The sequence below is a fragment of the Ochotona curzoniae genome, unplaced genomic scaffold, assembly GCF_017591425.1.
Source record: "Ochotona curzoniae isolate NIBS_2020 unplaced genomic scaffold, NIBS_Ocur_1.0 contig_4797, whole genome shotgun sequence".
NCBI classification, from domain to species: Eukaryota; Metazoa; Chordata; class Mammalia; order Lagomorpha; family Ochotonidae; genus Ochotona; species Ochotona curzoniae.
In genome coordinates, this window is record NW_024466390.1 from 1,733,119 (window position 1) to 2,021,476 (window position 288,358).

The 288,358-nt window shown below is 43.6% G+C and overlaps 4 protein-coding genes, 1 non-coding gene and 1 pseudogene across 37 annotated transcripts in view; 2 read left to right on the forward strand and 4 right to left on the reverse strand.

Moving 5' to 3' along the window:
* Positions 1-22,585, reverse strand: part of ACBD5 (acyl-CoA binding domain containing 5) — a 41,243-nt gene extending 18,658 nt beyond the window's left edge. The window contains exons 1-9 of one of the 5 annotated variants that reach the window (XM_040988100.1): positions 22,289-22,585; positions 21,883-22,048; positions 18,579-18,699; positions 17,014-17,086; positions 10,685-10,799; positions 10,559-10,591; positions 3,253-3,387; positions 1,564-1,770; positions 658-764 (exon numbers count right to left, since the gene is read on the reverse strand). In XM_040988100.1, the coding sequence (XP_040844034.1) occupies positions 658-764; positions 1,564-1,770; positions 3,253-3,387; positions 10,559-10,591; positions 10,685-10,799; positions 17,014-17,086; positions 18,579-18,699; positions 21,883-22,048; positions 22,289-22,303 (972 nt within the window). In that variant the 5' untranslated portion in view covers positions 22,304-22,585. Of the gene's footprint in view, positions 1-657; positions 765-1,563; positions 1,771-3,252; positions 3,388-10,558; positions 10,592-10,684; positions 10,800-17,013; positions 17,087-18,578; positions 18,700-21,882; positions 22,231-22,288 lie in introns of those variants that run through there. The other 4 variants (XM_040988102.1, XM_040988097.1, XM_040988099.1 and 1 more) reach the window with 4 other exon arrangements.
* Positions 22,586-43,382: 20,797 nt separating this feature from the next.
* ABI1 (abl interactor 1) lies at positions 43,383-130,287 on the forward strand. Of its 29 annotated transcripts, none has more exons than XM_040988109.1 (14): positions 43,394-43,614; positions 68,111-68,163; positions 81,046-81,217; positions 104,348-104,524; positions 107,524-107,538; positions 108,246-108,346; positions 109,470-109,610; positions 112,897-112,997; positions 113,483-113,484; positions 113,797-113,875; positions 115,079-115,081; positions 117,992-118,165; positions 124,668-124,853; positions 128,392-130,189. In XM_040988109.1, the coding sequence occupies exons 1-14, from the start codon at positions 43,498-43,500 to the stop codon at positions 128,565-128,567; spliced, it is 1,497 nt and encodes a 498-aa protein (XP_040844043.1). In that variant the 5' UTR covers positions 43,394-43,497; the 3' UTR covers positions 128,568-130,189. The 29 variants fall into 29 exon arrangements, with proteins under 29 accessions (XP_040844048.1, XP_040844066.1, XP_040844043.1 ...); XM_040988105.1 differs by lacking the exon at positions 68,111-68,163 and adding an exon at positions 121,731-121,817 and having other exon boundaries at positions 81,050-81,217; XM_040988110.1 differs by lacking the exon at positions 68,111-68,163 and having other exon boundaries at positions 81,050-81,217.
* A 183-nt stretch (positions 130,288-130,470) lies between these two features.
* PDSS1 (decaprenyl diphosphate synthase subunit 1) lies at positions 130,471-164,519 on the reverse strand. Its single transcript, XM_040988135.1, has 11 exons — positions 164,391-164,519; positions 158,717-158,781; positions 156,410-156,530; positions 155,300-155,430; positions 146,644-146,785; positions 143,903-144,014; positions 143,709-143,818; positions 137,984-138,064; positions 137,764-137,877; positions 133,283-133,363; positions 130,471-130,723 (listed from the first exon to the last, which is right to left on the reverse strand). Exons 1-11 carry the CDS (start codon positions 164,517-164,519, stop codon positions 130,583-130,585), a joined length of 1,227 nt encoding a protein of 408 aa, XP_040844069.1. The 3' UTR covers positions 130,471-130,582.
* On the forward strand, positions 143,423-143,526 carry LOC121161625. Its single transcript, XR_005884703.1, has one exon. It is a non-coding gene; the product is annotated as a U6 spliceosomal RNA (small nuclear RNA).
* On the reverse strand, positions 152,625-152,803 carry LOC121161624 (annotated as a pseudogene).
* Positions 164,520-183,228: 18,709 nt separating the features above from the next.
* On the reverse strand, positions 183,229-262,481 carry LOC121161614 (amyloid beta precursor protein binding family B member 1 interacting protein). Its single transcript, XM_040988103.1, has 14 exons — positions 262,110-262,481; positions 225,027-225,098; positions 220,707-220,794; positions 217,391-217,689; positions 215,799-215,876; positions 212,028-212,187; positions 209,863-209,984; positions 203,610-203,696; positions 200,697-200,840; positions 197,682-197,792; positions 191,807-191,905; positions 191,265-191,379; positions 186,485-186,588; positions 183,229-184,083 (listed from the first exon to the last, which is right to left on the reverse strand). Exons 2-14 carry the CDS (start codon positions 225,096-225,098, stop codon positions 183,508-183,510), a joined length of 2,055 nt encoding a protein of 684 aa, XP_040844037.1. The 5' UTR covers positions 262,110-262,481; the 3' UTR covers positions 183,229-183,507.
* Between the last annotated feature and the right edge of the window lie 25,877 nt (positions 262,482-288,358).

Consider the following 288,358-nt stretch of genomic DNA (forward strand, 5'->3'; position numbering starts at 1 on the left):
CCAGTCATTGTGGCTTTTCTAGGCCACAGGCAAGAAGCTACATGGGGAAATTAGAGCATCTGGGACATGAAGCAGCACCCCATGTGGGAACCCAGTAGATGCAAGGTGAAGATTTAGCCACTAGGCTAAAAACAAACAAACTAAAAAGCTACCTGAGGGAAACCTGTCAAAACAACCTTTCTCGGGATCAAAAAAATCATATCAAAGAAGTCACTGGCGAGAAAAAAAATCACAGGCTTTTCATAGTTTTTTAAATATCCTCTTTAGATGCAAAATGTTAACTGGCTTGAAGAATAAATTTATCTGCTTTAAAATGAATTCACTTTTCTCAAACATTTGTGAATGTGTCTATTATAGCAAACAAAATAAAGAGTGTATTCTCAGCATGGCTATTCGAACTCTTCCAGCATATTCAGAAACACATATTCATTACAAGTTATAACAGAATATGTAAATAGTAAGTTTTCTTTGAATATCCCAGCATTTTATATATATAGAATTCAGGAAAAAAGCAATTTAAAATACCAACCTTTGACTAACTTTAGAGGTATGTTTCCAAAGTGACAAGCAGCATGTGCATCTGTTGGTAGCAGAAGTGAGCACTGAATTCTGCTATACCACTTTGAAAACTAACCAATCAGAAAATCTCATTTTTACCTCTTCTTGTCCAAACTGCTCCATCGAATCACAGTAAACTTCACTATCTGAATCACTTGTCAAATGCTGGATTCCTGAAACATCTTCAACATGATCTTCATTTGCATCTAAAAATGAATATATGTTCAGGTCACGCTCTAGCTGAAGAAAAAGACATTTATTCCATTTTAAAAATTCATCAGCTTTGTACTGTTTTCATATTGATAAAAATTTGATTTATCAAGTTACACTCTTTAATATATCACATTTTAGATTTAGTCGCTGTTTTATTTCAAAAGAACACACAAGTTATTTTATCATTAAATGATACGAAGACATAATCCAAATAAAATCATACAAAATTTTACAACTTTATGGGAAAAAAAATCGATCACCAAGAAGGAGACCTCAGTTTGAAACACAGCAATCAACGTTTGGTTGTTAGGTTAAAAAATGATGTTTCTTGGTTTCTAAACCAAATTGTAGCAATGTCAATAATTTATCATATATTATGGATTCACTCCTAGGACAAGAGGGACAAGATATATGCGTGACATACTCCACACACATGTCAGGAGTGACCACATATTCCATATAGGATCAACTCCTAGAATACGAAGACTGTAACTTAGATAATTGACTGGAGAACAAAGGAGTCATATAATCAGAAGTTAAAAGGAGCAACAGGGAAAGCTAAATTTATAAGTTGATTTTAAAGACACAGTAACACGGCAAAAAAAAGTCTCAAAAAAAATAAAAGCTCTGACCCTCATTCATTGTCTAAACTTCAACGCTCTAAAGCCTTATAGTAGCAATAAACTTTAACTCATTACTAAACTCCAAACTGTTCGTAAATATCTTAAAATTATTAAAAGAACATTTTACTCAGAGGAAGGAGTTTAAACAAAGCCTGTTTGGAGATGGTACCTTGGTAAACGCCACTGGTGGTTTTCCCTGCTTGTTCCAAGTTCTGATCCACCAGTTTCACTTCTTCAGTAACGGTTCCATTCAGGGATGCAGTGGCGTGAACATCAGGCTCTACATCCTGAACACAACTGTCTTTATCAGAGCCACTAGGAACAATTATTTCCATATTTTCATGCCCTGATGATTTTGCGACCATTTTCTTATTTTCTAGGGGCAAGTGGAGAGATTCATAAAAGTCATGGTGGCTCGGCTTCAGCATATCACATTCTGTTTTGTTTTGATTTGTATTTTTTAATTGTATATCATATTCTTTTTTTAAAAGATTTATTTGTTGTTGTTGGAAAATCAGCTATATAGAGAGGAGTAGAGACAGAGAGGAAGATCTTCCATCCATTTGTATTCACTCCCCAAGCAACCGCAATGGCCAGAGCTGAGCCAATGCAAAGCCAAGAGCCAGGAGCCTCTTCCAGGTCTCCCATGCAGATGTAGGGTTCCAAGGCTTTGGGCTGTCCTCAACTGCTTTCCCAGGCCACAAGCAGGGAGCTGGATGGGAAGCAGGGCTGTTGGAATTAGAACCAGCACCCATATGAGATCCCAGTAAGTGCAAGGCAAGGACTTTAGCCACTAGGCTACTGTGCTGGGCACAGGCATATCATGTTCTAAAACATACAGTTACTTCTTCAACCAACCAGCATCCTTTCACAGGTTTCATACTTGTGTCAAGCAGATAGGGCACTCCTCACAAAAAGGATTTGCTAAGAGTTCATCCCAACTGTACTAGCTGCAATACCGCTCCATTTTAATACAACTCCTTATAGAAACTGTCTACGAGGTTGGTGTTGTGGCACAGAGGGTAAAGCCACCACCTGCAATGCTTGCATCCCACATGGGTACTGGGCGGGGTCCAACCACTCCACAGCCAATCCAGCTCTCTGCCAACGGCCTGGGAAAGCAGTCAAAGATGGCCCAAGTGTTTGGACCCTTGCCACCTATGTGGGAGAACCCAGAAGTTCCTGGGTCTTGGTTTCAGCCTGGTCCAGTGCTGGCCATGTATTCAAAAGGGGAATGAAGCAGTGGGTAGAAGATCTCTGTCTCTCCCTCTCTCTCTGTTAACTCTGGCTTTCATATAAGTCCAAATAAATCTTTGCAAAACAGCAGCAACACCCTGTTAAAATACTCAGACTCTCGCACACATAAGCAAACTGTTCTGTTAAGTGAGCAGAGGGACGGAGTCCACACCAGGCTAAATTAAAGTATGGGTTTATTTTCTATTTTCTAATAGCCTTCTCCCAAATCATTAGCAAGGTCTCTCTAATCCCAGTGTGTCCTGTTCTCGGGAAGCCACGACACTGAGAGATTAACTTGTTTCCTGTATTTGGTAACATGTGTATTCATATCGGATATAATATAGTAAAACAATCAATGTCTACAGCAATACCCCAGGTACCACATTGGGAGGAGCGGTCTATTCCTGTCAGCTTGCAGTGAACACCTTTTTCATTCATGCACAGCATCAGCTGTCCTGGGCTCAGAAAGAGCCTTTTGGACCCAACAAACCTGGTTATAGGGCCAACAGCCCCCATCCCACCACACACACACTCATCTTATACAATATGGCATCAGCCCAAAGTCTTCATAATCTTGTATGATACTTCAGGAATAATTATTAACCCATTATGCAAAAATTACCATGATTGCTTTGGTCTGCTTTTTTCATTTCTTCTCGGGCCTCCTCTTCCTCAGACTCAGCTCCACTATCGCTGCTTTCAGCTTTGCCATTCACAGTTTTGGCATTTGGAGTGGAAGTTAGAACATTACCAAGATCTAAAACACAGGGAACAGCCACTTAATTATATAACTGATAATACAATAATGGGGTAATTTACAAATAGCATGACAATTTGCAGATGACTAGCAAAACATTTTAAATAACTTTAGTAGTTTACACATAATAGTATTCCTTATAAATATGCATATATCAGACTACTTCAAATACAACAAAATATAAAAAATAAATTACAAAGGGATACAGCTATCTCAAATCCTTTCTGAACAACACAGAGGGTTAGTAGTTTTTAAACCATTATCAATCTACACTGTGCAGTCAGAGTCAAATGCTCTCTCCATCACACATGCACTAGCATGTAGAAAATGCTATTCTTGGTCCAACCAACAAACCCATCAATACTAACAGGCCTCCGTTTAAGCTCACAAAATATATCCCTTTATTGCATTTCAGGCTTCAGGCTCACAACTTACATTATTGTACCTTAGGTTGGTCCTTAAAGCAACAGTACATGGGTCAACGTCTGTACCTATTTTCCATTAGGATCATGGCAGCAGCCTAATTTTGGAATCTCTCCTACTCTCTACCTGACAACCACAAAAAGTGGTAATACAAAAACCAATGGGCCTCTTCAACAAAACAACAGAAATCCCCTAAATCCTTTCAGGATGATGCAGCAAAACTACTTGAGAGCAGCAAACAGTGCAACTGAAGTCCTCTTACAAAGGGAATTACTGATGAACCCTATCCAAGATTTCAAATATAATATATACACCATGTTAATAGGATGGAGGATGAATGCCACAAGATCATTACAGTAGATGAAGATAACACATTAAGCAAATTACAACATTTTCATTTTTATACACTTTAAAATTTTATTTATATTAAAAACTAATTAGGTCCGGCGCAATAGCGTAATGATCAAGGTTGTTGCCTTGAACGAGCTGGGATCCCATATGGACACCGGTTCTAATCTCGGCAGCTCCACTTCCCATCCAGCTCCCTGCTTGTGGCCTGGGAAAGCAGTCGAGGACGGCCCAAAGCCTTGGGACCCTGCACCCATATGGGAGACCTGGCTCCTGGCTTTGGATCAGCTCAGCACCAGACATTGCGGTCAGTTGGGGAGTGAATCATTGGACAGAAGATGTTCCTCTCTGTCTCTCCTCCTCTCTATATATCTGACTTTGCAATAAAAATTTAAAAATCTTAAAAAAAAAAGAAATTCCATTTTTAAAATCCTGAAGAAACTAACAATATAAGAGAACTTCCTCACTTCTATTGAAGGGTATCCATTTTTTTTTTAAGATTTATTTTTATTATTTTTTCATTGGAAAGGCAGATATACAGAGAGGAGAGACAGAGAGGAAGATCTTCCGTCCGATGATTCACTCCCCAAGTGAGCGCAACGGCCGATACTATGCCGATCCAAAGCCAGGAGCCTCTTCCGGGTCTCCCACGCGGGTGCAGGGTCCCAAAGCTTTGGGCCGTCCTCGACTGCTTTCCCGGGCCACAGGCAGGGAGCTGGAAGGGAAGCGGGGCTGCCGGGATTAGAACCGGCGCCCATATGGGATCCTGGGCGTGCAAGGCGAGGACCTTTAACCACTTGCGCCACCGCGCCGGGCCCTGAAGGGTATCCATTTTAAAAACTCGCACACAGCATCACACTGAATGGTAAAAGACTCATCAAATAGGGAACAAGAAAAAGGCATCTGCTGGCACGATCTCTACTTAACCATCTACTGTAAACTGCAGCCAAGGAAATTGGGTAACAAAAGGAAATAAGAGGCATTCAGATTAGAAAGGAAGAAAAAAAATAATCTGCTAACAGACGACAAGCTATGGCACAGAGTATCTTAAGGAGTCTACAAAACTATAAAATAAGTTAATGAGAAAATAGGATAAATACACACAAAATAAAAAATTAAATTACAAAACAATTTATGATGGCATCATAAAAAGCATTTAAGAATACACTTGACGGGCCGGCGCCATGGCCTAGTGGCTAAAGTCCTCGCCCATATGGGCGCTGGTTCTAATCCTGACAGCTTCACTTCCCATCCAGCTCCCTGTGTGGCCTGGGAAAGCAGTCGAGGACGGCCCAAAATCTTGGAACCCTGCACCCATGTGAGAGACCCAGAAAGAGGTTCCTGGGTCCTGGCCTCAGATCAGCACAGCACCGACAGTTGCGCTCACTTGGGGAGTGAATCATTAGACGGAAGATCTTTCTCTCTGTCTCTCCTGCTCTCTGTATATCTGACTTTGTAATAAAAAAAAAGTTAAAATAAAATAAAATTAAAAAAGAATACACTTGACAAAAAAGACTTATTCAGTGCAAATGAAAAAAATGTTTAAAAATTAATGATCAAATAAAAGGAAAGACATCCAACGTTCATACACTGGAAGACAGTACTACTGAGATGGCAATAATTCCAAAAATAATTTACAAATCCTCTGTAATCACTTTCAAAATCCTGGCCTTGCTTTTTCTTTTTATAAACTGACAAGATTTTAAAAATTCAATCAAAATATCAAGTACCACAAACAGCCAAAACAATTTTGAAAAAGAAAAAAATGGGAGGATTTCAAAACCTACCACATAAGCATGATACACCTATGAAACTAATACATCTGTTCCACTGGCACTAAATGGTTACTTCGTTTTTTGTTTTATTTTTTTTTTTAGTTTACTTATTAGAAAGGCAGAATTACAGACTGAGAGGAAGAGAGAGGATCTTCCATTCAGTGGTTGATTCCCCAAATGGCTGAAACAGCTAGGGCTGGTAACAAAGAAGCTGAAGCCAAGAACCAGGAACTTGTCTCAGGGGCCCAAGCACTTGGGCCTTCTTGCAGTGATTTCCCAGACACATGAGCAGGAAACTAAATTGCAAGTGGAATAACTAGTACATCATCTGGCACCCATACAGGATGCTAGTGCTGCAGGCAGCAGCTTAACGCGCAGTGCCACGGGGCACTAGATCTACTTTTCACAAGACTTTTGTTTATCAAAAGTTATGACGGAGTCAGGTGTGTTAGCAGAGTGGTTAAGCTGCCACCTGGGCTGTCCGCATCCAGTACAGGCATGCCTGTTTTCCAGGCCTATTTCCTCCACTTCTTCTCCAGCTTCCCACTGAGGCAGACTTGGAGAGGCAGCAGGTGATGCTTTGACTTGCGGGACACAGACAGAACGCTGAGCTTTGACCTGGCCCAGCCCTGGCTGTTGTAGGCAACTGGGGAATGAACCAGTGGATGAAAGCTTGCTTTTTCTGTTTTGTCTCTCACTGTCTTTTTCTCTCTCTGACTTTCAAATGTAATGAAAATAATTTTTTTTGAGCATTCATGATTGTGAAGTAGTTTAAAGCATGGCAATATCTTATAAAATTATAAACACTGGTCAAATGCTTTTAGCTCCACTTCCCAATCATTACTTCCAGATGCATTTATGCATACATAAAATGACATGTACATGGCTACTTACAGCAGCATTTTTTAAAGATCAAAAAGAGAATCTAATTGTCTATCAGAAGGGTTCAGATTAAACACAGTACAGGATCACATGATCCCTTTCATGTCCTTGGATCCAGATTTTTTTTTTAAAGATGAATTTATTGAAAGGCAGGGTGAGAGAATCAGAGAAAGAGACGGAGATCTTTTGTTCACTGGTCAACAACCTGAATGGCCACAACTGCCAGGTCTGGGCTAAGCCAAAGCCAGGAGCTCCATCCAGGACTCCAATGTGGGTGCAAGAACCCAAGTCCTTGAGCAACCTTCTGCTTCCTTCCCAGGCACATCACCAGGAAGCTGGACCAGAGGCATAGAAGCAGGGACTTAAACTGGTACTCTAAGTGATGTCAATTTTAGAAATGGCGGCTTAATCCACTGTACCACAACACCAACCCCTTAGATACGTTGTGAAACCCCAAGTTTTCCACTTTTTCAAAACCCACTTGAAACATACACCATAGAGTTTATTATGCAATCTTCCCAACACAGGATGGGGGCAGCACTCCTTTTTTAAAAAAAAAAAGTACTTTTGCATTGGAACATGAATAACTCACACTAAATGCTAGGAAAATGACTCAAAACTGGCTGGTATTGTGGTACACTGGATTAAACCGCTGTCTGCAATGCCAGTATCTAAGTGTTGGTTCCAACACAAGCTACTCACTTGTAATCCAGCTCCATGCTAATACACCTGGGAAAGCAGCGGAAGATGATCCAAGTGCTTGGGTCCCAGCCATTCACATGGGAGACTGGGATGGAGTTCCTGGTTCCTCGCTCCAAGCCCAGCCATTATTGCCCTCCAGTAGATGGACAGCATTCTGTCTTGGTTTCTCTCTCTCTCTCTATCTATCTCTGACTTCCAAATAAACATAAACAATAATAAAAAAGATAAAGATTCCAAAGTCCCCAAGTCATTTCATATCAGATTACCCTTGAATGGTTCACATAGGGCAGGATTTGTTGGTTAAATTAGTTTCAAAACAACTTTTGGATTCCAAAGGTTTTCAGATTTTTAAATTATAGCTAAGTAACTATGGACCTGCATCTTTATTACTACTTCTTACTGTTCCTTGCTTTATAATTAGCTGCTTAAATATCTTCGTCTGTCCAAGAAACCTGGACCACTAAAGCAGGTCCAGACTTAACTCCTCTCTGGAAAATGCTTGACAAAATGCTTCAGAGAGAATTCTTTCTTAACTGAATAAGCACAAATCAAAAAGAATTTGCTAATATTTGACTCTTCCATGCACATCAGTGCAGTACAGACTTACACTGTCAGGTGTACATCCACTACAGACATGAAGTATAAGGTTACCATGGTGCAGGAAGACCACTATTCTGGAAAGTTTCAATTTCTGTTTATTATTAAAATATGCCAAAAAGAAACAGGAGGGATATAAACATGGATGCTAAAAAAAGGGGCAAGATGCATTTAGGCTTTTACTTTTATTTTTTAATATGGAACCTGGTGTCAGTCAGGGGTTTTATTTTGGTTTTTAAGAAACAGACATGGGGGTGGGGTTGAGGCTGGGGGGTGGGGATGGAAAGAGATCACTTTTCTGCCATGACCTGGGCTCCCCAGAGGCTAAAGCCTGGAGCCAGAAACTCCATTCGGCTTTCCCACATGGAGGGCAGGGACCCAACTCCTTGAGCCATCACTTGCTGACACGCAGGATGCACAGTGGTCGGAAGCTGGAAGTCGGTGCCAGAGTCGGATACTATATGCAGGCACTCTAACAGAGGACACGGAGCTGACCGGGCTCAGCTACTAAACACCCAACCCCACCCCAGCTCTGTTGATTTCTGTTTAAAGTTTACATAATTTTCATTTAAATTGATTGTGTGGTCTCATTCACTGAACTTATTTTTAAAAAAAATTTAAATACATGTTTATAGTTAACACCAGGAAAAACCTACATTTTACTCAAAACAGTGTCATGCCAATCATTTACTAGGATCCTGAAAACAAAAAACAAACAAACAAAAAACAACAACAAAAACCCACATTAATTAAACCTAGTGATGGCTTAAAGCTTGCTCTGTAAGAGTTAAACCATAAACATATTGATTTTAGCATTACCCAGACTGTAATTGCTAGTACTGATAAAATAATCCATAAAGCCAAACCGATAACATGATCTATTAGGGGCACACATATGGCACAACAGATAAACACGCCACTTGGGACTCCCATGTCCCATACTGGAGAACCTGGGTTCTAATCCCACCTCCTCTCAACTGCAGCTTACTGCACTTGCATACCTTAGAGGCAGGTGATGGCTCAGATACACCAGTGCCTAATACCCCAGTGGGAGACCTGGACAGGGTTCCTGACTCCAGCCAGGTCCTGGCTGTTGCAGCCATCTGCACAGTGAACTAGCAGGTGGAAAATCTCTGTCTCTTTCTTCTCTCAAATAAATAAAAATCAACAAACTTCTTTAAAAAATAATAAAATTATACAATTCATCAAAATAAAAACATGAAATTTTGTCCTGATTTTGTGCATATTTAGTGAGCCATCTGGCATATTTTAATAACTTAAAAACAAGAGTTACAAACTTGGGGCAAGGGGTTGGTATTATGGTGCAGGGGGATGAACCAGGATCTGCTTCCAATTCAGCTTCCTGCTAAGGCACCTGGGAAGGTAGCTGTAGATGGCCCAAGTAGTATGGAATCTGTCACTTCCTGGCCCCTTGCTTCAGCATGGCCCACCTCTGGCTGTTGCAGTCATTTGGAGAATGAATCAGTGGATAAAAGATTCATCTCATTCTCTTTTCCCTCTTCCCCAACCCTTCCACTATGGCTTTCAAATAGATAAAGAAATCTTAAACAAAACAAAACAACAACAAAAAAACAATTCTGAGCAGTTCAGCCTGGGGGTTATGTAGATTAAGAAACTTGTATCCTGTGTCAGAGTAGCTGATTCCACACACCCAATTTGGCTCAGGCTTCAGCTACCTGCCCATGCAGACTGTGGGAGGTTACAGATAAAAGCTCAAACAACTGGTTCCCAGTCACGAGCACCTGGGAGTCCTGCACCGAGCTGCCAGCTCCCGGCTGCAGCCTTAGTCCCACACCAGTCACTGCTCACATTGGGAGTGAACCAGCAGATGAGAACACTGTGTCTCTCAAGTAAATGAATAATAAACATTGTTTTTAGAGTTAAACCTTGGAACTAGCGTGATGGCTCAATTGGCTAATTCTCCACTTCCAAATGCAGGCATCCCATGTGGCCGCCGGTTTGTGTCCCAGCTGTTCCACTTCCCATCCAGGCTCCCTGCTTGTGGCCTAGGAAAGCAGTGAAGGATGGCCCAAAGCCTTGAGCCCCAGAACCCATGTGGGAGATCAAGAAGCTTCCTAGCTTCAGATGGGTTCAACTGTGACCACTTGGGGAGTAACCCATTGGATGGAAGATCTTTCTTTTCTTTTTTAAATGTGATTTTTTTGGTATTGTTTAATGACACAGTTTAATAGGTACTGGGGTCTCCCGTTCTATCTTTCCTCTCCATTAATTGGTCTTCCCAATAAAAATAAATAAATTCTTCATTTAAAAAAGAGTCAAAAACCTCATGTGGTTACATAATATTTTAGAATTTCATACGATGAGTTTAGAATGAAAATTCCTAAGTTACACAAATGTATGCAAAATTCTTTTGGCATGTTACATTTTAAACAACATTTTTACATGGATTTCATTCATCCTACCTTCTAAATACTTAGAGATTTTCTCCAATCGGACTGGCATGTGAAAGTAAAAATATAAATGAGATATTAAATATTAATGTATGCATAGTAACCACGGCTGAATTTCAAATGATAAGATAATCCAACCTGAGGTTAAATCAGAACTCCTGCCACTCTTTTTGTCCTCTACAATTTCATAAAACGGACCTATGACATGCAGCAGTTCTTCAACTTTCTCAGTCATCGGCATCGTCTCAAGAATCTGTAATTAGAGGAAAGAAATATTATGAAATCATAAGCTATAACATTTGATCTCCATTATTATTACATAATCTATGGTTCTAATTTCTCTATCCTTTGGGATTTAAAGTTCATTAATACTCACCCACACTAACGATATATTTAAGTACACATGATGCAGACAAAGCCTTGGTGCTCATCTATTACAGAGCTAGAAGAGTCCTCCATTTGAGGACTACTTTACATCAACTTCATCTAACACTTCACACAATATTCTCCAAATTTCTTCACAGGAAGTCAGGGGCTCTGCTGAACTAGAATTGAATACTGTGGAATTAGAGTACAGTCACGATCCTGTTCAATACCACGGTAGGGTTTATCAAAAAGGCACAAAAATAGAAAATCAGTACTACTTTATCTTTTTTTTTTTTTTTAAAGATTTATTTTTATTATTTTTTCATTGGAAAGGCAGATATACAGAGAGGAGAGACAGAGAGGAAGATCTTCCGTCCGATGATTCACTCCCCAAGTGAGCCGCAACGGGCCGATACTATGCCGATCCGAAGCCAGGAGCCTCTTCCGGGTCTCCCACATGGGTGCAGGGTCCCAAAGCTTTGGGCCGTCCTCGACTGCTTTCCCGGGCCACAGGCAGGGAGCTGGAAGGGAAGCGGGGCTGCCGGGATTAGAACCGACGCCCATATGGGATCCCGGGCGTGCAATGCGAGGACCTTTAACCACTTGCGCCACCGTGCCGGGCCCAACTTTATCTTTTTTTTAAGATTTATTTATTTTTATTGGAAAGGCAGATTTACAGATAGAAGGAGAGACAGAGAGGTCAGAAAAAAGATATCCCATCTGCTGGTTCACTCCTCAAGTGGCCACAATAGTTGGAACTGAGCTGACTCAAAGCCAGGAGTCAGGTGCTTGCTCTGAGTCTCCCACACAGGTGCAGGGTGCCAAGGCTTTGGGCCATCCTGGACTGCTTTCCCAGGTCACAAGCAGGGAGCTGGATGGGAAGTGGAGCAGCTGACACAAACCTGCGGTCATTTAGGATCCTGGTGCATGCAAGGCAAGGACTTAGCCACTAGGCTACTATGCCAAGCCCTTTACCTTTGTACCTGCGAGTCCGTCTGCTTGAAGAGCAAGGAAAATAAAGGAAAAAGCCATCAATTACATAAGCAGCAGCTGGTAATGGAGTAAGGAAGTTAAAGTACTTTCACATTTGGGACATTCTGTAATATTAACGATTAAATTTTGCTCTGTGCGTGTGAATTCAGAAAGTATCTCTAACTTTTTTTTAGAGGGGGTTAAAAAAAGGTAGTTGCTAAGTTGCTATAGAGTATGTTCAATATGATGCCAATACTAGTTCCCTTTCTAACATTTTTTTTTTAGTTTATGTTATTTATTTGAAAGGCAATTTATGGAAACAGGAACAATAGAGAGGTTTTTCTACCTGCTGGTTCACTACCCAAATGACCACAAAGGGCAGAGCTGGGCCATGCCAAAGCCAGGAGTCAAGCGCTTTATTAGGATCTCCCATGTGGGCGCAGGAACCCAAGCACTTGGGCCATCTTCTGCTCCTTGCAGAGGCACATTAACAAGAAGCTGGATCAGAAGCAAAGAGCCAGAACTGGAATTTGAACACAATGTGTCCAGCACATGGAGATTTGACTCATGCCACAGCACTGACCCTTCTTTCTGAATCCATTTACAAAACATGAGTAAAAGTAATTACTAGAGATATGGTGCCATGGTTCAATTGGCTTATACTCCACCTGCAAGTGACAGCATCCCACTTCATATCCCAATTGCCCCACTTCCATTCCAGCTCCCTGCCTGTGGCCTGGGAAAACAGCAGAGGATGACCCAAAGCCTTGGCATCCTGCCATATGGGAGACATGGAGGAATCTCCTGGCTCCTGGCTTCAGACCAGCTTAGCTCCAGTCATTGTGGCCACTTGGAAGATCTTTCTGTCCTTATCTCTCTAAATATGCCTTTCCAATAAAAAATAAAAAATTTCCTTAAAAAATTATTATTAAAGAGTGAAAATGGGACCCAGCACGATAGCTTAGTGGTTAAGGTCCTCGCCTAGAATGCGCCAGGATCCCATGTGGGGGCCAGTTCTAATCCCAGCAGCCCCACTTCCCATCCAACTCCCTGCTGGTGGCCTGGGAAAGCAGTGGAGGACAGTTCAAAGCCTTGGGACCCTGCACCTGTGTGGGAGACCTGGAAGAGCTCTTGGCTTCGGATTGGCTCAGCTCCAGCTGCTGCGGCTGCTTGGGGAGTGAACGATCAGATGGAAGATCTTCCTCTCTGTCTCTCCTCTGTGTGTATATCTGTTTTCCAATAAAAATAAAATAAATCTTTTTAAAAAAAGTGAAAATGGAAAACTTGATGTTCCTTTTATATATTTTTTTGCATTTACACATGTTATTTTTATTTTATTAAAGAAACAAATTTACTTCAATATTTCTAAATTTATTTATTTGAAAGGAAGAGGAAGGAAGAGAGTGCCCATCTACTGGCTCACTCCCCAAATGCCTACAGCAGCTGGGACCAGGCAGGTCCAAAGTTGAGAGTCGAGAACCCAAACCAATCCCCCAGGTGGGTGACAGGAACCCCCTCAGCTGAGTTGTCACCACAACCTCCCAAGGTCTGTGACAGCAGGAAGTCCAATTGGGAACCTAGGTACTCCTCTTTGGGGCGTGATCGTCTTAACAGGCCTCTTACCTACTAAACTGTCTCCATAGTTCTTGCCGTTAAACAAGCAAAAGCTGCTTTGCCTCTTCTGTAGTTTTTTCAGGTTATAGGAAGTTTTTAAGTGGCTCCTTGTTTCTTTAAAATGCACAGATTAGTCATTCTCCCTGCTTTCCTGTTTGTTCCCTCCCTGTCTTGCACAATCGACTGGAAGCTCAAGGAAAAGGGACTGTCATCTGTTTTCATTCACTCTTTCATTCCCAGTGTTCAGAATACAGAAAGTGTTCAATCACTCAGTTTACAACTCCCAAAGTCGTGGGGAAAACAGACGCTCTCATTTCTAAGCCAGGTGCAGGGAGACTGTGACCTGTCTAGGGTAACCAGCACCTGGAGATTCTGAGCTCAGATACGCCACAGAAGCCATCACCCACACAGTGTGTGGGGGGAGACAGTTCTAGGGACAGATGATACAGAAGGAGCGATGTTTACAACTGCTTCTGGGGATTACAAGTTAATGCTATAACTCACTAAACCGTCTAATTCTGTGTGTGTCAGTAAGAGTGAAAAGAATGCTTTAATGCTAAAATTTGCTGAGGTAAATATCTGTTATGAGGTGAAGGATATGGGGGCAGGACCTTTCATAGCTTTCTGAAGATGTCTGGTAACAATTTGGATGATATTAATAATTCTGAAAATTAGGTTCAAATTATAGATGGGAACTAGATAATATTTACTCTGAAGCAACCAAAGTCAGAGCTATAGAATAGCAACATATGGCAAATCCGTAAGTTTCACATCACTCACGGAGCAGAACCTGACAGGCCAATCACATACCCTAGCCTCATTCAACACCTTCTCTGATACCCTCCAAAAGAGAAATGAGTTATGGTTCCTCCTCGGATCTGTCCCTGTGTAGAGCTGCTTCATTTAGTGTTAGGGTTTATGATACCCCACAAGCCAAAGGTGTGACCTTGAGACCTAACGTCAGAAGCAAGTATATGAGTACTGCTAGTATGACCCAACCAAATAACAAGAGTCATCATTCTAGATTTTTGGTAGTGGACACAGTCAATGCTCGGGTGCCCATTGTGAGACACTCCCAGAGTGAAAGACTTCACTCTCAAAGAGACACTTCAAAAAAGATCTGACCAAGAACAGCTTTGCTGTTTGCGACATGTCTTCCCAGACAGCAATGCTGCAGTACAGGAAATGCCACGCGCGTGCCACACACACACTCCCACGCCCACATTCAGACAAGCAAACACAGGCAAAGCTCAGCCTACTTACCCTCAGCAATTCTAGCTGAAGCTAGAAGTTAATTAAGTGAATCAAGTATGTCAGAACCTAGCCAACAGAAACATTTCGCAAATCACACATTCTGGCAAAGCTGCACTGAAAGACATCATTTTTTCTGGGTTTACCTAGCACTCTTCGTGGGTGACACATATCCCTTCCAGATGATGAAAATATCCTGGAAAGGTACCAAGGAATTCGACTAAAGCAAAGACTAAAATCCTCCGGCTTTTCTGGTACAAAACCTGGGTCTGGTTTGGCTTTATTTTTGTGTTTGAAAGGATGAGTAGCAGACAGAGAATAGTTTTGGCCCACTGTGGGGGTGGGGATGGAATGCATACTGTTTTCATCCACCTCACCTGACACTGACCAGAGCATCAATGAATGAAACTAGATAGGAGACATAGAGAAATTCTATTTAATGTGTCCATGTGACTTACTATTACAGAAGTGTATCCTACAACCTAAAATGACACTTAGGTAAAAAAAAAAAAAAAAAAGAAAGAAAGAGTTAATGAAATAAAAAGGCTTTAGATTCTGCCTTTGCTGTTTTTTATATTGCATTTTAAGTATGATACAAAAGTTTCTTTTTATTTTATTATTGATACAGCTAACATGAACTAAACTTTGCCCTTTGTCATAGATAAAGTCCACTAAATAAAAATTGTGAAAATGTAACAAAGGGCACAACTCTGAGTAACATTAAAGGGATTTAAAGAAGAAAACCAAAAATTGGTCTGAATGTGTCAAACAGAAATTACTAAAAAGATTAACTGCAATCCACAAAGAAACTTTCCTTTTTAGAGATTCTCTTTATATTCAAAGATAAAAATTTGAGATTAGCAAATAGACTTAGATTTCATGTCTGAACTATATCCAACATTAAAACGGCCCATTATAAAGAGCCTTTAAGATTATCTTTAAAGTCCGCGATTTCTTCAAAAAGTGATTCCTCAAAACAATGTGCTAGGCAGACTTGAAGAACTGGTGATAAGGAACATCCAAGCTGAGCAGAGAACCCAAGAGTGTCCCTGAGCCGGTTCTGAACCACCTCCACATTCACTGAGAACCTGGCGCTGTGGCTCAGGCACCGCTTCTGACACTCAGAATTCATCTTCCAGGTCTGCTCCTGATATTGCTGTCCTACACTGCCTGGAGGCAGCAGAGGATGGCTCAGGTGGCTGGGTCCCTGAGCCCCACATCAGGAGACTGAGTACCTAGCTCCCAGACACTTTCTATGAACCAGCAGATAGGACGTCTCCTGTGTGTCCGGCTGCACCTCTCTCTCTTAAATCTCCTATGCCATGTGCGAGACCCAGAAGCTCCTGGCTCCCAGCTTCGGATCAGTTCAGCTCCAACCACTGTAGTCATTTGGGGAGTGAACCAGCAGATAGAATATATCTCTTTCTCTCTCCTTCTCACTCTGTAAAATCTGCCTTTCAAATAAAAATAAATGTTTAAATAAATACTTGTTACTGAAAAGTTCAGCGATAGAAGTGTATCAATTAAGTCAAAACTTGTATGAGAGGACCTGGCACAGTAACTAGTGGGTAAAGTCCTCACCTTGCATGCTCCAGGATACCATATGGGCACCGGTTTTGATCCCGGCAGCCTTGCTTCCCATCCAACTCCCTGCTTTTGGTCTGGAAAAGCAGTGGAAGATGACCCAAAGCCTTGGGACCCTGCACCCATGTGGGGAGACCTGGAACAAGTTCCTGGTTCCTGGTTTTGGATCAGCTCCAGCTTCAGCCATTGTGACCACTTGAGGGAGTGAACCAGTAGATGGGAGATCTTCCTCTCTGTCTCCTTCTCTCTGTAAATCTGCCTTTCCAATAAAAATAAAGCTTAAAAAAAAAAAAAAGAAAAACTGTATGACGCATTAGTGAGCAGTTTTGTTTACTATTTCCCTTGAGTTAAAAAAAAAAAAGCCCACAGAAATGTTTTCAAGATAGTTCAGGTACTTTCAGATCCCTGAATAAATTACACTGATATTTTTAAAGTCCTATTCCTATACTTTTTCCAGAAGTCAACTATGGAGAAAGATAAGAAAAACTGAAAACAAATACAATAACAAACACCTTAATGTGGACTCTAACAAAACTATTAAACTCCTAATAAATTCAATAATCCAGATTCCTACAATGCACTACAATCTTGTTTGTAAACAAAGCAGCTAAGCTGGCGGGTCACCTAAATGACAGCTGCTCTTAAATGCTGTCACTCTCCACTGTCAATCATTTCCCTACCTTTTTCATTTCTTCAACATACGCAATCATGGCTTCCTCTTTGGTCATATCACCCAGTGAACTCCAGGCGTCCCTACAAAAGAAAACACCCAAATAACAACAAAAAGACACCTGGCTTTCCATTCGTCAGAATACAATTTATAGTTGATGATATTGGGTCACTAATTTAAAACAGGTTCTAAACCTCAACTTATGTTATATTTCCAAAGGATCTCTGAAAATGTGCCACATTGGAGAGAAGAATCATAAGAAATCAACAAGATAAATTGTAGTCAAAACTAACAACATATATACTATACCTATACTTTAACAGACCATAAAAATTACAAACTACTCATGAATATACGCAAAGAGCTCTTAGCATCACTAAGAGTACTAAGTCAAAGGAACATTTTGGAAGATTATGAACTATCACAGCCTTGTTCTATAAGTGCTCGGAAACCTTTTCCTGTCAAGGACTACCTAGCTACTTCTAACATCATTTACAGAATATACAAAATTATCAACTTCAAAATCAAGGTTTACAGACTTTGAGTCCTGCCTGCAATTACTGTGGCAGGGTCTGACCCAATGATTTCACAACCTTAAATGTTCCCCATCTCAGCATGATCAGAAGTTTCAGTTAAAAGTGTCTATTTATTCATCTACCATTATTTAATTCTAATTTATACATTTATTAAACATGAAAACGGTTTCTCACTTCTAAAAGAATAAAAATAGCAGGAGCAAGAAACTATTTAACCCATTAAAAAAAGAACAGATCTTTGAAATTTTTGCCTAACACAAAAACTGCTAAACTTTGTATTTTTCATCCATTGGGGGTATAACTACCAAAGATCAATTCTAAAGAAAAAAAGAAAAAACATGAAACAAAAAGTAAACTTTCTCAAGATGGACGTATCAAGTAGCACATAATACTTATTTAAACTATTGCTTTGCTATTATTCATAAAGATTCCATAGGAAAGAACAGTACAGAGATCATCAAACAATCTTCCAGTTGTCCATGAAGAAATATGGCATTTCTGGGGCTATTTAGACACAGTTCATTAATTAGCATGCCCTGTTGACAGAATATAGTCTAAAATTTCTTTTAGGTCTTCAATAGTGTGAGGGGTCCACAGCAGTTTGAAACTTTCTAAAGCTTCGTCTTAACATTTATGATTCTTCTAAGCATACTAAAAATCAAAATTGAGTCCCACAGAAGTGGGTTAGGAGCGACAGCTGAGATAAACCCATGTGGCAGGACGGGGGTCAAATTCCTGGTTATTTATTATCTTAAAGGTTCAAAGCAAACACAACCACTGGAAACACAAGTCATTATTTTTCTTGGCAGCTAAAAGAGGCACAGAAGTTGGTTTCTTTCCTTTGGGAATTACCTCTCCTCTCTTCCTGGCTTCCACAACATCTTCTTGTTTGCGTAAAATTGTGTGACAAGGGCACAGAGAATAAAAATTATAACTGGTTCTGTTTGTCCCCAGAATATATAAACATGTGAATCAGAATCATATGACAACTATGTTATCAAAATTAAAATGTTTGTCATCTCTCTATCGGTAAAATTACCATTTATATCTTCCGATAGGATCCCAGAACCCAGGCCTGGTAAGTTTGCAGGGCCCTTCGGTTGCCTGTTTATAGAAGCTATAGAACTTGAGCATCATCTCATTTGTTGGTTGGAATGAACCTATTGGAAACACACATTAAATACACACTCATTTGGGATTATAAATCAGCACACCTTACACAGTACTAACAGTTAGTAACAGTGACTTTTTATCTCAATAATAGTTCAGATAATAACTTATTTCTACCTTATGAAAACAATTTTTTGGTTTTATTAGTTATGTTGCCAATTTAATATTTTTAAATACTGAGACTTTTAATAACAATGCCCACCATAGTTCAGTAGTAAAAGATTACAGGTACATACATGCCGAAGAAATAACCAAACAAATCAGTAAATATCATTTATATCACACCTGTATTACCAGGTAAGAATAACTTCATTATACTTGGTAAAGCTTGTGACAAAGTAGAGCTGAGTAACATAAACGAAAATAAAAATTGTAAGCATACTTGTTCTATAAAAACAGATGATACTGTAGCTATTGTTTTTAAACCGCTTTTTCTAAAAAACTTCATATATTATCCAATTTCTCATGCCATCATTTCTGTTTTCCTAAAAATAACTCATAATATTGTAATAAATTATGATGAAATGTATGCCTTGGTTAATAAACTACAACAATAAAAAAGTTCAACACCTCTTGGCCACATTTCAATTTGGTAAAGAACTTTGGTAAAGTCAACCAGTGTGAACTATGGTACAAAAGAATCAATTTAACATGAAACACATTTCTTAATTCTTGATACAGAAATTCCTTTGAAGGTCACTCTTCATATCAGCTTCTAGCATATTTATAATCCATTTTATGTTTCAAATTTTCAAATTATAATAAGTGCTATAAATTACAAAACTTGTAATTACAGTGAAAATATGTTAATATGTTAATATTTTATAATAACTTGCTGATGCTAGAGATGTAATATTACATTACAGAAAAATAGCAATAATGGCAGCAGTTTTGTGCTCTGCAATAAGATGAAAAAAGAGCAAATGCAATATTGTCCACCTTCACAAAATCTGTATTTATATTCCTAAAAAGTACAGTAGGACCAAATAAAAAGGTTTAGAAAAATATTTGTCTCCAAAGCAGGCTGACAGCTGATTTTGTTTCCCTTTTGCTTTTACTTACATAAAACTTTAACTCAAGTGTGTACTAGATTTATAACAATGATAATTATAAAAATAAGCCATAAAAGTATAGAAAGTATTTCAAAACTTTGTAGATTGGAACTGAAACTGATAACTGGTCATCAAAACCTAGCAGTTAATACAACTTGTTGAAATTACAACACAGACAAGAGGAAAAGTATGTTTCAGATCTGGCCACAAGTACAGTTAATTCCAAAATCATGATCATAATTATTTATAAATGCATATTTAGGAGCACCTATTAGATTCAGTGTTCTAGTGACATGGTCCTTCTTTATATATCCAGAGAGGGAACTGGAGAAATCACCAGGAAAGATGATTACTTACTAAAGACAAAGCTAACTCTAACATGTCAATGTCTTCATAATGTCTTCAGTAGATCAGCCAAATAAGATTTACAAGTGTTTTGACATAGGTGAATAACATACACAAACACACGCAACCTGAATACAAACATTGAGAACCCCTATCAAATGTATTCTATGTAAGGCAGCTGATAAAGTATGGTGTCCTTTCTCAAAGTGCTTCACGGCACAGGACAGGTTTCGTGTAAGTTTCTGAAGTCCTGCCTAAGAACTTCAGTATCTAAAAGCCGAAGTCACATCACGCAAAGATGCCTTAGGCCTTAGATAAAGATAAAGCAATAAAGAGGAATAACAACAAATACCTGCAAGATCTTACTGTCTGTAAAATACTTCAAGGCAGAGCAAAATACCTAAGCAGCAATTTTTAAAAATTTCACAACCCACTTCAAAAAAAAAAAACCCTCTGGCTTCAATGAGTGCTAGTTCAGTTCCAGGGGATAACAGGATCCCGGATGTTATCAATGTAAGTCCCATTTGGCAGAGCATCTGAATTTTGCAACACCCTCAACGATGTTATGTAAATACAAACTATATTCATATTAAGTGGAACGTAATGTCAGTAATGACGGTGTACAGCAGATACCAAAGTTAGCTTCACCGATTCTCAAAAAACTATGCAGGCACATGGTTTAAGAAAAAGATTGAATATACGACCTAGATAAAACTCTTAGACTCATGTTTCTCTGTAAGCTGTTTTAACTGAGCATTTTTAGAAAGACAATGACAATATAAATTCATATGTTGTTTCCTTACAGTTTTATTTCTCTTATCTTAACCCTCCATATGTTCTCCAATACAATGTTTGAAATTACAAAAACATGGCTATTGTGCATATTTGGTTTTCAAAATGTTTTTGAATCTGTACTTAATAAATTTTTATGGGATGAATTGTGGTACATAGTCATTGCTTTGGCAAATGATGAATGGGAACAGAGAACGTAATATTAAATCCTCCAATTTTATCCATGTTCCATCCAGGGAGTTTGGCAATTCTGGCTCAGTAGCAGTACTTACAGGCACTTAAAACATATGTATGTTTACTGTGGAAGAATCATTCTGCCAGTCCAGAAAGGACATGAACTGAAAAACAAAAGCTTCTTCCCCCAAGTCTCTACACTAAAAACTGAAACAAACATTTTAAAATAATAGCCAAGAACTTCCACAACACTGGCCAAATGCCCAACGAGGTCAGACACATCCCAGACAAACTGCTGAAAGACAATGATAAACAGAAAAGCCATGCAGGCAGCTGGAGAAATGACACATGAAGTGAAAGAGAGAAACCAACTGAGCTTTATCCCGAGCAGCCAAGAAGGTACAGTAGGAGAGGGGAAAAAACAGAGAACACGAAAGTGGATTAGGAAGCAAATACACATTGACGGGAGAAAAAAAGGAATTATTTTTCACATGAATATAGTTGTTGTTCCTCTTTTCTCTGTTCCCAACAAAAGTTGCCAAGATCCATAAACTGTGAACTACAATCCGCAGTCCTTAAGCGCCTAACAGAATTCTGCTCATCAGCAAGGTTATTAATTCACCAGCGACAGGTTCCTGTCAATTACGCTCTTTTTCAAATGTATCAAGAAAAAGAGAGAGAAAGAGAGAGAGATAAAAGTAGCGTAACTGAGCCGGCTAGAGCACCTGAAAGAAGACTAGAGAGAGAGAAGCAGGGCCTGGGGCCTCCCCCAGGAGGCAGCTCCGCAAGGGGCGCAGGCAGAGGACCCACCATTTTTCGGCAGACTCTGGATCACCTTCACGGCCGCCTCGAACCTGGTTTCGTGCACCGATCTCGTGCCCGCCATGTCCAGCCGCCAGCGCCGGCCTCCGTCCCAGGGTAGGTCCGCGGGAATCAGGCAGCAGCAGCACCAGCGTTCCCAGGCGCCTGCATGCAACTGGAACATGGAGCGCAGCCGCGGATCAACATGCCCCACGGGGAGGAGGCCCGGGAAGCGCGCCTGGTCAGCTCCCTTGGCCCGGCCCTCCCTCATCCAGGCCACGCCAGGCCGACGAGGGTGGCCCGGCTCCTTCCTCCTCCTCCTCCTCTTCTTCTTCCACCTCCTCCCCTCCCACCCTGGCGAGCGCAGGGGCGTGCCCAAGGCCGAGGACCTGACCCCACACCCACGACCACTCACAGCCAAGAACAGCATCTCTAGCAGCCGGGGGCCCAGGGGGTCCGGCCGCCGGGGCACCCTGGCCGAGCAGCCACACCCCCCATTCCCGCCGAGTCCGTCGGTCCGTCCGCGCCCCGCCGAAACCCCACCCTCCGACGACGATGACGACAGGGACGCGCACGGGGGGTCTGGCCGTCCCCCTGGCAACCGGGAGAGCAGAAGGCCCGGCGGTCCTCGGAGGACGCTGGGCTCCCCATTTGTCCAGGCGGGGAGATGGAGGTTGCGGGGCCCGAGCGCGCTGAGGGGTTCCAGGGGGGCTTCCCTCCAGGCGGGACACGCCGTACCTGGGGCGACGGGGAAGGCAAGACGGCCCCCACGGAGCCTGCCTTTTCGCAGGGTCCGGTCTGAGGAAGCTGAGGGAAGGGAGTGGTCGCAAGGCTTCAGACTTGGCGTCCTAGCTGCCCCAAGAGCTGACCTCTCTGGTTATGACCATCACACAAGCGACCACTCTGACGGTGGGAGAAAGGGTTTAGGAACCTGTTAAGGAGATGCTCAGCGTGTCCCTGGAAACATCCCAAACCGGCCTAGGCTCACATCCAGCTCGATTTCAAACTCCCCTTCGGAGAGGGGCGAGGAGGGCACTCGGGGGGCCTCCCCACACCCGAGAAGGGGGAGCCCCAGGCCGCTCCCTTCCTGGAGCACAACCCCTCAGGTCCTTCCTCTCCGGAGAGGGTGGGGCATAGGGAACGAGGTACGGGTTTTGTTTGTTTTTGGTCAGTTCCAGCCTCGGTCGGAAAGTGACAGCCCCGGGGGGGCACTCTGGGATCCAAGCGGCCGGTCGCCGTTTTACCTTGATCTGGCCGGGTGAGGCCTGTCCGGTCACGTCCCTGCCGCCCGGCCCCGCGGCGTGATGGGAAATGTAGTTTTTTCCGCTCGCACACCCCAACACCCCGCCCTGTGTGGCGCCCGGCGTTCTTCCCACCTGTTCCGGTTCGGTGCCTGGGTGCCGTGGACACTCGGACGGGCTATGGACACCCCTTGCTCGTGGTGGGGCGCGTTGCCGAAGGGCACTCCCCCGAGGTGGGTGTTCGGCGGTGTCAGAGGGGGTCCGTGTAGGATGGACGGCAGGTGTCTTGGCGTAGGTCCTGGAACCCTGATGGTTGGACCAGCTTTGAGTTGTGTCTATTGCAGAGAGCCTGGGATTTGCCAAGCGTGTTGTGCAGATTCCAGAAACGCTCTAGGGTGTTTAGGCATGAGGAAATCGAGCCTTACGATTAACTGATTTGCCCAAGGTCTCACTGTGTAGGGAGTGGCAGGGCGGAGAGCCAGGGAGTCCAAACAGCTAGCCTTAAGTCTTGGACTTCGCCCCGTGCGAAGATCTTGAAAGGATCTCTTGAAAGGAGATCTTGAAAATTTCTAATCTCCAACAGGGAAACAGGGAAGACTTAGAGTTTAAGGCTTCCCCTACACCTTGCTTATTTTCTTTCTTGTATACCTTCCATTCTACCCACTCATGAGTTCGTATGAAAAGTATTTTTGTGTGCTGAGTCCTAATAGGGAACTTCATTTTGACCATTATTCAACTAACTCCAGTGTATTTTTTTTTAAGATTAAATCATGATAAGTACTTTTTGCCAATCCATGATTGCTGTTGAATTTCCACATGGTGGTGTATGTATTTTAACTAAAGAAGGATAACTTAAGGATAAAGAAAGCAAGTTATTCAGGTAAATGAATTTTACTTTAGGGCACGGAGGAATATCTTAACGACTAAAGTGCTTGACTTGTGTGCTGGAATCCCAGCAACCCCACTTCCCATCCAGCTCCCTGCTTGTGGCCCAAGAAAGCAATGGAGAACAGCCCAAAGTCCTGGTACCCTGCAATCATGAGGGAAACCCAGGAAAAGCTCCTGGCTTTGGATTGACTTTTTTTTTTTTTTTAAAGATGTATTTATTTTATTGGAAAAGCAGATATACAGAGGGGAGGAGAGACAGAGAGGAAGACCTTCCTTCCGATGGTTCACTCCACAAGTGGCTGCATCAACTCTAGCTGAGCCAGTCCGAAGCCAGGAGCCTCTTCCAGGTCTCCCACTCAGCTGCAGGGTCTCAAAGCTTTAGGCCATCCTCGACTGCCTTCCCAAGCCACAGGCAGGGAGCTGGATGGGAAGTGGGGCCGCCAGGATTAGAACCGGTGCCCATATGAGATCCCAGCGTGTTCAAGGTGAGGACTTTAACCACTATGCTATTGCACTGGGCCCTAAAAAAGAAATTTTACTGTATCTTTTTTGTTTGTTTGTTTGTTTGTTTGTTTGAAAGGCAGATTTATAGAGAGAAGGAGTGAGTGAGAAATATCTTGCATTTGCTGGTTCACTCCTCAAATGACCACAATGGCCAGCGCTGAGCTTATATGAAGCCAGAAGTTTCTTCTGAGTCTGCCCTGAAGGTGCAGGGACCCAAGGCTTTGGGTCATTCTCTGCTGCTTTCTCAGGCCATAAGCAGAGAGCTAGATGGGAAGTGGGGCAGCTAGGACAGGAACCAGTGCCCATATGGGATCCTGGCACATGCAAGGTGGGGATTTAGCCATTGAGCGATTGTGCCGGGCCCTTGATAATGTTTTTTAAAGATGTTTTCAGGTAAAATGGGCCTGTTTTTAACAAACGATCATTAAAAAAGGGACGAAGAATACTTTGTGGACATTTAAAAATCATTTATTTTAAATGCAGAGTTATATATAGAATCTTTTATCTGCTGTTTCATTCCCCATATGGCCACATTGGCCCCGGCTGGGCCAGACTGAAGGTAAGAGCCAGAAGCTTCTTTTGGATCACCCATGTGGGTACACAGGCCCAAGTACTTGGACCATCCTCCACTGCTTCCCCCGCTGCATTAGCAGAGAGCTGGTTGGAAGTGGAACAGCTAGGGTACAAACCATAACCCAGATACGATGTTCTGCAGGCAGAGGCTTAACTTGCTAACATCGACTCCACATTTTATGTCCAAGTAATGTCCTTGATACCAAAGTTACAAATCCAGTCAAGGAACTCAAGACTAATGTGGTAAACAGACATGTAAAATGATAATTAGAACGGAACGCAAAAGTTAAAATTGTAACATATTAAAATGCTACACTTATGTGTATCAGAAGATACATTAAAAATGTTTATAATAGCACTATATTTGGTAACAGACAAAACTTGGAAGCCACTCAAAGACCATTAGAAGTAAAATGCATAAACGTGGACTTCTGAGGTATAATGAGAAGAAATGAACTGGGGTTGGCGCAATGGCATAGCAGGTAATTCCTCTACCTGTGTATCCCGTCTGGGTGCTGGTTGGTGTCTCAGCTGCTCCACTTCTGACAAAGCTCCCTTCTGTGGCCTCGAAAAGAGCCAAAGGATGGCTTAAGTGCGTAGGCCTCTGTACCCACACGACAGACCTACAAGAAACTTCTGGCTTTAAATCAGCTCAGCTCCAGCCGTTGCAATCATTTCGGGAGTGACTAGTGGATGGAAGATCTTCTGTCTCTCCTTCTCACTGTAAGAATCTGTTATTCAAATGAAAATAAATTTGTTAAAAAAACATATGAACTATAATTATGCAACATAATTTAACATTTTATAAGTCTCACAATGTATTGTTTAGCAAAAAAAAAAAAAGCCAAATTAAAAGGAGAATTACAATAGATTCTATTTAGATTAAGTTAAAAAACAAAACCACCATCTTGTGTTAGAATTCAGACAGGATGTCTAGTATCTGGAAGGAGACCAAGGATCTTGTGGGGTTCTGATATTGCTCTACTTTTTTTTAAAAAAAAAAGTATTATTATTATTATTATTATTATGAAGACAGATATACAGAGAGAAGGAGATACAGAGAGAAAGATGGGCAGTCTGCCAGTTCACTCCCCAAGTGTCCACAATGGTTGATGCTGAGCTGATCTGAAGACAGGAGCTTCCTTCTAGGTATCCCATGCAGGTGCAGGGTCCCAAAGTTTTGGCCACAAGCAGGGAGTTGGATGAGAAATGGAGCCAGCACCCACTTCCCATATGGAATCCCGGCACATGCAAGGCGAGGACTTTAAGCATTAGGCTACCAGTGCCAGGCCCAGTGCTCTACTTCTTAAATATGCAGCTGGTTACATGACTGTGTTCATGTTAAAACTCCCAAGCTGTGTTAAGATTTGTTTCCTGGGCTCGGCAGTGTGGCCTAGCAGCTAAAGTCCTTGCCTTGAACGTGCCTGCAATCCCTATGGGCGCCAGTTCTAATCCCGACAGCCCTGCTTCCCATCCAGCTCCCTGCTTGTGGCCTGGGAAAGCAGTCAAGAATGACCCAAAGCCTTGGGACCCTGCACCCGTGTGGGAAACCTAGAGAAGTACCTGGATCCTGACTTCAGATAGGCGCAGCATTGGCCGTTGTGGTCACTTGGAAAGTGAATCATCGGATGGAAGATCTTCCTCTCTGTCTCTCCTCCTTTCTGTATATCTGGCTTTGTAATAAAAATAAAATAAATTATATATAAAAAAGATTTGTTTCCTTTAGGTATGTTATATTTCAGTTAACATTGATATTAAATTTTTCCCAACCAAAGGTGACTTGGTCAACATATATGTGAAGAGATGCTCAGTATCACCAGCCATCAAGGAAATGCAAATCAAAACTACAGTGAGGTACTATCTCCAGTTAAAGTGGCTATCATAAAAACAAAATCACCAGTGGTGCTGAGGATGTGGGGAAATAAAATCCAGATTGACTGTGGGAATGCAAATTAGTACACCATTATAGAAAACGATGACTAGATCTCCCACATGACCCACATCTGCGCCTTCCAGATATTTATCTGAAGCAAATGAAATCAGCCTACCCAAGAAATTTCCTACACTTCCATGTTGGTTGCAGCAGTCGTCACAGTGGCCAAGATAAGCAGTCCACACAGGTGTTCAGCAGTGGATGAGTGGGATAAAGATAACATGGCCTGTGTGTGATGTGTTATCAAGGCAAAACATGAAACCCTGATGTTTGCAGCAAAATGGATGGAAACGGATAGCATTACATTAAATAAGCCAGATAAGAAAATAAGGACCATAATGTTCTGTCTCGCATGTGAAAATCTTTAAAAGTCTATTCAGGCAGTCCCGGTGCTGTGACCTAGTGGCTAAAGTCCTGGCCTTGAACACACTGGGATCCCATATGAGCACCAGTTCTAATCCCAGCGGCCCTGCTTCCCATCCAGCTCCCTGCTTGTGGCCTGGGAAAGCAGTCGAGGACAGCCCAAAGCCTTGAGACTCTGCATCCGCGCGGGAGACCTGGAGGAAGTTCCTGACTCCTGGCTTCAGATTGATGCAGCACTGACCCTTGCAGTCACTTGGGGAGTGAATCATCGGACAAAGATCTTCCTCTCTGTCTCTCTTCCTCTCTCTGTATATCTAACTTTGCAATTAAAAAAAAATCATTTTAAAAATAATGTCTATTCAAGTTTAGAGTAGTGATTAATACAGGCTAGGGAGGCAGAGGCTGAAGGGAAGATTAGAACAGTTGCATATCATATTATATCCTTGTAGGAGCTGATGAACAAGCGTGTGGAAGGCTTTGTGTCTCCTGGCACAGTTTTTTTTTTTTAAGATTTATTTTTATTTTTATTTTTTTTTATTGGAAAGGCGGATATACAGAGAGGAGAGACAGAGAGGAAGATCTTCTGTCCAATGATTCACTCCCCAAGTGAGCGCAACGGCCGATACTATGCCGATCCGAAGCCAGGAGCCTCTTTCGGGTCTCCCACGCGGGTGCAGGGTCCCAAAGCTTTGGGCCGTCCTTGACTGCTTTCCCGGGCCACAGGCAGGGAGCTGGAAGGGAAGCAGAGCTTCCGCGATAGAACAGGCGCCCATATGGGATCCCAGGCGTGCAAGGCGAGGACCTTAACCACTTGCGCCACCGCGCCGGGTACTGGCACACTTTTGAATAGAGCAGCATGCTAGCGAGCAGGAACGACTATGGGAACAGGGAAGAGCCACAACAAACTGAAACCTGGAAGGAAACACTGATATCAACAAAGACTAACAGACTCCAACATTATCTCTCACCAGCTCTAAATGCAGTGACCCAGGTAACTTCAGCACAAGATGACGCCTATCACCCAGGACTCAACAAAATCCCCAAGCTGGGCTCAGAAGATAGGGGCCAAGCTGCTACTCCACATTCGGTACTCTTGGTACCTTTCAGACTTACTTCTTTTCTGCCTTCCTAGTTTTACATAAATTCTTTTTTTTTTTTTTTTGAACATTTATTTATTTTTCACAAAGTCAGATATACAGAGAGGAGGAGAGACAGGAAGATCTTTGTCTCATGACTCTCTCCCCAAGTGGCTGCAACAACTGGAGCTGAGCCAATCCGAAACCAGGAGCTAGAAACCTTCTCCAGGTCTCCCACACGGGTGCAGGGAAGTAGAGCAGCTGGCATTAGAACTGGTGGCCACACGGGATCGCAGTTCATGCAATGCAAAGGACTTTAGCCTCTTGGCTACCGCACTGGGCCCGATATTATTATATTTTAAAAGGTTTATTAGAGCTGTTTCCTGAAATCTCACTACACATCATGTGTTTTTTTTTTTTTTCTTCGTTTGCTTTAGTTTTAGAGGCAAAGAGAGTCAGAGAATAAGTGAGCATTCCCCTTCTCTGATTCACTCCCCCAGTGCCTGGAATGGCTGTAGAGAGGCTAGAAACTCATTACAAATAGGTTCTCTCAAATAGGTTCCAGGGAACCACCTGTTACCTCCCGAGGTAGACAGTAGCAGGAAGCTGGAGTCAGGAACTAGAACAGGGAACCAAACACAGACACAGGGCAAGGGGTGTCACAAACAGCACCTTCACTTCTAGGCCAAATATTTAAAAGGCAACTCTTCCTCTGAGTAAACCCAACCCCCATCAGGACTTTCAGCTCAGGTTTGATTACATTTTGAACAACATGCTCTCTGTGTGTGTGTGTAACCTGCACAGCTGTACACAGCCATCCTGGATAACACCCTTTTCCAGGTGTAGGTATGGAAGAATTTGTCCTTGTTGTGGCAGACACCTGATATTGCTATTTTCTTTGCTTGTCTCTTCTCTCTGGAAATTTCCCACATCACATTCACATGGTTCACAAAGTTCTGCTACTGCTGTTGGAACAGACTTCCACTACAAAGGCAATGGGGAGAGAGACAGAATTCAAATTGGACTACTCAGACTTCCTTGTTGAGGAATAAGGTTTTTGAAGTGACAGACTCCAATATCAGACTTGGCTTCTGGTATCAGGAAGATGAGGGGCCTGGCATGGGTGCCTAGTGGCTAAGGTCCTTGCCTTGCATGTGCCGGGATCCCATGTGGGCACTGCTTCCCATCCAGCTCCCTGCTTGTGGCCTGGGAACTCAGTCGAGGACAGCCCAAAGTCTTGGGACCCTGCACCCGCGTGGGAGACCTGGAGGAGGCTCCAGGAATCTGGCTTTGGATAGGATCAGCTCCAGCTGTTGTAGCCATTTGGGGAATGAATCAGAGGACAGAAGATCCTCCTTTCTGTCTCTTCTCTCTGTATATCTGATTTTCCAATAAAAAATAAATAAATCTAAAAAGAAAAAAGTAGATGAAAAACTTGGGAGTCACATTTGCCCTGCTTTTCACCAAGGAGTGAGGGAAGTAAAAAAAACCTGCTTGGAAAACCAACAAGATGCTGATTGAGAATACTGCCTGCACCTCCACCTGCCACCCAAATGATCTGCACTAGTGCTTTCTCAGCATTGATTGTGTAAGGCAACCCCAGATGGGACGGCCTTACCGTCCTTCCCCGAGTGAGTGAGTCTCCCCAATGACCAATGAAGACGAGACTTGATGCAAAAGCAAGAGGCTTTATTGGATCACCAGCGCGCTGGGGCTGGGGCCTGTCCCCACACAGGCGGCTAAGCACACCAACCCCGAGGCTTTGTTCAGCATGCTTTTTAAAGGCTAAAAACCCTACTCAGGAAAGGGGGCCATAAAAGACTTTTGCCTCGCCATGCAATTAGGGACTTTTCCACTGCACCCTTAATTTCTTATCCCACTTCTTCCTGAGATGCCTGTCCCAAGACTTTTTTATGACCTAATCCGGATGCAGCCACAGGTGCCCCTTATCTCTCTCTGGTCCCCAGGCTCTATCTAAGTTACGAGATGTTGGTCCAGCTAGGGATGTTAGTTTAGCTATCCATTGTCTTTTTCAGTGAGCAAAGTACAGAAGACAAAAAAAGCAAATTAAATTCCTCTATCCTAAATTTTCCTTTTCAATTGCACTTCTCTGTTTGCGTCCTGTGTGTAAACGTGAATTTTCATAATAAAATCCTTTTTTTCTTTTCCTTTGTCTTTCTCCTCATCCTCGCTTGAGTTGTTCCTTGTAATTTCCCAACTAAAGAAATATCAACAGCACATGCATTGCCATTTGTCCTTTGAACTTTTAAGTGTGTTTTGTTCAGTTATATTCAGCAGAGCTACATCAGGAAAAGAGAAATTACTGTAGATATTTCAAATGGTCAGGGATTTATTAAGCCACCAGTAGGCGTGGAGGAAGAAAGTTCAGAGGAGGTCATGACTAGCTCGAAGTTCATCATTACATTCAGAGAATGAGGTACTTGTCACTGTCGGCCAGGCTGACTGCTCCAGAAACCCTTGGATTGTTGTTAACGTCTGCAGTGTCTACCACAGTTGAGAAAGGAAATGTTGGGCCCGGCGCCAATGGCGCAGTGGTTAAAAGTCCTCGCCTTGCACGCCCAGGATCCCATATGGGCGCCGGTTCTAATCCCTGTGGCCCCGCTTCCCATCCAACTCCCTGCCTGTGGCCCAGGAAAGCAGTCAAGGACCGCCCAAAGCTTTGGGACCCTGCACCCGCGTGGGAGACCCTGGCTTCGGATCGGCATAGCATCAGCCGTTGCGCTCACTTGGAGAATCAATCATCGGATGGAAGATCTTCCTCTCTGTCTCTCCTCTCTGTATACCCGCCTTTCCAATAAAGAAAATAAAAAATAAATCTTTACCACAGTTGAGAAAGGAAATGTTGGGCCCGGCACGGTAGCCTAGAAGCTAAAGTCCTCGCCTTGAACGTGCCAGGATCCCATATGGGCGCCGGTTTTAATTCCGGCAGCTCCACTTCCCATCCAGCTCCCTGCTTGTGGCCTGGGAAAGCAGAAGATGACCTAATGCCTTGGGAACCTTAACCCACATGTGAGACCTGGAAGAGCTCTTGGTTCCTGGCTTCAAATCGGCGCAGCACTGGTCATTGCGGTCACTTGGGGAGTGAACCATCTAACAGAAGATCTTCCTGTCTCTCCTCCTCTCTGTATATCTGCCTTTCCAATCAAAATAAAATAAATCTTTTAAAAAAAGGAAATGTCGATTTAGCAGCTTCCAGCATTAAAGTGAGATTAATTCATCTAAAGCACATTGCAAATATTTCAGTTTCTGGAAATAACAATAACCACATGAAATTTTATTTAAAGACTGTATGCTTTTCTGCATGGACCCCACACACCTTGCCTTAACTATTGGATGGTAATGGCTTGCTGTATGCTGCACAGGACACGGGCATTCTGCAGTGGTTTGACTTCAGGTATCTGAGAAATGTATTTCTCCCCATGTAAAAAATCAAGAATTAGACCTGCCTGAAAATTGATCCTTGAGTCTTTTCTATGACAAATATCATGGCTTGCATAAAAGGCCTCTCATCAATTACAATAAAATTTGAAGGGGGGTTCATACTTCATCTGAAGTTCATAATTTATTCTGTCCTTTGAAATCCTTGTCATGTACAGGCTTTGCCCAACTGGCCAGAGGACTTCATTAATCCTCCTTTGTCTGGGGATTCCTGAATGGTAATGTTAATTTGAAAAGAAGCAAGGAGAGAAAATAATCGAAGATTGCATAATCCTGGAATATCAATGAATTCCCTGTTAGCAGATGAACTGTGCAGTACTAAAATCCTGATGTTAAAAACCCAACCATCCCCCATCTCGTATATTAGAATGTGAATATACAAGCATTCCTCCAAAAGGCCACAGAAAATTGAAAAAATAAGTTCATTTTGGTGCAATTAAAAAAAAAAATCCAGGTCCAGTGCAATAGCCTAGTGGCTAAAATCCTCACTTTGCACGTGCTGCAATCACATCATAGGTGCTGGTCCTAATCCAGGTGGCCCCACATCCCTCCCACGTCCCTGCTTGTGGCCTGAGAAAGCAGTAGAGGACAGCCTAAAATCTTGGGACCTTGCACCCTCGTGGAAGACCCAGAAGAAGCTCCTGGCTCCTTGATTCAGATCAGCTCAGCTTCGGCTGTTGCGGTTACTTGGGGAGTGAATCAGCACAGATTTTCCTTTCAATCTCTTTTCCTCTCTGTATATTGACTTCCCAACAAAAAATAAATGAAATCTTTTTTAAAAAAATCCTTGAATATAAGTTGTCTTCAAAAAGCGTATGAAGAATGTGTATTGGGAAAAAAATTGTGCATGGATTTTCAAACTAGTAGGTTAAACACTAAAAGTACTTATTTGGGTTGACAGAATGCAGCAGTACTAAAAAACAAATATCTTTATCAGGAGTGGATGATTACTGATCAAGTGAGGGGCAGACATTTAGCCTAGCAGATCAGATGACAGGATTCCCACATTCCAAGACAAGCCCAGCTCCAGCTCCAGATTCCAGCTGCCAGCTAATGCACAATCTGGGAGACAAAAGCCAGTGCTGGCTCAAGTCCTTGGGTCCCTGCCACCCACACAGAACACGTGGCTGTTGTTGCTGGCACCTGGCATGGGGCTGGACCTCAGCTGTTGCAGGCATTTTTGGGAAAGTGAACCAATGAATGGCAGATCCCTGTCTCTCTTTCAAAAAGAAATTTCAGTAATTTTACACATGAATGGACTCATGTAGTCTTTTGTATGTCCAAGTTGCTTTCACCTAACATACAATGTTTTTGAGGTTCATCCATATTGCCATGTATGCTAGAGTGCTGCTTTTTCGTGCCCATTAGTATTTTATTGTACCATTATATTAACAATTATCTTTTCCAAATGAATATCTGGGTTCTTGTTTTTGTAAAATATAACCTACTTTTGGGGCCAGCACAGTGACATAACAAGCTAATCGTATCTGCAGTGCCGGTGTCTCATATGGGCACTGATTCAAGTCCCAGCTGCTCCACTTCCAATCCAACTCCCTGCTTATGGCCTGGGAAAACAGCAGAAGATGACCCATATATCTGAGTCCCTGCATCCATGTTTGGGGACCTGGGAAGAATCTCCTGGCTCCTGGCAGATTAGCTCAGCTCCAGCCGCTTCAAGCCATTTGGGAAGTGAACCAGCAGATGGCAAACCTCTCTCTTTCTTTATAAAATCAACTTTCAAATAATAAATATTTTAAAAACATGTAATCTGGGCCCGGCACGGTGGCGCAAGTGGTTAAGGTCCTCACCTTGCACGCCCGGGATCCCATATGGGTGCCGGTTCTAATCCCGGCAGCCCTGCTTCCCTTCCGGCTCCCTGCCTGTGGCATGGGAAAGCAGTCCAGGACGGCCCGGGGCTTTGGGACCCTGCACCCCTGCGGGAGACCCAGAAGAGGCTCCTATCGGACGGAAGATCTTCCTCTCTGTCTCTCCTCTCTGTATATCCGCCTTTCCAATGAAAAAATAATAAAAATAATTAATTAAAAAAAAATAAAAAAATAAAAACATGTAATCTAGGACCAGGCGTGATAGCATAGTGGTTAAAGTTCTTGCTTTGCACGCCTGGGATCCCATATGGGCGCCGGTTCTAATCCCGGCAGCCCCGCTTCCCTTCCAGCTCCCTGCCTGTGGCCCAGGAAGGCAGTCAAGGATGGCCCAAAGCTTTGGAAAGTCAGATATACAGAGAGGAGGAGAGACAGAGAGGAAGTTCTTCTGTTCGATGATTCACTCCCCAAGTGAGTGCAAGGGCAGATCCCTAAGCCAGGATCCAGGAACCTCTTCCAGGAACCTCTTCAAGGCGAGGATTTTAGCCACTAGGGCACGCTGTCGGGCCCATAGTTTTTAGTTTCTTATTTATGTATTGAGATATACAGTCACAGAGAAGCAGAGACAGAGAAGTTGAGTGAGTACTCCCATTCAGTGCTTCATTCCTCAAATGCCTTTGATTACCCTGGGCTGGATGCTGACACTCAAGCTGGAAGCCAGGAACTCAATCAATGTCTCCTCTGTGACAGGCAGGAAAACCTGTACCTTGGGCCATTTTGACAGTCTTGACCCCCAGGGGGGAAGCACTATAAGGAAGCCAGAGTAGGTTTCACATCCAGGAAACAAATGCAAATTGAGTGACAGTGTGACCTGGGTCGTAGGTGTCTTAACCTGGAGGCCAAATTCCACCCCTGGTTTTGGCTATCCCAGTACAGCCCCATGGACATTTATTTGTTGTGTGGACATGCTTGCATTTTCCTTGGGTAAATGCTTAAGGAGTGGGATTGGCATCATAAATTAGTGCGGTTTCCTTTATAAGATACTGCATTAGTTGTTCAAAGAGGTCATAAAGTTTTCTCTTACCAGCAGTGTGTGTGACAGTTCTAGTTAGGCTATAATCTCAACACCATTAGTAATACCAATCTTTATCTCAGCCTTCTGCCAGGTAATGGTATCTTGCCATGGGTTACATAAGTTTGTGGTTGGAAAATCTTGTGTGTGTGTGTGTGTGTGTGTGTGTGTGTGTGTGTGTGTGTGTGTGTGTGCTTACGCAGTTACAGTGATTTAGCAGTATGTGTCCTCCAGTGCCTGGCTTACGCTATTGGTGGATAATGCTTAGATGTGTTGCCAAAATTATTAAGCAATGACACCAGGCAGTTGACAGGCAGGCACATATACACACAAGTTCACGGCTGTCATGTTTTCATGGCCAGTGGCCCCTGACTGGCACAGCCCATTCTTCATCTAGAACCTGACCGTGTCCTTTATCTCACTGACTTTAGTCCTGTATATTCACTCTTGGTTACCCGGCAAGGAAACTTTCTAGTATCATTCAGACCTTGCTCCATGAGTCATAGACTTGGAGCCCAAAAAGACATCATACCTCCTGGCTAGCTTCTCAACTTTTTATTCTTGTTGAATTTTTTTTAACATATTTTAACATATGCAAACATTTTTTAAGGTTTTTTTTTTTTAAGATCCATTTATTTCTTTGAGAGTCCGAGTTAGAGACAGACACATGGAAAGATATATTCCATTTGCTGGTTCTCTCCCCAGATGGCCCATTTGTCCTACACCCACTCTTGTTCTCATGAGCCACGATGGGTGCTGGAGTCTATCCCAGTCTGGTGCACCTCAGACCAAGTCCACATCCGAGCTGAGGGAGACTGCAGCCATGTTCTTTTTTTTTTTTTTATTGTTAATAACATTGTATTATGTGATACAGTTTTATAGGCACTGGGATTCCCCCCACTCCTCTCACAACCCTCCCCCCATGGTGGATTTCTCCACCTTGCTGCATAATCACGGTTCAAGTTCAGTTGGGATTGCTTCATTGCAAGCATATACCTAGCATATTGTCCAGCATCTTATTGTCCAGATAAGTTCAGCGTCTTCTTGGGGATGCAGCCATGTTCTAAACCAGACCACAGCCCCCACTCTGGCCCTTGTAATCACCAGTGGGAAGCAGAACCCAGCCAGGCATCCCCTTAGCTCTCCAACCAGGCCTGATCTCAGGTACAGATCTCACACATGCCAGTGGTTGCTCTGACCTAGCTTGGCATTGTCACTTCCCTCCCCTGGCCCTTCCCTTTGGATGCTGCAGCCTGGCCTGGCCCGGCTGGTTTCCAGTCCACTCTTACTGGTGGGTGCTAGAACCTTGCCCAGCCCTGCTCAACCCCAATTCTAGTGTACAGCAGGGACCCTGCTCATTCTGTTCTCATCCCTGGTTCATGCAAACCAGTAAGTATGACAGCTTAGCCCAGCATGACTTGCACTCCATCCTGGTTTCTGCACTTGCCACTGGGCTATGGTTTGTTTGGCCCTGCCTGGTCCAACTCCTTCCAAAACCAACTCACACACTTGCCAATGGATGAAGCTACCCTGCCCAGCCTGACCAATACTCTGGATCATGTGCTCATCAGTGGGAGCTATGACCCACTAAGGGAGTTTCCCAGGTTCCCCAACTTGGGTGACTCCCAGAACCAGATCTCACGCATGTCAGAGGATGCTTGGCCCTTATCCAGCACGGCCTGCCCCATCCATCCCACCTTTGTATGAGCTGGTGCTGTCTGGCTCGCCCCACACCCTGTTTTAGGGTGCTCATTTGGTTGCTGCAGCCTGGATCTGCCCTGCTTGTTCTAAGCCCCAGCGCTGGTGAGCATCAGTGAGTTCCATAATCATGTCTAGTTCACCATCCCAACTCTCAAGTTATCCAGTGGGACTTGCAGTTCCATAGGGTTGGGCCCATATATGTCCCACAGAATCCAACCGCAGACCTGGTTCTCTTGCGTGCTGGTTGGTGTCATGGCCCAGTCTAATGTGACCCATCCCCTGATTCAATACTATCAGGTACTGGGATCTAGTCCTGCCAGACAGGCACCTAGCTCTAGCTTGCATGTGTGCTGTTCCATGCTAACAAGCCCAAGCCAGAACTCCCATGTGGGCTGGTGTATGAGTCTGACCCAAAAATACCTGACCCAAAATACCTTGGTCTCCCCTCCAACCCACCAGGTCTCAGTCCCCTGGCTTACCTGTAAGTACAGTGGCCCTATCATTGGGTATCCCTCAGGATCCATTCCTCACCTATATGCACAGTGACCTTATCCATGGATGTCCCTAGGCAGTAATTCCATATCCGCAAGACCCCAGAGATTGTCGCCAGATGGCAAGTGGGTAAAGCCTGGCGCAGTTGGCACTCTGGCTGCCTACAAGTCCAGGACCCACCCCCTGCCTAGCAGCAGTGGATAGGGAGCTACGATCCCCAGCAAGAAGCCTGGGCCAGCACTGGTTCCTCCAGCTACAGCCATCCTCAACTGCTTTCCCAGGCCACAAGCAGGTAGCTGGATGGGAAGCGGGGCAGCTGTGTAGAACTGGCACCCATACAAGATCCTGGAACATACAAGGTGAGGACTTCAGGGAGTGGGGCACTCACAGCAGGCCTTCAAGAGCCCCTGCTTGGAGGCTTTTCAAACCCAGTGCAGGTATGTACAGCTGAGCACCTTGGCTCCCTGGGGGGAGGGAAGCTCAGCAGGCCTCCAGTACCAGCACTTCCTGGAGGTTAGTTTTTTTAACCCACACAGGTGGGTACCTGTAGCCAGGCCACATGGTTCTCCACCGCCACACATACACACTGAAGGGCCCTGGTGGTCCAGGGGGCCAAAGATGCTGGGTGAAACCCCTCGGGCCACCCAGTGGTGCACCCTCAAGGTTAGAGGGTCTTGAAGTACAGGTGGATGATGGGATTGCACAGGTGGTAGTGAGAGATGATGTGTGGTTTTTATGCCCAGGTTAGGAATCACAGCTTACATGTGTATGTAAACTGTGTATGTAAGTAGGGGACTGACACCAAATTCGTTTGGAGGGGAGAACAAGAGTGAAAGAAGTTGGTCTGATAGCAGAATCTGTGGGGGTAATGTGAGCTCACCCCTGTGAAACTTTAATCTCTGCTGGCTCACCCAAGAAGAGCAAATGGGGTTAGGCCTTGCTGGGGAGTTAAGTGGGCATCTCAGCTAGGATGGAATTCCCACTGGTGAGAACAAGAGTAGGACTGGTGGCAGCAGGCATGGTTGTACACGGATATAGACTGCACTGGCACGGGTGTGCACTGGGACTGCAGAGCGACAGGTTGGGCTAGACTCCAGTCCCCACTGGTGCTCGTGAGAGTCAGGCTGGGTGTAGAACAGGCCAGACTAGGTCTTGACTCCCATTGAACTATGCGAAAACCGTGTCTGGGTGTGGACCAGGTATGGCTGGGCTGCAACAACCAACAACAAGAACCAGAATGAGTGTGGCCGGTTGAACAAGGCCACTGATCTTGTCAGGACAGGAGGTAGACAAAGTCAACCTGGGCCAACGACCCACTGGAATGTGCAAGAACAGCCACTGGGAGGAGACTCGATGGAGGAGTTTGGGAAACTCCTTCATTGGGATGCAGTCCCTGTAGGTGAGCTTAAGAAGCAAGGCAAGGAGCAGCTCAGACCATGCCAGGTTACAGTACCTGCTGGCATACATGAGGGTCAGGTCTGGGGACAGACCAGTCTGAGCCAGCACATAACACTCACTGGCAGATCTGAGAAGCAGGGCAGGGGACAGGGGACCAAATTTGGCTGCATCACCAGCCAGTTCACATTAGGACTGGGATAACACTCAGACTGGGCTGGGATAGGTTGTAGCATCCACCAGCAGGAGCTGGAATAGGGGGCAGACTAGACTAGGCCAGGCAGCACAATAAGACTGTGGACACAGAGGTGAGGGGAGTCATGCCAGCCTGGGTACATGAGGTCCCAGGGATGGGGGATCTGACAGGGCTCAGGTAGCTTGGCTCAGGTCCTGGGGCTCACCTGTGTGGTGGGGGCTGGGTTCCTGAGCCCCATCAATGGGGGAACTGGTAGGGTTTGGGTTGCTTCGCCCAGATCCTGGGGCTCACCTTCTAGGTGGGTATTGGTTTCATGAACCCCAGGCTGGGGGATACTGTGGGGGCTTGGGTCTCCTGGCCTGAATCCTGGGGCCCACCTACTAGGTGGGTATCAGGTTTGTGAGCCTCAGTGGTGGGGGATCTGGTGGGGCTCAGGTCATCTGGCCTGGGTCCCAGGGCTGACCTACTGGATAGGTGCTGGGTTCGTGAGCTCCAGGGGTGGGGGATTAGCAGGGCTCAGGTTGCCTGGCCTGATCCTGGGGTCTGTCTGTGAGATGGGTGCCGGGTTTATGAGCCCCAGGGGTAGGGGATCTGGTGGGGCTTGAGTTGCCTGGCCGGGTTCCTTGGACTCACCTGCAAGAACATGCCCTACTTAATGAAAAGGGTGGAGCAGTGTCACAGGCCCTGTTGTAAAAGGAGAATAAGGCAGCACATTTGGTGCTGTGGCAGAAGAAGGAGAATAGAACAACCTGGACAACTATCCCAAACAAAGGATGACAGCAAAAAATCTTGGTGAATGGGGCCGATGGACATTGGGAGGGTGACATGATCCTTGGATCATTGAAAATGGCAGCATTTCAGAACTGTCCAAACCACTTGGACAGAACCCTTGGAACATGCACACACTGAGACTCTGGGTTGATATGAGGTGGTGGGTCCTCATCCCTGGGCACTGGGACGTGTGAAAAGTCATGAATGGTTTCCCTCTTTGTTTCTCTCCTTCCCCCAGGAACAAAGAAATGAAATATCAAATTTGGAAGCAATGAATTCACCCAAATTTTCCTAAACCTCTATCCTTCTCACCCTGATCAACCACGTAATCATTATTAAAAAATAAAATAAAATAAAGAAAAAGAAAAAAAAATCGCTCTATAATAAACATGAACAACAACAACAAAAATAAGGTGAGGACTTCAGCTACTAGGCTACTGCACTAGGCCTAAATACTTATATATTTTTTGAAAGATTTATTTTTATTGGAAAGTCAGATATACAGAGAGGAGGAAAGACAGAGAGGAAGACCTTATATCCACTGCTTCACTCCCCAAGTGGCTACAATAGCCGGAGCTGGGCTGATCCAACGCCAGGAGCCAGGAGTTTCTTCTGGGTCTCCCACATGGGTGCAGGGACCTAAAGCCTTGGGCCATGCTTGCTTTGGCAGCGCATATACTAAGACTTTGGTCATCATTAACTGCTTTCCCAGGCCACAAGCAGGGAGCTGGATGGGAAGCGGGGCTGCCGGGATTAGAACTGGTGCCCATGTGGGATCTGAGTGCATGTGTAAGGCAAGGACTTTAGCCATTAGGCTACTGCACTGCTCCCACATATTTGTATTTGTATACAGGGTAGTGGAAATAGAACTGAACTCCCTTCTCCAGTGACATAAGCCATATTTCTTAGCCTATCTAAGCTTCCATTTCTTTATTCGTTGCTAAAAAGATTATTTATCATTGAGAACCGTAAGCTTTAAAGAAATCTCACAGTTCTTTGAAATGCTCCTACCTCCCTCCTCAATCATTCCCCCAGCGTTGTTGACACGCATCAGTATTTGGAAATATTCAAGCTTAGTCATTTTCATAGTTAAACTTGGCTTTTGGGGCTGACGCTGCATCACAGTAGGCTAATCTACCTGTAGTGCCATTACACCATTTGGTTGCTAGTTCTAGTCTTGGCTGCTTCACTTCCCATCCAGCTCTCTGCTTGTGGCCTGGGAAACTGGCACAGGATGGCATGAGTCCTTGGGACCCTGTGCCCATGTGAGAGACCTGGAAGCAGCTCCTGGTTTTGTGTCCTTGTTTCAGGTAGGCTCAGCTCTGGTGGCTGTAGTCATTGGATGAGTGAACTAGCGGGTGGAAGATCTTTCTCTCTCAGTATCTCCTTCTCTCTGTCGATCTGACTTACCCACAGAAATAAAATAAATCTTTGAAAAAAAAAAATCCGGCTTATGTAGAGATCAAGATAAAACAATATATTAAATTTCAATAACTCAAATAATGTTTATATTAACTGTAAACACTAAAGAAATGTTATTAGAAAACAGCCCATTTACAAACTTAGGAACTTTAGAATCCCAGTGCAAAATCTGGTGGTACTAGAAGTTTTCTCTTAGACGTTATTTTTCCTCTTAGAAGTTGAACGTTTTACAGACCCTAGGAAAGGCTAACAAACAGTGCTTGATAGAAACCTTTTTAAAGTATTTATTTACTTATTTGAAAGAGTTAGAGAGGAAGAGAGAGACCATGCATTCATTGATTCATTCCCCAGATGGCTGCAGCAGGCAGGACTGGGCCAAGCTGAAGCCAGGTGCCAGGAGCTTCCTTCAGGTCTCCTACACTTGGACCATCCTGCACTGCGTTATTAGGCCTTGAGCAGGGAGCTGGATTGTAAGCAGGGCAGCCAGAAACTTGAATCCAACTGGTACCCAAATGAGATGTTGAAGGGAGAGGAGTCATCTTAATTTGCTAAACCACAATGCCTACCTGTGAAAGCGTGCCCCTGAACCAATCCATCAGATGCCCCAGGACCCCAGAACTCTCAGCATACTGAGAGTGCTAGCAGGGAGCAGACTTCCTGCATGGGACTCTGGATGCCTCGTGGCCAAGCATGGCTGGGGATGAGTGGCGCCTCCCTGTGCCTCCTTCCTTCCCAAAGCCTGGGGACCCTGCAAACCTCCCTGGGAGATCCAGAAGAGGCTCGGGACTCCTGGCTTGGGATCAGTGCAGCTCCGGCCCTTGCGGTCGCTTGGGGAGTGAATCAACAGATGGAAGATCTTCTCTGTCTCTCCTCCTCTCTGTATGTCTATCTTTCCAATAAAAATAAAATGAATCTTGGGCCCGGCGCGATGGTGCAGTGGTTAAGGTCCTCGCCTTGCACGCCCGGGATCTCATGTGGGCACCGGTTCTGATCCTGGCAGCCCTGCTTCCCATCCAGCTCCCTGCCTGTGGCCTGGGAAAGCAGTCGAGGACGGCCCAAAGGTTTAAAAGCCCATGAGTTTAAAAGTTTGATAACATTCATGCACAAGAGTGGCAAGGACAAGAAAATGTTATGTATCCCGTGCGTTTCCATCAGGAATGAGGGAATTGCCTTACGCATGGAGTATCCTCCTTCGTGCCCACCCTTCCGCGTCCAGGACCTTGCCTGGAACGCAGCTGGCCATTCACAGTTGTGTTAGCTTCAAATGAATGGGTAAGGGCAGAAGCTTTAGAAAGGCTGCAGGCCACGGCCTTGGTTGCCTTGTATCCAGGCAAGTGTTAACATTGCTGGGAGAAAAGCAGCCAGTAGCTGGTGGGCATCCTGGGCCTGGTGAATGCCAACTCTGTGTTAACTATACCAGTATGCCAGCATAGTTGCCTATTCTATTTTTTCAAAAAGATTTATTTTTATTCGGAAGGCAGATTTGCAGAGAAGGAGAGACAGAAAAATTTTCCGTCTGCTGGTTCACTCTCAAGTGGTGGAAACAGTCGGAACTGAGCCTGTCTGAAGCCAGGAGCTAGGACCTTCTTCTGCATCTCCCACACCCGGCCTTTGGGTCATCCTCTGCTGCTTTCCCAGGCCACAAGGAGGGAGCTGGATGGGAAGTGGAGTAGCTGGTGCTTGGATGTGTAGGGTTAGCCAACTAAGCCATCAGATCTGGCCCTCATTCTTTTTTTTCTTTTTAAATCTTTGGGAAAAGATTGCATACATCCACCATGTCACTATGGGTGCATGCTAGCCCTGGTCCAGTCCTCCCCCCACTGCCACTGCTACCACTATCAGTGTGTTGTTGGCCTTGCATTGGACTGCAAAACTAGGGATGGGTTCGAATGGGGGCTACTGAGGGCTCATTTATAATATATATATATATATGATATTTATTCTTATTGGAAAGTAAGACCTGGAAGGGAAGTGGGACAGCCTGGAATCCTGGTGCATACAAGGCAAGGACTTTAGCCAATAGGCTACTGCGCTGGTACCGAGGCTTTTAACCCTCACTTACCTTCCCCCTTATTCCTTCCCCTCTTACCTGCTTGGGACTGCAAATCCCCCCCTTGCACTCTCCTCCCCCAGCAGTTAGCAAATGGTAAAAAAATACATTTAAATTTTAAAAAAAGGAAGCAAGAGCTAAGCCGGCGTCACGTTATTTGTAAGAAGTCTGAGGAAGTAAAGCTAGGGAGTTTCCTTTTCTTTTTTAAGTCCTTACCTAATCGGATATCTCTGATTCACTGACATTTCGTCATTTGCACAAGTTCTGCCAAGTTGTCTCAGACTTGTCTGGCCAGCCATTGTGCAGTCGCTCTGTGGCGCCCCCTTTCCGGAACTGTGAAAAACACCTCAAACGCATGCGCCCTAGGCGGGAAGCAGAGTACAGGGGACTACAATTCCCAGAAAGCATCGCGAACGGGAGAGGCGGAGATGGGGGTGTGGGAAGGGCGCCCTGGCGCCTGAAATCTCGCGAGAGGTTGGGGCGGCTGCGCGGAGTGGGTGGCGGGGCGGGCGCAGAGCGAGTGAGGAGGAAGAGGAGGAGGTGCCGTCCCACAATACCAGGCGGGAGGGCGGGCAGGCGGCTCGGATCCGGGCTCGGGGTGAGGTGCGCGGCGCCTCGGCGGACCCTGCTGCTAGGCGAGAGGAAGCGATGCGGAGCGGTGGAAAATGGCCGAGCTGCAGATGTTACTAGAGGAGGAGATCCCGTCCGGCAAGAGGGCGCTGATAGAGAGTTACCAGAACCTGACCCGGGTGGCGGACTACTGTGAGAACAACTACATACAGGTGAGGCGCGCCTGGCCGCCGGGGCGGGCTGTGGGCAGGGGCCGGGGGTCTGGGCGCCGCGCGAGGGCCCGGGGCGCTGGGGGTGTGTGCCTCACGGGAGCACTGCCCGAACCCCGAAAACCTCAAACCCGGCCCTAACCCCCCGAGTGGCCGGCCTCGGGGACTCGGGCTGCCATACAGGAAGTGACTGCGGTGGTTGCGGCTGATAGAAGCGGAGAGGGAGAAAATGGGCGAGGGAGCCGCCCGGCGTCCCCCCAATCCTACTTCGTCCCCTCCGGGGGGGTGTTCTCCCTGCCCACCTTCTGCTCCCCTTCCTCCTCTTCTTCCCAGGCTGGTGGCTCTCGTGTCGGGGAGCAGCCCCCCACCCCGCTCCCCAGTGTGCCGGCTCGGCTGCTCCCCCACTCTGCGCCGTGTGTGTGTGGTGTGGTGTGTGTGGTGTGGTGTGTGTGTGTGTGTGTGTGGGTCGGCGCAGGAGGGTGGGGTGGGGGCGATTATGTCAGGCCAGCCCAGAGGGTGTGTCTCTTATTTATTTATTTATTAAAAAAAAATTTGTCATGAGTCACATTACACAGACTCCCCCCCCCCATCGCACCCGAGGAGCGGAGGGAAGCGGGCGTGGGGAGTTGGAGGAAGAGAGGGCGTGGGGCGTGGGTGGAGAAGCGCATCTTGCAGTTGCTTCAGTGGGGACGGTGTGTGCTGCTCGCCTGCCCGCTGGCCCGGCTCGTCACCCCCCTATCCTGCCGCCCCCAGCCCTCTTCTCGGCTGTCTGCACTTCCCCTTCTGGTATTGGAGAGAAAGAGAGTGAGGGGGGGGGTGCTCTCCATAATAGAAGCAAACCCCCCCAGTGGAACGAAGCTACTAGGGGGAAAATGTCTTCTAATGATTCGCTCTTCCCTCCCCGCCCCCCAAAAGTTCTTCAACTGTGGGTTTCTTGAGTAACTTAAAATAGGATGGTGGCCCTGCCGGCTGCTGTCCAGCCGAGTTTTCTCTCTCTCACCCACCCTAAGTACATGGTTAAGAGTCGCGCTCGGCTTGCCGAACCGCACCGTCAAGTGTGGATTTTTTTTTTCTCAGAAAATCCTGGAGTGGGGGGAGGCCTTATATGTGACAGATGCTCTTTTGCTTTAATTTGAAGGTGTGGAAGTGAATTATATGTGTGGTCGTTCGTTTTTCACAGATCTGGGAAACCAGCAGTTTGCTGAGAGGCAAATAAAAGTGGCAATATCGTGGAAACACCCCCGCCACCCATACACTTGGTTGTTGGTGAGGCCAGAGCAAAACGTGCTTTGGAAGGTCAGGCCTGCAGTGTGAAGGAAAAGCATTCAGTCCTATGTGATTTTTTTTTTTTAAGAACCAGTAGCCTCTGTGTTGGCTAATGCTTTCCCACTGAATTTTAGGGAAATTGTTTCAAAAGTATTTTGAGTATTTTCCAGTTTCCATATTAGTAGCAGTGGATCTTCAGTAGCTCCCCTAGGAATTTATCTTGGTCATTCTCCGCTTTCTTCCCTGCCCCCCCCCCCCCAGCTTTTATTTTAGGAATTTTACTGATAAATTCTCCAAGTGTTGAACGCCTGCCATGTCTGCTGTGTTTGCAAACTTGATATTTAGTCTTTCATTTTTTAAATTTAAATCTTGTAGAAATGTGGAGATAGTCTGCCAGTTGAAGTGATTTTTGTCATTTAGCAGTATTAAAAATAGGCAACTTCCGTTTTGTTTAATGTGAAGAGACTTGAAAATGAAGCAAACCTTAATTCGCTGAACGTTTTAAGATTTTGAAAGTTGGAGGGGAAGCGCAGAAAGTTAAATCGTGTTTCTTTTCTGTAAAAGGCGCAGCAAGGGCTTTGGTAGAAGGGGAGGGTGTAGTTTGTTTTGCATGTTGGGAAATCTTACAAGTATATGGTGTGCTGACTGCTTCGCGTTGGCAACTGTTGCAACTGGGAGCCTGTTTTAACCTGTCCCTTGACTATCTCTTCTGCAGGTAGCCTGAGCTTTCCTGTATTTCCTCCCCTTGCTTGGCCCCATTTCTTCCACTTCCCACCATCCTGGTGTAACTTTGAGGCACCTTAAAACCTCACCGGTAGTTTTTCCTCTTTAGGATAGAGTCCCATTATTTCTCTTGTAAACTGGTGAGGGACTCGCAGGGTGCCAGGAGGGAGCCATTGTTAGTGGCCCTCTAAATTGGTCTTTTCAAGGCTGACAGCAGTGAGGTGTTCTGATTTTACCTGGGGACAGGGGAGGAATAAACATGAGGTTGTTAATTACCTTGTAGCCTTTATGTTCGGTGACAGGAGCCATTCTGTGGTTGCCTGCCCAGGTAGTTCAGGCCATTGCACTCTGACAAGCTAAGGAAGGCAGGCAGGGCTTGGTGCTGCTGACTTTGGCGCCACGGGGGATTGAATAGTGCTGGAAATAGAGGAACATCTGTTGAGATCTTTCTGTATCCGCTTGTGACCCTGACTGAGCTGTGACTAACACTGTGAAACATGAGGGATCTCCACGAAAAAGCTATGTGTAAATCGCAGAAACTTTTTTGCATCAACATAAGATCATCTTTTAATTCAGTTTTTTCACAAAGCTTTTGAAGTGTCCCCATTAGTGCATCTTGGGCAAAGTGTGCAATCACTTGTATTTTGAGAGTTTCTAATAGCTGAGTTGAGATACATTCCTGCTTTGGTGGTTTTTAGCCTGAGAATTCAGTTTTCAGTTTTTAAAGTTTTTTTCCTGCAGTTTGAAAGTGCCTTACAGTTCAGTTAAGGCGGTCAGCTGGAGGTTCTTTTGGCTGTAGCACAATTGCGTCTTTGGAGTGGTTTGTTAGCTCTGTGGATTCTATTGACTGTAACTACTAAATTGTATTATTAGCAGTAAAATTTGTCAAAAGGCTCCACTATCTTAAAAAGGACAAGGTTTCATTTATTGGAGAGGCAGAGGCGGGCAGGAGGCTTCCCTCTGCCAGTTGACTCTCCAGGTGCCTTAGGCAGCTATGGGCACGGGGCTGATGTTGGGCATTGGGACAGACAGCCGGGTCTTGTGGGGGTGGCAGGAGCCCCCGGGGGTGTGAACCGGTTCTGCCTGCCAGCTTGGAGTCAATTTTTCAGCAATCATCACTGCTAGGCTCAAAGACAGCCCCCAAGGACAGTGTTTAAAAATGACCACGAGGCAGGTACAAGGGTTTTTCTACAGACATTGCTATAGACACGATCTTTTGTTTGATCTGAGCAGACTGAGTGTTTCTGGTGGATTATGTCAAGGACAGTCCCTCCTGAGTTGAAACATATTCGGGAATTGCTGAGGGAAGGGGAGGTGGAACTGCTTAAGGCAGGTTTCTTGAGGTGTGCACTGCTAGGGTGGGTAAGGTACCACTGAAGGCTTCATTGTTGAATGTGTACTACTTTTTTTCCTGTTTGCAATCCCACCAGTAGGAGCCCGCTTTGAATTAAGGAGTGGGTTCTAAAGCTTGGGAGCATAAAGTTGAGTGCTACTCTGAGCCACATCGTTTAGCTTGTTTGATTTCTCCTGGGGCATTGTTTGGTTTTGCACATTTAGTTTCACAAAGCAGATATTTTTGAACGGAAGCACTTTGGAGTAAGTAAAAATTAACATTTGTGATTCTGTACAGTTTATAACAGTAAATTACACAATTCTGTTTTTTTTTTTAGAGATGAATATCTAAGATTCAGAGATGTTAAATATCAAAGTTCAATATTTATAAGCCCAAAATGAAATTCAGATTTTTCTGATTTGAAATCGTAAATTCTTTTAAACAGGTTTTGAGTAGGTTACTTACTACAACGTAGGGGATAAGAAGAATGTTAGGATGGGGAGGGCATTGTAGCATAGTGGGTAAAGCCATTGCTGAATCCCAGATAGGTGACTGAGTCCTGGATGCTCCACTTCAGTCCTGGCTGCTCCACTGCTGATCCAGCTACCTGCTAGTGGCTTGGGAAAGGAGTGGAGGGTGACCCAAGCCCTGGGGACCCTGTACCCACACAGGAGACCCAGAAGAAGTTTCTGGTTCCCAGCTTCAGCCTGACTTAGCCCTGGCTGTTGGGGCCATTTGAGGAATGAACTAGCTGATGGGAGATCTCTCTTTCTCTTACAAAACAAATTCTAGAATCTTTTTTTTAAAGAAAGGCATCTATTTCTTGAATAAAAAGACAATATGGAAAAAGGGTAATAGAGAAGGGTAGAAATACAGTTATTCTGTTATTGAGCACCTACTGTGTGTGTGTCACAGTTCTGCTGGTTTTACTTTTTTGGAGAAGTAATATGTGTCTTATTTGCTTTTTTAAAGGATTTATTTGAGAGACAGAGTTACAGAGAGAGGGAGAGACAGAGGAGAGAAAGTCTTCTCTCTGCTATTTCACTCCCCAAATGGCTGCAGTGACTGTGGCTGGACCAGGAGCTTCATCTGGCACTTGAGCCACCTTCCTCTGCCATCCCAGGTACATTAGCTGATAGCTGGATTGGAAACAGACAGCCAGTGCTTACACCAGTGTCTGCTCAAATGGATGCAGCTGCTTAGCTTGCTGTGCCACTGTAGGGGCCGGGGTTGTTTTGTGTTACATTGATTTAATCCTTAGAAATTCTCCATGATGGACATTGCTGTCTTATAGATGAGGCAACCAGGACTCAAAACCCGTAGAATTGCTTGATCCTGCAGCACTGAGGGGTGGGACTCAGGATGTGTATGTTACTGTGGCAGAATCCAGGGTGTGCTCTTCCTGTGTCGCACTGCTTCTACCCAGAGTAGAACTTACACTGATTCAGGAGGATCACAGAATAAATAGGCTCTTGTTGGGCAAGCCTGTGAACTCAACCACTCTGACCTTTCACGTTGAGATGCATAAAAGTCCCCAGTTGCAAATGCTTAAGAACAAACATGTTTGTAATTGTCACCAAAAGATAATTGATGGGATCAAACTATGGTAGCCTTGGCACTTGCAGTGGTGTACCATGGGAGTCACAGGGCTCCGCAAATGCTTTTCCTTCCTTTGTATCCTCCTATTATTGTTATTTTTCTTTGTATTCTGATCAGTGTTGCAATAGTGATTTTGAAAAGAGGTTGTAGAACAATTAACGATGAACAGGAAATTTCCTGAAATATTTTGGGTAAATGTGATTTCTATACAAGCCTGGTTTGGGGAAAATCAAGTCAAAATGAATGAAAAATGAAAACAGTGTGGGATGGTTAGAATTGTACTTTGAGGGCCTGGCGTGGTAAAGTCTTCCTCCTTGCATGCTAGGATCCCCCTTTGGGCGCTGCCTAGGGTCCTGGATCTTGCTCCACTTCCTATCCACCTCCCTGCTGGTGACCTGGGAAGGCAGTCGAGGATGGCCCAGGACCTTGGAGCACTATATGTGTGTGGGAGTCCCAGAGGAGGCTCCGGATCAGCTAAGCCCTGACCACTGTGACCACTTGGAGAGTGAACCAGTGGACAGAGGATCTTTCATTCTCTCTCCTTCTCTTTGTAGATCTGACTTCCCAAGAATTGAAATTTGAGAAAAACAGTTGCTAGCAAAATTAAAGATATAGGTTGGGAGTGTAAATTTGTGAAATACGGACTTGCATAATTTTATGGGAGCTACCCAGTTAATTGTTAAATTGGCCGTATCATGTCATAGCAGGCTTGTTAATGCTGTTGTCGAGCATGACATGCCTTGGGTAGAGGAGGAGCTGACCAAATGTATCAGTTCTCAGGAATGTTGATACTGTGTAATATCTTCCATTCTTGCCAATGGTAGTCTCAGAGAGAATACTGAATATTTTTAGGGCTATTTTTGAAAGTTTGTGTTAAGCTAATGTCCTCTCTGTTATTTTTCTTTTTTTGTGACTTTAGTACTAAGAGCTTCACATGTGGCATTTAGATTTAGTTTCAGTCTGTTTGTATTCTCAGTGTTAGCTTATTTCTGTCTTTTGGAAAGTCTTCAGGAAATTACTGAAATAGGGCCTGGTGTATTGGCTTAGTGGCTAAATCCTTACTTTGCAAGCGCCGGTTGGAAGTGGATGGAAGATCTTTGTCTTTCCTTCTCTTTGAAAAATCTGTGAGGCTAATTATTAAATGTGAATTCTTACTGAGAGCCTAAAGGAAACAGCATGCAGGCTCTATAGATGTATATTCTCAGTCACTTTTAATTAGAGCAAATTCCTTGTTTTCGAAAATGTTTATTTTTATTTGAAAGGCACATTTTCAGAGAAGGATGGAGAGAGAGAGAGAGAGAGAGAGAGAGATAGATAGATAGAGAGAGAGAGAGAGATAGAGATGTCTCATCTACTAGTTTATTCTCCATATGGCTACAACGGCTGAGCTGAGCTGACTTGAAGCCAGGAGCTTCATCTGGATCTTCCATGTGTGTCTGTAGGGTCCAAGGCTTTGGACCATCCTCTACTGCTCTACTATAAGCAGGGAGCTGGATGGGAAGTGGAGCAGTTGGGACACAAACTGGCACCCGCATGAGATCTTGGCACAGCAGGTGGAGAATTAATCTGTTGAACTACCTTGCCAGCTCCATATTAGAACAAGTTTTTATTTACTTGAAACTTAAAGAGAACAAAAGTGTAATAGCTAAAATACTATGTTTAAAATGTTTTTGAGGGTCTGTTGTGATGGCTCAATGACTGAATCCTTGCCTTGCATTCGATACATACATACACATATACATGTGTATATAATATGTTAATATAACGATATATATGAAAATTAGTGTATTTATTTGAAAGGTGAAGTTACAGATAGAGAGGGTGAAAGGGAGAGACAGAGAGCATTAGCTTGAGTGAGGCAGTATTTCCTTCTGCAGTTTCACTCCCCAGATTGCTACACTGGCTTGGCTTGGTCATGTTGAATCCAGGAACCAGGAAGTTAATCTGAGTCTTCCACATGGTTGCAGGGCCTGTGCACTTGGGCCCTCATCCACTGCTTTCCCAGGACACAAGCAGGGAGCTGGCTCAAAAACAGGGCAGCCAGGACATGAAGTGGCACCTGTATGGAATACTGGTGCTTGCACGTAGAGGATTAGCCAATTGAGCATTTGTCAGTCCCTTGTGAAACTCTTTTGAAACCCATCTATTTATTTAGCCCACAGGGAAGTAATGCTTCTGGTTAATCATCAGAAATGTATGTGTTGCTTTATACAGGAAAAGATACTTCTTAGTGCAGATGTTAGCAACTTGTATTTGAAAATGCTTATTTTAAGCAAGCAGTATGGTAAGCAGGGTACATGGTTTCCATTTTGAAATCATCATGCCACTCAAGATAGCTCAGTGATTGTGGTATATTTCCCTCATTAGGTTATTCTTCTACTCACCATATGCTGTTTAAATATTCTCTTATTTTTCCAAGATTTAACTTATTTTGAAGGTCAAAATTGCAAGGAGAAGATGGCAAGTGGAACGGAGTGATGGTTGATGGGGGAGCGGCAGAGAGAGCATGCTTCTATCCACTGTTAGAAAAAGAGAGAGAGAATATGAATATGATCTTGTGATTACAAGTCTTAGGTTGCTATCACTGTGCATACACTGGTAGTTGCCATTGCTAGATCGGTTCTGTCTCCAGCCCCATGTTTTATGTAATCCAGTGGGTGCTGTGGTCCAGCCCAATCCTGCCTACTACACATTTGGTTGGCCCTCACATGCACCACTGGGAGCTGCAGCCTGGTCGGAGTGACCCCCATTAATCCCCAACAGGCCTGTTCCTATCCCTGTTTCCTGAGCTTGACAGTATATACAGCTGACTGGTCCAGTCTGTTCTACATTCCACTCACCTCTTGTATGTGTCAATGGGTGTTGAAGTCTAGCTTAGCCCACCTGAACCCATTATCCAGCCCATACTCATGCCCGTAGGTGCCACTGCTTATCTAGCCAGGTCTGCCCCCAGTCCTGGTTCTCATGCTCACCAATGGGAGTTGCAGCCTATCAGAGAGGTCCCTACTATTTCCTACTGGGCCCACTCTCAGTCCTTGCTCTTACACCTTCCAAGTGGTTCTACAATCTAGCTTGACAGGATTTGCCCCCCCCCCCCCCACAGTCCCAGCACCTGCCAGCTGATGCTGCAGCGAAACCCAGCCAGCCTGTACTTACTCTGGCTTATGTATGCACCAGTGGGTACAGTTGACTAACCCAGCCTGATTCTGCCCTGACTGAGCTTACATGCTGGCCAACAGGTGTTATAGCCCTACCTGGCCTGGTCTGCTCCTATGTCAGTTCCCATGCTTACCAGTGGGAGCAGTGGCCCAACTGGGGAGCCCCTTGCAGTACCCTCACTGGGTTCACACTACCCCCACCCTGGGTCCATGTAGTTGGTGGGTGCTGTGGGCCACTTTGGCATGGCCCACCTCACCTTGGCATTGCCAGTGGGTACTGCAACCTAGCCCAGCTTAGCCAAATCCCAGTCTTGGCCCTAATGTGAACTGGCTGGTGTTGCAGTCCTACCCAGCCTGTTCTACACCCCATTCTGGTTCTGGATCTGCCAGTGGGTGTTATGAACTGGGCCAACCTCGCCCGCCCCCAGACCTGATCCACATGTAAGCCAGTGGGTACTGTAACCTGGCTTGGGCTGGGCTGTTCCCTATCGTGATTCTTGCACTTACCTGCATGGACTGTGTCCAAGCTCTGCTATCAAGTCTCCTCCAGTGGCAGATCTCGTGCACACGGGTACTTCCCTGGCCCAGACTGATTTAATTTACCTCTTGTCCTGGCAGATACAGTGGCCTTGTCTAACTGGTCCATATACATTCTGGTTCTTACTGTTTGATGCTACAGCCCAGCCACACCTGGTCCACATCCAGACCCAGCTCTTGCGTGGTTCAGCGGGAGCGAAGACCTAGCATAGTCTGTCCTACACCCACCCTGGCTCTCATGAGCACCAATGGGTGCTGGAGTCTAGCTCAGACTGGCACACCCCAGACCCACTCCATACCCATGCTGAGGGATACTGCAACCATGTCCAGCACAGTCTGCTGCCCCCAATCCAGGTCTCACACTCACCAGTGGGAACCACAACCCAGCTGGGACATCCCCTAGGTTCCCCAACCAGGCCTGTTCCCAACCACAGATCTTTCACCTGCCAGCGGTTGTTGTAATCTAGTCAGTATGGCCCATCCTCCATCTTGGCCTTTGTCATCAGATGCTGTAGCCTGTCCTGACCTGGCCTGTTCCCAGTCCCAACTCTGGCTGGGGGGTGCTGCATCCCAGCCCTGCCCAGTCTGTTCTCATCCTTAGCTCATGCAAATCAGTAGGTGTGGTAGCATAGCCTGGCAGGCCCCATATTCCAGCCTGGCTCCTGCACATGCCAGTGGGCTAAGATTTGCTCGGCTCTAAAGTCCAACTTCAACCCACACACTTGCCAGTGGGTGGAGCTACCTTGCTCAGCCTGACCAATACCCAGGCCTGAATCACATGCTCACCGGCAGGAGGTATAGCCCACCAGAGGAGTTTCTCAAGTTCCCCCACCAGGCCCATTCCCGGACCCAGATCTCACATGTGCCAGTGGGTGCTAGGCTCCCCACTTGGCGTGGTCTGCCCTCTGTCCTGGCCTTTACATGAGCTGTTGGGTATTGAGGCCTAGCCCACCCACACCCCATTCTTGGGTGTGCCTGTGGGTGCTGCAGCCTGGCCTGTACTCTATCCCAGTACCCATGAGTGTCAGAGGGTTCCATGATCATACCTGGCTCATCCTGATTCTGCCACCAGCTCAAGCAAACCAGTGGTAATTCCAGTTCCACAGGAGCCTGCATATCTCCCCAGAACCTGTCCCCAGACCTGGTTCTCTCATGTGCTGGTCACTGTCATGGCCCAGCCTAACATTATCTATCCCCTTTTGCTGCACTCGTGGTGGGTACTGTTATCTAACCCTGCCAGGTAGGTTCCCCAGCCCTAACTTTAGTGTGCGTTGGTGAGAGGTGGTCAGTGGTGATCCATGCTAACCAGCCTAGCTCAGGTCCACTGAATTGGTTGGTGTATCTGTCCGACCGATAAAGTTCTTCCAGCTTCCCCCCTCCAATCCATTTGGTTTCAGTCACCTCACTTACCTGCAAGTATAATGGTCTTGTTGATGGAAGTCCCTTAGAAGTCAGTCCTCACCTGTAACACCCTCCCTCAGTGGTCCTCCCTCTCACACAGCCTTCTGCCTTTTCCCCTGAGCAATCTCTGTGCCTGGGAGTGCTTGAGTACCCCATCCAACCAGCCTTCCGAAGCCCAGTCTTGGACCTTCTGCATCCAAGGATGTGGGAAAACCTCCAGGGTGGCTCTGCTTGCCTTGCCCTTGGGTGGGTTTTCTGAGTGAGTGACACTGCTAAGAACAATAGTAGATGTTGCAGAGGGTTAGTGTTCCAGCAACTGGAGTCCTCAGTGGAGGAGGACAGTGATAAAGATATTGGAAGATAACAGTAAAAAAAAAAATATTGCTTTCTTCCTTAGACACTGTTTCCCTGTCCCACTGTGTCAGCTCCCGTAGAATCCCAGCTATATTCTTGTTTTTCTCTTTGGACATTCTTGATTCATTTTTGATGTCAGTATCCAAAAAAGATGGACCATAATTTTGCTTATTCCTGTATTATCAGACTATACAATACTGGAATTTTGATTTTAATCCCCATTCTGTCACAAATGACTTGCCTCTAAACAAGTTCCTAATTCTCTTTTATCTTCTGTGAAAGGATGAGTTTGAAGTAGATTATGACTGAAGTGACAGTTCTGGCAGTTTTTTCTAGGGCTGCAACCCTGAAATGTCTTTCCTAGAATTTTTTTTCAAAGTTGGTTCTTCAGTTTCTCTGAAAAATGAGTTTGATTTAGTTGCATCTATTCTAGTTTATTTTTAGTAGATGCCACATTTAAATGTCTACCTCCTTGTAATTAAGATAGACACTGAGTAAGTAGGTTTTTCAGTAAATGACTTAATTCAAATTGTTTATGAATTGCATAATTCCTCTTAAATGCTTTCAAATTCTTGTTAAAATCAGTGAGAATATTTTAAATTAGAATGTCTTTGTTTATCTTTTACACAACACACATGCTCACACAGATGATCTTGGATTCACTGGTTCACTCACCAGATGGCCCAGCAGCCAGGGCCGGTCAGTGTGGAGCCAGGAGCCAGGTCCCCCGTGTGGGGTCTCTCACATAGTAGCAGGTGTCTTGAGCAATCATATGCCGCCTCCTTGGGTGCACACTAGGTGGCAGCTGGAACAGAAGCAGAGTGGCTAGGACTCAAATAGGTGTTCTGATTGGGGAGACCTGTGTCACATCCGTGGCTTAACTCGCTGCATCACAACTCTGGGCCCTCTTTATCTTTTTTTTTTTTTTTTTAAAGTTTATTTTTATTGGAAAGGCAGATCTACAGAGAGAAACATCTTCCACCTGCTGGTTCACTCCCCAAGTGGCTGCAAGGGCCGGAGCTGAGCTGATCCGAAACCAGGAGCCAGGAGCCTCTTCCAGGACTCCCATGTAGGTTTAGGGTCCCAAGGCTTTGGGCCATCCTCAACTGCTTTCCCAGGGAACTGGGTGGGACATGGATGGGCTCCCATATGGGATGCTGGCTCTTGCAATCAGAGGAGTCGCAGGTTTAGTGGTTGTGACACCCTTTCTTGCCCTTTATCTCTTGAGAATTTTTCACACTATGGATTGATAGTACCTATGCTGCAATACTCTTGTACATCCTTAAAAATTCCTGAGAACTTTGAACTGTTTTTAGGTAGCATATATCTATCAGTGTTTTACGGTATTAAAAATTAAAACTGAGCATTTGAATCATGCGTTAAGAACATCTAGAGAGTTTATTTGTAGTGTAATATATTATGAAAAGCATAGTTTTCTGAAACAGAATGCTCATAAGACTGTCATAAACATTTTTTTTTGCAAATCTCAGTGGCTTATAAAAGTTCAATTCTGACATCTTGTATGTTGAACCTAGTATTTTATTTGGGTTGAGGTATTTTGCAGAAAATCAAACCTCGCATGGTTAGGTGGTTGGAAAAAGTTTGGAAGTTATAACTCATGCATACAATTGTGGTTCATTTTCTTTGCTATTGTATTAGAACTTAGCATAATGCTTAACGTGCTTCTTGGGGTGTGTACTTGCCACAAAAGAGTGTCTGGGTTTGAGTCCTGCCTCCACTCTGCAGCTTCTGTGAGTTTTTACCCTGGGAGGCAGCAGGTGCTGGCTCTAAGTAGTTAGGATCCTGCCCTCCAGATGGGAGATGCACGTGGAGCTTCTGGTTCCGCCTGTCTCAGCTCTGTTTTGATCACTTGGGTTGTTATTGGGCGGGTAGGAGGCCTTTGTCTTTCTGCTATTCAAATAAGTCAAATTAATAAAACTTTGCCACTTGAACTCTGAAATAGTATCACTGGACATTTTATAATCCATTATGTTAAAGTTAATTGCATGGATCATTTGGAAGTATTTGTTTACTAAATTACTGAGATCTGAATGTTGATCCATTCATTAGTAACTGGAAAAAAAAATCTCATTCATTCAGTAATAATACCATAGATCTCAGTAAAACTATAAGTTTTGAAAATCTTCCAAGCTCATACTGGTGCTTATGTTTTCTAAAATTCTGTTCTTTTTGTTATTGTTGTTTGTTTGTTTTTCTTGAAAGCTTGAGTTTTATTCCTGGTGAAAAATACTGCAGTTATTTTCCTTGAAGTACAAGCTTCATCTTGTTCATTTTCAGGAAGATGTCTACCAGATATCCACGTCAACAACCACAGTTTTTGGCAGTCATTTTTTTTTAAGGTTTATTTATTTTTATTGGACAGTTAAAATATACAGAGAGGAGGAGAGACAGTAGAAGATCTTCTATCCGATGATTGACTCCCCAAATGGCCAAAATGGCTGGAGCTGAGCTGATCCGAAGCCAGGAGCCTGGGGCTCCTTCCAGGTGTCCCACACAGGTGTAGGGTCCCAAGGCTTTGGGCCGTCCCTGACTGCTTTCCCAGGTCACAAGCAGGGAACTGGATGGGAAGCGCGGCTGCTGGGACAGGAACTGGTGCTCATATGGGATCCTGGCATGTTCAAGGTGAGGACTTTAGCCAGTAGGCTACTGCACCAGGCCCTTGACAGTCATTTTTGAAGTAACATGTGAAAAAACAAGTTTCACAAGCTTTTTAAAATTGTTTTATTTGAAAGACGGGGATAAAGGGAGGTAGGAAGGAGTGGAAATAGATAGATAGGTAGATAGAGATAGAAGAGACAGACACATGCATGCATATTCTACTTGCTGGTTCACTCCCCAAGCTCTCAAAAAGCTGGAGCTAGGTCCGACCAAAATCCAGAACTCAGAAATTCCATCCAGTCTCCCATGAGTTGGCAGGAACCTAAGTAGTCAGCCATCATCCACTGCATCCCAGGTGCATTAGCAAGAAGCTGGATCAGAAGCATGGAGTAGCCAGGACTCAACCCAACATTCTGATGGGGATACATACATCCCCAGTGACAACTATCTGCTGATATATTCCCTAACTGCTCATGGTAGCCAGACCTGGGCCAGGCTGAAGCCAGGAGCCTAGAATTTCATCTGGGTCTTCTGCATTAGTGTCAGGGATTTAACAGTTCTAGCCATTTTGTACTGCCTCCGAGGGAGCATATTAACAGGAATGCTGTAATTGGAAAGCGGAATTGAGGGGGCTGGATCTTAGGTACTCCTGTATGGGGTGCTGCATCCCAAATGGCTGCTATGGTTGGAGCTCGCACATGGAAGTCAGGAGCCTGGAACTCTATTTCAGTCTGCTTGTGGGTGGCAGGAGCCCAGGTACTTGGGCTATCATCTGCTTTCCTAGGCACAACAGAGGGAAGCTGAATTGAAAATTGAGAAGCCAGGACACAAACCAGCTCCCATATAGGTTGTTGGGGTTACACAACTCCAGCCCTATATGTTTAACATTTGATGAGACTGACCCAACTGAAGTGGGAGAAAAGGATAAAAATGGAGGGTACACTTTGATTCTTTTTTTTTTTTTGGCATTTTTTCCTCTTATATGTATAATGTTTAGTTTTATTGACTGGAAAGTCAGATTTATAGAGAGCAGGAGAGACAGAGAAAGATCTTCTATCTGCTGGTTCACTCCCCAAGTGGCCTCAGTAGCCAGGGATGAATAGATCTGAAGCCTGAAGCCAGGGAGCCAGGACCTTCTTCTGGGTCTCCCACATGGGTGCAGAGTCCCAAAGCCTTGGGGCTGTTCTTGACTGCTTTCCCAGGCCACAAGCAGGGAGTTGGGTGGGAAGTGGCACCCATATGGGATTGTGGAACCTGCAAAGGTAGGACTTTAGCCACAAATTTTTTGTGTTTCAAAAGTTTTGAGAAATCTGTTTGTTTTTTGCACCTCTGTGTTCCACTGCAATTAATAATATTCAGGTTTTGCTTTATATAGTGGAAGCATGGGCTGGTGATGTCCTCTCTCTTTCTTTAGAATAATCAAAGTGCCACAGACAACCCATTGAAAGTGGCAGAATTTATGATATCACAAAGTTGGAGCCACAGGAGTTCCAAGATAGTAATAATACATGATCATCTGTACTTGCTTCACACTGAGACAGAATATTTTAGTTTGTCAACTACTCAGTTACTCAGCAACTTCCTACTGCCTGTTATGTGTCTGGATGTGTTTTGACAATCAGATCTAATCTCTGCCCTGATTTGCAGTGCTTCTCTGTGGTTAAATAAATTACAAGCTATTAATTATATCTGAGTTTTATATATGTATACAAGCTGTTTAGAGAAGATGGATTTTGACATCAGGTGTTTCATAGTAACATAGGAGGTGAGACAGAAATGTGAACATAGGGCAACAGGCGACCTGAGGAGAGGTAGGCAGTGGTTTTACAGGGCAGGCAGCACGTGTACAGGCTCTGTGAGTGCCTGAAGAGGAGGGCTTTGTAAGGAGCTTGTAGGAGCTACACACACGGGACTTTAGGGGCCGTGTTAAGGATTTTGATCTTCTCTGAAGCTGATGAGAAGGGATTCCAAGTTTTAAGCAGTGGATTGAGATTATAATTTTTACTTTTGGAAGGGTTAATTTTGTTTGGAGTGAAGTACAGAGTGGAAGAAGACTACAGATTGGAAGGGTTTCAGGAGACATTGGGAGAGACTGGCCTAGAGATGGTGAATCATCTAAAAGGTGTGGCTGCTTCTCTGGAAAGATGGAACCTTTGAGGATATAAGGCTCCGTTGAACTGAGCAGTCAGGATGACATTCGTTCAGCAAACAGGTTTTCTTTCTTTTTGTTTTTAAAAGTTTATTTTTATGTATTTGAAAGGTAGAGTTACAGGTGTGTGTGTGTGTGTGTGTGTGTGTGTGTGTGTGTGTGTGTGTGTGTGTGTGTGTGTGTGTGTGTGTGTGTGTGTTTGGGTGGAGGGAGACAAAGAGATCTTTCATCTGTTGGTCCATTCCCTAAATGGCTGCATTGGTAGGAGTTGGTCCAGTTTGAAGCCAGGAACCAGGAACTTCATCCAGGCTTCCCAGATGGGTGATGGAGTCCAAGTACTTGGGCTGTCCTCTGTGCTTTCCCAGGGGGCTGGATCAGAAGTGGAACACCCAGGACTTTAATTGGTATCCATATGGAATGCTGCCATCACAGGTGGCAGCTTTACCCTACACTGCAGCCTCAGCTCCCAGCAGTGTTTAGTTGCCTATTATGTTGATGATTCTCTGCTAGTTACTATGATGTGGTATTGTATTGTACATATTATTTATAATATAGTTGTATAAAAACCATTGAATGATAGATTATAATGCCTTAAACTTAGGGGAAGGAAAGTTGAGCTGTAGTATTTGTATTTAAATAAATAAATATTCTCTGTAGAAGAGAATGCTATTTTTGAAAGGTCTTTGATCTAGTTTTTTTTATTATTTATTTAAAAAAATTTTTAAAAAGATCTATTTATTTTTATTACAAAGTCAGACATAAAGAGAGGAGGAGGGACAGAGAGGAAAATCTTCTGTCCAATGATTCATTCCAACAGCTGGTACTGCACCAGTCTGAAGCTGGGAACCAGGAACCTCTTCTGGGTCTCCCACGTGGGTGCAGGGTCCCAAAGCCTTGGTCATCCTCGACTGCTTTCCCCGACACAAGCGGGGAGCTGCCGGGATTGGTACTGGCACCCATATGGGATCCGAGCGTGTTCAAGATGAGGATTTCAGCCGCTAGGCCACCGCACTGGGCCTGAGCTAGGGTTTTTTTTTTTTTTTTTTTTGCAAATGATTCAGATAACACTGTAGCATTAAAACCAAAAGTTTAAGTTCTTCCTCTTCTCCTAATACTGTTCCCTTTCTACTGTTGGTTGTCTCCCTAAATTGTCATCAGGTTAATTTTCTGTCCTTCATTTTTTTGTGTGAAGGAGAGATGGTTGAGGTATATAAGGTGGATGGGGAGAGACCAGAAGTGGTGACTGGCTGGATGGCCTGTTGATGAGTATTTTTTTTTGAATGGAGGTAGTTATTGTAAAGGACAATGGGGATCTGAAGGCAAAATTGTAAAGGAAGACAAGCATCAGGAAGGTTTGGTGGGAGATAGAGGAAAAGTAGAGCTCTAAAAAGGTGGCTTCCTTCACCCACAGTAGTTCTGCTTTGGTAGAAAGCTGGTACACCCACAGAGCGTAGTTTGTTGTCTCAAGCGGATCTATAGACCTTCCCTTGCTCTGCCATTAGTACGCAGCTGGTTCCTGGTGCTTTCCAGCTTTCACTCCTCCACAGGGAACTTGACTGACAGAGCAGTGGGTTGGGGAGTAGGCATAGGGCTTGTCTGTTAGCTAGATGTGTGGGCAGAGGGGGAAGTAGAGAAACAGGAACTCCTAGGTCTCCGAGGTCTCTGGCAGTATAGTTTTGTGTCATAAGGCTAAGGTTTACATTAGCCCCTTTAGTGTTGGTCTTGATGTTTGATTGTTACCTGTTACAGGTTGTTGGCATTTTTATACATTTTAAATACAATTTTAATAAATAATTTCAAAATTATCCTTTTTACTTATTTTAAAATTGATTTATTTATTTGAATGTCATGGTTAGAATAGAAGAAACAGGGATCTGCAGTCTACTCCCCCAGTGATTGTAACAGGCAAGGATGGGCCAGAAGCCTAGAGCTCCTCCTAGTCTCCCACTGGTGGTAGGGGCTCAAGCACTTGGGTCATCTTCCAGTGCCTTCCCAGGCACAGTAGCAGGGATCTAGATTGAAAGCAGAACAGCTGGAACTCCTTTAGTTTTCAGATGGGGTTCTGGCACCAAAGGCAGTACATAGCTTGCTGTGCCACAATACTGGGCCCTACCCGTATTTAAACTATTAATTTTTATTTTTTTAAAAACAATTTTTTTTAGTTTGAAAGGCAGAGTTAAAGAGACGATGAGAGAGATTGAGTTCTGTCTGCTATAGAGGACAGAGTTCTAGTTGCTAGTTTACTCCCCAAATGGTTAGAGCTGGACTGATCCAAAGCTGGGAGCCAGGAGCTTCTTTTGGGTCTCCTGTGTGGGTGTAGGGGCCCAAGGACTTGGATCATCCTCTTTTGCTTTCTCAGGCCATTAACAGGGAACTGGATTGCAAGTGGAGCAGCCAGGCTTCAAACCAGTGCCTGTATGAGATGTCAGTGCCAGAGGTGGAAGCTTAGGCTGCTATGCCATGGTTCCTCATCTTCCCTATTCATGCTTTAAAAAATCTGTCCATTTGAAATGAAGAGAGATAAGAGAAATATAAACAAGAGAAACAGTGTGATCTCTTATCTCCTGCTTTTTTTCCTCCTAAATGGTATGACAGCCTATTCTGGGCGAGGCCAAAGCCAAGGACCTAAAACTCAACCTGGATTCTTCATCCAGCCACTTGAGTTGTCTTTTGTAGTCTCCCCACATGCACAGTAGCAGGAAGCTGGGATTATGAGAGGCAGGATTTGAGCCCAGGCACTCATAAATGGGATACTGACGTTTCAAGTGGTAGCCAAAGCTCTGCACCAGATGCCTACCACCCTAAACTGTCTCTCTTTGGAAGGACCTTTTAGAGAGAATTTAAAGGAGTAGTATACTGTTTGGGTGGGTATCAGGGAAAGCTTCTCATAGAGAATGGATTGAGCTGAGTCATGAGTTGAAAGGGTTGTGGGAAGGGGAGGCTCAGCGGGGCAGTAAGGCACAGTAAGCTGAGCAGTGTCAGGTACAACTGAGTGCCCTGGAGGAGATGAGGTCTCAGTCACAGACATCCCATGCCTGTCACGAAGCTAGACGGATAGCTCAGTGTTTCCCCGGTGAAACAATAGAGAAACCGTAACACTGGTAAGATGAAATGGTGCTTTTGCTGTGTCCTGTCATGCTCTGTTCTTTTGTCTAGACAGATTTGGCATAGTCATCAGAAACATGAGTTAAAGGTCTGAGTAGTCACTGTTGTGTGAGTTAATCATCATAACTTGTGGGCTGCCTGCAGTGTGGATTTCTTGTAAATGTTCGCTAATATCTCATGGTATATTAGAGCCAGTTATTCCCAGTTCAGTTGTGTTCTTCTGTACTCATTTCCCTCTTCCCTCTCAAAAACCAGAAGACAACATGGTGTATATATCATACACATAACATATAAAGCACATCACTTTATTTTTTTTAAGATTTGTTTATTTTAATTACAAAGTCAGATATAGAGAGAAGGATCTTCTGTCCGATGATTCACTCCCCAAGTGACCATAATGGCCAGAGCTGAGCCGATCCGAAGCCAGGAGTCAGGAGTTTCTTCTAGGTCTCCCATGCAGATGCAGAGTCCCAAGGCTTTGGGCCATTCTGGACACATACTACATGAATAAATACTGTATTATGTAGGAAAGTATATATACTTTTTGCATGTATAACCATCCTTTCAGTTTTTTGCTTTGTGGTTATTTTGGAGCGATGATATAAGGTGGGATGGACCCTGCGTGATGTGTCCGCATTACTCAGAAGAATTGCAGTCAGATGGAAGTCTTAGAAAAAGGTTTGTTCTCACAAAGATATGACCTCATGGCTTCATAAATCATGTTATGATCTTGTTTCTTTGTTGATTTCTAGAGATCAGAGCCAAACTTAGGGCTCTGATTTATTATGTAGGACTGTAGACTCTGGTCTCTGTATGATTTTTCCTTTGTCTTTCTTGCTATTGATAACCCTGATTTGGATTGTGTTTATTTTTCTGTTTTATTGTACATGTTTTTCTACTGTTAGAGAAATAGTTTATGATCCTTCCCCAGTTCATTGAAATTGGTATTTCTCTTAAGGGGGACAGGATTAGATAGGTTCCTAGGTTCTGGAAATTTTTGGAAAAGCTCACCATGTTTGGATTCCACATCAGAACCTCAGACTACAAAAGCGAAATGTTTATGAAAGCTTTATTTATTGTTAAATTTTTATTGGAATGCTTATGAAAACTTTATGACGCTACTTTAAATTAAAAGTTTCTGTGTAGCAAAGGAAATAACAAAATGAAACGGCAACTTAGGGACTGGAGAAAATATTTGCATATTATGTAAGGGGTTAACATCCAAAAATTAAAAAAAAAATTTTTTTTTAAGATATATTTATTTGTATTGGAAAGGCTGATGTACAGAAAGGAGGAGAGGCAGAGAGCAAGATTCTCTCTCTGATGGTTCACTCCCCAAGTGGCCACAATGGCTGGAGCTGAGCCCATCCGAAGCCAGTAGCCAGGTGCTGGGATCCTCCCACAGGTTTCCCACGTGAGTGCAGGGTCCCAAAGCTTTGGGCCATCCTTGACTGCCCTCCAGGTCATAAGCAGGGAGTTGGATGGGAAGCGGTGTGTCCGGGACCTGAGCTGGCACCCACATGGGATCCTGGGTGTGCAAGATGAGGACCTTAATCACTATGCCATCGCACCGGGCCCAACATCCAAAACTTATAAAGAATTCATACAACTCAGTTGTAGAAAAATAGCTAAGTTAGGCATAAAACTTGAATGAGTGTTTCTCCAAAGAAGACGTAAAAATGGCCAACAAGGGGCTGGTGTTGTAGTGGGTGAACCCACCAACTGTGACCTGCTCCATCTTCCTGCTCGTGGTCTGTGAGATGCAACAGAAGATGGCCCAAATGCTTGGGCCCTTGCAGCATTTGAGAGACCCGAAGAAGCTGCTGGTTTCAGCGTGGCTCAGCCCTCACCATTGTATGTATCTTGTAAGAGAACCAGCATTTGCAGGATGTCTGTCTCTCCTCTCTGCAAATCTCACCTTCAAATAAATAAATATAAACAAATAAATAATTTTTTAAATGACCAACAAAAATCTCAAAAAAAAAAAAAAACCAAACCCAAAATGGCCAACAGGTAGGAGAAGCAATGTTCCTGATTATCAGAATAATGCAAGCCAAAGCAACCTTGGGCTTGGACATTTTTGCCTAGCACGGAGAATGCTTGTTAGGATACGATTATCTTCTATTAAAGTACCTGGCTTCAGTTCCCAGTTTCTAGCTCCTAACTGCTCATGATGGCACCCTCTGAGACATTGGTGATGGTGATGGCCCAAGTGGTTGGACCTAATGCTCCTGTGGGAGACCTGAATTGGGTTTCTGCTCTCTGTCTCAGCCTAGCCCAGCCCTACCCTGCCCTGCCCTGCCCTGCCCAGTCCTGAATGTTGCAGCTGTTTTGAGTGTGAATCAGTGGATGGAATCACTGTGTGTATCTGCCTCCCTCCCTCCCTCCCTTCTACTCTCCCTCCCTTTCTCCCTTTCTCTCTCTCTCTTTGTCTGTCTGCCTAAGATTTATTTATTTTTATTGGAAAGGTCCGATATACAGAGAGGAGGAGACAGAGGGGAAGATCTTCCATCCTATGGTTTACTCCCCAGGTGATCACAATGGCCAGTACCGCGCCGATCCGAAGCTGGGAGCCAGGAGCTCTTCCAGATCTCACACATGGGTGCAGCGTCCCAAGGCTTTGGGCCGTGCATGACTGCTTTCCCAAACCATAAGCAGGGAGCTGGATGGGAAACGGGGCCACCTGGATTAGAACTGACGCCCATATGGGATCCTGGCGTGTTCAGGGCAAGGACTTTAACCGCTAAGTTGTTGTGCCGGGCCATGTCTGCCTGCTTTTCAAACAAATCAACCATTGGGGCCTGCCGTGCCATGGCCTAGCGGCTAAAGTAAAATATATAGAAATGGTGTGTACAGCAGTGCTAACCAATGGCAGTGGAAAAGAAAATGGGAAGATATAGGTCAGTGTTTACAAAGCAGTGGATACCAGTGATGGAAACGTCCAGGTACCTAATGTGCTGTACAAGAAGTGTTTAATAAAACTGGATTGCTTTTGGGATTACTGCCAAATGAGTAAATTTTTGCTGCTTTTTCTACTAAAAAGTGGTAGCTTTCTAAAAAAAGTCATTTTTATTTGAAGTGACTGGATCTGAGCTGGTCCAAAGCTAGGAGCCAGAAACCAGGAACCAGGAGTTGCGTCTGGGTCTTTCATGTGTCATGACCTTGAGACATCCTCTGTTGCTTTCCCAGACTATAAGCAGGGAACTGGATGGGACGTAGAGCAGCTGGGACTTAAACAAGTGCCCATGTGGGATGCTGGCACTGCTGGCAGAATATTAGCAGGCTATGCCACCATGCTTGCCCCAATATTACTGTTTTACTCCCTGCCTATTTGTATGTATAAGAAAATATTTAAATTATGTAGTTAATGTAAAAAGTTAGAAGTTTACCAGTTGATAGATATTTTCCGGGGCAGACAGTATATGTTTTAAGCTTTGCATTTTATATGGTTGTTGACAACTGGGAGACAGCCAGAGATGAGGTGTAAATTAGTGGGTGTTGCTGTGCTCCAGTAAATCTTTACTTGCTATGGCAAGGGGTAGGAATGAACTGTTGAACCTGAGAAGAGTCAGTTTGTTGAGCTTTGTGAAAAGCGTGACTTTTAATTAATTACTTTGGTATATTATAATGGTGGTTGGTAAGGGACCAAAATAGTATTTTAGCTCTAATGTAGTGAAATGAAAGACTTTTCTTTCTCCCCTCCCCTCCTTTTTAAGGTTTCCTGATTTTTATTGAAAAGGCAGATCTACAGAGGGAAGGATAGACAGAAAGGGCTTCCATTCACTGGTTCACTCCCCAATTGGCCACAATGGCTGTTGGAGCTGAGCCAATCCGAAGCCAGGAACCTGGAGCTTCTTTTACCCACCATGCAGATGCAGGGTCCTAAGGCTTTGGGTCATCCTACCTTGCTTTCCCAGGCTACAGGCAGGGAGCTGGATGGGAAGTGGAGCAACTGAAATTCAAACTAGTGCCCAAAGTGGATCCCATTGCTTGCAAGGCAGGATTAGCCAACTGAGCTGTTGCATTGGGCTTGAATGGCTTTCTTTTGAATACTACTGTATCTCCTTTTTCTTTTTAAAAGATATATATTTGAAAGAGTTACGAAGACAGAGAGCTTCCACACAAAGGGACCACTTCCAGGTCAAGGCCTGGCTGTAGTCAGGCACTGCATTCTGTCTCCCCCTTGGGAGACAGGGTCCAAATCAGTTGGGTCATCTGTGGCTGCTTTTCTTAGGCCATTAGTAGAGAGCTGGATAGGAAGTGGAGCAGCTGGGACACAGACATTGGGTGGGATGGGTACCAGATTCACAGGTGTTGGCTTTACCTGCTCTGCCACACTGCCTTTCCCTGCTTTGTCTCCTTACTTGACAGTCTCATTTCCCACTGATATTATTTGCTTGGGATTCAGTGTGTGGTACTTTAGTTAAATATTTTTTTCTCTGTTTTGTCTGCTTTTTCTCTGTTTTAAAATGAAGCCATGTGAAGAGAATGTCTCCATGCTCATATCTCAGGAATGTTTGGAATAGCTGTAATTCAGAAGACTCAGTTGATTTTTGTAAAAATTTATTTCCAATTCTTAGTCTTTCATAGAATATGATAAGAAGCTAGAGTAAAAGTGTCTTGTCCGTGTTTTGATTTTTGGCTTGGCAGGTGTGATAATGAGTCACTAGGTAGTTAATAGCCAAAAATGATTTTGAGGAGCTTTTTAAGTAAGGAAATGGATAGAGTCAGTGATAGAACAAGGCGTTTTTCTGATGTTTATGGAACTATTTCTTTTAAATATTTGTAAAGTTTGAGAGGTAGAGTTACAGAAAGAGCGGGAGACACAGATCTCCCATCTGCTGGTTCACTTCCCAGATGGCTGCATTGGCTAGGGCTGTGCCAGGCTGAAGCCAGGAGCCAGGAGCTTTGTTTAACTCTCCTGTGTTGAGTGGCAGGGATTCCAAGTGTTTTGGGCCACCTTCCACTATTTCTCAGGCACATTAGCAGGGAAATTGGTTGTATGTGGAGTGACTGACAAGTTGGTGCCCAGCAAGGATTGCAGGTCGAGACTGAGCTTGTTAACATCATACCTCCACACCCTAAAACTTTCATTGTTTTAAACAAAGATTTCTTGTTTTCTTGTCAATAAGGGGTGTTGTGGTGCTGATAGTGTAAACTGCTCTGTTACCCAGTTATTAAGTGAAGGATTATATTGCTTAAGTAATTTACTAGCAAAATTAGATTTATTTGGATAGAAAATAGTGTGAATTTAACTTTTTAGGGAGGAGTAACTTAGAAAATTTTTAAATGTTTGGTAGTTGTTCCATTTACACTGACCTGCTACACAAAATATCAGCTGTTTTGTGTATCACACATTCTCAGCCATCCTCAGAACTGATTTTCCTTCTCTTCATTATCCTTCCAGTGAACTAAAAAGCATATGGTATACAGATTAGTGAGTTAGAATTTGGAGTGATTCATCTTTTTTTTTTTTTTTTTAAGATTTATTCATTTTTATTGGAAAGTCAGATACACAGAGAGGAAGATCTTCTATCTGATGATCCACTCCCCAAGTGAGCGCAAGGACTGGTGCTGCGCTGATCCAAAGCCAGGAGCCAGGAACATCCTTCAGGTTTCCCACATGGGTGCAGGGTCCCAAGGCTTTGGACCATCCTCGACTGCTTTCCCAGGCCACAAGCAGGGAGCTGGAGGGGAAGTGGAGCTGCCGGGACTAGGATCGGTGCCCGTATGGGATTCCGACGTGTTCAAGGCGAGGACTTTACCCGCTAGGCCATTGCCCCAGGCCTTGGAGTGATTCATCTTAAGGAAATACTGAAGTACTTTCACTTTGCCACATTAGAACTGAACTTAGTTCACTCTTTGACAGGATAACATGAAGATATAGTGATGTTCATCCTCTCTAGCACTGCCATGTCTACCTCTCCACCTTTGTTTCTCCCACTGTTAGGCCGAATGTGATATTTAACTTCAAGATGCCTGTTGCGTGTGGCATGGGTACATTTTGCAATACAACTCTATGTCCTCTGCAGTTTCCTGGTCCAGTTTATAAAACCGCAGCTCAGATGAGCCTTTGTCTCTCTCCCTTTTTTAAAGATTTGTTTATTTGCAGACCAACAGAGAGAGAGAGAGAGAGAGAGAGAGAGAGAGATCTTCCATCTGTTGGTTTGCTCCTCAAATGTGTGCAAGGGCCAGGAGTGAGCCAGGCTGAAACCTGGAGCTCCTGATGCTGCTGGTGGGTAGAGAAAGGCACAGGTGTTTAGGCAACCTTTCTCTGTCCTCCTATGCACATTAGGAGGAAGCTGGACTGGATACTTAGATTGCTACTCCTCTATGAGGTACTGCCGTTGCAGGTGGTGTTGACCTGTTGCACTACAGGGCTATTCCCATAAGTGATCCTTCCTTAGCCTAAAAGTAAGCATGTCTTGTCTTCTTGAAAGTCCCTCAGTGTCTCCTAGCAACTTCAGCATGAGGTTCCGAGTTCCTTAAAATGCACTCTGAAGGGCCTGTGAGTTTTCTCAGTCTTAGATTATAACCCCCCATTAGCCAACTTCTGTTCACTGACTTCCGAGCTAGCATCCTTGATCATTTGATTCTGCTTTAAGCTCTCTCTTCTACACCTTGCCCTTCCCTACCTTAAGCTGTTTTTGCTGTTAAGAACATAGTTGAGGGCCCAGCGCGGTGGCGCAAGTGGTTAAAGGTCCTCGCCTAGCACGCCCGGGATCCCATATGGGCGCCGGTTCTAATCCCAGCAGCCCTGCTTCCCTTCCAGCTCCCTGCCTGTGGCCTGGGAAAGCAGTCGAGGACGGCCCAAAGCTTTGGGAACCTGCACCCGCGCGGGAGACCCGGAAGAGGCTCCTGGCTTCAGATCGGCATAGTATCGGCCCGTTGCGCTCACTTGGGGAGTGAATCATTGGACGGAAGATCTTCCTCTCTGTCTCTCCTCTCTGTATATCTGCCTTTCCAATAAAAAAAAATAATAAAAATCTTAAAAAAAAAATAAAAAAAAGAACATAGTTGAAATAATGTTGTTCTACCTCACCAGTGCCACATGACAAGTGTGATAGTTGTGTAAAGAGCATATTAGACTTGTGTTCAGTCCTGGGTTCCAATCCTAGTTTCTGCATTTACTAGACAAATTAATGTAGGTGAGAGCTGCCTTACCAAAATCATAAACCTGCTGTGTTAGTCCATTTCCTGTTGCTAACAAAATACCTGAGCCATACAGTATGTAAAGAGTTTATTTGCTTCCAGATGTGCAGAGTGAAACTCTCAAGGTCAGGTGGTCTCCATTTCTGGTATGTGGTGAGGAGCCTTCTGGCGGGTGGCATCATTGGCGCAGTGCTTGTGGAGAGGAAAAAAGTGGTTATAGGGGATGTCACAGTTCTTTTCCCTATATGACTGATAAACTCTACAGGGTTAGAAGTAGCCAGGAGAGGAGTTTGTGTAAGCACGTAGGCGGCCTCCTGCTGGCCTCTGCTTGTGTGTGGTAAGTGGTGGTGGAGAGGCGCTCCTGAGTTGTAGCTTGGTTGGCTCTCTTGCCCTGCATGTGGCTCTCCTTCTGATTGTCCCCTGCAGCATCAGGTGACCTGCCCATCTCCCCAGGCACCTGCCCGACGCAGGGACATCTCTAGAACTGGAGGTTGAGTGCTTCAGATTGACTGGTATATGACTCCTCTCTGATCTTTTAGCATCACCCTTGCACCTTTGTTGCTTCCCCAACTATTCCTGTAGTTTTAAGATGAAATTCTAGAAGAAATTATTCTGTGACTCACAGTGGTGCCACTTCCCAGTGCAGGTCCTAACTGGATGTACATTCCTTGTTGACCATTATCTATATCTTATCGACTGCATAGTATTCCATTAAACTAATTTTTATGAAATAACTTGACATTTACATTGTTTCTAGTAGGCTTTTATTTTGATGTTATATACAAATGTGGCATGAACATTATTAAATACATAATTGTGTTTTTGGCATTTGGCTGTTTTGAGGAAATTTTACAAGTGGGGAACTATATATTTTCAAGCAATATGATACGTATTATCTGTATTCTAGCAGGATGTGAAAGTGTTTGTTTAAGTTATTTGCTTGATCATCATGGTTTTTGCTGTTCCTTTTAAGAATAATGTTTGAGAGGACAGGAAGTTAAAATGGAAAGAGTTAATGGAGGCCAGTGTTGTGGACCAAATAATTGAATAAAACATTTTCTGTCACTATCTAAACATTTAACTAGTGATATGTTTAAATGTAGCCAGCCAGTCTTGAACTGTGTGTGTGTGTGTTGTGTTTTTAAAAGCAGGTTTTATATTAAACCTGTTTTTAAAATGTGTATCTTGGGATATGGGGTGGTAAAGGAATTATTTTGGGCAAAGTATCACTAACCCAGGCTGTAATTGTGGTAAAATTGAAAATTTTGAAAGCTAATCTTCCAGTTAACCAGGGAATATAAAATGACTTAGAAGGTTTAAAAATGTGTTCTACATTATGGTTAAATGTAGAGTCATGTAAGAATCCTAGGAGTTGATTGCTTGTGTTAAGGCTCCAGTGAAACAGTGTGCCCCAACTCCCTTCCTGTTAATCAAAACTGTGTTGCACCGTGGGCAGCATGTCTTCCCTGGATGGTGGAGGAATGAAAGGGCTCCTAGGTCTGTCAGCAGGTGCTTACGGGGGAGGAAGGTTGGTGAGAAGCTGTGTTCAAGCTCACACAGAAAGTTCTCAACCTAAATTGCTAGGCAAAAAAATATCTTTTTGCTGGCTACCTGCCATAAGTTGGCAGGATTTCTTTTGAGTTGATTTTCACTTTCGTTGAAATGGAAATCGTTCTGGAGAAATGAGACTCTTTCACTGGTAGCTAGTTTCTGAGTGTGCGTCCCGGACCCTGTGATTTGGGCATAATTGGTTTATTTGTCAGTAGTTGACCAGCATTTGTCCTATACGCTTGTTTTCCCCTAATTCTTTACTTCTACCCACAAAATGATGGTAAATTCTTCTTGGAAGCTTTTCTCGATTATCAGACCAACAAAACCTTTTTTGGGGGGGCATCAGCAAAGTAGAAGTGTGTTTCTCTGAGTTTTATGTTATGTAAAGTTTCTGTTGCAGGGCTTAGGGCTCGAAATTTTAAATCCTTCTCAATAGCATGTACAAAAAAAAGAATCAAATTTAACATTTCTTTTTTAAAAAAGTCTCTTAAACCAAGAAATGTTTCCTATGTAGGTAGTGTATTCTTTACTAAAATTCCTGAAATTAGAAGTGTTTCAGATTTTAGAATTTTTTGGATTTTGGAGTATTTGAGTATAGACCGTACTGGTTGAACAGGCCTGATCTGATAATCTAAAATCTGAAACTTCTGTCCTTTACAAGGTGCTCAGGACGTTGGAGATGTTTGGGGGCATTTTGGATTTCAGATTTTCACATTAGGGATGCTAAGCTGAATGCTGTACTATTACAGTTGTGATCTGCCTTAATGTGTATGAAATTGGGCTGTGGTTTACAAGTTTTAGTGTTCCTAGAAAGCTGCCAGCCAGGCTGCTGGCATGGCCCAGTTGTCATCGTTTGCAGTTCCGTGAAGTTGGTTGTCCATCTGGTGACTTCTTGAATTATTGCAACCTTGACCAACCACTTAAAGAATTCAGAACAGAGTCCTTGCTTGGGTATTGAAATTTCTTTTTGACATCCGTGACGTTTTCTCTTAAAGGTGTACAGTGCCTGTGAGGCATTTATCCCATGATGTTCAGTCTAAATATAGCTGTGGAGACCATCAGCTAGATCTATATTGTAGAACTTCTTACAAAGCAGATGGCCAAATTGTTAAAATAATGCCTAAGCATGAAAGGAAAATCTCGAGGTTGAAGGCATGTCCTAGATTTAGGTAGACTAGAGAGGCATTATTGTCAACCACTTTGAACCGACTTTGATTAGGCTTTGGGTCCTGTAAGATGATAAAAGGCTTTTAGCTTAGAGAAATTTGAGTATAGGTTTTACTAGAGGGAGGTTAAAGATGATAAAAGACAGGGAAGATCTGACAGGTGTGACATTTCTAGGAAAAGTGGGAAGTAAGTTAAAGAAGTGAGATAATTGGAAACTTTTTTCATTATTGCTCTATGTGTGTGTAGCAAACTTAAAAAAAAAAAAAAAACAAAAAACAGGCAAACCAAAAAACCCAAGGAGCAAAAAAAAAAAACCACAACCTGTTGATGAAGCCCCTGCTTGGTTACCTAAGCAGAGTCTTAGACTGTGTGAGGTCAGGATAGTCGTTATCGTCCCCTCAAAGCTGGTTGCTTTCCAGGATTCCAGGACATGTTTAAAGTCACTAAGAACAAGTAATTTCAACCATACTGTATATCTAGGCCAAAACTACTGTATTTTTAAAAAGGATTAATTTTTAGTTGAAAGTTACAGGGAGGGAAAAAGGAAAGGGAGGAGAGAGAAAGGAAGAAAGAAAGAAATAAAAATCTTCCTTCTGCTGATTCATTCCCTAAATGGCTGCAAGTGCAGGAACTGAGCAAAACTGAAGCAGGAGCCAGGAGCTTCCTCTGAGTCTTCCATGTAGATGCAGGGGGCTGAAAACTGGAGCCATCCTCTGCTGCTTTCCCAGGCCATTAGCCGGAAGCCTAGTTGGAAGTGGAACAGCTCTGGAAGATGAACTGGTCTCAGGCAGAAGCTTAGCTTGTGGATTCCTGAAAAAAAACAAGAAGTAGTAGGGCTGGTGTTGCAGCATAGTAGCAGGTGAGTCCACTGATCACAACTGTTTTTGTTTTTTAAAGATTATTTATTTATTTTTATTGGAAAGTCAGATTTACAGAGTGGAAGATCTTCCGTCTGCTGGTTAACTCCGCAAGTGGCTGCAGTGGCTAGAGTTGAGCTGATCTGAAGTCAGGAGCCCACATGGGTGCAGAGTTCCAAGGCTTTGGGCTGTCCTCGACTGCTTTCTCAGGCCACAAGCAGGGAGCTGCATGGGAAGTAGAGCAGCTGGGATTAGAACTGGTGCCCATATGGGATCCCGGTGCATGCAAGGTGAGGACTTCAGCCACTAGACTATTGCTCTGGGCCTTAGAATATGCTTTTCAAGCACAACCATGATAAAAAAAATTACGTCACTTTTGGAATTCAGATGTTTACATGTACTAGTACGTAATTAGTAAATAAGGAGAGGGAGAAATTTTTTTTTTGCTGTGGTAATCAGTGGAGATTGGAAAGTGAACGGAAAGAAGTTAAAGATGAATTGGCTGTCACCAATATTTCTCAGTTTGGGCACTGAGAAAGAAAAAATTAGTTTGCTAATGTAGTCACATTGAGAAGCAGGAAATGCAATGACAGAAGTAGATACCATGTGTGAAGTTTTTTCTGCTCCAGCCAGGAGATTCTGATTTAGTAAGGCTCAGTTTTTATAGGTTGGTAAAGGAAGCCAAAGAAGTAGTTTTATGTGTGAGATACCCATAAAGTTCATTTATCCAAAGAATTTCCTGTTTAGTTCTTAGCTATATTATTTATTTTAAGTTAAGCTACTTTAAATAATTTTTGTTTATGGCTGAGTTTATTTGTTTCTATTTGTAGCAGACTTCCTTAATGACAGCTGCATTTTATGTCACACCAACTCAGAAAAATTATTATGGAGTATTTAGACTTTGTGGAGAGGACTGCTATAATTGATTAAAATGACATGCAATTCCTGGGGAAAAGACTGACTGGCTTAAATCTTACATTTCTTTCTTTCTTCCTCCCTTCCTTCCTTCCTTCCTCCCTCCCTCCCTCCCTCCTTCCCTCCCTCCCTCTCTCTCTCTCTCTCTCTCTCTCTTTCTTTCTTTCTTTCTTTCTTTCTTTCTTTCTTTCTTTCTTTCTTTCTTTCTTTCTTTCTTTCTTTCTTTCTTTCTTTTTCTTTTAATTGGAAAGGCAGGTTTACAGAGAGAAGGAATGACAGAGATCTTTCATCCACTGGTTTACTCCCCAAATGGCCACAGTGGCTGGAGCTGAGCCGATCTGAAGCCAGGAGCCAGGAGAATCTTTCTGGGTCTCCCATGTGGGTTCAGAGTTCCAAGGACCTGAGCAATTCTTGGCTGCTGGAAGGAGCAGGGTACTGGATGGGAAGTGGAGCAACTGGGACACATGTCAGGCCCATTTGGAATGCTGATGCCCTCAGGCCTGAGATCAGCCAGTTGAGCCATCCTGCCTGTCCCTTTATAATTTGTTTTGTTTGACCCTTGGGACATACTGGGGCTGCTTGTTGGATATACAATTAAAGAATCTTAATGGAGGAACACCCGATTTTGAATACTAAGCTTACCAACCTGAATAAAGTAACAGCATGGGTTTTTGTTTAGAGATTACTTTTAAATTCATAGTCTTTCCAGGAAATTAACTGTGCTCATCAGTAAGGTAGCTACAAATGCACTTGTGACTGTTGAACTTATTTCTGCAGGTGCCGTGGGGTGTGGGGACATGACATACTTTCATTGGGCCAGTTGCTGTCATGCTCTGCCCCTGTATTTTGCTTTATTGCACTCAAACATGGATGGAATTTTTCCTTTTCTTGTCTAGGTATGGTAATATCTCATTCCTGCTAGCGTTCCACTGATTGTATATAGATACATGATCATACGGTAAAGGAAGGTAAGAAGTAGAATGCGACTCCAGGCTTCAGAGGAAAGCAGAAGTAAGCTGCTGTTTTCTCTTATACTTGTGAATGAAACGTGCGTGTTGCACACTGAATACTAACAGTGGGGAGATCCAGCTCTAGAATACTGTAGATGCCTGAGAATAATGAACTTACTCAGGATTAGGTTTACCTGGATGGACATACAAAGAGCAGAAGGGGGTTTCTGTGCCTTGTAGAAGGGCTCTCTGGAAAACCTGGATTCAGTGTTTCACTTACTGAGGCCTAAATGCTTTTCTTCAAGTGTGGAGAACAACGGTTTTTGTTCTGCTTTGCACTTGAGTTTCTAGCCAGTATGAGTGAGAAAAAGAAATAGACATGCATCCTGGAAACATAAATGCCAAGTCATCCTCATTCACAGCATAACTGTGGTATGCAGGATATACTAACATCTATGAAAAGTGATCTAATACAGTACATCTAGCATTGCTATAGGATCACAAGGCCAGTTTTTAAGAACCAGTTGTATATCTGTAAACTTGAAGTGAAAATTAAAATTAGAATTAAAATCTGAAAACAACACCTTTTATAATTGCATCAAAAAGCATAGAGTATTGGGGCCAACACAGTGATTTGCAGACTAATTCTCTGCCTCTAGCACTGGCATTCCATCTGTGCATGGATTTGAGTCCTGGCTGCTTCCTGTATTTGGCCTGGGAAAGCAGCTGAAGATAGCTCAAGTCCTTGGGTTCCTGAACCCATGTGGGAGACACCAGAGAAGCTCCTGGCTTTGAATGGGCTCAGCTCTGGCCATTGCAGCTGTTTGGGGAGTGAACCTGTGTATAGGTCTCTTTCCCTCTGTCTCTTCATTTGTCTTTGTAAATCTGACTCTTAACATAAAAATAAATATGTCTTTTTTTTTTAAGATTTATTTATTTTTATTTCAAAGTCAGATATACAGATAGGAAGATCTTCCGTCCGATGGTTCACTCCCCAAGTGACCACAGTGGCTGGAGTTGAGCCAGTCTTTAGTCAGGAGCCCAGAGCTTCTTCTGGATCTCCCATGCAGGTGCAGGGTCATATGGTTTTGGGTTGTCTTTGACTGCTTTCCCAGGCCACAAGCAGGGAGCTGGATGGGAAGCAGGGCGCTGGGATTAGAACCAGTGCTCATATGGGATCATGGCACGTTCAAGGCGAGGACTTTAGCCGCTAGTCCATTGCACCAGGCCCAGTACATCTTTAAAAAATTGTGAAGTCTGTCCCTGGTACATGAAAACGAAACTATGCTGAAAGATGTGTTTTTTAAGATTGTTTTATTTGAAAGGCAGGTAGAGTTGGGAAGAGACAGACACACACCTTTGATCTGCTGGTTTACCCCACGACTGCAGTAGTGCAGCCGGGTCTGGCTATAGTGGGAAGCCTGGAACTCTATTCTGATGCTCCACATGGGTGCCAGGAGCTCAAACAATTGGGCTGCCTTTTGAAGGCTCATTATTATTAATAGAAAGCTGGGTTGCAACTGGAGCAACCCAAATTGAATCATGCCTTGTAGGAGGCTGCTTAACTTGCCACGCCATGAAGCTGACCCTGCTGAGAGATTTTAAAGAAGACCTGAATAGTAGAATGTGGTCATGTGTTAGAAAACTTAATTTTGTTAGCATAGCAGTTTTTCCTGAGATGTATCTATAGATTCTGCATAATCCTGGCAAAAATTTAGCAGACTTGTTTGTGGAATTCACAAGCTTGTTTTAAAACTTACATGAAAATATGACAAACAGAATGTCTAGATAATCTTGAGAAAGGAAGACAAGTCTGAGAGACTTGTAATATCTCACTTGGTTAGATATCGTCAGTGCACGAAGATGCCAGCAACTGGAATCAACAGAATAGTAGAACCAAAAATGGTCCTAGAAATCTAGAAATAGACCCTTTTGCAGTCAGTTTTTTTTTTTTTTTTAAAGATTTTGTTTTTTATTGGAAAGCCAGTGCACAGATTGGCAAAATTTTCAAGTTAGGGAGACAAAATGTGAAATAAAGTTTAGTAAATTGGACTTAACATATAAATAGTTTATTTTCAAAAGACACTTAAAATACAATACAGAGCAAGTTACAGAGAGAAATATTTGTAAAATGTACCTAAAAACACTTGTTTATAGAAGATGTAAGGAGGGCCAGGCAGGGTAACCTAGTGCCTCAAGTCCTTGCCTTGCATGGACTGGGATCCCATTTGGGCGCTGGTTCATATCCTAGCCTCTCCACTTCCCATCCAGCTCCCTGCTTGTGGCCTGGGAAACCTTGAAGAATAGCCCAAAGCCTTGGGACCCTGCACCCACGTTGGGGACCCAGAGGAAGCTCTTTGCTCCTGGCTTCGGATCTGGCTGTGTCTCTCTTTCTCTGTAAATCTGAATCTCTGTAAATAAATCTTTTTAAATAAATATATAAGCAGTATAGTTCACTAAGAAAGCAAACAGTCTAGTTAAAATTGTGCAAAAGCTTGAACAGACACTTTAATGGGGAGGAAATAAATGGGTAGTACCTAAGCATTAGGTACTTGAAAGCATTACAGTTTGATAGTAAGATGAAAGTGCAAATTGCAATTTCTGTATATCATGCTGCAGATATATCAGATAATTAAAGTGAAAAAAGACCGTCTATCGCAAGTGTTGACGGGATGAGGAGCAGAGAGAGCTCACATACACTCCCAGTGGGAATGCTAAATAACGCTGTTTCTCTGTCAAAAGATTGTTGCCATCTCTGGTGATGTTAACATGTGCTGAACACCAACTCAGCAGTCGTGTTCGCAGTCTACCTAGGTATTGCCAAAGAGAAGTGAAAGCACATGTCCTCACGGAGACATCTGCAAGCACCTGTAGTAGCTGGACTGGAACAACCTGAATGTCTAGCAGCGGATGAGTAGATAAACTGAGTGTGATACATCCCTGCTGTTAAACACTGCTCAGCAGTCACAAGAATGCTTCTCAGAGGTGCTGTACTTACTGAAAGGAACCAGATTCAAGCAACTGTGCTCCGAGTGCATTTGTATGAGACTTCAGGAAAAGGCAAAAATGCAGTGATGGAAATGGAAGCAGTGGATTGTTAGGATCTGGAGAGCTGACAGCAGTCCAAGCTAGAGGGCGTCATGGTGATTGTAATTGTTGTGGGTGATTGTAATTGTTGTGGTGATTCTACCACGGTACGTTGGCCAAAACACATGTAACTGGGCACTGAAGAAAACGGACTTACCCATTTCATCCTGAGTAATGCACACTGCTTTTCCCCTTGAAATGTGGGCAGTGACTTTGGAGTTGATTTGTTTTCTTTCTTTGTTCTTTTTTTTTTTTTTTAAGATTAATTTATTTGTATTGGAAAGTCAGGCATACAGAGAGAAGGAGACATAGAAAGATCCTCCGTATACTGATTCACTCCCCAAGTGAATGCATGGTCTGTAGCTGAGCTGATCCAAATCCAGGAGTCCCCTGTGGGTCTCCCACATGGGTACAGGGTCCCAAGGCTATGGGCCATTCTTGACTGCTTTCCCAGGCCACAAGCAGGGACCTGGATTGGGAAGTGGAGTAGTCAGATGTGAACCAGTGTCCATATGGGATCCTGGTATATACAAGGCCAGGACTTTAGGCACTAGGCTACCATGCTGGGCCTGGTTTGTTTTATTTCTAAATGTTGTTAACTCGTAGGTTGAAACGTCTGGAGTGTTTCACTTGATCACTGATCACTGTTAGAATACATTGTTATGCTTATAATTAAGTGACCTCATTGTCACTTAATTGGCCCTGTGTGATCTGTTCCCAGCTTACTCAAATGAGTTCTCAAGTCTGTTTTGTCATGACCACAGAGTGGTCTTTGATAAAATTATAGTCACCTTGGGTTCGCTAAAGATTTTTAAATTAAAGCACACACACACAAATATATATATATATATATATATATATATATATATATATACACATATATATATAGTTTATATTCATGGCATATTCTGTGATGTTTTTAAATATGTGTACATTAGGGAATGGCTAAATCAAACAAATTATGCATTGCCTCACATGCCTTACCAGTGTTTTCAGAGTAAGAACCCTAAAATTAGCTTGAGCAATTTCTTTTTAAGGTTTAATTGTATGGAAAGGCAGAGATACTGAGAGAGCAAGAGACAGAAAGATGTTTCATCTGTTGGTTCACTCCCCAAATGACCACAAAGGCAGGAACTAAACTGATCCGAAGGCAGGAGGCAGGAGCTTCTGAACCTCCCATGTGGATGCAGGATCCTATTGCTTTCCCAGGCCACAATTAGGAATGTGGATGGGATGTGTAACAGTTGGCTATGAACCAGCACTAGTGGGAGATCCTGGCATTTGCAAGGGGGAGGATTAGCCATTTGAGCCATTTTGCCAGGCCCAGAGCAATTTACAAGTATGCCATTCATTCTTATTAACTATAATCAACACGTAACCATTACCTTTTGGTATGCAGGGTGTCTGAAATGCATCTTGTGCATTGCCTGACCTAGACCTGTAACCAGCTGGGAGTCCTGGTTCTTTATTTGCAGAGAATCATGCAGAGATCATAATCTGGATAAATAATAGGTGTGGTTAGGTAACTACGCAGTCATTATTCTGGGGCCTTTTTAATTGGACACAGCTAGGTCATTAACACTTTCAGTTTAAAACCAGAAGTACTGGCTTTTTTTTTTTTCATTCTGCTTTATGCATCAAAATCTCTTTTGAACTATGCCAGAATACCAGTTTTCAGTGACATGTATATAATTATTACTGTATCTGCTCTGTACACACAAAAATCTCAGGCTAATAATTTCAGCAATACTGACAGCCTGAATTTTCCATACCCATGCTGTCTTCAGTTATTTCTGTGTTAGGATATGTTCAGAAGCATAATCAAATTACTGTTTTTTCAAGTCACTTTTAGAATTGTTTCTCTCTGATATAACTATTAATTGGATACACAGCCATTATTCTCAGTTGACTAATTTATAATTGTGGGAATTCCTTTTGAAGATTCAGTTTTATTTCATAGTTAATAAATCATTTACACAGTTCCAAAGAGAAGTCTAGGTAATAAGGTATGTTTAATGTATTCTATCTAGTGGATATTTCCTCTAAACTTTTTACCATTTTTCTCCATATAAAGCTTTTTTTTAATGTTATGACTATTCCTTCTTTTAAAATATATGCCTTTATTTTTCATCTCTTCCTCTTTGTTAATAAAAGTGGTAGATACTATGTTCATTTTTTTCCCAGATTGCGTTTTCATTTTAGTAGTTTTCCGGAGATCCTGTTACAGTGATAAGAGATTCCTTGAGTATTCCTTACAGTCATACCTAGTTGGAGGGTGTAGTGATACAGTCATTCAGTGAGTCCCCTACTGCGGCTCTGTGGTTGTTTCTATTCTGCTATTACAAATAGTGATGAGAAGAGTCTGTATGCAAAATCGTTTTGTGTGTGTTTTGACAATGATTCTGTGAGATGGATACCTAAGTGTGAGCTTATTGGGATAGAAAGAGTTTTGTTCAGTTTATTGGAAATCAATGTATCAGTCTTGCATAGCAATTTTGCTGCATACATACTTTATCAGACTGGTATGTTTTCCATTTGGATAAATAGTGTCTCAATGGTATGTATCTGTGTTTCTTTTCCGTAATTGGCAAGGTTGGATATCTTTTCAAATGGACAAGAGTGGGTGCATTGCCTTTTTTTTTTTTAATGAGTTATTAGATCAACATTCAGGTTTTCTGTTACTGAGACTTACTCATTGTATTGTGAGTTGTGGATTTGTTTCCCCCTTCTCCATTTGTAGTTGGTGAGGAGAACAGGTGTGGCAAGAATCTTCCATACTGCTTTAATCTCCAAATGTCCTCAACAACCTAAGTTTGGCCAGGTTGAAACTAGGAGCTAAAAACTCAGTCCACCAGTGTGGCTGAGACCCAGGTCCTTGAGTTCATTACTGCTGTGTGCCAGGACATGTGTTAGGAAGCTGGGCTTGGAAGTGGAGCTGGGATTGGAACCCAGGCACTGAAGGCCTACCACTGACTATGGTCTTCTTTGAAGATTTCTTGCTACTTGATCAAGTTACAGATCCAAGTTTGGAAACAAGTCGGGGTAAAGGTTTGAGGCATAGGATTCATCAGAATTTTCTGGAGCATGAGAATCTTGATCATAATAGATAATAAGGAAGTTGGGTTTCTTTTTGATGGTGGTTTAGCAGAACAGGAATATAAAGAAAATTGGTTTAATCTCTTTTGTTTTGGTTTGGGAATTTGGGCTGTAAAGAATTGGTGGTGGAAGGGGTTTGGGAATGAAAACTAGCTCTAAGAGCATGTCCTCGATTCTGTGATGATAGTCCCTTTGTTTCAGTTGGATGAACTGTTCAGAAGAGAGGTGTTCCCAGCTAGCAGGTAGGTTCTTCCATGGCTCACCATTGCTTTCAGATTGGTGCAGTATGTTTTGTCTTGTAAATTTAGCTGGACTTTATTTTGTAAGTAATTATAACTGTCTTTCTCTAGAGTGAATCTGTGTTTTATTCACTTATTAGTTTTAATCAGTATTGGTGTATTTTTTTCTTATTCTTTCAGGCCACAGACAAGAGAAAAGCTTTAGAGGAGACCAAAGCCTACACGACCCAGTCTCTAGCTAGTGTTGCTTATCAAATAAATGCACTGGCCAACAATGTACTCCAGTTGCTGGACATTCAGGCCTCCCAGCTGCGGAGAATGGAATCTTCCATCAATCATATCTCACAGGTAATGTTTGTATACAACTGTAAATTAGCCTTTAATTGGCTGGCAGCATGTGTTTAGGTTTCCTGGACACAGATTCCTTTCTCATCTTCTTGACTGATTATATTAAATGTCTCTTTTAGCTTTTATGTTGAACTTTGCCTTTTTTCTCATTGTTGTAAAATTAAAAGCAGTGAAATTGATCATTTTTTGGGTATTCAGTTTGGTGAATTCACGTACATTGTTTTGCAACTGTAACTGCTATTAGATTTTTTTGGAGGTACAATATATTGCACATATTAAGGTTCACATTTTAAAATACTGTTTTGAAGATTTGCTTATTTGAAAGAGAGTGAATAAGGGAGAGACAAAGAGAGAAGAGACCTTTCTTTTACTGGTTTGTTTCCTGGATAGCTGCAACAGCTCGGACCGAGTTATGTCAAATCCAGGAGCCTGGAGCTTCCTCTTGGCCTTCCATGTAGGTGAAGGGGCCCAAGTACTTGGGCCATCTTCCATTGTTTTTTCTCCAGGCACATTAGCATGGAGCAGTATCAGAAATGGAGTAGCCAGGACTTGAACTGACACCCATATGGGATGCCAGCACCACAGGTGGAGGCTTTACTTGCTATGCCACAATGGCAGCCCCAAAGCACGTTTTTTTTTGTTTTGTTTTGTTTTGTTTTTGATGATGTTTAATAGTTGATCAGGCTGGGAAAGATCGAGAGTTCGGGGAAAGTGGGTGAGACTATTGTTTCCAAATTTCTTTTTTCTTCTTTCTGTATCTGGGAGAAGTGGGTTGACAAATAGAGAAGGCACAACTAGCCTCCTAACTGCCTCTGTACCTGGGATGGGGTAGGCCACCTGGCATCAACCCAGGTCCCCAATGTAAAGCACACATTAAAAAAAAACAACTTTTATTTTTATTATTTTTATTATTAGAAAGACAGATATGCAGAGAGAAGAGACAGAAAGGAAGATCTTCCATCCGATGGTTCACTCCCCAAGCAGCTGCAATGGCCAGAGCTGTGCCAATCTGAAGTCAGGAGGCTGGAGCCTCTTCTGGGTTTCCCACACGGGTGTAGAGTCCCAAGACCTTGGGCCATCCTGGACTGCTCTCCCAGGCCAAAGCATGGAGTTGGATGGGAATGGGCCTACTGGGATTGGAACCGGCACCCATATAGGATCCCAGTGCATGCAAGGCAAGGATGCCAGTCACTAGGCTACCACTCTGGGCCCCCCAAAGCACACATTTTTAAAAAGCTTTGCCACATATACATATACATACCTGAATTCAGCAACACAGTGAAAATAGTGAGCACCCTCTATAATTTCCTCATGCTCTCAGTCTTCTATAGTCTCCTGAAGGCTTTCTGTTATAGGAATAGTTTATTTTTTCTAGAATTTTAAATGAAAGAGTCATACAATAAATGCTATTTTGGGGAGTATATGTGTATGGTTTTTCTTACTAAATACTGTTAGTTTGAGATTCATTGATGTTTGCAAAAATAGTTCACTGTGTTTTGTTGCTGAGTAGCTTCCATTGTGACACATTTTGTTGATCTGTTCATAAGTTGAGGATATCTGGATTGTACTCAGGTTTTGGTTGTTATAAATAACAGGCATTCTCTTATAGGTAGTAGTATCATCTTTTCTCCAGCCACTTGGTTCATTGATTGATGTAAATTGGTTGGCCTGCACAGTGTTCCTTGGGCTTCATGTTTAGAGCTGCTTGGATGACTGCAGTGTCAGCATTCCTATAGTCAGCTGTTTCCTTTGTAAATCTGGTTACATGCAATTTGAATTTCATTTCTAGCCTTATGTATTGACCAGTTTTCTCTTCTGTGCATTTTGATTAAATATTATAAGATTCGGAGTTTAGGAAGCAACACAGTGATGTACTCGCCTGTGTAGGTGAACCAAATTATAGCTGTGCAGTGATCATTTACCAGTCACTAATGAATCTTGAAGTGGTGACATAATTGACCATGAATCATAATGTTCATCTATTATTTATGTGAATTGTGGGTTCAGGAGCTAGCAGCAAAGTTCTTGTGGTTAAATTTGAACGATGTTGTTGGGGATTCGTGTAATGCAACTGAAGTTCATGCCTGTCTGGACTATGCAAACCAAGAACTGCCTGTGTTTGTTTCTCCAGTAGCAGAACATTTAATCCCTCTGCCTGCCTTGTTTCTTGTGTTCTACTAGTCTATTTTTTCAAAGAAAAATGTTTAATTTTTTTTTTAAAATAATTATATTGATTTGAAAGAGAGAGAGAGAGAATCTTCACCCACCAGTTCAATCCCCAAATGGTTATAGCAACTGGGTCTGGGTTATGTAGGGACTGGGCCAGGCTGCAGCCAGAAGCCCAGTTCCCAGTCCAGCTCTCCCACAAGGGTGACAGGGCCCCATATACCAGAGCTGCTGTTTCCCAGAATTTGCATTTCCAGGGAGCTGGAATTTGAAGTGGGACTGGGACTTGAACTCAAGCAGTCCCACAAAAGGGAGTCTGGGTCCCAAACCCCATGTGTATCACCACACTGAATGCTCACTGCTACTGAGTCTATGAAAGCTTACCAAATACAGTTCATTCCATAGGAGATACTTTTGTTCATCTAGATTTTGAGTTATCTCAGCACATTTACCAATAACGCTCCTGTCAGTTGATTGCTGAGCCACAGATAAAGATTAAAGTACCTAAAGTAGTGATGAAGTTTTTAAGTTGTAAAGTGTATATTGCATTTTGAATTCTTTCTTAGTTTAACCCAGACTGGCTAAGATCATTTAGAAATAGGCTTTTTGGAGCTTATTTTTCTTTTAAAAATGTTATTTAAAAAAAAAAATCCCTGAGAGAATTCACACTCCCAAGCAGCAGCTTAATGTGCTATATCATGGAGTCAGCTCTTACCAGGTCATTTTATCAATTAATATTCCTTTAGTGTTTTGTTTGTTTTAATACCAGTGTCTTGTAATGTTTCTGTTCACAAGATAGTTGAGAGGGAGTGAGTCTGCAACTGTTAAAATCTTCTGAATTGCTTTCTTTCTGAACCTTTTCATGGTTAGTCCTTGTTTTGTTTAGCAATATAATGTCCATTATATTTTGCTTTCCTGGTTTTGGACTTTCCTTAAATCATAAAATTTAGAATTGGGAGTACATCAAGTTGTTTTGTTTAGCCGCTGTTTTTATAGGTCATGGAGTATCATTAGAAATCTAAAACTGGTCATATTAACTCCCAGATGATCCCCATGCTTTCTCTGCTATATCACAGTGCCTTCATTTGTCATGGTTCTCTAAAATGTAGGAATTGGACAGATTGACCCAGTCCCTGATTATTCTGTAATGGACTAGTTAGTAATGAACGTCTGCCGTATGTAAATGGTTCTCTGAGGGGACCATTTAGTTTCATATAGACAAGTCCTAGGTTTCACAGGCCATGAAGAGGCAGAGTACTCAGAATGGAAAGGCTCTCTGAATGCAGTGCTCTAGGTTCTCAGGGTTACAGTTCAAATCATTGAATATTCTAAAGGAATTAGGATTAGATTGGTACATCTTCCACTGTTAATCATATAAGAAATTAAAGCATAATTGTTAACTGAGTTAAGAGTAAAAGAAGCACATTGTAAGTTAATAAAATTTTTTCTTATTTATTTTCATTTTATTATTATTATTATCTTAAGATTCAGTTTCATAGGCCCGGGGTTTCCCCTACCCCCTCTCCAAGTCCATCCTCACCACACACACACACACACACACACACACACACACACACACACACACACACACTGAGTTTTTCCGGAGTTTCCCCTACCCCCTCTCCAAGTCTATCCTCACCACACACACACACACACACACACACACACACACACTGAGTTCTTCCGGAGTTTCCCCTACCCCCTCTCCAAGTCTATCCTCACCACACACACACACACACACACACACACACACACACACACACACACACACACACACACACACACACACACAGTTCTCCCATATTATTACAACAGCGTAGTTCATCATAAGCAGTCTTAAGTCCATCACTGTGGACGTGGACAATGTCAGGTAGTCCCATATCCCATTGACATTACACATTCAACAGTTTCATTGGGAGTCCAACTTTGATCTGGAGGTAGAGATGCCCACTGCACTGTATCCTCACATGTGGACATGGGTCTTCACTATGCAGTCACTATAAATTCCCCCACGTGAAAATCCATGAAAAATAACATTTTGAAACAAAAAGTTGAGAGTAACTTTGTTTTACGTTTTTGCATGTCTGTTATGCCTAACAGAAGATATTTGATTCTCATGTCTGCCTTATTTTTCTTTTTTTACATTTGTTTATTTTTATCTGAAAGTCACGTTTACAGAGAGGAAGAGAGAGTGAAATATTTTCCATCTCCTGGTTTACCCTGTAAATGGCCACAATAGCTGAAGCTGAGCCAATCTGAAGCCAGGAGCTTTTTCTGGGCCTCCCACATGGGTGCAGAGTCCAAAGGGTTTGGGTCGTCTTCTACTGCTTTCCCAGGCCGTATGGCGTCCTGGTGCATGCAAGGCAATGATTTAGCTACTAGGTTATCATGCAGGACCCTTTTCCTGCTTTTAAAATCCTTCCTAATTAGTCATGTGTTTCAAGTTGCAGTTTCTTTTTTCTTTTTTTTTAATTGTAAAATTCTTGTTCTGTTTTCTAGTGGTAGTTTCAGTACCCTTAGCTTTAATACCAAGGAATTTCTAATTAATCCTTATTAGATTGTGGATATTTAGCTTCAGTTTCCTCAATCAACTTTTTTTTTAAGGATTTCCTTATTTTTATTGGAAAGGCAAATTTGCAGAGAGAAGGCGCTACAGAAAGATTTTTCTGCCCTGTGGTTCACTCCCCAAGTGGCTGTAATGGCCAGAGGTGAGCTGATCTGAAGCCAGGAGCCTCTTCTGGGTCTTCCACGCGGGTGCAGGTCCCAAAGCCTTGGGCTGTCTTCCACTGCCTCCCAGGATCCAAAAAGGAGCTGGATGGGAGGTGGAGCAGCTGGGATACAAACTGTTGCCCATAAGGGATCTCGGTGCATGCAGGGGGAGGATTTAGCCACTGAACTATTATGCCAGGCCCCTCAATCAATTTTTAGAGGTAGTTCAGGGATTTTTGGATCTAGCCCTACCATAACACTTTCACAGAATAATTTATGTGCTCCAAAATTCTTTTTTATTTTGAATTTTATCATACAATTCCATAGAGTCTAGAACTTATCCTCCCCCAGCTGATATTCCCCATATTGTTACAATAGTATAGTCCTTCATAAGGAGTTATATTTCCATCAGTCTGTTATTTAAGTGTGCCCCAACATTGTTGGTACAGTGTCAGACAGGCCATTATCCCATTGTCTAGATATGTCCAACAGTTTCATTGGGAGTCCATCTTTGATTTGAAAATAGGGATGCATGTCACATTGTGTCTTCACATCTGGATGTGGTAATCTCTATTACTCTTATCACTTTGTGTTTCAATTTGTGTGATGGTTTCTTTATATTAGAGAGAACATATGGTATTTGTCTTTTGGGATTGACTTATTTCACTGAGCATAATGTTCTCTAGTTGGGACCATCTGGTTGCAAATGATATAATTTCATTTTAATGGCTAAGTAATATTCCACAGAATACACATACCACAGTTTCTTTAACTGCTCCTCTTTGGATGGGCATCTGGATTGCTTCCATGTCTTTGCTATTGTAAATTTCACAGAATAAATTGTGTGCTCCAAAATTCTTAGGATCAAGTTGTGTTCCCCTAAAATGGGAGTCCTCACCTCAGTAGTATGCCTGGTTTTAAAGAAGTAATTAAATTAAAATGAGGTTATTGGTGTGGACCATAATCCTAGGATTGGTTTTCTGAGAAGTGATTAGAACACAGACAAGCTAAGTGGGAAGATGCAGAGATTACCCCCGGTAAGTCACAGAGAAAGGTCCTCTGACAAATTCGGCCTTTTCAACTTGTAGCACTCAGCGTGTGACAAAGACATATTTGTTGTTTACGCTATTCCACCTGTGTTACTTGGTTAGGGTTGTCCTGACAAACTAAGAACCACACTTTCCCATCATTATTTTACTGTCTTTGACAGCTTTCAACAGAATGCTCGGTAATGACAGGTTGATGATTGTCATTCAAAATGAGAAAAACAGGGTATGATGAGTTAAGAAAGAGTTAGGAGCACTCAGGACTCACTTGGTTGGCTGGCTCACCAGGAGAAAAATATAGTAACTTACTCTTCAGTACTCTAGTGGATTTCTGTATGTGTCTGACATTTCTGAGGCAACTGTGCTGTGTTAGACTGCATTAATGGTCTTAATCTCTAGAGATGGGAATGCTGCCCTATATGGCAAAAAGAGCTTTGTAAATAGAAATTAGAGATCTTGAGTTGGGGAGATTATCCTGGATTATGCTGTGATGCAGCAGTGTGATCACACATGCCCTGGAAAGAGGCAGACAGAGGAGGAATTGACACAGAGCAGCAGAAAGTGATACAGCAACAGGAGCAGGACCTGGGATGGCGCTGTGACAAATCACACAATGGCAGTAGCTGCCTGGATCTGGGGAGACAAGAAAACAGATTCTTCCCTGGAGCCTTCCGAGGGAATATGACCCGGCTGACTCTGTAAGACTCAGTTCGGACTTTTGGCCTCCAGAACTGCCTGACGATCCATTTCTGTAGTTTTAGATCATTAAATTTGTGAAAATTTGTTGCAGAAGCCATGGGAAATAAATATTGATAATCTAATAAAATCAGGTCTAAATGTTGGTTGTCATTTTTATGGACTGAAATAGTGTTTTAACATCTGTAAAATTGTTAATATTCTTTTTTAAAGTTATATTTATTTATTTTGAAAGGGATAGAGAGAGAAAGAGAAACCTTCCATTCACGGATTCATTTCTGCAGGTGAATGAAAGGGCCAAAGCTGGGCCAAGCTAAAGTTAGGAGCCAACAGCTTCAACTTGATCCTGCAGGTGGTTACAGGGGCCCAAGTGTTTGGGCCATTTTCTGTGGTCTTCCAAGGCAGATGGCAGAGATCTAGATCGGAATAGCCGGACAGGAACTGGCTGAGACCCACATGGGTTACAGGTAAGAGCTTACTAAGTAGCTAGTACCTGCCACACCAGGTAATCTCTAAATGATGAGGGAAGCATCTTATCAAATTCTCTTTTGAAAAGTATTTTTTAAAGATTTATTTATTGTTATTGGAAAAGCAGATATATGGAGAGAGGGAAAGACAGAGAGAGGTTCTGCTGATTGTCCAAATGGCACAATGGCTGGAGCTGAGCTGATCTGAAGCCAGGAGCCAGAAGTTTCTTCCAGGTCCCCCATGTGGGTGCAGGGTCCCAAGGCTTTCAGTTATCCTCTCCTGCTCTTCCATGCCAGAAGCAGTTGGGCATCTAGGACGTGAGGTGGTCCCATTAGGTGAGGATTTATTCATTTATTAAAGATTTATTTTTATTGCAAAGTCATATATAGAGAGAGACAGAGAAATACCTTTCGTCTGATGATTCACTCCCCAAGTGACCAAAATGGCCAGTGCTGCACCGATCTGAAACTAGGAGCCAGGAATTTCCTCCAGGTCTCCTACACGGGTGTAGGGTCCCAAGGCTCTGGGCCATCCTGCTTTCCCAGGCCACAAACAGGGAGCTGGATGGGAAGTGGAGTTGCCAGGACTAGAACTGGTGCCCATATGGGATCCCAGCTCATGAAAGATGAGGACTTTAGCTGCTAGGCCACGGTGCCGGGCTCTATAGGTGAGGATTTAGCCATTGAGTCATCATGTCGGGCCTAAGAGTAGTGTTTTAAGTCTTCATCCTTGTTATTTTTTAAAAGGCTTTATTTTTACTGAAAAGTTGAATATAGTGTCTGATGCCATGGCCTAGCAGCTAAAGTCCTTGCCTTGAATGCACCAGGATCCCATATGGGTGCCAGTTCTAATCCCGGCAGCTCCCCTTCCCATCCAGCTCCCTGCTTGTGGCCTGGGAAAGCAGTTGAGGACAGCCCAGAGCACTGGGACCCTGCACCCATGTGGGAGACCCGGAAAGAAGTTCCTGGCTCCTGGCTTCGGAACGGCGCAGCACTGGCTGTTGCACTCACTTAGGGAGTGAACCGTAGGACAGAAGATCTTCCTCTCTGTCTCTCCTCCTCTCTGTATATCTGCCTTTCCAATAAAAATAAATAAATCTTTAAAAAAAATCATATAGAGAGGAGAACAGACAAGGGAGGGATATCTTTTGTCCTCCATTCTTGTTATTTTATGATTGATATCCATCATAAACAGTTCTTTCATATTTTTGTTGTGAATATTGAAAACAAACACTAAAATAATTTGTGGCGAACTGCTCTACCTCCTTCTTTGGAGGGAAGGCGACTTTAATTTTAAATTAATTAAGCATTCTGGCATAGTTATTTCTTATCCTGGAATAGTTATGATAAAAAAAAATTATAGATTTTTATTGGAAAGGCAGATTTACAGATAGGAGGAGAGAAAGGATCTTCGCCTCACTGGTTTACTCCCCTAGTAGCCGCAATGGCCTGAGCTGAACTGATCTGAAGCCAGGAGCCAGGAGCTTCTTTTAGGGTCTCCCATGTGGTGCTTTGGGCCATTCTCTACTGTTTTTTCTAGTCACAAGTAGGGAGCTGTATGGGAAGTAGAACAGCTGGGTCATAAACCAGCACTCACATGGGATCCCGGTGCAGGCTAGCAAGGATTTAGCCACTAAGTCTGTGTGCTGGGCTCAGGAATGGTTACTTTTTAAAAGAGTTTGTTTATTTCTTTGAAAAATAGAGTTTACAGAGAAATGGGAGAAACACTTTCCATTTGCTGGAAAACATCCCAAATGGCCAGTACTAGCCAGAGCGGGGCTAGTCTGAAGCCAGGAACCAGGAATTTCTTCTGGGTTTCCCCTGTAGGTGCCAGTGGCCTAAAACTTCAGCCATCTTCTGCTCTTCCATGCACCATTGATTTTAGTTTCTTAGCCACTGTAGAACAAGTAAGTTTTCTTTGGGGGAGGGGAAGAGGGTTTGCTGGCTTTGTGGCATAGCAGGTAAAGCTGTTGCTTGCAACACTGGCATCTCGCAGAATGGCTTTTAGTGTCTGGTTGTATGATTTCTGATCCAGCTTCTTGCTAATGGCCTTTGAATAGCAGTGGAGGATGGACTGAGTGCTTGGGCTCTTGTCACTCATGTGGGCTACCAGGATGAAGTTCCTGGCTTTGCAGTGGCACTTATTGCTGCAGCTCTCTGGGGAGTGAACTAATGGATGGATCCTCTCTTTCTCTTTCTCTAAAAATACATAAATAAATCTTTTTTTTTAAGGGTCCATTTGGAAGGTGCTAGATGTATAGCATAAGTGCAATATGGGGAAGACTTTATAATAATAAATATTTTAATGGAGAAAAGGGTGTTTTGGGCATATAGTTTGGATAGTATTGTAGGAGTGACATTTGAGTTTGGTCTTGAAGTGTATGTGGTTTTTTGGGTTGTGGAGTAAGGAAACATCCCAGTCCAAGTAATAACAAGTAAAGACAAAGACATGGGTGATTGAAGAACATATCCATGGCTTTGTTTGGGAAAGTAAATCAAAGTTCTAAGCTCTTTTATTTCCCTTGATGTGGGTGAGAGATTTATGCCGTGTCAGGGGAATAGCTGGTATTATTTGTTTCTGCTTCATACTGGAGCTCTTAAGCTTCTGGTGAAGAGCAATATGCTTAGCAGCAATGAAGCAAATAGCAGCAGTCTTCCTGAACCATCAGATAGCAAACTGCTGTTAGTAAGCCCAGCATCAAAGGAAGCAGTATCTTTCAGAGATCGAAGATGGGTGTTTTCCAAGTAAAAAGAAGGCTAGCCTGTGTCAATTTAGTGTGATCTGTGCAGAAGCCAGTTGTCAAGGCCACACTTGGCCTCCAGTAATCAATGGGGGGAGTGGGAAGGTGATCAAGGAAGCAACCCTCCCATTCTTCCCTGTGGGTTACAACATTTAGGCTAAGCCATTTCTTTGTTGTGTCCCAGCCATTGCAGATTTAAAATTACTTCCTCCCCCCGCAACCCCCAAGAAGAGAATTTTGGTACCACCTTCCGAACAGTCCAGTTGGAAACAGTTTGGGATTCTCTCTCTCCAGGTCTCATGTGCATTTTTCTCATTGTCTCTGACCCTTTTACCAACTTTCCAGTCAATGTCTGAGTTTTTCACTGCAGTGCAGTCTTGCTGAAAAGTCAGGAAAACAGTTTTCACTTCCTGTATCTAATGTTCTGATTTCTTAGCGTGGTGTGGAAGGCTGGTTCGTTTCTTTCAGCTGTCTTTGTACTTCTTTGCTCAGTTCCTTGTAAAAGTTCCACACTCATCAGAGTTGGTAGTTGCTTGTTTGTTCTCTTTCTGTTCTGCTTAGCACAAGCTCCATCTGAGGTCTCCACTGACTAGCCAAGGGTAGAGTTTGTAGTGTTCTTTAAGATACCATCTAAGTTGTCTCGGTGATGCTGAGTTTATGTCTTCCTTACCTTTGTTGCTCCTTATAGTCTTTATCTTCATTATGTGGTAACTGATGTTTCCATGGTTTGATATGTGTTTGTTGAATTACTGTTGTAGCAGTGTAATAATAGTATTCTCTGAACTCTAAAAACCTGTGTTTGAGTCTTAGTTGTGCCGCTATGTGATTTGTTCAAATTACCAATATTCGTTCAGTTTCATTTCCTCTTAGGCCAAATTGGCACAGGAGTGTTGACCTTACTTATGGAATAAGGAGTTGTACATAACACATTTAGCATAGTACCTGGTTATAAAGTTGTTTTTGTTATTAGTCACTGTCTGTCACTCCTCCTCTCTGTCAGCCTGTCTTGGGTTTAAGCATGTTGGAATTCTTCCTACCTCAGCTTTCCTAACCATGTCTTTTAGGATATTGCCTGTCTCCTCTTCAGAGTTCCTAAACTCAGATTCTTGAATCCACTATATCATGGAATCTTCTTTTGCCAACCTTATGTATGCACAGTCCATTGTGGTTGAAATTTGTTTCTGCCTAATCCCTGAACTTTGCTTTTGTGTTAGTGATATTTGTGTTCTGGATCTAACAGTATTTTGTTAACTCATTCTTGCTGCTTTCAATTGTAGCACGGGTTAAATTTGTAATTACGTTTGTGTGTGTGTGCTTGATTAAACCTTTTCTTTATAGGTAAGTTTAAGTTTAGAAATGATTTGTTTTGGTGTCACTATATATATTCTATAGGACCTGTCAAGTGTTACTCTGTAGGCTTTTGAATTATTGTCATGGTACTTGAAAAGGTCTATAGTCTTTTTTTAAAGATTTATTTATTTTTATTTGAAAGGCAGATATACGGAGAGAAGGAAAGACAGAATTCCGTCTGCTCTTTCACTCCCCAAGTGACCACAATGGCTCCAACTGAGCCTGTCTAAAGCCACAAGCTAGGAATCTCTTCTGGGTCTCCCATGATCGGTGCAGAGTCTCAAGGATTTTCGGCCATCCTCTACTGCAGTCCCAGGCGTTAAGCAGGGGGCTGGTTGGGAAGTGGAGCATCACTGGTGCTTGCAAGGGGAAGATTAGCTCGATGGCCATAATGCTGGCCCTTATTTGACTTTGTTTAGTGTATTTGAATCAGACCTTCTACTCACTGATCACTTCCCAGATTTCCACAATGGTCAGTACTGCTGGGATCAGAACAGGAAGCCAGTAACTCAGTCTGAGTGTCCCATGTGGGTGGTGGGAGCCCAGTGACTGAATTCTTTTCTGCTGCATTAGCATAAAAGTGGAGTCAGGAGCCAATCGAGGCATTCTGACAAAGGACACAGGCGTCTTAGCCCCTCTGCAGCACACACCTGTGCTCAGTGCATTTGGATTCCATGTCTCCTTATCCTTTCTCACTGTGCATCAGTTTATCAGTTTTTCAGTCTTCCTCTATACTTAAGGTGTCATCGGATCTTGACACTTGTGAAACTTCATAGTTAGTGATTTTGTAGAATATCTCTTAAGATAGACATGCTTAATATTTCCTAGTATATTCAGATGATAACATTTAAAAGATCCTCTTAAACTCTTTTCTCATTGTTGTATATTTCCTAAGTCTCTTAACTGTACTTTGAGGGCTTGAGAATCTGATGTTTGAAGCTAGAGGAAACCTGTAAAGAGCCTGGCGTGAATGTGGAGGCCTAACATACCTCAATAACATTTTGTAAAAGGCTAGCAAAACTTACTGTACTAGAAGCTTTCTATAATTAGAAATACTTCATTTTGCTATAATTGGCGTTAAGATCATCTTTGACTGAAAAATTCTTTGGCTTGAGAGTTGCAAGTGGTTCTTGGGAATTTCCAAGACATAAATAAACATAATTAATTGTGGCAGGACTTATTTTAAAAATAGCCTGTTCACTTAAAAGCAAATTGTATACATTTTGTGTTTCAGTTTTGGCTCTGAAATAATTTGAAAATCCTAAGGAAGGCAGTTAGAGTCTTACTCTTCAAGCTATTTTTAGAAACCCCCTGCCTGCCCCCAAGCTGGTTTCCTTTCCAGCCACCTGCACAACTCTGTGCAATTGCACGTGTACACTAGTTTATTTTTCATATAATTCCCTGGCTAGTCTTCCTCCCTTTCTCTCTCTTTACATGTGGCCACCTTCTCTTATGCTTTTGGTTGGTTCTTTTTGAGGAATGAAGTATAAGTCATAACATCTTCACTAAGTATTTAAATTCATTTGTAATGTTTTAAAAGTGAAACACAGCATTATTGTAGAATAAAAAGTCCTTGTGTGTCTACAACTATTTTTGATTAACAGGTGGAAAACTGGTATTATCATTTCTATTCTTGTGATTTCTTTCTTTTTTCTTTTTTTTTTCTTTTTTTAACTATTTGATTCTATGTAACTGATTTTTTTAAGAACACTGTTTTTTGGATATGTTTATTGCATTTGCATTTAATGTGGCTATTGATAAAATCATGAGAGTCATTATTTAGTATTTTAATGTTACGTCTTTTTTCTTTCCTTCCTACTTTCTTTTGGGGTATGTATCCATTCCCACTTTTGATCACCTGTGATTCGTAAGTTTGAGTTGTGTGCTCTTTTAAGATCTCATCTCTGAGGTCTTTGGGAAGCCTAAGGGAAGATAGCATTGGTAAGCTGAGTGTTTAGGGGATGTCTCTGAATCCTACTCTGTCAGACGTTTGTGGGGTACCATCAGTCCAGGACTGTGTCCTTGAACCAGCCCTTCAAAGTTTACGGAAACACATTATGCTTTGTAGGGTACTTATATCCCTGTTGCCCTTGTGCATCTGTTTTTTATAGCTGGTGTGACAAATTGCCCTAAGTTATAGTGGTTCCAAACATCATTTTGTTGTGTTAGAATGCAATGATTGAGTTCAAATTTATTCTGTGGGTGGGGTGGCTGTGTTCCTTTCCTTCTGGATGTTCTAGGGGAGAATCTGTTCAATTGCCTTTTTTTCTCCCCCTAGCTCCTGGAGGCTGTGTGTGTGTGTGTGTGTGTGTGTGTGTGTGTGTGTGTGTGTGTGTGTGTGTGTGTTTGAAGGGGTTGTTTTGACTCATGGCCTTTTCTCTCAGTCAGTAATGGCCGCTTGAAGGTTTGTCACATTGTGTCTTAACACTCTGAACCAGTTCATCTTAATACTTAATCTGTTCACATCTTTCAAGTCCCTGTTGCCATGGAAGTTCCTAAAGTAAGCATGGGAGTGTTTGGGTCTGTCCCCATGTGGCCCCTTTGTTGAAGTGATCAAAATGTCCCTGGAATAGCTGTAGTTGTATTCATGTTTTCAATTCTGGGTTTTATTCCTCTTATCTTTCTACTCTGCTTGGATTTTCTTGCTCTTTTTAAGATTTAATGTTTTTTTAGAGATGTATTTTTAGTTTTTATTGACATGCATTCAGAGAGGAGGAAAGACAGAGAGGAAGAGCCATCTGCTGATTGACTCCTCAGTTGGCCACAGTGGTAGGATCTGAGCTGATTGGAAACGAGGCACTTCTTCTGGGTCTCCCAGGTGGATGCAGGATCCCAAGGCTTTGAGCTATCTTGACTGCATTCCCAGGCCACAAGCAGAGAGCTGGATGGGAAGTGGGGTCTCAGGGACATAAACCTGTGCCCATATGGGATCCCGGTGCGTGTAAGGTGAGGACTTCAGCCAATAGGTAACTGCATGGGCACAACATTTAATAATTTTTAAAAGACGCTTTCACATAATTTTTGATGGTTTAAAGAAAGACAACTTCCAGATTCTCTGATGTGCCTATATTGCACAAATTTGGCCTTTGTTATCACCAAAGTATTTATGAAGTCAGTAAGTTGTAAAGTCAGTTGTTTTTATTTTCTGCTTATTTTTTTAGTTTAGAAAGCTTTGAAGTCAACCTCAGTGTTGAAATGAATCTGATCTTTGAAAAGATCTATCTGTAAACTATGGTTAAAATTCAGTTACTTGGAGCCATTGTGGTGGCATAGAAGGCTAATTGCAAGCACCGACATCACATGTGGCCTCAGGTTTGTGCCTCGGCTTTGGATCCAGCTCCTTGTTTAAGGGAAAGCAGTGAAGCATAGCTCAAGTGTTTGGGCCCCTGGATCTACGTGGGAGACCCAGAAGAAACTGCAGGCTTGGGATCAGATCAGCTCTAGCCATTGTGTCCATTTAGGGAGTGGCTTGGCAGATGGAAGACCCCTCTCCTTCTGTCTCTCCTTTTCTGTCTGTAAAAATCTTCCTTTCAAATAAGAATAAAACTTTAAAAAGTCTAGAATTACTGTGTTAATCTGTTCCTGCTTGTCAGTTTTGTGCTCTGGCCCTGTTCTCCAACCAGATGGAAAATCTGACCAGGGCTTGCCTCCCTTCATTATTGTTTGCTAAAGATGTTGTCTTGTTTTATTTTCTCTTTCTCTGCCTCTTTCATGTGAGAGAGAAACCTGCAGACAGCATTCTAGGCCAGCTCTCAGTATTGGGCTTAGGTTCGTAACTGCTTCCCTCTTTCCTTCCTTTGAGAATGCATGGGTGCCTCAAGTGGTTAGTGGGAAAATTCAATTAAAAAGTCGTTTGGTGCAAAAGTTTTTGAAACCCTCGCAGTTTTCTTCATAGTATGTATTTTCCATTGATGTTTATGAAGATCCCACTTGGCATTTATTGATCTGGACAATCTGGTATTAGAATCTTGTTTTTTGTTGTTGTTGTTAATATTTTGTACTGTTCTAAGTTTTAGAGTGAAAGTTGTTTTCCCTTACAGTGATTTGTTTCAAGCTTCCAACATTGCAGTTGGGATGTCTGTTTTGTCTCTGATTCCAGATTGTTGGTACGTAACTCATCTTTGTTCTCTGGAACATTTATTTTGTTGAACTGTGGTTTTAGGGATTTCTGACCAACAGGCCCCCGCAACCACCAAGGGGGTGAGATGTTGAGCAGCAAGGACTGCCGGGTACAGTCTGATTGAGCATGTCAATGTATTGTAAAGCAAGCACAACTTACATAGACTAAGAAAGCGGGGAGGCATAGGGGGTCTCCCAGCAGTCCTCCCACTCAGCAGTGACAGTGTAATTGACTAGAAAGTATGTGTATCTCTCTGGACCCTCCAGTTATGTTGCAGGTCACATTTAGCATGTGAGGCTGGCAGGTAGGCTGTAGGTCACGTACAACATGTAAGCTGACAGATAATGTGGACCATACCTGACTTCCAGAGTTGCTTATCAAGAAGTTCTAGCACAGCTTGTCCAGGGACAGAGAATAGAATCTGAGGTGTAGCCCACCGCTCTCACCTGTATAGCCAGTGATACGGTCAGATTGAGACCATTGCCAGGGAAATTCCCCCAGGGACACCTCATCTCTGACTGTGGAGTTGTATGTATTACGGGCTGTAAGTTTTTATTGATTTAATGTCAATAAGTAAACAACATTCAGCACTTGTGTATGGATTGGGAACAGTATTGTAATAATGAAGCCTAACTTGTATTGAGTTCGTTTGCATGTATGAACTCATTTCACTGTGTGACGATGGTAAAGTTTTTTTGTTTGTGTTAACATCTCATTTTTATGGGAAGGTAGCTGAAAACCAAGATAGGTAAGTAACTTGGTTTGCACAGTTACTAAATGATAAAGTCAACTTTTAAGTCAGTGAAGTTGAGTTCTTTAGCCTATCCTCTTAAGACAATAGACTGTATCTATTACGTATTTCTATATAGTCTTGAGTATCTCCCCCCCCATCCTCCAAATTAATTCATTTTTATTTGAAATACAGAGTTACAGAGAGAAGGAGAGACAAAGAGAAATAAATCTTCAACCTACTGTTCCTCTCCCTTAATGGCTACAACAGCCACAGCTGGGCTGGACCAAAATTGGGAGGCAGGAGCTTTTTTCAGGTCTCCCACATAGGTGCAGGGGTCCAAGGACTTAAGCCAACTTCCACCACTTTCCCAAACTATCAAAAGCAGCTAGATAGGAAATGGAGTGGCGCTTAGACTTAAACAAGTACCCCTATGGAATGTTGGTGCCATGGGGGGAAGCCACATGTGAAATCTTAACCCACTGTGACAGTATTCCCCTACCCCAATTAACTTTTAATTTACTCATGTTCTAAATGCTTTTTAAAAAATACTTTATTTTTATTGGAAATCAGATTTACAAAGGGTAGGAGAAACAGAAAGAGAAAGATCTTCCATTTGTTGGTTTACTCCCCTAATGGCTGCAACAGCTAGAGCCGAGCTGATCCAAAGTCAGGAGTCAGGAACTTCTGGGTCTCCTACATAGGTGTAGGGTCCCAAGGCTTTGGACCCTTCTTTATTGCTTTCCCAGGTCACAAGCAGGGAGCTGGATCAGAAGTGGAGCAGCTGGGACATGAGCTGGCACTCATGTGAGATGCCAGTGTTTGAAGGTGGAGGTTTAGTCAGTTGAGCCAATGCACAGATCCCTAAATGGTTTATAATGAAAAACTATAAATAGTTTCTACATGTTATGTTAAAATTGCATTTAATCTTTTTTTCCCCTTATGTGGTAATGCAGGTGTGGAATTGTGTTAGAATACATTGTAATTAGGCCACAGAGAAATAATATCATCCATATGAGATGCTTGTGCTGCAGATGAAGTCTCAACCTGCCATGCCATGGCACTGCTCCCAGGATTTGAGATTTTTTTTTTTTAAAGAAAGAAGTGACCACTTGAAGTATAAGACATGTTACTTTTAGGTCAGGAATATAAGGTATAAGAATAAGCATAAATTCAGGAACTGTTGTTAAAGAGACATGATTTAATGTTTCTTCAAAGTTCATGGCTAGCTTAGGTTCCAACTTGGATCAGAAATGGTGTCACTAAAGCACATAAGTCTTTTCTGAGATGCATGCTATCTAGAATATCCTAGGGTTTGTCTTAAATTCCTAAGTATATAGGGAGGAAACAGAAAAATGTCTTTGGTGGTGCTAAAAATTTGCAGCATGGGTCAAAGTGTTAATTGACCATTTCCCTGGGATAAAATTGACCGTTATGCCTGGGATAAAATGTTTTAGGATAATTCTGATCCAAGTGTTTCATATTTTCTACCAGAGTCTAATTTTACAGCTAATTTTTTTTTTCTAAATAGACCAAGCTACAGTGTGTATATATAAGTCATTCTGAATCAAGTTAACTAAGAAGATGATTTGAGACCTTGTTTGGAGCTTATTGAACAAAGCTCTGTAACACAGAATTTTGGGCTGAGAGCCATTTTCAGAGTCTGGTCCAAATGGGCAGGAACAGACAAAGATTGTCTCTTTCTGGGCTGAAGGCATCCTCTGTGTCTCAGGATGCTTTTACGCTTTCTCACACTCTTTATTCCCCTTTCCCGTTTCTATGCAAGGCCAAGGGATTTCAGTTTTCGTCCTGTAGTTACATTTTTCAGCAAATGCTTAATGTGTTCTTACTTACTTATATGCAAGATTCTTAGTTTGAAACTCATAGTGCTCTTGCTACAGTAGTTGTGACAGTTGAAATAGAAGACCTTTGATATGATATTGCAAAAAATATGTGTAACATTCAGTGTTGTTGCCAAGACCTACTTCTTTCCTGCCTGCCTTTCTATTTTTGATGATAGGAAGGAGTTTTTTTGGGTGGGGAAGATCATGAGAGGCATATGTGCTATTTTATTTCCTGAAAATGACAGTGAAAACAGGAGAATTAAAAATGGCATATTTTAAGATAACAGTTTTTAAAAATTATACCTTAGATTTTATTTTAAAATCTTGTCTGTTGATGGTACTTGTCATTTTATTTCCGTGTTCTTTGTGAGAAATTATCATCTGCTCTAAACAGGATTTCTTTAGGTATTTTAGACATTCCTTTACAATTCTTGTTGACCATGACATTCATTCAATTATTAATCTACCCATATTTGTTAAAAATTTTTCTTCCTGCTTGACCCTTGAAAAAGAAAGTCAAGTTTGGCTTGCTAATTTCTATATCCTTTTCTTTAGCTTTTAAGAGTAGAGCTCAGTTTCTTTTTACTTCTGCTGTTTTTAGTTTTTATCTAATCTGTAAGCAGTTGTTGTATTTTCCGGCCTCTGCCTTTGTTGGTGTTTTTCTCCATACTTGGGTTTTCTTCTTTTACCCTCTTCTTTTCTTCTCTTCTCCCTGCTTAATATGGCCAGCTAAAATGAGATTTTTTTGTATGGAGTCTCTTGGTGCTGCTTCAGGAATGTTAATCATTTTTTTTTCGTTTCTCTTTTCACACTTCAATGAAGCTAAACACTTTGTGAAAGTTATCTTATTCTTAACTTAAAAGAATAGCCGTGGTGCTGGTGCTGTGGCATAGTCTCTGCCTATAGCTCTGGAAACCCCATATGGATGCTGGTTTGAGTTCTGGCTGTTCTACTTTCAATCCAGTCCACTGCTGATGTACCTGGGAGAGCAGAGGAGCATGTGCCTGGCCTGGCCATTGTGGCCAACTGAAGTAGATAGGAGACCTCTCCCTGATTCTGTAACTCTGCCTTTCAAACAAATAAATCTTTGGGGTGGGGTGGAAATTGATGAATTCAGAGTCTTTTACTTGTGTGTTTCCATATCCCAAAGGGGATTAAAATTACATTTAAAAATTTTTTTGGTCTTATTTGAAAGCAAGACAGATCTTTGATCTGCTTGCTCACTCCTCAAAGTCTCACAACAGCCAGGACCTGGCCATACTGAAGCCGGGAGCCCAAAACCCATTTTGTGCCTTCGGTGGAAGACAGGGTCTCGAGCACTTCAGTTATGACTGCAAACTCTGGGTACATATTAGTAGGGTGCAGGAAACGGAGGCAAGACTCCATGCAGATATGCTGGTATGGGATGTGTACATTTGAAGTGGTACTTTAATACCATATCAAGTGCCCAAATTACAACATGAGCATTTTATATTATATTTTCATAGCTATCAGCTCTCATTAGTATATATTTCAAATATAAATATATTTATTGGCATTGACCTATAGTGAATCAGGACTTGTTTTTTCTTAGGGAGTGTGATTGGGATTCCTGTGAGATGGTCCCTTGGATCTTTCTTGTCTATCTCAGCTGCAGCAGCACTGGTTTTGTCTCTACCATATGACAATTAAAAGCTAGTTTTCTTGGAGCAGGAGTTTGTTCTGCTGGCTTACATTAGGCTGGTTAAGTCCTTGGTCTCTGGGCAGAGTGGGTGTGATAACCAGTTGTGGCTTCTGATTTCATGTCCTGCTTATAGTGGGTATGTGAGTGGTAGGGAGCAGTGATGCTGAAGGAATTGGATTCCTGCTGGATTGAGGTTCTTGCTCCTGGCTTCTTCCTTGCTGAGTCCTCATCAGCACAGATGTTTGGATGAGTGGGACCAGTGGATGGGAGCTTCTAGTCTTCACTTTGCCTCTCTGTCTCTTAAAAATGTTAAAGTTCCACTAATTTCCTAAATGTCACACTTTTTTTTTGCTATCTGAAAATGAAGGAAAATGGAAATTAAAATATGAGAAGGAATTAGTCTTCCTCCCAGAACTGACTCTTGCTTGATAAACATAGGCATGTAGTTGTTACACACATGTTCTAAACCTCCTTACCTCCTACTGTTTATTGGTGGTATGTGCAAGGTTAAGTAATAGATGCTTGGCTGCTGTAATAGCTGAAATAGAAACATTGAAATAAAATTGAATAGATTTATATATTTTATTTGGGACCTACTCAATTTAAGGTGACATTGAAGTGACATTGAGACCACATTCACCAGTCTGCAGCTTAGAACAGTGCTCTCCTTCCTTCTTTGATCTCCTTGTGTCTTTTCCTCCCTCTCTCCCTCCCCCCTCCCTTCTTTCCTCCTCCTTTCCTGTTTGCCCTGTCCTGTCCTGTTCTGCCTTTCTTCCTTTTAATTTGAAAGTTGGAGTTACAGAGAGGTTGAGACAGAGATGTTCCATCCATTGAGTCACTTTCCAGGTGGCTGCATCTTGCCAGAGCTTTGCCGGGCAAAAGCCAGAAATTTCTCAGTTCTACCATGTGTAAGCAGGGGTCAAAACACAATAAGGCATGTAGGTCTTTTCCAGGAGTCGCCATCTGGGATGGGACAGTGGTCTACATCAGTAACAGAGATCGCATCCTTTATTCTTTGACTGTTCTGTAAATGGTAGCTGTGTTGCTATATCTAGTGTGATAGGGCTCTGGCAGCAGTGATGTTAGTCTGCTTTGTACAGTCCTGGCCAATTGTTTGATTCCAGTTGGATTCATTAGACACTGTGATTTTAAAAAAAGATTTAGTTATTTGTTTATTTTTAAAGACTTACCTACCCTCTTTAGAAAGTCAGATTTACAGAAAGAAGGAGACAGGAAGATCCTCTGTCTGCTGGCCCACTACCCAAGTGGCCAAAACAGCCAGAGCTGAGCTGTTCTGAAGCCAGGAGCCTTGAGCATCTTCTGGGTCTCCTACATGGGTGTGCAGTCCCAGGGCCCTTGGACCATTCTCTACTGCTTTTCCATGCCACAATCAGGCAGCTGGATGGGAAGTGGAGCAGCCAGGTTATGAACTGGTGGACATATGGCATCTCGGCATGTACAAAGTGAGTACCCAGCTATTAGGCTGTTGTGCTGGGCAGCACACTAGTTCTTTAACTGAGAGTATCTATGTTTGTGACTTAGATGGTTCTATCAGCAACTGTAACTAATATCCACAGTTTATGGCATTTTAAAATCTGTCATCAGTTGTTGTCCCAGTGGCAATCCAAATAGGTTTGCTCAAGAGTCAATACAAAGGACCAGCGTCACACCTACAATGGCTACCATCCCAAAAGGGTGATTGATGGTTTGTGTCCTGGCTGATCCACTTCCCATCCAGCTCCCTGCCTGGGAAAACAGTAGAGGAAGTGGCCTGGAAAGGAAAACAGAGGAAAACAGTGGCCTGGGAAAACAGTAGAGGAAGACCCAAAGCCTTGCGACTCTGCACCTGCATAGGAGACCGAAGAAAGCTTTTGGCTCTGGATCAGATCAGTTCCACCTGATTTTGTGGCCATTTAGGGAGTGAACTAGCAAATGGAAGATTTCTCTCTCTCTCTCTGTAATTCAGACTTTCCAATAAAAATAAGTTAAGAAAAGTGTCAATACAAGTGTAACACAATTTTCAAGGAGGAATTTTGGCCTTGTTTTTGAGAATCAAAGATATTCTCAAAGATCTGCCCGTAGAAGAAAACAGCAGTATACCTTTTTATTCCCTGTGACTTCTCTGAGGTTGAACAGCACAAGCACTGGCCACCACTGTGCTTCAACTGTCTTCAGTCATCAGTGAACCAGGTTAAGGGATTTAGGGAGCCTAGGTGACAGAGTGGAAGGTCATTCTTTCCACAGGGACTGGTACTGCTTTTTCATGTACTGTCAAGATGCGTCTTGGGGGCCAGGCTGGCTGCATTCTTGAATGTACCATTCACCTTGATAAGAGAGCCTGTTCAGCTCTTCCTGCCTTTAATCCTTGAGTTTAAGTTTCTGCATCCCCCAGTGGAATTCTTTTCAGAAGAAGCCTGCATACCTTGTAGCTGTGGCAAGTGAGCATTACATTCCAGACATGGAGGGCCTCCTTGGGGGCTGCTCCTCTCATTGGAGGCTCCAGTTGTTGAAGTTTTCTGTGCATAGAGACTTGTCACACAAAGGGATTGGTGGATTCAGGGACCCCACTTTTGTCAGTGGTTTGGTATATGGGCTTCTGACAGTGGACGTGATTTCTTCTGGATGTTATGAGCAGTCACAATACAGATATGTAAGAAATTCCAGTTATGTCCTTAGTAGTAGAAACCACAATTTTAATACCCAGAATGGGTGGAGATTTCTCATGAAGGTCATGTTTCCCTTCTGCAGTGTGAACTTCAGTATCAGTCACTAAACTACAGAGTATGGAGGTTGCCTGGGCTTGCTGTATCTAACAGTGCATTGTATGTCGTTTTAAAGTCTCTTTGCCTTACTTGGGCCTCATTTCTTTATAGGAGTTCACATGAACCTGGGCAGTTTGTTGCTCCATTGTCAAGATAACATCCCTTAAATTCTTGCTACAGGGATGCAGCTGCATGGCTGAGAGCAAGGATTACTAGATTTTTAGAGCTATTTTTCATTCTCCAGAGAATCGCTACCATTAGCATTTTGTATGTATATATTTATGTTATATATGTAAGTGTGTATGTGTTTGAAAGGCAGAGAGATTCATCTCCCATGCACTGGGTCACTCTGCTAATATCCACAACGGCTGGAGCTAGTAACCTGGAACCATTTTGGGTCTCCTCCATGAGTGGCAGTATATGAGGTACTGTTACCTGCTGCCTTGCAGGCTGCACAGTGGACAGGAAGCTGGAACCTGAGGCTGAGGGGACCCTGAATTTAGGTGTCCATTTGTGGCATTTGTGACTGACTTACTAGATAGTCTGCATCTCTGCTGTGTGGCATGTGTGCTGTTCCGAGCAGTTCTCCTGTCCTTGGACTTTTTAGAATCAAATCCATTAAATGAGTTGGTGCTTGTACTCTTTTTACACCTTCATTCTATGCTTTTGAGTCATGAGGATAGTAATTTCTGTAATTTGAGAAAGATACACTATTTACTGGAAAAAATAGACATCCTGTGGTCTGACCTATGATTGATGCAGTGTATGTTGATGTTGTTTGTATTACTTGTTATGCCAAATAACTTTTTCTTACTTTGTTTGAATTTAAAATATAGACTGTGGATATTCATAAAGAGAAAGTGGCTCGAAGAGAGATTGGTATTTTGACTACCAATAAGAATACATCGAGAACTCACAAAATAATAGCACCTGCAAATATGGAGCGCCCTGTAAGGTATATTCGGAAACCTATTGACTATACAGTCTTGGATGATGTGGGCCATGGTGTCAAGGTAAGCGTTTTATTTTCTGTTCACTTGAACTCATTTGCACATTCAGTCAGTGTTTTGGTTAGAAAGTATGATAGGAAAAGCTTCTGATTAAAGGTCCTCTCATGAGCTGACACTTAACATAATTTTCATAAAATGTTTAATATTAGTTGCAATTAACTGTTTCAATCCTTGCCTCGTGTTATAAATTTATGTTGTGAATTCCATGTGTTGGCTTTTATGATCAACTGAATTTGGTCTTTATTTTGTGGGAGGGAAGAGAGGGGGGAGAACAAGATCATCTATCTGCTGATTGATTTCTCAAATGTTCTTAGCAGCCAAAGCTGGACTAGACTGAATCCAGGACCTGAGAACTCAGGCCAGGTCTCCTGCGTGGGTGGCAGGGACCAAAATACCTGAGCCATCCTCTGTTGCCTCCAGAATAGAGTAGAGCTCGAACTTGAAGCTAGGCATTGCAGTATGGGATGCCTTAATTGGCATTGGTCTTCCATGTTATATGCCTGTCCCCAAAGAACTGTTTAAAATTCTAATTTTATATGCTTTCCAAATTTATTTTAGAGGGTATATTATAAAAACTTTGTTCTTTTATTATTGTTTTTAAGATTTATTTATTGTTATTGGAAAGGCGGATATACGGAGAGGAGGAGAGAGGAAGATCTTCGTTAGATGGTTCACTAGTGGCCGCAACGGCTGGAGCTGAGCCAATCTGAAACCAGGAGCCTCCTCCAGGTCTCCCATGCTGGTGCAGAGTCCCAAGACCTTGGGCCGTCCTCAGCTTCTTTCCCAGGCCACAAGCAGGGAGCTGGATGGGAAGTGGGGCTGCTTGGATTAGAACTGGCGCCCATATGGGATCCTGGCGTGTTGAAAGCAAGGACTTAAGCCGCTAGGCCATGCCTCTGGGCCCAGTTTTTTTTTTTTTTTTTTTTAAGTAGACATTTTGGGAGTGTGAGGGCAAGTCCAAGAAAATAACACAAAGAAAATACTTGGGTAGAGTTGAGTTTGTGGTTGTTGTTACTAAAGTTGTTACTTAAAGATTTGTTGTTGGTTTCTGACTGGTGAAGTTGCATGTTTATTCAGTAGTGGAGTGAGCTGATGCATGATTTCCAAGATAAATTTGGTCTTCCTGATGTTTGTACATGTAGTATGTGGGCTATAATCTACTGTGTAGCAGATAGGAATGAAGCCAAGGGAATTTGTGTTCTCAAGCTAAGATTTCAGACATAATAAAATTCTTCAACCATCAATGTAATTATTAAGGAAAGCAAATGATTTTTTAAACAAAAAAACACATATGTATATTTTTATATTCAGAAGAATGTTTTATTTTGACAGCTATGTATTCATAACATTTTAAAATTTCTTTCAATAGTTCTATCTGTATTTAAAGTTTTCTAGGGTAATTTAAAAAACAAAAACATAACAATATACAATCTATTATAGTGACAGATTTCCCAAATGTGTTAGGTCTTATTTTCTGTATTAAAAAAAAAAAAAGCCTGAGTGAACTTGGTGGGAAAGACAAGGAACTGAATAGAACATGGTGAAATGCTGTCCTAACCTGTATGCAACTGAAAAGTAAGGTCCTGTAATCCCTACTTGGGGGACAATGAGGAAGGACTTTCTGGAAAATTCGTTCGATGTTAAATGTTAAAAAAACATATATTTGAAAGTCAGTTCTCTGGTTCATTCCCCCAAATGGCTATGGTAGCTGGGGCTGGAACAGGCTGAAAACATGCGCCAGCAGTTCCAAGCTGGGGGCCTAACACTTGAGTCATCTTCACTGCTTTTACAGGTGCAGTAGCAGGGAGTTAGATCTGATGCAGAGCAGCGTGTCCTTGAATGGTAACAACAATATGACCATTGTCACAGGTGCTGGCATAAGCCACTGTGCTGCCATATCAGTTCCTGAAATGAAATCTTAAGAAAATTAGAAGCAGCCTTGTTTTGGTGTATTTGGGAACATTAATTACAGTATATTTTAAATATTACTTCCTACCAAATCCCTAACCTATCTGTTTATGTAAACAAACTTCATAGAGATGGCTGAACTCCGTAATAGGTTAAATGTTCTCAGTCGCATAGTAATTTGCTTTTCTTCCTTGAGATGTAAAGTGTCGTGGTTAGATTGTTTCAGATGCTATAAAAAGACCTTAAAACTCCAAAATTACATTTTTTGTGTTTTTTCCCCTCCTAAAGTTGTAGTATGAATAGTGGTGCCTTAGGGCTGTGTACATTGTTTTGCTAGACATCTTTCAAAGAAGTGATAACATACATTGGAATCAAAGCAGCTGTTCTTTAGTGTTGAATTTTGACAAACTTGGTTTATCAGAGAAATTTAAAACTTTAACAGTTTGTGACTAAACTACTAGTATGAGGCTGGTCAGGATTTCAGATCATACTCTGGAAGTGAGTGGGTTCCCAGACGCTCAGTAAGAGTCCAGTTGAGCTATTGCTGTGTGTGATGATGCTAAATCCTTCTGCGGCTCTGAAAACAATTGTGATTTTAAATTTTAACATTTGCAGTTTATTATCATACTACTGCTCACATAATAAATACACGTTGACATTGGTTATACAGTGAATTTATAGCTCTTATGCAATATGGTATATTAAAATAGATTAACATCTAATGTGTCACAGTGTTTGTATTCACATCAAATGTGATTTTTTGTGTTTTCAGCTGTGATTCATGAGAGTTCCATAGGATAAATCTATATGACCTAAGGGATTATGGTGCTTAATGAGAATGGCGTGTAAGGTGGCTGTTGCCTTACAAATTTTTTTTTTTTCTGTAAAATATGGGAAACACATGAATAGTCCCCAGTGCTAATGGATGTCGTGCTTTGTTTTTGTTTTTTTTTTCTCAAAATATTTGAAATGTGGCTAGAAAAAAAAACTTAGTAACATGAATTAGATAACTGTAAATGTAAACATTTCCTATCAGATGTAACTTTATAGAATTAATTCTTACTTTTCCCCCCTCTTTTTTTGCCATCATAAAGTGGCTTAAAGCCAAGGTAAGAGACATTACTTATCGTTTGGCCCACGGTATTCCTGCTATATTGATAGAGGCTGCAGAGCCACTAAAATTTGAAAACTCTCCTTTATGTCTGTCTGCTTTTCCCTGTAGGACTTATGTAGATTAAATATATTCAGACTCAGTTTAAATCGGCAACATTTAGCTTGGCTGTGTTAATATATCAAAGATATATTGACATCTGCATTTATAGAGGAACATTAATTTTGCTAACATTTATTGCTTTGCTCATTTGTTGATAGTTGCCTTGCTTTTTACATTGACTTACAATTAAGAGGTTTCCCAGACATCATGTGACTTTGTTACTGAATAATGGGATAAAGTTGATTTTTTTGGGGGGTGGGCATCTTGGCAAATTGACGTTGAGATTGTAGTTCATATGTTCATTTCAGACGTTTAGTAAATACTCAAAAAGTTTTATCTCTGTTTTAATGCATAACAATAAAATTACATGAAATATAGTTATATGGTATGAAGTTTGCCATAAGTTGGTTTAGAATGGTCAAAACACAGAAACAGGAGAGTACAGGTGCTTCCATGACTTAAATATGGTACCAAAGTCTGTCTTCAAATTGTCTGGGAATCCTTACTTTACATTCTGATATTAAAAACAAAACAAAACAAAGTGTTAGAACACCAAGAGAACAATTTGATACAAAAATAAAAGCTTTTCTTTCCATATTTTAGCATGGAAATAACCAGCCTGCAAGAACTGGCACACTGTCGAGAACAAATCCTCCTACTCAGAAACCACCGAGTCCTCCCATGTCAGGCCGGGGAACATTGGGGTAAGAATTCAGCTGCATTTCACAGAGGAATGTCTGAGGCAGGAGAGGTGCCATGAGTGAACAGATAGACCCCGGCTGTGGGATAGTCTCAGTATGTCCCGCTTCTTACCAACTCATTTCATATTTCTCTGTAGCAAATCTAAAATGAATTTGGTCACTTTATTATGCTCTCTGTAGATGGCTGCACCAAAAAATAATTGTGTGTGCGTGTGTAGTAACCATTGTTTTGGTTTCTCATTTTTTTTTTTTCTTAAGGTGTAAGTCTGACTTGGTTTATATCATGGCATTCTAGATTGCATTCTAGTTCCCCGTGTTCACAGGATTTGTCTGACGGCCCTGTGACTGGTCGAGGCGGTGTAGTTTGGCTTCCTGTCCTTCCTGTAGCTTTTTTGTTTCCCTCATTGTGTGGCAGTCGAGACTCTGTCCCTGGAAAAGGGCTAACTGTGCTGTTGCTGGTGAGCCTAGGTCCCTTGATGCTGGTGCAGCTCGACCGGAAGGCGAACAGCTGATGGCGCCTTCCTTCCCAGGTCTCATCCTAACTAAACAGCTTCAGTACTTGCTGATGTATCACTGAGGGATTGTGTATTTTAACAGAGAAACTGTTACGTTAAGTTTCTTGTTTGTGGTTAGAGTGTTGATACACAATTTTTTTTAAAGATTTCATTTCCATTTTTATCCTTTTTCCCCTTCTCCCTTGGGAAAATATATGAGGTAGATTAATTGCAGTACATCTGAAAATCAGAATGTACTTCTCCATGTATTTTCATATTGAGTGAAGAATAAGTTGCAAGGGAGATATTTACCTTTGAATGAGAGGGACAGTGGCTCAAGAATCATGTAACTCCCGACGTTTCATCGTATTGAGCATTTAAAAGCTAGGCTTTTCTTTTTTAAAAAAATAAGATTGACACTTTAAATTTTTCTTTCCTATGGTTTTCCTAAAAAGGAAAAAAAAAAGTTCTCATGATAAAGTTACAAAATTTGTATATCCCAACTAAGAATATTTTTAAAATATTTTTGAAAATTCTGTTAACACTTGATCACAAAGGGACAATCACAGATTTGAGGGGGGAAATACTCTTTGACCTTTTCTATTGTTCCTTTCTCCATTATGCTTCTCTAGGCGGAATACGCCTTACAAAACCCTGGAACCTGTTAAACCCCCAACAGTCCCTAATGACTACATGACGAGTCCTGCAAGGCTTGGCAGTCAGCACAGTCCAGGCCGGACAGCTTCTTTAAATCAGAGACCAAGGACACACAGGTAAAGCCAGTTATTTGCACATCTGGGAGGGTGTGTCAGGCACTGGTGAGAAACTTCTGGAAAAGGCGCCCAACAGTGCCTGTAAATTTGTGTCGTAAATTATCTTTTCTATTTTTCTGTTCATGCTATTAACAGTTTACTATGTGGCTTCTTTTGACATGTACATACTTGGGTCAAAGCTAAAGAGATTTTTTTAAGTGGTCATTTTCAAAAGTGCAAGGCAACCACTCAAATATTTTTGGAGAAGAGGTTAGGTATCATTGAAGTTACACAACATGATTTGAATATTTGGTGTTTGGAGGCAAGAAGGTTTAGATTTCAGGAAGAATTTTACAATGACATTATGTCTTTATTTATAGGTATATTGTGGGAAGAATTGCCATATTTCCGCCTTTTAAATTTTTAAAGATTATCTAGTATTTGTTCATGTATGTAACTTGGGTAATTGATAACAACTGTGCATTTCTGTTTAGCTTAATCTGAAGTGTTGTATAGTTCTAAACAATTCCAAAAGAATGTTTTAGAAGTCAATTACTCAGACGGATTTTTCTCCAAATAAATATATTATATATATATATATTTTAAGGTTTATTTATTTAACTTGGAAATTCAAAGTTGAAGAGAAAGAAAGGATCCCATGCAATGGCTTAGTGGCTAAATCCTCGCCTAGCATGCATTGGGATCTCTTATGGGTGCTTGTTTGTGTCCTTCTGCTCCACTTCCCATCAAGCTCCCTGCTTGTGGCCTGGGAAGGCATCCAAGGATGGCCCAAAGCCTTAGGATCCTGCACCCATGTAGGAGACCCTGAAGAAATTCCTGGCTCCTGGTTTTGGATCGGTTCAGTACTGGCCATTGAGGTCACTTGGGGAGTGAGCAAATGGATGGGAGCTCTTTCTGTCTCTGTAATCTGTCTCTGTAAATCTGTCTTCCCAATAAAAAAGAATGAATGAAGGAAAGTAAGGAAGAAAAGAAAAAGACCCCACCCAATGGGATTTTAAAAATTGAAAATGAAGTGTAACATATTCAGAACAGTGAACTCTTTGTTGAGTATCCAGCTTGATGAGTTAATATGAATTGAGTGCACTCTCATGTAAAGGTTCATGTATGTCAGTAAATGAGTAAATGCAGCATCCCCAACAAGTTGACAGTTTGGAGAAAGAACTTAGCCTTGACATTTGACTTGTTAAATTATTAATTTAGCACAGTTAGTTTTGGGGATTCAAGTAAATAAGGCTTATCAAGCTGTGAGATATTTATTAGGTAATTGGTATTTGTTGCTACTGCTGTTGTTAGTAAACTATTGAGTTAAGTGTTGTGTAGTGGGTGAAGCTGCAGTCTCTGACTGACATATCATCAAGTGTTGATTCATTTCCTGACTGCTCTGCTTTTCCAGTGCCCTGCTTATGGCCTGAAAAAGCAGTATAAGATGACCCAGTTGCTTTGAAGACCTGGAAGAAGCTCTCTGTTCAACAGCCAGTTACTAAGAGTTTCTTCATTAGTGATCCCTATGAAATAAAATGGTGTTTTCATTTCATTTAAAAATGATGTAAGAAAATGAGCTCTATGCAGCTTGCTCTATGTAGCTGTAAAAAATTGTTGTGGGCAAAAAAATTCCAGTGGAAAGTAAAAAATGAGATGGAATACATTCAGGAGCCAGAACAATTTTGCTTAGATGAAAAGAGTTGCTTCATTAGCTACTAGTCATGTAATTGATTAAGTGTAATTTTTTTTCAGGAGTGTGTTCTGTTAGAACAGGAATCATATTTTTCCTATAAAGGACCAGATTGTCAATATTTTAGGATTTGTTGGGCCATATGGCTGGCCTCTGTTGCAGTTATTCAGTTCTGTCACCATGGTACAAAACATCCATAGACAATATGTACCGGAATGAGCATGGCTGTGTTTCAGTAAAACTGTATTTGTGGTATTGAAACTTGAATTTCATATAGTTTTAATGTGTTAGAAAATACTATTCATCTTTGTATTTTTGCCTATATGAAAATGTAAAGAGCATTCTTAGCTCCTGATTTGTGGAAATTGGCCAGTGGATTAATTTTATCCCACAGGCCATAATTTGCCAACCACTGTGTTAGAAAAAGACATGTGAGCAAGGAATTGCAGGAGAGACTCCTGAGTGCGGCAGTATCTGTATTTCTGCAGTGCAGTGATAGGGCTGAAGCACTGGCTTGAGGGCACTGGGGCATGCTTTATGTCTACACTTCTTTGTTAACGTAAATGGTTCTTCTTTCCATTAATATGTGATCATCTAATTACAGAATGATCATACTGGAAGAGAAAAATAACAAATTTTATCCAGACATTGAAAATCTTGGCTCTGAGTTTTTTTGGCTTTTTGAGCAAATGATGTTGATTTTAAAATATGGTATGGAACCTAAGTTTGCACAAAACATAAGTGTTTTCACACATTACTATGCACATATGATGGAAAACTGAAGAGTGCACAGTTGTACACAGTTGTACTCTTCGACAACGGGAGCAGTATTTTTTAAGATTTTATTTATTTGAAAGAATTAAAGGGAAGAGGGACAAAAAGAGAGAGAGAGAGAGACAGATAAAATCATCAATTTGCTGGTTCACTTTGTGGATGATTGCAGCAGTCAGCACTGGGCCAGGTCCAAGACAGGCACTTCTTCCAGTTCTCTGACCAGGGTAGCTGGGGCCCTGGCACTTGGGCCATCTTTAACTGCTTTCTCCAAGCCAAAGGGAGTTGAATCTGAAGTGAAGCAGCCCAGACATAAACTGATGCCTATATGGGATATTGGGATCGTCACAGTTGATGGTTTTAACTGTTACACCACAGTGCCATACTCCTACATCCCTCTTGAAAGATTTATTTATGTATTTGAAAGAGTTACAGAGAGGATGAGAGTTGAAAGTTGAAAGCGCAGTAGATTCACAGGAAGGAGAGTAGGAGGCAATTGATTATAGCTTATCAGCAGTTCCAGAATGTTCTCACTGAACCTTCAGTATTGGCTACACTACTGTCTTTGTTGTTTTGCTTGTTTTCCAAAGAAATTCCATCTTACCACCTTTCTCTGCAATGAGTTGATTTCATATTATTTTACAATAGGATTGGTTGCTTTTTTAAAGTTGATTTATTTTTATTGGAAAGGCATATCAGATTTATAGAGAGAAGGGGAAGGGTTAAGTTTTATAATAAGCAATTGAAGAAAGTGTGTCATAATAAAGAAGTTTGCTTTTCTGGTAAGTCTGAAGATTTGATTCTTTTTCCTTTTTTTTTTTTCCCTTGTTTTCCTTTTTGCAGTGGAAGTAGTGGAGGAAGTGGAAGTCGAGAAAACAGTGGAAGTAGTAGCATTGGCATTCCCATTGCTGTGCCTACACCGTCCCCACCCACGGTCGGAGCAGGTACGCCGCTTCTTATGTTTGCTATGTTTCTGAGCTGTATAATGAAAGACTGTAATAATTGTGTCAGATGAAATAAACCTTTACTTTGCGATTGCTACTGGAACAAAGGCTATTAACAAACTTAGTAGTGATTTTAGGTAGTTTTTCATGAAGGTTTTAGGGCATTACCAGCTGTTACTCACTATATGCGACGCATTTTCAGTAGTTTGTTAAATTACTTTTTGGCCTTTTTGCTTTAGAAATACACTTTGTCTGCCACTCTAGGCAGGAATGACATCTCTCTTCAAGAACAAGTTAGTGTTGTGTAGTACTCCGCCATTGGGTTGGTGTCTGTGGGGGTGAACGCTGTTTTCTCAGGGTTCGTTGTTGATCATTATTGCAAGGCATTGGCTTGTTCTGTCCCTGTATATTCATGTGTGAGGTTAATACATACTCTCTGTAATAGGAAAAGTTCTGTTATTTTTTAGAAAGTGTTCAAAGATAAGAAGTTCTTAGAAAAGTAATAAATAAATGCATTAAATAAAGTATCTGTACTGTTAACATACACTTAAAATAATTGATAGATTTTCAATCTTGTTGAGAAAAAAAAAGAAATTTATATATGAAAATAGGTGTATTTATTTGATGATTGAAGAAGGTCTGAACTCTGGCCTTTCCACCTAGTGAAATTCCTAGTTTTTTTGAATATGCTGTATGTATAAGTGTCCTTTTCTTGTTTCTTGTCACTCATTATACTTTCCTGCTGCTTCTGAATGTTTAGCTTTGTTTTCTCACATTCTCACCAAAACTCTCTTATTAGAACATATTTCTGTCCCCTCCCTCTGCAGTTCCACCAGCACCACCTCTACCCCCACATCTTACAGGGAGCCCTGTGATAGGTGAGATTGCTTTCTTACCGGAGCTGTAGTTTGCTTTGTAGTTCGTAATGAACTCCTCTATAGCTAATGGACTGCTAGCTTCTATTAGTTATTAGGTTGTAAGTAATAATACATAAAGTTGAAGTATTCAATTTAGTAATCACTAATTCCTTTTAGTGAAAATCCTCTTAACGTACACAGTAATCAAAAACAAGATAACCTTTCTTGTAATATAAAATATTTCTAATCTTGGTTCATGACCATAATAATGTGGTTTTCCTTTACTGCTTAGATTTTGAAAAAAAAAATTATAGCAGAGATTATTTTAAAAAATGATTTAAAATTGATAATGCAAAGTTGTTCCCCTGCAAGTGAAACTTGATTTTCAGCTCTCTGGTTTATATAGCAGTTAGAGGACTAGAGTGAAGGTGGGGACAGAAGAATGGGGAGGACAGTGACATGTGATGTGAGTGCTCCGAGTTTCCCTGTGGATCACAGTTGGAAACACTGACTAAACGCCGTCTTCATGCCTTCCCAGGATCCCATCAGACAGTTCCACAATAAAATGCTTTTAAATTGCAGCCAAGTTGGGAATGACTAAATTGAACATAAAAAATAATTCCAGATTTATATTCCATTTAAAAACTTCAGCCTACATACTTAACGATAACCAGTGATTTGGGTAGAAATGGATAATGAAGTATTTCAAATATTGAGGGCTCAGTTTCAGGTTAGGTAAATAAAGCTATTATGTTGTAAAAGCATTTGCACATAGATTCAAAGAAAAGTGAGGTAATTAAAAGGATAATAATAATAGAAAGTGTTAGTAAAAAGCATGTGCCCCAAAGTTAATGAATAATCAGAAAAATTGAAGTTGAAGACATAATGATGTGCTACTGTATGCCCACCAGGGAGGTTAAAGTGTAGAAGGCCAGGAGTTCCAGTGTTGGTGATGATAACATGGTAACAGGTTAGTACACTGCTGGTGTGAGTTTGCTAGTTGACACACTCACTTTGGAATGTATTGTTGCTTAGTCAAGTGGAATGTGGATCTACTGTAGATTTATCAGTTGGTTTCCTTTCCAAATATGTATAGCTAAGGAACCCAGGGAGTTTTTGCTGTCAGAACTATTTGCATTATTTACCTTTTCCATTTTCATTTTATTGTTTGTGTGCAGTTGAATTTTCTAGAGAGATATGAAAAGTCAGTGCTTTGATAGCTAGCAGGTTGTCTATTTGTATATTCATGTTTTCTAAAGATGCATCAGTTTTAATTTGCAGTGTGATAATTATTTATACCTGTAATCCACAGATGAAAGCTTTTCTAGTTCTCTGGTTTTTAATGATTTATTTATTTTTATTGGGAAAGCCAGAATTATAGAGACAGGAGAGATAGAGAGAAAGATCTTCATCTGCTGATTCACTCCCCAAGTGGCCACAACGGGCAGAGCTTGAGCTGATCCGAAGCCAGGAGCCAGGAGCTTCTTCCAGGTCTCTCACGCAGGTGCAGGGTCCCAAGGATTTGGGCTGTCCTTGATTGCTTTCCCAGGCCACAAGCAGGGAGCTGGATGGGAAGTGGAGCAGCCAGGACATAAAAAATAGTATCAGGGAAAAATAACGATTCAACAACATACATACAGATTTATTCCATCATACAAACTTATAGATTGTAAAAAAGCAGTGTGTTGATTGATGGTCTATATCTGTGGTTAAGAAGATATATACACATAGAAAAAAAAAATGTTCCAGGCAAACTGTGGGGTATTAGGAATCCAAGAAAATAGCACATAGGAAGCTTAGTAACATCACTGATATTCTATTTTTTAGTATTTTTCTTTAAAGTATATTTACAGATATGAATATGTAAGTTTCTGTGTAATTTTATGTACCAGTGTTACAACATTGGCATTATAATTTATATCTCAGTAAAAACTTAGATTTTAAAGTAGGCATATTTGTAACTTGCTAAATAATTGGCTTTCACTTTTTGTGTCATCCAGAATAAGTAACTTGAATTTTTATATACTTCTTATGCAAGTCAGAGAAATATAAAATTCATTTTACAGACTTTAGCACTCTTTGGAATGGATCATTACTTTAAAAATTATTTCTGTTTAGAAGGTGAACATGTAGATGATTAAAAAAATTGACTGCCTATGGCTTGGGAGTTCCGAAATGTTATATATGAACACTTCTGTTAATGAACAGCCTTTGCTGTTTGACTTCATCTAGAGCTTTGTGTGACCTCTTAGATTTAAGTGATCACTGAACAGAAATCAGACTCAGATGCGTTTTGCTATTCTGCCATGGTTTGGTGTTTACACAGGACAAGGGGCATGCCATCAATCCTGATGCTAACTTAGGGAAGCATGGTTAACTTTGAAATCTGTTAACCTTTTAAGTAGTAAGCTTTTGAAATGCTCACAAAGATAATCTTGGATCAAATGTTATTGTTGATAGTGCTCATGCTCAGTTTAAATATTATCCTATGGGATTGATAGTTGAATATTACTTGCTGTATGAGAGCATATTTTTAATTTACATTACTGTCCAAAGTTTAATGGCTCCACCAGATAAAAAGTTCAACAAATAGAAAGTGAAAGCCTTAATCCAACAGGGAAATAGAAACTGTGAACTATAATCAAATGACAGGATGCTCAATCACTCATTTCAAATGAAGCTTAAAACAGTCCAAAAATGTGCATGATAACTTAAAAACCAAGGAGTAGATTGCTTTCAGGAAAAAAATCCTTCCAAACATAGAGAACGATAACACATAGTTTTCTTAACAAAGCTGCCTTAAAATAACGTATATTATAGAGGCAAAACGTTTTTTCCAGCTTTGTGATCTGTAAAAATTGAAGAGTTAACGAGTTTTCAATAGATTCGGTTGTTACATATGCTGTGACGCTATCCGATTTCCACTTTGAATCCCAGCTACTTTGCTTCTGATCCAGCTTCCTGCTAATGCAATTGGAAAGCAGAGGAAGATGTCTCAAGTGCTGGGTCCCTGCTACCTGCGTGGGAGATGGGCTTGTAGTTGCTGGCTTATGGCCGCGGTCTGGCTCAACCTGGCTATTGCAGCCATTTAGGGAATGGATCAGTAGTTAGTAAGTATTCTGCCTCTGTCCTCCTTTTCTCTTTCTTATTTTCCTCCATCTTTTTTGTTCTTTTTTTTTTTAAAGATTTATTTATTTTATTGAAAAGGCAGATTTACAGAGAGAAGGAGAGACAGAAAGATCTTCCATACTATGGTTCACTTCCCAAGTGGCCACGATGGCTGGAGCTGAGCCCATCTGAAGCCTGGACCCAAGAGTTTCTTCGGGTCTTGCATGCGGGTGCAGGGTCCCAAGGCCTTGGGGCGTCCTTGACTGCTTTCCCGTGCTACAAGCTGAGAGCTAGAAGGGAAATGGTGGGGTAGCCAGGATACCATGGGATCTTGGTGCATGCAAGGTGGGGACTTAGCCGCTAGACTACAGTGCCCAGCCCATTGGAAAGAAAAATTTTAAAGCACATAGGAACGCATTTCCAGAGACATGTTTTCCACCTTGCACTGTCTTTTGATACTTAGTCTGTTGGTGAGGTAGTTTGCATAAAAATGAAATAAAGTGGCAAATTTGCACTTAAACATGGACAAATGCTCTCATATATGTTAAAAATGCCATTTATTTATGATTAGTACAGTTAAGTGCCACATACATCGTTGTTAAATTATGTTGCTTAGGGAATGATGACAAGGAGAAAAGCCTGCACATGTTCAATGCAAATGCAGCTTTTCCCCCGAGTATTTTCAGTTGGAGGGTGTGAAGCTGATGGATATAGAGGGCTGACTGCATTCTCAAAGGCACAAAAATGTGTATGTTACTTAAGCAAAATGCTTTTGGGGATTATGTTTGGTTAAAAAGGTTAAGCATGTGTCTTACTTTGTGTTGTGACTTTGTCCACATGGTATATGTATTTCTTTCTGTTTTTAACCTTAAGGATACTTAACTCGGGTTTTCTCTTTATTGTGTGCTGGGGGCTTTGAAAGTGCTGCCTGTCTGCACCTGTGAATCCACCCTCTGTGTTGTGCTCTCTGAGGTGACGAAGATGCTCAAGTCTGTTTGTTGGTTGCCTTTGACTAATGCTTTCCTGCAGCCCCGGGCTCAGCTCCTGGTTCCCAGTATGGCACAATGACCAGGCAGATCTCTCGACACAACTCCACCACCTCCTCGACATCTTCTGGCGGATACAGACGCACTCCCTCTGTGACTGCTCAGTTCACTGCTCAACCTCATGTTAATGGAGGTCCACTGTATTCTCAGAATTCAAGTAAGCTTGTGTTCTCAGGCGGGCAACAACAGTGGAGCGCCCTTGGAAGAAATTATTGCAACTTTTAACAGTGATAGACAACAATTTTGCTATTTCATAGTGATTTTTTTGCTTTAGAGTGTTAGACCTCAAATTTTAAGAATAATTGCTTATCACGCTCTTTTCCAAAATGTAGACTTAGTGAGTATACTTAGTATACTAAAATTTGACTAATGCTTTAATAATTTAGCTCTTTTTATTACTCTGGTATAAAATAGAACTAGAGAACAAAACAATGAAATAAATTATGGTTTGAAAACAGTTCAATAAGGATAACATTAAGGGTACAAAGGTTGTGAAAATTTAAACTACCTAATGAAATTGCTGGCTATCACGTTTAAGGTGGCTAATGTATGCCAAAACGAGTTAAGAAAAAAAAGAGTAGTGGTGATGCCTTCTTATTCTTCTCTGAATAATTCTAATAGTGGGGAAGGATTTTCTTTTGATTGCTTTCTGTTCACCTAAAATTGCACATCTCAACACTAACTGCAGTGTCTTATGAGCTGCTAAAATTTGAAAGTACTGAGGGCCTTTGACTTAAGCATTAAGTTTACATTCCGTACTAAGTTGCTTCATGTGAAAAGGAGCAAATTTACAACAAAATCCAGTGTGAACCTCTGTCCGATTAATTGTTACAGGTTCAAAGTTATTCTTACATTTTGCCATGTAGGTTGTTTGTAGTTTTTCTTGGAGCTCTCTGTGATATTAGTATACTTTAAAACCACTGAATTCTTGCTGAATGCATGGGAAGGTGGCTGAAATAGCTATTTCAAAGCTGAGTTAAGATGAGACTCTCTTGTTAGGTTTTTTTTTGGGGGGGTTGGTTTGGTTTGGTTGGTTAGTGTGTTTTTGTTAACACATTTTAGAGTTGAAGGTTGTATTGCAAAAAGCTATGAAAGCTGAAAGTCCCTTTTGAAGAAATGTCAAAATTCTTAAATGATCCCAAGTTTATACAGCCCTTTTACTTTTTTGTTTTTAAAATTTATTTTGATTTTTGTTGGAAAGTCATATTCACACAGAATAGAGACAGCAAGAAAGATTTTCCATCCAGTGGTTCACTCCCCAAGTGAGTGCAACAGCCAAAGCTGAGCTGATCCAAAGCCAGGAGCCAAGAGCTTTTTCCAGGTCTCCCACACAGGTGCAGCATCCTAAGGCTGTGGGCCGTCCTCTGCTGCTATCCCAGGCCACAAGCAGGGAGCTGGATGGGAAGTATAGTAGCTGGGACACGACCCAGTGCCCAAATGGGATCCTGGCCCATGCAAGGCAAGGACTTCAGCACCCAATAGGCTGCTGCATCAGGCCTTATATAGCCCCTTTAAAGATAGAATTTGTCATGAAATAATAAGTATTCCACTGACCGAGAACTGCTTTACTTTACATTTCCTTTGGTATTGTGAGTAGCCTGTGTTGGAAACTTGCAATGATTAAATTTTGTTACTAGTTTTTATGGACTTAACATTTTTTTATATTCTGCAAGTTTTAGGCCGTATCAATATGTATGTTGTTTTGCTTTTTCCCACTTAGACATTTCGGCCAGTGGGGTTTGTTTTTTTTCCACCCAGTGCATGTTTCGTGCCTTCTTATTTTAGCAATGCTTGGTGGTTTTTGTTTTTTAAGATTTATTTCTATTTTTATTGGGAAGTCCGATACACAGAGAGGAGGAGAGAGAGAAAGATCTCCATCCAATGATTCTCTCCCCAAGTGGCTGCAAAAGCCAGAGGTGTGTTGATCCGAAGCCAGGAACCTGGAGCCTGAATGGCTTTGGGCTGTTCTGGACTGCTTTTCCAGGCCACAAGCAGGGAGCTGGTTGGGAAGCAGGCCGCACGGGTTAGAACTGGTGCCCATATGGGATCCTGGTGCATGCAAGGCAAGGACTTTACCTACTAGGCTGCCACACTGAGCCCGGTGGTTTATTTTCAAACAAAACATTTCACTACTGATGTCTACGACTTTTGAACATTGAAGAGAAAATTTGATCCTGTTTTTTAAATATGCTCCCATGTTTTCTGAATTCAGTCTGAGTTCCTGTTGGTGTTGTATAGTTGTAGTATATAAATGTTGTTAGTGTTTGGATGTGCATATTTTCTGTCTCATTGTGGTAGTGAGAAGTGTCTGGTCAGCATAGCTCTTTCTTTACTCTCTAACCAGCATGGCTAGTTACTAAGGGTTGTTTCTAAAACATGGAGGTTTGTGAAAATAGTGGTTTCTGTTTGTCTTTAAATTCAAACATACATCCTTTTATTGATCCTAGAGCCTTTTATATGCAGAGTATCAAAATGAAGAGGGCTAATTTCCTAGTTAATTGGATGTTGGCTTTTTGCTATTGAATCAGAATTATTGCTCCTACCTTATTTTAAGTTGTTGCTTTGAACACTGAGTGCAGTCATTTTAAAGCTTGCCAACAAAACCGAACATTGGTTTAACTGAAATAATTTGTTCATCCTTGGGAACCAACAAAATTGTTTTGCTCTGTCAGGTTAGTGTCACTTCTTGGTGACTACCAGGAGGCTGGATTTTTCTATGCAGTGCTTTTGAATTTTTCTGTACTAGTTACTATTTTGTTAAAATAAAACAAAGAAGTAAGCACAAACATGTTTTAGCTCCAATTTGTTGCAACTTTTAAAAGACTTGCTGTCCACATGACCATTTGGATTACTTTCTTATGAATGATGTCCTTTCCAGAGTGTTCTGATGTAGTTCAGTTATTGGATGATCTCTTAGGCATCATCTCCATGCAGATAATTCAGATTGTAGCTTACCAGAGAGCAGATTTCTTTTTCGAGAATAGTGATTAAAATGGTGTCCTTTGAGATCTCTCATCCTGTGAAACACTGATTAATTAACTTGGGGTGGATAGGGAACTTCTATCCCCTAGTGCATTCAACAGTGGTGTCATTAAAAAAATTATTAAAACAATTTTAAAAAGGAATAAATATCTTTTTTAATAAGCAGAAGAAAGCTGTGTATATAAATTTAGGTGCATAGTAACAGCTGTCTTCTAAGAAATAAGCCTGTAATTAATATACTTATCTATGAAATAAACTGCTGTTGCATAGTTTTTCTTACTTTTGTTTGAATTTGTAGCATTACCTTAAAGGTAGTCAGTCAAACCTATTAGCTTTATAGAGTTATGACAAAATACAGTGTGCTGGAAACCTCTGTAGGTATTTCATTGCCTGAAATATTTCCTTAGAATTTGAAAAATGAATTTCATGAATGTGAAAATGTCATTAAATTCAAACCCCTCCCAAATGATATAGCATTAAGATTAAATTATGCATACTCTTGGATAGAGTTAACCAATGGGTGACAGCAGCTTGACCTTAGGTTGGTTTGTGGGAAATGAGCTTGAAGAAGGTTCTGCAGGTTTTGTTTTGTTTTGTTTTTGTTTTGTTTTGTTTCATTTGCAAACTGTTCTTTGCATACTTATGTTTGTGGTCCTTGTAACTGACTTCTGCTTTTTGTTTGTTTTCCTTTTCTTTCCTTTATCTGTTTTACTTCCCCCATACTGTGGTGTTGCTACCAGTTTCTATCGCTCCGCCCCCTCCCCCTATGCCCCAGTTGACTCCACAGATACCTCTCACAGGCTTCGTGGCCAGGGTGCAGGAAAACAGTAAGTTTGGCAAAACTGAGCTATCAGAGTAGAGGCTGTCTCCTTATAGCATGCATGGCTGATGAGTCATCATTTCCTTTGACTGAGACGCTAATCCTGAAAATTAGGTGCAGATTCGTCGCTGAAACTGAAGAGCACGGTCTTCAGTTGTCCTCCTGTGTGCATGATTACTGACCTCAACCTAGAGCTTTCCTATGTATTTTATGATCTGAAACGTGAACCTGATCGTTGCATATTTTTTGGGAAAGAGAAACCAAATGTAAAAACTTAAACTGTGTAGACACCTCAACCTTCCAGTGGTTATTAGAAGAATCAGGAAATGTTTTAAAAATTTTACTGGATTGCAGCTACACTGTGATCTGAATTACTTCATTTTAGACCATCATCCATGAACATAGATCTCAGCATGCTTTAGTGGAATGAATACCTCAGTTAACCAGCTCATCCTGCAGGAGAATTGACTGAGAAATTCCAGCTTTGGCTGAGCCCGTTGCACTGTTCTCTGTATTCTCACACTTTCTGCCCATCAGGTGTTTGTTTGCTCAAGGTCGAGTGCTAGGCTCTGAAGGAATAGGAATAAATTGACAAAGTACCTACCTTCAAGAAATACACGATCTTGTGGACTTATTGCAAAAACACTATAGTTGCAAAGTGTTGACATTTCAGAGTATAAACTCATCTGTAACATTTACAGTAAGTGGGTAAAAAATAAGAAGGCTAAATCACTGATCCTCCAGTTCCACTTTTGAAGTAGGATATTGCTGAGAATTATTAGTCAGTAACCTAAAATGGCAACAGTGAGAATCCATTTTGTGCGTTAAAAGGTCATGGTTAATCTGTGGATCAGTCATAGATTTAATCATGATTAATCTCCTGACCTAATCATTTTTAATGTATAGAAGAAGATTGTTAGTGTTTATCACTCTAAACATGCATGATTTTTGCCACAGAGGCCCTTGGGGCTATTTTGGTTCTTTTTCTCAGACCTAAGGACCTCTGTCAGCTTTTCACCTTGTTTCCCTAATCCTCAACTGGATTTAAGATCTGCTTTCTTTGAGAGCAGGCCAGGAAAATTGCTGATAAACTGTGTCACAGAACTATATTTTTGAAAGAAACATTTTCCAGTATTGTTTTCTCTAATGCCTGGTTTCTGCGGGCATCCAGATTGGGAGTAATGGATTGCAGAGAGCAGTGCCCTGACCACTGCATCCTCTAACAGGGCAGCAGTGTGTTTACATGTGTTGGTGACGAATATCAGAGTGCATCTTTAAACTAATTATGTGCGGTGCTAAGAAAGATAGTTTTAGCACTCTCAGCCACTGATTGACTCCCCAACCACCAGGCCAGAGTGGGAACCAGTAACTGAATCTAGTCTCCCACATGGGTGTTGGGAACCTAGTTCTTCAGCCATCACCACTGCCTTCAAGGATCTACGTTAGCAAGAAGTTGGAGTAAGAAGCTAAAATGGGATATTGACTCCCACAGTACTCCATGATGGCGTCTCTGTGTCTCAGCTGCTAGGTTAAATGCTGCTTCATGATTTGGTTTTAGTAGCCTTTTTCATCCCCCCCTTCCCCTCCAAAAAATCGAGTAAAATCACGGAATTGGAATGATTGTGAAAGAATGGTTACCATCCACAACTGTTTTAAATCTGTATTCTTTAGCTATATTTGTAGCATACTGTTTTGAGGAGAGTGGAGTAAACTTTCAAACACTTGTTTCATTGATCACAGATATAATCCCAGAAATAGGCATTGAGTTAGTATTTTGTATTCTGAGCTTTTACCCTGAAGGTACAACATCAATTCCCGTGCCACTTTAGATAAACATGCTTTCATGAAATGTGTGAGTCGCACATTTAAATGGAGCCTTAGTTGTGTTGCAGCTTTGAATTCCTTGCTACTGGGAGCATTTGTTCAAGATATTATAGTAATTGTGTAGTTACAACCTGATGTTTTTGTGTTGCTGTTTATACCCTTGATTATTTAAAGCACAAACACATGTATACCACAGTTGTCTAGAATTTGAGGTGTGAGTCATTTTTATTGTTTCATTTAAGTTCCTTTTTCTGTTTTTATTTTTATTACATCTTCCCTCAATACTTTTATGTTCAAATCTTAATTGTGGATGTATTCTTAGAAAATAGGATCTTAAGGATCCAGCTTTTCCCTTATCTCTGGCAATAATTGAAAATTTTCATTCCTTGTACATTAAAAACTTATTATGAAAATCTGTATTTTTTATATCAACTTTTGGTAGCTGAGAGTTATGTTTTCAATTTTTCTAGTTAAAATTTAAATGAGATAATAGAAAGCCTATATGCACAGAAGCAGAGTTAATGCCACTGACTTTCCTTTTTCTCAAAACAGTAATGAATAAACATCTGTCTCTTGGATGTTTTTAATATCTAGGAAGTTAAATCGATAAAAAGGCAAAATCAGCAGTGGGTGAGCATAATGAAATGTTATCAGACTGTTAGTATAATTTATAGTGTAACTCCTTCACTACAATTCAAGTGAGAAATAGGGCATCAAGTTTATTGTAGGTAGGCAGGTTAATGCTAATCAGTAAGGACATTTATTGCCTCCTTAAAAAAAGAGACATTATCTCCTAACCTTGCATTCTTTAATATGTAGGATTTCTTGAGCCCTTGTTTTTAGCTTATTTTATTATTTCAGAATTATTCTTAATAGCATAAACTTAACACACAAGCTTTTTTATTTCTAATCATTGCATGTTTTATTATAGTGCATGCTGTAGAAGAATTAGAGCTTCTTTAAATTCTAATAACTTTAAGAATGGTCACTTAGGCTGATTTCTGATTCAAATTAACATTCTGAATCTTTGTAGTTGCTGATAGTCCAACTCCACCACCACCACCTCCTCCAGATGACATCCCCATGTTTGATGACTCGCCACCACCGCCTCCACCACCACCAGTGGACTATGAAGATGAGGAGGCTGCCGTAGTTCAGTATAGTGATCCATATGCTGATGGGGACCCTGCTTGGGCCCCCAAGAATTACATCGAAAAAGGTAAGGAAGCCAGCTCACCCAGCTGTGGAGGGCCTCTGGTTGTCCAGCTCTGCCCAGCCTTTGAACTGCTTCCCACCCATGAAGATTCACCTCGGTCTAAGCCTGGACATTACAGGGTTCTTTCTGCTTAAATTTAAAATTATGATGATAGATAGGTTTATTCAAAATGTGTGTTTTTGTCAGCCTGAATTTTAAAGGTCTGAATTTTACCTATCAAGGATAAAGGATAGGTAATTGACATACTGGGGGAATAATATATATATATGAAGTAAAGACTTAAAAGATTTTGAAGTTGTTTTAGTTAAAATAGAATCTTTTCTTTCTAAGTATTTAAAACTATTGGCACTGTTATGAGAAAGAACTTTTTCAGCTGGATGATTTTATAAAGGAGAAGACAAATCACTATGATTTTACTTCACAAAATTATATACAGCTCAAACCCAAGTTTACGGTAACCTGATGCTCCCTGTAGCTCTCTCGTGAAATATGTGGAGGAGGAAGACACGATCTAATGTCAGGATTCTCACCACCCCACCTCCTCCATTCAGTGTTGTGCTGTTTCCATATCTACTTTCATAGGTTTCTGAAAAGTGCTTGTAATTTAGTAAATAACCTTTGAAACAAATTGCTTTTTTATGGGTGTCATTTCCTTAACTGATTTCCTTTCCAAAGTAAATTTATTTTTTTTTATACTTTTGAACAGTAAATATTTTGATGCTAAAGTTAATTTGACAATTTTTCTTTATATTTAGATTCCCATATGCTAAAATATTAATATGAGGATGGCATACTTTACAAGTCTTGAATTGTATTTGTACCCATGTTTTCTCACATTGTAAAGCATTCTCTGGAATAACTGTGACAGGTCACAGATTTGGAAAGACACATTTAATACACTTGGTAGTTGAGCAGGATTAAAAGATTTGCCTTCACAGCTGGAGCTAATGGGTCCTATAGCAGAGGCCAGCATATTATTTTTGTGCAGGTAGTAAGCATTTCACTCTGCCGGCTGTCTGGTCTGTCACAGCTACTATAACAGCATTCCTCCCCCTTACCCCCAATAATAGGCCTATATTTGACCTGTAGTATAACTAAAACTTTGAGATTAAGTGCAATTTAGTACAGTTATATTTGAAACCTTTTTGTTACCTTTATAATCACAATGTGAATAAATGCTGGTGGTATAATTGAATTTAAGTTTATGTATCAAGTATCTATTAAATGACTGCTAAAAGCCATTTTTACAAAAAATCAGCTGAACTTCAACCTGCTATGTGCCAAATTGATTGTACTTTAAAAAATTATTTTAAGGCTGGTATTATGTCTAGTTTTGTGTAATTTCAAGATTTTGTAAACAGAAATGCCTTCAGAGGATAATCAAGATACTTGAAGTACTTAGAAAATGGGATTGGTCTGAAAAAGCTGAAAGCATTGTTCTTCTAAGTTGGGGACAAGAAGATTTCACAGGAATCTGATAGCTCCTTAAATGTTTGTCAAGTAGAAGCAGGATTACAGAATCAAACTTTGAGATGGATAACGCACATAGGAAGGAGTGTTTGATTCTTTATCTGCATTAAGTTCCTGGAGAGTAGAAAAGACAGCCAGTTGTTATGGTTAAATACTTAGCATGTGAACGTTCAGGCAGGAGGGGCTGAGTGAAATTAGGTTTCATTTACAAATTGGGAACTGGAAAACAGAAACATGATTATTCTGGCTAAATAGTGTCAATTTACCTATTCTTTGTGTAAGTGGAATTAAGAACATGAGGAATCAATATTGGTTCTACAGAAAGCCTGAAGGGTATCCATGTCATGTCATCTAATCTACACTACTCAGAACCCCCTCTGACTGAGGACTAAAAGACAGATGTTACCTATGATAATACATAATTACTGATAAATTAAGACTTCAGTAGACTTTTATTCCATTGCTTTCTTGACATTATTACCCTATTGATTTTCTTAAGTGGTTTTTTTGGCCAAAAGTAACTCTAGGATGATTATTTAGTATTTATTCTGTTTCTGCAATGACTCCATTGCAGGATTAAAATGGAGGGGAGTGGATTGATTGGGTCTGCTTGCATTAATACTTTACAAAGTGGTAAAGAGTGACATGTCAGCCTAACTCGTGATGAGTTCAGGTCAGTTCTTCAAAGCTCTCCTTACTGTAAGTCTCTAATTCAGAACAGTAATGGGGAGAGGCCATCTTTCCTACTGCAAAGTCCAGAATATCTTAAACTCTTTCAGAAAAAAATGACCTCTACATTTCACACACAGTAGGCAATTATATAGAATTTCAGAATTATCAAATATAAAGATGAGCTGAAGGGGGAGAATAATTAAATTCATAAACTTTAATACAAAACATATTTATAGATTGCCTGTTTTTATAAAGGAAGTTAGTATTTTGAACTCAATTACAGATATACAGAATTACAGAAAGTCCTTTTAAGTCTTAATGGATCTTTGCTTACCTATTTGCGCTTTAAAAAAAATTTTTTTTTTAAAGATTTATTTTTATTATTTTTTCATTGGAAAGGCGGATATATATAGAGAGGAGAGACAGAGAGGAAGATCTTCCTCCAATGATTCACTCCCCAAGTGAGCGCAACGGGCCGATACTATGCCGATCTGAAGCCAGGAGCCTCTTCTGGGTCTCCCACAGGGTGTAGGTTCCCAAAGCTTTAGGACGTCCTCGACTGCTTTCCCAGGCCACAGGCAGGGAGCTGGAAGGGAAGCGGGGCTGCCGGGATTAGAACCAGCACCCATATGGGATCCCGGGCATGCTAGGCGAGGACCTTAACCACTTGCACCACCGCGCCGGGCCCAAAATTTTATTTTTAAAATAAATAAATCCAAACCTGACACAACAGCCTAGCGGCTAAAGCCCTTGCCTTGCACGCGCTGGGATCCCACATGGGCATGCTGGTTCTAATCCCAGCAGCCCCACTTCCCATCCAGCTTGGCCCAAAGCCTTGGGACCCAGCACTTGCATGGGAGACATGGAAGAGATTCCTGGTTCCAGGCTCCTGGCTCCGGCCGATGTAGCCACTTGGGGAGTGAATCAGTGGAAGGAAGATCTTTGTGTCTCATGGATCCTTTGATGAGTATAATGAAATTTGCCTCCCAGTAAATGTGTATTTTCAGATTAGTTGGTTTTTGTTACCTGGTTCATTTTTAGCTATTCAGCTTTGCCCAATAAAGATTAACTGTCAGAAATGGTGCTTTGTGTGTATGATAGAGGCACTTTGTAGATACGTGAGCAAAAGAAAGAAAACATTCAGTAAATCCCAAAACCCAGAGATCTTTCTTTAAAAGGATTGGTGGAAGATTTAGATGTCTTTCCTCTAATCAAAGTGCCTGGCCTTAAGAACAAGCTAGTCATTGAGGCATATTGTTGGCCTTTACTGAAAAAAATGGGAATTAGTCTCCATGCAGTAGTTGGTTTTGCTATGTTATAGATATTACTGGCATGAAATTTCAAAATTCAAGTGTATATTGCTTAGAGTGCACTCACATGCTGCTTTCTTTTACTCTAGTTGTTGCAATATATGATTATACAAAAGACAAGGATGACGAGCTGTCCTTTATGGAAGGTGCAATCATTTATGTTATAAAGAAGAATGACGACGGCTGGTATGAAGGAGTCTGCAATCGAGTGACTGGCCTGTTTCCGGGGAACTATGTTGAATCAATCATGCACTATGCTGATTAAGTTTTTGCTTTTAAAGTAGGTTCTTGTTACTCAGTCTTATTGTGGGACTATTATGGTTAACAGAATTGTCTTAATGTTTTAAAATGTGCCCATATTTTTGGGAAATGCTGTTTTATTGGTATAATTGAATGTCTACCTGTAAGCATAAATCTGAGGCAGTTTGCGTATTGCTACACGGCAATTTATACAAGAAGCTGTCGCTGATTATGCTTACATACTTACTTACACAAAGTTAACTTTATGACCAGCCTAAATATTCTGGGGAAGTGGGGTATAATATTTAATGAATTATGATTCAGATTGTATCATTAAATGTTTCAGTGAGCATGGTTACTAATGCTATGTCAGACTAATATTAAAATCAGAAAATTTAATTGCTGGTGCTGGTCATACTTTTTTATTCAGATCCTCTCATTTTAAAACATAGTGTTCAAGCATGCATAAAAATTACTGTGTTGAAAAATATTGAAAAATTCCAAGAGGCTTCCAATTTGTGTACTGTTTTCCTGGAATATTCACTTAGGTCTCCTGAAATGAATTGAATCTCTTAAGTTCTCCATGTGAAACAAGGCTAATCTATAATGTTGTAATTTATACTAAGTTTTTTAATGAATGAGATTTGAACTATAAATTTTTCCCATTCATAAATATATAAGTGAACCAAAGGTTTTTGTCCTTTTCTTCACTGGCTTACTTTAAAAAAAAAAAGATACTGATTTATTATAGAATTATGGTTCTATTTTCTCAACGTATTAACTTGGAGAAAAAATTTAGCCTTAATCTGTCCCAACAGCAATGTGATGGATTTTCTGCAGATTTAAAATCTGAGGTGATTATTTACAAGTCAGTCTACTGAATTTCTTTTTTAAAGTGACTGTTGAAGCTATGAAAATGTGTCAAGGTGTACACATTCATTCTGTAAGCAGAATTCTGAAGGATTGCCATACCTTTCCTTTACTTTCATAGTGGACTGTTGTACACTGGTTCAATGGAAGGAAATTCCAAGTATCTTTACACATTGTAAAAGTAGATGTGATTGATTTGTGGATAGGCACTCTGGAATCCATTACCTGGCACTAGCAACCTAAGATTTTAAAATACAGTAACTGGGGAAAAAGTGGGTAATGTATTATTCAGTAAACAGAGATATACTTAACCAACAGATTTGTATTGTCCTTTGACATAATTGAAATGCAACACATGCACTTTGTGTGTCTCCTCTTAATTTAAGCGAGGGTTAGAGGGATGTTTTCTTGTGTATAATTCTGTATTGCTTAGGGTATTAAAGTAGAGCACTCAAGTGTGGGTTTCTGTGTATTGAAGATTTGTTTGGATTTCAAATTACAGTTATGTATTGGGCGTTACAGACATACAGCAGCATAGCGAATGGTAAGCCTAGTGCAAACATTTACTTCTGAAAATTAAAGACCATTATTTCTACCAAATCAATGTGACTGTTTCATATACATTTTGCTTTTCTTTGTTAATTTTAAGGTATCATTAGTGATTAGCTATGTTCTGTTCCTTTTTTAAGTGGAATGTTCTCTTAATTTGTATATAACCTGTTGTCTAAATTTTATGTACAGTCTTTTATAATAAATAAACCATTCTGCTATATGAAACTTTGGATACTGTTAAATATAGATCATGTGGTTGTAAATGCACACCTTACATTTTACTGATAGTTACTCCTAAGGCGAAATAAGAGAAAACATTTGAATCTTAACATTGACTATTTATTTGTGTAATGGCTTTGCATGTGGATAATAACAATGTAAACAGTACCACATATAACCATCAACATATCTCAAGTAGGACTAAAATGACATAGATGATTTAATTACACAGAAAAAGTTTTTTTTAAAAACTTAGCCAATAAAAAAAAAAAATTCCCTACCCATTAACAAGAAGTTAATGGAAAGTGTTTTTAAAATGATTTTTGGTTATCTGCACATGAAGCAAACAACTTTAGGCACAGTCTGGTATGGTAGCTGCCACAGGAACAGGGAGAGTCATCATTTCTCTCTTGTGAGCACGATCTCCGAGAGCTGGATGAGGGCATCTCTTTCCGGGGATGGGCGAAGTTTACTGATCTCCCTGATGGCTTCATGGCAGTAGCGCTGGGCGAGGTAGGTTGTTTGCTGCACACCATCACTCTGTATGCAGGGAACAAAGCAAAACACATGTCAGAGACTGTCATTCTCACCTCTCTGTCCCAGTGAATTAAAATTTACTTTTGTGATAGGTGAGCGCGAGCGATCAGATTAGTCTTACAGCAATAGCCGGAGTGTTTCTAACATTCTCTTATCATCTCTTAGGTCTAACTTCCTCTACCAAGAATGTAAAATTTTATTGTATTTGCAAGACAAATCATAGCCATTTAGTACCAAGGCTTCACAATATATAAAGTATATATATATTTAAAATACGTATATAAAGTATACATATATGCTCTGAATGAAAAAAAAAAAACCCAACCAGGAAGCATAATACAATGAAAGGATAGAAAGGCTTACAGTGAAAATCTACAGACCCTATCTCTCCAAGGCACCTGCTTCACCTCTTGGTTTTCACTATCTGTTGCCTTTCCGTTACTACGGAGGATCAGAGTTTAGCCACCTGCCTAACTGTGCAGGTCAGGATCCCTCAGTGCTTTAGAGTATCGCTAACATTGTGGTGAAAAGGCCTCTGATGAGGAACAGCTGCTCAGAACACAACCCAGCTGTGCCCGTGCGGGGGAGGCCTGCCTCCGTCACAGGAACGTTGAGTTCAGCTGCGACCAACATAAATCTTTATAACATGATTGAACCAACCCTCCTAGTTTTCCTTATCTTTCATTTTCTTCCTTTTCCTGTTTAAATGTGAATCTTGTTTATGAGAAGGAACATACTCCTGTCGGTTCTCTCATCAAACACTGACATGGACGGGGACACACACACCCACACACCCACACACCCACACACCCACACACCCCCCCCCACACACACACACCCACACACACCCTGCCCCCCCTCCCCCCAGCGGTGGGGGGCGGCCACTGCCCACTGACTGACCACATTCCCAAAGGCCTACTAAGGCTGGAAGCTCAACCCAGGCTTGCTGTGTGGAGAATTCCTGCCTTTGCATTCCACTGCAGAGTTGGGGGTGAATCCCAGGCACTGACATGGGGCTTTTCTGTTCTTTTTTTTTTTTTTTTTTAAGATTTATTTATTTTAATTACAAAGATATACAGAGAGGAGGAGAGACAGGAAGATCTTCCGTCCAATGATTCGCTCCCCAAGTGATCACAATGGCTGGAGCTGAGCCGAACCAAAGCCAGGAGCCAGAAGCCAGGAACATTTTCAGTTCTCCCACGCGGGTACAGGATCCCAAGGCTTTGGGGGCCATCCTTGACTGGTTTCCCAGGCCGCAAGCAGGGAGCTGGATGGTAAGTGGAGCTTCCGGGACTAGAACCGGTGCCCATATGGGATCCTGGCGAGTTCAAGGCGAGGACTTTAGCCGCTAGGCCACGCTGCCGGGCCCCCAACTAATAGTTTCAAAACAACATTGTCACAGGAAGCAGTGGGGCTGAGCCGCCAGGCCTGACATGACGCTTTAAATGCTGGGCCTTCCTACTTAAATTCTCCATTTCCTCGCTTTCACACTTTAGCCCTTCTTTGGAGTTAATTTCCCATCACTATTTAGAATTTCTGAAGAGCCGAATCATTTAAAAAAAAAAAAAGCAAAGTGGAAAAGGGCATCTGAACTAACCATGAAGCCAAATACCTGTCTCATGGGTCTGTTCATTTTGGTCCACTATTTTGCTCTGTAAGCTTTGAGCAGCTCTTTAGTAACCCTAAGTTCTATATTGATGTATCGGATGAGGCACTAGGAGCTCATTCATACATAGACACATCCATACAGCTAGGTAGAACTTAAAGATCTTTGGTGACTTGTTTAGAAAAGTCACCAATTTTTATTGGAAAGGCGGATATATACAGAGAGGAGAGACAGAGAGGAAGATCTTCCATCTGATGATCCACTCCCCAAGTGAGCGCAACGGGCAGATACTATGCCGATCTGAAGCCAGGAGCCTCTTCCGGGTCTCCGACGCGGGTGCAGGGTCCCAAAGCTTTGGGCCGTCCTTGACTGCTTTCCCGGACCACAAGCAGGGAGCTGGAAGGGAAGCGGGGCTCCCGGGATTAGAACCAGCGCCTATATGGGATCCCGGGCGTGCAAGGCGAGGACCTTAACCACTTGCACCACCGCGCCGGGCCCTCGTAAGTGTATTTCTGGGAAGACATACAGCAACTCTATTGTATTTCATAACAGCTAGCCTTTTGCTCACCTCAGTCCCATCTTAACACGTGGCTTTTATATGCTCAGACTTATTTGGGGTCCAGCATCACTGTATAGCAGTAAAAGCACGGCCTGCAGCACTGGACCTTACGGGTGGCAGTTTGAATCTTGGCAGCCACCCATGTGGGAATCCTGAATTAAATTCCCTAGTCCTGGTCTTGGTCCCAGCCGGAGTTCACTGTGGGCACTGAGACGAGAGAAAGAAACATGCCAACACTGGCCGTCTCGCTCCCTCTCTTGTCTGCTTCTCAAATATAAAAAAGATAGGTTGATCACATTTGGTCTTGTCAGTGAGATTGAATCTTTGGTTAACATTACATTGGTTGAAGGACTGCACCACATACCTGCTGTTGTCTTGTCATTTAAAATAGTCCTACCTGTAGTACGTACTGTCGAGCTCTGTCCACGTCTCCTGGCAAACTGAACCGTCTCATTATCATAGCATTCATTTCTGGAAACTAACCAGCAAGAAAAACCGGGTTACTGGTTGTAGAAGAATCAGTGTCCTAATTCTATAGGACATACACAAAACCCAGCAAAGTGACCCTGTGTCAAGGTGGACAGGGAACAGGAAAGCAGCTGAGTTGAGATGGGCAGCGCCTGCCTAGAAACAGTGAAGGTGCACTCCAACGACCTGTCCCCAGGCCAGGACTGGGGTGAGACCTGCAGGAGGCACAAAGGGCATCTCCCAAGTATCCTGCTGTCTTCCGTTTGCATTTCTGGAACTTCTGATGGTGTCAGACTCACCGGTAATCCCCTCCTGGCCCTGCAGGTCAGTAAGGTGGGGGCTGTGCTTGCTACCAGGTGATACAAACATGTTCGGGTACTGCCTGCCTGCAGGGAAGGTGGCACTCGGACATCTTGAGGCAAGACCTGGGCAGGTCTTGGGGCAGAGTGAACTGGAACTGAGGTGCTTGTTGGTAGAGCAGCAGGTGGACAGTATTCCAGATAGTGGCTTGGACCTTGCCTCCAGGGGTGTACTTGAGGATGAGCTGGGAAAGTGGGGTTTCTAAAACTCCAGCAAGTGTAAGGTAAGGCTGAAGCTGACAACCATTGAATTAAAGGTAACCACAAGGTTACTGACCAAGATTAAACTGATGGACATAAAGGGAGAAAGAACTGCAAAGTTGCTGAAGAACAAAATCTACATTCCACAAGCTAGCAGCTATTTAGAATGCCAGAAGGAAGCTGAGAGAAAAAAATCCTGTTACTTCCTAAATACCAGCTCCAGTCCTGCCTGGGCCACCAGTTAGCAAGCTGTGTGAGCTGACATCACCCCATGGCATCCTGAAGTAAGAGGTCACATGCTTCTGGGCATGGGCGTGGTCAGTGATGGTAGTGGTTGCCAGTTTCTGACAGCTTGAGGAATGACTGGGTTGCCATGGTATTAGTAATTCTAGAAAAAAAAAAGTTTGGCACACTCAGGAAAACCTCAGCCAAATGATGCAGATGAACAAGTAAGAATGTTTTTTTCAGAGTGAAGTATGTATCTGAACAAACTTCTAAATGGACAAAGGATGCGAACATGCCATGGCCAGAAACCAATTGGCTCTTGAGCAAAAACAGTCATTTGCTTTACTAGCTGGTCTTTTCAGACGAAAATAATTGGGGTGAGTATGGCAGCATAACCAGCTAGCTCTCCACTTGCAGTGCTGGCATCCCAGATATGAGTGCTGGTTGAGTCCTGGCTGTTTCACTTCTGATCCGGCTGCCTGCCTCTGGTTTGGGAAAGCAGCAGATGGAAGCACAAGTCTGTGAGATCCTGCACTTACGTGGGAGACCCAGAGAGGCTCTTGGCTCTCAGTTTTGAACCAGCCCAACTCTGACCATTGCAGCCATTTGGGGACTGAACTAGTGGATGGAAGATCTCTGTCTCTCCCTCTTCTCTTTCTGTTACTCTGACTTTCAAGTAAAATAACTCAATCTTCAAGAATATAATAAAATACTTTTAATAAAAGATTTAAATAATTGAAGCTGTACAAGAAACAAATGAGAGAGGGCTAAGCCCATCCCGATTGAATAGGCATTTGATCTAGTTTTTAAATCTCATACTGTAAAACTAGATGATCTAGAAAGCTACCTCCTTAAAGCTGGTGGGATTCTGTTCTGGGCACCTGGTAAAATCTCCTTGTTTACAGGTATAAGCTTTTTTCTCCAGTGTGGTAAAATGTGCTGATTAGGTAGTTTCTTTGAATGCGCTCTCCTTTATTGAAACTACAGAAGACATCAGAGAAAGCAAAATTTGAAAACATTTGCATTGAGTGTGACTACATCCTTCCTTTGTGGGGGCAGGGAAATGTAGTGTCTGCAGTTTTCATATGCAGATATGAAATTCTTCCCTTGAGTACTGCTTTATCCCTTAAATGAGAAACTCAACAGGGCACAGCAGCTGCCTGCCTGCCTACAGTGAGTGAGGAATAAGGCGATTTTTGTTTACTCAGGCTGTTTTTACAAGTTGGAAAAACCCTGTGAGGATGACAGGTTCTAGAGCCTGTGAAGTCAGTCTCCAAAGACCGAGTTTCCCCACACAGCATGGGGAAGCAAGGCACCAAGTAGTCACTGGCTGGCACACGCCGGGCAGCTGGTGCAGGGGCTGGCCACGGCAGGTGCAACTATAGCTACAGGCTGACATTCAGCTCTACTGATGTATCATTTGAGAAACAGAACAATTTCTTAATTTCTTTTTTTTAAAGATACTTGCAAACTCACTGGTCTCATTAGGGAAAGGAACACTTCCCGAAACGTTCTGTTTCTGATAAAATGTCAGGATCCAGTCTGTTTAAGGATCTAATACAAGATTTCTGGTCTTCACATGTCCATACGAGGAAGGACCCTGTCATCTCTGGAAACTCCAGAAATGCTGAAATCTCCCATGAATCCCCTTTACTAACTGTTTTTCCAAAAGCCCCTGCAGGGAGATGTTACTCATGCAGAGTCCCGGAGAGGAGCTTCTGTCTGGCAGGGGCCAAGCTCAAGACAACCCACCGGGCAAAGGTGCAAAGGAAAAGGTGGTTTCTCAAAGACTTCCTGTTCTGGCCCTGTTAGCCAAGTTCCCAGATGGGGAAGCCCACGGACTGCAGGCCCCTGGGCACTGCTCTGTGTGCTGCGTCCGGGGTATGCTGGTGGGCGGCTCTGAGGCCACAGTGCCCGCTCATCAGGGGCTTACCCATCAGTTGTCGGGGCAGCCATGATGTCCGACCAGGACCGAGCGGCAGGGACCACGGAGTCCTGAAGTGTTCTGTCTACTCCACTGTGTTCCTCAGGATCACTCACCGTCTTTTTTTTTTAATTTTGGCTAGGCTTAAGCATCAGTTTCTTACTGTGTAAGACACAGCATAACATCCATATAAAGAGGAGTTGTGGGATTAGAAAGAACGCATAGAAGAATCCCTGGTAGACCAGCTGTAGTTTCACTAAATGGCAATGCTGCATATTCTCATACCACTGTTGGATTCTGCTTTGTCCCAAATTAATCTGAGCCCCATTAACTCTTGGTAATGTCTTACTCATAACACCCCTTTATGAGAGTGTCATCCGTGACTGAGCCTTACTGTTTCACCTGAAAATGAGCTGTAAATATACAGCTGACTAACCTCTGGCCTGTGTCTTACAAGGCCGACAAACCCATGGACTTGTGAAACAGGTCCTGTCCAGCGTCACTTCTTGCTGGGCCACTTCGTGTTCCCTTTTCTGAAGCTCTGCACTCCCCTCCCCCATTCCCTTATGAGCGGATGAGAACAAGTGCTGTCTGGCCAGTGAGTGGGTGCCTCGTGACCGGGGTTTCCCAGGGAAGCACACAAGCAGCTGTGGGTCGGGGCACTGGCACCTTCTGGCTTGTTCTTTTTCCTTCCCCCTCCACATTCTTTCAAAAAATGGTATTTTTCCTTCTCACAGATCACTGTCAGCTCAGTGGGTGGGGGTGGGTGCACTCCCCCCACCCATTCTGGATCCCCTTACATCTGGAGGGAGGAAGGAAGTTTTTTAGAAGCAGCTTCCTAGTGAACAGGGAGCTCTCAGACAGCCCTCTCCAGGTCCAGGAGGACACAACTCGGTGTCATGAGGTCCAGGAGAAGTAGCTGTAATTATTACCGTTTCTAAGCCTACAGCATCCAAAGCTCTTTTGAGAAGCCTGTTGCCTCTTGAGGGAAAGTCCTGTTCCTTATCTTACTCCCCTCAGAGCCCAGCTAATTGAGACTCGCAACCAAGCAGGATTCCAGCATGCTTAGCCAAAGTCTTCATATATTTATATGAAATGAACCATGTCTGAGGAGCCGGTTCATGTACACATGTATGTTACATGGCTGATGAATATTATGTGTATAATGTGTATAAAACAATATATGGAAGAGAATTTCCCAGATTTTTTAAATCAGAACTTGGCACATGCAATTACATTCTCTTTGTGTTGGGGCTGGTGACTTGGTCTCACTGCAGAGAATGGACCTTCCATTTTGTATGACACATGCCTGAGTCTTGAAGGACCCAGGCTCAGCCAGACCTCGCTGCTGTAGTTAAGGTGTGGAGACCATTCTCCCTGCTGGGGCCTCTACAACAGAGTGAATCACAATGTTACCTACATGCATACAAGGGCTCCCCGTTTACCAAGACTGTGAGCATTCTCCGTTAATCCTGAAAACACCCCTGGGCAGAAGGCTGCACCACTGATGAAGAGGAGCACAGAGTTAAAATGTTGAGTTCCAGTGGCTTAGTCACAGAGGTGGGGTCAGTCTGCCTTCGTGGTCTCCGACCTGAGTGCTCCCCAGCTCTTCCTTAGCCAGCCTTCTTGTCAGCCAGGCTGGGAGTCCATGGTTCGGCCCAATCCAGCCCCGTGTCGAAGGCAGTTCACTGTAGGGCTTACCTGCTGACAAGCAAAGAGGACCGGGCCAGTGGCTAGGCCGAGCTTCAGATCTGCAGATGTGGGTTTGCCCATCTGGTCGGCACACGAGGTGAAATCCAGCACGTCATCAATCAGCTAGAGAGGCAGATGGGGCGTGTCAAAGGCAGCATCTGAGGATGCTCTGGGGGAGAAGCTGAACCAGCATGCTGCCACCATGACCAACAGGGAGCAGAGCACCAACCTGGAAAGCAATTCCCACGTTTTTTCCATACTGATAGGCTATCTCGTGCACCGCAGGGTCCGGGCATCCTAGCACGGAGACCTGAAATGGAAAGAATGCTGAGGTCAGGTGCTACGCAGGCAGGACCAGGCCAACGGCCCTTGGCTTTACAAGAAGCTGCATATCTATTCCCTCCACTAGGGGTGGCTAGATGAGGGAGAGGTGCAGTCAATAGAGATGACAGACAAGAGACCAAACCTGTACAGAGTAGTTGTTTTCAGAGACAGAATTTAAACCCTAAGTTCTTTTTAAGGATTCTACTTGAACCAGACTTTTTTCTAATTGGAAAGGCAGATTTACAGAAAGTAGTAAACACAGAGAAAGATCTTCCATCCACTGGTTCCCTTCCTAAATGGCTGTTACAGTTGGAGCTGAGCTGAGCTGAAGCCAGGACGAAGGACAGTTGTCTTAGAACTTGGGGTCTGAGTCCCAGTGTGGTGGCTCAATGGTTAAGTCCTCATCTTACCAGTGCCAGGATCTCACATGGGTGTTGGTTTGTGTCCTGGCTGCTCCACTTCCCATCTAGCTCCCTGCTTGTGGCCTGGGAAAGCAGTAGAGGATGGCCCGAAGCCTTGGGACCCTGCAGCTGCATGGGAGACCCAGAAGAGCTCCTGGCTTCAGATCAGCTTGGCCTCTTTCAGGCAGTCCTGTCCGCTGCCAAGGAAACTGAGCCACCAGCTCGGGGACCACTGACAGAAGATGCCAAATCCACTTTTCTGATATGTGAAAAGCTGGCTGCGGGACTCGGCAGCCTGACCCTGCTGTGGACTTCCATGCCATCTATTGATGTCGCTCTTATGTTGGGGGTAGATCCCAATCTCTAGCATTGAGACACTGCCACCTATTTCCCCACCTGTGGTCCTTCCTTCTGACCATCCTTGAGGACTTCACTTCCAAATCAGACTCAGTTCTCACTGGAGATCCTATTGCTGCAGGGTCGGGGGTTGGTGGAACCCCTCAGGGGTCCTCCTGTTTCCCATAGTTGTGTTGTAAGAGTCCTTTTTAAGGTTGTTTTGAAAACTCCCCAAGACGTGAGCAGACACTGGCTGCTTGCGCTGTCTCCCCCTCTGCTCTGCTAAGCATGCCGAGCAGGCCCAGATACGCTTTCCGAGAACAAAGCCTGGGGCTGGGGAGGACGTTCTGCTCTTCTGGAGCGGAAATCTCTGTATGGACTGCTAATGAGAAAGTCACTTGGGACACCTCCAGTCTGCCATGGACCACCAAGGGGAAAGCACCCCGCTCCCCAACCTGCAACCGCCTTGGGGAGCCTCTGGCCACCGACCAGCTCTGGCTCAGGCCTCTCACTCCAGCCCAGCTGGCCTGGCCCCTTGGGCTTTGTGAGCTTAACTATTACAGCATGATCAGGACATGCTACTTCATCGCTCTGTACTTAGGGCTTCTTCAGCTACAATGCAGAAACCGCAGGCACTCCACTAAGGTTACTGGGAGGGGAAGTGCTTCAGCTGAGCCCCTGCTAGCTGCCTGGCATCTATTCAGAACTCAGTATGCCTGCTGCTGTTGTTGGCCATCCTCTTCCTCAGCCACTGAGTCCGGGAGCAGGGGTCTGGGCCGTGCCCGTGCACTGCTGCTAATTACAGCCAGGTCCCATTGCTGCTCAGCCCTGAGAATGTCTGCTGACAGCTTCCTGGAGTCTCAGAACGTGGGACGCTTGGCCAAGGGGCATGATCAAGCTGCACAAGGTCAGTGTGGCCACTTTCCTGGGCTGCAGAGAGCTGACCCATGGGCTAGGCGGGCTTGTATGGTAGAGGGATTCCTCTTTTCAACAATCTGGGAACTTAGATGGGGGATAATTGACAAATTTTGAAAGCAGTCAAGTTAAACCAAAAACCTGGCTCCAAGAATGAAGGTCTGCTGTTTCACAGGGTAACCCTGTGTTCTTACACAGAGCCACACAGAAATCCCAACTTTCTTCCTTAAAATCACAAATATATATATAATAAAATTATATATTATATTAATATATATGTATATAAAATTCTACTTCTGATTTGTGAGTCACAAATGTATTTTGCATTCCTTCTGTTAAGCCTCACAACAGCACATGCGTGCCTGTGTGGCTGAGGCGGATACAGTGCAGTCAGCCCACCAGCTCCAGGCCCTTGGGCTGTTGAGTCCAGCAGGACTAAGGAATGGAGGCTGGAGGCAGCTGTGTTTCCCTGCCATGCTGCGCTCAGCACCAGCCTCCCAACCGCCTGGCTCCAGGAGCTGAGCTCTTAATCCCTCTGCTCTCCTCTAGAAGCTCAAAGCACAAGCCGTGGGAAGCTACTGCCAGGAGCATTTGTGCCCGTCGCCTCCCCACTCACATGGGCTGCCACACAGCTTGTGCCCCGCACATACCCACAGATTAGGCCACTGTGGCACCAAGCCCACCTTGGAGAGGCCTGTTCTCTGCACCCCTGCTCTGTGACAAACAGCTCCCCAACGGGAAAGCAGATGCCATAAGGCTCAGCGCACACGATGGCCAAGAGGTGCCAGCATCAGCAGATGGCATGCGTCTTCCTGGACGGGGGCTGCAGCAAATAGTGATTCACACCGGCAGGAGCCTGACTCAGTCTTAATGAGCAGCAGGTGCCACAACCGGGCCATGCTGTATCTGGGATCCTCCCGTTCCCCTAAGCCGCACATTGTGGCTCATGGGGGCAGGGGCAGGGGCGGAGGGTGGGCAGTTAAGATGCTGATGACCCCAACCTACAACCTCCATCTCTCTCTGCAGACACCGGGCCCGCTGTTTGGCAAGCACACCAGTGATCACCACTTGGGGAAAGAACTGTCAGTACTTTGAGATTCTACAACCAGAGATTGACAGTTTGAAGAGAAACACACTAATTACAGATGGTGGAAATCACCTTCCCCACAAAGGGACAAAATAAGGACTTGAAAGTCGAGAAGAAACTTGGAAGACACAGCCCTCATCAAGTGGTCAAAGTCAGCCTCCCCAGTGACAGGGTGGGGCCACCATGCGTCCCTTGGTGTGACAAAGACAGTCTGACTTGTTGTGTTCCGGCCTGTCAGAGGCTCACAGCCAGAATCCCATGGTGGGAAACCCGGGACGAACCCCAGTGGAGAAGCTGGCCAGCAGAACGGATGTGGCACTTCACACTGAGAAACTAATGTAAGATTGGGAAGGACTCAGAACTGTTCAGTTAAAAAAAAGAAGACGACGCCGACTGATGTTTCACGATAGTAAACCAGGAGCTGGTGGACTGCAGCCTGCGCCAGACTTTTCCCTTTCATTGTTAACAGCATGAGGAACACTGGCCAGATCTCACATGCAGAACATGAGTCTATGACTGGAAGCCTGGAGCTTTGAAAGCAAGGTAACGGGCAGAGCGCACACTGATCCCAGGCCACAGGCAGGGCTGGAAAGAAAGAATATCAGAAGACAAAGCACGAGAGCAGCAGGACATCCCTGCCCAGTCTGGGTGGCTGAGTAACCCCCAGCGGGAACCTGACCTGGACCTCACGGGTATGCCTCAGGATGCACTTGGCATGCCGTCCCTTGTATATAAACAGCCCATCATGACATCGCTAGGAGACGTGCACAACAACCCCGTAACAACCCACTCATATCATGTCCTCTCACCACCCAGTGTGTGCTGGTGGGGAAATGGTGTCCTTAGAAGAATGAATGATGAGCTGGCGAGTTGCCATCAAATTCCCAAATCCCACTCACAATGCTGGTATGAGAATCCTGGTCATTTCAATACTCCCTAGCACCTCTTTTTGGTCTCAGGCTTTGCATGCCTTCCCATGGGGCTCCTATGCCTCTGTGTTTTCAATACCAAGGCTACTGACACTGTCACACCTCTGGAACTCTTTCCAGTGGTAGCATTTAAATACAGAAAACTGGAATTCAGAACTCATCGCATGACTGCTTTCTTGCTGCCATGGCTCTGGTTTCTAGTTTCTGGGATGATGCTGGCCTGCCTCCTAGTGGACAGTGTGAGGCATTTCCTCCTTCATCATGGTCAAGTCCTGGGCCATGGTTTACTTGGACAGGTGTTCAGGATCAGGAGTGACCACACAACGAGACTGTTCCTCCCTTGGACTCCGGGAGGGACCCAGCACAGAGAGTATGCAGCAGGGACATGGCGCTGCCCCCTGGTGTTGGCACCAGCCCCCGTGAGCCCCTCTAGGATGCCCATGGTGGTAGGGTGGGGAACCCTGCACCTTTCTGGAGCCTATGGCCACTAGGGCATGACGTTCCAAGAGGGATCCACGGGACTCCATTCAACACAGGCCATTCTTAGCATTTCTTTAGTGGTCAGTGTCCATCAGATAGTCATTTCTCTTTTAAACACATTTGTCACTTGTTGGAAATAAAACTATAATAGTCTTCTCAACAAAAAGGACCAAAACAGCTGAGATTGCAGCCTGCATGTTCCACATCCCTCACGCTCGTCCGGGCTTCCTGCTGGATCTTCCCGGGAAGCAGATTGGCCTCACTTCTTCCTGGACCACACTGCCACAGGGCCTGACACAACACAGACACACCCAGCACCACTGATGCCTCTTCCTCTGAGAAGGCACTTGGCCCTCGAGGTCTCCCTCTCTCGCTGTTTCCATCACACAGTCTTCTGACTGCCTCTTGGGTGCAGTGAAGTGTGCAAGTGGACAATTCTCTGGGCTAACAAGTCATCCAAGTGTGGCCAGGAAACACCATGTGTTTCAATCTATAGATTACAGACAATACTGATTTAAAAACAGAAACAGACACACAGAGGGAAAGGCCAGGGAGAAAATAGGGGGCGAGTACAGTCCAACATATTCAACTTACGTTCTGAAAAACACATGGTTGTATTTTAGGGAAGAATATTGAGGGGGATGCTGTCGTGGCATGGCATGGAAAGCCTCTACCTGCAGCGCTACTATGGGGGCCAGTCTGGGTCCCGGCTGCTCCACTTCTGCTCCAGTTCCCTGCTAATAAGCCTGGGAAAACAGCAGAAGATGGCTGATGCTTGGTCCCTTGCATCCACCTGGGAGACCCCAAAGAAGCTCTAGGCTCCTAGCTTCAGATTGGCCCGTTCTGACGTGTTAAGGCTATTTGGGAGTAAACCAGCAGATGGAACATTTCTCTCTCTCTCCCTATCTTCCTTTCTGTAACTCTTAAATAGATAAATTAAAAAAAAAAAAAATTGAGAGCATCTACCATGCAACACTACTACAATGTAAGTTTGACTTTATGCCAAGTAATTAATATATTTCAGCATACAGCAGTTAACTTGTTAAATGTACCAAAAACAGTGCTTGTGAGAAATTTGCAAATTTGAAAATAAGGGAACATCTAAAGCTTACTTTGATTCACTTCTTAGGAGGAAAAAAAAAAAACCAAAAAATTACCAGGTGTATACCAAAAGAAGTTAGCAAAAATGAAAACCAGTGCTTGCTTTGGCAGCACATATACTAAAATTAGAATGATATAGAGATTAGCATGGTCCCCACCCAAGGATGACACACAAATTTGTGAAGCATTCCATATAAAAAAAAAAAAGAAAAGAAAAGAAAGCCAGAAAGTGTTTGTCTCAGGGCTGTGAGGATTTCCTCTTGACCCCGCGGGGTTTGGGGTGCTATCTTAAGGCTCTGCAGTGGAAACATTTTCTGGGAGAGTTAGCTCCGGGTCGGGCGCCCTGTGGCCATGTGCAAGCTGCAGACAGAACGTACATACTGCTTTACAACTGTTGGCGATCAGGCTGGCCGTCTTCTTGAAGGTTTTCTCCAGGTAGTGTGCGAATCTCTCGTTCTCATTCTCTTTTGACCCCAGCTGAAGAAATTCACCTACAAAGAAAAGGAAAGCAGTCACTGGAGAGCTGATCTCACTGCCCTCCCCAACACCAGGACTGAGAAATCAGACCAACCTACCACGCACCAGGTCTTCTATCACTTGGGTCAGAATAGATATAACGGTCGTGTTTCCAATCCGTGCTAGAGCGATCGATGCTGCAGACAGAATTAGATCTCCAGCGAGCACGGCCTGGAGGAGGGAAAGGCAAATGCTCAGGAGAGGGGCTGGCATCGTGCAACTGTGGGACCCTCAGGTTCAGCTGGGGATGCTGTCAGACCTGGGTCTCTGGGAGACCACCTTGTCCATCTCCCAACCTCACAGCTGGGGAAATGAAATGCCTGGGGAGGGAGTCCCTACCAACATGAAGCTCTCTGGGACCACACCTACTTCCTTCAGCCCAGGCGGCTGGGCCTGCTCCTTCTGCTCATGCCCTTCTTCACACAGTGGACTTGTCCACACAGTTGTGGCACCACCTTCAGGAAGTCTGCTCTGATTACCATGGGATCAGATGCCTCCCTTCTGGGTGTGTGAGACACACCGCCAATGTCCTTTGCTTATCCCACTCTGCATTGCAGCCAGTGAAGGCTGATGTGCCACAATGATGGGGGGACACGCCTCAGCCCACACACCAAACATGCTTCTGTCAGTGAGAATGAGGCAATGAATCTCGGCTCCAGGTTCAACGTCCTTTGGGCTACATTATACAGATCATCATTTCAACAGAAAGTATCTTTCCCACCCAGTACTAGTAATGAGTATTTGTATAATCTTTAGATGGGGAGCAGATACCCATCTTGTATGACCCACTGATCACAGCTAGAAATAATCTAATCATGTGTCATAATGAAACATACTGTAGGGGCTGAAGTTGTGGCATAACTAATAAAACCATCGCCTGCAATACTGGCATCTCATATGGGTACTGGTTTGTATCCTAGTCACTACAATTTCAATCTAGTTCTCTGTGGGAGTCTCTGGGAAAGCAGCGGAGCATGGCCCATGTGGCTGAGAATTGTCACCCACCCATGTGGGAGACCTTGATGAAGCTCCTGGCTCCCGGCTCCGGCCTGGTCCAACCACGGCCACTTGCAGCTCCCCGGGGAGTGAAGCGATGGATGGGAGATTTCTGCCTCACTCTCCCTTTGACTTTCAAATAAATAAATAAATAAAAGAAAATCACTACCTAGACACCACATTGATTCACATATTTATAGACATATGTTATACTTTATGGTCATTACTCATCAATGCTAAGCCTCATAGTAATTCATACAATTTTCAATATAACCATTTGGGATCTTCACTGTGTTAGTTCTCTAGTATAGGAAACTGATATATACTTTACGAAGTAATCATCATGAAAGGGTTTCAAAGAATTTACCAACAGGAACTGAAAAATATTTGTTTTCATTTAAAAAATATAGAAATCCATGCATATAGCAGATCTTAAAAATGTCCATGGATAATGTGTATTATGAAAAAACTCTAAGTGGACTTCAAAATTTCTCACATGAAAACAAAGCCATCATTTAATTCAATCTGCCTGAAAACCTTTTGAAGTACCACTGTCCATATTATGGAAGGCGTGGCAATGTGAAGGCACAGGTAGAAGTCATCTGACACACCATGACACACACGTCTCCTCTTAGACCCACCTTCTGCCTGCCGTGATCAGCAGCTCAGCACCTGGCATTCCCAGCCCCGGGCACTCTCCAGGACGAAAGCTTCTAGCAAATGAAATGTAGCCACAAGACTGTGGAAGGCGGGGGTGTGAAGACAGCAGGGGGTGGGACCCACCCAGCCAAGGCACCGGGACTGGAGAGGAAGGCACCGAGAGAGTGAGTTTTTGCCTTGGGAATTGGGCAGCTCTGTTGTACAGGCCAACGAGGGAGGCGAGGACAGCTCAGCAGCGCCCTCCCCTGCGTTCAGGTACAAGGCCAGGGGCAGCCCACACCGACATCTCCAGATTACCTCCCCTGTCCAAGTCAAGGCTCTTACTCAGGGTTTGCTCCTGGCCCTGCCTGAAAAACAACCCCACAGATTCCAGGGATTTGTCACAAATTCATTGCCTGGCCGCTCCAACCTCTTTCTCACAAAGTACAGGATTCAAATTCACAACCAAATCACGAGTCATGGTTGTGAAGATAAGGATGACGTTTTGGAAGGAAATCGGATGCTGGGAGTGGTGGGGGAGCGTGAGAGGGAATGCCATTTTCAGTGGGGCAGGACACCTGCTGGGTGAAGTTGGCCTCAGCTGGGCCTGTGTGTCTTCATCAGCATTAATTCAACTTGAACACCATTCTGCCAGCTCAAAAGCCCTTCTTTTGCACTCTTCCTTTACAGGATGCTATAGTTGGTAATATACACCATGAGCCATTCTCAACAAGGTAGCCCCTCTGTAGATAGAGGTAAAAATGTAAGAATGGCATTCCTCTTTTTTTTGTTTTTAAAAATTTTTGTATGCCTTTGCTTTGGCACCTGTACATGTAGCACTCAATCCTTAAATGTTGAAGGGATGACAGTGAATCTGGATAACTTGAGCCCAGCAGTCAAAGCACGATGGTTCATGATAAGCTTTCGGGCTACTCATGAAAACCCCTTTGCTTGTAACCAACCCTGTGTAAAAGCAAACAGTGCATAGCTCTAAGCCCTACTACCAAGTACCCGCCTGGAGAGAACGCAGCAATATATCTGTGAACCATTCGACAGTACATCTGAGCAAATACCTCTCACTTTTGATTGAGAGATCAGATCCAAAAATCGGCTGATAAGCAAGGATATTTTAGAAAAAAAAAAAAAAAAAAGAGGCAAACCATACCTTCTTTTCACCCCAGATCTTATTAACTGTGTGCTTGCCTCTTCGGGAACTTGCGTCGTCAATCACATCGTCGTGGACCAGACTGGCGGTGTGGATCATTTCTGCAATTAAGGCTATGGAGCGCTGGCTGGCTTGCACATCTCTGATTAACAGAAAGCAAGGCTGGTAAACAGAGAGACGCTGCCTAGAATGTCCTCAGCACTCTCCTCTTGGGAGAACGGGACATTGGATCTAGGATCAAGAATTTAGGTTCTCTAAGAGAAACTGTCAACACTCGGGCTTCCCCGCAGAGCATTTGTTTGCAGAACACATACAAAAACGCGGGGGGGCAGACCTGGCAAGAGTTTATTTGACGCATTCCAACATTCAGAGCTGAAATGTGTGTAGTAAACCAAAAAGGAGGGGAGGGGATTAAAAAAAAAAAGGTAGGCTGAAGAATCTCCTTCATGTTCCACAGCTGGCTCAATCATTTCAGTTTAAACAAGGTTATATTCAGTTCCAAGGGCAGATGGGGAATACAGGTGAGAATCTGTCAGAAGTGCAATGGGAACAGTTTTGGCACTGTGAATTAAGCCACCGTATATGACACTGGCATCCCATACTGGAGCAGTGGCTTAAGTCCCAGCTGTTCCTTTTCTGATACAGCTCCCTGCTAATGTGCCTGGCAAGGCAGCAGAGGATGGGTCCCTGGCATGTACATGGCAGGTCTGGATGGAGCTGTAGGCTTCTTGCTTTGGCCTGGCCCAGCTCTGATCATTAAGATCTTTTAGGGAGTACAAGAAACTGTCGAATTTATCTGGACAATAAGATGCTGGACTCTATGCATCATACATACTTGCAATGAAAGAAGCATGACTGCATATGAACTGTAATACTGCAATAAGGTAGAGTAATCCACCATGGGGGGAGGACATGGGGAGGAGTTGGGGAACCTCAGAGCCTATGAAACAGTGTCATAAAATGAAATGTAACGAAAAAAAAATCTTTTAGAGAGTGAACTAGTGGATGGAGAGCTCTCTGCCTTTCAAATAAACAAGGAAATACTTTTTCTTGGTGGGGGGATAAGATATATGGCATTATTAAAAGCTTTTAATATGGCCTTAAATGGTTACCATAATAACTACTTCAACAATCAAAAAAGGATTTGCATCAGAACCTGAACTTTTTTTGTTTCTCTAGTTTAACACCAAGCACAGGATAAGTGCTCTAAGAAGACACCCAGATGCTCATTTTATATCACAAGTTGTATTCCCAGGTTTTCTTTTCTTACTTGAGACCCAGGTAAACAGAGAGCTTCTATCCCCTTGGTCACTGGCCAGATGTCAGCTATGGTTCCTAGACCAGGATCTGGGAAGGCAATCTGAGTCACCCACATGTTGGCAGAGCCTATGTGCCTGAGCCCCCAGCCTCTGTGCCAGCAGGGGCTGCAGTCGGAAGCTGGTGCCAGGCACCAACACGAGGCATGCCAACAGAGAACACAGGTGCACTACCAGGCATTCTAACCAGCAGGCCCAACACTTGCCCACTTCCCCTTCCAGTTTCTTTTTTATCATCATCATCATCATCATCCATAGGGAGTATTAAATCTAGATTTCAAAGAAGTAAAACTGCAAAAAAATAACCAACTGAACATTTTGAATATGAAACTTGATGCCTAACTTAAACACACTAACCAAATGTTTCCTTTATTGCAATTTACCTCTTTTCAAATATCACCAGTTTATATCTCAAGAAGACAGAAAAGGGACAGGACTGTTTTAAGAACTTTTGCTTTGCCAATCAAATGTGAACATCTGAAGAACACTAGTGCTCCTTCTAACTCCTCAGACACTGCAGAAATGTCATGAGCATTAACAAAAGTCAGCTACCTGAGAGAACAGGGATCTAAACCAGAAGCTGAACCAGTGAGGGAGTCTCTCCTGATCCTGCTTTAAATGTGACATGGAACTATGACCCTGAGCAGGGTTCTCTCACCTGAGCCATGGCATTAAACCTTCCACCCAGAAATCAGGGAGGCGGGTGCTGCTGCTTATCTAGGAACTGCTCACAAGGATAACAGTTCCTCGAATTTGCTGATCAGAACAGATTCTTCCAAGGGGGCTGGCAGAGGAGAGCAAAGGCCAACAAGACAGCCAGATCACCACAGAAAACCATGTCAGGTCAGGTGGGAGGCCCCTAGCTCGTGTCAGACTGCCAGGGTTTAAGACTTCACTTTGTTCAGGGTTTACCAGCTGCCTGCTCACGCACAGCCCCGAGAGGCAGCAGGTGACGGCTCAAGGATGCGGGGCTCTGTTTCCAGGTAGGAGATCTAGACTGAGAGCCGAGTTCCTTGGCTTTGGTTGGACCTAGCCTCTGCTGCAGGGGAGGCATTTGAAGGAATGAGCCAGTGTCTGTCTGTCTCTCTGCCTTTCAAATAAAAATGGGAATAAAAAAAAAAAAGAGAGAGAGAGAAAGAGAGTAAGAGATTAAAGAGAAACACTTGGTAGAGGAGAAAACAGAAGCTTAAAGCTTTCCTAGGAGCTTGCTCTGAGGGGGACGTTGTGGTATCAAGGGTAGGACCATCGCCTGCAACATCAGCATCCCATGCAGGTGCCATCAGCATCCCAAGCAGGTACTCCCCATCCAGCTCCCATATGGTGGCCTACAAAAAGCAGTGAAGGAGGGCCCAAGTGTCTGTGCTTCTGCCACTCATCTCCTAGCTCCCAGTTCAGGTTGGCTCAACTCAGGCTCTTGTGGCCATCTGGGAATAAACCAGTGGATGGAAAGTTCTCTGTAACTCTTTCAAAGATCTTTGGATTTTGTATTAGGAACCTTCAATATTTTTCAAAGACATGTATAACGCTCTCTCTTGTTTGAGTTGAATGGAACAGCAAAAGATGGAGGCTTCGGGCCCGGCACAATGGTGTAGTGGTTAAGGTCCTCGCCTTGCACGCCCAGGATCCCATATGGGCGCCGGTTCTAATCCCGGCAGCCCCTCTTCCCTTCCAGCTTCCCGCCTGTGGCCCAGGAGGGCAGCCGAGGACGACCCAAAGCTTTGGAACCCTGCACCCACTTCGGAGGCCCGGAAGAGGCTCCTGGCTTCAGATTGGCTCGGCTCCAGCTGTTGCGGCCACTTGGGGAGTGAATCATCGGACGGAAGATCTTCCTCTCTGTCTCTCCTCTCTGTATATCCGCCTTTCCAATAAAAAAGATAAAATAAATCTTAAAAAAAAAAAAAAAAGATGGAGGCTTCTACTTACTAAAGCCACCTTTTAGAATAGTTTCTCAGCTGACTTTCCATCTCCTAAAATTGACACTTTTAGAAGGCAGCAGAATTCACTTTCACAACGGTTCACACCTCTAGCCTCTTTCAGGCATTCCTAAATTGGGTTGTGATGCCAGGATCATAAATTATGACAGTAGCCAGGGCTCTGGCTGGGGAGCTGCAGTGTTCACCCAGGTTCTGGAGTCCGGTGCTTTAATTTGAAGATCTTGACTCAGAGATGTCGCATGATGTTGATGCCTTGATGTGTTACCACCGACACAACCACTGTCATTTTGCACGGTCAAAGGATGGGCAGATGCATTCAGGACTCCTAAACCCGACACAGCCTCTCCCTAGGATAGCCTAGGGGAGATGTTTTCTGCTCTTACCAGATGCCTATTTCTTCCCTGTGCAACTGGACTTCACTGTGTGTTGTGCTGCTGCTTATTCCTAGCGTGGCAGCCCACAGGCATGGATGATCAACATTTAGAGATAACACAGCGATCTCACACTCCCTTGAAGATGCCCTGTGTCACAGCTTCAGAAAGCTGGCTGCCTTTCTACTTCCTCCTGGGAAATCGCCGCCACGCTTTCTCTGCTTCTGGGAAGGGTGACAGGGAAGTGGCATGAGAAAGAGGCAACCACATCCACCTGGAAGAGGGTGCCAGCAGTGTGCAAGGATCTGAGAAGCTTTTTGCTGCCATTGTTAATGTAATTTTTCATAATGAGGAATGTCAAACGTACATAACAAATGAAATAACACAATGACCATCTCCCAAACCCTGAATGTAGCTCACATGAAATTAAAAAAAAAAAAAAAGCATAAACAAAAAAATACTTTTTCCATATTTATATTAATAGAGAGTATGAAGTTCTTAAATTACAAGTTGGGGCCAGCACACATCACAGGCCTGTGAAGCCGGCATTCAGTATGCGTCTTGGCTACTCCAATTCCAATCCAGCTCCTTGCTAATGGCCCAGAAAAGCAGCAGAAGATGGTCCAAGTGCATGGACTCTGCCGCTCCAATGGAAGACTTGGATAAAACTCCAGGTTTCAGCCAGGCCCAGCCTGGCTTTTGCAGCCATCTGAGCAGTGGCCCAGTGGGTTGAGGCTCTCGCTGCCATTTGTGTTGGAGCCACTGAGGGTGCCCACGAAGCCTCACATGCTGGGGATGTGCAGAGAGTTGCTGACAGGGTCCAGGTTCTGGCTTGGTGCAGAGAGACTGGGAGTCACAGGATCCTCACTATTACGATGTGATGAAACAGTCTGTTTTTCCAAACTGGATGAAGACACCCAAGGCTGAGGCTGGCTGCTCCATCCTGGCAAGCCCGGGGCCAGAGGAGGCTGTGCATCACGCTCACAAGCCCTGCAGCCCTCCCATCACGATCATCACCAGCTTGTCAAAGTCTCCACCTGCTCAGGGCCTTCCCTCAGTGGAAACTTCAGACTCAATCTTCATACCAAGTAGGTGTACATCAACAGAACCACTGCCTGGGTTTCAGAAGTGGGCACCTCCTTGGGTGCCGGCCGCATGGCCTGTTCCAGGAACAGCTGCTCAGAGAACCAGAACTCCCAGAAGCCAGGGAAGGTTCCAAGCACGGCAGGAGTCTTCCCAGGAGAAGCTCCTGACATCTCCCTGAAAAGTTACCACCTCTGGCTATAAGATTGCTATCACACCTGGATTCTTAGCCTGATGAGTGGCCTAATTGTTTAGTTAGCTCAGTAAGTTATTAAATAAATCTAATGAGTGAATGCTTATCTGTTGTGACAACTGCATTTTACCCAGTCACCTCACCTCAACTTTGGAAACCGGACTAGTTGGATCTAAGGACATCTAGACAACAAGATCAAGATCAGAAGATCTGCACACCACATACCCCAGGGATTGTTGGCAATGGTACTCGCCTCCCACACAGGGGGATGGTGCCAAGGTCAATGCTGACAGGTGCCCTTCACGAGCCTGCTAAGCAGGCTGGCTCTGGCAGGAGTGAGACTCAGGCTACTGCAATGCTCCTGCTGTCAAACAGTACCAAGCACAGCAAAACCCGTGCATATCTGCTTATCTATTTTTTTTTTAAAAATTTCTTTATTCAGGCACAGAGAAGAGGGAGAGACAGGATAGAGAAAGCTCCCATTTGCTGGCTTACTTCCCAAATGCCCAAGTGGCTGGCGCCAGAATCACCATCCACGTCTCCCTTGTAGGGGGCTAGGAATCAATTCCTTGACCCATCATCCCTGCCTCCCAGTGTTGACGGAAAGTTGGAGTTGGTAGCTGGAGCCAGAGCTGTGGGTCTATTCCAGGTACTCCAATGTGCATGCAACATGGCATTCCAACCACCAGGCTAAACACCTGCCCCTGGGAGCCTACTGTGATGTTGAGCTGGATTCTTAGACCGTCAGTCCGGCTGAACTCTGTTCCCAGTTAGGTTCTCGTGGAAGCAGACACTGAGATGAAACTCAAGGCAAAGGATGCCCAAGGGCCAGAGGAGGCAGTGATGGCCTTGGATACCCCATAGGGTCCTATGGGTACCTGGGGGTGGGCACCTCAAGGTGAGAGGCTCCTGTGTAGTACTGAAGTCCTCCAAGGAGGTGGAGGATGTGCTGGCCCACAGGAGCCAGGCACCCACGAGGGCGGCCAGGCGAGGTGGTCTCCACTGAGGGGGGCCCCCGAGGGGAGCCGTGGCAGATTCCACTGCAAGCACCACTAGAATTCCCATCTGAGTCACATACTCCATGCATCACTCTACCCGACCAGGTATGGTGAGTACCAGGAGACAGATTTTCAGGGTTCTGGCACACATGGAGAAAATACACTAACCCTCACCCTAAAATCCCTTTCCAAGAAAAACCAGAAATACACAAAAAAAATTCTGCAGTTTCTACACTTGATCTTAGCCCAAAGGCTGAGAAGTGATTGCGCGTTCAGTTTCTCAGGGTTCACAGGCCTACCTGAGTCAAGGGCCTCAGAATAGTCCCTAGTAACTGCAAAGCGTCACAAAGGAATTGAAGGACTGAGGGTCCTTCTCCCACCCCTTCTTTACTTCTGGAGATGTCTGCATTGTTGTTTTCTAAAATCTCCTCCAAAATTACTGTTAACCTATCAGTACACCTGAGAAGCCAGATGATAACATCTGACACATCCCATAGGAGCCCTTAAAAATAGTTTTTCAAGATTTATTCGAAAGAGTGACAGAAGGGCCCACTGTGATAGCCCAATAGCTAAATGCTAACCTTGCATGTGCCGGGATCCCATATGGGTGCTGGTTTATATCCTGGCTGTTCCACTTCCTTGCCAGCTCCCTGCCGGTGGCCTGGGAAAGCTATAGGGGATGGCCCAAAACCTTGGGACCCTCCACCCATGTGAGGGACCCGGAGGAAGCTCCTGGTCCCCGGCTTTGGATCAGCTTAGCTCCAGTCTTTGTAGCCACTTTGGGGAGTGAACCAGAGGACAGAGATCTTTCTTCTATAAATCAGCCTTTCTAGTAAAAAATAAATCTTAAAAAAAAATAAATAAATAAAAAGAAAGAATGATAGAAGACAAAGAGGGAGGGAGAGGGAGAAAAAGAGAGGAGGAGGGGGAGTGGAAAGACAGAGAAGGCGACAAAGAGGGAGGGAGAGGGAGAGAGACAGAAAGATATCTTCTATCTGCTGGTTCATTCCCCAGATGGCTACAAGAGCTGGCACGGGGCCAGGCTGAATCCAGGATCTCCATCTAGGTCTCCAGTATGAAGAGGATGGACCCAATCACTTCAGCCGTCATCTGCTGCCTTTCCTAGCACATGTGAGCAGGACCAGAAGCACAGAGCAGCCAACATTCTGAAATGAACTGTGCACGTCCCAAGCTGTGGCTTCCCCTTAGGTGCCACGGCACTCACCCAATGACGCAGGGGGTGTTGACTTTCAAATAGTCAAGCAGATCTAGCTCAGTGACTCCATCACCAACGAGCAGGAACAGGCTCTTCTACCACTGGGCAAAGGGACCGGTGGCCCTAGCTGCCTTCGAGGCCCGCTGTGGTCCTGCTCCTCAATCCTGAGCTACTGTTTTCATATACAGTCCCTCACTTCTCTCCACAAGTAAAATCACAGTGGCACAGCCCTCCTTTAAATGGCACAAAGGGCCCGACGTGGTAGCCTAGCAGCTAAAGTCCTTGCCTTCAATGTGCCAGGATCCCATATGGGTGCCGGTTCTAATCTTGGCAGCATCACTTCCCATCCAGCTCCCTGACAGGGTGGCCTGGGAAAGTAGCAGAGGACAGCCCAAAGGCGTGGGACCTTGCACCCACGTGGGAGACGTGGAAGAAGCTCCTGGCTCCTGGCCTTAGCACCAGTCGTTGTGCTCACTTGGGCAGTGAATCATTGGATGGAAGATCTTCCTCTCTGTTTCTTCTCCTCTCTGTATATCTGACTTCGCAATAAAAATAAATAAAATCTTAAAAATATATATATATAAATGGTACAGAAGTAAGAGTGGGCTCAAAGGCTACTGAGAGCATGCTCCTGGGAAGTCAGCGTGCCCCACAAGCTGGGGCTCAGAGAGTGGCATCTCCTCGACTACTGCTCCCACCCCAGAGCACACCACAGCTGCCACTTCTCTACTTCACAGCAAGTGCAAGGCTGTCTCACTCCACTTTCTGGGAGAGCCTGGGCCTGCAGCTCACAGATGGCCCTGCAGAGGGCAACGCTGAGCTCACTGTCACCCAGCAGTGTCTTGTCTGGGAGACCACAATTTCTGTAGCCACTTTAGCGAAGGGACCTGACAAGATGCTCATCTGCGCGGCTAACAGGTGAGATTTGGAGCACCTGACACATTTCTTTCCTGCCTTACCTCTGAGGGCGGTGAGCAGAACACAAGACTCTACACCCAGAATGACTGTACCCAACCACAGAGCGGGAAAGAAAGGCTGTCTGGCATTTTGAGGGAGTCCTTTCTCCTTTAAGATTTCCTTATTGCTAAAACTGCAAATGGTTCAGAGTATTTTTAAATATTTGAAATGCGAACGTTGAGGGTTGAGGGTGGAAGGCGGGTCAGGGGTCACAGGAGGCGAGGTCCTTGAGGGAATGGGCGGGGCTGCCCAAGAGCACTGCATCCGCACACTCAACCTTTGGACTGGCTGCTGCTGCACACCCAGAATGACTAAATGGGTTGGCACTTCCTGGCACTCTCTACTTCCCAACAGGAAGACCAAATTTGGCCTTAGGCGTTTTTCTAACCGGTGGATTTGTAGCTGAAGTTGCTTTGTCAAGGGAAGGTGTTTAGAAAGTCTGGAAGAGGAAGAGGCCAGCTGAGAGCCCAAAGCACTCTGGGAGGCTCCCCTCGGGCTTGACATCTGACCCAGAGAACCCTCAGGTTCCTTAAGGGTTACTTTAAAGGGGAAGGGGAGGGTGACGTTGGCGCGGAGTGAGCCACTCACCGGGAGTTGTTGTGATGGACGTTACAAGCTCGGGCCATGAGCACCACGACCACTGGCCGGAAGGCTTTCCCCTTCCCGTCGAAGTAGTACTCCGACATCTCCTTCAGCTCCGTTGTGGACACGAGCAGCTCCTGCCAGGGAATTGCACTGTAGGTCAGCGACAGGTCTCTCACGAGGCGTTAGGTTTTAATTGCATGGCACTCCTTTTCAGTTGGGAAAAGCCATCAGACCACTCAGCCGGCCAGGACTGCACTGTGGCCAGAAAGCTAACGGCCCCACCCACTGGAAGCTAGACAATGCTTGGCCTAGCGCCCATGGGGCAGGGGTGGGACGTCTCGGGGCTAGCACAGATACTGCCACCTGCCCAACCATCACATACCAGCTGACTCCGCAGGCAGGAGGGGACAAGGCACTAGGTGGCAGAGGGACTCAACATGGACAGAAAAGGGAGCGTAGAGGAAAACGACAAGAGTGTGGGAGCTCAAGCAGCAGGACTAGGACACACCCTGGGTGGGGCGGCAAAGGGAGCTATGGGGCAGGAGGATGACCAGTGCCTGATGGGTAGCAGCAGGGGGCCAGGAAGTCAGGCTGGGACTTGAGGTGACAGGAGACACCTCCCGGATTCACCTGGCTGTGAGGCGCAGACACCTGGACACACATGGATACTTAGAACTTTGGTGTTTCCGGGGACAATGCTATGGTGTAGCGGGTTAAGTCACTGTGACACTGGCATCTAATGTGGGCACAGGTTCCAGTCCCAGCTGATCCATTCCTGATCCAGCTCCCTGCTAAAAGACCTGAGAAAGCAGCAAAAGATACCCTAACCCAAGTGTTTAGGTTCCTGTAGCCACATCGAAGACCCAGAAAAAGCTGCTGGCTCCTGGCAACGGCTCCACCCATCTGGACAGTGAACCAGATGATGAAAAATCTGTCTCTCCCTCTAAGTCTTCCAAATCTTACCAAAAAGAACCAAATCAAACAAATCAAACCAAATGTTTCCAACAGAAACCAAAAGTTTGCCATACTATGGTCTCTATCAGAAAAACTTAAAAAAAAAATTATGAAAATTTCCTTTTACTCAACGGAAATGTTACAACCAAAACCACTAACCTTCCTGATGTCCTCGTACAGGCCCTTCAAGTCTCTCCATCCGAGTTTGAAAGGATCGGAGAATTTCTCGCCGCTCCGCGTTTGACTACAGCAGCATGCCGCTGGTGTTGTGTGCTGAAACCTGGAATGAGCAAAAGTGTTCACGACTTCATCTGTTAGTCGATATTGCACTCACATGCCACACGCACACTACAGCACTTCAAGAAGTTCATGTGTGGGGTTAGCATTGTGGAAGAGTAGGTAAAGCTGCCCCCTGCTGAGCCGGCGTCTCACACAGATGCTGGTTCACATCCCAGCTGCTCCTCTTTCCAATCCGGCTCCCTGCTAATGGCCTGGGAAAAGCAGCAGCAGATGGCCCAAGTGCTTGAGCCCTTGTCACCATTACTGACACCAACCTAGAAGACCTGAATGAAACTCCTGGGTCCTGGCTTTTGCCTGGCTCAGTCCTGGATGTTATGCCCAACTAGGGAGAGAACCAGCACCCAAGATCTCTCTGACTACCCTCTTCATCTCCATAACTCTTTCAAATGAAGGAGAAAATGTTAAATAACAATCAAAGCCACACCTCACAGAAACTGGAATTAAAAGGTAAGTTTATGGGCCCGGTGCAGTAGCCTAGTAGCTAAAGTCCTTGCCTTGCATGTGCCGGGATCCCATATGGATGCCAGTTCTAATCCTTGCAATCCTGTGTCCCATCCAGCTGCCTGTTTATGGCCTGGGAAAGCAGTCGAGAACAGCACAAAGCCTTGGGTCCCTGCACCTGTGTGGAGACCTGGAAGAAGCTCCTGGCTCCTGGCTTTGAATTGGCTCAGCTCTAGCCATTGCAGCCTCTTGGGGAGTGAATCAATGGACGGAAGGTCTTCTTCTCTGTCTCCTCCTCTCTGCATATCTGATGCTCCAATAAAAAACAAAATAAGTTTAAAAAAAAAAAAGAAGAAGAAGAAGGCGAAGTTTATCTGGGGCCAAAAAAGTTGTTGAAATTTTACACATAGAAGGAAATGTTCAGGAAAAATTACATGTGAATTTCAAAATGTTTTGGTACCAAGACAAGCTTATATTTGAATCACATGATCTTTTTGAAGTTGATGATCAAAAAGTAAGCCCAAATACTTGCTGCCAATTCAGTTTGATTCTGAAAAGGTCATCATAATTTTTCAAAGATTATTTATTTGAAAGTCAAGGATACAGAGAAGGAAAGAAAGATCTTCCATTTGCTGGTTCACCCTCACATGGTCACAACTTGTCAGGCAAAGGCCAGGAATTTTATCCTGGTCTCCCACGTGGGTACAGGTGCCACGGCCCTGAACCATCATCCATTGCCTTCCCAGGCGCACTGCAGAGGACTGCATCAGAAATGGAGCAGCTCCCTGCTTGTGGCCTGGGAAAGCAGCCGAGGACGGCCCAAGGCCTTGGGACCCTGTACCCGCATGGGAGACCCGCAAGAGCTCCGGGCTCCTGGCTTTTGATCGGCGCAGCACCGGCCATTGCGCTCACTTGGGGAGTGAATCATCAGATGGAAGATCTTCCTCCCTGTATGTCCTCCTCTCTCTCTATATATCTGATTTTTCAATAAAAATAAATAAATCTTAAAAAAAAAAGAAGTGGAGCAGCAACAACTCAAAATGGAGCTCAAATGGCTTTATAAGCTATGCCACAATGCTTTCAAGCCATTACAATTTAGAAAAATATATAAAGTGCTCCTGCTATACTCCAATAGATCATTTTTTAAAGATTTATTTTTTTTATTGTAAAGTCAGTTTACAGTGAGAAGGAGAGACAGAAAGATATTCCATCTGCTGGTATACTTTCCAAGTGGCCACAATGGACGGAGCTAAGCCGATCTGAAGCCAGGAGCCAGGAACTTCTTCCGGGTTTCCCACGTGGGTGCAGGGTCCCAAGGTTTGGGCTGTCCTCTGCTGCTTTCCCATGCCACAGTCAGGGAGCTGGATGGGAAGTGGAGCTGCCGGGATTAGAACCGGCGTCCATATGGGATCCTGGTACATGAAAGGCGAGGACTTAGCCTTTACGCTACTGCATCGGCTCTTAGTAGATCACTTTTATAAACAAGATTTCAAAAACTTACAAAATCACAGACAGAACTCTCCTCATTGTATTCAGGGTTAAGGTCATATTTTATTTTATTATATTATTTCTTTTTTTTTTCTAAAAAGCACACAGAGCAGACACTGTGACACTTAGTTAACTATATAGGAGACTTACTGGCCTGGTTTCTAACAACTTAGAATAGAAATTTCCTGGAAATACGATGAAGATTTTGGGTACTCCCAGTATGGATTATAAACTTACCGTGATACATTGCACACATTTGGAAAGGCAGATGTTAAACTCTTCACAAGATTAAAATAGGGCATCTATAAAATAATGAAAAAATTTATGAGAATATTCCTGAAAAACTTGTTTACAACACTGAATCCCGTAACTGCCATAACTGTTATTTTTTTAAAGATTTATTTTATTTTCATTGGAAAGGCAGATATATAGAGAGGAGGAAAGACAGAGAGGAAGATCTTCCGTCTGATGATTTACTCCCTAAGTGATCACAATCTGAAACTGAGCCAATCCGAAGCCAGGAGTCAGGAGCTTCTTCTGGTCTCCCACAGTGCAGGGTCCTAAGGCTTTGGGCCATCCTCCATTGCTTTCCCAGGCAGGGAGCTGGATGGGAAGTGGGGCTGCTGGGATTAGAACTAGCGCCCATATGGACTGCTGGTGCGTTCAAGGTGAGGACTTTGGCCGGGTCCCATAACTATTTTTTAAAAACATATTTAGTCATATGAAAGCTAGAGTTCAGAAAGGGAGAAGGAGATTTCCCAGCACTGGTTCATTCTCTAAATGGCTGGAAAGGCCAGGAACCTGGAATTCTGCCTGCATCACTCATATGGAAGGCAGGGGCCCAAGGTGTCGTGTCATCTGCTGCTTTCTCAGGTGTAGTAAGGAGCGGAATTGGAAGTAGAACAGCCAGCTCTCATAATGGGATGCTGGTGTCACAGGCAGGGGCTTTCCCTGCTTTGCCACAATGCTTGCCCCTAAGAAGCCCAAAATTAATAATAATAATAAATTCAATGTTTATTTCTTAATCATCCATTTATGGGTAAATTGCTAACTTCAGTAAATGGATAATGTATACAAAGGCGATATTTGTTATTAAATGAAATATAAGAAAAATGGCAGAAAACAAAATAAGTACTTCTATGTGATTCTTTCCCGTTAAAAAAAAAAAGCCCAACTAATGGTTTTAAAACAACATTGTCACAGGCAGTAGTGGGGCTGAGCACCCTAAGCTGCTGCCTGTGACACCTGCATCCCATATGAGCCTGTGGGAGTCCCGGCTGTCCCACTTGTGAGCCAGCTCCCTCCTGATGTGCCTAGGAAGGCACTGGAGGATGGGCCCCGGCCGCCCATATGGGAGACTGCATGGACAGAGTTCCTCACTCCTGGCTTCAGGCCAAACCATCACCGTTACAGTCATTTGGGGAGTGAACCAGAGGATAAATCTCTCTCTGCCTTGCATTAAATGTTAAACAAACAAAAAGCAAAGCAAGCCTCCTTCCCATTTAATTGAGATTGGTCAGAGAACAGTAAAGACTAGTGTTCTTTAGATGATCTTCAATTCTTAAAATACATCAGATCTCAAAGGCATTACCAACATGCCAGATGATGAAAAGGAAAACGATTTCAAGATGAAGGAAGGAATTCACATTTACAGGAATAATGCCTACTTGAAGTTATTGCTCCTCAAGGTGTCTGGGACACAGCAGTTCAGAGTCAGTGATGTTTAGACAGACAGGGCACCGCAGGTGAAGGTGTCCCCCATGGGCGCCTGTGTGAATCCCACTGGGGATGCTGGCTTGGCTCAGCCCTGCTTCTGGCTCAGCCCCCACCAGCTCGGAGACCTGTGTGTGGTTCCTGGCTTCTGCCTGGCCAGTAGGTATCAGGGGAGTGACCTAGTGGATGGAACGATCTGCCTTGAAAAGGTAAATCAATCTCCAATAACTACAACAAACAACCTCAGATAAACACTGAAACATTGAGACGTAGTAACAGACAGAAATTACAACTGGACTCAATCATGTCATTCTCTAAGGACTGAATGATACACAGCCAGCTCTAAAGAAAGTGGGCCATAGGCATTTTTTTTTTATTTATTGAAAAGGCGGATATACCAAGAGGAGGAGAGATAGAGAGGAAGATCCTCCGTCTGATGATTCACTCCCCATGTGAGCGCAAAGGCCGATGCTATGCCGATCCAATCTGAAGCCCGGAGCCTCTTCCAGGTCTCACACGAGGGTGCAGGGTCCCAAAACTTTGGGCCGTCCTCAACTGCTTTCCCAGGCCACAAGCAGGGAGCTGGATGGGAAGTGGAGCTGCCGGGATTAGAACCGGCACCCATATGGGATCCCCGGGGTGCAAGGCGAGGACCTTAACCACTGTGCCACCGCGCCGGGGCCCATAGGCATTTTTTAAAAAGAAGTACTAAATTCACTAATCTGTAGGGACATTTGAAGAAAATATTTTGACAAAAAAGGAGGAAGTTAGTACAACAGAAAGAAAAGTTAATCTACTTATTAGTAACAGTCTTAACATGCTTTCATACAATTGTTTGATTTTACTCTCACAATCACTGGTTATTATGCTAGAATCTCAAAGTCTAGGCAAGTACAGCCTGAAAAACTAACAGGCAAACATCTACAATATACAAAAGTATCCACAGATTATGCACATCATGTGATCTCACAGGAAATGTACACCTATCCAAATACAACTTCAAAGAGATCACAGCATTTGGAAGAACATGAACCAGTAGCTACTTTGGAAAAAAACAGGAATGTAAATGTTTTCACTCCTTATTGGGGGGATATCTGTTTTTATTTTTCTCTAATGAGACAGCATTGCTTTAGACATATCAAAAATGATAGGAAGTGTTGTTTTATAACATTTATGACATGGAAGTAATTGCAATGTCCTAGGGAAACAAGTCATAATCCTCCTGTTTGATTTTACCATCATACGACAATCTGCGTGGGCATAGAGGAAAAAGCTGCCAACTATAGTGCAAGGGGCCAACATGGTTGTCCATTCCAGTCCCAGCTGCTCCGCTTCCCATCCGGCTCTCTGTTAGTGCACCTAGGAAAGCAGCAGAGGATGGCTCAAGTGCTTGGGGCCCTCCCGCCTTTATGGGAGATCTAGAAGCAGCTTCTGGCTTCAGAGCAGCCCAGCGCTGGCCGTTTTGATCATTTAGGCAATGAAGCAGCAGATGGAAGATCTCTTGGTCTTGGTCTCTGTCTTTCTCTGCAACTCCGGCTTTCAAAACAATAAATACATCTTAAAAAAAAACAAACAAACAAAACCTACTTCTTTCAGCCTTTGTTGGCAATGAGTTCATATAAATTTAGTATTTTACAATACTTACACGTAAAAACTTCTGAACAGAATGTAGCAATGGGGTCCGGCGGCATGGCCTAGCAGCTAAAGTCCTCGCCTTGAACGTGCTGCGATCCCATATGGGCGCCAGTTTTAATTCTGGCAGCTCCACTTCCCATCCAGCTCCCTGCTTGTGGCCCGGGAAAGCAGTTGAGGACGGCCCAAAGCTTTGGGACCCTGCACCCACGCGGGATACCAGGAAGAAGTTCCTGGATTCTGGGTTCGGATCGGCATAGCATCGGTCGTTGTGCTCACTTGGGGAGTGAATCATCCGACAGAAGATCTTCCTCTCTGTCTCTCCTCCTCTCTGTATATCTGACTTTCCAATAAATAAATAAATCTTAAAAAAAAAAAGAATAGCAATGACTGAGGTTGAGTTCTAATGCTGTTGCTGTAATCTGGGTAAAAGGCTAAAATCATAGGCTAATTCACAGGAGGTGTTCTTCATTATCAGGCAGTAATAGCAGCTGTTAATAGCACAGTGGTTAAAGGACAGAGTGGCTGTGTTGTGACACCTTGGTGATAAGATCTGCTCTTGAGAGATACTGCTAATTTGGAGTAACAGTGTATCTAAAGCTCTGGCTCCGAGCCCAGACACTGGATACATTTAACACAGTTATCTCTTCAATCAATCTTCTCTGCCAGTACCCTGGGGCAGTGTTTTTCAGAGGTTAGAGCAGTCAGGGAGGGATTCTGCGCAAGTTGTGAAAGGAGGACTGCACTAACAGTAGCAACAACCACCTTTCCTTCCCAGTTTTGTTTCCTATCTTCCCACCACCCACTTGACCTTGCCTCTCAGGAGTGGACCTCTAAGAAGAGGCCAGGTAAAAAAAAAATCAAAGACTTACTGACAAGTGACTTGATATAATCAAATGAGCACTGATTTTTTTCTGTTACAAGACCCGTTAAACCTAGGAGTTGAACAGGAGGGATTTCTAAAAAGATCAAGGAAAGTATGTTTTATGAAAACCTATACATGGGATTCAAGATTCTTGTCACCAAAGTAAATGTATCTCAGAACCCTCTAGTTCCACAAACTGAAGCTCTAGCTCACAGAAATCAGGATGCAGCAGAACTGTGTCAGAGAACCCAACGCGCCTTAACTATCACTGCTCTTTGTCCCTTGGACTGCACAGGACTACTGTGCCGAGACTGAGGTAACTGAAATACGCTTGAGGCAGGCACCAGAATACCAACAAATTCATAGCAAAATAAATAAATAAATAAGACCAGACACACGAGTCAGAAATACAGCTATCGACCACCAGGATGGAGGCGGCAGGGGATGGAGGGGAACCCACAGATCAAGCACTCTGTCCAGGAAAACACCTCTCTCCACTGAGGTTTTGGGCAGGGCATGGAATCCGGAAAAGGGGAGCGAAAAGTGAAGACTTGGGTAGCAGGAGCGGCACCAGATGGAGGACCCGCCCATGTGCACAAAATGCCCACAGTGGTGCAACTAGAAAAACCTGAAGTCTGCCCAGTACAATACCCAAGGGAATTCCAGCAGCGCTTCCCTCCTCTAAGACCTTTGCCCATGCGGTTCCCCACCCATACACTTTCTTCCTGTTATTATTATTATTAAGACTAGCTGAACTGCCATTCCTTTTCCGAATGTTCACCTGCAATGTGCATCCATTTGGGTACATAGCAGACTTCTAGAAATGCGATACATTTCATCCTGGTGGAAGGGGTCAGATGAGGACACAGGTTTTGGAAGTGCACCAAATTCCAGGGAAACTCAAGAGTCTTAAAGTAAACGTGGAAAGGGCGGGGGATGCGGGGATTTGCAGACAGCGGACACCCGCAGTATGGCCAGCTCAGGCCGACAGGGGGTCCCTGGGTTTTGCTCAGTTACTTCACCGTGCGGTCCTAACCCGAAGAACACACTGACTGGAAACACCGCGGAATGGTCCGGTGGCTATCCACTGTAGGGACAGGGAGTCAGATCGGGCTGGGTTCCCGCTGAGACTCTGGAAGCTGCTGGACGACTTTCAAAATGACCCCAGGATTTCTCTCCTCCGCCCTGTCTCCTTCCAGTGCCCTCCCAGCCCCATCCCATGCCATAGGTATGCCTCAAGTCCGGCCCCATCCCCAGCACCAGCCTTCTCCGCACAACCTTCCCCCGCCCCAACTATTCCAGGCCAATCTGCCTCTTTCCAATTTTGGGGAGCCCAAGGGCGTGGGGTAGACCTGTCCAATACCTGTCCCGGGGGGGGCGACTCCCAATCTGCAGATTGCTTCCCGCCTTCACCTGTCCACTGTCGGGGACGTCCTGACCACACCTGAGTCCACCGCTTTCTCCCCCGGTCCCTTCCACCACCATGCTCCCTGCGGTCCCACGGGGCGCGCCCTAATCCAGGCACGGGTGCATCCCACCCCACGCGCGATCCCGACCCCACCCCGCGGGGCTCCAGGCCCCCCAGGCGTCCCCCTCCACCCCGGCGCACGTGCTCCCCGCTCCCATTCATTCCAGCGCGCGCGGCTGTCATTGTCGCCGTGACCTCTACGGCCTCCTCAGGCGCCCGCCTCCCGACCTCACCTGCGCGCGGCCGTCCAAGGGGGCGCGCGACCCACGCGGCCCCACGCCGCCACGGCTGCCGGTCCCCGAGCCCCGCGCCGCCGGTCCCCACGAGCACCCACGCAGCCACCGCCACCAGCGCCAGGCCATGGTCCGGCTCCGAAAGTCGCGGCGGGCCGCCAGCCCCGCCTCCCGCCGGCGGCCCTCCTCCCTCTCCTCCTCCTCCTCCTCCGCGGACCCGGAATCGGAAGCCTAGGAAGGCCCTTCCGGCGGAGGGCCGGCTCCGCCCCGTCGTCGCTGCGCCGGAGCCGAGGAGCCCGGAGGTCGGGGCTGAGGCGGCCGCTGGTGCCGGGGCTCCTTGCACCCCCGCCTCTGACTGAGGAGGTTCCTGGGTCGGGAACCCTTGATGCAGAGACAGTCGCGGGTGGGCGGGAGCGCCCGCTCCCTCAGTCCGCTAGTTCGGTGGTAGCTTTTTGAGGGGGCAGTGCCTCACCCTTGCCACTCCCTGTGTGGAGGCTGAACTATGGCCCCGGACACTTCCCGCCCGAGCGGCCGCCTCCCCCGGAGGCCACAGTTTGCTAGTTGGCTTCTTCTGGGTGTGGTCTGCCATGCTGTCGTCGGCGTCAGCCCCTGAGGGAAGTGCCGGTGCTGGAAACGAGTCAAAGCTCGGGCCGGGCTACTGTGACAGACAAGCCAAGTTGGCCCACCCCCTCGGACTCTGGCCTCCGAGAACTTTCTAGGTAGAGGAGGCAGTCTGGCTCATGTCAGCATGAGGTAGCCCCGCTCTGGTCAAGTCCCCTTGTGAACTCTCCTCAGAGAGCCTTTAGGTACAGCGAGACATATGTGGGCATCTGAAAGCCCCACTCTGGTTTCGCTCTGTGGTCACGGTGGTCCTACTTGTGCTGCCCTGGGGCCTGGGGGAGGAGGGCGCCATGGAGGATGTGCAGGATCGGACTCTGGTCGGAGTGGGAGGACCTTGCTTCCTCACCTTCTCTGGTTATACTTACCTATTGCTTCTGGGTCTCACAGTGTCTTATTAATGGAAGTCCATGACACAAGCATTCACACACACATACAGCACAGAATTATCTGGGGTAGATATAGAAGCCAGAAGTGAAAGAGACTTAGTCATCAAACATTTAGTCTTGGGATAAGATATTTATCTGAAAGACACAGTTAACGGGGAAATTTCATTTGCTGGGTTCACTTTCCGAATGGTCATGTTGGCCAGTGCTGGCTGGGCCTGGGAAAAGACAAGAGCCTAAAACTCCATCTTGAACTCCAGCAGAGGTGACAGGATCCAAGATCCTCTGGTGTTGACCGGCTGCCATTTAGGTGCATTAACAAGAAGCTGGTTACGGAATGGAGCAGCCAGGACTGGAGCATGTGGGTGTATCAGGCAGCAGCTTAAATTGCTGTGACACATTGCTCATCCACAAAAATTCTTGTAAGGAAATAGATCAACAAATTGGTAATTAGTCCTCTGATATTGTGCTTTCTTCTTCTTTTTTTTTTTTGTGCTTTCTTCTTAACTGCTTCTTGCACTAAAGGATAAGGTCTGTAACTGGTCACATTTTTATATTTATTTAAAAAGAAGACTTTTTATTAAAAATATAAAGAAGTCTTTAAAAGGCCAATTTTGTGGTTTTTTTCTATCTTGAAGAATGGCCTGTAAAAACCTCTAAGGTGGTTTACAAGTCAGGTTGATAATGCACTATGATTTATTTAGATTAGGTTTAAATATTAAGAAACATGCAGCAAGTTGAAGTTGCCAAAGCAGAGTGTAGCAATTACCACACTGTACTTGAGACTGTGCTAATATATTATTGAATGCCCATTATGGATAAAGAAACAAGCACCAAGGAACTAAGTCTCTACACAATTCCAATTGCATGAGGCCATTTTCATTCACAGATTGCTTGGCTGGATTCAAACAAAGCCGAATGACAAAACTAGGTGGCCAGAGAAAATTCATTAAGGCTAGAGTATTCTAGAGCCAAATTCTTGAGGAACAGTAACTTCCAACAGCACATGCAGAATAAAAAAGTCCTTTTGATCTGCCTGGACCAAGCATGAACCTCACAGTTAAAAACTTAGCTGTGTAAGTAACCACTGAAGGGCAGACTTCTTATGCAGTCTAAACTCTTATGTACCTACATAAATAAATAAATACTGGTTGGATACAAAGGAACTCCATGTAAGTGAAAGCATTTTCAAAGTTGCCATTTCAACATTGGGGTTTTAGTTACCATATTGATATTGTTGGAAACATTAGCTATGATAGGAGCAGGTTACACAGCCATGGAAATATTAGAATACTGTATATATAATACATATAACCATATATATAATACAATATATATGCTATTTACAATGCTATATGTGCATATATGAAGCCATGTATATACTCATACATATATGTGTGTGTGTCTGTGTAAAACTATGTCTTGGTTCACAATACTGGGCATTTTAGGCTTATTAACAACATCTTTTAAGAGAAAAGTTTCAAATGATAGTGCTGGAAGATGAACAGATTTGTCAATTTCATATCCCTATGCAAAAATGAATTTAACAGAATTTAATTTTCCTGTGACTGAATTTCCTGTGATGTCCCAGAAAAGGCTGTTCAGCGTGCTTTTATCCTTTTCTCTGGGGCGTTAGTCTGTGCCAGTTCTTCCAAGTGCCTTAAAGGTTAATACTGAATACTCGTAAAAAACCTTTTGGTTCATGTGGCCAGTGATCTCTTGTATTGACTGATCCACTTCCTTGCCGAAAGGTGCAACCCTCAGTGAAAAATTTTAATTGGGACAGGAACATTATGTGCAGTCCATGCTGTTCTTAAATGTTGCATCACAAACTTTGTTCCACACAGATACTCTCCCAGAAGAATGAAATAGGCCATTTAGATCTTAAACTCTAATGGCTAAGTTTTTTGTAATGGATTCGGGAAGTCATCTGGCTTCTAATGGACTCTGAATTTGTTCTCCCAGGAGGCCGCCTTGTGCACTACCTCCTTAAAGGCAGAATATTTTGGGTTAACTCTGGTCAGCACTTGCCTGGTTTTGTGATTCAAAGTAGGAAGATAGAAAATTACTGTTAGTGCTTTTATAGCCGCATTTAGCTAACCTGGGCATAGGTGGAGCAAATTGGAATTTTTCCAACAATTGAGCATGCCAGATTTCTCTACTGACTTGGAATATAATTTTCGTTGTATGTAATGCCCGTCTATAACTGACTTGTTTTGTGCTTTTACTGAATCCTATTTTGAGTGATTTATTTATTTATTTTTCTTGGAAAGTTAGATTTTCAGAGAGGAGGAAAGGCAAAGATTTTCTAACCATTAGTTCACTCCGCAAGTGGATGCAACAGTCCGAGCTAAGCTAATATGAAGCCAGGAGCCAGGAGCTGCTTCCGGGTCTCCCATGTAGGTGCAGGGTTCCAAGGCTTTGAGCCAACCTTCACTGCTTTCCCAGGCCACAAGCAAGGAACTGGATGGGAGGTGGAGCAGCTGGGACAATAGCACCCTTTGGGATCTTGGTGCTTACAAGGCGAGGATTAAGCCACTGAATCATTGCATTTAGCCATATTTGAGCCATTTGGCCGCTGTGCTGAGCCCATTGTGTCTGTTTTTTGAGATACTTTTAGTTATCAAATGCTTATGCTATGCTTCTTTATATAATAAGCAAACTGCCATTTCTCTGTAAAAACAATGATCTGTTTTTCTAGATTCCTACATTCTTTACTAAATAATTCGGTGGTGCATTTTTACAGTACCGTTTTTAAAAAGAGATTTATTTATTTTTATTGGAAAGCCAGATATATAGAGCAAAGGAGAGAGAGGAAGGTCATTTATCTGCTAATTCACTCCTGAAGTGGCCATAATGGTCAGAGCTGCACTGAGCAGAATCCAGGAGCCTGGAACTCTGCGTCTCCCACATGGGTATGCAGGGTCCCAAGGTTTTGGGCCATGCTTGACTACTTTCCCAGGACACAAGCAGGGAGCTGAATGGAAAGCAGGGCAGCCAGGATTAGAACTCGTACCTGTATGGGATCCTGGAATGTGCGAGGTGAGGACTTCAGCTGCTAGGCTACTGTGCCAGGCCTGTCCTTTGGTTTTATTAATAAATCTCACCTCTGGTTTTTCTTTTAGTAGCTTTAGATTAGAAAACAAGATTCAAGGTTTTAAGACCTGGACATGACACAAGAATAAATATGTTCTTAATTAAGCATGTTCAAGCTGTCTTTTTAAAAAATCTGTTAAAATAAGTACCCACGCTTAAATATTTGGAGCTTAGGGAATGTAGTTTGTTTCTTTAGAGGTGACTTTTAAAATTTTGCCTTGACAACAGGTATATATCAGTTGTTTTTGAAGTTTTTCCTGGGATCCAGAGAAGTTACGCACATCATTAAGCCACGCAAGGCCTTGCCTTGGAATTATTTATGTATGCACATCTGTGAGTTATTTGCATATATACATGTGTTTCCTTTAATTAATTTTAAGTTTCTGAAGGGCAAAAGGCATGTGATTAAGATATGTTGATTCCATTGAGTTTACTAGGATTATAATTCTAATGCTGTAATGCAACTCGTTGTTATTAGACATACTTATAAATATGTTGCATATTCCGTGTGCTTCCAGTGAATGAAAAATTGGGGTTTACAGACTATGTGACTTACTGTTTATTTATTTTTACTTTTTAAAGGTTCATTTAGGGCCCAGCATGAAGCCTAGTGACTAAAGTCCTTGCCTTAAATGTGCCAGGATCCCATATGGACAGTGGTTTGTATCTCGTATCCCAGCTGTTCCAGTTTCCATCCAGCTCCTTGCTTGTAGCCTGGGAAAGCAGTTGAGGACTGGCCAAAGCCTTGGGCCCCTGCACCTGCGTAGGAGACCCAGAAGAAGCACCTGTTCCTGGCCTGAGATTGGCTCAGCTCTGGCTGTTGAGGCTACTTGGAGAGTGGATTAACAGATGGAAGATCTTTCACTCTCTCTGTGGATCTGACTTTCCAATAAAAATAAATAAATTTTTAAAACAATATTCATTTATTATCATTGGAAGGGCAGATTTTCAGAGAGAAGAAAAGAAAGATAGAAATATTTTTCTATCTGCTAGTTTACTTCTAAAGTGTCCACGGCGGATGGAACCGAGCCAAAGTGGAGCCAGGAACCAGTTTTTTCACGTGGACGCAGGAACCCAAGGCTTTGGACCATCCTCTACAGCTTTCCCAGGCCACAAGCAGCGAGCTGGATGGGAAGTGGAGCAGCCAGTACATGAACCAGTGCTTCTACAGGATCCTGGCACTTGAAGGAGGAGGACTGGCCAGTTGAGCCATTATGCCCAGCCTGTTTCTTGTTTAAGCTTTCTCTATCTCCCATTCACTTGGATAGTTCTATAAGCAAGAAGACTTCAAAAAGTTTGAGGAAACATTGAATCAAAGTATAAATTTGTTTAAATCCATGTATCATTTTTTTTGTTTCGTGGAATGTATTTTTTTGTGAGCCGTTTGAAGACTTCTTGTACAGACTGAATATTGCTTATCTGGAAACATTGAGGCTACAAATGCTTTGGATTTAGGGTTATCTGCACATATCTAATGAGGTAATTGAGGATGAACCTGAGAACAGATGTCCACTTCTGTTTCATATGTTCCTTATACACACAGTCTGAAGTTAATTTTATAAAGGAGTTTTTAAAGATTTATTTCTATTTTTATTGGAAAGTCAGATATACAGAGAGGAGGAGAGACAGAAAGGAAGATCTTCCATCCAATAATTCACTCTCCAAGCAGCCACAACGGCCAGAGTTGCGTCAATCCCAAGCCAGGAACCAGGAACCTCTTCTGGGTGTCCCACACGGGTGCAGGGTCCCGAGACTTTGAGCCATCCTCAACTGCTTTCCCAGACCACAAGCAGGGAGCTGGATGGGAAGTGGGGCTGCTCTGATTAGAATTGGCACCCATATGAGATTCTGGAGCATGCAAGGTGAGGATTTCAGCTGAAAGGCTACTGTGCTGGGTCCCATATTATTAGTTTTAATAAATGACTACTAAAGCATTGTCATTGCAACAAGCCACTTAAAAAAATAGATTTATTTCTTTCCATTGGAAAAGCAAATTTTCAGAGGAGAGACAGAAAGATCTTCTAACCCATTGACTCACTTCCATAGTGGCCCTCAATGCTGGAGCTGAGCTAATCTGAAGTCAGGAGCTTCTTCCACATCTCCCATGTGAGGGTTAAGGGAGGGCAGGATTTCCTTCTTTTCCCAGGTAGTTGGAGACAACTTTCTGATACAGTAGCACCTGTGCTGGGCGTGGAGCAATGGCTGTGTTTGGGAAGTGCTTTATGAGAGTTATCATCCACTGGGGCACTTGCAGATGCTGTGCTGAGAACGAGGCCCTTCACATACATTCACAGCCGTTGTTTCAAACACCTGGCCAGGATTCACAGAAGTAAAAGGTCATTGTCAGGAGGAAGAAATTCAAAAGCAAACTTCCACAGCTATAGTGTAAGTGGTATTGCCGGGATTTAAGCAACCAGCAATAAACTTGGACTGATAAAAAATTGAGAACAGTGGAGCATGTAAGTTCAAGAGCAATTTTTTTCATTTTAAGTATGGTCATGATTTTAAATGGCATTCATGTTCAAGAGCACTTCAAAAAGTTAATGAAAACTGGAATTAAAAGACAGGCTGACTTTGGTGCAAAAAGTTTTTGAAATTCATGTATAGTTTTTTTTTCTCATAACATATATTTTCTGTGAACTTTCTGAGGTCCTCGTATAGTTGAAGCAAACTCTATACTAATAAATTGTTTCTAATTCACAGTATTTAATTAATGAGATCAGTTCTTTCTCGACGCCTAGTGTGTTTGAATTTGGTTCTACAATAATAGAATGATGAATTATGCTTTAACTTTCAATTTCATTTAGCACATTTTACTTTTGTCTTACCGATTGAATGTATTTTTATTTTTGTTCTACTCTTTTTCTTAATTTTGTCAAAACAACCTTGGCTATAAAATTATTACAAAAGGTACAAAAGGTTAATAAACACAATGATCTTCCTTTATGCCTTTGTTTTGGGGATATGAGCTGATCAGTTTGGGGGTGGAAGAGCCCACCTTGTTGGAATTCACAGGAACAGGTACCACATGTTTTCTTGTGTAAGATTTTCCTTCTAGTCACATGAATCTGCTAACATGTAGGGTTTGTTATGTTTTTTTTAAGGCAGGGCAAAAAGTGGGAACTTCAGTTAAAGGGTTCAAGAAAGATACTGTGCTCCCAGTACGCCCTGGTGATTAAAAAAAAATCATTTGAATAACCATTGATGCTGTTTTTGTGACAGGGAAAAATCATTTTCCATTTTATTTCCCACTGAAGCAGTGATGGCAGGACAGTCCTTCATTCCTCGGTGAGAATTTCTGTGGATCAAGGCCATGCACTACCTCAGGATCCCAACCAGCCGGCTGCCAGGTAGTTCCTCTTTGTCTTGGGATTGCTTGGTGTCACTGTCCAGAAATGTGTCAGGAACCTGTCAAGCGGATGAAGCTGTCTGTGATAAACGTGGTTCCTTCGGTCTTCTACCACTCTCGAGTGTTTCTGCTTTAGCTTGATAGCAGCTGAACTGTTGTCTTCCCTTCCCTCTCCCAGTCTGAGTGTGAGCGAGGACGACGCGTGGTGAGATCAGTTCTACGATGGACATGTGACAAGGGAACGGGGTACAAACAACTTCCCTTAGGCAAGTTGGCAACTACTGAAAGCATTTGTCACTGTCTAGAAACCCAAGGACTGCAAGGCCTGATTGCCTGTGGATGCTACAGCCTACAAGGGTTTCCTTGTTGGTTCCTAGATGGAGCCTACAGTCTGGCCTCCCTTCCTAGCAGAGGGAGAAGGCATTTTCTGAGACCTTTTTCAGGAGGATATGGCTCTCCAGTCCTAATCACCATCTGTAAGACCCCACCTCCACCGCTTGTGTGTAGAGGTTCTGATACATTAATACCTAGAGTGGCACACAAGTTCCTAGGCCCTAGCCATATATCTCCCCATTGTTATTTTATAATCATTTTATTCTCATGTTCTTTTTGAATTTTACATTTTGGAAACTGACATATCATATTTGTATCTCTTCACGTAGACAACATGTAATGATGAAAATCAGGGAAATTTGCATCTATTCCAATATTTGTCATATCTGTGTGTTTTTGTTTTAAAGATTTGCTTATTTTTGGGCCCAGTGTGGTGGCTTAGTGGCTGAAGTCCTCGCTTCACATGTGCCAGGATCCTATTTGGGCGCCAGTTCTAATCCCAGTGGCACTGCTTCCCATCCAGCTCCCTGCCTGTGGCCTGGGAAAGCAGTTGAGGATAGCCCAAAGCCTTGGGACCCTGTACCTTCATGGGACACCCTGAAGAGGCTCTGGGTTCCTGGCTCCTGGCTTTGGATCAGCACAGCTCCGGCCATTGCGGCTGCTTGGGGAGTGAATACAAATGGACGATCTTCCTCTCTGTCCCTTCTCTCTGCATATCTGACTTTCCAATAAAAATAAAATGAATCTTTAGAAAGAAAGATTTACTTATTTTTGTTTGAAAGAATTACAGAGAGAGGAGAGACAGGGAGAGAGTACATCCTCTGGTTCACACCCCAAATGGCCACAGTGGTTTCAAATCAAGAGCTGGAGCTTCCTCCAGTTCTCCTACTTGAGTGTAGGGGCCCAAGAACTTGGACCACCCTCCACTGCCCACCCAGGCACATTAGCAGGGAGTTGGATCAGAAGTGGAACAGCTAGCATTAGAACTGACCCCCGTATATTATGTCAGTTACCTCAGGCAGAGGCCTAATCCACTCCCCCACCACCTAGGTGTTACCCCTGCCCACCTGTGACTCTCACCTGTTACTTGAGAGGGGACAATATTGCATTGTTGTGTAACCACTCCCCTCACAAACCCCTATAAAGGCTCATGATAAGGAGGGACTCTCTGTCTTGGTTTTGTTCTTCCGTTGCTCTGGCACTTTGATTCTTGGCCTCCCCAGGACCTATGAGGACAGATATCCCCTGAGCATGGCCCCTGTGTGTCTGCATTCCTCACTCTCTGGTCACTGCTTGGCTGGGGCAATGAGGATAGTAATGCTACGATGTTTTGTATTTCTAACTTGTGTACTATCAGGAGTTCCGGGAGAGTTCAGGTCTAGCAGTAGTGGAATGTGGGCACAGAAGCCAGGGAAAGGTGAATGTCTGCAGCTTTGTGAGTGTGCCCAAGTTATCTGTAGCATGTCTCTTAGGATAACTTGTATTGCTGGGGAAGCTGGGACATAGGTCTTCAGCTTAATGAATAGATTTCAGGGTAATGACCATTTGTTCCTCTTGGAGTTCTGATTGATTGGATTGCCATAAGGACTTGTGACTACTAGTGGTCCCTGTCATCACCACCTTGGTTAATAAAGACTCCTTAATAAACCTTAGACATGTCTGGCGTGATCTCGCTTGTACCTTGCAACACCTGGAGCATATAAACAATAAAAGGATAGGAAGTCAGTAAAATGCAGTCAGTTCAGTTTTATGGAGGAAGTGGGAACTGATAAGTGGCAGGAGGTTAGGTAGGATTTCAAGGTCGGTAGAGGACAGGGCAGTGAGGTCCATGGCCAAGGAGAAGCTGGGACACACAGAGGCCCCGGGGTGGCCGAGCCTGAAGTGGTCTGTGGAAGGACAGCATCCACAGATGAGGAGCTCTTGTCACTCCGCACATGGACTTCATCTTGACATCTAGAGACATGTAGGTCTGACATTCCCTATCAGGTGACGTGATGATTCTGTTTGCTAATTGTATCAGACATGTCTATAATCACAACTAAAGAAGGCACTGGAAGACTGTGAACAAAATGCATGGATTCATTCTATTCAATTTATTCTGATATTAGAACACCAACATTTCTTTTTAACAGATCTTTTTTAAAAATCTTTTTAAAAGTTTTGATTATTTATTTGAAACACACATGCATACCCTTTGTTCACATACATCTTTGTTCACAGCTTTACTCCCCAAATGGCCACAACAGCCAGGGACTGGGCCAGGCTGAAACCAGGAGTATGGAATTTACCCAAGTAGCCCACGTATGGTGGCAGCGGCCCAAGGATTTGGACCATCTTCTGTTGCTTTTCCAGGTGCACTAGCAGGGAGCTGAATGGAAATCTGGGTTGCAGGCTGTGGCCCAACCTGCTATACCACAATGCTGGCTCCTTATACTCATTATCTGTGAAGTACCAGAATGCAAGGCATTTATAAGGATCTATCAAAGTAAGTGATTCGTTAACCCCCTTTTTGAGGAAAAGGTCACAGGCGATGAGACAATGGGGAACGTGAAGTGTGGACTCTAGCAGTTCCTGTCAGGCTTCAGCTAGATAGGGGCATTGCTGTTTGCAGAAGTGTGTAGGCTGCCCATGTTCTCACTTGAACTTACAGCCAGAGAGAAAACACCTGTGGTCTTTTGTGGGCTGTAAATTTGTTCTGATACATTCAGTGGGTGGATTCTTTTTTTTTTAGTTACCAGAATTGCATCTTTAAGAACAGTTTGCTAGATGCCCAAAATTGAAAAGTAGTTTTATGTGCAAATAGTTTTTTTTTTTTTTCTCAAGGTGTAGTAGTGCTGCGGGCTGCAAAATCTTGGTTTAGAATTGGACACCTAGAAATTTTGGCTCACCATAGTGAACTGGATTTACTGGGGTTTGAAAATGACATTTCTTAAAGCTGTGAAGGTGGTATTTTTCTCAGTTTCTTTGAGCTGTAGTGGATGGGTAAAAGTCATATATATTTAAGGTGTGCAGTGTGGTATTTTGATATGTGTGCCTATTATAAAATGATGACCACAATTGGCCTAATTATTTAATTTATGCTAAGCAACTCACATGGTTCCTTGTGTGTGTGTGTGTGTGTGTGTGGACAATGGAGGACTTATCTCTTAGTAGATTTCAAATGTAATATTCACTTTTGTGAACTGCAGTCTGTGCTCTAGGCTTCTAGAACTCATCGTAGACCTTGTGTGACAGCTTTCCGTCCCTTTCAGCCCTGCCACCAACAGATATGAACCGCTGTCCCACTTTCTATTTTTAGAAATGCAACTCTTTTAGATTCTGCATCTGCCTGAAATGAGGGGTTATTTTTCTTTCTGTTTCTGGCTTAATTTCACTTAGCATTATGTTTTCCAGATTCATCTCTGTTGGTGCTTTTTTTTCAATCCTTGTCTGATTTTCTTATTAAAATAATGCTGGTAATAGAATTCAAAGAATATATCCTCTCCTCTTATATTTAAAAATAATTGGTGTTAATTCTTCTTTAAATATTTCTTAGAATTCAGCAGTATAGTCATCTGGTCTTAGTCCCCCCCCCTTTTTTTTAATGAGAAGTTATAAATAATAATTCAGTCTCACTACTTGTTATTAGTCTCTTATTCTATTTCCTCATGATTCAATTTTGGCAAGGAGTATGTGTCCAGCAATTTGTTCATTCTAGGTTATTAAATTCATTGCTATATAATTAATTATTGACAATAATCTATTCATTTCAAAAAGTCTACAAAGCAACCTAGGATTGTATTGGCATTAAAAACACAGAGACCCTTGAAGTAAACTTTCACATCTGTAACAGATTGATGTTTAACAAAAATGCTAAGAGGAATTTTTTTTTTAAAAGTGCATTTATTTTTGTTGGAAAGACAGAGGTACAGAGAGAGGAGGAGAGACAGAGAAAGATCTTCTGTTAGGTGGTTCACCCCAAATGGCTGCAATGGCTGGAGCTGGGCCAGTTTGAAGTCAGGAGCTTCTTCCAAGTCAGTGCAGAGGCCCAAGGACGTGGGTCATCCGCCACTGCTTTCTTTCCCAGGTTGTAAGCAGGGAGCTGGATCAGAAATGGAACTAGGTGCCCACGTGGGATGTTGGTGGATTAGAATGCTATGCCATCACACTGGCCCTGAAAAAAAGAAATGTTTTTAGTAGCCCCAAAGAAGATATATTTTAGTAAACAGTACTGGAAAAATTGTACATCCATATGCAGACAAATGAAATGAAAATAGACAGACTTCTCCAATGTCTCATCATTTATAAAAACCAACTCAAAATAGATGTAGGACCTCAGTTTCTGGGTGGGAAGCTGAGCCCCTTGAGCAGAACCAGACCCAACAATAGCTCAAGTTTGTGCTGAATTCTTTCTGAGCCAAGTACCTTCCTTGTAGAGCCTAGTGGAGAAGATGGAGAAGGAGTTCTCTGGTGTCTGTATGCCTGCAACTGTGCTCCCAGAATTCTGTCTTCCTTAAACAGAATTAGCAAGGGGTGTGTGTGTGTGTGTGTGTGTGTGTGTGTGTGTACCAGTGAAATGTTTGCTGCTCGGAGAGGACTTCTGTTGTCGGTTATTAAGATGATATCATCTTTAAAGTCTCGGGCAATGGACAAAAAATTCTCGTTGATAAACTAGAATGTTTGGAATATGGATCCTTTACTATGCTTTATTTCTAACTACCTGTTTGCTTCCTGGGCCCCTACTGTGCCACTGAATCTTGCATCTAGTGGTCATAGTTCAGTTATGTTTCACTGGCATTTGGTGTATTTTTCAGTACTTGATTTTTAACATGTCCATTCTGGATAACATAGCATTATTCTCTTGCGGCATGTGTAGTGTGTATATGTAACTATTTATCTACTAGATAATTTAGGCAAACTATTCCTATCATTTTGACTGGATTTTAGTAATTTCTAACTCATTTCTACAATCCATTTATTTTTCTGAATTCTCTGTTGTCCAATGTAACCACCACTGTCAGTTACCCAACATGGGAGACTTGGGAGAGGCCAGTATCTATTATGGGTACTGGTTCAAGTCCTAGATGTGTCATTGTGATCTAGTTCCCTGCTAATGGCCTGGGAAAGCAGTGGAGGTCCTGGCTGCCATCACCAACTCAGCTTTGCTGAGTTGCAGGCATGTGGGGAGTGAACCAGTGGATGAAAGATTTCTGTGTCCCCCTGCCCCATGTACCCTGTACCTCTTTCAAGTCTTTAAAAATATGTTTTGACTTCAGACATTTGCTAATGTCATTTATGAACCCTGAAAATGACCCTACATATAGAAATAATTCTGTGCTTTGTTATTTTAAAAATATATTTTCATGATCTCTAATAATATGATTTCTTTGTAGACTTTTCTCCCCTAATATTATTATGTACCTATTGAGGTTCAGATTAGGATCTTATTCTTTTCTATGGCACTTGCCCAGGGTTTGATGTATAGGAGACATGGTCAATAATGAATGTGTATTGAACTCATCTTATTCTGTAGTGTAATAAGGTGGAATTTAACTTAATATTAGATACATATCCATTTTTTACTGGTTTTGAAAATTAATATTTTTTCCTTAGCTATTTTGGAAGGAAAATATTATTATTAACATTTTTGCATTTTAAACATGATCTAGTGAATTTGTAAATGTCAAGGTTGATTTTAGATAATTGCATATTTGAGATTGTATTGTGATGACTACTAATGCATCTCCTATTTATCACTAGGACACTCTTGAATTTCATCATTCAGGAATATGCTCCCTTTGTAAATGTCAAAGAACCTAGCAGATGTGTGGTAAGTTTTGAAAGAGAAAGGGCAATATACTCATGAGTTGAGGAACGGACAGAGAGATATTCTGAGCATTGCATGGTTAGGTGATTTCTTGACAATGTAAGCACTGCAGAATATGTATGCACAAATTGGGTTAAGGTAGCTGGCACTGTGAGGATGTAACCTGTATTAGACCGCAATGCCATACAGCATGTGGCTGCACTGAATCCTATGGGCAGTTGTAACACAATGAATGATATTTGTATGTCTAAACCTGGAAAAGAGACAGTGCACATGGGAAATGGCAGATAAAAGATGGTTCCATTCTAAAGGGCACTTTCCTGGAATGGAGCTGGCAGGATGATTGCCCTAGTGACTTAGTGATTATGACACAGTTATGTTATATTACCACAGACTTTATAGATACTGCTTGTTTAACTGATATTACATTCATTAAACATTTTCTTTCTCTGTTGATTGGTTAACTTTAGCTTTCTGTAAAAGTTTTACATTATAAGCATTTTTAACTTTATTTTTAACTTTCTTGTTAAATTTGAGAGCCAAGCAACTGAAAAAATGTTATACGCACACAGACACACACACACACACACACACACAGACACAGCTCCCATTTACTCATTGGCACCTTCCCTCCTCAAATGCCCATAATGCTGTGCCAGGACCAAGATGAAGCTAGAGGCTGGGAACTAACTCAGGTTTCCTCTCTGAATAACAGAGATCCAACCACTTGAACCTACATATGTTACCTACCAGGACCCATGTTGGGAGGAAGCTAGAATCATTAGCTAGAACCAAGTACTCCTATTTGGTCCACTGTTGTCCAAAATATCATGATATGCACATGACCATGCTCCCTTTGTTTGTTTGTTTTTCCTTGTGGTTCTGCCAACACTAGAGTTTACTGCTTAGAATTTAAAAAATTCGTTAGGACAGGAAGTGAAAGGTGCTTTGAATGTTTTGTTCCAGGAAGATAGAATGAACCACTTCATACACAAGATAGAGACAGGACAGTTGCTTCACTTGAAACACACCTAGAAGAAAAGAGCAGGTGCACTCCCAAATCCTGCCTGTCTTATTACATTGTCAGCCGCACTTATAAGCTGGTTATGTATAGAACTTCTTAATAGATGAAGAATATAGATATTGCTCTATTAGCAACATCAAATAAATATGTTGACTATAATACATAGTGTGAGAATGTGATTTCCTATTGTTGCGGAAATTTATTCTTGTGACCATTTTACCTCTCAAAATGTTTTAACAGACATAGAAAAATTCTGCATCTTTGTGGGGTACCGGGTGATGTTCTGACAATGTGTGCATCACGTCAGCCAGGGTAAATGTGTCTCCTGTAACGATTCTTTACGGTGAAAACATTTGAAGTCCTATATCTAGTTTTTCTTTTTCAGAGAGAGCTACACAATGCTTTAACATTATCTGTACTCTTCCTTAATAGTACCTAGCGATCAAGCTTTCGATATTATTTTCCACAGCCTCTTATAAACCTCCATTATACATTATATATGCTATGTGTTACATTATACACATGCACTATGCATCTTCATGTAAACTTACATGTGTAACTGTTGTGAGATCATATTTTTTTTGGATGCTCACATAGAGAGCAGATCATGTGGTCTTTGTCCGTCTGTGATGGGTTTATTTCAGTTGACATAATGATTTTTAATCCTATCCATGTTGCAAATGACAAGATTTTCTTCCTTTATTTTATGTAAGTAATAGCTTGCTAGATAGATGCTTTCCATTTTCTTTATCCATTCATCAGTGGATGGCACTTGGGTTGTTTCCATTTCCTGGCTGTCATGAAGGATGGTGTGATAAACACAGGAGGAGGGCAGATGTAACTTTGACAAATGGATTTCATTTTCCTTGGTTAAACACGGAGCAGTGCTATTGCTAGCTTGCGTGGTAGTTCTCTTTCTGACTTTTTAAGGAACATCTACACTAATTTTCATAAATAGCTGTCCTAATTTGTGTTTCTGACAATAATGTGCAGGAGTTCCCTTTTTCCCAGCACTTGCTGTCTGTTACCTGTTTTGGTAACAGCCCATTTCCACTGCAATGAGTTGAAAGCTCAGTGTGGTTTTAACCCACATTTTTCTGTTGTCTAATGACATTGTGTGTCTTTTCATTTGCCTGGCAGCCATTCTGATGTCTTCCTTTGAGAAATGCCTGCTTAAATCTCACCCATTAAAAAAAAAATGGGGTATTTATTTATGCAGTTGCTATTGATTTGAGTCCCTTATATATTCTCATTTTTAAGCCCTCCTCAAATATATAGCTTGCAAGTAACTACTTCTATTTTGTAGGCTGTCTTTTCACTTTGCTGATCATTGTCTTAACTTACTGTGTCTGGCTACAGCCCCGCACCCATATTAACTTCAGAGTCTCTGGTCTTAGATTTGTGTGTATATTCTCTTTGTGTTGACCTTGATACATGGTGATAGAGAGGAGTTGAGGTCGGTTCTTCTGCACGTGAGCATCCAGTTTGCCCGACCCTATGGATTATAAAGGCTCTCTTCCCCCCTGGGGGTTCTTAGCACTTTTGTCAAGGATCGGTTGCCAGTTATGAATAAGTTTATCCTAAAGCTTGTGGACATTGTTAATCTGTATTACTGCTTTTTATTCTTTTAGTAATCACAAAGAAGGGAATTCCTCTGTCTCTCTGTGTGGTGACACATTTTGAATTTTTGAAAATCACAAGATTTAACTCTGTTGTGCTAAGTTTTCATACTTGTGTTTATGATTCGACTGGACCGCAAAGCTGCATGAGAGCCTCCTATGTTTTGTTTCCAGACAAGTCAATTTTTTACTCGCTACCATTTTTCCTACTAGAGATAGTTCCTTCAGTCATCTCTGACATATCTTTGAGTTCCCATATTCTGGTGGTGACTTAGCAGAGATCCTGCAAAAATTGTGCCTCACATCGCTGGAAAACCTCCCCCAAATTTCCTGATTTTATTTCAGGATTTCTTTTCTATTGTGGTATCTGAGATGGCACAACTGATTGCCTCGTGCATATCTGTTGGTTTTGCCCATGGCAAGTTATTTATATTTCATTGTTCTGATGAAAAAGTAACATTAATTTGTTGATGCAGAATACTGTTTTCTTGTGCTCTCAAAAATATTCCTGCTGTTGAGCTGCTTCTATTTTTAATATGTGTTTTTTTCTATGACAGAATGTTTTTTGATATTTGAAATTATTCTGGATGAAAAAGTAATGATGAAAGTGATGTAGTTATCAATAAAGCTGTCTTTAACCTTAGAACTATGTGAAGGGGGACACTTCAGAAAGTTCATGGGGGTTTTGAGTTTGGCATTTTGTCCTAAGGTTAAGATGCTGCTTAAGATGCTTAAGTTTGGGGCCAGCATTGTGGTGTAGCTAGGTAAGCATCCTACATGGGTGCTTATTCAAGTCCTGACCACTCACATTCCAATAATATGTATATTTTTATCAAATGTTTGAAATTAAGAATAGGGTCTGGCAAGGTAGCCTAGTGGCTAAAGTCCTCATCTTGCATGCATCGTGATCCTGTATGGGTGCCAGGTCCAATTCTGGCAACCCCACTTCCCATCTGGCTCCCTTCTTATGGCCTGGGAAAGCAGTTGAGGACGGCCCAAAGCCCTGGGACCCTGCACCCATGTTGGAGACCCGGAAGAGGCTCCTGGCTTTGGATCAGTGCAGCTCTGGCCATTGCGGCCACTTGAGGAGTGAATCATTGGATAGAAGATCTTGCTCTCTGTCGCTCCTCCTCTCTGTTTATCTGCCTTTCCAATAAAAATAAAGAAATCTTAAGAAAAAAAAATACCAGGTGACTATCACAAACACACTTAGTTTCATTCACTAAATGGTCATCACCCAGTGGCTTTTAGACCTTCCAGGTGTCATGAGCGTTACAGCCATGGCTCCTGCACAGTCTGTTTCTTTAAGGAATTGCAGAGGTGGGAAAGATGCAGGAAGTGTGCCAGACAGATGCAGTATGGGGTTTGAGGACTTGAGTGATGGTGTCACATCTGCTACGGCTCTCTGCTTTTGGAAGAGTTGCCTCCCCCTGTCTTTCTACAAGTGTATTGAATGGAACTTGCAGTTGGAGGGCTGAGAGAAAGCCTTTTGGAGGGCATTTCACGGACTTGGACATGTTATAAGCTGGAGATTCTCATGAATAGCTTCTTTAAAAGCTTTGTGTGTATATGCCTGGGTGGCTTAGATACTTTTGAGTTACATATTTCATGTCAGGAAGATTTTTTCTCAATATGCAAAGTGTAATAAATGCCAATAGACACTTAAATAAACCATTGTAATGATCCCCAACGTAAAGCTATTTGTCTTCAAACACATCTGATGATGAAAGAAGATATAAAATAGGAAATCAGGCCAGTTTTGGGATGTTTAATTTAAGCAAGTTTTTCCAAGCACTAAACCCATTACTGGATTCTAGGCAAAAAGAGGTGTGAGTAAAATCCTAAATCTGTGTGGAAATGCATTTCTGTGGTAGCCATTTTTGGAAAAGTCAGTTAGGCTCAGTTCTAGCTTTTGTGGCTATTTGGGGAGTGAATCAGCAGATGCAGGATCTTTTCTTTGCCTCTCCTTCTCTCTGTAAATCTGCCTTCCCAATCAAAATTAAATAAATCTTTAAGAAAAACTATACTTTCAATTGTTTTATTATTCAGCCATATATATATATATATATCAGAGTTGTGTCTTCAGGATTCCAATCAATCAAACACCAAGTCTCAAAGAAAAACTATAGTCTCTCTACCCCTCCCCTCCCACCCCCAACCTCACCTCTGCATTGTGAGCTAGGTTGGATCTCAAATCTCAGCTCCAGGTTCTTGCCTCTCAGGTACAAAACATCCTAAGTAAAGGCACAAATAGGATCTACATAAGCTTATTAAACGTGCCACGTTCAGGAGCACAGGTGCAGGAAGGGACATGTTGAATAGAGGGTGAAGGAGAGGGAGAGAGAGCGTGCTTCTGCCAGACAGGCTTCCTAGGTCCCAGGTGACCAATAGGATTACATAGGATGCTGTCGTTGTGGCTTCTAGCTTGTGACACCCCCCCCCCCCATCTAGCCACCTGTCTATCCCCCCAGCTTTTGGACTTTTGTAGGAATTCCCAAGGTCATAGAGTAATTGTGGGAAGAAGGCCTCGCCTGTGAAAGCCAGTTCTCCCAAAGATCCTACGACATCACACCGAATGTAGGCTATTCCACTCCTAGAAGTAGTGCCTTCAGGAAAAAAAATTTTTTATTATTCCAATGCTAGGCCTCTGAATACAATCATAGAAGAACTTACAATGTCGCTGGAGTAGCCCAGGGAGGGAAGATACATGGCTTTGAGGGCAGGGAGGAATCTAAACGGGACAGAGGGCTATGCACACTGGGGACACAATGGGGGAGGACAGCTGTATTTGGGGACAACAGTGTCACCTCCGTCCCGTCGGGGCTACCAGCAGTCCACACTGGGGGTTCGGCATGGACACAGAGCCCACCCAGCCGGCCCCAACGCCTAGGACACGTGGCCCCTCTTTTTCTGCAGGGCTTTCATCAGGTCGGCCATAAACTCCTGCTCTCCGCCTCCGGCCCTCGGCTGCTCTGCCCTCTTTGGGGGCGCTGGGGGCTTCTTGGTGCTTATGGGGGGCGGTCCGGCCGTCTTCGCGGTGGTCGGTGGTGGCGGAGGAGGTGGAGGCAGCGCGGAACCCACGTTGTTGACTGGCGGTGGCGGCGGTGGCGGCGGCACGAAGTCTGGGGGCGCATCGCCCACGTCTGGCGGCGGTGGAGGTGGGGGCGGCGGCAGGAAGTCTGGCAACTCATCCAAAAACGGGATTGGCGATGGTGGCGGCAGGAAGTCCTCGTTGTAGTCTCCGCCGTCGCTGGCGTGGCCGTGGTCGTTGCAGCTGTCGTCTTCGTAGCCGTCGTCGTGGCCCGGCGCAGCAGCCTTGGGCACCATGGCTGGACTGCCGCCGCTGTGACCGCTGGCCGGCTCTGAGGAGCGCCGCACGGGCGGAGGCGGCGGTGGCAGGTGCGATTTGGGGGCCACCCTGGGCGTGCCGGGGTTCTGGATCCCCACGGCTGGCTTCCTGTCCTGTGGGGGAGAGGACGGCAGTATGGGTCAGCTGGCCTGCTTCTGGGGGTGGAGAAAAAGAGGGGTACAGGGAGCCTTACCACTCCAGCCTTAAAGGAGGGCTTGGCCATCTCCAACGTGGCTCCCTGCAACCCGTTTTAAAGGAGGAGTTTGCGGAGTGAAAGGACCTTAGTGGCCCCTGTCTTAATGTGACCTCGAACTCTGAGACAATTCAGAATGCATGGCGGGTGGCTCAGCCTGCCTGCAGTCACACACACTGTGCTGCCACCAACACAGCCTGCCGGCTCCTGTGCCAGAGCAGGGCTGTGGGGAGCTGTCAGGAGCAGATAACAAAAATGATTTCATGATGCAAGAAAAGATCCCCCTGCCTGATTGCTCCAAGTAGATGCCATTTAAGATAGGCGGCACCTGCCGCCGCCCACTGCAATTGCAATGCATCAATAAATTGAGTAAAATTTCTGAAATAATAACAATGCAAAAAATGATTTCACTCCTGTTTTATGAGAAGGAAGCCCGTGGTGGTGGTATTGGTGGGAGGGGCAGTTCAAGGAAGTTGCTGTCTTCTGGGTTATAGGTGGTGTTTGTGTCAGCCCTGGCACCAGGATTCTCGTGGCCACCTGTTCTGGGGGCAGCGCTTGCATGCACCAATGCTTTCCCCAGGCCTGTGGACCTGAGGGAGAGAACTCCTGAGGCAGTTTTGTTTTCTTTAGGGAGGTAGTGTGGCCGGCCAGGAGTCCCAGGAGTTCGGGACACCTGCTCCTGAGTCTTAATTATTTTTTTTCAACGGGTATGAAAGTTGATCAGGTATAATCCCTTAATCCCCTATTATTCTGGAGGAGTTTGTGGAAAATGGAATTCAGAGAGAAGTTTATTTTGGTGTCCCCATCTTTCCCCAAATCCCCATGCATCTGAGGGATCCTCACAAAGTTCATGGAATAGGTGTGTAATGGGAAAATGGCATGGTTCAAATTTTTTTTGGTAACAAATTTATCTTTTAATTCCATCTTGTTGCTTTCTCTCCCGCCCCCATAGATTTTTCTGGAAATGCTTTCCTATGCTTCACATTAGGATCAAATAAAAAAGATGTGAATGAATTCTGAAAAAGCAAAGCAAACCGGGGATTCATGTGCTGCTGGAGCAGCATTTGGATGAAGTCTTAACACAATCATAAACCCTTCGACTGCCACTGGTCAACGAAGAATTCACGCCTGATATAATGCAACGTCTCTGGGAATTCCTTCCCTTTGGTTTAGTATAAATTTGCATTGGATTAGGCTTCCACTTTGTTCTTTTGCTTAGTTTCTAAGCCTCAGTGATTTCATTTTTAGAACAAGTGATTTTTCTTTTCTAAAGGGACCTCTTGGGGAGTTGTGTTCCCACTGGGTTTAACGATTTCTGTTATGGGGATTATTTCACTTCTTTGCACATTTTTAGGCACGTCTTTGAGTGGTGTAACAGAAGTGATGAGGTGGCCAGGCCAAGCAGATAACAACATCAGACACATAACTTTTAAAGATCCACAGTGTTTTTCAAGAATGACATGTTCAGTAAACATCAAACTCTTCGTTTCCTCCAATGCATCATGGGCAACAGCAGGAGGTGAATGAAAGATTCCTAAAGTTGAGACTACTGGTTAGAAGGGCTGGGTGCCATGATGCTGCCAACTGATTATGTTTGCTTTGAGTAAAACATGGGAAACAGGTCAACAGCTTTTGTGTCACCACTTGGAGATAAACTGAATTGGTGACTAAATTCTAATTATCTACTGTAGTTTTCAGATGCATTAAAATGAGCTGGAGGAATTACACTCATTTGGTCGTTATTTTCAAATGTGTTTCCTTCTCTGTCGCTCTGAAGATGCGTGTAGGACGCTAATGGAAAACTCTAACGTGCAAATTGTGCAATCTCATCCCTTTACTTGTCCTCTAGTCTGGTTTTTGGGTCCCAGTTAGCACTTTTTATAGAGCTTCTGGCTAAGTTGCTACTCTAATTTATTCAGAAAAAAAATCCCAAGAGCCTCCAGTTCAGCTATGCTTTTTTTTTTTTTTTTTGGAGATGGCTAAAATTCCTTGACTAAGCCAAAAGAGCCATTTTGGTCCAAAATAAGCACAGCTAAAGGTCTCTGGCATTGGAAACCAGGGTTTGCATTTTTCCCTATAGAGTGTGATAACAGCTGGATTTAACTTTCCATTCCAGCTTGTGTCACTGTAAGGTAAAAACAAAACAAAACATAAAACAAAAACAAAAAACAAGGATCAAAAGGAAATTAGATTTTTCGATAGCTGCCAATAGATGTTTGGTCTCTTGAAAATCGCAGTTAATAGAATGTGGCTAGAGATTGAGAAGGTAGGTACAGGTGACAGCTGGCTGGAATGAAAGCCAGTTGTCTCTCAGGCCTTACCTTGCTTGCTTCAGCATGATGCTGGGCTTCCTCGAGAATGGTACTGATGCAGTGTGCTGCCTGGGGGATCTGACCGTTGGGCTGGGAGGCACCTGCTTTAGGTCCTGCGAGGGAGGAAGAGTGAAAAATTGCAGGTGAGGCTTCTGACATTCTGGAATCAGAAAACACCAAAGGTTTCTGTCCCTGAAGTGAAAGTAAAGCTTCATGGGCCTTCTGACAACAGTAGCTATTATCATTCTGTTTCCTATTGCTATAGCAAGATGCCTGACACTTGGTCACTTTATGAAGAAAAGAGGCTTCTTAGCCCCATTCAGTTCTACACCCTCAGAGTATTTCTCTGCATTGTTTAAAGTATAACATGGAAACAAAAATCTATGAAGGAGACAAGCAGGACAGCATTTGATCCAAGGATTCCAAACAAATGTTTTCAATACAGGCAGACAAAAGGGTGATATTTCTGATTATTGCACCCTTTGAAGAATGCTCCAGCATCCATGGGATATTCCCACTTCAACTGCAAGACCTGAAACCAGGTATGAGGAAACAGCATAGGGAACCAAAAGTGGGGTGCATGGTTGCATGTAAACAGCCCCTGCCTTTTGCACCAAGTCAATATCTTGGTAGATGCAGGAAGGTGCAGGGGGACTGACAAACACAACATGGCCAACCCCAGTGCAGGATCCTGGGCTGCAGCCATGCCAGGAAGCAGCCATGGTCACACAGGGCATTTGGAGACAATGGCCAAAGCTGGATGGTGGGCTGTGGTCTGGATACAAGTGTTCTGTCTGTCAGATGCAGCATTTCCTGACTCTGCGAACACTTCTGGGTTTAGTAAGAGAACAGCCTGGTGTTTAGGAAATATGGACTGGAGTTTTAAGGAGCTAAAGGAGCATGGTCTGTGCTTTCTCTTCCCAAATGGTTCAGGAAAAAGCATGTCCTTAAATATGGATAATGAGCTGGAATGGAAGTGGAACAGCCAGAAGATGAACTGGTGCCCATGTGGAATGCCAGGGTTGGAGTGGGAGTGCTGGTCCCAATGACATCTTTTTTGGGGGAGAGGGAAGTGGGAAGGAATGGGTGGATTGATTTATCCTGGGCTGCTTGGAAGGATACAGGTGCCTGCTGGGGTTGGAATGAATCAGCCACAGTTCACGTATTAGAACCTCAGCTGCCAGGGCAGCAGGGGTGTGGATGGGTCCTCAGTGAAGGCGGGTCGTGAGGGTTCTGTGTCTTTGTGCCTATTAAGGCAGGGGCAGATTCCTGCTAAAATACAGATTTCCTTCCCTTCTCCCTAACACACACTCTCTGCACGTGATGTCTTTTGTACAGGTCATGATGTAGCAAGGAGACCCTCCCTCTGACCTTGAGTACCTTGAGGCACATAAATGTCGCAGTGTCTCAGGACGGGTGCCGAGGCATAGTAGGCTAAGCTTCCAGCTATAACACCAGCATCCCATATGGGTTACTTGTTCGAATCCCAGCTGCTCCACTGCTGATCCAGCTGCCTGCTAACATGCTCGAGAAAGCAGCTCAAATCCTCTGGACCCTGAACTCATGTGGGAGACCTGGAAGACACTCCTGACTCCTGGTAGTGGTATGGTCCAGCCCTAACAACTGCAATCATTTGGGGAGTGAAACAGATGATGGAAGACTTTCTCTCTTCTCTCTACAAATCTGCCTTTCACATTTAAATAAGTAAATAAATAAGTATTTTATACAAAGAAGAATTGCATCTGTAAATCACAGTGGATCTGTTAAAATGAAGGAAATATTAAAATAAAGCAAATGATAATTTAAAAAGGCCATTAAGAAGCCAGCCACGTAAGCAGTGTCCAAGAGCCTGGCCTGTTGTGTGTGATGAGTCCTAGAAGGAGGTGAGCTGTAGGATGCCGTGTCCTCCACACTGGGGTGCAGCCCTGGTCTGTACATGTGTGCAAATAAGAAACTTCACTCGCTTCCAATCCATTGGGGCTCCGTAGAGTTTGAAATCTCACACAGCAGGTGCTGGTGCCAACGACATGGGAAGTTGAGACTGTACCCCTTCGCTGCCCAGCAAAGCAACGATAAATGGGTGGCTCTCCAGTAAGGGTCACTTTCAGTAAAAGGTGAAAGATTTATCTGATCGGAGGATAAACCAGAGTGTAGGGTCACTTTCAAAAACTTGGCACGTTTGCTCTCAGTAGTGCCAGTGCCTGCCTATGACCCAGCCTAAGAATTTTCGGTAAATCAGACTTGCTGGCAACACCCCTGTTTCCTGCTTACCAAGGTAAAGTGTTTCTATCTTGTGCAAGAACACTCTCCTTGTTCCCATCCTCCTTTGAAAAAAATTTATTTAGGCAGGTTGGATGGAAGGAAGGAGGGAGGAAGGGGCGGGTAGGCGAGACAGGCCAAGAGATTCCATCTGCTGATTTACTTCCCAAACCCCAAACAACAGCTGAGCTGTGCTAGGGTGAAGCCAAGAGTTGGAAACTGAATCCAGGCCTCCCATGTGGGAGACAGGATGCAATCACTACAGTCTCCTAGAATGTGCATGAACTGGAAGCTGAAAGCAGGAGTTGCAATTTTCTTTTTAATCAGTGGTAAGCTCACCTAAACTGTTGCAATGACGTCCTTCAAAAATTGATTTTAGGGCCTGGCGCGATGGCGCAGTGGTTAAGGTCCTCGCCTTGCACGCCCGGGATCCCATATGGGCGCCAGTTCTAATCCCCGCGGCCCCTCTTCCCTTCCAGCTCCCTGCCTGTGGCCCAGGAGGGCAGTTGAGGACAGCCCAAAGCTTTGGGACCCTGCACCTGCGTGGGAGACCCGGAAGAGGCTCCTGGCTTCGGATCGGCATAGCATCGGCCGTTGCGCTCACTTGGGGAGTGAATCATCTGACGGAAGATCTTCCTCTCTGTCTCTCCTCTCTGTATATCCTCCTTTCCAATAAAAATAAAATAAATCTTTAAAAAAATTGATTTTAAAGACTCCAATGCAACTGAGGAGACATAAAGCATTTTTTGAGCACTTAGTGTTAAGAGCGTTCACAGACACCCTTTGATTTCATCTTGGAGATGCTCCCCGCCCCCGCACTCTTCCCCCCAGTTTTTGTTTTGTTTCAACCATCTTTGAATTCTAACTGTACACCTGCAACCAGTCAGCCATTGCTGTCAGTGCTGGGGAACACAGGCCAAAAGCAAGTCAATGACGACACAAGGTAATTGCAAATTGTGATAAGAAAGCAACGCAGCAGGGGCCGACAGTGGCATAGCAGGTAAAGCATTTGTCTGCAGGGCCTGCATCTCATTTGGGTGTAGGTTAGAACCCCAGCTGCTCTACTTCCTAGCCTCTGCTGATGGCCTAGGTGAAGCAGAGGACATTAGGCCTTTGGTTTCTGCACCCATATGCGAGATTGGGAGAAAGCTTCTTGCTCCTGGCTTTTGGCTTCTGATCAGCCTAGTTCTGGCTGTCATTTGGGGAGTGAATCAGTAGATTGAAGATTTTTCTCTTTCTTTACCTCCCTTGCTCTCTAAAACTCTGCCTTTCAAAGATATAAATAATAACAATTTAAAAATGCAGCAAAAACACAAGGAAGGGATTCACTGTTCATACAGCAGCGAGTAGTGACACATCCGATGATGCCGTCTCTCCATGCTGAGGCAAATCCACCTGACTGTTAAGATCATACTTTCCAACTGGGCATTCTCTGTGAAGCAGCAAAGCACCCCGACCTTTGATGTACAAATGCTTCCACCACAGAAAACAATGGTTCAAGGACCCCATGTGTGACTGGCTCTGTTTGATTCAGAGCTCACCACTTAGAACATCCTGGGCCCCTTCTCCCACCTTGAATTTCCTGAACTGTGGAGTAGGAAGAAGAATCCACAGGCAGCAAGGTTGTTATATGAACTGGAAACAGCCTACATAAAGGGGCCTTCCCAAAGTTGATAGAAACATGTATCATAAAGACAGCAATTCATGGATTTTTCACATTTTTTTCTTGGTGCATCCAAATAAACTTCCATTTTCCTCAACTTTTAGGAACTAGCTTCTAGTTAGCCACTCCACCCTTCAGTATCCTGTTCTCCTTAAAAGTGCAAACACATGCTGTTATGGTCCCCTTCAGACGTGGTGTCCAGGACTGGGGACAAGACTCCAGACATCATGTCACCATGGCAAAACCCCAGGGCTGGATCCTGTCCTTGGGGAGGGGCAATGTCCTGGGCACTGTTGATGCCGTGGGCAGGCATCGTATCTGTCCTCTTCGATGAGAAACACTTTCCAACCAGCTCACTTGAAATGCGTGATTGGCACCATTGTACCAACCATTTTAAGAAAAAAAGCAAAAGCTTTGGGTCAAGGTGAATTAGAAGGAAATAGATCTGTGGGTAAGTGGAGTTGAATCGGAGCATGAGACAACAAATATTCTGAGTGCCGCCTGCAAACTTATATTTTTATAAAAAGCACTGGAGATGTTAAAAGATTTTTCCCCCCAACAGGCAGAAAGAAAGAGTGATTGCTCATATCTTTTGGGGGTCACTGTCCTCAAACCCTGCAATTTAATCCAGGCCTCCCACAAGTGTAGCATGGATGTGAATACCCAAGGCACCACAGTTACCTCCCAGAGTATGCATTAGGAAGCTGGAGTTGGAACCAGGAGTCAGGAAACCCAGCTACTCTGATACAGGAAGCAGGTGCCTTCACATGATTCCTAAATCACCAGTGAATCACCTCTGGGTAATTTTGGAGCTTGAGCATTGAGCCTTGAGCATGTGTGGGAACCTCTCTCCCCTCCATGCGGTACCTGTGGGAGGCTGGGTGGCTGTCGCTGCAGGGATGGTCCCCATGGATGTCCACCGGGAGGCAAGCCCAGCCCTTGCCACTGCCCGCTGATAGTTGTCGTAGAGTGTCTTGCCGTACTAAGGAACAGACACACAAAGAAAGAAAGGAATCCATGTAAGTCCAGGTCTGCAGTCAACTCCCAATATTAGAAACTGAGAAAAAAAAATGCTTCCCAGTGTGAACTAATTCTCCCAGTTAGCAGTCAATACAGCCAGCACCACGTCAGAGGCGAGAGCAAGCCCTCATCACATCTGATCACATGTCTGCTTTCCTGCAACTCTTTGCATCGCCCAACGCCACATGGATCTTGCAAGTCTTCTTTAAGGGGCAAGTGCCAAAGTCAACCCCAGGTGCTTTGTCTCGCCATCACCCACGCCTGTCTCAATGACAGGCAGATAACAGCTAGATCATGTCTGGGTCCAGTGTCTCCCCCGGAGTCCCAGAACTCTAGACCCAGGTCGGGAAGCTCACGGGCAGGTTCACGTGAGAGCTACGGGCACTCACCTTGGCAATCCTGATGCCCATGACCCACTGGTTGAGAATTCGTGCATCATCACAGCAGAGGTACTTGATGTACTGAGACTCCTTCTGGATCTGGGGATGCTGGAAAGAAACAGTTTTGAAGATAGTAGTTTACAAAGCTCTTTAACTCCATAGCAGCTCTAAGCACCATTTATCATTTCTCTTTAAAACAAAATAGCATAGGGCCTGGAGCAGTGGCTCCACTGTTTCGTCCTCCCCTTCAGGCACTGGGATCCCACATGGGCACCGGTTCTAGTCTCGGCGGCTCTACTTCCCATCCAGCTCCCTGCTTGTGGCCTGGGAAAGCAGTAGAGGACAGTCCTGAACCTTGGGATCCTGCCTCCTTGTGGGAGACCCAGAAGAAGCTCCTGCCTCCTGGCTTCGAATTGGCTCAGCTTGGGCTGCTGTGGCCATTTGGGAAGAGATTCTTTCTGTATCTCTTTCTCTCTGTGGATCTGCATTTCCAATAAAAACAAATAAATCTTTTTTTTTTTTAAAAAAAAACAACATAACAAATTCTCACATACTGAGATGGTGGCCAAAATGACAGGCAGCAACTGGAGGATTAGGAAGAGAAAGTCTTTTATCCAACGGCTTGGTCTTGAAAGGATTCAACACGTCTCCTATCTACTGGAGTGCAAAGTACTGCATTATCAACAATTACTTCTGCACATTTTAGGATATTTACTTATTTATTGGAAAAGCTTTTTTTTTTTTTTTTTTTTTTTTAAACAGAGAGAGAACCATCTGCTGGTTCATTCCCCAAATGGTTATTTTGGCCAAAGCTGAGTTAGTCTGAAGTGAAGAGCAGAAAGGGCCCCAAGCTCTTGGGCCAGCCTCTGTTGCTTTCCTAGGTGCACTAGCAGGAAGCTAGATGAGAAGCAGAGCAGCTGGGACTTGAATTGGCGCCCATATGGGATGCGGGCATCAAAGGTGGCGGCTTTACCCACTACCAAAGCACTGCCTTCTCACGTTGGCATTTTGAATGTTTGAAAGTCTATCATATTTCTATCTCCTTCAAATCTTACCCTTGGACACAGCTTCTACTTGGTCCTTGTGGATGCCTGATCAAAAATAATTATTTATCATTTTACTTGAGAGACAGAGATCTTTCATCTTCTCCTTCACTCTTCAAATAACCACAGCTGCCAGGACTCGGTTGAGGCAGACCAAAGACAGGAGTCAGGAATTCCACCTGGGGGTCTTCCATGTGCACGGCCCAAACCCAAGTGCTTGAGCCATCACCTGCTGCCCCCCAGTGTGTGCCTTAACAGGAAGCTGGACGAGAAGTGGAGGAGCTAAGGCTCTGACATGGATGCGAATGTCCGAAGTGATAACTACCACACTACACACTTCCCAAGGATGTTGCTGCAGTTTTCCATTCTGGCCAGCAGGTGGCGGAAGACACCTTCGAATGCCTGCCTCACATTTCATCATTCATTGTCATTTAATGCTGACCCAGTCACCGGTGGCTGTTGGATTTTACTTTCACAAACGTTATCTCAGCGATCTGGATGTTGGATGTCAGCATGTTCGAAGTTTTACCTCTGGAGGCCCTTAAGCTTGGGTCTATTTTAAGCATGAAAGTCATAAGGATGAGAAATATTAAGCTCTTATCAGTGGACTATCACAGCTCACTAATGCCTGCATGTGCTCCCTTCAAGGTGAAAGTTCTGAGAGCTAAACCAATGCCAAAACCACTTTACTTTTGTCCTGACTGTCATGGAAATGGCTAAGTGGATTTTTTCACTTGAAATTTTTATTTTAAAAGATTTATTTACACATTTATTTGAAAGGCATAGTGCCAGAAAAAGGGAGATCTTCCGTATGTTGGGTCACCCCCCTCCTACTCCTAGTTGGCAAATGGCCACAAAAACCAGGGTTGGGCCAGGCTGAGGCTAGGAGCCAGCAGCTCTATCCTCGACTCCCACATAGGTGACACTTAGGCCGTCTTCCATTGCTTTCCCAGCAGGAGTCGTGGGAAATGGAGCAGCCAGGACTTGAACCCACATCCTGAAGTAAACAGAGGCAGCTTAGACCACTGCCTTAACACTGACAACTAGCATCTTGTTTCTAATGCTTATAGTTGTTGTTAGAAATATTTCTCCCTCAATTTCTGGGTCATTTAAAAAGTTGACACTGTCCTCTTGGGCCTTTTTCTTTTCTTTTTTTTTTTGTCTTTTTGCTTCTGTTTCACACATGTGCCACATGAAAGCTGAGTTTCCAGGAGATGATGATGAAATTCCTCGTGCTTGCAAGGAACGCACTAAGCAACTATCCGTGCAAACATTTACGCAGTGGAAGAAGACATTTCTTAAGAGCGCGTTATTCCTTGAAATGTACAATGTGATCATTTCCTTAAACAGAATGGCTTGTGGACAGAAAGCAGAGGCAATGGGGCCCATAGCCTTGGGCTCCTGCATCCATGTGGCAGATCTGGATGAAGCCTCTGGTTCCTGGCTTCTGACTGACCCAGCTCCAGCTACTGTGTTCATCTGGGGAGTGATCTGGTAGATGGAATGTTTCGATGTCTCTCATCCTTTGTGACTTTGCCTTTCAAATAAAAATAAATCTTTAAAGAAATAAAAAACTTAGCTTATTTTGAAAAGCAGAGAGAGAAAGAGAACTTTCAACCATTGGTTTGCTTCTCAACTGCCTGCATCAGTGAGGAACCCTGTCATGGTGGCCATTTGGGGAGATCTTGGAACTGGAAAAAGTTACTGTTCAAGAGAAAACTTATGACCATGTCTGCCAGCAGAAGTGGTTTTGGGCAAGCCTGCTGGTTGCCAACAACACAAAGCCTGAGGTCTGTGTTGTGTTCACTGATGCAGGTCAAGGCTTTAAATCAAATGAAATGTGAAGAAATATTCTCTAATGAATGAATTACACAAGTCCTGTGGTAGCTGAGAGCGTGTGGGACATGTCTTTATCACACTGCCTTTTAAATCTCTCAGCTGATTCATTACTAAATCTTTTTTTTTAAAGAAAAAAAAAAATGCTTGGGGGTGAGGTAGAAGACTGAGATGAGCAGGAAGCAGGAGAAAAGTTGCCAATATTTCCCAAAAGAGCTCAACATAAAACAGACTCAAGGTCTAGAAGCAAGTAACAGCTCTGGTGTAAGGGCCCCATTGGGCCAGGGGATGATGGATCAGCTGAAGGCTACAAGGAACCTGCAGTACTAAGAGAAGGTAGACTCTGAAGCTTAACGTAAGAAGTGAGACCTTGCAGGATAGCACAGTTAGGTTCCTAGGAAGCATAGGTGATGTCAGCCTAGCTCCAGAACCTAGTTGAGTTTCTTTTTCCATGTCTATGATCTGGAAGATTTGCTGAAAGAACTGAATGAAAGTATGTGTAAAAAGAACCTTACAGAGAGCTTGAACGTGGCAGGGCTGCTGTGATGGATAATTTCATTAATGATAGAACGAAGTTCCAAAGAACACAAATGAGCAGAGGACCTATAAGTCCAAACATCCATCCATCCATCCATCCATCCATCCATCCATCCATCCATCCATCCAAACATCCATCCATCCAAACATCCATCCATCCATTCATCCATCCATCCATCCATCCAAACATCCATCCATCCATCCATCCATCCATCCAAACATCCATCCATCCATCCATCCATCCAAACATCCATCCAAACATCCATCCATCCATCCATCCAAACATCCATCCATCCAAACATCCATCCAAACATCCATCCTTCCACTTGTATATTCATCTATTCATCCATCTGTCCATCCGTCCACCCATTCATATCTCTAATCACCCACCCACATATATATCTGTTCACCTGTCCACTTGTCCATCTATCAATTCATTGTATCCATCCATTTATCTATTAGATAAGTGTTACGCAACCACAATGTATCAAATATTGAATCTGATTCATGAACACAATAGAAAAAAAATCCCTATCTTTGCAGCATGTACATGCTGCAAAGGGAGAAAACAAGTAATTCAAAATACTAAGGAATATAATTTTGCACCATGAGAAGAGTGTGAAGAAAATGGGTCAGCCTAGGGGTAGGAGAAGGGTGGTGATGGGGCATAATGCTCACTCCGTAACAAAACCCACAGCTTTTCTTGGAAAATGTTTATTGCCCTGCCCCATCCCATCTGATGACAGATATCTGTGACAAAGAATTCACAGCAGAGCAGGTGCAGTGCAAGTTCAGAGTGGGAACATGCAGCTTAGAGAGGACACAAGCAGGGCAGGGCATCCTGCTTCTGGTGCTTGTTCCTGTGGGAATGTGCAGCCTTGCTGGATGCAGGTAACACCCATCCACCTCCTCAGACTAAGGGCCTGGGCCCAGGGCTTTGTCATCCCTGAGAACTGACTAGAAGTGTGAATTCCTGCATCTGATCCCAGCCTTCCCAAGTCAGAAGCTCTGAGGGTCCATCAGATTGCTCCTTAGCTGCCATTCTGGGGCACCTAGGTGGAAAATATTTATCTGATCCTGCAGAGTGGGAATGGTAACTACCATGCGTTGAGTACTGATATGTTTCTAGACATTGCACCAATGGTTCTACGCAGCCTCTCTGATCATCCTCATAAGAAGGGCTGGATCTCTTTGCTTTGAAAATGAAGCCACTGAGGCTTTGAGTCTCAATCATGTGTCTGAACTCACAGATAAGGCCAGGACCTCAACTCTAGTCTTTTTTTTTTTTTTTTTTTTTTTTTTTTACCAACTCCACAGACTGACATTAGGGTCACATTGAGTTTGAAACCAACGGAGCAAGTGCATTGGGCTAAGCTGCCCTTTGCGGAGGCCGGAATGCCATTTTGCAATGTCTTGGTCCATCCCCCTGCTTGGCTTCTTGAGTCCAATTTCCTACCAACTGCACATCCTGCGGGCAGTAGATGATGCCTGAGTGCTTAGGTCCCAGCCACCCACATGGGAGACCTAGACTGAGATCCAATCTCTTGGCTTTGGCCTAGTCCAGCCCCAGGTGTTGTGGGCATCTGGGGGGAATGGACCAGTGAATGGGAGATCATCTTTCTGTGTTCCTGATAAAACATTTGAATATCAAGAAAGGAGTACACATGCTGCCATGCTAGGACAGGACTCTGGGCCTAGATCCACCAGGCTCTGTGGGGTGTTTGCATCTGAGCCTTCTCTCCCCTTGAAGGGAGCCCGAGTCTCTGCTGCAGACCAGGCTCTGCTACAACAGTGCTTTTCAAAGCTGGAGTTCAGTGCCCTGGGACTCAGCATTGCTGCTCCTGGGGACATCCAGGGGAACTACTGACGCCTGGGAAGAGAAGTCACTCCTGCTGTGGCTCAAAGACCTGCTCCCAAACTCTTGAGTGGGCATGAGAATCTCAGTTCTGCCCTGTTTTCTGCATCCACATCCCCATCGTGGAGTGGATGTCCAGTGCGGCAGTCTAGGAAGCTGCCAGAGACACCCATATACCTTATCAGAATTCCTGGTTCAAATCCTGGTGATTCTGCTTCCCATCTAGCTTTCTGCTGATGCCCATTCTGGGAGGCAGCTGGCAATGGCTCTAGGGCTTGGGTCTCTATCACTCAACGGAGCGATCCACATTGAATTCTGGGCTCTGAGCCTTAAATAAAGCATTTGAGGAATAAACCAGTGGGTCAAAGATCTTTCCCTCTTCCAAATCAATACATTTCCAAATGTATACAATTTTTAAGCAGAGATGGCAGTCACTGAGAGACATGACTCAAATAGATACAAACACTTTGCTTTTTCCTATTTTGTTCACAAACAAAAATGTGATGATGCCACACTCCTGGTTAGCTACCCAACACACAACACTTTCTTCCATGAAAGAACATAGCAACTCACATGGCTTATGAATTCAAACTAGGGACGTCACCCAACATACCTTTAAAACAAAGCAATAGTCGGTGGGTGCTTTGTACCTGGCTCTGCACTGAGTCCCGTAGTAAATGTTGACATTCTCAAACTGTATGAAGCAGGCGAGATCACGAGACGTCTGCAAGACAGGGAAACAGACAAGCGGGGCTGACAGTCAGTCATTCTCCAAGGTGGCTCTTGATGGCACTTCTGTAGAGCAGCCATTGCAGTGTCGGCAGTGCCTTCCAAGCCCGAGCCCTACAAGAAGTGATGAGGACTGCGTGCCTCATATCTGGACTCGGTGGATGCTGTGGGTGCCTGTGCTATCCCACAGTCAGGATGGCCTGACCTTGAGACACTGTTCTTTGTCATTATTACTGCTTTATGATACAGTTCCACAGACCTGTGGATTTCCTTTGCCTCCACCCATGTCCTCTCTTCCCCACCTAGTTCCCCTATATTATTACCATTGTATAGTTCTTCAAAAATAGTCATAAGTCCATCATTATGGGTACGGACAATGGCAGAGAGTCCAGCGTCCTATTCTCAAGATATATTTAACAGTTTCATTGGGAGTCCATCTTTGATCTGGAAGTGGAGATGCTTACTGTATTATATCCTCGCATCTGGATATGATAGTCTTCATTACACAATTACCATACATCCCCTTAAATGAAAAGTCACAATGCAAAATCAACAACAGGAAGAAAAATAGAAATTTCCGAGGCCATGAAGTTCTCAAGAGGTTTTGATAGTTCAGTAGTCCTAAATTGCTGTCAATCCTGTCACTCCAATCACGATGAAATCTCTCCAGAATCCACTGACTGCTCTGGTCCACCTTAGAGTCTCTGCCTGCCCAGATATTCACTGCCAACACTCGGTTGGAGTAGTTATTAATTTGTTCTGTCCTCCATCCCCTGCCATGGGACCAGGGAGACATCGTTCTTAATGCAGCCCAGATAAGATGATCACCTAGACAGAATTCCACTTTTTTTTTTTCTTGCATCTCACTGTTCTAAGTCAAAGATGGATTTTACAATAGGGCATTAATATGTAGCAGAAGAAAAAACCCTCCGGATGAACAGCAAGCAGTACACGGGCTGCCGAGTAAATCAGCACCAGCATCCTGCACTTCTCTTGCTGGCGTTGCGGTCATTGCCATGGACACTGAGATCACCCCTCCATGGCTAAAGTGCTCCAGTCTCAACTTGCTTCCACTGCTCTTTTTTTCTTCTCTGTTGTGTTTTATAATGCTTCTTCACCTCATTAAAAAGCTATCAAAGACAGAACTGCTATGTTGCGTTGCACAATGGTGTTCTATTTTGTCTTTCTCTCTTTCCTCTGAATTTTCAAAGTGGAATTCTTGCCTCGTCCAGATATTTCTACTGGTGTTCTATCCTGTGTCTTGACCTCTGGGTAGAGAAGGCCTATTTCAGTATATTCTTTTTTTGGAAAGGACTGTCTATTTTGGAAAACCTCTTTCTGATTAATTTTAGAATTAGTCTGTGTACTTGAAGTAAAAAAAAAATTCCGATTGAAATTTCAGGATTATACTGAAGCTATAAAAGATATCAAGGTGGAATTAGTTTTTTTTTTTTTTTGATCCAGCCACATGGTACATTTCTATCTCTTCAGCTCTTTATTTTCTTTGTTAAATCATCATCATAATAAGTTATAATAAAGGTAATAGCAATCACATGTATTCTGCAGTGTACAGGTTTTGAACATTTCTTGTTAAGTTTATTGCTAGATATTTTGCATTTTTTTGTTTTTACCATGCATGGATTTTTAGGCATCACATTTCAATCTGTTTTTGTTTGGGTGAGAAAGGAGAGTGAGTTACTGGCTGTTATTGTTCTGGCTTTAATTTTTCAGTTGAGCATCTTATACTGTCAGGTAGACATTTGAATGAACTGAGATCTGGAGTGTTCTACTTTGCCAATACTGACATGTCTGATTCTTTTTCCTGATGTATTGATTCGCTCCCCCCAATGTAAACAGTGGGAGAAAGTATTTTTTTGGGGGTCTAATTCAACTGGGATCACTTTTGATTTTCAGTCAGTGTGCTGTTTGCTATCGGTTGACTTCTATGTCTGCACTGAAAAAGATATTGCATTTCCAAAGTAAAAAGAATTCTTTATAGATCAACTCTAATGTCCCTGGTGTGAGCCTGGAAGATGGCAGAGATGGGCACACATTGATTAGACAGAGGCGAGGATAGGAGACAATGAGCAGGGCTGGGACTGCCCTGGATCAAATCCCAGGCGTGGAGTCCACCTGCCCTGCCACAGACACACCAGTCTCCCTCCCCAGTGAGCACACCTGGCTGTCCAGGTGACTTCACCTGCGTAGGATGGGGAGTTAGGCCGTTCCCGAGGACGCCTGCAATCCACGAAGAGCCCACTAGGTGGCGCCTTGGCTCTGGATAGACATTAAGGGGAAGTGCATTTGTTGACCCCGGATCCAGGCAAGAGTCTAAGATTTTAAGGAGACAACAGAAATCCAAGAGTCGTTCAGAAAGGTGTTGGAAAAAGCTCACGGCCGGACTGAGCGTGAAAATGACATCTCAAAGAAGAAAAGGGGATCACGTGCGTGTAGATTGGAGGTGATCATTCTCAAGTCCCCGCATTAAGTGATGTCTAAACCACATGGCTGTGGTGAGGTGGGGAGACTGGGAGCAACGCAGCGCCATCAGGGCTAAAATCTCAACCGAGATCTTATCAGGACTTGTAGCCCTCCCCATGGTCCCTGATGAGTGCAGGGCAGGCGAGTGAGAGGAGATTAGAGGGGAGGACATAGTCCCTTAGAATCAGAAACATGCAGGGACAAAATAATCCTGAGAAAAGCCTTTCGTTAGCGTTGCTGAAACTTTACAATTGGTCAAAGTTTTTAACCTTCTCGAGTGATGAAAAGAATGCCGCAGGATGGCGGCCATTCTGTCCCATACAGACACTGACATGCAAAGTGCACATCCTTGGCCACCCAAGGACTCTCCTCGAGTGGCTGATGGCCAAAGTGGTTTTTGTTTTGTTTTTATTCTGACCTTAGTCTTCCCTTTGGGCACGTAGTAAATCCCAGAAGCCCGCAGGAGAAAATAGCGCCGTTTCCAGGACTTCTTCCCGTCTTCCTTCAGATACAGAGCTCCTTCGAGCTCCGGAACAATCACAGACGTTCCGCAGAAGCTTTCCTGAAATCGATATGCAGCTGACATGAAACACACGTGCAGTGCCAGGCGTCCAAGACACACGCTCTAGTTCACATTGACATCAACTGTCACTTTACGCTTTGAACAGAAAGTCAATTTTGGCCGTAGCACAGGTTGAATATGTATGCGTGTGTTTGCCTTCTGCCTATGCAACGAGGGGGGTTGGCCTACGGGTTAGAACAACCACATCTCTCAGGGCCCTGAATGCTTTGATTCACGGATCTGACTCTCCATTCCAGCTTCCTTCCACTCGGACCCAGCAGATCATGACTGAAGTTTTGGGGCCCTTGCACCTGCAATAGGAAACCTGGATTGAGTTGGAACTAATTCTGATCGAACCCAGTTCAGCCCTGGCTGTGGCAGGCATCTGGGGGTGGTGGTACTGAACTAGTGAAAAGCAATGATCTATCTCTCTACATCTCTCAGCTTCTCAAGAAATCTAAATAAACAAAAAGAATCAGTGCCCTGACTCAGACCTTGGGGTCTTTGGCTACTGAGTCCTGTACCTTGGGCCATTCTATCCCAGTTCTTTCTCTTTAAAAAAAAAGGGGGGGGGGGTAATATTAACTAACAACCCATTTTACAGGAAAAAACAATCAGCTGACAGCTATGGCTTCTGGAACCCTCTCCCATAATTGATCTCTCTGGGTACTCTGTAGAGTACCCAGCACACTGAGTCATCACTTCCCCCGAATTGCCACAAGGACCCACCGGAATGGAGCAACTGAGGCTTCCACGGGGTCAGGACTCACCCATCAACACAGGATGTGGCAGGGAGCCGAGCTGAATCACTCAGGTTTCTAATGCCAAGTCTCAGCCTCCCCACCAAATGTTATTGGAAAGGGAGAGTTGCAGAGAGTGGCACACACACACACACACACACACACACACACACAGATATCCTGTCTTCTGGTATACTCCCCAAGTGGCCACAAGAGCTGGAGGTGGGCAGGTCTGAAATCGGGAGTTGAGAGCTTCTTCCGGCTCTCCCACCTGAGTGCAGGGACTTAAACACTTGAGCTCTCTCTTCTGCTGCTTTTCCAGGCACATTAGCATGGAGCTGGATGGAAAGTGGACCAGCCAGGACTCAAATGAAAGCCCGTATAGGATGCTGGTACTCAGGCAGAGGCTAGCCTACTGTACAATGCCACTGGTTCTTAGAAGCCTCTTAGCACTCACTTTAAGGGACAGCATTTAGTACAGCAGTTAAACAGCTGCTTAGGATGCTTGATGCAGTTTTGGATAACCAGCTTCATCTCCTACTTCCTGCGCAGGTGCACCCTGGATGCAGCAGGTCCTGCTACTTGTGGAAAAAACCTGGGTTGAATTTAAGGCTCTTGCCTTTGCCCTGGCTTAACTGTGGCTGTTGGGGGTCATTTGAAGGAGTAAACCAGTGCATGCGAGATCTTTCTCTTTCTGTCAGTCTTTCAGAGTGAAAATACATGTAAAAATTTTTAAAAAACCACTTTGAAGATGATTTAAAAACTCTTGTATCTGCCTCCCGTGCAGGACTTAAGTGATGGAATGCTAGGAGGTAAATCTTATAAGGATTGAGTTTTTTTTTTTAAAGATTTATGTTATTTTCATTATAAAGTCAGATATACAGAAAGGAGGAAAGACAGAGAGGAAGATCTTCCGTCCAATGATTTACTCCCCAAGTGAACTGAATGGCCGGTGCTGCGCTGATCCAAGGCCAGGAACCAGAAACTTCCTCTAGGTCTCCCACATGGGTGCAGGGTCCCAGGGCTTTGGGCCGTCCTCGACTGCTTTCCCAGGCCACAAGCAGAGAGCTGGATGGGAAGTGGAGCTGCTAGGATTAGAACTGGCGCCCATATGGGATCCTGGTGCATTCAAGGCGAGGACTTCAGCCGCTAGGCTGCTGTGCCAGGCCCAAGGATTGAGTTTTACAAGGAAAGAATTACTAATTTGGGGCCAGCATTTGTGCACAGCAGGTTAACTACCAACATCTTGTATCAGACTTAAGGTTCCAACCTTGGCTATTCTGCTTCTGATAGAGTCCCAGCTCACACATCCCGGGAGGTAGCAATGCTGGCGCAAGTTCTTGGGACACTCCATGTAGGAAACCCGGAAAGAACTCCAGGCTCTGCTTCAGTTCCTCTGTCTCATTCTCTGTGTCACTCTGTCAAGCAGATGAAAAAATATATATATTTTTTAATTAAGAAAGGGGAGCTGGTGTCATGGATGAACAGGCTAATCCTCCACTCTGTGGTGCCAGCACTCTATATGGGCACCAGTTTGTGTCCTGACTGCTCCACTTCCCATCCAGCTCCCTGCTTACGGCCTGGGAAAGCAATGAAGGATGACTCCAGTCTGTGGGCCCCTACATCCACATGGGAGGCCTGGAGGAAGCTCCTGGCTCCTAGCTTTAGATCAGCTCAGCTCTGGCTGTTGCAGCCATTTAGGTAGTAAACCAGCAGATGGAAGATCTTCTCTCTCTGTTCTTTGTAAATCTGCCTTTTAGAAGAACATAAAAGAAATCTTAATAAAAAGTTAAAAAATGAATTCTTCATCCAACATTATGAAAAACAAAATACATAGTCTAAAACCATATTTTTTACAATCCACGAAAAAACATTTGAATAATTTAAGTAGGTACGGTTTAGCAATAACTTGAGTTCGAACCTCAAGTTAACATTTTAGTGCCTGATGCAGAATTCCCCATGGCTCTGCACAGTAAATAATTTACAGAGTACCCACCCTTCTCTGTTCACTCTGCAGAATGAAGCTTACCTCCAACAAGGACTCCTTGTTCTTGGCATTCATTTTCTCCTGGCTCTCCTTGCTTTCTTTTTTCCCTCTGTTATTCAGGTAGAAATTCTACACAAAATGGGAAAGATCAGGTTAGCACAAGGTTCATGTTCACACTAGACCCTTGCAGGGTCTCGGACCCAGTGCATCACCGGGTCAGAAGTCACAGGGAGTACAAACTGTGTGGAAACATTGAAAACATCGGCCAAGGACACGACAGTGCAGAACTGTGAAATCCCATGGGGTGAGACGCAAGGAGCTGGGATGCTCACGGGCTGGAAGGGGCTGTGAGAGGAGCGAAGGTAGAAACCACATCCATGTCCAACAGGAGCCAGAGCTCCTCAGGGGAAGCCTGAGATCAGGGTTCATGTGCATAGAGATGCCTTGTCGGACTGCCCTGATGCTCTACAGTCCCTGCTACAGTCATGTGTACACAAGCTTTGCTCCTTGGCGAGGACCACAGAGGAGTAGAAGGACATTTCTGGGAACACTTTCGGAACATCCCTACTGAGCCACAGTGTCAAGTTTGTGTTCCTTGATTTTGGACCCTATTAATGTGGAACATTTGCGGGAAGGCAGAAAAGGGACCACGCGAGCCTCCGAAGGATCAGGGGCATCCAAGAACGGATTCTAACATCATTAGGACAGCTGAGGCTCCCACACGGACCAGAGGTGTGTCACAGAGAGCAGCTGTCCCAGGTGAAGTGTTGAGGGCTTTTGTGTGTTGAAGGTAAGCGTTCTCTAAAGTCACCCCTAAGAACGTCTCACAGATGGAAAACACCTCAGGAGCACAGGGACTTTGGGCCTTTCTGAATTCAGACAGATGCCCTTCATGCCATGGGATTGTGTCTCAAGGCATGCTCCATGCAATGCCTCGATTCTCCAAAAAATGCATGTTTCTGAAACCAGCCTACTGAATTGGAATTGCTGGGGCAAGACCTGGGGAAATGTGTCCATTCCAACAGGTATTTTTTAGAGTATAATTTTTTAAAAACACACATTGAACTTTGATATCTAAGTATTTTTGCCAGAAGGTTAGCAAGCAAACTGTAGGCAAATAATACATGCTGACGTAGGGTATGTTATAGACTAGGGGCAATGGGAGTGGTTGTTTTGGTACAGTGTATTAAGCCATTGCTCGGGATGCCTGCATCGCGTATCAGAACGCTGGACTTGCGTCTTGGCTACTCAGCTAACATGCCTGGAAAGGCAACAGATGACAACCCAAGTGGTTGAGTCCCTGCTACAAACGTGGATGACCCTGAAGAATCTCCTGGCTCTTGGCTTCAACCTGGCACAGTTCTGGCCATTGTTGCCATTTGGGGAGTTGAAGCAGTCAGTGGATGTTCTCTTTCTCACTTTTTGTCTCCAATTCTTTAACTCCACCTTTCAAATAGTAAATACATCTTTAAAAAATCCATCTAATTAGTGGATAAGTAATAATTGTGCCTATTTATGGGGTATAGTGTGACATTTGCTCTAAGAGCCCCTTACAGGAAGATTCAACAAAGCTAATTGGCATAGCCATCACCTTACCAATTCATCATTTTTCGGAGGGCAGGTGAGAATGCTAATAGTTTCTTTGGTAAATTTTGATCTATATTTATTATTTACAGATATAATGATCTATAAATCGTTGAGAAACAATCCTATGGCACATTTATTATTGAGTAGATCACTAAAACTTATTCCCAGTCTCCCTGTAACTTGGAGCTTTATTTGGCAAAGGTCTAGCCGACACAGGATTGTTTAGAAATGACTACCCTAAGATCCAGGCAAAGTTGTCTATTTTTATGCGACGTTTTGTGAAAGAAATGAACCCATGTGGTGCCCATGATCAGTCAGAGAAGGATCTGATTTAAGGGTGGCCACGTGGTTGTGGGACAGGGCTCAGCCAGGCTGGTTTGTTCGGATGCCTTGCTTGTTTCTGGATGACCTTCCTACCCCCGGGTTTAGGGCATGATCATTGTTACAGGATGGTCTTTGGGGGGCAGTGAGTGAGATCAGAAAGATTTGCTTTGGGGAGAAGGAGTCTAGTTTCCATGACTTGCTTGTCGGGGTGAGACAGAAAGGAGTGAGAGGTGCTCATGAAAACGTGCTGCTTCTGAGGTCCTTCTTGTCATTTTAGCACAGTAAGGTGCCATCCTTTGGGGTATTGTGTTTTTAGCCCCAACATCCCTGCCTCAACCCCACTCTCTGAGAGTTCCTGCACTGATGCTCTTGCCTAAACACTCCGCTGTTTGCCGGGTAACAAGTGAAAAATGAAACTGACTAAAGAGATACACTGGCTGGAGCCAATGGCCTACCCTTCCACACTCTTCCCTCCTCATGGCCCACAGTCTGCAAACCTGGGTTCTTGGGATTTCTTGCCTGAATGGTCCTGAGACCCCGCCTTTGTGCCACCATCCTGAGAATGAAGATATCCCTTGTGTGGGCATCCCAGGCCAGAGGGGCATCTTAGAGCTAGCTTGTTTGCAGGAATGTGCCATTTCTAGCGTGATGATAACACTCAAGTAATGCTGAGTAATGAGTTTTTGGGTAAGCACTGGTCATCATGGATGATAATCCAGGGAATTTCTATCAGACAAGAAAATAAAAGCTTGGTGAAATAAAATAATTTGTTCAAGGGTCTGTGGCTGGTGGACGGAGCCAGGATTTTAACCCTAACCACCCGACACTACTGCCCAAACTCTCCACCACTCCAAGACACTACTTTCCACCAGGAGAGTTTGTTCTTTTTCCTTAAAGGCAAGTGATTTTTGTCCCTATTTGAGGTCTGGCCTCAGGGTTCTGTGTACATAGTGAACTACAGGTGATGTGGATACACAGGACTCAACATAGTCCAGCAACAAAGAGCTGAGTTACAGCCCATCACAAGCCATGTTTGCGTAAGCCAGACAGGAGTTGCAACCAATTGGGTTGTCTCAGTCTGCCACTTCCTTTTCTCTGACTATAAATGCAACCTGCCCATAATGTGGTGAGACAGGGAGAGCCTTAATTTGCACACTGACAATCTCCATGTGTAGGCATCTCCCAAGTGTCTGCAGTTCTGCTCACCTAATGATGTTAACGAGATTTATCAACTCTTGTCTCTTTGGAAATTGTTTAACATTTGTAACTGTGTGCTAGATGACTGCTGCTACTCTACATTGAGACAAAACTTCACCCTTTATTGGGTGGTTTTTGTGTCTGGTACAATCCTTTGACACAGGAAGTACATTGGCATCACCACTCAACAAATGGAGAAGCTGAAGTTGGGTGTTGTCAGCATGCCATGGTGAGCAGGTGGCCTTTGTGACCAAATGGTGCTGGGAAACCACCTTTGGGAAATTACCCTTTGTAAGTGTGCCTGCATACATGTGTGCATACCATTAATACCCCCCAAAATGCTTATTGTTTCTGATAATTGAGTTCGAAGTCTCCCTCTGTAGTCATTTTATTGCTTCTTCCTCAATTCTACCTCCAAAAAGAAAGACTTTCTTAAAGGCTCTTATTAAGAGCTGAAGATTGCAGTATTGAGGTGCTTTTGTATAATTTCTTAATTTTCCAGGTGAGTGGATTCTCTGGGCCAGGGAAGCTCTTTCACACTGTGAAGTCGTGAACGCAGATTCCCAGGAGAATGTGGACCTCTACCTGTGGATCCATGGGAGCATGCACCCTTCTTTCCTGAAGGCTTAGAGGGCATCATTCCTTTTCAAGGTAATGTGGTCATTAGTGCCTGCCTCTCCATGGAGGGTGAGCTGGTGGGGCCTTGGCCTGCATTTCTGAACACAGAATCATACACTTAGGTTTATTCTGACTGGGCCTCTTCTCATCATGTACAAACGGAGCCAGTCTAGTAACTTCTCAGGGTCTGCTAATGTCATCGGCGGGGCTATCCTTGTACCTGTATTCCATTGACCTAATCTAGGCACTTCCACAACTCCATGTCAACCCATTTCATTCTGAGTCCGAATGGAAGAGTCAGCTTACTGGGAATGGCTCATCAATGTCTGCAATGAGAGCCATAAAATTCAGCCAAGGCCTGTGTTTGACCCCATCTTCTTCCAACCACAGAAGAGGAGTAACAACCCCCCCTTTTGACCCTCATAGTTGTAAAGATGGAAGATAACACACAAAAAGCTTTTACTTTATCCTAGAGTATCCATTACATCGATAAAAGTGGCCACTCATTGTTTCTAGCAATTTCTCTTCGTATGGACCATCAGTTGATTCTCCCCATCTAACAAGTAGCCTTTGTTGCAAACACCTCTGAAAATAAGTTGTTAGGTTTGACGTTAGGTTTGACATTCTTGGGAATTGAGGCGTCAGTTTCTATCAGGAGTTTTCCATCACATCCACAAAAGGATAGTCCTTGAACACAAAGAAAGTTTGAGGGCACAATGACAGGAGCAACAATCCGATTTCTTCTTCCTCCTCTTCCTCTTCCCCCCTCTTCCTCTTCTTCCTCCCCTCCTCCTCCTCTTCCTCCTTTTCCTTCTTCTTTGGCCTTTATGAATGCCTCGGAGCCTGAGCCCAGGATGAATTCAGATGTCTGAGCCTTGCTGAGAGTCCCACAAGTTCAACAATGAAAGAAAACATCCCAAGGAATAACCTAGGGGATGGTTTCTAAAGACGTTTCGTGCCCTCAGACTTCATCTCAAGAACGTGCCATCCATCTTCTCTGTCCTACACCGCTCCCCTCTTTAACCTGCAAGTTATGCTGGATTATTTTTTGTTCATCTTTTTCTTCAGCTAGATTACAAATTCCTTGGAGGCCAGGATTATCTGTGCATCCTCCGTGGGGAGCACAAAGTTATGCCAGTAATGGATACTATGCAAATGTTTGCTCCAGCCAAGCAAACGTCTGTTGGAGTGAATACCATTTGCAGGTTCTCTATAATTCAGTTTCCAGATGGCCACTGGCAGAACAAAGGCTCCACAGCCTGCTCACATGGGTGTAGTGACAGGCCTCCATCCACTTTGTAATTGCTTGTTATGACTTGTGCACTCATTCATTAAACACTGACACCATCCATAACCACCCATCCCTCCCTGCTCTCAGTGATCCTCCTGGGTATGTTTTTGTAGACTCAGTGTGAGAGATGCCTTGTGGAAGAGTTGTACAGAGAGAAGTGGTTGTATGTCTCCAAGTTTAGTTCTTCAGATACTGCATTTCTCAACTTCTCTCATAGTTCAGTGTCAGGTGTCAGCAAACCTCTGGTTTTACTTTCTCTTTCTGCCTTTCCTATGGGCAGAAAGTGCTCCTGTGAACGAAGTTGCTTTGGCAGATGGCAGAGCCATTCTATGCAAATCTACCCACTTCCGTATGGCCTGTGTGTGAGATGGAACTAAGCTTCATGCCTGGTAGTAGTCAGATGGATGGCTCCCTCGGTAATGCAGACATGAAAACAGGAGATTGAGAGTAGCTCTAGGGTGAAAATGTTGCTCTGCCAACTACAAGCACTGCTAGGTAGCTGCTCTGTTGCTGGTTGGCTGAACATAACCTTTTGAAGAACTTGGGAAATAGTGTGATACAACGGTTAGCATTTTCTCGTATTGGGGCTGTTCCGAGGTCTACTGAGTGTCATCCTAGGGATCCAGATGTTGACTTTCCTCCTCGAGAAAGGGGAAAGGTGTTTGGATAACCCAAGGATGTATCCTATCTTTAACATTCTAGATGCTTCTATAAAAAAAAAAAGAACAACAACAAAAAACAAAACTGTAACAACTCATAGTGTACCAGGTGCTGGAAGCTGCAATGTGAAGAAGCCATCTCAGTGACATGTTTGGACACTTGACTTGAGAGAAGCATTTTTTCCACATATAATGTATAATGTCTTATATGTGTGTAGACGGACTGTAGGAGGGACCTGCAGGAAACCAAATGTTTCCCAGGTGCTTCCTGTAGGTATCTGAGCATCAACAGGCACCAGATAAGAACATGAAAAGAATACCTTCACAGCAGGAGGCACCACTGTGCATCTGGTTCTTCCACTTTCATGGAACGCCATAAAAATAGGGGCAAGCACTGGCCAAATATAGCTGAATTCTGAGATCAAATAAATAATACTGATTCTTTTCTCCCTGAGCCTTTCAGCGGGCTCCTAGGCGTGGGCTGAGTTTATGTTGATAGGAAGGACATACGTTAACACTCTTTGGTGAGATAACAAATGGGAGGTTAGTACACATTTGACATTAAAAAAAAATCGACCACACAAGACTTCATACAGTTACAAGGTGCAAACCATTTTACCTGGGGGTTCTTAAACACAGCGTATTTTTCCTCTTTCTCCAAAAACAGTACTTTGTTTTCGGTGTCTCTTGTCCAGTCGGATAGGACTTCAACAACATTTTCGTGGTCTTCAAAAAACCTCTCTGGTGAGATAGGGAAACATATTCTCTTAGGCCTAAGACCACAAGGTTCAAACTTAATAGTTTCAAACCCCAATGTTTTCATCAAGGTGTCTAAAACTCTTAATTCCCACATGATGTCACACTGCAACATCTCCATTGTGTTTATCTTTCAGTGTCATCTGTCTTCAATGTGGCTTCCACTAAAAATGCAGTAAAAATGATCAGCTATAATACCATTTCTTGCAGTTTGAGAGGGAGGGAAAGAAGAAGACAGGTAAGAACTCCCACCTACTGGCTTGCTCCTCAGATGCTTGTAATGGCCAGAACTGGGCTGGACTGAAGCCAGGAGCCAGAAGCCTCATCCAGTTCTGCACTGTGGATGGAAGGGAACCCTACTACCTGAGGTGTCACTGCTGCATGCCAGTGTCTGAATTAGAAGGAAGATACAATGGGGAGCCAGAGCCTAGAACTTCAGCTGGATGCTCCGAAGTGGCGTGCAAATATCTTATCAATGGGTGGATGCAGCCCTCCAGCTTGTTCTGCCAGGAGATTTTACTTTAAACAGTGACAAGTGGAAGATACCAAGGCACCACTGTCTCTGTGAGGAGTACAACGTGGCAGGGATTGGCTAAAGCATTGTAACTGTGACATCCACAACGAGAACTCTAGAACATCGCTTGTCAAAACTCTCACTGCAAAATGACTATGCAGATCAAACTTAAAAGGATGGTTTTCATTTTTTTTTTTTGGTCTTGATCATAAAACTGAAGACAAATTCAAAGCATAGATTTGCTGTACATCATTTCCTTTGAAAAAGAAATTTACCCCAGTCTTCTAAAACAGTGAATTCTGTGTCTTTCAGTTAGCTTCCCAGAAAGCAGCTATTCTGTGAGTTCTTTAAGAATGAGACAGATTGTGCCAGGGTGTGGCCCAGTGGAGAAGATGCTACTTGGGATACTCAGGTTCAAGTTCTGCCCCTGTGTCCAACGCAAGCTTGCTTTTCACCTGCACCCTGGGAGGCAAGGGGCCTTGGTTCAGGTCTGTGGGTCCTTGCCACACAACTACGTTTGTGTTCTTGGGCTCTTGGCTTTGCTTTGTCCCGGTGCTGGCTTGTATGGAAGTTTGGGGAGTGAACCAGTGGATGGAAGATCTGTCTCTGTCTACCTTAGTCTCTCTGTCTCTCAAATAAAATGAAAATACAAACAGTTAAGAAAAAAGAATGAGAAATAATACAATGCTTCAGAATATTTTAATTGGCTTTCAAAAAGTTGTTGAATTTTAATTTTATCCATTCTTTTTAGTTATTTTACTTTTATTTGAAAGTAGAGTTAGAGAGAGAGAAAGAGAGAGGAGAGATCTTCCATCTGCTGGTTCATGTCCAAATGGCTGCAATGGCCCAAGCTGGGCCAATCAGAAGCCAGGGGCCTCCTCCGGGTAACCCACATAGGAACAGAGGCTCAAGGACCTGGGTCATCTCTCCTGCCTTTTCAGGCCATAATCAGAGAGCTGGATCAGAAGTGGAGCAGCCAGGACATGAACTGGTGCTGGCACATGGAGGCAAAGAATTATCCTGATACACTATGGTTGCAGCACCAACTTCATCCATTTATACAAACCACCTTTTGCTCAGTGGGCCTAAGCATTTTCCACTTTGACTCATGGAAGGCAGCAGTGAGGGAGGAGGGCCAGGGAAGTAAACACAGATGTGAACACAGCATGTAAACACAGCATGTTGTAAGGAAGTCGTCTCTGAGGAGAGGTGAGCTGAGAGGTACCCGATTATGGGAGGCACAGCTCTGTTTGTAGAGCACATGGCAAGAAGAATCATTCTGTCAAAGCGATAGTAATGCTTATATTTCCCAAGGTCTGGTCACCTGTCACAACCCATGCCTTGTCACTACAAAGAAATGAAGAGGCAAGCTCTGCACCTGCTATGGGGAAGAGATGGATGGGAATATGGCAAGAGCTTTGGACCAAGCTCTTCTTGAAAAGAAACCAAAGTCATCATATGGAAAAAACCCACCCAAGTTTGGGGATCCAGCCCATTCCTGGGCCGGAACTCACCGATCTGTAGCTCCGGGTATGTCTCATACAGACACCAGTCCACACCACAGTCACAGTGAGTTTTCTCAAAAAGGTTGTCCAGGACATCCCGGGCCAGCTGCCGTTCATCCACCATCAGCGACTTGGTGCTGTTATCATTCATGTGCACTTTGACCACGAGCTGGAGTGATAAAGGGGACAGACAGGCCAGTCAGTTTTGGGAATTACAGCAGCCCATGCAGAGGAAGGTTTCCAGTCGCCACTGGTTTTGCAAACTGAACAACGTGTCCTGGGAACTCACTCTCTCCTAAACTCAGTTTCATGTTGGACACCTGTGTGAGCTGCTAGGAATACAAAAGTGGTCAAACTGATTCACAAAACCAGAGGCCAAATAAAAAACAAAGCACTTCTTCAACAATCAGAGGCTGCGTTGGGGAGACAAAAGGTAGACAGACTTGAATAACTGCTGGCATCTTGCTTTGCCATGCTACTTGCTCTGATTCCATCCTGGAGACTGGAGCCTTTCTAGACTTAGAGCCACACCCTTTTCAAAAAAAAATTAAATATTTAAGTATTTATTTGAAAAACAGTGAGAGTGGAGAAAGAATCTCCTATCCACTGATGTACTTCTCAAATGGCCGCAGTAGCTGGGACTGTGTCAGGTTGAAGCCAAGAGCCTGGAATTCCCACTGGGTGCAGGTTCCCGAGGACGTGGGCCATCTTCTGTTGCTCTCCCAGGTGTGTGAGCAGGGAGCTGGACTAGAAGTGGAGCAGCCAGGGCACGAACCAACCAGGCTTGTACCTTGAAAATATGTTTACTCAGTGGGAGTTGTGTCTCATTTCATACAACCTTGGAGTATAACAGACCAAATACATCACTTCATTCACAATTGGTTCTTGAAGGTGCAGGAATGGCACTGTGACTGAGATGTTCCTGAGTGGCCTTACTGAGAGATGCGTTCACAGCAGAGCGCATTTGGGGAGGGGAGATGGGGTAAAGTGAAATAAATGTACACCAAGAAGCAAGCTGTTGTGAAGCATGCAGGCCAAGGATCAATCTAATTGACTTCTTATTCCATTTAAAACAATTCCATCTGGGGGGTTGAAATAGTCGCACAGTGTGTTAAGCCTCTGCCTGGGATACCAACATCCCATACGGGCACCTGTTTGAGTCCTGGCTGCTTCACTTCCCAGCTAGCTCCCTCTTAATGTGCCTGGGAAAAGCAGTAGAAGGTGGCGCAAAGCTCTGGAATCCTGCACCCAAGTGGGAGAGCTGGAAGAAGTTCCTGGCTGCTGGCTCCTGGTTGTGACCTGGCACAGCCCCAGCTCTGGTGGTCATTTAGGGAATGAACCCCAGAATGTCTTTCCCTCTCTCTCTCTCTGTAACTCTGCCTTGCCAATGAAAAATACACCTTTTTAAAAAATATATAGTTTTAAAAGATTTGGTATATTTTATATGTACTTTTTAAAAGATTTATTTATTTTTATTGGAACGTTGGGTTTACAGAGAGGAGAGACAGAAAGATCCACTGGTTGACCCCCCAAGTGGCCGCAATGGCCGGAGCTGAGCCAACAGATACCATATAGGAAATAAATAAATGGTCCATCTTTGTCTCTAAAATGAAAAAGCAACAATTATTTGGATAGTGTTACTCAACATTTTAATTTTATTAATAATGAAGTTTGGGGCCAGTGCCATGGTATAGTAGGTTAAGTCTCTCCCTTCAAGTGCCAGGATCCCATATGGGTGCTGGTCCATGTTCCAGCTGTCCCACTTCCCATCCAGCTCCCTGTTTATGGTCTGAGGAAGCAGTGGAGGGTGAAGCAAGCCCGTTGGACTCTGTGCCCATGTGGGATACCCAGAAGTTCCTGCCTTCAGATTGGCTCAGCTCTGACCATTGTGGCTATGTGGGGAGTGAACCTGTGGATGAAGGATCTCTCTCTTCCTTCCTGTTTCTCCTTCTCTCTGTAACTCTACCTTTCAATAAAAAGAAAAAAATATTTTCATGAAAGGCCGTTAAGTATAAGATGACACATGGAGTAAAACCATTCCATGTGGTGCTGGCATCCTCTATGGACACCAGCTCGAGTTCTGGATACTCTGCTTCTGATACAGCTGCCTGCTAACGCATCTGCAAAACAGTGAAAGATGGCACGAGTTCTTTGGCCTCTGCATCCAAACGGGAGACCCGGATGAAGCTTCTGATTCTTGGCTTTGGACTGGCCCCACACCAGCCATTATGGCCATTTGTGGAGTAAACTAGCAGGTGGAAGATCTCTCTCTCTGCACCTCCATAACTTTGCTATTCAAATAAACAAATAATCTTTTTAGAAAAAGAGATGTCATAAATTTAATTTCCTCCATACAAAAGTGATTCATAGTTTCTAGCTACTATTTTAATATTCTTTTTACAAAAGATTATTTACTTTTGTTTAAAAGTAAGATTTACAGAGAGGACAGAGGGAGATTTTCCATTTGCTGGTCACTCCCCAGTGGCTGCAATGGCTAGAGCTAGCTGGCTCAAAGATAGGAGCCTGAGGCTTCTTCTGCATCTGCTCAGGTAGATAGCAGGGCCCAGGAACCAGGGTCATCTGTCACTGCTTTCTCTGACCATAATCAGGGCGCTGGATGGGAAGTGGAGCAGCTGAGATCCCAATTGGTGCCCATCTGGGATGCCAGCACCGCAGAAGGAGGCTTAACCTACTATACCACAGCACCAGCATCACACTTTAATTTTCTTTTCAACAGATGCAAAATTGAGGTGCAGAGAAATTAATTAAACTCCTTCAGGTGAATAGCTAAAATGGGCCCATTATTGTAGTTCCAGAATTCATATTCTTGTTTTTTCTTTTTAAAAAAGATATTTCATTCATTATTTTTTGAGATGACCTATCTGCTTTTACATTACAGTGAAAGGCCTTTTGGCTACATTTACTACACAATGAAAAGTAAGAAGGCCGTAATTCAGCAGGAAAATGTACGGATTATATACAATAATCAAGAGAAAAGATGTTCAACTTCACTCACATGAAGTACACTTGAAAATAGATTATGAAAGCTACAGCAGCACGTAATTTCTATCAATGTATTCACAAAAGATTCTTAAAAAAGATTTATTTTATTTTTTATTGGAAAGGAGGATATACAGAGAGGAGAGACAGAGAGGAAGATCTTCTGTCTGATGATTCACTCCCCAGGTGGCCGCAACAGCCGATGCTATGCTGGTCCCAAGCCAGGAGCCTCTTCCGGGTCTCCCACGCGGGTGCAGGGTCCCAAAGCTTTGGGTCGTCCTCGACTGCTTTCCCGGGCCACAGGCAGGGAGCTGGATGGGAAGCAGGGCCGCCGGGATTAGAACCGGTGCCCATATGGGATCCCGGGTATGCAAGGCAAGGACCTTAATCACTGCGCCATCGCGCCGGGCCCCACAAAAGATTGAAAACAAAGTTTGACAAGCACTATCTGCAGCATAACTGAAACACATGGGCACTTCTTCCTCCCTTTCTGCCTCTCTCTCTTTCTTATTTTCCCACACATAAAGAGAAGCAAACAGTGCTTGTCTTTCTGTGTCAGACTTATTCAACATGATGTCCTCTGGTTCTGGCCACTTTGCTGTAAATGATGGAACCTCACTTTTTAAAGACATAGCTGAATACTATTCCTCTGTGTGTGTGTGTGTGTGTGTGTGTGTGTGTGTGTGCACTTCACAGCTTCTTAATGCCCTCAGCTCACATAGACAACCTGCTGGATCCCATATTTTGGGGAACATGAATAGCACCGCTGTGACAGCTTACCTTCTTAACTTTGGCTTCCTTCAGTTTTTCCAGGGCCAGCTTAATTTTATCTGCTTTGGCCCGGGCTTCTTCCTCTTCCTGTAAAACAACAAGGTAGTTTTAAAATTCGTGCATTCCCAAGACGCGGTCTAGCCTTTAGGCAATATGGTATAAACCTGAGGACTCTGTGGATGAATCCTGATTATTATTATTATGCAGAATCAACAAATGGGGAAGCCACAGGGAGTGGAGCTGGGTTCCTACAGTAAAACAGTTGTTTGAATGGCTCATTCTAAGAAAAATCTGTAGAAATATTTGCTTTACTTTTACGAGAGATTTACCATTAGTTATGATTCAAATCATGACAACATAAACTTTACAACTGCTGTTTCCAATGGTCAGGGATTTGTTGAAATCAGGCATTCCTCACTGTCAGCTTCACATCCCCAACCCCCAACTGTGACATTACCGGTGAGCTTGGTCTCTGCCCTCCTGGATAGGGTTGCCAAATTCAACCAAACTCCAGTCAATCCAATTTGGAAAATGTGTAAGGGAGGCCATATGTCCTTTAGGTATTGGGCTGGGACCAAGGACATGAAAACACATAAATCAGCTCCACAGTTCATACAAAGTGAAGAAGGCTTTTCTAGAAGTTTAGGTAAAAGCGAGGAGAATTTGCAAACAAATATGAGTACGGTTTTTAACCAGACTATAATTAATTCTGAATATGGTCCTGATATGTTTTAGGAAAACTCTGAAAGAAAGAGAGGGTGAGGAAGAGAGAGAATTACCGTCTGTTGGTTTATTCCCCAAATGTCACCTACAGCTAGGCCCAGAGCCAACAGCCAACAGCATAGTGTATCCCCCAGGAGGATAGAGGAACTCCAAGTCCTTGAGCCCCTCGGCATACACAGTATCACGGAAGCTGGGATAAGAAGTGGACCGCTACTTGTGGTAGTTAAACTCAGAAATTTGGATAAAGGATGTGAATGCTGCAGGCAGCATCTTTTTTTTTTTTTTAAGACTTGTTTTTATTAGAGAAGCAGATTTACAGAGAGAAGCAGAGACAGACAAAAAGATCTTCTGTCCATTGGTTCACTCCCCAAGTAGCCACAATGGCTAAAGAAGCCAGAAGCCAGGAGCTTCCTCCAGGTCTCCCACACGGGTGCAGGGCCTTAAGTCTTTGGGCCATCTTGACTGCTTTCCCAGATCACAAGCAGGGAGCTAGATGGGAAGTGGAGCAGCTGGGACATGGACTGGCGCCCCATGGGCTCCCAGTGCTTGTAAGGCAACGATTTAGCCAATGAGCCATGGTGCCAGGCTCCCTTCTGCCCTTCATACCCTGCAGGCATCATCTTAACCACTGAGCCCTTCCTTCCTAAATCCCACCCCTCAACACTGGCTCTTTGCTCACACCCAGGCCTTCTTCTTCTTTCTTTTTTGAGTGTTCTTCCTTTACAACAAACATACGGGGTTGGGGTGGGGGACTCTCTGGTTGTTAGCATCTCAAGGTCCCAGGCATCCACACGAAGGAAGGCCATGACCATGTGAGAAAGCAAGCAGATAGGCAGCGGAGGCAGACGGTTCTTCCGGCTCTGGCCCCACTCACTTACTGGAGAGAGGGGTTCTGGAGGGGGTGGCGGCAGTGGTAGGTCTAACACAGGATCAGCTGGGGGCGGAGGTAGATCATCCTCATAGTCACTGCGGCTGGCGGCGGTCATGGTGACAACTGCTCCATGACCATGAGAGGCAGCGCCCCCGAAGCTCGGCGCCGCTGAGGAGGGTGAAGGATGGGGACCTTGTGAGGACTGTTTTTGTGCTTGGATTGTTTTCTGCTCGGCTTCTTGGATGTCGGCTACCAGGTCGGCCATGAGGGCATCTAGATCTTGGTCTTCTAGTGCATTTAAGGACTCTGGCGGGGGGAGACAGTACATGAGTGACAGAACCTAAGTCTGATCGTGCAAAAACAGACACAAGACAATTTAAAAAAAATAACATAGTTTTTATTTTAAAAGAATATCATTTAGTTTTTATTTATTTCAAAGGCAGAGAAGTAGAGACAGACAGAGATCTTCTATCCACTGGTTCCCTGCCTAAATGCCCCCAATGACTGGGACAGGGCTAGCTCAATGCTGAGATCTCAGAATTCTCCCAGGTCTCCCCAACAAGAGGCAGGGACCCTAGCACTTGAGCTGTCACCTACTGCATTAGCAGGAAGCTGGAACTGGGAGTGGAACTGGGGCTAATCCCGGGCCCTCTGAACGGAATGTAGCAGGCTACTGTGGACCAAACACCTGACCTAGGAGACCATTTTAAAGTTTTATTTCTTTACTGCTAAAAGATGATTTTAAAGGGTGCTGTGTGGACAAGGGGGACCATTTGGATCTGTTATGATACCAGGGGAAAGCTGAGAACAGTGTTACTCAAGCACGCATGCCCCAGCCTAGGGATGTCCTCCAGCGATGACCGCTGTGTTTACGGAGTGCTTCAAGCAAATGCCTAACAGGAAGGGAAGAAAGGCTAACGTGTTGGTCACGCTGGAACATCTCTCAGACAACAGCCGTCGAGTCCAGTGCAAACCCAGGCACGGATGTCTCCGTGGGGGAATTTTTGAATATTCCGGGGTAAGATCTAACTGTGTTGGGAGGCAGGGCAGGGGGATTTTGGAGAGCAATGGAAGGAGCGTTCAACCCAAGCCATTGCAGAGGCAGAAAGAGAACCGTGGATATAAATGCTTTTAGATGGATACAAATGCCTTATTCCTTAGAAGGAATAAGGAATGACTCTATCTCTCTAATGGGATTAAATGGTTAAGATTTTGACAACTTCGGCTTTCTTCCTAGCGTGAGCTGATTGTGGTGGCTCAGAAGGCAGAGTGACTGGTGTGCAGGAACTGGGCAGTGGGAGTGCAGCCATGGCTGGCCAGGCCCTCCATGGGTGGGGAGAACAGGAGAAAATAGATGGGCAGATGAAAACACCTTCTCCCGGGAGAGAGGACTGTCAGATAATCCAACATGAGGAAATGGGACCAGGGAAACGTGGCCAGAGTGGTAAGTAGCACACAGAAAACTTGGCGAAATGAGTCTTGGTAAACATCCACAATTATAAACACCACATGGTGTTTATGCCTGTAGCTCCAGTCTGTAGCACTGGGTACGGTTTACATTTCCTAAATGTGTAACAAGCAGCTATTTTCCACTAAGACCTCTTTCCATGAAGTTTTTAATCATGGAATTCATTAAAATGCTTTAAAACTGTTTCCTTGAACATATGTATGGAACTAATAAGGCCTGTTAAGTTCCTAACAAAAACATTGCTTGCTATTTGATGCGGAAATTCATTATAAAAATTCTAGGACCAGGATTTCAGTAATGCTACTTGTATTAATTTTTACAGCAAGTGATTAAACCGCTTGTGAAAATATAAAAGTCCCCTGGGTGAATTAATACAGATAAAATATTTAAATATAGGTATACGATTATGTCTGTATGGCTAGTTTTCTTTGTTATTATTTTCAGTACTTTTTCCATGTTGGGTACTGAGTCAGGCAAAGTACAGTTGAACTGAAGTATTGATGAAGTTTAATCTTAACCAAAGTGATGAAAAAATGCTCACTAGTATGAGTGGGGCGTGGTTAACTGTGTTTTTTATATGTGTATGTGTGAAGTTATTTAGCGTTGTCAGTTTACAACGTGCATTGGTAAGTTCATGGACGTTGCCAACTTGACAGACATGATGGCAAAGGGAGAGGAGTACAGGAGACGGATCATTGGCAGAGGCAAGTCATGATCCACCAAGATGGTGACCGTGGGTCCCTAAATCACTGAAAATGACAGAAACAAAGCAATCCTGGATTTCTGAAAGTTGGCTTCTGTTGTGTGTTGGACTTTTCACACTTTGAGTAGGTACTGCAAATGTTTGGCAAACCTCTGTCAAGGATTGTGCTGAAGTCTCATCCATATGTTAGCAGTCAGACTTACTGTTATTTGACTAGCACGTAGGAAGAAGATCTTTGCTCCATGTCAGAAGAGCAACAGTGAAGTGATAATCCAGGGAAATTGAAAAGGCTAAAAGGCGCAAATGATACACAAGTATAGAGAGTTGCAGAAAGTTCATGGAGAATGGAATTACAAGTTTCGTTTCTTGGACTGCAAAACATTTTAAAAGCCCATCCATTTTTTAAGATAATATATATCTTTCTATGAATTTTTGAGGGACAACCATTATATCTAAATAAAAGTACATTATATTCTAAGTAAAATATTAGAGCACTCACTCTGCTTTTTTATCAATCATGGTGGCATAGCCAGCTAATTCTCATTCTTGAGGGAAAACCTCCTTGTTGATATTTTCACACGCCACTCTTGACTGCCTAATGGGCTGACTAACAAGAAAAAAATTCCTCTTACTTCCTCAAAAAATAAGACAGCTTTGAGGCTCCTCCCCCCGTATGATGATCTCTTCCCCCGTAGGCTAAGAGGTCTTCTTGACTCTCTTCAATCCAGACACAATGAAAAACAATCTAAACATCTAGGATTTTAACAGTGATACAGATCGTAATGTCTGGATGCCTTTAATTTTGTCTTCAAATGATTATTTCATCCATATTTAAACAGATTATGTCTATACATATATATATATATTTGAGAGTCAGAGAGACCGAGAAAGTGCCCATCCACCAGTTTGTTTGGGAAGTGAACAACAGCCAAGGCTGAGCCCAGCTGAAGCCAGGAACTCCAAATTCAATCCAAGTCACTGAATGCCTCGCAGAGTCTGTGTTAGCAAGAGCTGGAGTTGGAACTTGAATTGGACACTCAGATGCGGGATTGGGCATCTTAACGTCTAAGCTGCAGATGGCCACTCCTGCTCCGTACAGAATGCAGTCTCACAATCATTGAAGTGCTGAAGACAATTCGTTACTGTGCTTACCATTGAGATCTTTGAAACCCACACTGTAGTTGAATTCCGTTCTGGCTGGCTTAGGATCAGGAGGAGGGAGAGTGTCCACTCCTAAACTCTGTGAAAATAGACAACCCCACCCCACAGTTATTCAGGACATAAACATTTGTGTGGTACCTTTAAATCAACAAATTAAAACATTGTTATCATTTATACATTTTGCCTAATTATGTTCTTTCAAAACTTAGAAGTGTCTATTGTGATTTTTTTTTCTCAATAGAAAATCACAACTTCTAAGTTCTGGAAGGAATATCTTTAACAGGAATTTGTCAAGCAAAAATAATTGAAAATGAGATTGTTCAGTTGATTTTGATCAATAATAGAGTTTCCTGTAACAAGAGTGTATGATAGCTACACTTCTGTTAGGACATAAGTAATGATAATATAGGAGAGAAATATTTGGTCACTTGGAGGAGAAAAATGATATCAGGCAATCTGCCATTACAGAGTCAAATGTTCTCTATTACTATAACTAATGACCTCTTGTTAAAAAAAGAAATTAGTAAGCAGAATACATTCCTAAGTTAACAAACAGCATTCTCTTAGAAACTTGGGAGTGCATTATTATATGAAAATATTCAAAGTCATATAATATTTATAACATTGCATCGTCAATAATGCTTTTGTCTATAATTTGAGAAATGACTTCTTCACCCCTTCTTAAGCATGAATGTTTTTATGATAATGTATACATTCCTGATGCTGATTTGATAACTAATGCCTCTATTCATTTTTTTAAAAGATTTATTTATTTTTATAGGAAAGGCAGATATACAGAGAGGAGGAGAGACAGAGAGGAAGATCTTCTGTCCATTGATTCACTCCCCAAGTGGCTGCAATGGCCAGAGCTGTGCTGCTTCAAAGCCAGGAGCCAGGAGCCTGGATCCTCTTTCTGGTCTCCCACACGGGTGCAGGGTCCCAAGGATTTGAACAGTCCTCTAGTGCTTTCCCAGGCCACAAGCAGGGAGGTGGATGGGAAGTGGGGCTGCTGGGATTAGAACTGGCACCCATGTGGGATCCTGGCACATGCAAAGCGAGGACTTTAGCTGCTAGGCCACTGTGCCAGGCCCTCCCTTGTTCATTTTAAAAAATCTTGAAGGAAACCAATGGTTAGGTATTTGAAAATAAATTGATACATGCTTAGCTTCAAGTAGGAACACCCAGCCACTGCCACCAATAATCCAGAAGCATCTCAAAAATGAATCCTATCCATTGGTAGTCAAAAATAATTGTAAGGAAAAGTGACTACAGTCCCCAAATTGGTTTTTAGAAACAGGACAGACATTCAAAAGTTGCCCGGAAAGGGGGAATTTCATGGAAGAAACACCTGAGCAGAAAACTTTGGGAAAGAAAGCACAATGAACTTGACTATCTGTGGTTGTTTCCAAGTCAAAACATTGAAGTCCACATCACAATGAGGGAAGCCAACTCATTTTTCTCTGGAATATAATCTGTTCTGCCATTTCATGGCACTAGAGGGGGTGCTCTAACAAAAACATTAATAGAGTAAATTTGTGATACAATGGAATTCTAGTGATATGAAATTGCGGGGGAGACAATGGATTTTCAGAAAGAGGTCGTTAAACATAGAAATTTGCTAGGAGCCTGGACGCAGTGATGTGGGCATTACTTCTCAATGAAATGAAAGGATTTTATGTGGCACCTGTGCACACACACAATCACAGGCAAAATACTGAGCATGTAAATGCACATGTATCTATTTGGATGCTTTAAAGCAAAAATTAAGGTAGACCTTCTAACTTCTTGAGGTGAAATTTTAGAAAATCTTCATGAGGGCCCAGCATGGTGGCCTAGCAGCTAAAGCCCTTGAACACGCCAGGATCCCATATGGGCGCTGGATGCAATCCCGGCGGCCCTGCTTCCCATCTAGCTCCCTGCTTGTGGCCTGGGAAAGCAATCGAGGACGGCCCAAAGTCTTGGAATCCTGAATCTGCGTGGGAGACCTGGAGGAAGTTCCTGGCTCCTGGCTCCTGGCTTCGGATCGGCACAGCTTTGGCTATTGTGGCTACTTGCAGAGTAAATCATCGGTCGGATGACCTTCCTCTCTGTCTCTCCTCTTCTCGGTATATCTGACTTTGCAATAAAAATAAATAAATCTTTAAAAAAATCTTCATGGGCCTTCCACAGTAGCCTAGTGGCTAATGTCCTCGCCTTGCAGGCGCTGGGATGCCATATGGGCCCCAGTTGTAGTCCCTGCTCCACTTCCCATCCAGCTCCCTGCTTGTGGTTGGGAAAGCAGTGGAGGATGACCCAAGGCCTTGGGACCCTGCTCCCACATGGAGGACCTGGAAAAGGCTCCTGTCTTCCGATCAGCTCAGCTCCAGTCACTGCAGCCACTTGTGAAGTGAACCCATGGACAGAATATTTTTCTGTCTCTCCTTCTTTCTATTTTCCAATAAAAAAAATAAATCTTAAAAAAAGGAAAATCTTTTCATGATAAATGCTGAGAAACTAATAAATCAAGTGGCTACAGATGTGGCAAACCCCGTGCAGGTGAGTGGTTGACGCTCATGGACACTGCTTGCCACTGAGCTCCTTGCAATCAAGGGTTCCACGTGTGTCTGCAGAGAACTGTGCAGGAGTCATTTTCCTTTTCTCCAAAGAACTTGCTAGGGTTTCTCCCCAAAGAAGAATTTCCTCTCACCATTTATTTACAAACTCTGAAAGACAGTTTGGCTAGAACCCTGGGAAAACTAAGATCAGATGCTTGGTTCTTTTGTTTTACTGACTAGGTTTTGGGGAAATAGGTGGGTGCTCTAGCGTGTCCAACAATTCCTTTTTGCTCTCATTCTGCACTCATGTTGCCATCTTGTCTAATGGCCGAGGAAATATCCAATCATTGAAGGTGGCAGTGTGCAAACTGATGCAAGGACAAGGTGGTCCCTTTTTGGTACCTTAAAGTTTCGAGCCTACCTGCTGGGAGCCTGTGTTGGCCATGCAAATCTAAGACTAGACAACAAAGAAAGAATAAAACCCAAGAGCTTTGTAGAGGAGGCAAGCCAGCAGATGCAGCCACAAGTGGCCATATTTATGTGGGGCTCCATGAGAAGTCCTAGACTCTCATGGGAACAGTGACCTCTCCCACTGGCTGCAGCAGCCAGAGAGTACAATGCATGGAGAGAGACCACCTACATCCACTCAGTACCTCCCCAACAGGAAAAACACAACCTCATCCTTAGAAATGTGACTATCAGGTTTCAGCCCTCTCCTTTTAACATAGAACTCATCCATTTGAGCCTAGGGTGCCAAACTTTGTATCATCTTTTTTTGAAAGATTTATTTATTTTCCTTGAAAGATAGAGTTACAGAGAGAGAGGGAGAGAGAGGGAGAGAGGGAGAGAGAGAGAGAGCTCTTTTATCTGCTGGTTCATTCCCCAGATGCCACAACAGCCACAGCTGGGCTGGTCTGAAGCCAGGAGCTTCCTCCAGGTCTCCCATGTGGATGCAGGGGCCCGAGGACTTGGGCCATCTTCTGCTGTTTTCCCAGGCTGTCGGCTGGGAGCTGGATTGCAAGTGGAGCAGCTAGGACAGAACCAGCACACACTTTTGGATGCCAATGCCTCAGGTGGAGAATTAACTTGTTCCACCTCCATGCCAACCTCTTCTGTCTTCTTTTATAGGATTCGAACATTTTTAAATTTTATGGGGAACTAAGACAGATGCTAACTAAAACAGGTTAAACAGGTTTTTTTTTTTTCTCCCTAAACTAAATAGTCTTTCAAAATCTTGCCTATTCATTGTTTGGGGGGTGGGGGAGAGAAAATTTAAGATCTTTATTTTATTTTGAAATATGGTGTTATTCTTATAACACCATAAACGATAAACTGAGTGACCAGACCACAGTAATGTCCATGGGGACCTTTAAAATGTAGCATTTCCTCAAAGATTTGTGAAAAAAAAATTTCTGAATTAAGGATGCTGTTGTTTTCCCAGCTTATCTCAGGAAAATTGCCCAAGGGTATCTGTTGTAGGGACATGTGCTTGGGGAAAGTTCCTTGATGCCAAAAGTTTGTCCATAGTGACATGAACACTGGCCTGACAGAGTGACCAATGAGTCAAATCAATTGAAATCAGAGAAGAATAATTTTTTGTTCTTTTGTTCCTCCACCACCGTCACAGATACGTCATCAATATATACTATTGCTAATCTCCAATTTCTTTGCTTATTTTTAAAGGCAGTTCTTTAATCATATTAAAACTAAGTTCTATAATCCCACTCTACCTGCCCCACCTCTGACCCCAATTTGCAAGGTAAGAATGGCAGTTTACCTGGGTCAGAAGGTCCATTTCTCCCAGCAGATTGCTGAACATTTGGTCGATGTCTTCGGTTGACTCCCCCATCTAACCAAAGAAAGAGATCCAGATGTTAGCAGTTCAGCAAAGGTGTGAGCCTGGACTGATTATTGCTAGCTCCTGGCTTTCCCCCAAACCCGTCCCTCAGGCCAGGGAGCTGGAAATGTGCATTTTAGCCTGATGTTAGTGGCTTGACCCTCCTCCAGTTTTCCTGGTTCAAAGTTGAGTTGAATCATGAGGACTGCCTCAAAGCAACAGAGCCACTCTTTCTACTTTCTCTGGAATTCAGTTTGCCTCCTTGGAGCTAAGCAGACGCATGGGGGACATCCTTGAGGCACCCACTTCTCCACGGGCACCATCTTAGTAAAGGAGAAAGCTGAAGGCGACGGAGTCAGGTCAGAGATGTGAAGAACTGCTCCTGCATCAAAGATCTGATGCAGACGTGAGGTCGGGAGCAAACTATGCACACAAACCCTTCACTACTAACAAGGAGCCCTCGGAGATAACAATGTTTGCAACCTTTTTCTGAAAGTGTTGGCTGATGACCACTTAGCGCTGGAAATCAGGCACTGCTCACATGGCAAGCTTTGTTTGCTTTGAACCAAAGGATGTGGTGGTCCACAGTCGGAAAAGTGTCATGAGGAGGAAACAGGGGCAAATACATGGAGCTGCAGGTGGCTCAGTAATTCTCTCAAAATAACGGAGAAGAATTTATTTTAAATTATTTAAAAATGTTTTAAATTCAAACTCATTTTAAAAAGATTCATTTATTTTTATATCAAAGTCAGATATACGGAGATGGGGAGAGACAGAGAGGAAGATCTTCCGTCCGATGATTCACTCCCCCAACTGGCTACAATGGCCAGAGCTGAACCAATCTGAAGTGAGGAGCCAGGAGCCAGGAGCCAGGAACTTCCTCCAGGTCTCCCGCACGGGTACAGGGTCCCAGGGCTTTGGGCTGTCCTTGACTGCTTTCCCAGGCCACAAGCAGGGAGGTAGATGGGAAGCAGGGCCGCCGGGATTAGAACCAGCGCCCATATGGGACCTGGTGTATTCAAGGTGAAGACTTCAGCTGCTAGACCACTGCGCTGAGCCCCCTCATTTAAAATTTTAAATGATAGCTTATTGGCGCAAGTGGTTAAATGTCCTCGCCTTGCACGCCCGGGATCCCATATGGGCGCCGGTTCTAATCCCGGCAGCCCCGCTTCCCTTCCAGCTCCCTGCCTGTGGCCTGGGAAAGCAGTCGAGGACGGCCCAAAGCTTTGGGAACCTGCACCCGCGTGGGAGACCCGGAAGAGGCTCCTGGCTTCGGATCGGCATAGTATCGGCCGTTGCGCTCACTTGGGGAGTGAATCATCGGACGGAAGATCTTCCTCTCTGTCTCTCCTCTCTGTATATCTGCCTTTCCAATAAAAAAAATAATAAAATAAATCTTTAAAAATATTTTTTTAAAGTGAAAGAATTTTTATGAATTAATCATTGTTAAAACTATTCAATGACTACATAGGAATCAGATCATCACTGTATATATTTTACAATTTCTATATAAAATAATAAGAACATATATCACCTAAACACCATTTAGTTTAAATACAGCCATCTGTCCAAATCTACAAGAAATGAATTTCAGGATATGCCCCTCTCCCAGACACCCAAATTCACAGATGTTCAAGTCCCTGACATAAAATGGCATAGCATCTGCAAATAAATGTGCAATCGCCCGCATATTTTAAATCATATCTCTGGACTTTTAGCATGCCTAATACAATGTAAGTGCTGTTTAAACAGCTGCCACATGCAGCAGGCCACTCCTCTGCCTTGCAGCATCAACATCCCATAGATGCTTCACTATAGTTCCAAAAGATAAAGATTTTAAAAGCAATCTAATCACAATGAGATGTGTGTGCTTTATTTTTTAAAAGGATTTATTTATTTTTACTCAAAAGGGAGATTTACAGAGAGAAGTAAAGGCAAAGAAAGACTTTTATTTTTTATTTTTTTGCTGGTTCACTCCCCAAATGACCAAAATGGTGAGAGCTGAGCCAGTCTGGAGCCAGGAGCCAAGACCTTCTTCCATGTCTCCCACATGGTGCAGAAACCCAAGGTCTTTGAGCCATCCTCTGCTGCAAGGAGCTGAATGGGAAATAGAGCAGGCAGGAAGTGAACCAGTGCTCAAATGGCATCCCAGTGTTTGCAGGTAGAAGATTAGCCTGTTGATCCAACTTGCCAGCCCCATGTGTTTTATTTTTTTAAAAAAATATTATATTTTACTTTATTTAAAGGTAGAGAAGGGGAGAGAGAACGAGAGAGAGAGCAAAAGAGAGAAAGAGAGATCTGTCCGTAGGCTCACTGTGGGTGCAGAGGCCCATGAACTTTGGCCCTCCTCTACTGCCTTACCAGGCCATTAGTAGGGACCAGGATTGGAATTGGAGCAGCTGGGACTTGAACTGGTTATACTGGCATCCCCTATGGGCTGGGGCACTAATTCAAGATGATTTGTTGAAGGAAAGATAGATTGGCTTTGATCTATTCTATTTCAGTCAAATATATTTTGAAATTTTTTTGTTTATGTTCATTTTATTTGAAACACAAACAGTAAGAGAGAGAGAGAAAGACAGGTATGAAGACAGAGATGTCAGAGATTTCCACCTGCCAGTTCACTCTCCAAATGCTTGCAGCAGTAGGGATCGGGCCAGGCCAAAGCCAGGATCCCTGGAATTCTATCTGGTTAGTCCTTACGAGAAACAGAGACCCAAGTAGACCTGTCATCCCTCACTGCCTCCCCCAGTCCACACTAACAGAAAGTTGGATTCAAAGCCGGCTCCAAACCAAGAACTCTCATGTGGGATATGAGCATTGCAAGGAATATCTCTGTCACTGAGCCAAACATCTGCCCCCAGATCATTTATTTAAAACACACACATGGGGCCAAGGCCAAGGTATAGCAGCAATTGCTCAGTGGGTTTCCTAGTCTCATGTTATCTTTTCCATGTTGGATACTGCAGAACTTGCTATGAGATGCGATTGTTTTCTGAGCACTGGACCCGGCTTCCCACAGAGGGGCTGTCACACACAGGTAATTGCAAAACTGAGTTAGCCAGGAGAGCCCAGGGAGGGGACGTTAGTTCAAACAAGAGAGGCATAGGTGCCACGGAACAAGTACAGCCCTCAGGGACAGATGCAGCCAGAAGAATCGGAAGTAGAGGTGTGTGGGAACCCAAGGAAGTCACCCAGGCTCCGGGTGAGACCACAAGTGGCAGGCACGTGCGTGCTCAGGAACGGAAGTGACAGGTGAGGCAGATGCTGCAAGTATAGGTCAATGTCAAAGAGGTTAAGGAGAAATTACACCCGGTGTTCGTGGGGAGAAGGCAAACTGTAGCTGGACTGCACACGTATTGAAGGCAGAAGGGAAGCAGGCTGTAGGTGGCGCCAGATCTGGCTGAAGAAGGGATTTATATGAAGATTAATCTGCATGAAATTTTGCCTCTTTCCCAGTTACTGTCAAAGCATCTTCATCCTACCCTCCCTTGTCAAAATTCCATCAAAAAGGAGGAAAGGTAGTACTTAAGGAAATAAAGATACTGATGGCTTCACAAACTAATGAACTGTGGTGTTCAAATAATTGAGGTTTCATTCTCTAATAAGGGGAAGGCAGCAGAACAAACAAGAGAACTCCAGAACTTCCTCTGTAGGTTTATGCAGTGCAATTATGATCACATGAAGGAATCCTTCAGACAATTTACTGTGAACAAGGAAGTTAGAGTCAATACTAGTGTTAACATATTTCAGGTTTTTCTTCAATTAGATAAAAGCAATCCATTCAGAATGAAAAAAAAAATAGATTTAGTTGTTGACCTTGGTTCTGCCAACTGATGTCATGACAGACTTAAGGGAACCAAACACGGCCCCAAGAGGCAGACGCCTGCCATTGATGTGTTCTCTTAAATCATTACATTTTTTTTTTTTTACAAAATTAATAAAAACCACTGAAATGATCAAGACTTGAAAGGAACTATGACACTCGTGAGTCGGAAAAACTAACTGAGCCCCAAGATTTAAATTCTCAGACTCTCCGCACCACAGACATTCAGTGAGTGGAAGACCCGGCAGGTGAGTCACCCACCCAAGATGGAAATAGTTCAAAACCACGGCACATCTCATGACCGCTGCTGAAACCCTCCCTAGGTTCATTTGGCAAAGAGCTCCCCTTCTGCCCATTTATTCCTTCCCTCTAGAGTCTGTTACTGAGTTATTAAAAGAGGTCAACATATAAAAAGTATGTGAATCTATAATCACCAGCCAATAGTAGTCATGCTTCTGAACAGACAGATCAGTTTCATCGAGTTGCATCCTCGGTGAAAGGGATAAGATAATTGTTTATCTGAGAACACAATTGTCTTACTTAACTACCTACAGGAAGGCAGACACACACACACACACACACACACACACACACGAGAAAACAAGGCTGCTGCTTATATCTGAGGTTTTTAAAGATCAACACAAAGGTGGAGAGAGGAGGGAGAAAGAGAGAAAGAGAGAGACATCTCACCATGAAGGCCAAATGTCAGCAGCCTGAGTTGGGGTAGAGGAGTCGCAGTGAAGCAATGTGTTGCAAAATAAGCCATGGTCACATCATGACTGGGTGGAGTGAATATCTCATTAAGGGTGTGTCATTTCTGAGTTCATGTTGTGTCTTGGGAACAACAGCATACTGTTGGCTCAATGCGCATTGGAATGCTACTTTAGCAGCCAGACTTTGTTTTGCTCTTTGTTGAGTGGGTGAGGGGTAAGATGGGTAAAGTAGTATCACAGTCAAAACCCAGCTCTGTATTCTCTGTTGTATTTTTCCCTGAGCCCCAGATCTTTGTTTAATCCTCAAGCCATTTTTCTTCCTCGTGGGATAAAAACTTCAAAAATTTGTATCTTCTAAAAATAAAAAAAAATCCACTTGAAGTATTCTAATGTAGATATTTAACAGGATATGCTCAGATCATGTTTATGCCAATGTTAACCTCACATAATGACTCAGTTGGGATGGAGATTTGATCAGCTATGATCCTGGACCAAGGTCAGCATGGTCCTTATTGTGGCTGTCAGGAAAGATGGTACACAATACAATAAGCCATTTCAATACATCACGAAGTTTTCCACAGAGGCAGGTCCAACCATCATCTCCCTCTTCGTCAATCGCCTGCTGAATGTGCTTGCTTGGTTGATGATCTGGCAACAGTTTGGAGGTGGTTTGTCCCCGTGTTTCACGTGTTTGGAGCTTGGTTCCCCGTGTGATATGAGGGGTGATGGATGGCATCTTTAAGGGGCATGACCTCGAGGGAGGTCCTAACATATTGTGGGCACGACTCTTGGAAGGGATGCTGGTCTAACAGAGTGAGTTCTCCAGAGAGCAAGAGTGAACTTTTATGAAAGCATGAGCCTAACCCTTAAGGCACTCCCTTGCTTCCTGTCTTGCACACACTCCTGCCTACCATCCTGAGACCCACAGCAGAAGTCGGCCCAGAGTTTCTATCTGCTCTTGGCCTTTGAACTTCCAGAACCAGTGAGCTGAGCAGTTGTTCTTTCTTCATGAGGTTGACTTGCCTCATGTGTTTTGCTATAGTAATGGATAACAGACAAAACATGGCCATCTGTCACTTGCCAATCTGATTTAGTAACCTCAGGATGGTCCTTTACTCCTTCCGTCCTAGTGCTGAATTATTCTTCCCCTTGTTCTCCGCGTCCTCGGGGGGTCTGCAGCAGCCTGAACAGCCTCTGGCCTCATGGACTCCCCAACACACGGTCAACATTATGGTCACTGTACATTTCCAATACTAATGTGGACGGACTGTTCTCTCATTCACACACTGTGTGTGGCTGATCATGATAAAAGTGGTTGATGATGATAAAACTCAGGTGCTGAGTTTTCTTTTAAAAATCCTTCATAATTTGGCCCTGACCTACTTCACTGGGTTCAATTTTGGGGGGTCCTAGGTGTTCCTTTACAGCTTCTCTGTGTATGCTGTTCTCTTTAATAGCCTACTCTGCCCACAATGCCTTCATAAAATCCTGCTTACTACTCAACACCCTGGGGCCCAGCGGCATGGCCTAGCGGCTAAAGTCCTCACACCTTGAACGCTCCAGGATCCCACATGCGTGCCGGTTCTAATCCTGGCAGCCCCACTTCTCATCCAGCTCCCTGTCTGTGGCCTGGGAAAGCAGTCGAGGATGGCCCAAAGCTTTGGGACCCTGAACCCGTGTGGGATACCCAGAAGAGGCTCCTGGATCCTGGCTTCGGATCGGCATAGCATTGGCCGTTGCACTCACTTGGGGAGTGAATCATCTGACGGAAGATCTTCCTCTCTATCTCTCCTCCTCTCTGTATATCTGACTTTCCAATAAATAAACAAATCTTTAAAAAAAAAACTATTCAACACCCTGCTTGTATGTCAATACATCTATGGGGTCTTCATGCCTGAGAGAAAGGGACTATCCTGGCACTTAGTACATGAATTAGGAAATCCTGGCCTGAAAACCACCATGATAAAATAATGGCCCTATTGGGGTTGAATGCATGATACAGGGGATTCCTGTGATACTGACACAAATGGAGCATTTGGCATGAGGACCCATCACAACATTTCCCATTATGTTCTTTATGTTACCATATCAGAATCTCTCAGAAGACTGAGAACGGTGATTAAGCAAGGTTCAGAACTGGCTGATCTCTCTGTTAAAAAATGCTTTGTAGAAAGCCTAGAGAGATGAAACAGCTCCCCAGAGTAATGGGAAGAGCTGGGCTGGAGTTCAGGTCTGCAGAGCCAGCACCCTAACAGCGCCTCTGGGACACACCGGCATAGGTGCTGCTGCAGTGCCTTCGGGGGTAAGACATCTACAGCTGGCCAGTCCTCAGGGTTTGCCAAATTTCATGTTTCCTAAGAATGCTAAGATAATTACACGGGAGGTCTGTTTCTGTTTGTGGCACCCCAAAACACACACACACACACACACACACACACACACACACACACACACGCACACACACAAATTGGAATAGATAGAGAACAACAAGGAAAGCTTCGAACCAGACAGGAAATGGTCAGCATGGACTCACACATGCCTTACTAGGTAGGACACAAAGATTAGTTCCTCCTCACTAAGGTACTGAAGATTTCTCTGCACACCCCTCCTAAAACTGACTGCACTTCAACTGTTGACATATGCCTTGTTAGAGTTTTAAGCCAGTTTAGACTATCCCAAAATCTGCCAAGTTCAGCAAAATTATGCTTCAACACTATAAACTGCTGAATGCTAAAATGAAAATAGTCATGAGATAGCTGAATAGTACCCTATAGCCATTTTAAGGTGTATAGCAGCCAGTTCAATGAAGTAGGCAGAGGATGAGGTTAAGAACTTAAACATTTTAAAACATATTTATTACTCAACACCATGTCAATTAATTCCATAATGTTGTGAACAGATGTTGCTGTTATGTTGTGGCTTTTAATTGATCGGGATGATATTCTGCCAGCTCTGCCTTCAGACCAGAGACGGTCTCCCCAAGAAACCGTTGAATTTATCTGGACAATAAGATGCTGGACTCTATGCTTGCAATGAAAGAATCTTAACTGAACTTGAACTGCAATATTGCAACAAGGTGGAGTAATCCACCATGGGGGGGGGGGAGGGTATGGGGTGGGGTTGGGGGAATTCCAGAGCCAATGAGACAGCATCATATAATGGTAAGGCTTCATTTCAGATGTGCTCCAAGGCACTGGTGTTGCTTGGATTGAGGAAGTGACGCCACAGAAGAATGAAGATCTCACGGAAAGAAGATGTAAAAGGCAAAAAGACAGCAGGCGTGCAAGCAGAAGTTAAAAAAAATCATAAAACACGGGCTGGTATTGTGGTACAGTGGGTTAGGTCACTGCCTACAATGTTGGTATCCCATATCACAGTGCTGGTTTGAGTCCTGGCTGCTCTGCTTCTCATCCAGTTCCCTGTTAATGTGCCTGGAGAGGTAGCAGTGGATGGCAAAAGCACCTAGGCCTCTTCCATCCACACAGGTGATTCAGATGGAGTTTCTAACTCTTGGCTTTATCTTGGACCAGCCTCAGTGGTCATTTGGGGAGTGAATCACAGGGTGAAAGATTTCTTGTTCTCTCTGTTTTTATCTAGAGTCATCTCCCCATTCCTTCCATCTGCCTGATGATAATAAAAGTAATAGCCAATAACTGTTAAGGGTTTTTTCTCTGTGATAGTCACCTGGTATTTTTTTTAAGATTTATTTATTATCAGAAATAAAGGCAGATGTACAGAAAGGAGGAGAGACAGAGAGGAAGATCTCCCGTCCGATGATTCACTCCCCAAGTGAGTGCAATGGCCGATGCTATGCCAATATGAAGCCAGGATCCAGGAGCCTCTTCTGGGTCTCCCACACAGGTGCAGGGTCCCAAGTCTTTGGCCCATCCTCAACTGCCTTTGCAGGCCACAGACAGGGAGCTGGAAGGGAAGCAGGGTTGCTGGGACATATACTGTTGCCCATGTGGGATCCTGGCGTGTGCAAGGCGAGGACTTTAGGTGCTAGGCTACCATTTTAGGCCCTTACCTGGTATTTTGTGTGGAATAATGTGAAAGTTGAAAACTGTCTTCACATCGTAGGTAGGACTTAAAAGGCCCCCATTTTTCTTAAGATTTATTTGTTTACTCGTATGCTATCAGAGTTGAGAAAGAGGAAGTGAGAGAAGAGAAACAAAAATAGATCTTCCATCCATTGGGCTGAGCTAGGTGGAAGTCAAGCCAGGGGCTTCTTGCAGATCTCCTACCTGGGTGTAAGGAGCCCAAATACTTAGGGCATCTTCTGCTGTGTTTCCAGGTACATTAGCAGGGAGCTAAATTAAAAGTGGAGCAGCCAGGACTTGAATCAATAACTAAATGGGATGCTGGCATCCCAGGCAGTGGCTTTACCCACTACCCAACAACACTGCACTCCCACTAAACCCCCTTTTTTCCCTGAGAAAGCTAAGTGATCCAGAGTATAAGCACCTTGACTTAAATTACACAGCTTCAGTCAATCAACAAATATGTTGTTATCCCAAACACAGTTCTAGCTTTAAAAATTTAGAAGATTTTCCTGCGTGGGTTTTCCTCAGTTGTGACTTTCTTTCACATTGCATCAAAGATTTATATACATACCGTGTTATGTGGATGTATTTTTTGGCATAGTTAAAGCAAAACATTTCTTCCTTGCATTGAGATCATGGTTATCTTTTAATTGTACAAAGGAGCTATATTTTGAGTCTCATGGATGTGGCCAAAGCTAAACTATAACTAGCATTAATGAAAAAGCAAAGATGAACAGATTAATCTTTTAATGTGATGTTTTAAAATGTATTAGTTTAAATTAAAATTGCTGGTGATTTTTTCAAGTTAATAAAAAAAGACCCACCAGCACAATTACATATACAAAACGAAGAGAACATTGGAAAAGCAAGTTCATGAACATGATCACACTAAGTGTGCAGGACTATGCAGAGCAGAATCCTAATTGCAATCCAGAAATTAACTCTGAAGTCGCTAGGGCACAAGCCGCATGAGACAGTAACTTGCACCACACATTGTGCCCGATCCCTTCATGAAGTGGTTTTTGACACGCAGTGAAAACACTTAGCGAGAGGAAGTGGTTGACAGAATCACACAGTGTATGGTTCAAGCTCTTGCAGTGTTTGGGGGGTGGGGAGGAAACAAAAGCATCTTCGAAATCACCCATGGGAGCAAGTTCATTTACTCAGCAAAGAAAATGAACAAACCTCTTAGGCCAACTCAGCCAGTGTTTGCACATATCCTCAAATCATTGAAAATCTTCAGAGATGGGCTAGTTAGTGGTCATGGGTTTAGTAGCACCACTAATTGGGGTTGGCATTGTGATGTAGAGGCTTTGCTACCACCTGAGACACAGATAGCCCATATGGACACTGGTTGGAGTCCTGGGTGCTCTACGCTCAATCCGGCTTCCTGCTCATGGGCCTGGGAGTGCAGCAGAGAAAGATAACTTAACTTAGGTTCCCACCACCCTAGTGGAAGAGCAGGATGGAGCTGGGGCTCCGGGCTTCCTGGCTGAGCCCCAGCTCTGATGACCATTTAGGGACTGGAGCAGTAGATGGGAGATCTTAGGGTCTCTTCCTCTTTCTCTGTAACTCTGCCTTCCAAACAATCAAACAAACAATCTTAAACAAAGGGACCATCACTGAGGACTTGCTATCAACACAGGCTAAAACAACAATCAACCACAAGAAAAATGTGTGTAGATATTGCATATGGGCACATGTAAGTTCATGTTAAAGGAATACCCAAGACAACATGTTCTTTTATACATGATTTTGTGAGGGTTAAAGTTGGATGAAAACAATAGAGAGGCAGTCATGAAATTACATGATTTATTGCAATAACTGGACAAACACAGAAGATGCATTGTAAAAATCCTTAGAATTTGTCACAGTAAACACACACACACATGCACAACACAATGAGATGGACTCCCCCATTAAAAAATGATGTGAGTTTGAAGTTTATTTGCTTCCAAGTTGCTTTGATTTTGTGTGTGTCCTGGGGGGAGACACTCCTTAGTGCTTGGAGGGTGTGTGAAGTCAGGATGGCATGAGACCAGAAATGTCTCACAAAGCCCAGAGGTAGGACAGCCCATGACACAGGGAAACCAAGGCCAAGTTCACAGAAACATGCCCCTGCAACACCAACCTCCCAATGGCATCTTTATGTCTATCAAGAAAAGGCCTGGGTGACTTTCACTAGGATACAAAGGGGCTGCCAAGAGAGTTCTAGAATGCCAAGAGGGTGTCTCAAGCTCCCTTTAATTAAAAAAAAATATATTTTTATTTTTACTGGAAAGTCAGATATAGAGAGCAGAAGAGACAGAGAGAAAGATTTTCCATCCCCTGATCCATGCCCAAAGTGGCCACAATGGCCGGAGCTCAGCCGAGCTGAAGCCAAGAGCCAAGAGCTTCTTTGGAGTCTCCCACATGGGTAGAGGGTCCTAAGGCTTTGGGCCGTTCTCAACTGCCCTCCCAGGCCACAAGCAGGGAGCTGAATGGGAAATGGAGATGCAGAGACACAAACCAGAGCCTATATGGGATCCCAGGCACTAGGCTATCATGCTGGGTCCTCTCAAGTTCCCTTTTATTCTGTTGTGAGGATCTATATAAGGAATGGGGAAGTGTTATGTGTTTAGGATCTGACATGATGCAAAACCAAAATGACAATGCAGTTTAGGATCTTTTGAATAGAAACTATTTTCTTCACTTTGTGGGAAAAAAATTTGTGGACATTAAGCATGAAGTTTTCCTAAACAAAACTGTGAATCATAGTTTGCATTTATTGCCCTTTATTTCTTTCCCATCTACCCCAGTTGGTCTTTCCCTCTCAATACATCACAGAATTGTGTCAAGAGCACCAATAACCTTTATGTTGCTAAATCCAATCGTTAATTGCTTGTTAGCATTGCACACAAAACTACTTAACATTAGTCCCTCCTGGAAATACTTTCCACCGTCTGTATAGCGTTTAGAACTTATCAGGTATTAGAAAGCATCTTGAAGTGTATGGAGGCTGTGCATAGGTTCTATGCAAATACCATGCCATTTTATAGAAGCACTGTGAACATCCACAGATTTTTGGTGACTAGGGCAGGTCCTGGAATCAGTTCCCCATGGATATCAAGGAGACTGAATATTTTTTTTTTTCTTTACTTGTCCTTCCTGAATGTTTTCCTTCTTGCTAGCACTGGTCCATTGACCTTGAAGTTAATGATGATTAAACTGCCAGGTTCCTTTCTCGCACTGCTCTTCCTAAGCTGTTTTTTCCCCCTGGTATCTCCCTGCACCAGCGCAGAACACTGTCCTGTCCACAGGTCATCACCCTGCTTGTGCACTTAGGACTTGGAGCAGGGCTGCTAGACTGCTGCTCTACCTCCATTTCACCAGACCCCCAGCAAGAGCCCAGTGTCGCCAGTCTCAGGGATTTTGGACTCTGTCTTTCAGCCCCAGGGCAAGAGCTAATGGAGACGTTGCTCCTGGCATGGGGGTCACCATGATCTGGGCTTCATGACTACCTGACATCCCCTCGAGGACCAGCTCAGCTGCCAGTAGTGGGTGGGGACTGCTGGTTATGTGGTTCTGGCTGAGCTGGGGCAAGGGAGGGGGAGTGCTGCTATTTGGACCACTTGAAGTCATGGGTGCCGCCCCATGGTTCTCTGAGGTCTTGCTCCGAGGCAAGCAGCACCGGCAAAGCAAGAAACCACAGAGGAAGTTGCAGCGAGGCTGCACTGTCAAGGGTTTTAAGGGCAAACAAGCTTCTAGATCATCAGTAATCCAAATCCATTCTGAGCCAGCGTGCTGGGGCCAAGACCCTCTCAGCTCTGTCACCTCTTGCAAAAACTGGACTTCAAGTTCCTCCTTGTGTGAAGGGATGACTGAAGACTATGCAGAAGTGGAGCAGTTGGGACAGGAACTGGAGCCCATAGGAGATGCCAGCGCCGCAGGGCAGGGAATTAGCCTAATGCGCCACCATGCTAGCAGCCCCCACCTTCGAGATTTACATATTATGCACACTTTGCTGCCGTTCTGAAACACCTGATGCCTTCTTTTCTAAGCAGCTGCTTCCTCACTCTCTTCAGGTTTTGCTCACACCTCTTCTCACTTCTGAGATCTTCCCTGGCCTGTTTCAGAATAAAATTTTCCCTACCATCCCAGTTTTCTGTGCTTGTTTTTTCTCCCCACTCAACTGCTACAATGTAAGCCCAGGAGGAGGGAAGGGATTGACCAATTTTCCTTGGTTTTTCCATTCCCAGGAAAACAGAACCACATACCTTATTCATGTCAGAGATGGAGTGACTGTTAAGTGAATAGATGAATTTTAAAATCTAAATTATGCATATATTTAAGTTCTACAGGTGCAAGGATCAAAAACACTTTACTCACATCTGTGTTTCTATTGCTAAACGAAGTACTTACCTTGACCATGGAAAAACTTCAAAAGTCAGCAAGTTAAGAAAAAGCATTACAGGAGATGGGAAGAAAGCGACAGCAAGAGTCAACAAGGGATGCTAACACCCCTAGGGAAGAGATGGCTGAGGAACTTGTTAAGTACTCCGCTATCACTCTGCTAAATCAAGCTCCAGGGTGTGTGAAAAGTGAGACCATCCAATAACTTCCCAATAACTTCCCAATAACTTCTCAGCAGTAAGATGGTGTAGAATGAATTACTAAAAGGGATCACAGGGATAATGCTTAAATGAAGAAACATGGTGGACACAATTTTCACCAAATGGCCAAACTTAGCATTGCTTAATAAGGGCATGACCCAACATCATGGGCCCCTGATGTGATGCACTGAGGGGGCAGTGCCCACTCCGGGATCCCAAATCTAATCATGATGAGTCAGACATACCCACATTTAGGGACATTCTAAATAAACAAAGTAACAAAACAAACAAACAAAACACCCAAAGTAGTAGTCTGGGTTTTGCAAATGCGGATAGACCTTGGCTCATTGGGAAAAAAATAAGTAATCATGTGAGTTGTATCTCAGAAAATACTCTTGAATCCAAATGTCGTCCACTTTGTAATTCTAATGTGATAGTTACCCTGTAAGTATTGTAGCGTGCTAATCATATTGTGCAAGAGAATGGCTTTGTTCTTAAGAGAAAATTGGTGAAAGACAACGCGGACAGCAAACTTGTCAAAGTGAACAATAAGTGAATCTGGGTGGAGCTAATATGTGTGTGGATTGCACTGTTATTTTTCTGTTGAAAGCTTCAAACTTTTCAAAATACAAAGCTGGGAGCCAAAAAGAGACATTCTTTTAAGTTGAATAACCTGAGTTTCAAAAAAAAAAAGAAAGAAAAAAGAAACCAGACATAAAACAAAACCAAATGGAGAAAATGAAAGAGGAATAAAATGAAAGATAGATGCAAGCAAAGACAACAGAAAAGAAAAAAAAAATCTACGTTTCACATTGCATGTTATCTCCTCGAACTCTCCTAAAAACCACTTGGGGGTCGATACCATCACTCGTGTTTCTTAGGCACAGAGGGTGTGGTCAGTTAATATGTGCAGGGTGGGATTCAAACCCAAGTTTGGGCTCTTTGATGATATTACTCCTCTTTCTCTGCGAAAAAAAAAAAAAGGTGGGGGAGGGGGTTGTAGAAAGGCAATCAGGGGCGGAGATGTGTGTATGTTAAAAAAAAAATCAACACAGGTGATACATGTACTGGATCTTATATAGGGCATCACCAAGATGTGGCACACACACACACACATGCCAGGGGGAATGGGGGAGAGAGAGAGAGGGAGAAAGAGAGAGAAGGAAAGGGACAAAGCCGCCGTACAGAAAGTTAGAAAGACAGAGGCTCTAATTGAGTCACGAGCTCATGTCCATGGGGGAGAGCTTTCCCCACAACTCCTTCTGGGAATTTCTAAAGCAAGGTTGGGCCTTCACAGACACTATGGTGCATGTTATACCCCAGTATTTCTCCTCTAGAACAAAAAGAACACTATGCCGAGATCCACGTCTACCTTTGATTCTGAGATCTACCCTGTTTCATGGAGAATGCAACGCAAGCTGGTGCTTGGGTCTAAATGTCTTGCTGGGTTAAACAGGTGGAAGTGGAAATTTTCTGGTAATCATAAGATTTGGGGTGATGATTAAAAAGTTCACCTCCACTCTCTTTCCTACTCCAAAGTTCAGAAGCAGGCAGGTGCTATGGTTTGCATTTCACTTGAGATGTGTCCCCTTATGGGTTTGTATGTTGAAAGGTTGGTTTTTAGGGTGGGATGCTGGAAGGTAGTGGAACCCAGTGAGAGGCTACTTGATTACTGCAGACATAGCCCTTTGGGAAGGGGTGCATGCAGCTCCCATGGAACTCTGGCTAGTGATCACAAGTCTCAGTTGTTACGAGAAGAGCAATACTGGCTGTCCCATGCCATCTGTCTTCTTGCTTCACCCCACAATCTCTTCCACATTGCTTGTGCCATTGCTTTGCCTTCACTGGAGGCTGTCAGGAGCTAGTGCCACACTCCTGAACCTCCAGAAATGTGAGCTAAAGGGCTGGGCATTGGTAAAGTGGTTAAGACATTGGTTGAGGACGCCTATGCTCCTTATTGGATAGCCTTGGTTTGATCCCCAGCCTTAGTTTCTGTCTCTGACCTGCTGCCAACATAGATCCTGGGACACACTGTGCTAGCTCAATAAATGGGGTCCCTGCCATCCACATGGAGAACCTGTATTGAGTTCCTGGCTTCCGGCTCCTACCCAGGTTGGTCTCGATCACTGTGGTATTTGGGGAGTGAACCAGTAGATGATATTTCTCTCTCTCTCTCTCTCTCTCTCCCTCCCTCCCTCCTTTTCTGCCTTTCAAGTAAATTTTAAAAAAAGTGAGATAAAAAAATTCACTACTCAAATAAGTAGCTAACCCTGGGAATGTGAATGTCAAATGGCCTTGTGATATCCCTAAGTACACAGGGGAGGTTTGCTAAACATTCCTAACAACTAACAGCCAGCATCACAGCAGCTAGTGGAGTCAAGAAAGCCAGGGATGTCATGTGGGCTTTGGCCTCAGCAGTGCATAGTATACATGGTGAGGGCCTTGCTAAGCAGTCACAGGAGGCCTGAATCCACCGCACCAGTGCTTTAAGATTCAAGGGCAGTTTTGTGTGTGGCTTCTAATTGCAAAATAAACCCACAGGTTGCTGCAGAACACTTGACAAATTCAACAAAGTCACAAATAAAAATAAGGACAACATATACTTTCAACTGAAGAACATGTCTAATACTTCTGAAATCAGAGTGAATCCTACACTCGAGTTTTTGAATTATTGTGTTGGAGTGTTGGCTCTGCTCCCCAAACCAGCATCCTGGTGATACAGCAGTAGGCAGCAGGTGAAGACTCAAACACTTGGGTTCCTGCCACTTACCAAGGGTACCTCAGCTAAATTTTGGTGCTACTGGCTTTGGCTTGTTAAGGGCATAGGAGATCTAGCCATTAGTTCATTTCAGAATAAATAAAACACATGCATAGATAAAAATTTAACAAAACACAAAATTTGGCCACCCTTAGAAAGAATCATCTCTGATGTGGTTTTCAACCCCTTAGGAGACAAGGGAGTGGAACAGAAGGAGTGCCTATTCATCTAATTATCACACAGTTAGATCAATTATTTACACTGGTGCAAGAATATACTGTTCAACTGTTAATTTAAATTTGGGTCTTAAACATTGTGCTTGAATCCTTCAAAGATTGCAGCATCATAAAGCAAAGGTATCCTTGGGAGAAGAGTGTTATTCTCAGACCAGACAGGATCAGACCAGGTCAGGCCAAGCCACTAAGGCTGCAGAAATTCCCAAAGTAACCAGATTGTGATTTTCAAAGATATGAGAGATGGCCTCAGTTGCTGTGGCACTTACTTCAGGAGCTCCTGGCTAGATACCGACTGCTTCTTATTGGAGTTCAAGGAAAGTTATTATTTTTATTACTTAAAGGTTTATTCATTAATTCGAAAGTCAGAGTTGCAGAAAGAGATAGAGATGGAGAGACAAAGAGAGAGATGTCTTCCATTCGCTGGTTTGTTTTCCAAATGGGTACAATGGCCAGGGCTGGGCTAGGCTGAAATCAGGAGCAAGGAGCTTCTTGTGGGGCTCCTACATGGCTGTAGAGGCTCAAACACTTGGGCCATCTTCTGCTGTTTTTCCCAGGCACATCAGCAGGGAGCTGAATCAGAAGTGGAACAGCCAGGACATGAATTGGTTATCATATGGGATGGCATTGAAAGTGGCAGCATTATCAGTGATGCTACAATGCTGGCACCCAAGAGAAAATATTGAAATTCCAACAATACATAATTTGAGGCTGAAAAAATACATCTTTGTTTTTTAATCAAAGCCCAAACGTTTGAAATAAATCATGATGATCCTTGATAAACCTTACAATTAACTCATGAACTTGGAATGTTGCATGGAGCTAGTCCATGGCCTTTGGTAAGGAACAGCGGAGTGTTCCAGCAAGTTTTGAGCACCTTAAAATCTTACATTCTCAACTGGAAGAAGCGGTGACTTACTTTGTTTGTAGCGCTCTAAGGAAACAGGAAAACAAATGACTAGGAATAGCTGGAAGTGATTATCTCTTATCATTTTTCTCAATATTCAATTCAGCATTCACTCATCTCCAAAATAGTAATGAATGAATGCGTGGCATAGGATAACAATACTGAATGTTGTCAAGACAAGAACTGCACAGTGACTTCCGGCTTCAACAGCACAGTTCATCTCCCTGGTTATCTAGGAGTGGCCTTGGGGGAGGAGAGCAAACTGGGCTGCTTCAGATGGGAGTGGGGTGTAGAGATAAGTACACGGAGGGCTTTTTTCTGAGAATGGGGTGCATACCTGGTTCAACCTGCTGTACGCTTTCCTTGCTACCATTCAGAATTCTCCTGAAGTCACCAACCCCCGCTATGAGCCTCTTCAGAGATGCACTACAATGCAAGTTAATTCTTTCTCTGCTCGTGAGAATGTATAACTTGCTCTTTTTCCCCCAAAGACACAATGATTGGAACCAGATGTTTTCATCTGCAGAAAAATTACAGGCAGCCTACAGGCAGCTTAAGATCGGACTGAATGCAGCAACCACTTCTTAGCTTTCTGTGGGTGAGGGGCCTTTCCCAGTTTTCTTGTGTGTATGTCTTGGTGAATGTTCTACACCTGCCATCCTGAACCTAGCAAAATCAGGGTTGTTGTTTGAGGTAACAGTCGAGGGTGATAAACTATTCAGATTGCATAATGCTGTGTGGCTCAGTTCTCTCCACATAGAAGCATTTCTGGTCGTGTCTGTGACAGTTCCTGTGTCCAAAACACATCAAGGTTTCTATCAGAAAAAAAATATGAGTCACCAATCATGGTTTTCTAGGTTTTCATAGGATGCATAGTAAATACTGTCTCTTCTTCCTCAAAGATGCTGATAGAAATTTTTACACTCTGCTTTTTAAAGGAGTGAGTGAAAGAGAGAGAGAAAGAGAAAGAAGGAAAAGGAAATATTCTGTCCCCTGGTTCAATCACTAGATGGCCACAAATAGCCAGTGTTGGACCTCACCAAAGCCTGTAGCCAGAAGGTTCATCCAGGTCTCCCATCTTTGGTTGGCTTTCTCAGGTCATCTGCAGGGAGCTGGATCAAAAGTGGAGCAGTCAGCACAAGAACTGACACACATAGAGGTTGACAGCATCAAAGGCAGTGGCTTTAGCAGCTATTCTGAAAATGACAGCCCCAATAAATAATTCTTTTTAAAAATGTTAATGCTGTAATTTTGTAAATTGCTGTTGATGTTATGTTGTGGCTTTTAATTTGATCGGGATGATATTCTGCCAGCTCTGCTTTCAGACCAGAGATGGTCTTCCCAAGAAACCGTTGAATGTATCTGCACAATAAGATGCTGGACTCTATGCTTGCAATGAAAGAATCTTAACTGAACTTGAACTGCAATACTGCAACAAGGTGGAGGGGGGGGGTATGGGGTGGGGTTGGGGGAATCCCAGAGCCTATGAGACAGTGTCACATAATGCAGTGTAATCAATAAAAAAATAATATTAAAAAAAGCAAAAATTATCAGCCCAGGATAACATACCCAGCAAAGCTTCCCTCTGTATTCGAAAATGAAATGAAATTCTTCCACAGTAAATAAAAGTTAAAAGAAAAAAAAATTGCTAATGTTGGGCCCAGCGTGGTGGCCTAGCAGCTAAAGTCCTCGCCTTGAACAGGCCAGGAATCCATAATGGCACTGGTTCTAATCCCGGCAGCCCCACTTTCCATCTACCTCCCTGCTTGGGCCTGGGAAAGCAGTCAAGGACAGCCCAAAGCCTTGGGATCCTGCACCCGTGTGGGAGGCCTGGAGGAAGTTCCTGACTCCTGGCTTTGGATCGGCACAGCTCTGGCAGTTGTGGTCACTTGGGGTGTGAATCATCGGACTGAAGATCTTCCTCTCTGTCTCTCCTCCTCTCTGTGTATCTGACTTTGCAATAAAAATAAATAAATCTTTAAACAAATTAAAAATGTTAATGCTGTATTATGGAGGATTTAAGAGCTGTAAACATTATGAATTTATTGATATTAGTACTGAATGCCAACCAGTAGGTACCATATAATTGTAATATATAACATGCAATCATGTCAGCACATTCACAATGCTGTGAAAACTTAGGATCCCTCTCAGTGGGGATGGGAGGGTTAATTTTTAGGCATCTTCTGATTGAAAGAAGGGAGACTCTGAAAGCTGGGACAGCACTGTTTTGGATCTGTCTGTGAGGAAGCTCCCTAAAGACACTGACACATGTATCTGAGTAGAGTAGGCGGAGACTGTGTCTTGTGTAGGGCATCAGTCCCCAGTCAGCTGGGGGTCCAGAGAATAATCAGCACTAGAGTCAGAGGAGAACTAGTTCCTGCCTGGACAGCAGGGAGGGACCTGAGTGTCTCCTGCTCCGCGTGTCAGAACTCCAGCCTCCCCTGCCCTTTGTCTGGGTCTCAGGCCTTTGGCCTTGACCTGACCGTTATGTTCCCCTTCCCTTTGAGGCCATGGACTTGGACTGAGCCACTCTACTGGACTCCTTGGTCTCCAGCTTGCAGATGACCTGTGGTGGGACTTCTCAGCTTTCCAGAATCCCACGAGCCAATTCCCTCAACAAATATCCTCTCTTGTTCCTATGGACAGACCCTAAGAGTTCTATCTCCATGCAGAGCCATGACTGAGACAAGGGCTGAACAGGCACATGCTCCTGCAACTTCAACAGCAGGACTCTGTCACGGTTTTGGGAGTAAGGGCAGGTGGCTTCAGCAGATGAAAAACCCCTAACTTCTAGAAAATGTGAGGGAGAAGGGACTATAGAGACAGAAATATATATAGATGTGAGAATGAATGTGTATATATATAAATGTATATACACACACACACAAAAAAAGTCTACCTATATATATTTGTTTTGTATTTTGCATGAAAGTTGCCTTATATCAGAGATAATCTGATATTTGTTCTTCTGGAATTGGTTTATTTCACTGAGCATAGTGGTCTCTAGTTGGGGCCATTTTGTTACAAATAGTAGAATTTCATTCTTCTTAATGGCCGAGTAGTATTCCATGGAGTGGATGTACCACAGCTTCTTTATCCATTCCTCTTACAGCAACTGTGTTGTTTCCATGTCTTCCCTATTGTGGATTTTGTTGCTATAGCTATAGGATTACGGGTCACTTCAGGAAACTCTCTTAAGGGCGACGCCTACATGTCTGGTCATTTTCCAAACCAAAGGGAAGAGCAATCGGTCCATTGATCCCCACATTCATCCATTAGGTCCTACAGTGCACCTCCTACCCCAGAAAGGGGCTCCCTATAGCTTCCAACTGAACTTTTCCAACCTCCATGTCATCTCAGCCCCATGATCACATTTATGAATCAGCAACACAGAGCTGTCAGACACTTGAGGAGAAACAAGTGCTTGGCAGCCTCAAGACTCAAATCCAAGAGACTTACCCTGAGTGGGTGCTGGAAGTAGAACAGAAATAGAATTATTTTTAAAATGCCAATTGCTGGCTTCAAAGAGATTCAGAAGACATATCAACAAGAGTCAGTTGACATTCATAAAAGCACACAGAAAATAAGGGAACAAATGAAATTACTTACATGTAGAAGTGAAAAATTCCCAAGAAAATATCAGAAAGTTGATTCCAGAAATGGATTAAAAGAATAACACAAGAGAACTTAAAATGCAAGAATAACTCACAAGTGGGAAATACATTAGAATATTTTCCTAAATCAAAGTATTAAAATGATAGATTATGTGTTCATTTCCAGGTATGGTGCACAGGCAATTGGTAAAAACTAATGCTTCTTGATGATGTTTGCATGGACAATCCACTCATAATGGGTATTCCAACTGTAATACACCACAAGTGTTCTGAGGTCAGACACAAATCAAAGGAGTCCTGTCATAATTGCTACTGTTTATTTCTGGTCCTAGCAAAGTCTCAGAAAGATCTTAAGTTTGGGGGCCTGGCGCGGTGGCGCAAGTGGTTAAAGGTCCTCGCCTTGCACGCCCGGGATCCCATATGGGCGCCGGTTCTAATCCCGGCAGCCCCGCTTCCCTTCCAGCTCCCTGCCTGTGGCCTGGGAAAGCAGTCGAGGACAGCCCAAAGCTTTGGGAACCTGCACCCGCGTGGGAGACCCAGAAGAGGCTCCTGGCTTCGGATCAGCATGGTATCGGCCCGTTGCGCTCACTTGGGGAGTGAATCATCGGACGGAAGATCTTCCTCTCTGTCTCTCCTCTCTGTATATCCGCCTTTCCAATGAAAAAATAATAAAAATAAATCTTAAAAAAAAAAAAGATCTTAAGTTTGTAAGTAGTCCATGGCACAATTGATAACTTGATGCTACAGAAAGCCAGATGGTATAAATGTTTTACATTTTGCAGGTTATATTGTATCTTTCTTTTTTTTTTTTTTTAAAGATTTATTTATTTATTGGAAAGTCAGATATACAGAGAGGAGGAGAGATAGAGAGGAAGATCTTCTCTCCAATGATTCACTCCCCAAGTGAGCGCAACGGCTGATGCTATGCCGATCCGAAGCCAGGATCCAGGAACCTCCTCCAGGTATCCCACACGGGTTCAGGGTCCCAAGGTTTTGGGCCGTCCTCGACTGCTTTCCCAGGCCACAAGCAGGGAGCTGGATGGGAAGTGGGGCTGCCGGGGTTAGAACCGGCACGCATATGGGATCCTGGTTTGTTCAAGGCGTGGACTTTAGCTGCTAGGCCACTGCACCAGGCCCTATATTGTATCTTTCAAAACTACTTCTTTTTGGGTACCAAAACTGGCTAGTAGGGTGGCAACTCAACTTGCAAAGGCAGCCCAGGGGACCAGTAACGACAGTTCTGAATACTGGAATGATATTCATTAAGCCAAGTAGACAGGATCCAAGTGCTTGAGCCATTTGCTTCTGCCCCCAAGGGTGAGCATGAGCAGGAAGCATAAAAACTGGGGCTCATACCCAGCCACTCCCAGCGGGGATGTGAGCGAATCGAGTTGTAACTTAACAACTGTGCCACAAGCCTCACCCCATCCGCTCAGTGACCCATTTTTGAGTTAGTTTTTGAGTATGATGTGAGTCAATACTTTCTAATAATGCTTCTAAGTTCAGAGGATTTTTTTTAACCTATGGCAGAGGTGGAGCAGTGCTGTTTTCTTATTCTGTGATGTGATGACTTTCAGTTCTCTGCACATTCAACTAAAAAGTACTTACTGCATCCATGGTGCCAATACACGTCGCAGTGAACCAATGCCTACAGTCAAATAAAAAGAACCAAAGTCTCCAGAGTAAATAGAGTCCATCACAGAAAGGTGACTGATCAGTCTGGAGTGGAAATAAGCCCTCAAAGCACCCCCCCGACCCCCGCACACTCAAAAACACAAGAGAACATCCACCATCCCCCTAAACTGAACTAGCAACCAGAAAGTTAAAATTCCACTTCCAAGGACTGGTGCCATGGCTCAATGGCTAAGTCGTCACCTTGCAAGCACTGGGTCCCATGTGGGTGTCAGTTTGTGTCTCAGCTGTGTCACTTTCCATCAGGCTTCCTGCTGATGGTCTGGGAAAGCAGTAAAGGATGGTCCAAAGCCTTGGGATTGTGCACCCACTTGGGAGACCCAGACAAAGCTCCTGGTTCCTGACTTTGGATTGGCTAAACTCTGGCCACTGTGGCCACTTGGGGAATGAATCAGTGGATGGAAGACCTTTCTCTCTGTCTCTCCTTCTCTCTGTAAATCTATCTGCTTTTCCAATCAATAAATTAATTAATCTTAAAAATCCCACTTCCAGATTGTATGCTTTATGTAATAGTTACCACGTGGCTGCGCTGCTTAAAGAAAAAAAAAAATCCCAAATGCTTTTTCTGGGATAACAAACAGTACTCGACTCCATGGTCTGTTTTGATTCCAGTGAGCTAAGCAATAGTTTCCTCCTTCTTGGCATCCTTCTCTCACCTCTTGCTAAAGACAGCAGCAACGGGACACCATGCATGTCATTGTCCTGGCAGGATCCTGGGCAGCAGGAATAAAGTTCTGTACGAGACAGCATGACAACATGGAAATGATTCTCCCTGCTTCCCCATGACCCCGGGCAGATCAAGGCCAATGCTAGAGGCCTTTTGCAGGAGTGACCAGCGTTTGTACTGCAGCCCAGAGGACATGGCCAGAAGGGTCTCTGAGCACCGTAGATCCCACAGCAATAAACACTGAAGCTGGCCAGGCCATGCCCATGGGGAACAGGCAAGTAGAAGAGTTGAATTCATAAATTAGACAGAGTAAGAGATTAGCAACACAGTGTGGCTCGCAGCAACCTCAATATACAATACAATTTTTTATTTTTCTTTTTTTAAGATTTACTTATTTTTATTGGAAAGGCAGGGATACAGAGAGGAGGAGAGACAGAGAGAAAGATCTTCCATCTGTTGATTCACTCCCCAACTGGCCACAATGGCTAGAGCTGACCTATCTGAAGCCAGGAGCCAAGGCCTTCTTCTGGGTCTCCCATTGGGTCCCAAGGCTTTGGGCTGTCCTCGGCTTTCCTAGGCCACAGGCAGGGAACTGGATGGGAAGTGCAGCAGTTGGGATATGAACCAGTGCCCGTATGGGGGTCCTAGTGTGCTTAAGATGAGGATTTAGCCACTGAGTCACCGTGTCAGGCTTGATTTTTGCCTTTTCATTTAAAAAGAGCTCTTGGAAGCTCTTCTTGGGGATGTCTAAGTCACCAGCATTGCTATTCATGCATTTGGGAGCTGTTATGAAGTCAGATCAGTGTTATGTGAACACAAAAGCACTGTGACGCCACTACAGTCGATCTGCTAACTAGGCAGCTACTAAATGACTACTGGGCAGAAGCACATACAGCGTGGATATGCTAGACAATGGGATGATTCTCATCCCTGGCAAGACAGAAGCGCATGGCGAGAGATCTCAACATGCTATTTAAAGTAGAATATAATTGAAAACTTATGAATTGTTCATTTCTGAAATTTTCCATTTCATATTTTTAGACTGCAATTGACCTTGGGTGACTGAATCTGCAGAAAATGAAACTGGATCAGAAAGGGCTATTGTAGGTTATTTTTCTTCCTCAAACATAGCATTTATGCCAGCCCTTTCTCATGGTCTTCCACATTCAGATATTAGTATTTATTCCCGTTTTCTAGTGGTAAAATGCAGGTCTAGAGAAGTTCAAATTTGCACGAGGTCACATAGCCAGGGAATGATGGAGTTGGCCTGGGCACCAGTCTGACCCAAGGTCAGGTTTACGATTCCCACACTATGCTGTATTCTGAAAGAAAACAGAGTGCAGCCTACATCAGGTGTTCAGGAAACATACTTGGCTTCTGGGTGACCCTGGGCAAGGACTTTCACCTTCCTATTGGTTTGGTTTCTTCATCTGTCCGATGGTGATGGAGATACTTTTAATCTTTAGGGATTTGTTTGTTTTTAGAGAAGGAATAAACATACTATTATTTCTTACAACATATGTTTGATATGGCCAATAAAACCATAAAATTGGTGATTATGTAGAAAAAATCCTGGGGTTGAAATGTGTCTTGGATAAATGTGAGGTCTCTTGGGAATTCATATGAACTCCCATATGTGTGGTCCAGAGAACATTTATTGGTGCAATTACAAGATGCAGTCATCCTTAAAAATCAAACTGGTCCTCCACCCCCACTCCTCCCTTTAATTTTTTTTTTTTTTGCAGAGATGCTTAGTGTTATGACCTTCTAACATATTGACTTTGTTTAGAGTATAAATATCAAATACTTACATGGAGTATAACTATCAAATCTCGATTAACTGAATTAAGCTGGTCTCAATTCACGGACCATCCTGCCTTCCTATATGCTCTCTTAAGACTTTAAAAGCTTGGGAATAAGTTGAACTTAATCCAAGATTTTTATTTTATAATTAAGAACATGGTGGTGGTGGTGGGGGGGAAGATAAATAACCTTGGATAGCTGCCATTAGTAATTCCTTATATGTTTGAAAAAAAGATAATTTATAAATACGTATAACAGAACACAAAACAGAATAGAATCTGAATAGTGTGGGGCCACCCAGTGCCACCCAGCACTGTGGCACAGCAGCTAAAGCCACCACTGGTTTGAGTTTGAGACTTGGCTGCTACAGCTTCAATCAAGCTCCCTGTGAGTGTACCCGAGAAAGCAGCAGAGGATGGTCCACATGTTTGGACCCCTGTCACTCACACGGGAGGCCTGGACTGTCAGGAATTCTTTGTGGTTCTGTGTGTTTAGGCTTAGGCAAGTGGGGAGCACGTGTGGGACCTCTCCTTGTCTTCTCAAGGTTGGGCATTTTTTTCTCACAGGGTTACCCCTAGCAACCACATTGAATGCATGGAAACACCCAAGCTCTGAGTGCTGAAAGTCTGAGAAAGGTGGTAGTAAATGTATGAAAGATCTGCATTTTGGCCAGGATGTTAGGGTCGCCTTTGTAGTTGACTGAGTACTGATTGGGGATATGGAGAAGGTGGACCACTGGCAACCCAACAGCCCCGAACCATGAGGATGAAAAATAATGTCCTGTTAGTTGTGTTACTGTGTCTCCGCGATCTTTATTTTCCTGAATTTATAAGATTTCTGTAGAGATGCTCAATAAATGATAAGCGCTCAAGTGACTCAGAGTTTGTGTCCATTTGCAGCACCCTGGATCTCTTGTTTCTCCAACACATTGAGTTTTTTTGATTCATTTGTTGTTGCTGTTGTTTTTGCCAATTTCTTTAGTTTCTTCGCTGCCGGATCTATCTCTTGCTGATGAGCGACACTGCTATGGCCTTTGTGGCCTTTTGGAGAGAGAACCAGCTGATGGAAGATATTTCTCTCCATAATTCTAAATGTCAAGTTAAAAAAGGAGGGGGAGAGAGAGATCTTATAAAAGCAAAATAATCTGAATAGTAGCTGATGTTGGCCACAGCTAAAGTCCTGAATGTTCAGTGGTAATATCTACCATATCTCTCAACTATATCTGAGCAATTCTTTAAGAAAAGTGGGCAGTTTCTTACTGAGGGCTTTAGCCCACTGATCTTAGGTCTTACTTGCAAAGCAAGCAACCTATGCCAAGCTGGGTTTCATTCCCTAAGGCTCCAAATCAACTCTCATTGCTTACCAGAAAGATGATTTAAGACCAATTACTTCCCTAGTGCAGTATGATTTTCCTTCCTGGAGTGATGGTTGCAACCTCCCACATGGCATGCCGGTTGCAGAGTAGATGTGACTCCACTACCCTGTGGAAGTCAAGTTGATATTCCCACCCAGGAATGCCAAATCACCCTGAGCTTGTCCCTGCACAGGTCAGCACCCACCATGATGAGTATCCCACGCTACATGCCACACACATGCACAAAACAAGAAGCTACTGCCTTCTTCCATTTCCTGCGCCTAAGATGTATAAAAAGCCCAGTACTGGCTGTATACTCTGGGCAGGAATTTCCCTCACAAGGTCATGCCACCATGTGGAAGTGTCCCCAGGCTGTCTCTCCCCCCCCCGCCCCGAAAGCAGTCTGCCAGACTTTCACTTGACTAATAAAACTGTCCCTATCTCTTTCTCTCCTCAAACGCCTTTGAGCTGAAAAGGAAGCACTCCGCACAACTGCATCTCATTGCTTCAACGTTGGCTCCCTGTAGTCAGAGCCTGGGGAAAACCTGAGCTCTCCAGTCAGCCTTCTGTATCTGCAGGTTGAATATACAGACATTTCTTTTAGGGACTGGTGACATGCATAGCATGCTAAGCCTCCTCATGTGGCACCCGTATCCCAGATGGGCACTAGTTTGTATCCTGGTTACTCCTCTTCCATCCCAGCTCCCTGCTTGTGGCCTGGGAAAGCAGTGGATGACAGTCCAAAGCCTTGGGTTCATGCACCCACTTTAGAGACTTTAGAGGCTCCTGGCCTCAGAATGGTTCAGTTTCAACCATTGCGGCTATTTGGGGGAATGAACCAGTGGATAGAAACTTCTCTCTGTAACTCTGGCTTTCAAATAAAAAATTAAAATAAGACTTAGCATTGACCGTGTTTCAAATCGTACAGGGTAGCAACCATTTATATTGTGTCAGGTGTTAGAAGTCATCTAGAGATATTCGGAGTGTGGGTGGAGATGTGTGGAGCTTCTATGCAAATACCATGCTATTCTGTTTGAGGGATTTGAGTATTCTCAGATATTGATGGGAAACTATACTATTAATTTCTTTTTGGCTTTATTTTTTTTTTATTTGAAAGTCAGAGTTACGGAGGTAGAGAGAGAGAATGCACTTCTATCTGTTTGTTCACTCTCCAAATGGTCACAACAGTCATGGCAGGACCAGACTGAAGCCAGGAACTTCTTCTGGGTCTTCAAAATGGGTGCAGGGGTCCAAGAACGCAGGCCATCTTCTGCTGCTTTCCCCAGGCGTGTTAGCATAGAGCTGGATCAGAACTAGAGTAGCCAGGTCTCAAACCAGTGCCTAAATGAGATGCCAGCATCTCAGGTGGCATCTTTCCCCTTCCACCACAGTGCCAGCCCTTGTACTGTTGTTTTCCATGGATGCAACAGAGTGTCCCACAGTCAAAAATTGTCAAAAACGACTAAACAAAGCGAAAGCAAAGGGAAAGCATAGGGATACCACTGTGTTTTCTTCCCTTCTCCTGTGATCCAGGGAAGGTGGTGACCGCCCAGTTGCGTTTAATCTGCAATGTTTTGTTTCCTTGAAATGTGATGTCTTTCTGTTTTGCTTGGTTCCAATTATTTAAAATAAAATATTTCAATATCATTTGAGCATTTACTGAATGCCGGTCATTATCCTAAGTGCTGTGCATGCATGGTTTCATTTAATGACTAAATATTAATCAGACATCATCTAATGTCTCCATTTGAGATGCCCTAAAGTTGTCCAGAGATTAATAAAATGCTTTCTTTTTTTTTAAAAAAATACTGATTTGTTTACTTGACAGGAAAAGATAGGAGAGAAAGGAAGAAGGAGAGGGAACGGGAGAGAGAGAGGGAGAGAGAGAGAGAACGTTGTCCATTTGCTGAGTCACACCTCCAATGCTGTAACTGATAGGAAGAGGCCAAGCTGAGAGCAGAGAACTCATCACGGTCTTCCTTGTAGGTGCTAAGGATTCAGCTCCTCGAGCTATCACTGTTGCCTGCTGGGATCTGTAGCAGCAGGAAGCTCGAGTCAAGAGCTGTAGCCTGATACTGAACCCAGGCACTCCCTCCATGAGGAGCTTAGGCATGTTACCCAGTGTCTTAACCTTGAGGTTAAGCACCTGTCTCAGGAAATCCCATCTTTTCTCTCTTATTCTTTTTAAGGCTATAAATGATTCTTATTTCTCCTTTTCTGACTGCTACTGGTGCCATTTAAAAGTAGACATTGCCAATTTTCAAGCACCCTAGAGTGAACCCCGATAAGAAAACTGGACAACTGTATTGACAGTAGAGAATTGCACTTGTAGGAATGTTTTCTTATCTAGAACCTTGCCATGAATAGCAATCAAGGTGCTCTTTCATGGACATGAGCACCTCTATATCTTTTCTGGGATTTACACACACTAAAAACAGATCCTACCTCACAGGGTAGACATCAACATGCTTATTATAACGTCTGGTGCACAGTAAGTATCAGCCTTGGTCATCTTAATCTCCCCCTCCTCTGCCTTCTCCACCTCTTCCTTCTTATTCCTTGCCACATTCACCACCACTGTGAAAACACACACACACACACTCCCACGTCCACAGCTGGGTGGCTACTTCTGTCTCTTGGATTGCTGTACAGGGGCACCATTTTTTTGTATAGGCCAAACCCGTGTGCAAGAACCTAAACCACTGGTTAGGACCCCACTCAGTGCAAATTGAGGACTGAATCCTCCAGCCATTCTGAGCCGGGAAGTATCCCCTTTGGGTTTTTGCTGAGCCACCTCTCACTGTGTACTCCAGATCTTACTCTGATTGCTGTCCCCTGAAAGGCAGGCACATTTCCAGGGCTGAGAACTCCTACCCTGGCAAGTCACTGTTGAGAGAGGATTGTGTTCTCAAAAAACTTGCCAGTGGAAGCAAATTAAGAACACAAAGGGCCAACGACCATGGTTGTCAAGGGCAACAGACCACATGTGGCCGGATGTGGGTTTAAGACATGTATGTTTTGCCATTGATTTCCAGTTCCTCCCAAACCTACCCCATTGCTTTTAGAATCCAGACAATACAGGCTGTGTGGAGGTGGGGAGAAGAGACAGGATAGAGAGAAGTAACCGATGACAACTACAAACTTGTGTAGTTTTCTTGCTCAAGAGTTAACAGAATGTTTTGGGTGTGGGAGTGAAAGTGTGTTCAACCAGAAGCTAAGGAAACACCCAGGTAATAGAAAACACTGTTGTTCCTTAAGTTCTCTTGACAACGCAGCTAAGCTCTTCTGTTCAGCCATAGCCAACATCCATCAGCCACAACCACATTTAGCTCAAGCTGCTCTGTTCCATTGAGTAACCACAGCCACCTGCAGCTGTTCAGCACCTGAACTGGGGCTGGTCTAAGTTGAGATCTGCTAGGAGTATAAAGCCGCAGAGGATTGGGAGGACTTGAAGAAGAAAACAGTCGTAGCTCATTTATAGCTTTATTATGACTTGCATCTATAACCTAATTTCAAAGAATAGCCATTCAGCGATTATGTGTAGCTACCTTGTGGAATGAAATTCAGCATGAAAGTTAACATCGTCTGTTGCTTCTTCCTATAGCTAACATGGCTTCTAGAGAATGTCCAAGTTTCCCAGGGTCGGGTGGCTTGCAGTGCTTATCTGTTGGGAAGCAGTGGCCTAGGGTGCTGCAGTTGTGTTATGACCTCTGCCTTTGACTCAAAGGGGACTGTGTGCCATCTGAATATTAGTCACCAGGGACTAAATCAGAATCACCCTGTTTCCTTTCCCACTGTATTCCACATTGTAGCCAAGCTGCCAACACGTCTGGAGACTGAGGCAGCCTTCTTCCCTGCAGGCCCTTGGAAACATCTTTGTTCTTCAAGGACCCTCTGCTCACTCCCACACAAAGCCTCTTCTGTGACCACTGTCTTGTCTATATCATTTCTATGCCCATCACTGCACAGGAAGCACTCCAAGTGCCTCCCACCAGAATGGCAGCTTCTTTTAAAAAAAGAAGAAGAAAAGATTTATTTGTTTGAAAGGCAGAGTTGCAGAGAGAGAGAGTTAGAGATCTTCCATCTGCTGGTTCACTTTCTCAATGGCCTCAATAGCTGAAGCTGGGCTAGGTAGAAGCCAGGAACCCCATTCAGGTCTCCACAGGGGTCCAGGAGCCATCTTCCGCTGCTTTTCCAGGCACATGAGTAGGAAGCTAGATCAGAAGTGGAGCAGCTGGGACTTCGACAGGGGTCTAAATGCTTGTACCCTTGTACCCATGGGAGACGGGGATGAAACTCCTGACTCTTGGCTTTGGTTTGACTCAGCCCCGGCTATTGTGGCCATCTGGGGAGTGAACCGATGGATGCAAAATCTTTCTCTCTCCCACTCTGTTTTTCCTTCAGTCTTCATAACTCCACCTTTCAAATAAATAAATATATCCTTAAGAATGATTTTCATGGAGATAGAATATTACTAATTAATTGACTATTTTAGCTATGTGTTATAGATCAAAGATTTTAAAATAATGGTTAAAGAATGGTCAAAGATCTGGTTGTTCAGAAATTTCCCACTGCTCAAACTGTGTGATCTCAGACAAATTTGTTAAGCCCTCTAAGCTACCATTTCTAATTTGCAAAATGAGAATGATATCAATGACTTCCAAGTATCCTTCTCACCAGTCTTGGCCTTATAAAGAAGCACACTGTTGTTACCAACAGGCATTTCCTATTTATATTCCTGACCAATCCTTGTTTATTTAGCTTGACTTATTTAAAAGGCAGAGGGAGACAGAAACACAGACCTCCCATTGGCTGGGTCACTCTCCAAATGTGTGTGGTAGCCAGTGGCAGATCAGGCCAACGCCAGGAGCTAGAGCTGGAAGCTTCATCTGGGTCTCCCATGGGGGTGGCTCGGCCACAACTACCTGGGTCATCCTCACTACCTCCCAGGATGTGCACTAGCAAGAACCTAGAATCAGAAGCAGAGACAGACCTCCAAGCCCTGCACGCTGATGTTGGACATGGAAAACTGCACCAGGTGCCTGCCCCCCAACTTGAACTTGTGATCCTATGCTCTCCAGCATCCTGACCTTGGTGCTGATAATCATTTCAAACTCCCAGCTGACTTCAGGCAAAAACCTTTGCAGTCATCCTTGGCTCTTCTTCCTCTCACTCTTCCAGGAGTCCTGTGGGCTGTAGCTACTTCTGGTTCCTGCATTCTGTCTTTGCTACTTGTAGTTGATTCTCAGGCAGTCAGTCAGAAGAAGCTCCTTTTTGCAAATGAAAGTCAGGTCACGTGACACCTCAGAAGCCTGCAGCTGTGTGTCAGTCTCACCATCAAAGCCAAAGTCTCTACCAAGGCCAATATGACCCTCTGTGACCTGCTGCCTCCTGGCCCTCTTCCATATTACTCTCACTCTTTCTCTGAGCTATGTCAGCTTTCTGCTTGCCCGTCCAGTACCCAAGGTAGGCCTCCCTTCAACTCCCCCCCCAACCCCCCACCTGCAGCCCTGGCTATTGCCTCTGGGTGCAACTCTATTTTTCCCGGGAGCCTCCTGGCCAAGCCACTGCCTTCTTCAACCCTTTGCTTATGCCTTTTCCTCTCAACGAAGCCACGCCTGAGCAGGTGGTTTCATGCTGTGACCTCGCCTGGCCCAATTTAAAATCTGTATTTATTTGAGAGGCAGAGAGACAGAAACACACACACACACACACACACACACTCACACATACACACATATTTATACAGAGAGTAAGCAAGAGTGAAAGAGGGATTGGCCAGGGTTAGATTGAGATGCTACTATTTCTGGGGCACTTTAAACACTACTAAGTCACTCTGTCTTGTGCTCATCAAATTAGAGCAGGTATTTAATCAGAACATTCTGAGAGCATTTTTAGAATAGTGGGGATTACAACTCCAATTTTTTCACACCAACGTACTCTAACACCACCACCCTTGGCAAATATGTGTACCTGTTTCCTGCATGCTCTAAAATCACTAGCATATTCCGAACAACAATTACCTCTAGAGGGGAGACTGTCACTGGCAGAAGGCCAAGAGATGCACTAGCCTTTTCTATTCAATTGGGCAATAGGCTGCTTGGGCAATAGGTCTCCAATCATTGGATCCTAAGACACTATGATCTAAAGTATTTCAGGTAAGGGATACCCTACCTGTCACACAAGCTACACCGATATTAAAGAAATTATTTACTATTACCATGAGGTCACCAATGAGGTGTTATATGTGTGTGTGTGTCTAATTTTATTAATACATAGTGCATCATCTTTCACATGCCTGAAATATTTTCTACAAAAAAAGAAGAGAAAAATGAATCTAATCACACACCACTTGTTTCAATACCACTTCCTATCTCTCTCCAGTTTGGTAGGATGCAGCTGTTGGATTTAAATCTGCCAGCTGCAGTCTATGGAAACATAACTGCTTTGTGATTTAGTGCTTACTACCCTTCCCCACCTGCAAGCACATCCCTCATGAGTCTGTGTGATGAAACACCAAACCAGAAGGACACAAGGCAGAAATAGGAAACGACACGAGACTTATGGCTTTGCTAATGTATCCAACCTCACATGCTGCCAGGAAGGATTCGAATGAGGATAAAAACAAATGCATCTGATTGCTGACAAAGCAGACTATTTTTTAAAAAAAATCTCAGATATAGGGAATAACTTCAAAATCAACAATACCCTGTGTTCCTACTTACAACAAGGATTGGTGTTACGTTATGATCTCCCTGAAGCAAGACCCCACATTTCACCAGGGAAGCCCTAGCCCCTGGCAAGGCAGTACACATTTCAAATTCCAGCTCTGCCTCTTAGCCCCACTTGAGTTTGTTCTCTCTTGTGTTTTTATCCCATCATTGTTAGAGAAGATAGTTATGGAAGTGTAAGTTCAGAATGTGAGATGAGCACAGGGTTTCCTCTGAAAGCGGAGTGAGCATCCCTCGCTTACAAAGTTGAAATCTGAAATGCTTTCAAAATATGAAATGTGTGGAGCATGACATGATACCGCAAGCAGAAAACCAAATATGGCCTCATGTGACTGACAGGCCTCAGGCAAAATGCAGGTGCGCAAAACAATTTAGTCACTGATCCCAAGGGAGCAAAAAGACCCTCCAAGCACCTTTTACTGTGATACACAAGTTTTGTCCCATGCACAAAACTTATTTTAAAATTGTGTAAAATTACTTTCAGTTGGGGGTGGTGCTGTGGCATAGTACGTTAAGTTTCAGCCTCTGATGCAGGCATCACATATGGGAGCGGGTTCAAGTCTGCTCCAGTTCTGATCTAGCTCTATGTTTACGGCCTGGGAAAGCAGTACAAGATGGCCCAAGCTTTTGAGCCACTGTACACATGTGGGGGACCTACAAGAAGCTCCTGGGCTCTTGGCTTCAGGCTGGTTCAGCTCTGACCATTGTAGTCATTTGGGGAGTGAATCAGCAGATGGAATATCGTTTTCTCACTCTTTCTCTCACACATCCTCTCCTTTTTGTAATTCTGTCTTTCAAATTAAATTAATATTTCAAAAAATTACATTCAATCTACATTATCTATATATGTATACTGTGTATTAAGATGTGTGTGTGTGGGGGGGGGGCAGCGCCATGACCTAGCAGCTAAAGTCCTCGCCTTGAATGCTCCAGGATCCCATATAGGCGCCGGTTCTAATCCCGGCAGCTCCACTTCCCATCCACCTCCCTGCTTGTGGCTTGGGAAAGCAGTCGAGGACGGCCCAAAGCCTTGGGACCCTGCACCCACGTGGGAGACCTGGAGGATGTTGCTGGCTCCTGGCCTTGGATCAGCACAGCACCGGCCTCAGCGGTCACTTGGGGAGTGAATCATTGGAGAGAAGATCTTCCTCTCTGTCTCTCCTCCTCTCTGTATATATATCTGACTTTGCAATAAAAAATAAGTAAATGTTAAAAATAAAAAGATGTGTGTGTGTGTGTACATAAGATGTGTAAGAAGCAAAAAAGGAACTCCATGTTTAGACTTGGAACCATTGCTAAGACATCTCATCACATCTATGCTGATATCTTAAAATCCCAAACACTATGATCCTAAGTATTCACATAAGGGATACCCATCTGTCATACAAGCTACACAAATATTAAAGTCATTATTATTTACTATTACCACATGGTCACATGAGGAATCAGTGTTGACACAAGAGAGAAAATCATTTTTATCACAATTCATAAGGATGTACATCCATGTGCAGGGCTCAGGAAAGTGCTTGGTGATGGAGACATGAATTCATGCTTCAGAGTACGTACTGAGCTGGTGCAGTGCCTTGGAGCAATGTCCTGTGTCTTTCTATTTGGGCCTTGTGGCTGAATTCAAGGAGGCCGACTGGTGGTCAGGGTTTTGTTACATTTTGTTAGCACCTCAGAGGAGTGGAAACATATATTTAAGCACTACTTGTATCTTAATTATGGTGCCACACTGTGGCTGGGCCATGGGACATGGTGATTTGTGCCCTTTGTCTGGTCCCTAGCAGGCGTCCTCAGGACCTGCCCTGACCTAATGTCTATGCAATTGAGTCTCTCACACCAATCATTGGTGCTGTTATTCTTTCTTCTCAAGGGACATCTCTTACTTTTCCAGATACTTTACAGTGCTCCCTACAAGTCCTGCTTCTTATTTGACAAGTATAACTTGCAGTATGTAAGAATATCATTCTACAACCAATACACTCACCTCGTCTTAAAATCTTAGATTTACAACTTTAATCCCTATACTTAACATTTTTAGGTTAGTTTTTCCTTGGGTGACAGATATTAGATTAACAGAAAACACACACATACATTTTTACACTGAAAAGATCAGTTAGGTTAACAAGAACTGTCCTGAGAACTTCTTAGATCATTCAACTGCCTATAAATAAACTTCCTATATTGTACACAATTGCAAAGATCACTATTTGCTAGATGATGGAGGGCAAACTATATCATAGGATTTGTGGACCAACCGAAAGTCCCTAAGCACATTAGGCAACTAAACTAGAACTGAGGAAAATCAGAAGTACATTAAATAAAACCCTTTGAAAGGAAGGTGGCTTAAAGAAAAGTCAAAGTACCACACCAGACACAGGTATTTGTGACAATGAACTCTACAAAAAATCACTCATCCTAGTAAGAATATGGAAATACGTATAGGTGAAAAAAAATTGGTAAATGATTACATCACAGAGTTAATGGACCTACTAAGTGAAGATTTAAAGTGACCAGGCCACAAAGAAATGCACATCACCAAGTCCTGGAGAGGCAGTGATTGAGAAACTTTGAAATACGAGGATACTTTAAGAAATTCACGCAGAAAGCATTTAAAGAAAGGATAAATTAATTTTGGTGCACAAAAATCTGAAATCCATGAGTTTGGAGGGGTCTTTTAAAAATTTATACAGAACGAAGGTCACCAAGAAGCTAGGCATGTATTTCACATTTTTTTTTTTTTTACATCCAAACCATTCTATCTTTTAATTCCATTTCCTAGCAACTTTTTTCAAGTATATAATATTGATCTGTCAATACCCATTTCCCTTACAGTGGAAATTTACCATCTTTTATGGAGGCCAAAACTGGGCTCTGCTTTAGAGGGAATTTCTCAGAAACTAAAAACCTCCCAAGTGTGTGTGGGTATTCCGGAAGTCAGCAGAATCTTTTGTGACTGGCTTCTCACGAGAAGTTATGTGAAGTTCAGAGAGGATAAAACGTCAGCCATGCAAGTCATTCCTGTGTGAAGCTGAGCAGCAGCCCCACCCTCGCCAAAGCCCAGAGCAGATTCCCCTGCGTAAGAATGTAAGCACATCTGTACAGCAGTGTCCAGGGACACAGACGGCCTTCCAGGTCTGTGACCTTGGTCTCAGTGGCAGCAGGACCGGATCCTCCGCAGCCCCAGAGGCATCCTAGCTTCTCAGGGAGGGAAAGCTACCGCCTAGAGTCTGTTCAAAATGAGAAAGTTCTTTTTTTTGAAATTTCCATTTGGAGACCCCAATTTGTAGTCCTGCTTTGGTTTAAAACCACGCTAGATTCCAGCCAGCTTATCTGCCTGGATAGGGTGGGAGGTGGCTTTCTCATGGATACTAACTAACTAACTAACTAAACTAACTAAACTAACTAAAAATCAAAAAGCAACCATCTTCTCAGAAAGCAAGCATGAGGTACCGCATGGGGCAAGGTCACTCGGTACAGATCAAATCACCAAACGTGAACCCGCAATCCAAATGCATCCTTCTTGGTATTTCAAAATGCCAAGGAAAATCCCTTGGAGGAGAGAAGTTTGTCCTTTAAAAATCAGACAACGGTTTGAAAGTGGCCAAGGTAAGACACTATCTGAGACGCGTGGGACTGACCGAGTATACATACACCGAGTCAGCTCGTATTTGCACCTGATTCCCCTTCCCACCCTGAGTGCTCGGGGCACAACCCCCTAACCCGCTCCAGGGTCCTCTGGACCCAGTGGGGCTGCTGGGGTCCTGGACACCTGTGGCATTCGCGCCAGTTCCCCCATGGGTCTTTGCAGCGACTTCCTGGGTAGAAACATCTTGTGCAAGCTGAGGAGCCGGCCTTCCCCAGCCTCGAACCCCTCCAGTGCGAGCCTGGTCAAGCCAGCCTGGTCAAGGGATCAAGTGCACGGAATGCCCTCGCCCCCTCACCCCGCCCCACCCCGCCCCAGGGGACAGCTCTGTCCCTCCTGTGCCTTGCCAGGGAAAGGAGCGCGCGTTCTCGGGGCCTGTGACTCTCCCCACGGTCCTGCGATGGCCCCGAGGGCTCCCTGCCCTTGGGTGCAGCTTACCTTGACGGCCGGGACGCGGGACACCGGCTGGACCGTTGACTTGGTCTTCCGCGCTTCCGGACCCGGGGCAGGAGGTCCGGGAGTGCTGTCGTCCTTCCCTTCCCACGCAGCGCGCAGATGGGTGGCGCCGGCCGCCTTGCACCCCAAGCAAGTGAGGAGTGAGTGTCCGGGTGGAGACGCAGACGCGGACAGAAGTGGAAGTGGAGGGCTCGTCGAGGTGGGGGCCCCTGGGGCCCACTAAGGCGGGACGCGCGTTCACTCCTCGCTTTCCCGCGCCACCTACCGCCTACTTTGCCTTACAAGCGCCTAGCGCTCTCAGGGGGCGCTCCCACCCCGGGCCAATCCACCTGTCTTCCTGGTATTTTAGAAACGAGCAGGCCGGAAGTTTCGATAATCAGCTCAGTGGTATCTTTTTTTTTTTTGCGACTGGCTTCCGTGGTTGTTTACTTCAACCATTTCTGGGCTTCCTCTTTTCTGGCCGCTTGTGCAAGCCTTCCTGCTTGCCAGGCGGCCGGCATGCGGCGGGCGCAGGCACTTGCGGGTGGCAGGGTGCACGGAGGGGAGGCCTGATGTGGCCGCAGTGGTCTGACACGCTCGGTGGGCGGGTGGCGCACTGGGCCGGTTTTTTCACCCTCAGTTTGACAACCCGGGTAACACAGAAAAGGGGCGCTGAGGCCGATGATGGCCCCCCCCCCCCCCCACGGTTAGGATAGCAAGGGAAGGTTTGGGAAATAGCCTGTGATTGCTGTGAGATGTAGATTCCTGGGAGAAAAAAGTGGCTGGAGATGGTTGAAGTTACAGACGTTAGGATCTGTTCCCATGCAACAGTCAGTGTGGCCAAATGAATCCTTGGTTGTACACTCCTGCACTCAGAGAGAGGCATGGGGGCAAGCTGTTGGACACATTAGGGACACAGGTTCAATTCATGCACGAGCTAGGTGATCTCAGTCTGGTCATTTATCCACGGAGAAACTATTAAACTATTAAACTATTAAACTATTTTTTTTTAAAAGATTTCTTTATTTTTTATTGGAAAGACAGATTTACAGAGAGCAAAAGATATACCAAGAAAGGTCTTCCACCTGCTAATTCACTCCCCAAGTGGCTGCAAGGGCCAGAGCGGAGCAGATCCGAAGCCAGGAGCTTTTTTCAGGTCTCACACGCATGTACAGGGTTCCAAGGCTTTGGGCCATCCTCCACTGCTTTCCTAGGCCACTAGCAGGGAAAGGAAAGTGGGGCAAGCAGGAGATGAACTGGCACTCGTATGGGATCCTGGCGTAAGCAAGGTAAGAACTTTAGCAACTAGGCTACTGCATGGGGTCCAAGCATCAGCTCTTTTAAGAGCAAGGAAAAGAGCAGTGCACAGAATAGGAATCCTACCTGCTCATCATAGGGCCAGAAAAGGAGACAACAAATAAATTACTGCTTAGCATGTGAAGGAAAGGTGTTTTTGGCATTTTGTGGGCAATTCAAATGTGATGGAGAGGGAGCAACGTGGTGGGGAAAGTGTGGCTATGTCAGATACGGTCACTGAGTAAGACCTAGAACGTGGGGCTTGAGTCAGCCCCCCAGGCCGCGAGATGTTCAAACCGTGTTGGGTTTTTGAAGGAGGCTATTTCCCGCAGACGGGACAGCCTGCTGGAAGTTGTGGCTTTCGGAAAGCACTTGAGATGCTGGACAGACAGTCGGGAAGCCAGGGACAGAGAGGGTACAGATAGGAGATGGGAGGGCAGGATGTGGGTGAGATGGGCAGCTGGGGGAAGACTCTGGGCAAAAGATTCCATGGTGTGCAGAGAGTGAAAAAACCCAGCCACGGAGCAGAGAGGAGTGTTCTCAGAGGAACGCAGGTGGTCAGGCACCGCCTATTGGCAAAGTGATCCCCAGTAACAGCTAATCATTCCAGAAGAAGGGAAAACAAGAAAGCTGTGGAGGTGGGGATGGAGAGGGTTGGTGAGAAGGCAGGCCAGGCTGACTGTAACACAGCCACAGGGTAGAGTGAAGTCAGAGAGACAAGCGGAAACTCGATGAAGTCAGGTCTTCATCTTGATCAGTGTTGAGGATATTGGGTCTTTTTTTTTTTTAAGATTTATTTATTTTTATTTGAAAGGCAGAATTACATACACAGAGAAAGGACACACACACACACACACACACACACACACACACACACACACACACACACACACAGATCTTCCATCCCATATGGCCTCAATGGCCACAGCTAAGTTGATCTGTAGCCAGGAGCCAGGCATTTCTTCTGGAACTCCCCCACGTAGGTGTAGGGGCCCCTAACGACTTGAGCCATCCTGTACTGCTTTCCCAGGCCATGAATAGGGAGCTTGAGAAGAAATGGAACAGTTGGGGCTCCAACTGTTGCACGTATGGGATGCTGGTGTCCACAGGGAGATTAGCTTGCTACACCACCACGCCAGCTCCAGAGGCTGAGGTTTTATTTGAGTTGTAACAGATTGCTGAAGTTTTGGGTAACTGAGTGCAGGACTTGACTTATGCTGTTAACTGTGGGTGTCCCCTGTGGGTGCAGGGGCTCAAGGTCTTGAATCTTCTTCGGTTGCTTTCCTAGGCGTGTTACCAGGTTACCAGGGTGCTGGGTCAGAAGTGGAGCTGCTGGGACAGAAACCAGTGCCCATATGGAATGCCAGCGCCATATTCAGAGGCTTAACTTGTTTTACCATGGTGCTGGCCAAAGGCAGAGAAATTTCTGAGCTAAGCAGAGAGGTTGTAATTGTCTGACTAGGTGGTGACAGAGGAAATACAAAGCCCTGGGCTGGCCTGAGAGCTGTTTGCAAGGTGCTTGGCAGCATATCGTGACACTGAAAGAGGCAGAGTGAGGAAGGGATTGGTCTTCAACAATGATGGCTGGCAGTGCCCGACTTTGAGAAGAAGACTATTTGGACAGAGAAAGATAACGAATTGTATCGCTAGCAAGTCCAAGTTGACAAGCCTATGGGCCCTCCAAGGGAAGACTTCAAGTGGAGAATTGGCAGTAAGGGTCTTCTATTCAAGAGGGGAGGCATGGCTTAGGTTTAGGGGTACCCATTTTGAGTCATGAATACAGAGGTGGTGATTCAGGAGATTGCTTAGAGAGGAAGGAGTGGGATGAGGAAGGGGCTGTGGATAAAGCCTCAAAGAACCATCAAGGAGGAAGCAGAAGTGGCAAAGCAGGTGGAGGGGTAGTCGAGAAGGGTGGACGAAGGCCCTGTAAAGTGACAGGGGAAGAAAGAAGTGGCCAGTGATGCCCAGAGATGTTGAAAGGACAGATTGAGATGACATTTGGTTGCTAATCTCTTCATACCTCTGAGCAGAGAGACACACACATGAGAGAAATCTCCTGCATGCTGCTTTGCTGCCCATGCCAGCCGCAGCAGGGCTGGAGCAGGCTGAGGCCAGGATCTCCTACCTGAGTGGCAGGACCCCAAGTGCTGAGACATCACCTGTCATGAAGCTGGGATTGAAAAGGGGGTGAGACTTGAACCCAAACACCCTGATACGTGACATGGGCATCCTGGTCCAGCGTCTTCATGGCTCCAGGTAGTGCTTACATTAGTGACCTCGGAGACCCGACTGGATGGTGTGATGGGGCCGGAGGGCACCATGGGTGGAGGAGTAAAGAGAACTTCAAGAAGAAAAAGGATCCTGTTGAGCAGGTTGCTTAGGAAGAGGAGGAAAGGGAGAGGGAGGCAGTTAGGGATATAGAATCGAGGAACATATTGAAGTGGACAGACAGTAGGGAGGTTGTAAAAATATGAATATTAGAATAGAATCACAAATTTGGAGCTCAAATTTTGATGGAAAACGATTTGCATGTTACGAGGATTATAAAATTCTGGGGGCCGTGTTGTGGCATAGTGAATTAAGCCACCATTTTCCCAAATCACTACATTGGTTTGAGTCCTAGCTACTGTGCTTCTAATCCAACTCCCTGCTAATGCACCTGGGAGAGCAGTGGAAGATAGCCACCACTGTGGGAGACCTGTATGAAGCCTCTAGCCCCTTGCTTCAGCCTGGACCAGCTTTGGCTTTTGGGACCATTTGAAGAGAGGACCAGCAAATGGAAGGCCTCTCTCTGTATGTCTTTCCCCATCTCTTTCTGCTTTTCTCCGTCTTTGTAGCTCTGCCTTTCCAATAAATGAATAAATCTTTTCGTAATAGCTTTCGAATAGGAAGATTCCAGAGGAGAGAGAGAAGCAGTTGAGGATGAAATCGACTTGAAGCCATTGACGGTTGTGAAGCATAAGTGATTGAAGGAACCATGTGATAAGTTAAAGGAGATCTCTTGGAGAGGAAGGTGGATGCACTTGAAGTAGATAAGAACTGTCTGCTTCACATGGTAAGATAAGGAAATTCCTATCTAAAGCCTCCATTTTCTTGGTGAGAAGTGGGCTCATGTGTAATTACATAGATGATTGAGATTGGGCAATTAATACAAGCTTCTCCATAATAATAGATACTACACATTTCCTGCCATCATCAAACTTCTTAGCTTTAACTTTTTCCCCCTTAAGATTTATTTTTTGTTTGAAGGCAGAATTACAGAGAGAGGAGACAGAATTTTCCATCAGCTGATTCACTCCCCTAATAGCTACAAAGGATAGAGCTGAGCCAATCAGAAGCCAGAGGTTTCCTGCATGGGTGCAGGGGTGAAAGAGGTTGGGTCATCTGCTGCTGCTTTCCCAGTAGCATTAGTAGGGAGCTGCATTGGAAGTGGAGCACCTGGGACTCCAACTGGTGCCCATATGGGATGCTGGTGATACAGATGGAGGCTTAACCTCTTAGGCCATGGTGCCAACCCCACCTGAGCTTTAACTCAGCTTTAACTTATAGTCAAAATACTACAAACAGGCACAGTGGGTCTTCACCTGTGTCGCTAGCATCTCATATGGGTTTTAGGTTTTGTTCCAGCTGCTCCACTTCTGATCCTGCTCTTTGCTTATGGCCTGGGAAAGCAGCAGAGGACAGCCCAGGTCCTTGGACCCCTGCACACACGTGGAAGACCGGGAATGCATTGAAGAGAATCCTTATGTCTTGCTTCCGAATTTCTAGAAGTGACACTATCGCAAGGCTGATTAGGAATCTTTCTCCTGTTCTTATCAACTTCCCTAAAAATAAAATCACAAGATATACAAGGGGGCTTCACAAAGGTTATGGAAAAATGGAATGAAAAGACAAGTTTGTTTTGCTGCAAAGGAGTTTACAAATTCTTGCTTTTTTCGTATTAAGGTATTTGTTTGAAATTAGTTAAGACTTTATAGACATAGTGGCAAACATTCAGATCAACTTGATTCTAAAGGTCAGAGTGTTTGGGGCTGTAGGTATGGGGGTGGGTGTAAGAGTTCCTGTAAAAACAAATAAACAAACCACATTTATTAAAATGGCAAGATATTTACTGTTTAACCACATTTCCTTCCAGTTAGATTAGATAGATTTCATTTGAATTATACAGCATGTAGTCTTTCATACTGCTTTTATCCATTTAACAATGAGCATTTAAGGTTTATCCAGGGCCTGGTGCCATGGCCTAGCGGCTGAAGTCCTCACCTTGAATGCTCTAGGATCCCAAATGGGTGCCAGTTCTAATCCCAGCAGCTCCACTTCCCACCCAGCTCCTTGGCTTTTGGCCTGGGAAAGCAGTGGAGGACAGCCCAAAGCTTTAGGACTCTGCACCTGTGTGGGAGACCTGGAAGAGGATCTGGGTTCCTGGCTTCGGACTGGTGCAACACCGGCCATTGAGGTCACTTCGGGAGTGAATCAGCAAATGGAAGAAATTTCTCTCTGTCTCTTCTCCTCTCTCTAGATATCTGACTTTGCAGTAAAAATAAATAAATCTTAAAAAAAAAAAAAAAGATTCATCCAACTCCTTGTGTGGCTTGTATGGGATCCCGGCGCATTCAAGGTGAGGACTTTAGCTGCTAGGCCACCATACTGGGCCTGCAATTTGTTTACCTATTTATTAATTTTTTTTATTTATTTCATTTTGTGACACAGTTTCATAGGCTCTGGGATTCCCCCAACCCCTCCTCTTGCCCTCCCCCCATGGTGGATTCCTCCACCTTGTTGCAGTATTACAGTTTAAATCTAGTCATGATTCCTTCTTTGCAAGCATGTACCATGCATAGAATCCAGCATGTTATTGTCCAGATAAATTCAACAGTTTCTTGGGGAGACCATCTCTGGTCTGAAAGCAGAGCTGGCAGAATATCATCCCATCCAATGAAAAGCCCAAACATAACATCTACAACAATTTACAACATTATGGAATTAATTGACATGGTATTTAGTGACCAATATGTTAGAAAATTCAAGTTCTTAACCACATCCTGTGACTACTTCATTGACCTCGCAATGGGCCCAACTGGAAACCATTATGCTAAGGGAAATGAGCCAATCCCAAAAGGTTAGATACCACATGTTTGCCTTAATTTAAAATGAAATGATATCAATCCGAAAAACAGTACTGGTAAATTGTAATATTATCTCAACCTCAAACAGCCTGTATCACATCCAATAAGATATTGTGATGTAACCAATGAACCAACAATCAATGTGAATCAGACTGCTTATGATCTACATCAAAGAACCGTAGAACCTAATATACTTTTAATACCCTATGTTATTTCATAATGGGGTGGGAGAGCAGAGAAATCTTCCACCTCCTTAGAATGTGTGAGGAAGATGTTAAATATAACCTATCAAGAATATAACAGGTAACTTACAGATAACATATTCGAATCAGCATTAGACATTAGCAAACTTCTAAGACATACAAGGGGAATCAAGAGTGATCTTGACAACCACTTAACAGGAGATCATCTGCACAGAGCAGGGGGAAACCCCAGAGAAGAGCAGGAGGACAGGAGAAGGCTTGTATCCCAACCCTGGAGACTCCCGGATCCTCACCTAGGACTATCAGTACGGGCACCATGGACTATATCCCAACTGCCAAGGAGACCACAGGGAATTGGACTGCCCTTGTAGGCCAAGAACTCTGAGGTCATCCACTCCCTTTAGGATCTCCCACACGGGATAGAAGAAGGCCAGATCCTTCCTAACAGGATCTAATATCATTGTTACCTATTTACGATTGAGAGGTTTCAGTTAGTTTTGGGTGAGTGTGCCTATAAGCTACAAATTTTGATATACAGTATTGTGTTATAGATATCAGTTTTCAAACCAGCTGGGTAATTTTCAAGACCAGCAGAATGTTTATTGGATGGTATCATAAGATCATGTGAGCCTTACAAAGTAGTTTTTTAAATTAAGTGACTGCATTATGTTCCATTTCCAGTAGCAACGCACTAGAGTTTATTTTTCTGCCTTCTCACATAATTGTTATTATTGATTTTCCACACTTTAACCAGTCTAACAGGTATCTATTGGTATTCTAAGCGTTTTAAAAAATTTTTCTTATGACAAACAATGTTGATGATCTCTTTATATGTGCATTTACTTTTTGTCTTTTTGGGGGGAGGAGTTGATGTGTCTGCTCAGATCATTTGCCCATTTCTGTTTGGTTTTACTGTATTACTTAGAGTTGTAAGAGTTCTTTGTGTAATTGGAGCTGATGAAAATATATATATTCAGTGCTTGCTCAATTAACCCTCACAAGACCTAAAACATCTCTTCATTGCCTTTTATAGTGCTGTAAATGACGGCTACTCTTAGTCAGCTTTTGTGTGGAGTATCAAATTTAGTGAAAATGATTCAGGGCTGTTAGTGTAAAATGTGTGAAAATGTGGGTATATCATCTACACTTACAGCATTTTTTCTGTTAAAAGAAGTCATTTGCTTTATCCGGCATGGTTATGGAACTACTAGAAAAAATGCTAACACCCTACTCAATATCCTAAAATAATCGTTAACAGCAATACCTAAGCACCAATGACAGCTCTTGAATGTATGTGCAAGTTAAACCTCAAAGTCATGGGTTAATGGTACTAAGAGAATGGAAACTGAATTCAATTATGGTGCCTAGGAGGTGGGGCCTGGTGGGTGTTCCTTGGGGCACTGGGGTGTGCCTTCAGAAGATTGTTCTTGAAGGAAAATTAGCTATAAGAGCTGAGTTCAGCTTAACCTCCCTCTTGCTCACGTTGTGATCCTTTTTCACACGCCCCACCATTGCCATCCTCTATCTCTCAGGAACTGGATGCCTCAGAGTAATGTGACCCATCTGATTTTGACATTTCTTCCTTTTACTCTCTCTCTCTCTTTTCTGTTCTTTTCTGTTCTTTTCTTCCTTTCCTTTTCTGTTCTTTTCTTCCTTTCCTTTCCTTTCCTTTCCTTTCCTTTCCTTTCCTTCCTTTCCTTTCCTTTCCTTTCCTTTCCTTTCCTTTCCTTTCCTTTCCTTTCCTTTCCTTTCCTTTCCTTTCCTTTCCTTTCCTTTCCTTTCCTTTCCTTTCCTTTCCTTTCCTTTCCTTTCCTTTCCTTTCCTTTCCTTTCCTTTCCTTTCCTTTCCTTTCCTTTCCTTTCCTTTCCTTTTCTTTTCTTTCTTTCTTTCTTTCTTTCTTTCTTTCTTTCTTTCTTTCTTTCTTTCTTTCTTTCTTTATTGGAAAGGCAGATTTACAGAGAGAAGGTGAGAGAGAAAGATTTTCCATCCAGTGGTTCATTCCTCAAGTGGACACAATGGCAGGAGCTGAGCAGATCTGAAGTTAGGAGCCAGGAGCTTCTTCCAGATCTCCCACACAGGTGCAGGGTCCCAAGGCTTTGGGCCAGCCTGTGCTGCTTTTCCAGGACATAAAGGAGGGAGCTGGATGGGCAGTGAAACATCTGGTAGATGAATCCGCACCCATATGGGACCATGAGCTGGAATACATTGCTTTCCTTCATAAGTAGTTTGTCTAAGATATTTTGTTGCAGTGACAACAAATTAACACGTCATGGTGTAGTACTTGAAATTCATCATATTTCCACATATTTATCTACTTGTCCAAGTGTTGTCACTTGAGACACTTTCCAAGTTTAACAATGCTGTGACTTGGGTGAGTTGTTTAATTCTGGAGTTCAGTGCCAGAAAATCCAATTGGCTGTCATCTTTAGCCTAGCATTGCTCATTACAAAGGTGACATTGTGATCTCCAATAACTGTTCACTAGTTGCTTGTCAAGGAGTTCTAAATTCAGGTAGCAAAGAGTAATGCTATGTGTGAGCCATTTCTATTGAAGAGGTACAGGTTCAAAGCCAGAGGCTGACTTGTTGCAGGAGCAGACCCCATGAATGTTTTTGCTACCTTCTTCCTTCCTGAAGATTGAATTACACTTACGCTCCATCTGTAAGCAATGACTGGTTGAGGCATTTCCTGGCTCCAATCCATCTTCTTGTAACTGGATGATGGCCTGGTCACTATTGAAGAAAATTTTTTAATGGATAAAGACCACAACTCCTACACAGATATAAAAGTAACACTTACCAAGGATTCTATTGAATACATTCATTGATGAGGGAGCCTGTAAGATGTTATAGCTATTTCCACAAGCACATACTTATAAGCAATATAGGAGTGCTGAAATGAATTTACAGATGAATCAAAAGGCTAACTTCCCTCCAAGGCAACAATCAACTACATTTCACCAAGTATTCAGACATGTGCATTTCATGTAGGCAATAATCATTTGTCCTCTTAACTGGTTTTCCATGACTTACAAACTTGCAAAAACAATTCAAAGACAATGAAAAATGGAGGTAACCAGAATGGTTAGGTGAGGCAGGTTTTGTTTCTTGTGGGTTTGTTTCAATGTCTTTCCCAAGTGTAATTAACTCTCAAAAAAAAAAAAAGAATAAAAACCACATTGTCTTTCTTGAACCTCTGGTTAATTAATCAATGATTTTCCCCCCAAAGCCTACCAGGCTTTCTGGGCTTATCCTGGGTGGAGCACGTAGGGGATATCCAAGGACCAACACAAGTTTACCTGACTCAGGTTGCTAATCACTGTAGCTATGACAAAAAGCCCACACTATCCCCACCAAATTCTCTTCTCAGTTCCTCTTCTCTTGAAGAGGTTGAAGCTGCAGAACGGAAAAAAAATGCATTCTGCTCAGTTTCATGTTTTCAAAAATATTTTGTGTCAGGACATGACTCACTTCCAATATCCATTCTCTTCCTCATGAACACAATCATGGATAATATATCCAATTTGAGGGCCTATATTCCAACCTTCCTTACAGCTACTTGGAGTCCTGGGAATAAGAGATAAATATAAGTATCATTACTTCTTTAAAAATGAGATTTGTTTATTTTTCCAAAAGACAGAACAACAGAGAGAGGTGAAATACACACGCACACAGGAAAGAGAAAGATAGAGAGATCTTCCATGTGCTGGTTCACTCCTTCAGTGTCCCCAACACCCAGGGCTGGGCTGGACTGAAGCCAGGAGCCAGGAGCTCCATCCTGGCCTCCTACATGGGTGCAGGGACTCAAGAACTAGGACCATCTGTCACTACCTTCCCAGGCACATTGACAAAAGATTTTTTGCCTTTCTCTTTTTCTCTTCTCAACTGGGGATCCTAATTACATTTCTATTAAATCGGAAATAGAGCAAGATCTCAAACCCAGGATTTCTGATAGGGGATGTGGCTTAGCCCATAGGCTAAACACCCAGCCCAGGTGGTTACATTTTTTCCCATCATCTAATTGACAGAATAAGAACAAAAAGGAAGGGGCCAGAGTGTCTGGTCCTGGGAGGGCTGTCAGGGAGCAGTTTTGCTTTGGGCAGGTGTGAATTGCTGAGCTTTCCCTCCTTGTCATCTGATCACATCCCTGCTGGAGGTCCCCTTTGATTAAGGTAAGTTGTTGACCAGCTCAAACAAAGTGACAACTTATGAAAACTTCCTTGTGATGAGTGGCATGGGACTTTACCAGCAGGGTACAATTCTCTGATTTCTGGCTGGGGCTGACCCCATGGCTCAGGGACCAAAACCAACAGTGAAAAGGCGGCCTTGCTTTGTGGGAAGAACTTGCTGCACTATTGGAAGAGAGCCAGGGAACTTCCATTCTCTTTGTTCTCTGTGAGTTGGGAATGAGTTCCCATCAGAGCCAGTTACTTTATGGGGATGTCTAAGCAACTCTGTATAGGGAATGATATGGATGAAGGTAAACCCTGAAGGCTGAGTTCAGGTAGACTGTGTCTTGAAGTTCATGGGCAGTCCCTGACCGTGTAGGTCCACATTGGCAGGTGTGACTGTCACCATTCAGGGATTACCTGACCAGGTGAAGTTGTCTGTTGCATGACTGTCTGTAGTCTGGGAACCTTGCCTACACGTGGAAGCAGATTTCATTTGAATCAAGATATTTTGAGAGGACTTCTTTGAAATTTGCCATGTGGTTAGTTCAAGAAGTAGTGTTGCATGAAAAGTTAAGGGTTTGTGCTTCAGGATTTCTGCTGTTTTTCATTTTGCTTTTGTTCTTTTTAAAAAAGATTTATTTTAATAGAGTCAGAGAGAGGGAGAGAGAGAGAGGGAAAGACACACACACACACACACACACACACACACACACACACACACAGAATATTTCATCTACTGCTTCAGCCCCCGCCCCTCAAACGACTTCAATAGCCAGAGCTGCACTGAATTGAAGCCAGGAGCCAGCAGCTTCTTCCAGGTCCCTGGTATGGTTCTATGAACACAAGACCTTGGACCAACCTCCACTGCTTTCCCAGGCCATTAATGGTGAGCTGGATCAAAAGTGGAACAGCTAGGATTTGAAACTGCTGTTGCCACAGGTGAAGAATTAGTGTGGTATGCCACTGTGCCACGTGATGGCCCCTTGCTTTTGTTGTTATTCTTCATTCTTTGGGGTAGTTTCAGAATCTTTTGGTTAAAAAAAAAAGAAGAAGAAATGAGACAAAAACACAAGGAAAGATGGATCTAGGAAATTCTGCTTTTGATACTTTCTACAATGCTTAGAAAGTAGTGGAGTATGAAGCGTAGGTGGTTTGATTTGCTCAGAACTGGTGCTGCTGAGTATTTAGAGATAAGGGCTAGTTCACTCCTCTGCTGACCCAAGCTCACTCTCCCACACTGGGTAAAGGGAGCAGGGAAGAGAACTTAGTGATAACCAAGTGGGGTACAGAGTGTGTGGGCATCCAGTATGGGCGGTCAGCCTGAGGCTCTAAGGCTTCTGGCTTCTCCCGTGCCAGGCTGTGCCTCCAGACATTGTGTTTCCTAGTCTTAAAGGAAATAGCAACTTGGCATTCTTCCCACCAGTCTGCCTTCATGGTTATTGTCACAATCAGGATTTGCAGTAAGACTCTTGAATGCTGACTTACAGCAGAGTGAACATTAAACGAATGGGTCTGGATGTAAATTTCTGGGATGATTTGCCCAGAAACATGAGTGTATTTAGTCCTTGTAGAAAACTATGTTGACAGGGTTGGTGCTGTGCTGTTGTTGGTTAACTCCCCGTATGTGATGTCAGCATCCCTTATGGATGCCTATTCTAGTTCCAGCTACTTTGCTTTCTTTTCTTTTTAAAATTTATTATTATTACTATTACTATTATTATTATTATTTTATGATACAGTTCCATAGGCTCCTGGTATTTCCCTTATCCCAGCCCCAATTCCCCTCTCCCCCACCTAGTTACTCTATATCATTACTAAAGTATAGTTCTTCATACACAGTCATATGTCCATCATTGTGGGCATGGACAATGGCAGAGAGTCCAGCATCCTATTGTCAAGATATAGTAAACAGTTTCATTGTAAGTCCATCTTTGTCTGGAAGCAGAGATGCATACTACATTGTATCCCCACATCTGGATATGTTAGTCTCCATTTCACAGCTACTGTACATCCCCTTAAATGAAAAGCCACAAAACAAAATCAACATCAGGGAGAATAAAGAAATTAGCAACACCATGAAATTAAATAACATGCCACTAAGTGACTAACGTGTAGCTGAAGAACGAAAATCAAGAACATTCTTGAAGAAAATGATACTACTGTATGATCTATGAGTCATTGAAGAATTTAATCAGAAGAAAGTGTTTTGAAAAGAGATGAAACTAACAGAAAACATCAAAACCCATGGGGTATTGTTTCTGCTGATTTTTGTTGGAGAAATGTGTCTCCTCCCAACAATAAACAGATGGGTTTTGTTTTTTTTTTTTAAAGATTTATTTTTATTATTTTCTATTGGAAAGGCGGATATACAGAGAGGAGAGACAGAGAGGAAGATCTTCTGTCCGATGATTCACTCCCCAAGTGAGCGCAACGGGCCGATACTATGCCGGTCCGAAGCCAGGAGCCTCTTCCGGGTCTCCCACGCGGGTGCAGGTTCCCAAAGCTTTGGGCCGTCCTCGACTGCTTTCCCAGGCCACAGGCAGGGAGCTGGAAGGGAAGCGGGGCTGCCGGGATTAGAACCGGCGCCCATATGGGATCCCAGGCATGCAAGGCGAGGACTTAACCACTGCGCCACCGCGCCGGGCCCGGGTTTTGTTTTTTAATCCAGTCTACTAATCTATGATGTTTGATTGAGCTTAAGCCATTTACTTTCAGGGTTAGTGTGTATGGGTGGTACTTTGGTCCTGTCTTTTAGAAATGGGTTGTTCATTGGTTTAGTCTTATGTTGTCACTTTACTGGGATGTTCTTCACTTTTGCTTTTGGTTTTGTTGGGTGCAATTTCTCTTCTCTGTCAAGAGAACATCTTGAAGTATCATTTGTAGGGCAGGTTTGGAAGAGGCAAATTCTTTTAACTTTTCTTGACTGTGGAAGAATTTTATTTCATTTTCAAAGACAAAAGAAAGCTTTGCTGGATATGTTATCCTAGGCTGGTAATTTTTTTCTTTTAGAATCTGGAATGTGTCACTCCATTCTCTTCTTGCCTGTAGAGTTTCCTGTGAGAGGTCTCCTGTGAGTTTAATTGGCATTCCTTTTTCGTCAGCTGGGTTTTTTCACGTGCACATTTAAGGATCTTTTCCTTATGTTTGATTGAAGAGAGCTTGATGATCATGTGTCTTGGTGGAAATCTCTTTTGGTCAACCCTGTTGGGAGTTCTGTGCCCCTCCTGGATCTTGTTTCCCAATTCTTTCTCTAGATTAGGGAAATTTTTTTTATTATTTCATTAAATATATTTGTAAAACCAGTTTCTCTTTCTACACCTTCTGGGACTCCCATAACTCTTACATTTGGCCTCTTAAGAGTGTCTTTCAGTTCTTGAATACTTTTTTTGGCCTGATCCAGCTTTACTTCCAGCTTTTTGTTTGCATCCCCCTGGTGACAGGAAATATCTTCCAATCCTGAGATTCTTTGTTCTGTTTTGCTTCATTCTATTTTGGAGACTCTTCACTGTACTTTTAATTTGCTCTATTGTGTTCTTAATTTCTGATATATCAGCCTTGATTTGCTTTATTGCTGCTATTGCTTGTGGACAATATTCCTTAAATTCTTTAAACTCTTGTATGTGCTTCTCATTGTTGATAAGCTTTAAAATGAGTTTTCTGAATTCTGTGTCCCCATTTTCTCGATGTCTTTCTCAGTTAACTCTGAGGTTGGCATAGGGTTTTGCTCCTTTGCAGGGGAGTTTTCGGTAATATTCTTTGTGCCTTTGTGTCTTCTTTTGCTCTTGGTCATTGTATTTCTGGTTAGCTGAGTCTTCTTCTTGGGGCAGGTTTCTAAGCTGTGTCACCCACAGGTCTACAGTTTGATTTTACTTATTGCAGTTGGTGTACAGCTTTTTGCTTGCAGTGACTTGTGCGACTCCGTCCAACGAGTTCCAGGTCTGGATTCTTATGTTAGATTTCCACAAAGAACTCTGTAGTCCCAACTCATGGCTCATCAATCTCTGCCTCCTGTGATACCGTGCTGAGGTTGCACTGTTGTCTCTGCAAACTTTCTCCCACTTCCGCTTGGAGCAGGTTCCAGGATTAGAGACTATATAGCTAGGTGTCCTATATAGCTAGGTTGTTGGTGGTGCTGATCTTGCCGGAACCTGTTGGTCTGGGGGCCACGCGGATCTATTTTGACCCATATGATGGGTCTTAGGAGTAGGACTACAGAGAAATGCATCATGCGCAGCTTGGACGTGAGTTACCTGCAGATCATCTTGAAGGGCAGTGGTTATGTATTACCGATGTCTTTCACTCTGGGAGCCTTTCTGTTTGCATCTGCAGAGCTAGCGTTGCCTTCTCTTGTAATGATACTCAGGAGACTCAGGGCATGGGCTAAGTGTCCTTTATTCGCTCGCCCTCACTTGCTAGTGAGCAAAGGAAGACACACTTTGTATCCAGACTGGAAAAAAAATCAGAGGAGCTTTCAATTGCCAGACTGACATGCAGCCTATGTCCTTGGAGAGGCCGTGACAAAGATGATGATGATAAGTTGTCACCTTGTCTGGGAAGCCATGGCTCTTCAGCAACTTGCAGGTGATGCCCTGGGCTCTGCACATGGCTTGTCCTCAGCCGTGTTAAATGCTAGTGTGCCTGCCAGTCTTCACGGACATCACTTTACAAAGTCCCAGTTTGTGAGGATTCAAGTCACCAACACAAGTTTGTTTGTTTGGTTTTTTTTTTCAAAATATCAAAGGCAAGGAATATAGGGTGTGTTGAAGCAATCTGCCATTATGGAATTTTCATTCACCAAATAATATCGCTATCTTTAAATTGCCTATTTAAATCCTGATTTTGAAATATTTTTTTCATGATTTTCATGTCATGTCTCCTTTTCAAGTATTTAGTCTTATAAGAAGCTAGATTGCTGTCAAGTAGTTTCTGATTGAGTGCCCTGCCACAGCCATTGTGCAGTGAAAGACATCTATTGAGGATATAAACCATGAGTGGAGTTGATTATACAGTGGCTCACTGTTGATACAGTAGGGAGCTAATCTGTGAACATTCTGCATCTTTAAAAAGTTATTTATTTATTTAAAAAGCAAAGCAATAGAGAGAAAGAGAGTGAGGAGGGAGCAAGGACAGTGTGGGGCTAGATCAAGAAGATCCTCCATCCACTGATCCGTTTCCCAAATGGCTACAACAGCTGTGGCTAGGCTGGGCTGAGGCCAGGATCTAGGAGCTCCATCTGGGTCTCCCATGTGGGGAGCAGGGGCCCAAGCATCTCCACCATTACTAATGACATCACAGCCACACGATCAGAAGGAAAGCAGCTGGGGCTTGGACTGGTCTTCAGAGATGGGCTGTTCTTGTTGTTAGCAGCAGCTTCACCAGTTGAACCTAAGGGCTGATTCCATGTGAAAAGTTTCTGTTGGTGCAACCCCTACCTATAAGAATTACTGGTTCAAAGGAGAAGTACATGGTAGTTGGTGACTGGTATCCTGGTTAGCTGGGAATGTCATTATGAAATATCACTCCTGGGACACTGAGGACAGCAGAATAATAATCTGGTGGAAAAGGGCTCCACTTGTTTGATTTCAGGTAGCCATGGGTATTTCCCAAAAGGCTTTCTTTTGCAGCCCAGTCACAGTAAGGCCTCAGCACATGGATCAGGGGAGGAGGTGAGCAGAAGCAAACACTTCGTTCCTGACATTTGCCTGGTAACGCATGGATCCACCTGTAAGAGGCAAGCCTTGGATGAAACTTTCTGGTTTATCTGAGAAAGGTGGCTTAGGAGATAGTCTCAGAACTGATGTTTGGGGGATAGGCAAAAGCATTATCACAGACAAGTAGGAAGTTGAGATCTTCTTTTTTTTTTTTTTAACTCAAGGATTGCCATTCCTCTCATCATGCTCCTGATAACCACTTGATGGATGGTTAACATGTGCCAGGGACCAGCCAAACACTTTGTATTCTTTGTTTTCAGGTGTGTGTTAACTGTATTAGGAAGGGGATATTTTGTCTTCTTTTTAAAAAATATTTATTTATTTTTATTGGAAAGGCAGATATACAGAGAGAAGAAGAGACAGAGAGGAAGATTTTCCATCTGATGATTCACTCCCCAAGTGACGGCAACGGCCGGTGCTGAACTGATCCGAAGCCAGGAGCCAGGAACTTCGCCCAGGTCTCCCACGTGGGTACAGGGTCCCAAGACTTTGGGCTGTCCTCGATTGCTTTTCCAGGCCACAAGCAGAGAGGTGGATGGGAAGTGGAGCTGCTGGGATTAGAACTGGCAACCATATGGGATCCTGGCACATTCAAAGAGAGGACTTTAGCCACTAGGTCATGGTGCTGGACCCGGGGATGTTTTGTCCTCTTTAAGGTGGTCTAAACAAATACACAATTTGGCAAGCTCACAAAACTAGTTCTGGTGGAGGCCTGATTGGAATACTGTTCCACTATCTCAAAGCAATTGCTCTTTTGTACCAGTTCATACGAAAGCTCATTTGCTGGGGGATGGATTGGAACAAAAAGGGGATATTGCAGTGGGATTCCCCTTACAGGGCATTCTTGGTATTGTTTAGCTTTTTTCCTGTTAACTGGCTCTATTTGGCCTAATAATGGAAGCCACTGTTTCTGAAAATTTGAAAAGATATGTTTTCAAAGAACTGCCCTGACAGAGGTAGCCTGTGTACCGTTTAAATGAAAAGACCAAAGTGGCTCAGACTTTTACTTTGCAAAGCAATCAGCAGTCTTGCCAGAACACTCCCATGGGCTTCAAGTGGAACTGACTGAAAATTGCAGTGCAGTCAGAGAGAGAGGTCTTCCATCTGCTGGTTCACTCACCAAATGGCTGCGACAGCTGGGGCTGAAGCTTTCTGAACCCAGGAGCCTCTTCCAGGTCTCCCACAAAAGTACAGGGTTCCAAGGCCTTGAGCCAAATTGCGCTGCTTTCCCAAGTCATAAACAGGGAGCTAGATGGGAGGTGGAACAGCTGGTGCCCATATAGGATGCCAGCCATGACAGGTGGAGGATTACCCAATTGAGCTGATGTGCCGGCCTCTTTCTACCCCTCCCCTACCCAAGTAGCATCTTAACCTCTGTGGCCATCACATGCCTGGATACCTTATTTCTTCTTTGTGCAATCTAGGTTAATGGCTTCTTAAAAAGTTAGTTTCTACTTTCCTAGATACGGCTAAGGTGCTTAGTTTCTCCAAAGGAGTTAAGGCCATGCTGGGGTAAGGCCCTCACCTCAGCACCAGTCACATTCATCACACCAGGGCCTGGTTTGGTGACCACCATAGAGGATAAGGTCTCTGCCCTCATGAGAGCAGTTGATGCAGATGTTGAACCTTTTTGGCTGCTTATTTACAGAAGCCCTGGGAGTCTGCTTGGCGGGAACTGGGTACCAGCTCCAGTAGAAGGCTTTGTTCCCTGCATCTTTGCCATCTTCCTGGCGGAGGAGAAAGCACAGGCAAGAGAGACAACATGGGCTTGGGTCTTGTTCACCTTACCTCTTACAACATATTCAGTTAAAAAAAAAAAAACAACAACAGGTTCTTTAAAAAAAAAAAGCCACCCATTCTTTCTGCCACAAGGTTCCACTGCTGTGGCCTGGGGAGTCCCAGCAGGATTCAGGAACAACTGAATCTCCCAGAAGCCTGAGTAGCAGATGCCCCAGCCAATGCTGACCACTGAGCGTGAATGTGAATTTCCACTGCAACTTGCCATGGCTTTGAGGAAGTGGCAAGATAAAAATAAGTTAGAGAAGGACTGAGTTCCATCCAGTTTTGGCCAGGCTTGCCAGGACTGTCTATCAAGTTGGCAGTTCTGACAGCAATGCAAATCTACTTACTGGATTTCCATTCAAATCGATGTTGTTGGGGAAAGATGGACAGAATTCTTCTGTGTGTTAGCCTCACGATTTCCTTTCACAGGTGCTTGAATGGGGTTTTCACCTTCAGCCTAACACGATAAGAAGTCATGACCACAGGGTCAATGGATGCAAACGTCAAGAATTATCCCATTTAACCTCATTGTCATGCTGAATTGGACAATTAATTCAAATTCAAAAGTAGTGTCACATCAAGTGACAGCTCTTTCATTGAATTGGTAGGATTTTAGCTTTGTTAAAATTTCCTTTTATACATTTAAAATATTTATTTTTCATAAGTGAACTGTATAATGGAGACTAGCACACTAAAGTGAAGATATGCTGAAGTATGCATCTCTGCTTCCAAAAAAAAGAACTCCCAGAGAAACTGTTAAATATACTTTGACAATTTGACAATAGATTTTTCTCCATTGCCCATACCTACAATGCCATGATGTACTGTGATTGTAGATGAAGGACTATACTATTGTAATGATATGCTGGGTGAAGGAGAGGGAAAGAATAAGGGGGAAGAAAAGGGAGGAGTCCCCATATTTACAGAACTGTACCAAGGGAAATAATACAACAGAAAAAATTATTTGCCGGGGGCCTGCATTGGAAGGAAGAGTTACAGAGAGAGAGGGAGCGAGGTAGACAGAGATTGAGATCTTCCATGCTCTGGAAATAACCACAACAGCTAGGACTGGATCAGCCCAAAGGCAGTCAGGAGTTGGTTACTGCCCAAATGGCTGCAACAGCTGGAGCTGGGCCAGGATGAAGCCAAGAGCCGGGGGTTTTTCTGGGTCTCCCACATGGACAGTAGAAGCTCAAATACTTGCAACATCTTCTGCTGCTTTCCCAGCACACAGTGAGGAGTTGGACTGAAACAGCTGCTGGGACACGAACCGGTGCCTGTATGGGGAACTAGCATTGCAGGTGGTAGTTTAATCTACTATGTCACAAGGCTGGTCCTTATATATATATTTAAAGACAAGACATACAAATGGCCAATGGTATATGAAAAAAAAAAAAGGTTAGTAGTACTGATGGTCAGGGAAGTGTGAGTGCAGCATGGGGCTGTGGGTGAGAAAGAAATCATGTTTTCTGTCTTTTTCCGTTTTCTTCTCCCGACAAGGCAAGAGCTTGCTTTCTTGGTAGCTCTCTCTCTCTCACATGTAGGTCAATGTCATTCTTATGTTGATGTTTCCAAATGATTAACTCCCACCCTGGGCATTTCACAAGACATATTTTTAGGTTACATTATTTTGTCAGCTCACTTTCTGACTTCCTCTTCTATTTCTACTTCTTGATCTTTGTCCCTGTTCCCTGGTACCCTCCACTACAAGGAGTCATCTGTTTTCCCTTCCTTTTTTATTTTCTGTGAGTGCTCAACTGACTTTTGCTCTTGCGTAGTCAGATCTGGTGAACAAATTCTCAGGTTGGTTACACGTTTTAAATACATTCTTGCTAAACATCCATTGTCCCAAAAGATATAATGAGGGAGGGCATTGTGGCATAGCCAGTAAAGCCACAATGCCAACATCTCATATAGATGCTGGTTCAAGTCTCAGCTGCTCTACTTCCTACCCAGCTCCTGAAGGGCAGCAGAGGATGGTCCTGGTGCTTGGGCCCGTGTTGCTTTAGTGGGAGACCTGAAAGGAGGCTCATGGTGCCTGGCCTTTGCAGTCACTTGGGCAGTTAACCAGTGGCTTGAAGACCTATCTTTTCTCTATATATAGCTCTGACCCTCAGATAAACAAATAAATATTTAAAAATGAAAATACAATGACAGTAGCAATATTTTAGCTACGTAGTGTGTGTCTATTATTCAGACAATGCCTTGGGCTCCTTCCAGTTGGTAGGTAATTCATGCTAGGTTAATTCAATTGAAGACTCAATCTTCCTTAACAAATGAGGCTTTCACATATTCCATTGACCAAAACCATCCTTTTCTTTTATATGAGCAAACACCACAGCAAAAATATAACAATCTAAAATATTCATATTCTCCATCTCTTGGATTCATCATTCAATGAGTTTCCAGAACCAGGGCCAGAGGGTGTTGTCATTGTCAGGTTCCATTCTGAGTAGTCAGTATCCAAACCTTTGCCTATATGAAGCATTTTGATCTTCATTTTTGCCTCTAATGCCCTGAGTTCTTCTCCTGTTAGATTTTACTTAGAAATTTGTGACAATCACTTTTTGGGGGCAAGTGTCTGTGTGAAACATGTTCTGAAGATCTGGTACCACCAGTTGAAGAGTCACTTGGTGCTTATGCTTTCATAAACGTTTATTTTATTAATTTGAGAGAGAGAGAGAGAATTTTCAATCTATTGTTTCACTTCCCGAATTCTGCAATGGCCAGGGGCTGGGCCAGGCCCAAAACGGGAGGCAATTATTCAATCTAGGAACTCAGTCCAGATCTCTCACGTGGGTAGCAGGGACCCAAATATGTGAGTCATCATCTGTTGCCTCCCAGGGTGTGTGATAGAGGGACTCTGGTGTTGGAAATAGATCTGGGACTTGAACCCAAGCACCCTGATGAAAGTTGCAGGTATCCCAGGTGTTTTAACTAGTAGGCTAAGTGCTTGTCTCCTCTGTCCCCACCCTCCAATACTTCCTGAATTTCTTTATTGGGTTGTGTCTCATGAATGACGAAATTAGATACAAAACCCATGGGCTCTTTTCCCTGGCATCTAAGGATGCCCATATATATATATAAAAATATATATGCATAGTCTCTTATATGAGCCATACTATAGTGTAACTATAGTTTTCACACTCTGAATCTCTCATCAAGCATTTTCAAAACAAAGTTATACACTTAAAATGTTATCACTTTAGAATGCTCCCTTTTTTTTGTCATGAAGTATGCAGTTTCCATTTAGAAAATTCTGGAAGCTCTGGAGGAATACATGTGGCGCTAGATGTATCGAGAGTTGCGTAGTCACGAAGAGTAAATGGGCAAAAGGAAAGCAGTGGTCACTGGGGACAGGCCACTCCTCTGGCCAATATATGTGACTTGTGTAACATCAGTGTTATGGCTCCAGGCTCTGTGTGTCACTCCATGTTGAAACTGCCAACAGCAAGGGCTGACCAAGCTTCCCTGGAGAAGCAGAACAGAGATCTGCATGGACCCAGCAAGTATCTCAGACACTGGTGTCATGCTATTTCACAACAGCTGGTGGTGAACTTTCCCTGAATTGAAGCCGTTGCTAATGGTTTAATAATTTCTCGATGGGTTTTCCAGAGAGGAAGTGCTAATACAGGGCCCATATGATTCAAAACCACAAATTTAGCAATTTTCAACAGTAAGGCAAAAACTTTGATGTTGAAAGAAGCGAAATGGGAATGAAAAATGGTAGTGCCCAAAAGAAAAAAAGAACAAGTAATGTCCCCATCTGTAATACCTGCATCCCTTTGGGGCACTATTTGAGTCCCAGCTGTTCTGTTTCTGATCCAGCTTCTTGCTACTGCTCTTGGAAAGCAGCAGCAGCAGCAGCAAAGAGCCTAAGTCCTTGGGTTCCTGCCACCCATGTAGGGGGATCCAGAAGAAGCTCCTGGCTCTTGGCTTACACGTGACCCAGTTCTGGCTGTTGAAGCCATTTGGGCAGTGACCCAGCAGATGGAAAACACTGTTTATTTCTATAAATACACCATTCAAATAAATAAATAAATAAGTAAATCTTGGAAGAAAAAGGGAAAAAGGAGACACAGAAGTAAATTGAGAGAGAGGTCTGAAGATGGGGCAGCAGAGAAGGATTAAGACAGGCAATTGAGCATGTTGATTTTTTTTAAAAGGGAGAGCATGAAAGAATTAGGGTACTGGAAAAGAAAGCCAATGGATAGAAATTTATGGAGGATTCAACAGAGCAGCTGCTTGCTGTTTTAGAATCAAGGGACACTTTGGGGGCGCACAGAAGCAGGATGTCAAGTTGGTGAAAAAGGGAACCACAACCAGGAGGCAAGAGTAGAGGACAGGTAGCAAGTGCATTTAATTTCAGAAAGATACCCAGAGGCAACAGCTGACCATGGGCTTTAGGACAAGGGCAACAGCTGGATGATAGGAAACCCCAGAAAGAGGATTCTGTGCCAGTCAGGGAGCCTGTTTCACACTGCCCTGGGGTCAAGAACCAATCCCATGGCTTGGTTGCTCAGCAGTTGTGGGAAAGCAGCGGGGGAATGGAAAGTATGGGAACTGGCATTGGGGCATGCTCAGATCCCTTCTGTTCAATACATTGGGCATTGATCCCATGTGAAGTGACTGCATTGGAACCTTTCCGACACTAAAATGAAATTGCTAAGATTTCTAGTATTGGGCAAGGATTGGGCACAGTGGTTAAGACTTGGTTTGCAGCACCCATATCCCATGTCAGAGTGTTTGGGGTTGGGGTTCCAGCTCCATTCCTGATTCCAGCTCCTTGCTCATGTACCCTGGAGGCAGCAGTTGACAGCTCAGGTACTTGGGTTCCTGTCACATAGGACAGTTGAATGGAGTTCTTTTTCCTAGCTTTGGCCTGGCCTGTTGTGGGGCCATATGAGGAGTGACCAATGGATGAAAGACATCTAATCTCTCCATTTTTCTCTTTCAAATAAAAATAAAATAAATAAACATGAAATACATTAAAGATAGATGTTTTCCCATGTCAGTATAGCAGCAATTAAGGACAAGTTATTGTATGATTCAATTATGGAATTTAAAAATTCATACTTTAAGTAATTGAGGACTAAGAAAAGAAATGGAATGTCAACACTTTATATGTGCAGAGTTCACATGCAGCAGGACTCATGTCTTTAGAAAAAATGAGTTTTCTTTGGAATTTGGGCTAGTATAAACTGAAGGTGCAAGTTTAAGTGTGTGGGCTTTAAATCAGACCAATAGGAACATGTCTGGAGAGATGCGAATTTGGAGTTTTGCAGGAAGCAGAGACTGATGGGGATCTTCTAAGATATAAATTGACCCAGGAGCATAAGTCTCCCGAAAACCTCATATAAATGTTTGCAAGTGCTGCAGAAGGCAAGAGAAAGAGAAACAGTGGGGAGTTTGATGACCTTTCCTCTCATAAATTCTTTGAGAAAAACCTGCCTTGGTTAGATCTGTTTCACCCAGAGCTCATAAAAGTGTGGAATGGCAAGGGATGTTTACTGTTTCTCCATTTTTTTAGCACTGATTATGTTGAGATGGACCCTTTTGGGCTCATTTTTTTTTTTTTTTTTTTTTTAGCATCTGTGTCTAAACCGGTGCCTGCTTCATCATATCAGATAGTTTTATCTTCACGGATGTTAGACACTTGTCATTAGCTAATGTCTTCCAAATGCAGCATTTGATGTTTATTGCCTTTAAGCACTTGCTTTCCTGAGCAAAGTTAGGTGGGAAGTCTTGGCAGAAGGATTCTGTGGATCACAAAAAGAGTGACAAGAAAGACTTAATATCTTAAAAAAAATGTATATTTTTTATTGGAAAGGCAGATTTATAAGAAGGAGACACAGAGAGAAAAATCTCCCATCTCCTGTTTCACTTCCCAAGTGGGCACAATGGCTGAAGCTGATCTGATCTGAGCTGGTAGCCAGGAGCTTCTCCCATGAGGGTGCAGGGTCCCGAGGTTTCAGTCATCCTCCATTGCTTTCCCAAGCCATGAGGAGGGAGCTGATGGGAGTGGAGCGGTGGGGATATGAATTGGCACCCATATGGGATCCCAGAGATTGCAAAGTGAGCTTGTCACTGAGCCTTCGCACTGGGCCCATAATCATTCAAATCACCACTGATGTCAGAAAAGCTTTAAAAATTGCCAAGTATGTGGTGGTGAATATATTTTCTTTTTTTCCAGAACACTCATTTCTAAAGACTTTTTTTTTTTAATTTGAAAAACAGAGTTACAGAGGGAGAAGAGGAGAAGGGGAGAGAGAGAGAGAGAGACAGAGGGTGAGGGGGAGAGAGAGAGAGAGAGTGAGTTTTCATTAATTGGTTTACTTCCTAAATGACCACAACAGCCAGAGCTGAGCCAGTCCAAAGCCAGGCACCTGAAACTTCTTCCAAATCTCCCATGTGGGTAGCAGGGACCTAAACATTTGGGGCATCCTCCATTGCTTTCCTAGGTTTGAATTAACAGGGAACTGGAAAATGTGGACTTTCTAAAATTCTAATTTTGCTTGAAAACTAGAACTTTGTCTTGGACAGTAAACAGTGTTTTTGTTTCTCTGGAAGTGATGGGCTCTTTTCATTCATTAAGAACAAATCTGCTGCACACTTAGGTTTGAGTAACCCTTGCCTATCAGTCCCTCTTATTTCAAAGAGAGACTGGTATCTATATCTATATCTATATCTATATCTATATCTATATCTATATCTATATCTATATCTATATCTATATCTATATCTATATCTATATCTATATCTATATCTATATCTATATCTATATCTATATTTTTTACAAAAACCAGAGCCAGTTCACCTGGCAAATGAACACACAGGTGCTTTCCTGCCAGGCACCTACCTTGCCAGGCACCTATCCTAATCGGGCACCTTTTCTAATTGGGAACCTTTCCTAACCGGGCACCTATCCTTGCTAGGCATGTAGCTGCAATGCTTTGAGTCCTTCCTGTTCCTTCATCTTGAACACAAAACTAGAGCACACTAAATTTTTGTATTTTTACTTTAAATGTTGTTTGAAAGGCAGAGACATAGGGAGAAAGGGAGAGAATAAGAGATACCTGTCATCTGCTGATTCACTCCCTGCCCGATGGCCTCAGATAGCCAAAGCCAGGAGCCTTTCATCTCCATCCAGATCTCCTGTGTGAGTGACAGGGACCCAAATACCTGGATCGTCCTCTGCTGCTCCCCAAAATGTGTTAGCAAGAAGCTGGATCAGAAGTGGAAGAGCTGGGTTTACATGGGATAGCCTGGATAATACTGGATTTTGGGGTTTTCATATTTGCATCAAACTGGGGATCTTTATTTTAAGAGGGGTCACCTGGAAAGGTGGTCTTTCTTCTATGGAAATCTACCTGCGCCCTGGGTGAATAAAACAGAGGGGCATTGCAGCGGGGCTGGGCAGAAAATTCTGTCCCACATTTTTAAGGCAGATTTATAGGGAGAAGGAGAGATAGAAAGATTTTCCATGTGCTGGTTTGCTCCTAAAATGGCTGCAATGATCAGAGCTAAGCTCATCTGGAGCCAGGAACCAGGAGCTTCTTCCATGTTTCCCATATGGGTGCAGGACCCCAAGGACTTGAGACATTGTTCGCTGCCTTCCCAGGCCATTAGCAGTGAGCTGGATGGGAAGTGGTGTCAATATGGGATGCAGGCTCTTTAGGTGGATGCTTATCCTAATATACCATGGAACTCTGAAAATTTTACATAATATTAAATGTTGTTTTAGTGAAATTGCTATGACTCATTTTAAGTAGGTCATTCATTTTTTTTTATAAAATCCTTTCAAATAAGTACACAGCTCCCAGCTTCAGCCTGGCCCGGCCTTGACCACTGTGGACATTTGGAACATGTTATTCAGTAAATGGGAATGTGTTATGAGCTGGGAATTAAATTTAGGTCTTCCAAGTGGGTGGCAGAGACCCAAATACTGGAACCATCACCTGCAT

What these genes read in the sequence shown, in the direction of transcription:
- ABI1 (XM_040988105.1), top strand. Translation starts at nt 43,498, where the DNA reads ATGGCCGAGCTGCAGATGTTACTAGAGGAGGAGATCCCGTCCGGCAAG. An exon ending in TCAGGCCGGGGAACATTGGG is followed by an intron (nt 108,347 to 109,469) that starts GTAAGAATTCAG and finishes ATGCTTCTCTAG; the next exon opens with GCGGAATACGCCTTACAAAA. An exon ending in GGCCAGGGTGCAGGAAAACA is followed by an intron (nt 121,818 to 124,667) that starts GTAAGTTTGGCA and finishes GAATCTTTGTAG; the next exon opens with TTGCTGATAGTCCAACTCCA.
- PDSS1 (XM_040988135.1), bottom strand. Translation starts at nt 164,519, where the DNA reads ATGGCCTGGCGCTGGTGGCGGTGGCTGCGTGGGTGCTCGTGGGGACCG. An exon ending in AGATCTGGGGTGAAAAGAAG is followed by an intron (nt 144,015 to 146,643) that starts GTATGGTTTGCC and finishes TCCCTCCTCCAG; the next exon opens with GCCGTGCTCGCTGGAGATCT. An exon ending in TCCTCTTTGCTTGTCAGCAG is followed by an intron (nt 133,364 to 137,763) that starts GTAAGCCCTACA and finishes CTTGCTGGTTAG; the next exon opens with TTTCCAGAAATGAATGCTAT.
- LOC121161614 (XM_040988103.1), bottom strand. Translation starts at nt 225,098, where the DNA reads ATGGGGGAGTCAACCGAAGACATCGACCAAATGTTCAGCAATCTGCTG. An exon ending in CTCCAGAACCCCTCTCTCCA is followed by an intron (nt 215,877 to 217,390) that starts GTAAGTGAGTGG and finishes GTTGTTTTACAG; the next exon opens with GAAGAGGAAGAAGCCCGGGC. An exon ending in TGCCCAAAGGGAAGACTAAG is followed by an intron (nt 197,793 to 200,696) that starts GTCAGAATAAAA and finishes CCTGTCTTGCAG; the next exon opens with ACGTCTCGTGATCTCGCCTG.